General features: G+C 36.1%; 4 protein-coding genes and 1 gene segment (V, D, J or C); 4 read left to right on the plus strand and 1 right to left on the minus strand.

Moving 5' to 3' along the window:
* Positions 1-85,927: 85,927 nt before the first annotated feature.
* On the plus strand, positions 85,928-102,290 carry lamc2 (laminin, gamma 2). The gene is made up of 22 exons (XM_073848625.1): positions 85,928-86,123; positions 88,879-89,055; positions 90,130-90,253; positions 90,348-90,490; positions 90,578-90,709; positions 90,804-90,993; positions 92,204-92,316; positions 92,678-92,893; positions 92,979-93,155; positions 93,819-94,052; positions 94,170-94,306; positions 96,193-96,349; positions 96,429-96,634; positions 96,815-96,894; positions 97,899-98,036; positions 98,144-98,288; positions 98,455-98,604; positions 98,838-98,952; positions 99,316-99,512; positions 99,725-99,883; positions 99,976-100,078; positions 101,651-102,290. Exons 1-22 carry the CDS (start codon positions 86,048-86,050, stop codon positions 101,905-101,907), a joined length of 3,426 nt encoding a protein of 1,141 aa, XP_073704726.1. The 5' UTR covers positions 85,928-86,047; the 3' UTR covers positions 101,908-102,290.
* A 2,484-nt stretch (positions 102,291-104,774) lies between these two features.
* On the minus strand, positions 104,775-115,058 carry nmnat2 (nicotinamide nucleotide adenylyltransferase 2). Its single transcript, XM_073848626.1, has 11 exons — positions 114,855-115,058; positions 112,077-112,165; positions 109,831-109,898; positions 109,598-109,676; positions 109,395-109,512; positions 109,224-109,304; positions 107,944-107,988; positions 107,485-107,561; positions 105,725-105,826; positions 105,556-105,623; positions 104,775-105,479 (listed from the first exon to the last, which is right to left on the minus strand). The coding sequence occupies exons 1-11, from the start codon at positions 114,937-114,939 to the stop codon at positions 105,377-105,379; spliced, it is 915 nt and encodes a 304-aa protein (XP_073704727.1). The 5' UTR covers positions 114,940-115,058; the 3' UTR covers positions 104,775-105,376.
* A 4,077-nt stretch (positions 115,059-119,135) lies between these two features.
* Positions 119,136-142,299, plus strand: smg7 (SMG7 nonsense mediated mRNA decay factor). Of its 7 annotated transcripts, none has more exons than XM_073848599.1 (23): positions 119,136-119,233; positions 124,430-124,461; positions 124,823-124,940; positions 125,024-125,156; positions 125,315-125,486; positions 125,615-125,686; positions 125,783-125,933; positions 126,028-126,163; positions 126,286-126,448; positions 128,209-128,365; positions 130,269-130,342; positions 130,442-130,502; positions 130,617-130,736; positions 131,067-131,484; positions 131,584-131,725; positions 132,322-132,692; positions 133,298-133,642; positions 135,793-135,942; positions 136,364-136,441; positions 136,776-136,932; positions 137,087-137,263; positions 137,567-137,721; positions 139,558-142,299. In XM_073848599.1, the coding sequence occupies exons 1-23, from the start codon at positions 119,208-119,210 to the stop codon at positions 139,669-139,671; spliced, it is 3,522 nt and encodes a 1,173-aa protein (XP_073704700.1). In that variant the 5' UTR covers positions 119,136-119,207; the 3' UTR covers positions 139,672-142,299. The 7 variants fall into 7 exon arrangements, with proteins under 7 accessions (XP_073704700.1, XP_073704703.1, XP_073704702.1 ...); XM_073848602.1 differs by having other exon boundaries at positions 137,087-137,254; XM_073848601.1 differs by having other exon boundaries at positions 131,590-131,725.
* A 13,058-nt stretch (positions 142,300-155,357) lies between these two features.
* trdc (T-cell receptor delta constant) lies at positions 155,358-158,960 on the plus strand. The gene is made up of 5 exons (XM_073849388.1): positions 155,358-155,388; positions 157,220-157,264; positions 157,842-158,120; positions 158,257-158,331; positions 158,453-158,960. Exons 1-5 carry the CDS (start codon positions 155,358-155,360, stop codon positions 158,560-158,562), a joined length of 540 nt encoding a protein of 179 aa, XP_073705489.1. The 3' UTR covers positions 158,563-158,960.
* A 2,179-nt stretch (positions 158,961-161,139) lies between these two features.
* On the plus strand, positions 161,140-223,901 carry LOC141344777 (T cell receptor alpha chain constant-like). The segment is given in 5 exon segments: positions 161,140-161,227; positions 222,039-222,206; positions 222,317-222,361; positions 222,628-222,735; positions 223,726-223,901. Coding segments are annotated over 4 exon segments (405 nt in total).
* The last annotated feature ends 64,457 nt before the right edge of the window (positions 223,902-288,358 follow it).

The raw sequence follows: 288,358 nt of genomic DNA on the forward strand, positions 1-288,358 counted from the left end.
GGTCATTAATTCCCTACCTTAATGATAAATTTGACTTCATTTATGGAGGTGGTAGCACATTCCGCTTGCCTGATTGAACCTGTCAGGATACGCTACCCCTCTATCAGAGCAGCTTCATTCAACCACAAACTTAAAAGTTCAACTGTTATTTGCAGAAATCAGATTATAGTTAATCTCCAAAGCTAAACAGGGCCAAGCCTGTTCTGTACATGGATGGGAGACCCTTTGTGGAAAACTAGCTTCCTGTGGGAGATAGTTTTAGTCCAGCCAGCAGGGGTTGCTCATTTCCTGATATGTACTGTAGGTTCCAAAAGTCCAAATATACAAAAATGACTTCTGCAGTGTAAGGCTTTTGATGAAGCATTAAATCGCCCCATGTAAAAATGAGTGTCCTTCGGATGAGGCATTAAACAGGCCTCCTGACTTTCTGTGGTCATTAATTCCCTACCTTAATGATGAATTTGACCTCATTTATGGAGGTGGTAGCGCAATCTGCCGGCCTTACAGAGCCTGGCAGGTTGCGCTACCTTTGTGAAAAACTAGTCCCACCAGCAGGGGGTGCTCTTTCCCTGACATGTACCTATGGGATCAAACGTCCTAATACAACGAGGCAGATTCCAGGCTGTGTAAAGGAGCAAATGTTTTTCTGAAACCTTAGTCCGGCACCTGTAAAACGGAGCATCCTTCGCATGAGGCATTAAACTGGCCTCCTGACTTTCTGTGGTCATTAATTCCCTACCTTAATGATGAATTTGACCTCATTTATGGAGGTGGTAGTGCATTCCGCCGGCCTTATAGAGCTTGGCAGGTTGCGCTTCCTTTGTGAAAAACTAGTCTGGCCAGCAGGGGGGGCTCTTTCCCTGAAATGTACCTATGGGATCAAACGTCATAATACAACGAGGCAGATTCCAGGCCGTGAAAAGGAGCAAATATTTTTATGAAACCTTAATCCGGCCCCAGTAAAAAGGAGTGTCCTTCGCAAGAGGCATTAAAATGGCCTCCTGACTTTCTGTGGTCATTAATTCCCTACCTTAATGATGAATTTGACCTCATTTATGGAGGTGGTAGCACATTCCGCTGGCCTGATTGAACCTGTCAGGATGTGCTACCCCTCTATCAGAGCAGCTTCATTCAAACAAAACAGAACAGGTTCAACTGTTGCTTGCAGTAGTCAGATTCTGGTTACTCTCTAAAGCTAAGCAGGCCCAAGCCTGCTCTGTGCATGGATGGGGGACAATTTGTGGAAAACTAGCTCCTTGCAGGAGATAGTTTTAGTCCAGCCAGCAGGGGTTGCTCATTCCCTAATATGTACTTTAGGTTCCAAAAGTCCAAACATACAAAAATAACTTCTGCAGTGTAAGGCTTTTGATGAAGCATTAAATCGCCCCATGTAAAAATGAGTGTCCTTCGGATGAGGCATTAAACAGGCCTCCTGACTTTCTGTGGTCATTAATTCCCTACCTTAATGATGAATTTGACCTCATTTATGGAGGTGGTAGTGCAATCTGCCGGCCTTATAGAGACTGGCAGGTTGCGCTACCTTTGTGAAAAAGTAGTCCCACCAGCAGGGGGTGCTCTTTCCCTGAAATGTACCTGTGGGATCAAACGTCCTAATACAACGAGGCAGATTCCAGGCTGTGTAAAGGAGCAAATGTTTTTCTGAAACCTTAGTCCGGCACCTGTAAAACGGAGCATCCTTCGCATGAGGCATTAAACTGGCCTCCTGACTTTCTGTGGTCATTAATTCCCTACCTTAATGATGAATTTGACCTCATTTATGGAGGTGGTAGCACATTCCGCTGGCCTGATTGAACCTGTCAGGATGCGCTACCCCTCTATCAGAGCAGCTTCATTCAACCAAAACAGAACAGGTTCAACTGTTGCTTGCAGTAGTCAGATTCTGGTTACTCTCTAAAGCTAAGCAGGCCCGAGCCTGGTATGTACATGGATGGGGGATACTTTGTGGAAAACTAGCTTCTTGCAGGAGATAGTTTTAGTCCAGCCAGCAGGGGTTGCTCATTCCCTGATATGTACTTTAGGTTCCAAAAGTCCAAACATACAAAAGTGACTTCTGCAGTGTAAGGCTTTTGATGAAGCATTAAATCGCCCCATGTAAAAATGAGTGTCCTTCGGATGAGGCATTAAACAGGCCTCCTGACTTTCTGTGGTCATTAATTCCCTACCTTAATGATGAATCTGACCTCATTTATGGAGGTGGTAGTGCATTCCGCCGGCCTTACAGAGCTTGGCAGGTTGCGCTTCCTTTGTGAAAAACTAGACTGGCCAGCAGGGGGGGCTCTTTCCCTGACATGTACCTATGGGATCAAACGTCCTAATACAACGAGGCAGATTCCAGGCTGTGTAAAGGAGCAAATGTTTTTCTGAAACCTTAGTCCGGCACCTGTAAAACGGAGCATCCTTCGGATGAGGCATTAAACAGGCCTCCTGACTTTCTGTGGTCATTAATTCCCTACCTTAATGATGAATTTGACCTCATTTATGGAGGTGGTAGCACATTCCGCTTGCCTGATTGAACCTGTCAGGATACGCTACCCCTCTATCAGAGCAGCTTCATTCAACCACAAACTTAAAAGTTCAACTGTTATTTGCAGTAGTCAGATGATAGTTAATCTCCAAAGCTAAACAGGGCCAAGCCTGTTCTGTACATGGATGGGAGACCCTTTGTGGAAAACTAGCTTCCTGTGGGAGATAGTTTTAGTCCAGCCAGCAGGGGTTGCTCATTTCCTGATATGTACTTTAGGTTCCAAATATACAAAAATTACTTCTGCAGTGTAAGGCTTTTGATGAAGCATTAAATCGCCCCATGTAAAAATGAGTGTCCTTCGGATGAGGCATTAAACAGGCCTCCTGACTTTCTGTGGTCATTAATTCCCTACCTTAATGATGAATTTGACCACATTTATGGAGGTGGTAGCGCAATCTGCCGGCCTTATAGAGACTGGCAGGTTGCGCTACCTTTGTGAAAAACTAGTCTCACCAGCAGGGGGTGCTCTTTCCCTGACATGTACCTATGGGATCAAACGTCCTAATACAACGAGGCAGATTCCAGGCTGTGTAAAGGAGCAAATGTTTTTCTGAAACCTTAGTCCGGCACCTGTAAAACGGAGCATCCTTCGGATGAGGCATTAAACAGGCCTCATGACTTTCTGTGGTCATTAATTCCCTACCTTAATGATGAATTTGACCTCATTTATGGAGGTGGTAGCGCAATCTGCCGGCCTTATAGAGACTGGCAGGTTGCGCTACCTTTGTGAAAAACTAGTCCCACCAGCAGGGGGTGCTCTTTCCCTGACATGTACCTATGGGATCAAACGTCCTAATACAACGAGGCAGATTCCAGGCTTTGTAAAGGAGCAAATGTTTTTCTGAAACCTTAGTCCAGCACCTGTAAAACGGAGCATCCTTCGCATGAGGCATTAAACTGGCCTCCTGACTTTCTGTGGTCATTAATTCCCTACCTTAATGATGAATTTGACCTCATTTATGGAGGTGGTAGCACATTCCGCTGGCCTGATTGAACCTGTCAGGATGCGCTACCCCTCTATCAGAGCAGCTTCATTCAACCGAAACAGAACAAGTTCAACTGTTGCTTGCAGTAGTCAGATTCTGGTTACTCTCTAAAGCTAAGCAGGCCCGAGCCTGGTCTGTACATGGATGGGGGACACTTTGTGGAAAACTAGCTTCCTGTGGGAGATAGTTTTAGTCCAGCCAGCAGGGGTTGCTCATTCCCTGATATGTACTTTAGGTTCCAAAAGTCCAAACATACAAAAATGACTTCTGCAGTGTAAGGCTTTTGATGAAGCATTAAATGGCCCCATGTAAAAATGAGTGTCCTTCGGATGAGGCATTAAACAGGCCTCCTGACTTTCTGTGGTCATTAATTCCCTACCTTAATGATGAATTTGACATCATTTATGGAGGTGGTAGCGCAATCTGCCGGCCTTATAGAGCCTGGCAGGTTGCGCTACCTTTGTGAAAAACTAGTCCCACCAGCAGGGGGTGCTCTTTCCCTGACATGTACCTATGGGATCAAACGTCCTAATACAACGAGGCAGATTCCAGGCTGTGTAAAGGAGCAAATGTTTTTCTGAAACCTTAGTCCGGCACCTGTAAAACGGAGCATCCTTCGCATGAGGCATTAAACTGGCCTCCTGACTTTCTGTGGTCATTAATTCCCTACCTTAATGATGAATTTGACCTCATTTATGGAGGTGGTAGCACATTCCGCTGGCCTGATTGAACCTGTCAGGATGCGCTACCCCTCTATCAGAGCAGCTTCATTCAACTGAAACAGAACAAGTTCAACTGTTGCTTGCAGTGGTCAGATTCTGGTTACTCTCTAAAGCTAAGCAGGCCTGAGCCTGGTTTGTACATGGATGGGGGATACTTTGTGGAAAACTAGCTTCTTGCAGGAGATAGTTTTAGTCCAGCCAGCAGGGGTTGCTCATTCCCTGATATGTACTTTAGGTTCCAAAAGTCCAAACATACAAAAGTGACTTCTGCAGTGTAAGGCTTTTGATGAAGCATTAAATCGCCCCATGTAAAAATGAGTGTCCTTCGGATGAGGCATTAAACAGGCCTCCTGACTTTCTGTGGTCATTAATTCCCTACCTTAATGATGAATCTGACCTCATTTATGGAGGTGGTAGTGCATTCCGCGGGCCTTATAGAGCTTGGCAGGTTGCGCTTCCTTTGTGAAAAACTAGACTGGCCAGCAGGGGGGGCTCTTTCCCTATGGGATCAAACGTCCTAATACAACGAGGCAGATTCCAGGCTGTGGAAAGGAGCAAATGTTTTTCTGAAACCTTAATCCGGCCCCAGTAAAAAGGAGTGTCCTTCGCATGAGGCATTAAACTAGCCTCCTGACTTTCTGTGGTCATTAATTCCCTACCTTAATGATAAATTTGACCTCATTTATGGAGGTGGTAGCACATTCCGCTTGCCTGATTGAACCTGTCAGGATACGCTACCCTTCTATCAGAGCAGCTTCATTCAACCACAAACTTAAAAGTTCAACTGTTATTTGCAGTAGTCAGATGATAGTTAATCTCCAAAGCTAAACAGGGCCAAGCCTGTTCTGTACATGGATGGGAGACCCTTTGTGGAAAACTAGCTTCCTGTGGGAGATAGTTTTAGTCCAGCCAGCAGGGGTTGCTCATTTCCTGATATGTACTTTAGGTTCCAAAAGTCCAAATATACAAAAATGACTTCTGCAGTGTAAGGCTTTTGATGAAGCATTAAATCGCCCCATGTAAAAATGAGTGTCCTTCGGATGAGGCATTAAACAGGCCTCCTGACTTTCTGTGGTCATTAATTCCCTACCTTAATGATGAATTTGACCACATTTATGGAGGTGGTAGCGCAATCTGCCGGCCTTATAGAGACTGGCAGGTTGCGCTACCTTTGTGAAAAACTAGTCCCACCAGCAGGGGGTGCTCTTTCCCTGACATGTACCTATGGGATCAAACGTCCTAATACAACGAGGCAGATTCCAGGCTGTGTAAAGGAGCAAATGTTTTTCTGAAACCTTAGTCCGGCACCTGTAAAACGGAGCATCCTTCGGATGAGGCATTAAACAGGCCTCCTGACTTTCTGTGGTCATTAATTTCCATACCTTAATGATGAATTTGACCTCATTTATGGAGGTGGTAGCGCAATCTGCCGGCCTTATAGAGCCTGGCAGGTTGCGCTACCTTTGTGAAAAACTAGTCCCACCAGCAGGGGGTGCTCTTTCCCTGACATGTACCTATGGGATCAAACGTCCTAATACAACGAGGCAGATTCCAGGCTGTGTAAAGGAGCAAAAGTTTTTCTGAAACCTTAGTCCGGCACCTGTAAAACGGAGCATCCTTCGCATGAGGCATTAAACTGGCCTCCTGACTTTCTGTGGTAATTAATTCCCTACCTTAATGATGAATTTGACCTCATTTATGGAGGTGGTAGCACATTCCGCTGGCCTGATTGAACCTGTCAGGATGCGCTACCCCTCTATCAGAGCAGCTTCATTCAACCGAAATAGAACAAGTTCAACTGTTGCTTGCAGTAGTCAGATTCTGGTTAATCCCTAAAGCTAAGCAGGCCCGAGCCTGGTCTGTACATGGATGGGGGACACTTTGTGGAAAACTAGTTTCCTGCGGGAGATAGTTTTAGTCCAGCCAGCAGGGGTTGCTCATTCCCTGATATGTATTTTAGGTTCCAAAAGTCCAAACATATAAAAATGACTTCTGCAGTGTAAGGCTTTTGATGAAGCATTAAATCGCCCCATGTAAAAATGAGTGTCCTTCGGATGAGGCATTAAACAGGCCTCCTGACTTTCTGTGGTCATTAATTCCCTACCTTAATGATGAATTTGACCTTATTTATGGAGGTGGTAGCGCAATCTGCTGGACTTATAGAGACTGGCAGGTTGCGCTACCTTTGTGAAAAACTAGTCCCACCAGCAGGGGGTGCTCTTTCCCTGACATGTACCTATGGGATCAAACGTCCTAATACAACGGGGCAGATTCCAGGCTGTGGAAAGGAGCAAATGTTTTTATGAAACCTTAATCGGGCCCCAGTAAAAAGGAGTGTCCTTCGCAAGAGGCATTAAAATGGCCTCCTGACTTTCTGTGGTCATTAATTCCCTAACTTAATGATGAATCTGACCTCATTTATGGAGGTGGTAGTGCATTCCGCCGGCCTTATAGAGCTTGGCAGGTTGCGCTTCCTTTGTGAAAAACTAGACTGGCCAGCAGGGGGGGCTCTTTCCCTGACATGTACCTATGGGATCAAACATCCTAATACAACGAGGCAGATTCCAGGTTGTGTAAAGGAGCAAATGTTTTTCTGAAACCTTAGTCCGGCACCTGTAAAACGGAGCATCCTTCGCATGAGGCATTAAACTGGCCTCCTGACTTTCTGTGGTCATTAATTCCCTACCTTAATGATGAATTTGACCTCATTTATGGAGGTGGTAGCACATTCCGCTGGCCTGATTGAACCTGTCAGGATGCGCTACCCCTCTATCAGAGCAGCTTCATTCAACTGGAACAGAACAAGTTCAACTGTTGCTTGCAGTGGTCAGATTCTGGTTACTCTCTAAAGCTAAGCAGGCCTTATCCTGGTTTGTACATGGATGGGGGATACTTTGTGGAAAACTAGCTTCTTGCAGGAGATAGTTTTAGTCCAGCCAGCAGGGGTTGCTCATTCCCTGATATGTACTTTAGGTTCCAAAAGTCCAAACATACAAAAGTGACTTCTGCAGTGTAAGGCTTTTGATGAAGCATTAAATCGCCCCATGTAAAAATGAGTGTCCTTCGGATGAGGCATTAAACAGGCCTCCTGACTTTCTGTGGTCATTAATTCCCTACCTTAATGATGAATCTGACCTCATTTATGGAGGTGGTAGTGCATTCCGCGGGCCTTATAGAGCTTGGCAGGTTGCGCTTCCTTTGTGAAAAACTAGACTGGCCAGCAGGGGGGGCTCTTTCCCTGACATGTACCTATGGGATCAAACGTCCTAATACAACGAGGCAGATTCCAGGCTGTGGAAAGGAGCAAATGTTTTTCTGAAACCTTAATCCGGCCCCAGTAAAAAGGAGTGTCCTTCGCAAGAGGCATTAAACTAGCCTCCTGACTTTCTGTGGTCATTAATTCCCTACCTTAATAATAAATGTGACTTCATTTATGGAGGTGGTAGCACATTCCGCTTGCCTGATTGAACCTGTCAGGATACGCTACCCCTCTATCAGAGCAGCTTCATTCAACCACAAACTTAAAAGTTCAACTGTTATTTGCAGAAATCAGATTATAGTTAATCTCCAAAGCTAAACAGGGCCAAGCCTGTTCTGTACATGGATGGGAGACCCTTTGTGGAAAACTAGCTTCCTGTGGGAGATAGTTTTAGTCCAGCCAGCAGGGGTTGCTCATTTCCTGATATGTACTGTAGGTTCCAAAAGTCCAAATATACAAAAATGACTTCTGCAGTGTAAGGCTTTTGATGAAGCATTAAATCGCCCCATGTAAAAATGAGTGTCCTTCGGATGAGGCATTAAACAGGCCTCCTGACTTTCTGTGGTCATTAATTCCCTACCTTAATGATGAATTTGACCTCATTTATGGAGGTGGTAGCGCAATCTGCCGGCCTTACAGAGCCTGGCAGGTTGCGCTACCTTTGTGAAAAACTAGTCCCACCAGCAGGGGGTGCTCTTTCCCTGACATGTACCTATGGGATCAAACGTCCTAATACAACGAGGCAGATTCCAGGCTGTGTAAAGGAGCAAATGTTTTTCTGAAACCTTAGTCCGGCACCTGTAAAACGGAGCATCCTTCGCATGAGGCATTAAACTGGCCTCCTGACTTTCTGTGGTCATTAATTCCCTACCTTAATGATGAATTTGACCTCATTTATGGAGGTGGTAGTGCAATCTGCCGGCCTTATAGAGACTGGCAGGTTGCGCTACCTTTGTGAAAAAGTAGTCCCACCAGCAGGGGGTGCTGTTTCCCTGAAATGTACCTGTGGGATCAAACGTCCTAATACAACGAGGCAGATTCCAGGCTGTGTAAAGGAGCAAATGTTTTTCTGAAACCTTAGTCCGGCACCTGTAAAACGGAGCATCCTTCACATGAGGCATTAAACTGGCCTCCTGACTTTCTGTGGTCATTAATTCCCTACCTTAATGATGAATTTGACCTCATTTATGGAGGTGGTAGCACATTCCGCTGGCCTGATTGAACCTGTCAGGATGCGCTACCCCTCTATCAGAGCAGCTTCATTCAACCAAAACAGAACAGGTTCAACTGTTGCTTGCAGTAGTCAGATTCTGGTTACTCTCTAAAGCTAAGCAGGCCCGAGCCTGGTATGTACATGGATGGGGGATACTTTGTGGAAAACTAGCTTCTTGCAGGAGATAGTTTTAGTCCAGCCAGCAGGGGTTGCTCATTCCCTGATATGTACTTTAGGTTCCAAAAGTCCAAACATACAAAAGTGACTTCTGCAGTGTAAGGCTTTTGATGAAGCATTAAATCGCCCCATGTAAAAATGAGTGTCCTTCGGATGAGGCATTAAACAGGCCTCCTGACTTTCTGTGGTCATTAATTCCCTACCTTAATGATGAATCTGACCTCATTTATGGAGGTGGTAGTGCATTCCGCCGGCCTTATAGAGCTTGGCAGGTTGCGCTTCCTTTGTGAAAAACTAGACTGGCCAGCAGGGGGGGCTCTTTCCCTGACATGTACCTATGGGATCAAACGTCCTAATGCAACGAGGCAGATTCCAGGCTGTGTAAAGGAGCAAATGTTTTTCTGAAACCTTAGTCCGGCAACTGTAAAACGGAGCATCCTTCGGATGAGGCATTAAACAGGCCTCCTGACTTTCTGTGGTCATTAATTCCCTACCTTAATGATGAATTTGACCTCATTTATGGAGGTGGTAGCACATTCCGCTTGCCTGATTGAACCTGTCAGGATACGCTACCCCTCTATCAGAGCAGCTTCATTCAACCACAAACTTAAAAGTTCAACTGTTATTTGCAGTAGTCAGATGATAGTTAATCTCCAAAGCTAAACAGGGCCAAGCCTGTTCTGTACATGGATGGGAGACCCTTTGTAGAAAACTAGCTTCCTGTGGGATCTAGTTTTAGTCCAGCCAGCAGGGGTTGCTCATTTCCTGATATGTACTTTAGGTTCCAAAAGTCCAAATATACAAAAATGACTTCTGCAGTGTAAGGCTTTTGATGAAGCATTAAATCGCCCCATGTAAAAATGAGTGTCCTTCGGATGAGGCATTAAACAGGCCTCCTGACTTTCTGTGGTCATTAATTCCCTACCTTAATGATGAATTTGACCACATTTATGGAGGTGGTAGCGCAATCTGCCGGCCTTATAGAGCCTGGCAGGTTGCGCTACCTTTGTGAAAAACTAGTCCCACCAGCAGGGGGTGCTCTTTCCCTGACATGTACCTATGGGATCAAACGTCCTAATACAACGAGGCAGATTCCAGGCTGTGTAAAGGAGCAAAAGTTTTTCTGAAACCTTAGTCCGGCACCTGTAAAACGGAGCATTCTTCGCATGAGGCATTAAACTGGCCTCCTGACTTTCTGTGGTCATTAATTCCCTACCTTAATGATGAATTTGACCTCATTTATGGAGGTGGTAGCACATTCCGCTGGCCTGATTGAACCTGTCAGGATGTGCTACCCCTCTATCAGAGCAGCTTCATTCAAACAAAACGGAACAGGTTCAACTGTTGCTTGCAGTAGTCAGATTCTGGTTACTCTCTAAAGCTAAGCAGGCCCAAGCCTGCTCTGTGCATGGATGGGGGACAATTTGTGGAAAACTAGCTCCTTGCAGGAGATAGTTTTAGTCCAGCCAGCAGGGGTTGCTCATTCCCTGATATGTACTTTAGGTTCCAAAAGTCCAAACATACAAAAATAACTTCTGCAGTGTAAGGCTTTTGATGAAGCATTAAATCGCCCCATGTAAAAATGAGTGTCCTTCGGATGAGGCATTAAACAGGCCTCCTGACTTTCTGTGGTCATTAATTCCCTACCTTAATGATGAATTTGACCTTATTTATGGAGGTGGTAGCGCAATCTGCCGGACTTATAGAGACTGGCAGGTTGCGCTACCTTTGTGAAAAACTAGTCCCACCAGCAGGGGGTGCTCTTTCCCTGACATGTACCTATGGGATCAAACGTCCTAATACAACGGGGCAGATTCCAGGCTGTGGAAAGGAGCAAATGTTTTTATGAAACCTTAATCGGGCCCCAGTAAAAAGGAGTGTCCTTCGCAAGAGGCATTAAAATGGCCTCCTGACTTTCTGTGGTCATTAATTCCCTAACTTAATGATGAATCTGACCTCATTTATGGAGGTGGTAGTGCATTCCGCCGGCCTTATAGAGCTTGGCAGGTTGCGCTTCCTTTGTGAAAAACTAGACTGGCCAGCAGGGGGGGCTCTTTCCCTGACATGTACCTATGGGATCAAACATCCTAATACAACGAGGCAGATTCCAGGTTGTGTAAAGGAGCAAATGTTTTTCTGAAACCTTAGTCCGGCACCTGTAAAACGGAGCATCCTTCGCATGAGGCATTAAACTGGCCTCCTGACTTTCTGTGGTCATTAATTCCCTACCTTAATGATGAATTTGACCTCATTTATGGAGGTGGTAGCACATTCCGCTGGCCTGATTGAACCTGTCAGGATGCGCTACCCCTCTATCAGAGCAGCTTCATTCAACTGGAACAGAACAAGTTCAACTGTTGCTTGCAGTGGTCAGATTCTGGTTACTCTCTAAAGCTAAGCAGGCCTTATCCTGGTTTGTACATGGATGGGGGATACTTTGTGGAAAACTAGCTTCTTGCAGGAGATAGTTTTAGTCCAGCCAGCAGGGGTTGCTCATTCCCTGATATGTACTTTAGGTTCCAAAAGTCCAAACATACAAAAGTGACTTCTGCAGTGTAAGGCTTTTGATGAAGCATTAAATCGCCCCATGTAAAAATGAGTGTCCTTCGGATGAGGCATTAAACAGGCCTCCTGACTTTCTGTGGTCATTAATTCCCTACCTTAATGATGAATCTGACCTCATTTATGGAGGTGGTAGTGCATTCCGCGGGCCTTATAGAGCTTGGCAGGTTGCGCTTCCTTTGTGAAAAACTAGACTGGCCAGCAGGGGGGGCTCTTTCCCTGACATGTACCTATGGGATCAAACGTCCTAATACAACGAGGCAGATTCCAGGCTGTGGAAAGGAGCAAATGTTTTTCTGAAACCTTAATCCGGCCCCAGTAAAAAGGAGTGTCCTTCGCAAGAGGCATTAAACTAGCCTCCTGACTTTCTGTGGTCATTAATTCCCTACCTTAATAATAAATGTGACTTCATTTATGGAGGTGGTAGCACATTCCGCTTGCCTGATTGAACCTGTCAGGATACGCTACCCCTCTATCAGAGCAGCTTCATTCAACCACAAACTTAAAAGTTCAACTGTTATTTGCAGAAATCAGATTATAGTTAATCTCCAAAGCTAAACAGGGCCAAGCCTGTTCTGTACATGGATGGGAGACCCTTTGTGGAAAACTAGCTTCCTGTGGGAGATAGTTTTAGTCCAGCCAGCAGGGGTTGCTCATTTCCTGATATGTACTGTAGGTTCCAAAAGTCCAAATATACAAAAATGACTTCTGCAGTGTAAGGCTTTTGATGAAGCATTAAATCGCCCCATGTAAAAATGAGTGTCCTTCGGATGAGGCATTAAACAGGCCTCCTGACTTTCTGTGGTCATTAATTCCCTACCTTAATGATGAATTTGACCTCATTTATGGAGGTGGTAGCGCAATCTGCCGGCCTTACAGAGCCTGGCAGGTTGCGCTACCTTTGTGAAAAACTAGTCCCACCAGCAGGGGGTGCTCTTTCCCTGACATGTACCTATGGGATCAAACGTCCTAATACAACGAGGCAGATTCCAGGCTGTGTAAAGGAGCAAATGTTTTTCTGAAACCTTAGTCCGGCACCTGTAAAACGGAGCATCCTTCGCATGAGGCATTAAACTGGCCTCCTGACTTTCTGTGGTCATTAATTCCCTACCTTAATGATGAATTTGACCTCATTTATGGAGGTGGTAGTGCAATCTGCCGGCCTTATAGAGACTGGCAGGTTGCGCTACCTTTGTGAAAAAGTAGTCCCACCAGCAGGGGGTGCTGTTTCCCTGAAATGTACCTGTGGGATCAAACGTCCTAATACAACGAGGCAGATTCCAGGCTGTGTAAAGGAGCAAATGTTTTTCTGAAACCTTAGTCCGGCACCTGTAAAACGGAGCATCCTTCACATGAGGCATTAAACTGGCCTCCTGACTTTCTGTGGTCATTAATTCCCTACCTTAATGATGAATTTGACCTCATTTATGGAGGTGGTAGCACATTCCGCTGGCCTGATTGAACCTGTCAGGATGCGCTACCCCTCTATCAGAGCAGCTTCATTCAACCAAAACAGAACAGGTTCAACTGTTGCTTGCAGTAGTCAGATTCTGGTTACTCTCTAAAGCTAAGCAGGCCTGAGCCTGGTATGTACATGGATGGGGGATACTTTGTGGAAAACTAGCTTCTTGCAGGAGATAGTTTTAGTCCAGCCAGCAGGGGTTGCTCATTCCCTGATATGTACTTTAGGTTCCAAAAGTCCAAACATACAAAAGTGACTTCTGCAGTGTAAGGCTTTTGATGAAGCATTAAATCGCCCCATGTAAAAATGAGTGTCCTTCGGATGAGGCATTAAACAGGCCTCCTGACTTTCTGTGGTCATTAATTCCCTACCTTAATGATGAATCTGACCTCATTTATGGAGGTGGTAGTGCATTCCGCCGGCCTTATAGAGCTTGGCAGGTTGCGCTTCCTTTGTGAAAAACTAGACTGGCCAGCAGGGGGGGCTCTTTCCCTGACATGTACCTATGGGATCAAACGTCCTAATGCAACGAGGCAGATTCCAGGCTGTGTAAAGGAGCAAATGTTTTTCTGAAACCTTAGTCCGGCAACTGTAAAACGGAGCATCCTTCGGATGAGGCATTAAACAGGCCTCCTGACTTTCTGTGGTCATTAATTCCCTACCTTAATGATGAATTTGACCTCATTTATGGAGGTGGTAGCACATTCCGCTTGCCTGATTGAACCTGTCAGGATACGCTACCCCTCTATCAGAGCAGCTTCATTCAACCACAAACTTAAAAGTTCAACTGTTATTTGCAGTAGTCAGATGATAGTTAATCTCCAAAGCTAAACAGGGCCAAGCCTGTTCTGTACATGGATGGGAGACCCTTTGTAGAAAACTAGCTTCCTGTGGGATCTAGTTTTAGTCCAGCCAGCAGGGGTTGCTCATTTCCTGATATGTACTTTAGGTTCCAAAAGTCCAAATATACAAAAATGACTTCTGCAGTGTAAGGCTTTTGATGAAGCATTAAATCGCCCCATGTAAAAATGAGTGTCCTTCGGATGAGGCATTAAACAGGCCTCCTGACTTTCTGTGGTCATTAATTCCCTACCTTAATGATGAATTTGACCACATTTATGGAGGTGGTAGCGCAATCTGCCGGCCTTATAGAGCCTGGCAGGTTGCGCTACCTTTGTGAAAAACTAGTCCCACCAGCAGGGGGTGCTCTTTCCCTGACATGTACCTATGGGATCAAACGTCCTAATACAACGAGGCAGATTCCAGGCTGTGTAAAGGAGCAAAAGTTTTTCTGAAACCTTAGTCCGGCACCTGTAAAACGGAGCATTCTTCGCATGAGGCATTAAACTGGCCTCCTGACTTTCTGTGGTCATTAATTCCCTACCTTAATGATGAATTTGACCTCATTTATGGAGGTGGTAGCACATTCCGCTGGCCTGATTGAACCTGTCAGGATGTGCTACCCCTCTATCAGAGCAGCTTCATTCAAACAAAACGGAACAGGTTCAACTGTTGCTTGCAGTAGTCAGATTCTGGTTACTCTCTAAAGCTAAGCAGGCCCAAGCCTGCTCTGTGCATGGATGGGGGACAATTTGTGGAAAACTAGCTCCTTGCAGGAGATAGTTTTAGTCCAGCCAGCAGGGGTTGCTCATTCCCTGATATGTACTTTAGGTTCCAAAAGTCCAAACATACAAAAATAACTTCTGCAGTGTAAGGCTTTTGATGAAGCATTAAATCGCCCCATGTAAAAATGAGTGTCCTTCGGATGAGGCATTAAACAGGCCTCCTGACTTTCTGTGGTCATTAATTCCCTACCTTAATGATGAATTTGACCTCATTTATGGAGGTGGTAGTGCAATCTGCCGGCCTTATAGAGACTGGCAGGTTGCGCTACCTTTGTGAAAAAGTAGTCCCACCAGCAGGGGGTGCTCTTTCCCTGAAATGTACCTGTGGGATCAAACGTCCTAATACAACGAGGCAGATTCCAGGCTGTGTAAAGGAGCAAATGTTTTTCTGAAACCTTAGTCCGGCAAATGTAAAACGGAGCATCCTTCGCATGAGGCATTAAACTGGCCTCCTGACTTTCTGTGGTCATTAATTCCCTACCTTAATGATGAATTTGACCTCATTTATGGAGGTGGTAGCACATTCCGCTGGCCTGATTGAACCTGTCAGGATGCGCTACCCCTCTATCAGAGCAGCTTCATTCAACCAAAACAGAACAGGTTCAACTGTTGCTTGCAGTAGTCAGATTCTGGTTACTCTCTAAAGCTAAGCAGGCCCGAGCCTGGTATGTACATGGATGGGGGATACTTTGTGGAAAACTAGCTTCTTGCAGGAGATAGTTTTAGTCCAGCCAGCAGGGGTTGCTCATTCCCTGATATGTACTTTAGGTTCCAAAAGTCCAAACATACAAAAGTGACTTCTGCAGTGTAAGGCTTTTGATGAAGCATTAAATCGCCCCATGTAAAAATGAGTGTCCTTCGGATGAGGCATTAAACAGGCCTCCTGACTTTCTGTGGTCATTAATTCCCTACCTTAATGATGAATCTGACCTCATTTATGGAGGTGGTAGTGCATTCCGCCGGCCTTATAGAGCTTGGCAGGTTGCGCTTCCTTTGTGAAAAACTAGACTGGCCAGCAGGGGGTGCTCTTTCCCTGACATGTACCTATGGGATCAAACGTCCTAATACAACGAGGCAGATTCCAGGCTGTGTAAAGGAGCAAATGTTTTTCTGAAACCTTAGTCCGGCACCTGTAAAACGGAGCATCCTTCGGATGAGGCATTAAACAGGCCTCCTGACTTTCTGTGGTCATTAATTCCCTACCTTAATGATGAATTTGACCTCATTTATGGAGGTGGTAGCACATTCCGCTTGCCTGATTGAACCTGTCAGGATACGCTACCCCTCTATCAGAGCAGCTTCATTCAACCACAAACTTAAAAGTTCAACTGTTATTTGCAGTAGTCAGATGATAGTTAATCTCCAAAGCTAAACAGGGCCAAGCCTGTTCTGTACATGGATGGGAGACCCTTTGTGGAAAACTAGCTTCCTGTGGGAGATAGTTTTAGTCCAGCCAGCAGGGGTTGCTCATTTCCTGATATGTACTTTAGGTTCCAAATATACAAAAATTACTTCTGCAGTGTAAGGCTTTTGATGAAGCATTAAATCGCCCCATGTAAAAATGAGTGTCCTTCGGATGAGGCATTAAACAGGCCTCCTGACTTTCGGTGGTCATTAATTCCCTACCTTAATGATGAATTTGACCACATTTATGGAGGTGGTAGCGCAATCTGCCGGCCTTATAGAGACTGGCAGGTTGCGCTACCTTTGTGAAAAACTAGTCTCACCAGCAGGGGGTGCTCTTTCCCTGACATGTACCTATGGGATCAAACGTCCTAATACAACGAGGCAGATTCCAGGCTGTGTAAAGGAGCAAATGTTTTTCTGAAACCTTAGTCCGGCACCTGTAAAACGGAGCATCCTTCGGATGAGGCATTAAACAGGCCTCATGACTTTCTGTGGTCATTAATTCCCTACCTTAATGATGAATTTGACCTCATTTATGGAGGTGGTAGCGCAATCTGCCGGCCTTATAGAGACTGGCAGGTTGCGCTACCTTTGTGAAAAACTAGTCCCACCAGCAGGGGGTGCTCTTTCCCTGACATGTACCTATGGGATCAAACGTCCTAATACAACGAGGCAGATTCCAGGCTGTGTAAAGGAGCAAATGTTTTTCTGAAACCTTAGTCCGGCACCTGTAAAACGGAGCATCCTTCGCATGAGGCATTAAACTGGCCTCCTGACTTTCTGTGGTCATTAATTCCCTACCTTAATGATGAATTTGACCTCATTTATGGAGGTGGTAGCACATTCCGCTGGCCTGATTGAACCTGTCAGGATGCGCTACCCCTCTATCAGAGCAGCTTCATTCAACTGAAACAGAACAAGTTCAACTGTTGCTTGCAGTGGTCAGATTCTGGTTACTCTCTAAAGCTAAGCAGGCCTGAGCCTGGTTTGTACATGGATGGGGGATACTTTGTGGAAAACTAGCTTCTTGCAGGAGATAGTTTTAGTCCAGCCAGCAGGGGTTGCTCATTCCCTGATATGTACTTTAGGTTCCAAAAGTCCAAACATACAAAAGTGACTTCTGCAGTGTAAGGCTTTTGATGAAGCATTAAATCGCCCCATGTAAAAATGAGTGTCCTTCGGATGAGGCATTAAACAGGCCTCCTGACTTTCTGTGGTCATTAATTCCCTACCTTAATGATGAATTTGACCTCATTTATGGAGGTGGTAGTGCATTCCGCGGGCCTTATAGAGCTTGGCAGGTTGCGCTTCCTTTGTGAAAAACTAGACTGGCCAGCAGGGGGGGCTCTTTCCCTATGGGATCAAACGTCCTAATACAACGAGGCAGATTCCAGGCTGTGGAAAGGAGCAAATGTTTTTCTGAAACCTTAATCCGGCCCCAGTAAAAAGGAGTGTCCTTCGCATGAGGCATTAAACTAGCCTCCTGACTTTCTGTGGTCATTAATTCCCTACCTTAATGATAAATTTGACCTCATTTATGGAGGTGGTAGGACATTCCGCTTGCCTGATTGAACTTGTCAGGATACACTACCCCTCTATCAGAGCAGCTTCATTCAACCACAAACTTAAAAGTTCAACTGTTATTTGCAGTAGTCAGATGATAGTTAACCTCCAAAGCTAAACAGGGCCAAGCCTGTTCTGTACATGGATGGGAGACCCTTTGTGGAAAACTAGCTTCCTGTGGGAGATAGTTTTAGTCCAGCCAGCAGGGGTTGCTCATTTCCTGATATGTACTTTAGGTTCCAAAAGTCCAAATATACAAAAATGACTTCTGCAGTGTAAGGCTTTTGATGAAGCATTAAATCGCCCCATGTAAAAATGAGTGTCCTTCGGATGAGGCATTAAACAGGCCTCCTGACTTTCTGTGGTCATTAATTCCCTACCTTAATGATGAATTTGACCTCATTTATGGAGGTGGTAGCGCAATCTGCCGGCCTTATAGAGACTGGCAGGTTGCGCTACCTTTGTGAAAAACTAGTCCCACCAGCAGGGGGTGCTCTTTCCCTGACATGTACCTATGGGATCAAACGTCCTAATACAACGAGGCAGATTCCAGGCTGTGTAAAGGAGCAAATGTTTTTCTGAAACCTTAGTCCGGCACCTGTAAAACGGAGCATCCTTCGGATGAGGCATTAAACAGGCCTCCTGACTTTCTGTGGTCATTAATTTCCATACCTTAATGATGAATTTGACCTCATTTATGGAGGTGGTAGCGCAATCTGCCGGCCTTATAGAGCCTGGCAGGTTGCGCTACATTTGTGAAAAACTAGTCCCACCAGCAGGGGGTGCTCTTTCCCTGACATGTACCTATGGGATCAAACGTCCTAATACAACGAGGCAGATTCCAGGCTGTGGAAAGGAGCAAATGTTTTTATGAAACCTTAATCCGGCCCCAGTAAAAAGGAGTGTCCTTCGCAAGAGGCATTAAAATGGCCTCCTGACTTTCTGTGGTCATTAATTCCCTACCTTAATGATGAATCTGACCTCATTTATGGAGGTGGTAGTGCATTCCGCCGGCCTTATAGAGCTTGGCAGGTTGCGCTTCCTTTGTGAAAAACTAGACTGGCCAGCAGGGGGGGCTCTTTCCCTGACATGTACCTATGGGATCAAACGTCCTAATACAACGAGGCAGATTCCAGGCTGTGGAAAGGAGCAAATGTTTTTCTGAAACCTTAGTCCGGCACCTGTAAAACGGAGCATCCTTCGCATGAGGCATTAAACTGGCCTCCTGACTTTCTGTGGACATTAATTCCCTACCTTAATGATGAATTTGACCTCATTTATGGAGGTGGTAGCACATTCCGCTGGCCTGATTGAACCTGTCAGGATGCGCTACCCCTCTATCAGAGCAGCTTCATTCAACCGAAATAGAACAAGTTCAACTGTTGCTTGCAGTAGTCAGATTCTGGTTAATCCCTAAAGCTAAGCAGGCCCGAGCCTGGTCTGTACATGGATGGAGGACACTTTGTGGAAAACTAGCTTCCTGCGGGAGATAGTTTTAGTCCAGTCAGCAGGGGTTGCTCATTCCCTGATATGTACTTTAGGTTCCAAGAGTCCAAATATACAAAAATGACTTCTGCAGTGTAAGGCTTTTGATGAAGCATTAAATCGCCCCATGTAAAAATGAGTGTCCTTCGGATGAGGCATTAAACAGGCCTCCTGACTTTCTGTGGTCATTAATTCCCTACCTTAATGATGAATTTGACCTCATTCATGGAGGTGGTAGTGCATTCCGCCGGCCTTATAGAGCTTGGCAGGTTGCGCTTCCTTTGTGAAAAACTAGTCTGGCCAGCAGGGGGGGCTCTTTCCCTGACATGTACCTATGGGATCAAACGTCATAATTTAATGAGGCAGATTCCAGGCCGTGAAAAGGAGCAAATGTTTTTATGAAACCTTAACCGGCCCCAGTAAAAAGGAGTGTCCTTCGGATGAGGCATTAAACAGGCCTCCTGACTTTCTGTGGTCATTAATTCCCTACCTTAATGATGAATTTGACATCATTTATGGAGGTGGTAGCGCAATCTGCCGGCCTTATAGAGCCTGGCAGGTTGCGCTACCTTTGTGAAAAACTAGTCCCACCAGCAGGGGGTGCTCTTTCCCTGACATTTACCTATGGGATCAAACATCCTAATACAACGAGGCAGATTCCAGGCTGTGTAAAGGAGCAAATGTTTTTCTGAAACCTTAGTCCGGCACCTGTAAAACGGAGCATCCTTCGCATGAGGCATTAAACTGGCCTCCTGACTTTCTGTGGTCATTAATTCCCTACCTTAATGATGAATTTGACCTCATTTATGGAGGTGGTAGCACATTCCGCTGGCCTGATTGAACCTGTCAGGATGCGCTACCCCTCTATCAGAGCAGCTTCATTCAACTGAAACAGAACAAGTTCAACTGTTGCTTGCAGTGGTCAGATTCTGGTTACTCTCTAAAGCTAAGCAGGCCTGAGCCTGGTTTGTACATGGATGGGGGATACTTTGTGGAAAACTAGCTTCTTGCAGGAGATAGTTTTAGTCCAGCCAGCAGGGGTTGCTCATTCCTTGATATGTACTTTAGGTTCCAAAAGTCCAAACATACAAAAGTGACTTCTGCAGTGTAAGGCTTTTGATGAAGCATTAAATCGCCCCATGTAAAAATGAGTGTCCTTCGGATGAGGCATTAAACAGGCCTCCTGACTTTCTGTGGTCATTAATTCCCTACCTTAATGATGAATCTGACCTCATTTATGGAGGTGGTAGTGCATTCCGCGGGCCTTATAGAGCTTGGCAGGTTGCGCTTCCTTTGTGAAAAACTAGACTGGCCAGCAGGGGGGGCTCTTTCCCTGACATGTACCTATGGGATCAAACGTCCTAATACAACGAGGCAGATTCCAGGCTGTGGAAAGGAGCAAATGTTTTTCTGAAACCTTAATCCGGCCCCAGTAAAAAGGAGTGTCCTTCGCATGAGGCATTAAACTAGCCTCCTGACTTTCTGTGGTCATTAATTCCCTACCTTAATGATAAATTTGACCTCATTTATGGAGGTGGTAGCACATTCCGCTTGCCTGATTGAACTTGTCAGGATACGCTACCCCTCTATCAGAGCAGCTTCATTCAACCACAAACTTAAAAGTTCAACTGTTATTTGCAGTAGTCAGATGATAGTTAATCTCCAAAGCTAAACAGGGCCAAGCCTGTTCTGTACATGGATGGGAGACCCTTTGTGGAAAACTAGCTTCCTGTGGGAGATAGTTTTAGTCCAGCCAGCAGGGGTTGCTCATTTCCTGATATGTACTTTAGGTTCCAAAAGTCCAAATATACAAAAATGACTTCTGCAGTGTAAGGCTTTTGATGAAGCATTAAATCGCCCCATGTAAAAATGAGTGTCCTTCGGATGAGGCATTAAACAGGCCTCCTGACTTTCTGTGGTCATTAATTCCCTACCTTAATGATGAATTTGACCACATTTATGGAGGTGGTAGCGCAATCTGCCGGCCTTATAGAGACTGGCAGGTTGCGCTACCTTTGTGAAAAACTAGTCCCACCAGCAGGGGGTGCTCTTTCCCTGACATGTACCTATGGGATCAAACGTCCTAATACAACGAGGCAGATTCCAGGCTGTGTAAAGGAGCAAATGTTTTTCTGAAACCTTAGTCCGGCACCTGTAAAACGGAGCATCCTTCGGATGAGGCATTAAACAGGCCTCCTGACTTTCTGTGGTCATTAATTTCCATACCTTAATGATGAATTTGACCTCATTTATGGAGGTGGTAGCGCAATCTGCCGGCCTTATAGAGCCTGGCAGGTTGCGCTACCTTTGTGAAAAACTAGTCCCACCAGCAGGGGGTGCTCTTTCCCTGACATGTACCTATGGGATCAAACGTCCTAATACAACGAGGCAGATCCCAGGCTGTGTAAAGGAGCAAAAGTTTTTCTGAAACCTTAGTCCGGCACCTGTAAAACGGAGCATCCTTCGCATGAGGCATTAAACTGGCCTCCTGACTTTCTGTGGTCATTAATTCCCTACCTTAATGATGAATTTGACCTCATTTATGGAGGTGGTAGCACATTCCGCTGGCCTGATTGAACCTGTCAGGATGCGCTACCCCTCTATCAGAGCAGCTTCATTCAACCGAAATAGAACAAGTTCAACTGTTGCTTGCAGTAGTCAGATTCTGGTTAATCCCTAAAGCTAAGCAGGCCCGAGCCTGGTCTGTACATGGATGGGGGACACTTTGTGGAAAAATAGTTTCCTGTGGGAGATAGTTTTAGTCCAGCCAGCAGGGGTTGCTCATTCCCTGATATGTATTTTAGGTTCCAAAAGTCCAAACATATAAAAATGACTTCTGCAGTGTAAGGCTTTTGATGAAGCATTAAATCGCCCCATGTAAAAATGAGTGTCCTTCGGATGAGGCATTAAACAGGCCTCCTGACTTTCTGTGGTCATTAATTCCCTACCTTAATGATGAATTTGACCTTATTTATGGAGGTGGTAGCGCAATCTGCCGGACTTATAGAGACTGGCAGGTTGCGCTACCTTTGTGAAAAACTAGTCCCACCAGCAGGGGGTGCTCTTTCCCTGACATGTACCTATGGGATCAAACGTCCTAATACAACGGGGCAGATTCCAGGCTGTGGAAAGGAGCAAATGTTTTTATGAAACCTTAATCGGGCCCCAGTAAAAAGGAGTGTCCTTCGCAAGAGGCATTAAAATGGCCTCCTGACTTTCTGTGGTCATTAATTCCCTACCTTAATGATGAATCTGACCTCATTTATGGAGGTGGTAGTGCATTCCGCCGGCCTTATAGAGCTTGGCAGGTTGCGCTTCCTTTGTGAAAAACTAGACTGGCCAGCAGGGGGGGCTCTTTCCCTGACATGTACCTATGGGATCAAACATCCTAATACAACGAGGCAGATTCCAGGCTGTGTAAAGGAGCAAATGTTTTTCTGAAACCTTAGTCCGGCACCTGTAAAACGGAGCATCCTTCGCATGAGGCATTAAACTGGCCTCCTGACTTTCTGTGGTCATTAATTCCCTACCTTAATGATGAATTTGACCTCATTTATGGAGGTGGTAGCACATTCCGCTGGCCTGATTGAACCTGTCAGGATGCGCTACCCCTCTATCAGAGCAGCTTCATTCAACTGGAACAGAACAAGTTCAACTGTTGCTTGCAGTGGTCAGATTCTGGTTACTCTCTAAAGCTAAGCAGGCCTGATCCTGGTTTGTACATGGATGGGGGATACTTTGTGGAAAACTAGCTTCTTGCAGGAGATAGTTTTAGTCCAGCCAGCAGGGGTTGCTCATTCCCTGATATGTACTTTAGGTTCCAAAAGTCCAAACATACAAAAGTGACTTCTGCAGTGTAAGGCTTTTGATTAAGCATTAAATCGCCCCATGTAAAAATGAGTGTCCTTCGGATGAGGCATTAAACAGGCCTCCTGACTTTCTGTGGTCATTAATTCCCTACCTTAATGATGAATCTGACCTCATTTATGGAGGTGGTAGTGCATTCCGCGGGCCTTATAGAGCTTGGCAGGTTGCGCTTCCTTTGTGAAAAACTAGACTGGCCAGCAGGGGGGGCTCTTTCCCTGACATGTACCTATGGGATCAAACGTCCTAATACAACGAGGCAGATTCCAGGCTGTGGAAAGGAGCAAATGTTTTTCTGAAACCTTAATCCGGCCCCAGTAAAAAGGAGTGTCCTTCGCATGAGGCATTAAACTAGCCTCCTGACTTTCTGTGGTCATTAATTCCCTACCTTAATGATAAATTTGACCTCATTTATGGAGGTGGTAGCACATTCCGCTTGCCTGATTGAACTTGTCAGGATACGCTACCCCTCTATCAGAGCAGCTTCATTCAACCACAAACTTAAAAGTTCAACTGTTATTTGCAGTAGTCAGATGATAGTTAATCTCCAAAGCTAAACAGGGCCAAGCCTGTTCTGTACATGGATGGGAGACCCTTTGTGGAAAACTAGCTTCCTGTGGGAGATAGTTTTAGTCCAGCCAGCAGGGGTTGCTCATTTCCTGATATGTACTTTAGGTTCCAAAAGTCCAAATATACAAAAATGACTTCTGCAGTGTAAGGCTTTTGATGAAGCATTAAATCGCCCCATGTAAAAATGAGTGTCCTTCGGATGAGGCATTAAACAGGCCTCCTGACTTTCTGTGGTCATTAATTCCCTACCTTAATGATGAATTTGACCTTATTTATGGAGGTGGTAGCGCAATCTGCCGGACTTATAGAGACTGGCAGGTTGCGCTACCTTTGTGAAAAACTAGTCCCACCAGCAGGGGGTGCTCTTTCCCTGACATGTACCTATGGGATCAAACGCCCTAATACAACGGGGCAGATTCCAGGCTGTGGAAAGGAGCAAATGTTTTTATGAAACCTTAATCCGGCCCCAGTAAAAAGGAGTGTCCTTCGCAAGAGGCATTAAAATGGCCTCCTGACTTTCTGTGGTCATTAATTCCCTACCTTAATGATGAATCTGACCTCATTTATGGAGGTGGTAGTGCATTCCGCCGGCCTTATAGAGCTTGGCAGGTTGCGCTTCCTTTGTGAAAAACTAGACTGGCCAGCAGGGGGGGGCTCTTTCCCTGACATGTACCTATGGGATCAAACGTCCTAATACAACGAGGCAGATTCCAGGCTGTGGAAAGGAGCAAATGTTTTTCTGAAACCTTAATCCGGCCCCAGTAAAAAGGAGTGTCCTTCGCAAGAGGCATTAAACTAGCCTCCTGACTTTCTGTGGTCATTAATTCCCTACCTTAATGATAAATTTGACCTCATTTATGGAGGTGGTAGCACATTCCGCTTGCCTGATTGAACCTGTCAGGATACGCTACCCTTCTATCAGAGCAGCTTCATTCAACCACAAACTTAAAAGTTCAACTGTTATTTGCAGTAGTCAGATGATAGTTAATATCCAAAGCTAAACAGGGCCAAGCCTGTTCTGTACATGGATGGGAGACCCTTTGTGGAAAACTAGCTTCCTGTGGGAGATAGTTTTAGTCCAGCCAGCAGGGGTTGCTCATTTCCTGATATGTACTTTAGGTTCCAAAAGTCCAAATATACAAAAATGACTTCTGCAGTGTAAGGCTTTTGATGAAGCATTAAATCGCCCCATGTAAAAATGAGTGTCCTTCGGATGAGGCATTAAACAGGCCTCCTGACTTTCTGTGGTCATTAATTCCCTACCTTAATGATGAATTTGACCTCATTTATGGAGGTGGTAGCGCAATCTGCCGGCCTTATAGAGACTGGCAGGTTGCGCTACCTTTGTGAAAAACTAGTCCCACCAGCAGGGGGTGCTCTTTCCCTGACATGTACCTATGGGATCAAACGTCCTAATACAACGAGGCAGATTCCAGGCTGTGTAAAGGAGCAAATGTTTTTCTGAAACCTTATTCCGGCACCTGTAAAACGGAGCATCCTTCGGATGAGGCATTAAACAGGCCTCCTGAATTTCTGTGGTCATTAATTTCCATACCTTAATGATGAATTTGACCTCATTTATGGAGGTGGTAGCGCAATCTGCCGGCCTTATAGAGCCTGGCAGGTTGCGCTACCTTTGTGAAAAACTAGTCCCACCAGCAGGGGGTGCTCTTTCCCTGACATGTACCTATGGGATCAAACGTCCTAATACAACGAGGCAGATTCCAGGCTGTGTAAAGGAGCAAAAGTTTTTCTGAAACCTTAGTCCGGCACCTGTAAAACGGAGCATCCTTCGTATGAGGCATTTAACTGGCCTCCTGACTTTCTGTGGTCATTAATTCCCTACCTTAATGATGAATTTGACCTCATTTATGGAGGTGGTAGCACATTCCGCTGGCCTGATTGAACCTGTCAGGATGCGCTACCCCTCTATCAGAGCAGCTTCATTCAACCGAAATAGAACAAGTTCAACTGTTGCTTGCAGTAGTCAGATTCTGGTTAATCCCTAAAGCTAAGCAGGCCCGAGCCTGGTCTGTACATGGATGGGGGACACTTTTTGGAAACCAGCTTCCTGCGGGAGATAGTTTTAGTCCAGTCAGCAGGGGTTGCTCATTCCCTGATATGTACTTTAGGTTTCAAGAGTCCAAATATACAAAAATGACTTCTGCAGTGTAAGGCTTTTGATGAAGCATTAAATCGCCCCATGTAAAAATGAGTGTCCTTCGGATGAGGCATTAAACAGGCCTCCTGACTTTCTGTGGTCATTAATTCCCTACCTTAATGATGAATCTGACCTCATTTATGGAGGTGGTAGTGCATTCCGCCGGCCTTATAGAGCTTGGCAGGTTGCGCTTCCTTTGTGAAAAACTAGACTGGCCAGCAGGGGGGGCTCTTTCCCTGACATGTACCTATGGGATCAAACATCCTAATACAACGAGGCAGATTCCAGGCTGTGTAAAGGAGCAAATGTTTTTCTGAAACCTTAGTCCGGCACCTGTAAAACGGAGCATCCTTCGCATGAGGCATTAAACTGGCCTCCTGACTTTCTGTGGTCATTAATTCCCTACCTTAATGATGAATTTGACCTCATTTATGGAGGTGGTAGCACATTCCGCTGGCCTGATTGAACCTGTCAGGATGCGCTACCCCTCTATCAGAGCAGCTTCATTCAACTGGAACAGAACAAGTTCAACTGTTGCTTACAGTGGTCAGATTCTGGTTACTCTCTAAAGCTAAGCAGGCCTGATCCTGGTTTGTACATGGATGGGGGATACTTTGTGGAAAACTAGCTTCTTGCAGGAGATAGTTTTAGTCCAGCCAGCAGGGGTTGCTCATTTCCTGATATGTACTTTAGGTTCCAAAAGTCCAAATATACAAAAATGACTTCTGCAGTGTAAGGCTTTTGATGAAGCATTAAATCGCCCCATGTAAAAATGAGTGTCCTTCGGATGAGGCATTAAACAGGCCTCCTGACTTTCTGTGGTCATTAATTCCCTACCTTAATGATGAATTTGACCTCATTTATGGAGGTGGTAGCGCAATCTGCCGGCCTTATAGAGACTGGCAGGTTGCGCTACCTTTGTGAAAAACTAGTCCCACCAGCAGGGGGTGCTCTTTCCCTGACATGTACCTATGGGATCAAACGTCCTAATACAACGAGGCAGATTCCAGGCTGTGGAAAGGAGCAAATGTTTTTCTGAAACCTTAATCCGGCCCCAGTAAAAAGGAGTGTCCTTCGCATGAGGCATTAAACTAGCCTCCTGACTTTCTGTGGTCATTAATTCCCTACCTTAATGATAAATTTGACCTCATTTATGGAGGTGGTAGCACATTCCGCTTGCCTGATTGAACTTGTCAGGATACGCTACCCCTCTATCAGAGCAGCTTCATTCAACCACAAACTTAAAAGTTCAACTGTTATTTGCAGTAGTCAGATGATAGTTAATCTCCAAAGCTAAACAGGGCCAAGCCTGTTCTGTACATGGATGGGAGACCCTTTGTGGAAAACTAGCTTCCTGTGGGAGATAGTTTTAGTCCAGCCAGCAGGGGTTGCTCATTTCCTGATATGTACTTTAGGTTCCAAAAGTCCAAATATACAAAAATGACTTCTGCAGTGTAAGGCTTTTGATTAAGCATTAAATCGCCCCATGTAAAAATGAGTGTCCTTCGGATGAGGCATTAAACAGGCCTCCTGACTTTCTGTGGTCATTAATTCCCTACCTTAATGATGAATTTGACCTTATTTATGGAGGTGGTAGCGCAATCTGCCGGACTTATAGAGACTGGCAGGTTGCGCTACCTTTGTGAAAAACTAGTCCCACCAGCAGGGGGTGCTCTTTCCCTGACATGTACCTATGGGATCAAACGTCCTAATACAACGGGGCAGATTCCAGGCTGTGGAAAGGAGCAAATGTTTTTATGAAACCTTAATCCGGCCCCAGTAAAAAGGAGTGTCCTTCGCAAAAAACATTAAAATGGCCTCCTGACTTTCTGTGGTCATTAATTCCCTACCTTAATGATGAATCTGACCTTATTTATGGAGGTGGTAGTGCATTCCGCCGGCCTTATAGAGCTTGGCAGGTTGCGCTTCCTTTGTGAAAAACTAGACTGGCCAGCAGGGGGGGCTCTTTCCCTGACATGTACCTATGGGATCAAACGTCCTAATACAACGAGGCAGATTCCAGGCTGTGGAAAGGAGCAAATGTTTTTCTGAAACCTTAATCCGGCCCCAGTAAAACGGAGCATCCTTCGGATGAGGCATTAAACAGGCCTCCTGACTTTCTGTGGTCATTAATTTCCATACCTTAATGATGAATTTGACCTCATTTATGGAGGTGGTAGCGCAATCTGCCGGCCTTATAGAGCCTGGCAGGTTGCGCTACCTTTGTGAAAAACTAGTCCCACCAGCAGGGGGTGCTCTTTCCCTGACATGTACCTATGGGATCAAACGTCCTAATACAACGAGGCAGATTCCAGGCTGTGTAAAGGAGCAAAAGTTTTTCTGAAACCTTAGTCCGGCACCTGTAAAACGGAGCATTCTTCGCATGAGGCATTAAACTGGCCTCCTGACTTTCTGTGGTCATTAATTCCCTACCTTAATGATGAATTTGACCTCATTTATGGAGGTGGTAGCACATTCCGCTGGCCTGATTGAACCTGTCAGGATGCGCTACCCCTCTATCAGAGCAGCTTCATTCAACCGAAATAGAACAAGTTCAACTGTTGCTTGCAGTAGTCAGATTCTGGTTAATCCCTAAAGCTAAGCAGGCCCGAGCCTGGTCTGTACATGGATGGGGGACACTTTGTGGAAAACTAGTTTCCTGCGGGAGATAGTTTTAGTCCAGCCAGCAGGGGTTGCTCATTCCCTGATATGTACTTTAGGTTCCAAGAGTCCAAATATACAAAAATGACTTCTGCAGTGTAAGGCTTTTGATGAAGCATTAAATCGCCCCATGTAAAAATGAGTGTCCTTCGGATGAGGCATTAAACAGGCCTCCTGACTTTCTGTGGTCATTAATTCCCTACCTTAATGATGAATCTGACCTCATTTATGGAGGTGGTAGTGCATTCCGCCGGCCTTATAGAGCTTGGCAGGTTGCGCTTCCTTTGTGAAAAACTAGACTGGCCAGCAGGGGGGGCTCTTTCCCTGACATGTACCTATGGGATCAAACATCCTAATACAACGAGGCAGATTCCAGGCTGTGTAAAGGAGCAAATGTTTTTCTGAAACCTTAGTCCGGCACCTGTAAAACGGAGCATCCTTCGCATGAGGCATTAAACTGGCCTCCTGACTTTCTGTGGTCATTAATTCCCTACCTTAATGATGAATTTGACCTCATTTATGGAGGTGGTAGCACATTCCGCTGGCCTGATTGAACCTGTCAGGATGCGCTACCCCTCTATCAGAGCAGCTTCATTCAACTGGAACAGAACAAGTTCAACTGTTGCTTACAGTGGTCAGATTCTGGTTACTCTCTAAAGCTAAGCAGGCCTGATCCTGGTTTGTACATGGATGGGGGATACTTTGTGGAAAACTAGCTTCTTGCAGGAGATAGTTTTAGTCCAGCCAGCAGGGGTTGCTCATTTCCTGATATGTACTTTAGGTTCCAAAAGTCCAAATATACAAAAATGACTTCTGCAGTGTAAGGCTTTTGATGAAGCATTAAATCGCCCCATGTAAAAATGAGTGTCCTTCGGATGAGGCATTAAACAGGCCTCCTGACTTTCTGTGGTCATTAATTCCCTACCTTAATGATGAATTTGACCTCATTTATGGAGGTGGTAGCGCAATCTGCCGGCCTTATAGAGACTGGCAGGTTGCGCTACCTTTGTGAAAAACTAGTCCCACCAGCAGGGGGTGCTCTTTCCCTGACATGTACCTATGGGATCAAACGTCCTAATACAACGAGGCAGATTCCAGGCTGTGGAAAGGAGCAAATGTTTTTCTGAAACCTTAATCCGGCCCCAGTAAAAAGGAGTGTCCTTCGCATGAGGCATTAAACTAGCCTCCTGACTTTCTGTGGTCATTAATTCCCTACCTTAATGATAAATTTGACCTCATTTATGGAGGTGGTAGCACATTCCGCTTGCCTGATTGAACTTGTCAGGATACGCTACCCCTCTATCAGAGCAGCTTCATTCAACCACAAACTTAAAAGTTCAACTGTTATTTGCAGTAGTCAGATGATAGTTAATCTCCAAAGCTAAACAGGGCCAAGCCTGTTCTGTACATGGATGGGAGACCCTTTGTGGAAAACTAGATTCCTGTGGGAGATAGTTTTAGTCCAGCCAGCAGGGGTTGCTCATTTCCTGATATGTACTTTAGGTTCCAAAAGTCCAACTATACAAAAATGACTTCTGCAGTGTAAGGCTTTTGATGAAGCATTAAATCGCCCCATGTAAAAATGAGTGTCCTTCGGATGAGGCATTAAACAGGCCTCCTGACTTTCTGTGGTCATTAATTCCCTACCTTAATGATGAATTTGACCTTATTTATGGAGGTGGTAGCGCAATCTGCCGGACTTATAGAGACTGGCAGGTTGCGCTACCTTTGTGAAAAACTAGTCCCACCAGCAGGGGGTGCTCTTTCCCTGACATGTACCTATGGGATCAAACGTCCTAATACAACGGGGCAGATTCCAGGCTGTGGAAAGGAGCAAATGTTTTTATGAAACCTTAATCCGGCCCCAGTAAAAAGGAGTGTCCTTCGCAAGAGGCATTAAAATGGCCTCCTGACTTTCTGTGGTCATTAATTCCCTACCTTAATGATGAATCTGACCTCATTTATGGAGGTGGTAGTGCATTCCGCCGGCCTTATAGAGCTTGGCAGGTTGCGCTTCCTTTGTGAAAAACTAGACTGGCCAGCAGGGGGGGCTCTTTCCCTGACATGTACCTATGGGATCAAACGTCCTAATACAACGAGGCAGATTCCAGGCTGTGGAAAGGAGCAAATGTTTTTCTGAAACCTTAATCCGGCCCCAGTAAAAAGGAGTGTCCTTCGCAAGAGGCATTAAACTAGCCTCCTGACTTTCTGTGGTCATTAATTCCCTACCTTAATGATAAATTTGACCTCATTTATGGAGGTGGTAGCACATTCCGCTTGCCTGATTGAACCTGTCAGGATACGCTACCCCTCTATCAGAGCAGCTTCATTCAACCACAAACTTAAAAGTTCAACTGTTATTTGCAGTAGTCAGATGATAGTTAATCTCCAAAGCTAAACAGGGCCAAGCCTGTTCTGTACATGGATGGGAGACCCTTTGTGGAAAACTAGCTTCCTGTGGGAGATAGTTTTAGTCCAGCCAGCAGGGGTTGCTCATTTCCTGATATGTACTTTAGGTTCCAAAAGTCCAAATATACAAAAATGACTTCTGCAGTGTAAGGCTTTTGATGAAGCATTAAATCGCCCCATGTAAAAATGAGTGTCCTTCGGATGAGGCATTAAACAGGCCTCCTGACTTTCTGTGGTCATTAATTCCCTACCTTAATGATGAATTTGACCTCATTCATGGAGGTGGTAGTGCATTCCGCCGGCCTTATAGAGCTTGGCAGGTTGCGCTTCCTTTGTGAAAAACTAGTCTGGCCAGCAGGGGGGGCTCTTTCCCTGACATGTACCTATGGGATCAAACGTCATAATTTAATGAGGCAGATTCCAGGCCGTGAAAAGGAGCAAATGTTTTTATGAAACCTTAACCGGCCCCAGTAAAAAGGAGTGTCCTTCGGATGAGGCATTAAACAGGCCTCCTGACTTTCTGTGGTCATTAATTCCCTACCTTAATGATGAATTTGACATCATTTATGGAGGTGGTAGCGCAATCTGCCGGCCTTATAGAGCCTGGCAGGTTGCGCTACCTTTGTGAAAAACTAGTCCCACCAGCAGGGGGTGCTCTTTCCCTGACATTTACCTATGGGATCAAACATCCTAATACAACGAGGCAGATTCCAGGCTGTGTAAAGGAGCAAATGTTTTTCTGAAACCTTAGTCCGGCACCTGTAAAACGGAGCATCCTTTGCATGAGGCATTAAACTGGCCTCCTGACTTTCTGTGGTCATTACAGTTTTTTTCAGTCGCTAACAAGCGTTTGTCCAAACAGTTGTCACATTTTCAAAACTCTAAACACAATTAGCACAGCATCGGTCTTTTATGGCCATACCATTCACACATTTCATGTCGTTTTCACCCAGTATGCAGTCAGTGAACACATTTCCACAATGGTTACATTTTCTTAACAGACAAGCTATACCTCCCAACAAAATTATGGATTGTTTTTGTAGTATTTACGAATGTTAACACACAACATCCCACAATAGCAAAAACAATTTTCCAAACCTTAGATACAGTACAAACACCTCTGCTTCTGCAATGATATCAGTTCAAAAACAATATCAATATCAAAAATATATCTCAGCTGATAATAAACAAACAATTGAATAATTGACACACAGCTGATTTATGTTGGGTAAATTGGGCCAACCACAGCAGATTCCAGTCTGGCTTACACTCAGAGGCAGTCATTTTTTTCTATTACATTCACACTTATACAGTAAAATGAGGACTTTGAGGAGTGATGTTTTGGAAACAGGGTTGGGGTCAATTCAGGAATGAACTCAACAATTCCAATTCAAAGAAGGAAATGGAATTGGAATGGAATTAGAATTGGAATTCAACAACAATTACAGGAAACAGAGTTGGAATTGAATTGGAATTACAAGAAGTGGAATTCAATTCAGGGAAATTCCACTGAATTCCATTTATTGCTGTTTCTGAGCATCTATTTGTGATTGCATTTAGAGACATACATTTGAACTTTATTTATGATGCTTTACAAATACCAAGTAATGTATGAAATAGAGTTGATCAAATGCAAGTAAATAAAAAAATTAATTGAATGACAGTGGTGTTTCTGTATGTACTGTACATTCAATATATGATTACCACATAATATATGTCTCAACTCACAAAAAAAATGAGTCATGTTCATTCATGTATTTCCTTCACTTTTTATTGCATCGAATTATCATAATTTCCTGAAATTTGGCATGTGAAATGATCATGCTTAACCAATTAAACATACAGTACTCTGTATTTATTTTATAGGTTTGTAGTTTATGTGATTTACAATATTTAATGTACTAGAAACTAGCAACTCAAGTGGAATTTAATGGAATTTATTTGATTTCAATTCAGTTTCCTGACATTCCAATTCCAAATCCAATTCCATTCCAAGAAGTGAATTGGAATTTCAGAATGCTCTTGTGTGTTTCATGGATATTTTGTTCACTGTAATCAAGACTGTAAAACTTTTTCTGTACTATCATACCGTGTTTCTACTGTACCTCCTGTAATAAACAGAAAAATAAACATATTTGCTTTTTACTGGAATGCTTTTGAATGTGAACATTACTGTACATGTGGACATACAGTTCCCAACCAAGAAATTTAGTGTCAAAACGGTGGATTGCATATTTTGCATGCAAATACCTGTAAAACTGAAACATAAAAAGTCTATGCAGTTTTTGTAATGTCAACAGTAGCCAGTATTTTGAAACCTGGTGTACTTTGATTGACTGCATGTACCTTGTGAAGTGAAAACAAGTGTTATTCTTTGACAGAATAATTTCATTTTGAGTCAGGTTTCCAGTGTTTTGGTAAAGTTAGTGTGTGCAGAGAAAGATGTGTTCTGTTTTGAAATGAAGAGTTAGTATATATTTAACAAAATGTATTTTTGAAAAGAAAATTATCCATTTGGCCAATTGTGTTTTGTAGTTGCGAGTCTGTGTTAAGAGTTTAGAAAAAGTATCTGAAGTATGGGTAAGCGCTTGTTAGCGATTGAAAAAAACTGTAATTCCCTACCTTAATGATGAATTTGACCTCATTTATGGAGGTGGTAGCACATTCCGCTGGCCTGATTGAACCTGTCAGGATGCGCTACCATCCATACCGCCACCTGAGGCGCTAGAGAGCAACAGGAAGTGGTTGGCAGCAGTTTGGAGAGAAAGGCTCTCCTTCATTCTGTGTTTATTTTCGTTTTGTTTGTTTAAGTTTTAGTGTTTTTTTGTATAGTTTGTCATTTATTTTTTGTAGTTTATTCCTCCCAGCAGCGATCGCTGTTTGGGGGGGATTTTTGGGCGTGAGTTTTCTTTTTACGGACGGATAAAACGGCAAAGGAACTGGATATGGCGGACGAAACACGGCAAGGAAATGACAATGGACAAGGACAACGGCAACGAGAAAAATTTCAAATGGATAAAGAGGCAAGGAAAGAGAGGGAATACTTGAAAGAAGCGACGGTTACAATTGATGTGGAAGGACTGAAGGATTTAAGAGCGATGGATATTATCAAAGCAATTTCGGAACGGATTGGGGAAGGCAAAATATTGGCGGTAAGACCTAAACAGAATAAGGAATATGAAGTGACATTGGAGAGTGAAGAAGAGACAGAGTTTTTAATGGATGGCATAACGATTAATGGAACGGACTGTGAAGTAAAAAGGCTGCAGAACAGAGACTACGTTGTCTCCTTCATGCATCTGCCAGCTTACCTGGACGATAGAGAGATTTTAAATAAACTAGAGGGATGGGGGGTTTCCCCTATCTCAAAAATTAAAAGAAGAGTATATCCGGGCACGAACATTGAAGATGGGACGAGGTTCGTCAAAACACGGTTTCCGAGGGAGGTGCCCTCTCTCCCGTACAGCACAAAAATTGAGACGGCGGAGGGTCCACAATATTTCCGGGTGATGCACAGTCACCAGGTTAAAACCTGTCGACTGTGCATGAGCCCGGACCATGTGGTTAAAGATTGCCCTGCCTTTACGTGCTTTAAATGTGGGGAGAGGGGCCATTTTGCGAGAAACTGCAATGCTGTGATGTGCCCGGATTGCAAACTGGCATTGGATAAATGTGAATGTTGGATGCAGAGCGGAGGAGAACGGCAGGTGAGCGGACAGATGCATGGGGGAGACAGCGGACAACGGGAAGAGGAACTTAACATACGAGAAGAAACAGGGTCGGAACAGAGGGATGATTGCAACGATCAAAGAATGGAAACACGTAATGAGGGTGAAGAATGGACACAAATGGTTTTAACTGACAGTTTGCAAAGCATTTTAAATAACGCAGAGAGGAAGGAACAAAGAAATGAGGATTTGAGCGAGGCACAGCAGGAAATTAATTTATGCTCGCAAATGGTGAATTTGGAAGGTCTACCACAGGATTGGGACAATCGGGAGGATGAGGAGCAGAGGAGCAAAGAACTGGGAGAGGAAAAGGAACAAGAGGGAACAAAAGAAGCACACACAAAGGTACCGAAGCGAAGGAGATCTCTAAGGGTTGTACCAAACATAGAGACTGCAAGAAAGAAGGTGTTGAAGGAAACCGAGATTGAAAGTAAGAACAAATTTGAAGTTTTGACAGGGTTGGAGGACATGGACTAATTTTATGGGTATTTTAAATGTTTTTATATGTCTAATGCTTTTAAAGACTGTCACTTTTAATGCGAGGGGACTTTTGAATGTTAGAAAATTTGAAAAGGTGGTGGAAATGTGTAAAGGGGAAGACCTGATTTTACTACAAGAAACAAATTGGAGGGATGATTTTATGAATAAGATAAGGGAAAGATGGGGAGGGGAGATTCTATATAATAATGGTGATGGGAGAATGGGGAGAGGGGTTGCTTTTCTAATTAAAGAAAATAGAGGGATCCTTGGTAAAATAATATATAAGGATGGTGAGGGGAAGTGTATGGCTATTGAACTGAAGTATGATGAGAAGACTGTGATAATAGTTAACGTACATGCACCAACAGAAGATAAAGAAAAGAAGGAGTTTTTTAATGTCTTAAGGGCTTTTTTAAAGAAGCATAATGAGGTCATCTTATTGGGGGATTTTAATACAGTTTTTAGTAAATTGGATATGGGGGAGGGAATGGTTTTTAAGTCGGATGTGGGTAGAAAGGAGCTGAAACTTTTAATGGAAGAAAATAATTGCATTGACGTGTGGAGAGAAAGAAATGAGAAAAAGAAAGAATTCTCAAGAAGACAGTTGGTGGGGAACTTTATTTGTAGATCAAGAATTGATTTTATTTTATGTACAAGAAATATTGAGGATTTTATTGGGGATATTAAGTATGAAGAAACAAGTCTGAGTGACCATAAGCTAGTTTTGGTTAAAATAGATTGGGGGTCATTGAAAAGAGGGCCAGGGGTATGGGTTTTAAACACAGAGATTTTAAAAAATGAAGATTACGTTTTACGTATTAAGGAGATTATTGAGAAAGAAAAAGGAAATGGGATGCATGGAGAAGATATCAGAATATGGTGGGAGAATGTGAAGTTTTTAATTAAAAAATTTACGATAAAATACTGCAAAATAATACAAAAAAGCAAGAGGTATAATGAGAAAAAAATTAAAGAAAAATTAGAAGAAGAACTAAATAAATGTGATAAAGATATACAAAAAATAAAAGAATTAGAAGGCAGGTTGAAGGAAATGGAGGAGGGAAAATACGAGGGGGCGAGGCTAAGAAGTAAGGCGAAATACACAATGGAGGGTGAAAAATGTACAAAATTTTTCTTTAATTTAGAAAGAAGTAGAGCAAAGGCGGGGATGATTAAGGAGATAAGAAGGAAAGACGGGGTGGTGGTAGGGGACAATGAGGGAATATTATATGTAGTGAAAGAATATTACGAGGGATTGTTTAGTGCTGAGGGGGTGCGGGAGGAGGAAAAGCAGGAATTATTGGGACAGCTAAAAGCGAAGGTAGGGGAGGAGGATGAAAAGGAATGTGAAATGGAGATAAGGAAAGAAGAAATAGAAAATGCAATAAGTGAGTTAAATAGGAAAAAAAGTCCAGGGATTGATGGCTTAGGGAGTGAATTTTATATAGCTTTTAAAGAGGTTTTGATTGACATTTTAAAGGATGTTTATGATGATGTTTTTAGTAAAGGAGAATTAAGCACTAGAATGGGAATGGGGTTAATGAGAATAATTTATAAGAAAAAGGGAGATAAAACAGACCTAAAAAATTTCAGACCAATCACTATGCTGAATACAGATTTAAAAATATTATCAAAGATTTTAGCAAACAGATTAAAAGAAGTTATGCCGAAAATAATAAAGACTAACCAAGTATATGGAGTGAAGGGAAGGGATATAGCGGACACAACTATAAGTATAAAGGATGCAATAAGATATATTAACGAAAAAAATATGAATGGTTTTATTATAAGCTTGGATTTTGAAAAAGCTTTTGACAGAGTAGAACACCAGTTTTTATTTGATATCTTAAAAGGGTTTGGGTTTGGTGAGAATTTTATAAAATGGGTGAAAATTTTATACAAGGGAGCTATGACAAAAATAAAGTGCAATGGGTTTTTAACACAAGCTTTTAAATTAACAAGATCCATAAGACAGGGATGCCCATTGTCAGCCCTACTATACTCTTTGGTAGCAGAGCCTCTAGGGCTGGCAATGGAGCAGGATAAAGGCGTAAAAGGGATACGGTTGGAGGGAGAAGAGAGTAAAATTTTTCAATATGCAGATGATACAACGCTAATGTTAAAAGATCTGGAAAGTGTAATAAAAGCTATGGAGATTGTACAGAATTATTGTAGAGGATCAGGGGCAAAAGTGAATGAAGAGAAGACAGTGTATATGAGGTTTGGAGGGGCACAGGTTCTAACAGAGCATTTTAATTTTAAGGAATCAAGGGACATAAAGATTTTAGGGGTACATATGGGGCGGGATGAGCGAAAAGCAGGAGAAACAATGTGGGAGGAAGTGATAGGGGGGATTGAAAGGAGATTGATTTTTTGGAAATTAAGAACGCTGACTTTGAAGGGGAAAGTTTTAATTATTAATGTTTTAATGGTGTCAAAATTATGGTACATTTTATATGTAAACCCAATGCCATTATGGGCGGAAAAGAGGCTGAAGAAATGTTTTTCAGAGTTTTTATGGAATGGGAAGCCCCCAAGAATAGCACACAATACTTTAATAGGGGAGGGAGAGAAGGGAGGAATGGGATTAATTGACATTGAACATAGAAAGAACGCACTAAGGGTAAAATTGGTAAAAAAGTTTTTAGACAAATCACACACAGCAGGATGGAAGGGAACTATGGAGTACTTTTTAAATAAAGGCAGTAAATTTAATCTGGGAAGGAATATTTTATGGATGAAGACTAAATTATGGATGACTGAGAGGATGCCGGATTTTTATAGGGAACTGCTGGGAGCATGGGGAAAGTTTTTATCAAGTGTGCATTTTATTCCGAGGGGTAGGGAAAACATTTTAAATCAGCCTCTTTTTTTAAATCAGAGTATTTTAAATCAGGGGAGGCAGTTGTTTTTTAAGAAATGGTGGGAGGCGGGAATTTTAAAAGTGAGGGACATTTTATATGAAGTTAAAGAAGGATTTCTACCCGTACAAGTGGTTATAGACGCAATGGAGGAAGCAAAGGAGGAGTACAGCAGACAGGAAGAAACTAATAAATATGAAATGATCAAGAGATCGATACCGAAAGAATGGATAGAGGGAATCGAAAATAAGGAGGACGGAGAGCAACAAAATGAAATATATGTGGGATTGGGAGAAAAACAATTTGATTTTAATAAATGTCAGGTGAAAGATTTTTATAGTGTTTTTAGAGAGGGGGTCTTTAAAAAACCAGTGGTCAACAATTACTGGATGGATAAGTACAAGGGTGTGAAGGAATGTGATATTTGGGGAAACATGAAAGGGAAAATGATACAGACAAAGCTGGAAAATTTAGAGTTCTTAATTAGGCATAAAGTGATTTTTACTGACGTTATTTTAAACAAAATTGGTATGGAATCAAGTGCTGTATGTAAAGTGTGTAATGAGGAGGAGGAGGGATTTTTACATCTGTTTTTACATTGTATAAAATTGGATGATTTTAATGAGAAATGTAAGAAAATGATTTTAAGGTTGAAAGGGGAGGATGGAGAGGAGATGGACTGGGGCAGGATTCTAATGTTGGGAATACAAAGAAAGAACAAGAACAAAATGGTCATCAACCTTTTGATAATGTTAATTAAGAGTGCTATATGGGAAAGGAGAGTGGTGGCAAAGAAGGAAAAATGGATAATGGATTTATGGTATGTTTTTAAAAGAAAAGTCGAAAAATATGTACAATGCCTGTTTTATTATTTTAAGCAAGAAGATCAAATGGGGTTCTTTTACAATGTTTTTACTAATGATGTATGTGTAACTTTAGATGAGAATGGAATAGATGTGCAATTTTAAAAAAGTTTGGAGAATGTTTCTGTTCTTAAGTACTGTTTTGTCTCGCAACACGTGATGACGAGCTGGGTTACTCCTTTCCGAGAGTGAATAACGATCTGTGTGGAAAGCAATATTGTTTTGTATTTTTGATGTTCTTTACTGTTTGTATTTTCATTCATATATATGATTAGTTTTTAATTCTAAGGCATTATTTATTACTTTATTGCTGACAATGTTAAGTATTTTAATGCGTGTTTAATCATTTATGTCTTTAAGATTTCTACTGTGAAACACATGCTTGATAACTGTATTATGGAATTTTTTCAATAAAAAAAAAAAAAAAAAAAAAAAAGATTCTGGTTACTTTCTAAAGCTAAGCAGGCCTGAGCCTGGTTTGTACATGGATGGGGGATACTTTGTGGAAAACTATCTTCTTGCAGGAGATAGTTTTAGTCCAGCCAGCAGGGGTTGCTCATTCCCTGATATGTACTTTAGGTTCCAAAAGTCCAAACATACAAAAATGATTTCTGCAGTGTAAGGCTTTTGATGAAGCATTAAATCGCCCCATGTAAAAATGAGTGTCCTTCGGATGAGGCATTAAACAGGCCTCCTGACTTTCTGTGGTCATTAATTCCCTACCTTAATGATGAATCTGACCTCATTTATGGAGGTGGTAGTGCATTCCGCCGGCCTTATAGAGCTTGGCAGGTTGCGCTTCCTTTGTGAAAAACTAGACTGGCCAGCAGGGGGGGCTCTTTCCCTGACATGTACCTATGGGATCAAACGTCCTAATACAACGAGGCAGATTCCAGGCTGTGGAAAGGAGCAAATGTTTTTCTGAAACCTTAATCCGGCCCCAATAAAAAGGAGTGTCCTTCGCAAGAGGCATTAAACTAGCCTCCTGACTTTCTGTGGTCATTAATTCCCTACCTTAATGATAAATTTGACCTCATTTATGGAGGTGGTAGCACATTCCGCTTGCCTGATTGAACCTGTCAGGATACGCTACCCCTCTATCAGAGCAGCTTCATTCAACCACAAACTTAAAAGTTCAACTGTTATTTGCAGTAGTCAGATGATAGTTAATCTCCAAAGCTAAACAGGGCCAAGCCTGTTCTGTACATGGATGGGAGACCCTTTGTGGAAAACTAGCTTCCTGTGGGAGATAGTTTTAGTCCAGCCAGCAGGGGTTGCTCATTTCCTGATATGTACTTTAGGTTCCAAAAGTCCAAATATACAAAAATGACTTCTGCAGTGTAAGGCTTTTGATGAAGCATTTAATCGCCCCATGTAAAAATGAGTGTCCTTCGGATGAGGCATTAAACAGGCCTCCTGACTTTCTGTGGTCATTAATTCCCTACCTTAATGATGAATTTGACCTCATTTATGGAGGTGGTAGCGCAATCTGCCGGCCTTATAGAGACTGGTTGCGCTACCTTTGTGAAAAACTAGTCCCACCAGCAGGGGGTGCTCTTTCCCTGACATGTACCTATGGGATCAAACGTCCTAATACAACGAGGCAGATTCCAGGCTGTGTAAAGGAGCAAATGTTTTTCTGAAACCTTCGTCCGGCACCTGTAAAACGGAGCATCCTTCGGATGAGGCATTAAACAGGCCTCCTGACTTTCTGTGGTCATTAATTCCCTACCTTAATGATGAATTTGACCTCATTTATGGAGGTGGTAGCGCAATCTGCCGGCCTTATAGAGCCTGGCAGGTTGCGCAACCTTTGTGAAAAACTAGTCCCACCAGCAGGGGGTGCTCTTTCCCTGACATGTACCTATGGGATCAAACGTCCTAATACAACGAGGCAGATTCCAGGCTGTGTAAAGGAGCAAATGTTTTTCTGAAACCTTAGTCCGGCACCTGTAAAACGGAGCATCCTTCGCATGAGGCATTAAACTGGCCTCCTGACTTTCTGTGGTCATTAATTCCCTACCTTAATGATGAATTTGACCTCATTTATGGAGGTAGTAGCACATTCCGCTGGCCTGATTGAACCTGTCAGGATTAGGGATGGGTATCGTTAAGGTTTTAACGGTATTACTACTACTATCGATACCACTTATCGATTCGGTACTTTAACGGTACTCTTATCGGTACTTTTTGTTGTGTTTTTAATTAAAAAAACGAAACAAATTGAGAACAGAAATAACAACACTTTATTTTTTAATTGTAAAATAAATATCTATAGCTAAGCAAACACCAATGTTTGAGCAAATATCTGTTACACAAACGAAACCAATGATTGTAAAACAAATAAATAAAATGTTCTTGTAAATGAATATATAATGATTTAACTACAAATTAATTTTTAGGTAAGCTCTGCTTTATAATTGTAAAAGCAATACTATAAAGCCATTTTAATGTTTAATATTTAGGCTACTGCATAAAAAATATTCTAAATATTTAGCCTATATGTAGTGTAACGGTCTGGGTGTCTGTCCCTTTAAGGCTCGGGTTTCAGGGAATTTCCCTTGCACTGCACTCAAATTTATATGCGGGAGGAATCATCCTCCTAATCGCTTTTGTTGTTTCTTCCTTTTAATAATAACCCCTTTTGTTAATGGTGACCGGCTTCGTGTGGTTTTTAATGCACAGTAGGCTATATGTATCTGAATGTGTGTTTATTAAATTATTAACATTATAATACTGCTTTAGAGAGACCTTATGTGATGTTTATGTAGTTATTTTAACAGCATGTATATGATGAAGCAGAAGCTAGGCAGTCTAAAACTTTGCATTTCTCTATCTGCACATAATGCACTTTGGACATGTTTTGATAAATTGCTTGTGTTTCCGCCTTTAAAAGCAAAAATCTAGTTGCACTTGTTGCAACGAGCATGGTCCGTGTTTACACGGATAAAGTGTAACCATACTTTGGATAATTTGGCTCTCTCCGCCATCGTCACTCCATAAGCGCGCGCTCTCTCGTGTTGTGTGCGCGCGAGCTCTGTGTACTGCGGAACAGACTACATTTCGTGCGTGAGATTGCAAATAACGGCAATACAAGCGAATAATGATATTATTGCAAATTACAAAAGGCTGCTCAGGTAAAAGATGCTAGGTAATGTTTATTTAGCAATAATACATACGACATTTTTTTTTTTTAAATTTCTCCAGTACCGACAGCAGAACCGTTAACGTCAGAGCTTATCGATACTTCGGTCTTTTATAATTGAGCACCGGGACCGATTAAGTACCGGGTTTCGGTACCCATCCCTAGTCAGGATGCGCTACCCCTCTATCAGAGCAGCTTCATTGAACCGAAACAGAACAAGTTCAACTGTTGCTTGCAGTGGTCAGATTCTGGTTACTCTCTAAAGCTAAGCAGGCCTGAGCCTGATCTGTGCATGGATGGGGGAGACTTTGTGGAAAACTAGATTCTTGCAGGAGATAGTTTTAGTCCAGCCAGCAGGGGTTGCTCATTCCCTGATATGTACTTTAGGTTCCAAAAGTCCAAACATACAAAAATGACTTCTGCAGTGTAAGGCTTTTGATGAAGCATTAAATCGCCCCATGTAAAAATGAGTGTCCTTCGGATGAGGCATTAAACAGGCCTCCTGACTTTCTGTGGTCATTAATTCCCTACCTTAATGATGAATCTGACCTCATTTATGGAGGTGGTAATGCATTCCGCCGGTCTTATAGAGCTTGGCAGGTTGCGCTTCCTTTGTGAAAAACTAGACTCGCCAGCAGGGGGGGCTCTTTCCCTGACATGTACCTATGGGATCAAACGTCCTAATACAACGAGGCAGATTCCAGGCTGTGGAAAGGAGCAAATGTTTTTCTGAAACCTTAATCCGGCCCCAGTAAAAAGGAGTGTCCTTCGCAAGAGGCATTAAACTAGCCTCCTGACTTTCTGTGGTCATTAATTCCCTACCTTAATGATAAATTTGACCTCATTTATGGAGGTGGTAGCACATTCCGCTTGCCTGATTGAACCTGTCAGGATAAGCTACCCCTCTATCTGAGCAGCTTCATTCAACCGAAGCAGAACAAGTTCAACTGTTGCTTGCAGTAGTCAGATTCTGGTTACTCTCTAAAGCTAAACAGGGCCAAGCCTGTTCTGTACATGGATGGGCGACCCTTTGTGGAAAACTAGCTTCCTGTGGGAGATAGTTTTAGTCCAGCCAGCAGGGGTTGCTCATTCCCTGATATGTACTTTAGGTTCCAAAAGTCCAAACATACAAAAATGACTTCTGCAGTGTAAGGCTTTTGATGAAGCATTAAATCGCCCCATGTAAAAATGAGTGTCCTTCGGATGAGGCATTAAACAGGCCTCCTGACTTTCTGTGGTCGTTAATTCCCTACCTTAATGATGAATTTGACCTTATTTATGGAGGTGGTAGCGCAATCTGCCGGACTTATAGAGACTGGCAGGTTGCGCTACCTTTGTGAAAAACAAGTCCCACCAGCAGGGGGTGCTCTTTCCCTGACATGTACCTATGGGATCAAACGTCCTAATACAACGGGGCAGATTCCAGGCTGTGGAAAGGAGCAAATGTTTTTATGAAACCTTAATGCGGCCCCAGTAAAAAGGAGTGTCCTTCGCAAGAGGCATTAAAATGGCCTCTTGACTTTCTGTGGTCATTAATTCCCTACCTTAATGATGAATTTGACCTCTTTTATGGAGGTGGTAGCGCAATCTGCCGGCCTTATAGAGCCTGGCAGGTTGCGCTACCTTTGTGAAAAACTAGTCCCACCAGCAGGGGGTGCTCTTTCCCTGACATGTACCTATGGGATCAAACGTCCTAATACAACGAGGCAGATTCCAGGCTGTGTAAAGGAGCAAATGTTTTTCTGAGACCTTAGTCCGGCACCTGTAAAACGGAGCATCCTTCGCATGAGGCATTAAACTGGCCTCCTGACTTTCTGTGGTCATTAATTCCCTACCTTAATGATGAATTTGACCTCATTTATGGAGGTGGTAGCACATTCCGCTGGCCTGATTGAACCTGTCAGGATGTGCTACCCCTCTATCAGAGCAGCTTCATTCAACCGAAACAGAACAAGTTCAACTGTTGCTTGCAGTAGTCAGATTCTGGTTACTCTCTAAAGCTAAGCAGGCCTGAGCCTGGTCTGAACATGGATTGAGGGGATACTTTGTGGAAAACTAGCTTCTTTCAGGAGATAGTTTTAGTCCAGCCAGCAGGGGTTGCTCATTCCCTGATATGTACTTTAGGTTCCAAAAGTCCAAACATACAAAAATGACTTCTGCAGTGTAAGGCTTTTGATGAAGCATTAAATAGCCCCATGTAAAAATGAGTGTCCTTCGGATGAGGTATTAAACAGGCCTCCTGACTTTCTGTGTTCATTAATTCCCTACCTTAATGATGAATTTGACATCATTTATGGAGGTGGTAATGCATTCCGCCGGTCTTATAGAGCTTGGCAGGTTGCGCTTCCTTTGTGAAAAACTAGACTCGCCAGCAGGGGGGGCTCTTTCCCTGACATGTACCTATGGGATCAAACGTCCTAATACAACGAGGCAGATTCCAGGCTGTGGAAAGGAGCAAATGTTTTTCTGAAACCTTAATCCGGCCCCAGTAAAAAGGAGTGTCCTTCGCAAGAGGCATTAAACTAGCCTCCTGACTTTCTGTGGTCATTAATTCCCTACCTTAATGATAAATTTGACCTCATTTATGGAGGTGGTAGCACATTCCGCTTGCCTGATTGAACCTGTCAGGATAAGCTACCCCTCTATCTGAGCAGCTTCATTCAACCGAAGCAGAACAAGTTCAACTGTTGCTTGCAGTAGTCAGATTCTGGTTACTCTCTAAAGCTAAACAGGGCCAAGCCTGTTCTGTACATGGATGGCCGACCCTTTGTGGAAAACTAGCTTCATGCGGGAGATATTTTTAGTCCAGCCAGCAGGGGTTGCTCATTCCCTGATATGTACTTTAGGTTCCAAGAGTCCAAATATACAAAAATGACTTCTGCAGTGTAAGGCTTTTGATGAAGCAGTAAATCGCCCCATGTAAAAATGAGTGTCCTTCGGATGAGGCATTAAACAGGCCTCCTGACTTTCTGTGGTCATTAATTCCCTACCTTAATGATGAATTTGACCTCATTCATGGAGGTGGTAGTGCATTCCGCCGGCCTTATAGAGCTTGGCAGGTTGCGCTTCCTTTGTGAAAAACTAGTCTGGCCAGCAGGGGGGGCTCTTTCCCTGACATGTACCTATGGGATCAAACGTCATAATTTAACGAGGCAGATTCCAGGCCGTGAAAAGGAGCAAATGTTTTTATGAAACCTTAATCCGGCCCCAGTAAAAATGAGTGTCCTTCGGATGAGGCATTAAACAGGCCTCCTGACTTTCTGTGGTCATTAATTCCCTACCTTAATGATGAATTTGACCTCATTTATGGAGGTGGTAGCGCAATCTGCCGGCCTTATAGAGCCTGGCAGGTTGCGCTACCATTGTGAAAAACTAGTCCCACCAGCAGGGGGTGCTCTTTCCCTGACATGTACCTATGGGATCAAACGTCCTAATACAACGAGGCAGATTCCAGGCTGTGTAAAGGAGCAAATGTTTTTCTGAAACCTTAGTCCGGCACCTGTAAAACGGAGCATCCTTTGCATTAGGCATTAAACTGGCCTCCTGACTTTCTGTGGTCATTAATTCCCTACCTTAATGATGAATTTGACCTCATTTATGGAGGTGGTAGCACATTCCTGCTGGCCTGATTGAACCTGTCAGGATGCGCTACCCCTCTATCAGAGCAGCTTCATTCAACTGAAACAGAACAAGTTCAACTGTTGCTTGCAGTGGTCAGATTCTGGTTACTCTCTAAAGCTAAGCAGGCCTGAGCCTGGTTTGTACATGGATGGGGGATACTTTGTGGAAAACTAGCTTCTTGCAGGAGATAGTTTTAGTCCAGCCAGCAGGGGTTGCTCATTCCCTCATATGTACTTTAGGTTCCAAAAGTCCAAACATACAAAAATGACTTCTGCAGTGTAAGGCTTTTGATGAAGCATTAAATCGCCCCATGTAAAAATGAGTGTCCTTCGGATGAGCCATTAAACAGGCCTCCTGACTTTCTGTGGTCATTAATTCCCTACCTTAATGATGAATCTGACCTCATTTATGGAGGTGCCCTTGTCAAAAAATCCTATTGGAATTTCAGTTTATCCTATAGGATCTTAGTGGATTCTTAGAATCCTATTGGACTTTACAATTTATTTTAATGGAATTTCACTTTGTCCTGTAGAATTTTATTGGATTCTTAGAGTCTTATTGGACTTTACGATTTATTTTAATGGAATTTCACTTTGTCCTGTAGAATTTTATTGGATTCTTAGAATCCTATTGGACATTCTGATTTATTCTAATGGAATTTTACTTTGTCCTGTAGGATTTTATTTGGTTCTCAGAATCCTATTGGATATTACAATTCATTTTAATGGGATTTCAGTTTGTCCTGTAGGATTTTATAGGATTCTTAGAATCCTTTAGGATACTCTGAACTATTTTAATGGAATTTCACTTTGTCCTGTAGGATTTTATTTGATTCTTAAAATCCTATTGGGCATTACTTTTTGTTTTAATGGAATTTCACTTTGTCCTGTAGGATATTACTTGATTTTTACAATCTTATTGGACAGTATTTTATTTAATGGGATTTCACTTTGTCCTCTGTAGAATCTTTTGATTCATATAATCTTATTGGCTATTGTCATTTTTAAATGAAATATCACTTTGTCCTGTATGATCTTATTATTATTATTTTTGTTTGTTGATTAATTACTTTTAAATTTTACTTTTTTAGAGTAACACTGCATGTTTGTGTGCACCTGTAACCCACAATAAATTGCAGCCTAGATGAATACACACAAATATAAACACATAATATGTATTTATTGAAATTCATAATATTAAAGAATTCACAGAAACACGAACATCTATAAATGGTGCGGCCCCTTTAAGGAATCCGAACGTAGCGCGCCTGCAACTGTAGCGCGCATCATTTTAAAATAACGGTCAAAGAGGAAAAGCAGCAAGTGATTAGCGGTGTTTAACTTGTTCAAATTTGATTTCAAAGACGCCCAAAATGATGAAATAGTAACATTTATCTGGTCTGCATCCTAAACCAACAAATTTGGGTGGTCTTGGTGAGTTGTTGAACTCGTGTTTGATTGTATCTGCTGATTAGCACAGGAGTCTGTAGTTAACATTACGTGTCAAAAGCTATGAATCTGTATAACTGGTATTATAAATGTCATAAGGTTATATGTTTATGGTACTTCATTGTATAAAACATTGGAGTAGTGACTTAGCTGCCACCATTTGTAGCTGTTTTAATTAATATTGTACTTTACGGCTTTGTGTAGCGTCACTATACTTTAAGTGCAAATAGTGCACGTTGTTGGCAGAAGCTACTGGTGTGTGATTAGGCTAGTGAACACTAAAAGACAGCAGTCTTAATTTCTCCCTTTTCAAATGTTTTAATAAAAATGAAGGAAATAATGTTGTGATGTCTATTTGCTTTGTCTTGAGAACAACAATGTTGTTATTTTTCTTGTGAAGAAAAAAATAGATCAGTGGTTACTAACGTTACAGAAAAAAGACATTTAGATTTAGGATTTAATTATTTTAGATTTAATCCTAACTATTATTAACTAATCATCCAGCCCAGGTGAATTTGCTAAATTAAACTACTACTAATTTAGACTGTGCTTTGTTTCTTTTGTTTGGTTATGTTATTTATTTATTTATTGTCACAGTAAAGTGTTATTTTTCATTCCAACTTCTGGTGTCCTCTAATTTTTATATCTACCTCCCTCACTCAAGTCTAGACCTGGTCCAATGAAGTATTTGCATTGAAGGACAGTGCTACATACTGTGTGTGTGTGTGTGTGTGTGTGTGTGTGTGTGTGTGTGTGTGTGTGTGGGCATGTTTTTGTGACATATCAGGACACAAATGTGTGTAATAACATGGGTATGACATAGGTATTACAAGGAGAGGGTGACTTATGAGGACATTGCCCATGTCCCCACTTTTCAAAAGCCTTATAAATCATACAGAATACGTTTTTTTGAGAATGTAAAGATATGCACAGTCTCCTGTGAGGGCTAGGTTTAGGTGTAGGGAAGGTGTAGGGTGATAGAAAGTACGGTTTGTACAGTATAAAAACCATTACGTCTATGGAATGTCCCCACAATTCACAAAAACAAACATGTGTGTGTGTGTGTGTGTGTGTGTGTGTGTGTGTGTGTGTGTGTGTGTGTGTGTGTGTGTGTGTGTGTGTGTGTGTGTGAGAGAGAGAGAGAGAGAGAGAGAGAGTGTGTGTGTGTATGTGTTTGCACTAAGGCTGTGTGCTGCACAAATCAGCTCACAATGTTGTTTACAATGTTAGTGAACAAGGTGATGTAAACAGCAAACTGCAAGCACTATTTGATAGTAAAACAAAAACAGTGAAAAGTGCTCTAGATTACAAAAAGAACAGGCATCCAATTTGATCCCATAAAAATCCCATAGAAACCATCCTACTGAATATTTATGTCTTGACAAAAAATCCTAAAGGATTCAAATAAGAATTTTGTACAGGATTCTTATTGGAATTTCTATCATATTTTGGAACCATTCCTATAGGATTTCAATAGGAATATTCTTATAAAAAATAAATATTCTGTAGGATCATTCTTAAAGGATTTTTTATGGGATCAAATTGGATGCTTGTTCATGCCTTTATGGGAACTTTTTTTTTTTTTATCTAAATGTGCTCTTTTCCACTTCTTGTTTTGCTAACAGATAGTACTTGCAGTTTGTGGTTTACATTGCCTTGATGTAGACGTTGTTCATTGTCTGTTGCTTATCAAAAAATCCTAAAGGATTCTGATAAACTTGTACAGGATTGTTATTGGACTTTCTATCATATTTTGGAACCATTTCTATAGGATTTGATATGAATAGTCTTAAAACAGGATCCCCTTAAAATCCTGTAGAAACTATCCTACAGGATATTTATGTCTTGTCCTATAAGAAAATCCTATAAGACAATTCCTAATGGAATCCTTTAGGAACGGTTCCAAAATATGATAGAAATTCTGATTTGAATCCTGTAGAAGATTCCTATTGGAATCCTTTAGGATTTGTAGAGGATTCCTATTTGAATGTATATTAAGGTGAGTTAAAGTAAACTGCAAGACACTAAACTAATATAAATAATAAAAAAGTGTACCTTTTAGGATTCTTCAAAATTTTTGAAAGATGCTTTAAAAGAAAACCCATTAAAATCCCATAGAAATTATCCTACAGGATATTTATGGCTTGTATAAGAAAATCCTATTAGACAATTCCTAATGGAATCCTTTAGGAACGGTTCCAAAATATGATAGAAATTCTAACTGGAATCCTATAGAGAATTCCTATTGAAATCCTATAGGATTTTTTGACAAGGGTGGTAGTGCATTCCGCCAGCCTTATAGAGCTTGGCAGGTTGCGCTTCCTTTGTGAAAAACTAGACTGGCCAGCAGGGGGGGCTCTTTCCCTGACATGTACCTATGGGATCAAACGTCCTAATACAACGAGGCAGATTCCAGGCTGTGGAAAGGAGCAAATGTTTTTCTGAAACCTTAATCCGGCCCCAGTAAAAAGGAGTGTCCTTCGCAAGAGGCATTAAACTAGCCTCCTGACTTTCTGTGGTCATTAATTCCCTACCTTAATGATAAATTTGACTTCATTTATGGAGGTGGTAGCACATTCCGCTTGCCTGATTGAACCTGTCAGGATACGCAGTAGTCAGATGATAGTTAATCTCCAAAGCTAAACAGGGCCAAGCCTGTTCTGTACATGGATGGGAGACCCTTTGTGGAAAACTAGCTTCCTGTGGGAGATAGTTTTAGTCCAGCCAGCAGGGGTTGCTCATTTCCTGATATGTACTTTAGGTTCCAAAAGTCCAAATATACAAAAATGACTTCTGCAGTGTAAGGCTTTTGATGAAGCATTAAATCGCCCCATGTAAAAATGAGTGTCCTTCGGATGAGGCATTAAACAGGCCTCCTGACTTTCTGTGGTCATTAATTCCCTACCTTAATGATGAATTTGACCTCATTTATGGAGGTGGTAGCGCAATCTGCCGGCCTTATAGAGCCTGGCAGGTTGCGCAACCTTTGTGAAAAACTAGTCCCACCAGCAGGGGGTGCTCTTTCCCTGACATGTACCTATGGGATCAAACGTCCTAATACAACGAGGCAGATTCCAGGCTGTGTAAAGGAGCAAATGTTTTTCTGAAACCTTAGTCCGGCACCTGTAAAACGGAGCATCCTTCGCATGAGGCATTAAACTGGCCTCCTGACTTTCTGTGGTCATTAATTCCCTACCTTAATGATGAATTTGACCTCATTTATGGAGGTAGTAGCACATTCCGCTGGCCTGATTGAACCTGTCAGGATTAGGGATGGGTATCGTTAAGGTTTTAACAGTATTACTACTACTATCGATACCACTTATCGATTCGGTACTTTAACGGTACTCTTATCGGTACTTTTTGTTGTGTTTTTAATTAAAAAAACGAAACAAATTGAGAACAGAAATAACAACACTTTATTTTTTAATTGTAAAATAAATATCTATAGCTAAGCAAACACCAATGTTTGAGCAAATATCTGTTACACAAACGAAACCAATGATTGTAAAACAAATAAATAAAATGTTCTTGTAAATGAATATATAATGATTTAACTACAAATTAATTTTTAGGTAAGCTCTGCTTTATAATTGTAAAAGCAATACTATAAAGCCATTTTAATGTTTAATATTTAGGCTACTGCATAAAAAATATTCTAAATATTTAGCCTATATGTAGTGTAACGGTCTGGGTGTCTGTCCCTTTAAGGCTCGGGTTTCAGGGAATTTCCCTTGCACTGCACTCAAATTTATATGCGGGAGGAATCATCCTCCTAATCGCTTTTGTTGTTTCTTCCTTTTAATAATAACCCCTTTTGTTAATGGTGACCGGCTTCGTGTGGTTTTTAATGCACAGTAGGCTATATGTATCTGAATGTGTGTTTATTAAATTATTAACATTATAATACTGCTTTAGAGAGACCTTATGTGATGTTTATGTAGTTATTTTAACAGCATGTATATGATGAAGCAGAAGCTAGGCAGTCTAAAACTTTGCATTTCTCTATCTGCACATAATGCACTTTGGACATGTTTTGATAAATTGCTTGTGTTTCCGCCTTTAAAAGCAAAAATCTAGTTGCACTTGTTGCAACGAGCATGGTCCGTGTTTACACGGATAAAGTGTAACCATACTTTGGATAATTTGGCTCTCTCCGCCATCGTCACTCCATAAGCGCGCGCTCTCTCGTGTTGTGTGCGCGCGAGCTCTGTGTACTGCGGAACAGACTACATTTCGTGCGTGAGATTGCAAATAACGGCAATACAAGCGAATAATGATATTATTGCAAATTACAAAAGGCTGCTCAGGTAAAAGATGCTAGGTAATGTTTATTTAGCAATAATACATACGACATTTTTTTTTTTTTAATTTCTCCAGTACCGACAGCAGAACCGTTAACGTCAGAGCTTATCGATACTTCGGTCTTTTATAATTGAGCACCGGGACCGATTAAGTACCGGGTTTCGGTACCCATCCCTAGTCAGGATGCGCTACCCCTCTATCAGAGCAGCTTCATTGAACCGAAACAGAACAAGTTCAACTGTTGCTTGCAGTGGTCTGATTCTGGTTACTCTCTAAAGCTAAGCAGGCCTGAGCCTGATCTGTGCATGGATGGGGGAGACTTTGTGGAAAACTAGATTCTTGCAGGAGATAGTTTTAGTCCAGCCAGCAGGGGTTGCTCATTCCCTGATATGTACTTTAGGTTCCAAAAGTCCAAACATACAAAAATGACTTCTGCAGTGTAAGGCTTTTGATGAAGCATTAAATCGCCCCATGTAAAAATGAGTGTCCTTCGGATGAGGCATTAAACAGGCCTCCTGACTTTCTGTGGTCATTAATTCCCTACCTTAATGATGAATCTGACCTCATTTATGGAGGTGGTAATGCATTCCGCCGGTCTTATAGAGCTTGGCAGGTTGCGCTTCCTTTGTGAAAAACTAGACTCGCCAGCAGGGGGGGCTCTTTCCCTGACATGTACCTATGGGATCAAACGTCCTAATACAACGAGGCAGATTCCAGGCTGTGGAAAGGAGCAAATGTTTTTCTGAAACCTTAATCCGGCCCCAGTAAAAAGGAGTGTCCTTCGCAAGAGGCATTAAACTAGCCTCCTGACTTTCTGTGGTCATTAATTCCCTACCTTAATGATAAATTTGACCTCATTTATGGAGGTGGTAGCACATTCCGCTTGCCTGATTGAACCTGTCAGGATAAGCTACCCCTCTATCTGAGCAGCTTCATTCAACCGAAGCAGAACAAGTTCAACTGTTGCTTGCAGTAGTCAGATTCTGGTTACTCTCTAAAGCTAAACAGGGCCAAGCCTGTTCTGTACATGGATGGGCGACCCTTTGTGGAAAACTAGCTTCCTGTGGGAGATAGTTTTAGTCCAGCCAGCAGGGGTTGCTCATTCCCTGATATGTACTTTAGGTTCCAAAAGTCCAAACATACAAAAATGACTTCTGCAGTGTAAGGCTTTTGATGAAGCATTAAATCGCCCCATGTAAAAATGAGTGTCCTTCGGATGAGGCATTAAACAGGCCTCCTCACTTTCTGTGGTCGTTAATTCCCTACCTTAATGATGAATTTGACCTTATTTATGGAGGTGGTAGCGCAATCTGCCGGACTTATAGAGACTGGCAGGTTGCGCTACCTTTGTGAAAAACTAGTCCCACCAGCAGGGGGTGCTCTTTCCCTGACATGTACCTATGGGATCAAACGTCCTAATACAACGGGGCAGATTCCAGGCTGTGGAAAGGAGCAAATGTTTTTATGAAACCTTAATGCGGCCCCAGTAAAAAGGAGTGTCCTTCGCAAGAGGCATTAAAATGGCCTCTTGACTTTCTGTGGTCATTAATTCCCTACCTTAATGATGAATTTGACCTCTTTTATGGAGGTGGTAGCGCAATCTGCCGGCCTTATAGAGCCTGGCAGGTTGCGCTACCTTTGTGAAAAACTAGTCCCACCAGCAGGGGGTGCTCTTTCCCTGACATGTACCTATGGGATCAAACGTCCTAATACAACGAGGCAGATTCCAGGCTGTGTAAAGGAGCAAATGTTTTTCTGAAACCTTAGTCCGGCACCTGTAAAACGGAGCATCCTTCGCATGAGGCATTAAACTGGCCTCCTGACTTTCTGTGGTCATTAATTCCCTACCTTAATGATGAATTTGACCTCATTTATGGAGGTGGTAGCACATTCCGCTGGCCTGATTGAACCTGTCAGGATGTGCTACCGCTCTATCAGAGCAGCTTCATTCAACCGAAACAGAACAAGTTCAACTGTTGCTTGCAGTAGTCAGATTCTGGTTACTCTCTAAAGCTAAGCAGGCCTGAGCCTGGTCTGAACATGGATTGAGGGGATACTTTGTGGAAAACTAGCTTCTTTCAGGAGATAGTTTTAGTCCAGCCAGCAGGGGTTGCTCATTCCCTGATATGTACTTTAGGTTCCAAAAGTCCAAACATACAAAAATGACTTCTGCAGTGTAAGGCTTTTGATGAAGCATTAAATCGCCCCATGTAAAAATGAGTGTCCTTCGGATGAGGTATTAAACAGGCCTCCTGACTTTCTGTGTTCATTAATTCCCTACCTTAATGATGAATTTGACATCATTTATGGAGGTGGTAATGCATTCCGCCGGTCTTATAGAGCTTGGCAGGTTGCGCTTCCTTTGTGAAAAACTAGACTCGCCAGCAGGGGGGGCTCTTTCCCTGACATGTACCTATGGGATCAAACGTCCTAATACAACGAGGCAGATTCCAGGCTGTGGAAAGGAGCAAATGTTTTTCTGAAACCTTAATCCGGCCCCAGTAAAAAGGAGTGTCCTTCGCAAGAGGCATTAAACTAGCCTCCTGACTTTCTGTGGTCATTAATTCCCTACCTTAATGATAAATTTGACCTCATTTATGGAGGTGGTAGCACATTCCGCTTGCCTGATTGAACCTGTCAGGATAAGCTACCCCTCTATCTGAGCAGCTTCATTCAACCGAAGCAGAACAAGTTCAACTGTTGCTTGCAGTAGTCAGATTCTGGTTACTCTCTAAAGCTAAACAGGGCCAAGCCTGTTCTGTACATGGATGGGCGACCCTTTGTGGAAAACTAGCTTCATGCGGGAGATATTTTTAGTCCAGCCAGCAGGGGTTGCTCATTCCCTGATATGTACTTTAGGTTCCAAGAGTCCAAATATACAAAAATGACTTCTGCAGTGTAAGGCTTTTGATGAAGCATTAAATCGCCCCATGTAAAAATGAGTGTCCTTCGGATGAGGCATTAAACAGGCCTCCTGACTTTCTGTGGTCATTAATTCCCTACCTTAATGATGAATTTGACCTCATTCATGGAGGTGGTAGTGCATTCCGCCGGCCTTATAGAGCTTGGCAGGTTGCGCTTCCTTTGTGAAAAACTAGTCTGGCCAGCAGGGGGGGCTCTTTCCCTGACATGTACCTATGGGATCAAACGTCCTAATACAACAAGGCAGATTCCAGGCCGTGAAAAGGAGCAAATGTTTTTCTGAAACCTTAGTCCGGCACCTGTAAAACGGAGCATCCTTTGCATTAGGCATTAAACTGGCCTCCTGACTTTCTGTGGTCATTAATTCCCTACCTTAATGATGAATTTGACCTCATTTATGGAGGTGGTAGCACATTCCTGCTGGCCTGATTGAACCTGTCAGGATGCGCTACCCCTCTATCAGAGCAGCTTCATTCAACTGAAACAGAACAAGTTCAACTGTTGCTTGCAGTGGTCAGATTCTGGTTACTCTCTAAAGCTAAGCAGGCCTGAGCCTGGTTTGTACATGGATGGGGGATACTTTGTGGAAAACTAGCTTCTTGCAGGAGATAGTTTTAGTCCAGCCAGCAGGGGTTGCTCATTCCCTCATATGTACTTTAGGTTCCAAAAGTCCAAACATACAAAAATGACTTCTGCAGTGTAAGGCTTTTGATGAAGCATTAAATCGCCCCATGTAAAAATGAGTGTCCTTCGGATGAGCCATTAAACAGGCCTCCTGACTTTCTGTGGTCATTAATTCCCTACCTTAATGATGAATCTGACCTCATTTATGGAGGTGCCCTTGTCAAAAAATCCTATTGGAATTTCAGTTTATCCTATAGGATCTTAGTGGATTCTTAGAATCCTATTGGACTTTACAATTTATTTTAATGGAATTTCACTTTGTCCTGTAGAATTTTATTGGATTCTTAGAGTCCTATTGGACTTTACGATTTATTTTAATGGAATTTCACTTTGTCCTGTAGAATTTTATAGGATTCTTAGAATCCTTTAGGATACTCTGAACTATTTTAATGGAATTTCACTTTGTCCTGTAGGATTTTATTTGATTCTTAAAATCCTATTGGGCATTACTTTTTGTTTTAATGGAATTTCACTTTGTCCTGTAGGATATTACTTGATTTTTACAATCTTATTGGACAGTATTTTATTTAATGGGATTTCACTTTGTCCTCTGTAGAATCTTTTGATTCATATAATCTTATTGGCTATTGTCATTTTTAAATGAAATATCACTTTGTCCTGTATGATCTTATTATTATTATTTTTGTTTGTTGATTAATTACTTTTAAATTTTACTTTTTTAGAGTAACACTGCATGTTTGTGTGCACCTGTAACCCACAATAAATTGCAGCCTAGATGAATACACACAAAAATAAACACATAATATGTATTTATTGAAATTCATAATATTAAAGAATTCACAGAAACACGAACATCTATAAATGGTGCGGCCCCTTTAAGGAATCCGAACGTAGCGCGCCTGCAACTGTAGCGCGCATCATTTTAAAATAACGGTCAAAGAGGAAAAGCAGCAAGTGATTAGCGGTGTTTAACTTGTTCAAATTTGATTTCAAAGACGCCCAAAATGATGAAATAGTAACATTTATCTGGTCTGCATCCTAAACCAACAAATTTGGGTGGTCTTGGTGAGTTGTTGAACTCGTGTTTGATTGTATCTGCTGATTAGCACAGGAGTCTGTAGTTAACGTTACGTGTCAAAAGCTATGAATCTGTATAACTGGTATTATAAATGTCATAAGGTTATATGTTTATGGTACTTCATTGTATAAAACATTGGAGTAGTGACTTAGCTGCCACCATTTGTAGCTGTTTTAATTAATATTGTACTTTACGGCTTTGTGTAGCGTCACTATACTTTAAGTGCAAATAGTGCACGTTGTTGGCAGAAGCTACTGGTGTGTGATTAGGCTAGTGAACACTAAAAGACAGCAGTCTTAATTTCTCCCTTTTCAAATGTTTTAATAAAAATGAAGGAAATAATGTTGTGATGTCTATTTGCTTTGTCTTGAGAACAACAATGTTGTTATTTTTCTTGTGAAGAAAAAAATAGATCAGTGGTTACTAACGTTACAGAAAAAAGACATTTAGATTTAGGATTTAATTATTTTAGATTTAATCCTAACTATTATTAACTAATCATCCAGCCCAGGTGAATTTGCTAAATTAAACTACTACTAATTTAGACTGTGCTTTGTTTCTTTTGTTTGGTTATGTTATTTATTTATTTATTTATTTATTGTCACAGTAAAGTGTTATTTTTCATTCCAACTTCTGGTGTCCTCTAATTTTTATATCTACCTCCCTCACTCAAGTCTAGACCTGGTCCAATGAAGTATTTGCATTGAAGGACAGTGCTACATACTGTGTGTGTGTGTGTGTGTGTGTGTGTGTGTGTGTGTGTGTGTGTGTGTGTGTGTGTGTGTGTGTGTGTGTGTGTGTGTGTGAGAGAGAGAGAGAGAGAGAGAGAGAGAGAGAGTGTGTGTGTATGTGTTTGCACTAAGGCTGTGTGCTGCACAAATCAGCTCACAATGTTGTTTACAATGTTAGTGAACAAGGTGATGTAAACAGCAAACTGCAAGCACTATTTGATAGTAAAACAAAAACAGTGAAAAGTGCTCTAGATTACAAAAAGAACAGGCATCCAATTTGATCCCATAAAAATCCCATAGAAACCATCCTACTGAATATTTATGTCTTGACAAAAAATCCTAAAGGATTCAAATAAGAATTTTGTACAGGATTCTTATTGGAATTTCTATCATATTTTGGAACCATTCCTATAGGATTTCAATAGGAATATTCTTATAAAAAATAAATATTCTGTAGGATCATTCTTAAAGGATTTTTTATGGGATCAAATTGGATGCTTGTTCATGCCTTTATGGGAACTTTTTTTTTTTTTATCTAAATGTGCTCTTTTCCACTTCTTGTTTTGCTAACAGATAGTACTTGCAGTTTGTGGTTTACATTGCCTTGATGTAGACGTTGTTCATTGTCTGTTGCTTATCAAAAAATCCTAAAGGATTCTGATAAACTTGTACAGGATTGTTATTGGACTTTCTATCATATTTTGGAACCATTTCTATAGGATTTGATATGAATAGTCTTAAAACAGGATCCCCTTAAAATCCTGTAGAAACTATCCTACAGGATATTTATGTCTTGTCCTATAAGAAAATCCTATAAGACAATTCCTAATGGAATCCTTTAGGAACGGTTCCAAAATATGATAGAAATTCTGATTTGAATCCTGTAGAAGATTCCTATTGGAATCCTTTAGGATTTGTAGAGGATTCCTATTTGAATGTATATTAAGGTGAGTTAAAGTAAACTGCAAGACACTAAACTAATATAAATAATAAAAAAGTGTACCTTTTAGGATTCTTCAAAATTTTTGAAAGATGCTTTAAAAGAAAACCCATTAAAATCCCATAGAAATTATCCTACAGGATATTTATGGCTTGTATAAGAAAATCCTATTAGACAATTCCTAATGGAATCCTTTAGGAACGGTTCCAAAATATGATAGAAATTCTAACTGGAATCCTATAGAGAATTCCTATTGAAATCCTATAGGATTTTTTGACAAGGGTGGTAGTGCATTCCGCCGGCCTTATAGAGCTTGGCAGGTTGCGCTTCCTTTGTGAAAAACTAGACTGGCCAGCAGGGGGGGCTCTTTCCCTGACATGTACCTATGGGATCAAACGTCCTAATACAACGAGGCAGATTCCAGGCTGTGGAAAGGAGCAAATGTTTTTCTGAAACCTTAATCCGGCCCCAGTAAAAAGGAGTGTCCTTCGCAAGAGGCATTAAACTAGCCTCCTGACTTTCTGTGGTCATTAATTCCCTACCTTAATGATAAATTTGACTTCATTTATGGAGGTGGTAGCACATTCCGCTTGCCTGATTGAACCTGTCAGGATACGCAGTAGTCAGATGATAGTTAATCTCCAAAGCTAAACAGGGCCAAGCCTGTTCTGTACATGGATGGGAGACCCTTTGTGGAAAACTAGCTTCCTGTGGGAGATAGTTTTAGTCCAGCCAGCAGGGGTTGCTCATTTCCTGATATGTACTTTAGGTTCCAAAAGTCCAAATATACAAAAATGACTTCTGCAGTGTAAGGCTTTTGATGAAGCATTAAATCGCCCCATGTAAAAATGAGTGTCCTTCGGATGAGGCATTAAACTGGCCTCCTGACTTTCTGTGGTCATTAATTCCCTACCTTAATGATGAATTTGACCTCATTTATGGAGGTGGTAGCGCAATCTGCCGGCCTTATAGAGACTGGCAGGTTGCGCTACCTTTGTGAAAAACTAGTCCCACCAGCAGGGGGTGCTCTTTCCCTGACATGTACCTATGGGATCAAACGTACTAATACAACGAGGCAGATTCCAGGCTGTGTAAAGGAGCAAATGTTTTTCTGAAACCTTAGTCCGGCACCTGTAAAACGGAGCATCTTTCGGATGAGGCATTAAACAGGCCTCCTGACTTTCTGTGGTCATTAATTCCCTACCTTAATGATGAATTTGACCTCATTTATGGAGGTGGTAGCGCAATCTGACGGCCTTATAGAGCCTGGCAGGTTGCGCTACCTTTGTGAAAAACTAGTCCCACCAGCAGGGGGTGCTCTTTCCCTGACATGTACCTATGGGATCAAACGTCCTAATACAACGAGGCAGATTCCAGGCTGTGTAAAGGAGCAAAAGTTTTTCTGAAACCTTAGTCCGGCACCTGTAAAACGGAGCATCCTTCGCATGAGGCATTAAACTGGCCTCCTGACTTTCTGTGGTCATTATTTCCCTACCTTAATGATGAATTTGACCTCATTTATGGAGGTGGTAGCACATTCCGCTGGCCTGATTGAACCTGTCAGGATGCGCTACCCCTCTATCAGAGCAGCTTCATTCAACCGAAACAGAACAGGTTCAACTGTTGCTTGCAGTAGTCAGATTCTGGTTACTGTCTAAAGCTAAGCAGGCCCGAGCCTGCTCTGTGAATGGATGGGGGGCACTTTGTGGAAAACTAGCTTCCTGCGGGAGATAGTTTTAGTCCAGTCAGCAGGGGTTGATCATTCCCTGATATGTACTTTAGGTTCCAAGAGTCCAAATATAGAAAAATGACTTCTGCAGTGTAAGGCTTTTGATGAAGCATTAAATCGCCCCATGTAAAAATGAGTGTCCTTCGGATGAGGCATTAAACAGGCCTCCTGACTTTCTGTGGTCATTAATTCCCTACCTTAATGATGAATTTGACCTCATTCATGGAGGTGGTAGTGCATTCCGCCGGCCTTATAGAGCTTGGCAGGTTGCGCTTCCTTTGTGAAAAACTAGTCTGGCCAGCAGGGGGGGCTCTATCCCTGACATGTACCTATGGGATCAAACGTCATAATTTAACGAGGCAGATTCCAGGCCGTGAAAAGGAGCAAATGTTTTTATGAAACCTTAACCGGCCCCAGTAAAAAGGAGTGTCCTTCGGATGAGGCATTAAACAGGCCTCCTGACTTTCTGTGGTCATTAATTCCCTACCTTAATGATGAATTTTACATCATTTATGGAGGTGGTAGCGCAATCTGCCGGCCTTATAGAGCCTGGCAGGTTGCGCTACCTTTGTGAAAAACTAGTCCCACCAGCAGGGGGTGCTCTTTCCCTGACATGTACCTATGGGATCAAACGTCCTAATACAACGAGGCAGATTCCAGGCTGTGTAAAGGAGCAAAAGTTTTTCTGAAACCTTAGTCCAGCACCTGTAAAACGGAGCATCCTTCGCATTAGGCATTAAACTGGCCTCCTGACTTTCTGTGGTCATTAATTCCCTACCTTAATGATGAATTTGACCTCATTTATGGAGGTGGTAGCACATTCCGCTGGCCTGATTGAACCTGTCAGGATGCGCTACCCCTCTATCAGAGCAGCTTCATTCAACTGAAACAGAACAAGTTCAACTGTTGCTTGCAGTGGTCAGATTCTGGTTACTCTCTAAAGCTAAGCAGGCCCGAGCCTGGTTTGTACATGGATGGGGGATACTTTGTGGAAAACTAGCTTCTTGCAGGAGATAGTTTTAGTCCAGCCAGCAGGGGTTGCTCATTCCCTGATATGTACTTTAGGTTCCAAAAGTCCAAATATAGAAAAATGACTTCTGCAGTGTAAGGCTTTTGATGAAGCATTAAATCGCCCCATGTAAAAATGAGTGTCCTTCGGATGAGGCATTAAACAGGCCTCCTGACTTTCTGTGGTCATTAATTCCCTACCTTAATGATGAATTTGACCTCATTCATGGAGGTGGTAGTGCATTCCGCCGGCCTTATAGAGCTTGGCAGGTTGCGCTTCCTTTGTGAAAAACTAGTCTGGCCAGCAGGGGGGGCTCTATCCCTGACATGTACCTATGGGATCAAACGTCATAATTTAACGAGGCAGATTCCAGGCCGTGAAAAGGAGCAAATGTTTTTATGAAACCTTAACCGGCCCCAGTAAAAAGGAGTGTCCTTCGGATGAGGCATTAAACAGGCCTCCTGACTTTCTGTGGTCATTAATTCCCTACCTTAATGATGAATTTTACATCATTTATGGAGGTGGTAGCGCAATCTGCCGGCCTTATAGAGCCTGGCAGGTTGCGCTACCTTTGTGAAAAACTAGTCCCACCAGCAGGGGGTGCTCTTTCCCTGACATGTACCTATGGGATCAAACGTCCTAATACAACGAGGCAGATTCCAGGCTGTGTAAAGGAGCAAAAGTTTTTCTGAAACCTTAGTCCAGCACCTGTAAAACGGAGCATCCTTCGCATTAGGCATTAAACTGGCCTCCTGACTTTCTGTGGTCATTAATTCCCTACCTTAATGATGAATTTGACCTCATTTATGGAGGTGGTAGCACATTCCGCTGGCCTGATTGAACCTGTCAGGATGCGCTACCCCTCTATCAGAGCAGCTTCATTCAACTGAAACAGAACAAGTTCAACTGTTGCTTGCAGTGGTCAGATTCTGGTTACTCTCTAAAGCTAAGCAGGCCCGAGCCTGGTTTGTACATGGATGGGGGATACTTTGTGGAAAACTAGCTTCTTGCAGGAGATAGTTTTAGTCCAGCCAGCAGGGGTTGCTCATTCCCTGATATGTACTTTAGGTTCCAAAAGTCCAAACATACAAAAGTGACTTCTGCAGTGTAAGGCTTTTGATAAAGCATTAAATCGCCCCATGTAAAAATGAGTGTCCTTCGGATGAGGCATTAAACAGGCCTCCTGACTTTCTGTGGTCATTAATTCCCTACCTTAATGATGAATCTGACCTCATTTATGGAGGTGGTAGTGCATTCCGCCGGCCTTATAGAGCTTGGCAGGTTGCGCTTCCTTTGTGAAAAACTAGACTGGCCAGCAGGGGGGGCTCTTTCCCTGACATGTACCTATGGGATCAAACGTCCTAATGCAACGAGGCAGATTCCAGGCTGTGGAAAGGAGCAAATGTTTTTCTGAAACCTTAATCCGGCCCCAGTAAAAAGGAGTGTCCTTCGCATGAGGCATTAAACTAGCCTCCTGACTTTCTGTGGTCATTAATTCCCTACCTTAATGATAAATTTGACCTCATTTATGGAGGTGGTAGCACATTCCGCTTGCCTGATTGAACTTGTCAGGATACGCTACCCCTCTATCAGAGCAGCTTCATTCAACCACAAACTTAAAAGTTCAACTGTTATTTGCAGTAGTCAGATGATAGTTAATCTCCAAAGCTAAACAGGGCCAAGCCTGTTCTGTACATGGATGGGAGACCCTTTGTGGAAAACTAGCTTCCTGTGGGAGATAGTTTTAGTCCAGCCAGCAGGGGTTGCTCATTTCCTGATATGTACTTTAGGTTCCAAAAGTCCAAATATACAAAAATGACTTCTGCAGTGTAAGGCTTTTGATGAAGCATTAAATCGCCCCATGTAAAAATGAGTGTCCTTCGGATGAGGCATTAAACAGGCCTCCTGACTTTCTGTGGTCATTAATTCCCTACCTTAATGATGAATTTGACCTCATTTATGGAGGTGGTAGCGCAATCTGCCGGCCTTATAGAGCCTGGCAGGTTGCGCTACCTTTGTGAAAAACTAGTCCCACCAGCAGGGGGTGCTCTTTCCCTGACATGTACCTATGGGATCAAACGTCCTAATACAACGAGGCAGATTCCAGGCTGTGTAAAGGAGCAAAAGTTTTTCTGAAACCTTAGTCCGGCACCTGTAAAACGGAGCATCCTTCGCATGAGGCATTAAACTGGCCTCCTGACTTTCTGTGGTCATTAATTCCCTACCTTAATGATGAATTTGACCTCATTTATGGAGGTGGTAGCACATTCCGCTGGCCTGATTGAACCTGTCAGGATGCGCTACCCCTCTATCAGAGCAGCTTCATTCAACCGAAACAGAACAGGTTCAACTGTTGCTTGCAGTAGTCAGATTCTGGTTACTGTCTAAAGCTAAGCAGGCCCGAGCCTGCTCTGTGCATGGATGGGGGACACTTTGTGGAAAACTAGCTTCCTGCGGGATATAGTTTTAGTCCAGTCAGCAGGGGTTGCTCATTCCCTGATATGTACTTTAGGTTCCAAGAGTCCAAATATACAAAAATGACTTCTGCAGTGTAAGGCTTTTGATGAAGCATTAAATCGCCCCATGTAAAAATGAGTGTCCTTCGGATGAGGCATTAAACAGGCCTCCTGACTTTCTGTGGTCATTAATTCCCTACCTTAATAATGAATTTGACCTCATTCATGGAGGTGGTAGTGCATTCCGCCGGCCTTATAGAGCTTGGCAGGTTGCGCTTCCTTTGTGAAAAACTAGTCTGGCCAGCAGGGGGGGCTCTTTCCCTGACATGTACCTATGGGATCAAACGTCATAATTTAACGAGGCAGATTACAGGCCGTGAAAAGGAGCAAATGTTTTTATGAAACCTTAACCGGCCCCAGTAAAAAGGAGTGTCCTTCGGATGAGGCATTAAACAGGCCTCCTGACTTTCTGTGGTCATTAATTCCCTACCTTAATGATGAATTTGACATCATTTATGGAGGTGGTAGCGCAATCTGCCGGCCTTATAGAGCCTGGCAGGTTGCGCTACCTTTGTGAAAAACTAGTCCCACCAGCAGGGGGTGCTCTTTCCCTGACATTTACCTATGGGATCAAACATCCTAATACAACGAGGCAGATTCCAGGCTGTGTAAAGGAGCAAATGTTTTTCTGAAACCTTAGTCCGGCACCTGTAAAACGGAGCATCCTTCGCATGAGGCATTAAACTGGCCTCCTGACTTTCTGTGGTCGTTAATTCCCTACCTTAATGATGAATTTGACCTCATTTATGGAGGTGGTAGCACATTCCGCTGGCCTGATTGAACCTGTCAGGATGAGCTACCCCTCTATCAGAGCAGCTTCATTCAACCAAAACAAAACAAGTTCAACTGTTGCTTGCAGTAGTCAGATTCTGGTTACTCTCTAAAGCTAAGCATGCCTGAGCCTGGTCTGTACATGGATGGGGGATACTTTGTGGAAAACTAGCTTCTTGCAGGAGATAGTTTTAGTCCAGCCAGCAGGGGTTGCTCATTCCCTGATATGTACTTTAGGTTCCAAAAGTCCAAACATACAAAAATGACTTCTGCAGTGTAAGGCTTTTGATGAAGCATTAAATCGCCCCATGTAAAAATGAGTGTCCTTCGGATGAGGCATTAAACAGGCCTCCTGACTTTCTCTGGTCATTAATTCCCTACCTTAATGATGAATTTGACCTCATTCATGGAGGTGGTAGTGCATTCCGCCGGCCTTAGAGAACTTGGCAGGTTGCGCTTCCTTTGTGAAAAACTAGTCTGGCCAGCAGGGTGTGCTCTTTCCCTGACATGTACCTATGGGATCAAACGTCATAATTTAACGAGGCAGATTCCAGGCCGTGAAAAGGAGCAAATGTTTTTATGAAACCTTAATCCGGCCCCAGTAAAAAGGAGTGTCCTTCGGATGAGGCATTAAACAGGCCTCCTGACTTTCTGTGGTCATTAATTCCCTACCTTAATGATGAATTTGACCTCATTTATGGAGGTGGTAGCGCAATCTGCCGGCCTTATAGAGCCTGGCAGGTTGCGCTACCTTTGTGAAAAACTAGTCCCACCAGCAGGGGGTGCTCTTTCCCTGACATGTACCTATGGGATCAAACGTCCTAATACAACGAGGCAGATTCCAGGCTGTGTAAAGGAGCAAATGTTTTTCTGAAACCTTAGTCCGGCACCAGTAAAATGGAGCATCCTTCGCATGAGGCATTAAACTGGCCTCCTGACGTTCTGTGGTCATTAATTCCCTACCTTAATGATGAATTTGACCTCATTTATGGAGGTGGTAGCACATTCCGCTGGCCTGATTGAACCTGTCAGGATGCGCTACCCCTCTATCAGAGCAGCTTCATTCAACTGAGACAGAGCAAGTTCAACTGTTGCTTGCAGTGGTCAGATTCTGGTTACTCTCTAAAGCTAAGCAGGCTTGAGCCTGGTTTGTACATGGATGGGGGATACTTTGTGGAAAATTAGCTTCTTGCAGGAGATAGTTTTAGTCCAGCCAGCAGGGGTTGCTCATTCCCTGATATGTACTTTAGGTTCCAAAAGTCCAAACATACAAAAATGACTTCTGCAGTGTAAGGCTTTTGATGAAGCATTAAATCGCCCCATGTAAAAATGAGTGTCCTTCGGATGAGGCATTAAACAGGCCTCCTGACTTTCTGTGGTCATTAATTCCCTACCTTAATGATGAATCTGACCTCATTTATGGAGGTGGTAGTGCATTCCGCCGGCCTTATAGAGCTTGGCAGGTTGCGCTTCCTTTGTGAAAAACTAGACTGGCCAGCAGGGGGGGCTCTTTCCCTGACATGTACCTATGGGATCAAACGTCCTAATACAACGAGGCAGATTCCAGGCTGTGGAAAGGAGCAAATGTTTTTCTGAAACCTTAATCCGGCCCCAGTAAAAAGGAGTGTCCTTCGCAAGAGGCATTAAACTAGCCTCCTGACTTTCTGTGGTCATTAATTCCCTACCTTAATGATAAATTTGACCTCATTTATGGAGGTGGTAGCACATTCCGCTTGCCTGATTGAACCTGTCAGGATACGCTACCCCTCTATCAGAGCAGCTTCATTCAACCACAAACTTAAAAGTTCAACTGTTATTTGCAGTAGTCAGATGATAGTTAATCTCCAAAGCTAAACAGGCCTGAGCCTGGTTTGTACATGGATGGGGGATACTTTGTGGAAAACTAGCTTCTTGCAGGAGATAGTTTTAGTCCAGCCAGCAGGGGTTGCTCATTCCCTGATATGTACTTCAGGTTCCAAAACTCCAAACATACAAAAATGACTTCTGCAGTGTAAGGCTTTTGATGAAGCATTAAATCGCCCCATGTAAAAATGAGTGTCCTTCGGATGAGGCATTAAACAGGCCTCCTGACTTTCTGTGGTCATTAATTCCCTACCTTAATGATGAATCTGACCTCATTTATGGAGGTGGTAGTGCATTCCGCCGGCCTTATAGAGCTTGGCAGGTTGCGCTTCCTTTGTGAAAAACTAGACTGGCCAGCAGGGGGGCTCTTTCCCTGACATGTACCTATGGGATCAAACGTCCTAATACAACGAGGCAGATTCCAGGCTGTGGAAAGGAGCAAATGTTTTTCTGAAACCTTAATCCGGCCCCAGTAAAAAGGAGTGTCCTTCGCAAGAGGCATTAAACTAGCCTCCTGACTTTCTGTGGTCATTAATTCCCTACCTTAATGATAAATTTGACCTCATTTATGGAGGTGGTAGCACATTCCGCTTGCCTGATTGAACCTGTCAGGATACGCTACCCCTCTATCTGAGCAGCTTCATTCAACTGAAACAGAACAAGTTCAACTGTTGCTTGCAGTAGTCAGATTCTGGTTGCTCTCTAAAGCTAAACAGGGCCAAGCCTGTTCTGTACATGGATGTGAGACCCTTTGTGGAAAACTAGCTTCCTGTGGGAGATAGTTTTAGTCCAGCCAGCAGGGGTTGCTCATTCCCTGATATGTACTTTAGGTTCCAAAAGTCCAAACATACAAAAATGACTTCTGCAGTGTAAGGCTTTTGATGAAGCATTAAATCGCCCCATGTAAAAATGAGTGTCCTTCGGATGAGGCATTAAACAGGCCTCCTGACTTTCTGTGGTCATTAATTCCCTACCTTAATGATGAATTTGACCTTATTTATGGAGGTGGTAGCGCAATCTGCCAGACTTATAGAGACTGGCAGGTTGCGCTACCTTTGTGAAAAACTAGTCCCACCAGCAGGGGTTGCTCTTTCCCTGACATGTACCTATGGGATCAAACGTCCTAATACAACGGGGCAGATTCCAGGCTGTGGAAAGGAGCAAATGTTTTTATGAAACCTTAATCCGGCCCCAGTAAAAAGGAGTGTCCTTCGCAAGAGGCATTAAAATGGCCTCTTGACTTTCTGTGGTCATTAATTCCCTACCTTAATGATGAATTTGACCTCATTCATGGAGGTGGTAGTGCATTCCGCCGGCCTTATAGAGCTTGGTAGGTTGCGCTTCCTTTGTGAAAAACTAGTCTAGCCAGCAGGGGGGGCTCTTTCCCTGACATGTACCTATGGGATCAAACGTCATAATTTAACGAGGCAGATTCCAGGCCGTGAAAAGGAGCAAATGTTTTTATGAAACCTTAATCCGGCCCCAGTAAAAAGGAGTGTCCTTCGGATGAGGCATTAAACAGGCCTCCTGACTTTCTGTGGTCATTAATTCCCTACCTTAATGATGAATTTGACCTCATTTATGGAGGTGGTAGCGCAATCTGCCGGCCTTATAGAGCCTGGCAGGTTGCGCTACCTTTGTGAAAAACTAGTCCCACCAGCAGGGGGTGCTCTTTCCCTGACATGTACCTATGGGATCAAACGTCCTAATACAACGAGGCAGATTCCAGGCTGTGTAAAGGAGCAAATGTTTTTCTGAAACCTTAGTCCGGCACCTGTAAAACGGAGCATCCTTCGCATGAGGCATTAAACTGGCCTCCTGAATTTCTGTGGTCATTAATTCCCTACCTTAATGATGAATTTGACCTCATTTATGGAGGTGGTAGCACATTCCGCTGGCCTGATTGAACCTGTCAGGATGCGCTACCCCTCTATCAGAGCAGCTTCATTCAACCGAAACAGAACAAGTTCAACTGTTGCTTGCAGTAGTCAGATTCTGGTTACTCTCTAAAGCTAAGCAGGCCTGAGCCTGGTCTGAACATGGATGGGGGGGATACTTTGGCAGGTTGCGCTACCTTTGTGAAAAACTAGACTGGCCAGCAGGGGGGGCTCTTTCCCTGACATGTACCTATGGGATCAAACGTCCTAATACAACGAGGCAGATTCCAGGCTGTGGAAAGGAGCAAATGTTTTTCTGAAACCTTAATCCGGCCCCAGTAAAGAGGAGTGTCCTTCGCAAGAGGCATTAAACTAGCCTCCTGACTTTCTGTGGTCATTAATTCCCTACCTTAATGATAAATTTGACCTCATTTATGGAGGTGGTAGCACATTCCGCTTGCCTGATTGAACCTGTCAAGATACGCTACCCCTCTATCAGAGCAGCTTCATTCAACCACAAACTTAAAAGTTCAACTGTTATTTGCAGTGGTCGGATTATAGTTAATCTCCAAAGCTAAACAGGGCCAAGCCTGTTCTGTACATGGATGGGAGACCCTTTGTGGAAAACTAGCTTCCTGTGGGAGATAGTTTTAGTCCAGCCAGCAGGGGTTGCTCATTTCCTGATATGTACTTTAGGTTCCAAAAGTCCAAATATACAAAAATGACTTCTGCAGTGTAAGGCTTTTGATGAAGCATTAAATCGCGCCATGTAAAAATGAGTGTCCTTCGGATGAGGCATTAAACAGGCCTCCTGACTTTCTGTGGTCATTAATTCCCTACCTTAATGATGAATTTGACCTCATTTATGGAGGTGGTAGCGCAATCTGCCGGCCTTATAGAGACTGGCAGGTTGCGCTACCTTTGTGAAAAACTAGTCCCACCAGCAGGGGGTGCTCTTTCCCTGACATGTACCTATGGGATCAAACGTCCTAATACAACGAGGCAGATTCCAGGCTGTGTAAAGGAGCAAATGTTTTTCTGAAACCTTAGTCCGGCACCTGTAAAACGGAGCATTCCCAACCTTAATAATGAATTTGAGCCCATTTATGGAGGTGGTAGCGCATTCCGCCGGCCTTATTGAGTCTGTCAGGATGCGCTACCTTTGTGAAAAACTAGTCCGGCCAGCAGGGGGTGCTGTTTTCCTGACATGTACTTATGGGTTCAAAAGTCCCAAAACAATGAGGCAGACTCCGGACTCAATAAGATGGCAAAATGCGCTACCACCTCCATAAATGCAGTCAAATTCATAATAAATTAGGTGAATTCATGACCACAAAAGTTCAGGAAGCCATTTTATTGCCTCATCCGCAGGACAGGGGTTGGATTAAGGTTTCATCAAACTTTCGCAAATTATTCACGGTCTGGAGTCTGCCTCATTGTTTTGGGACTTTGTACTTCCACCTAGTAGGACTTTTGAACCCATAAATACATGTCAGGGAATGAGCACCCCCTGCTGGTCGGACTAAAACTACCTCCAGCAGCAAACTAGTTTTATTACAAAGGTAGCGCATCCTGACAGGCTCAATACGGCCAACAGAATACACTACCAGTTCAATAAATGAGGTCAAATTTATAAATAATGCATGGAATTAATGACCACAGAAAGTCAGGAGGCCAGTTTAATGCCTCATCCTTTTTACAGAGGGTGGTTTAAGGCTTCATCAAAAAGTGGCTATTTTTCACAGTCAGATGTTGTTTTATTATATTGGACTTTTGGATCCATAAAGTATGTCAGGGAATGAGAACCCCCTGCTGGCCAGACTAAAAGTACCTCAAGCATCAAACTAGTTTTCCACAAGGGGTCTCCAATCCATGTACTGATCAGGCTCAGGCCTGCTTTGCTTTAATGAGGAACCAGAATCTGGCTAATGCATGCAACAGTTGAACTTTATTTCTTCTTTCTTAATAAAGCTGCTCTAATAGAGGAGTAGCGCATCCTGACAGGCTCAATAAGGACAGCAGAATGTACTTCCACCTAGTAGGACTTTTTTACCCATAAATACATGTCAGGGAATGAGCACCCCCTGCTGGTCGGACTAAAACTACCTCCAGCAGCAAACTAGTTTTTCACAAAGGTAGCGCATCCTGACAGGCTCAATACGGCCAACAGAATACACTACCAGTTCAATAAATGAGGTCAAATTTATTAATAATGTAGGGAATTAATGACCACAGAAAGTCAGGAGGCCAGTTTAATGCCTCATCCAAAGAACGTTCGTTTTTACAGGGGGCGGTTTAAGGGCTTCATCAAAAAGTGGCTATTTTTCACAGTCAGAGGTCGTTTTATTTTATTGGACTTTTGTATACATAAAGTACAAGCCAGGGAATGAGCACCCCTTGTTGGTAAGACTAAAAGTACCTTAAACATCAAACTAGTTTTCCACAAGTGGTCTCCCATCCATGTACTGACCAGGCTCAGGCCTGCTTAGTTTTAGTGAGGAACTAGAATCTGGCTAATGCATGCGACAGTTGAACTTAGCTTTTTCCTTTTTAATAAAGCTGCTCTAATAGAGGAGTAGCACATCCTGACAGGCTCAATAAGGACAGCAGAATGTACTTCCACCTAGTAGGATTTTTGAACCCATAAGTACATGTCAGGGAATGAGCACCCTGTGGTGGTCGGACTAAAACTACCTCCAGCAGCAAACTAGTTTTTCACAAAGGTAGCACATCCTGCCAGGCTCAATAGGGCCAACAGAATACGCTACAACTTCAATAAATGAGGTGAAATTCATAGTTAATGTAGGGAATTAATGACCACAGAAAGTAAGAAAGGCCAGTTTAATGCCTCATCTAAAGAACGTTCCTTTTTACAGGGGGCGGTTTAAGGCTTCATCAAAAAGTGACTCGCAGTCAGAGGTCGTTTTTGTTATATTTGGACTTTTGGATCCATAAAGTACATGTCAGGGAATGAGCACCCCCTGCTGGCTGGACTAAAACTACCTCCAGCAGCAAACTAATTTTCCACAAAGGGGCTCCCGTATGGAGTTATTTATGTGCCAAAATAAAACAAACAAATACAGCGTTTTGCAAACAAACACAATCTGCTTTGCAAAGAAAAAATTGATTTTCAAACAAACAAAAAGTACTATGCACAAACACAAGTCAGTTTGAGAGAAAATGCAGAGGTATTACAAATATATGCATTGTGTGTTGCAAATATGTATACTTTTTGTGAGGAAAACTTGGTTTCTCACACGTGTACAGACAGATTTTCTCACAAATGTGTCCATATCTTCTCACAAATGCAATGGAGCAACTTCCTCTTGCAAAACAGCAGATGGCGCTATCGTTCAATTTACTCTATTCTCCCAAGAACTCGAACAACGTGTTTATATGGTTTACCTGTGTTGGCTAGAAGGTATAGGCTACATCTCCGACCGGAAAACTAAGAATTAAATTAATTTTTCTACCTATTAGATTGTGTTTTTTTTATGTCTACACCTACCCCAACCCTAAACTTAGCCCTTACTATAATACAAAAACAGTATTATTGTTGTACAGTGTGATAATAAAGTTAGATTGATGTGCGCATGCATAGTAGCGAATCCTGTCTCCCTTCTAGCAAAAACCGGTTTACCCTTATGACCCAGAGGAATATGAGTGGGGAACAGGTGAGTTTCTGCCATACTGTATTTATAATTAAACATTTGATGTTTTCACAATGCTGACTCTACCACAATGTCAGTGAAATTCAAAATATCTCCTTTAAAGTGGTTAATGCTAATGATCAGTTAATGGCTTGGCATGGCTAAACATTTAAGCTAGGCCTTTTTAACATTTATCAGTTCTCCGAACCTATGCTGGATCGCGGGATATAAAAAAATATATTTTATATACTATATAATATATTATATATACTTTTATGTAATTTGTCCATATACGATTTTTTGTTGCTACAACTTTTAGCAGGTAACACTTTGCAATAACAGTACATGAATTATCATGCATTAATTTGTGAATTAGTAATTTCTTGACTATGAACTAATGATTAGTTAAGACCAGGGTTCGAAATTAACACCCGCCAACCTGCCAAATGCGGGTTAAAAATCATTTTGGCGGGTATTGATAAAAACTTACCAGCCAGTTTGGCCGGTGATGCATGAGCCAATCATGCAAATCATGTCAGAGACGCTCTGGGTCGTTTGTCCCCTCCGTCCTACATTTCGCATGAACACTACACTACGGGTGACGTTTTAGATACCTATTGGCAGTAGCGCGCAGATACTGTATGCTTCGGTTAGCGGGTCCAATCGACGACGAGAGCGCGAAAATACAAACAAGAAATAGGAAATATCGGACGAGCAAAGAGGACTGAGCTGGACAGCGAAATAAGCTCAAATCAAAATGCTGCGGTGGTTAGGACAGACGTCAGGATCAGGAAGAGGTGAGAAGAGGAAGGAGGCAGAAGATGAAAATGTTGACAGATCGTGCAAAACAAAGCCCGACCGACGTTTTCAACTAACCCGCCCGCAACTCGGACCGCAAAAAAAAAAAAAAGTAAATTTTACCCGACCCGCTTCCTGACCCTCATGTTTAATATTTGCGACTGACACCAGCGATTATATGCAGCTGCGGTGGAGATGCTTTCACTGTCAAACATCATTTGGCATTAAGTAATTTTGTCAAAAGAAATGTTCTTGATTACAAGAAAAATACAGATTGTTCTTGTTGTGATTTATTTTGTCTTTCCTTTATACAGATTTAAATAGTTTCATTTTCGAAGTACTCTAAATTATGTCAGTGATTTTGCGATGTTAAATATGATCAAGAATTATTTTATTTAGATCTACAGTGTAATAAAAGTTCAGAAAAAGATTAGCCCAGCCCTAAATATATATAGACTACAAGCTAATTCCCTTTTTCTTAACTTTTAACTTTTTCTAAAAAATTATCGAGAATATTAAATCAACTTAATAGGCTAGGTTAACGAATTTTCTTAGACAAACATAACGAATGCACTTCAAAACGAAATTTTCATATAGATATTCAGGAATCACGAATATGACAAAATAATATTATTTTATATATATGAATAGTTATATCAAATGAATAAGGAAACTATAGTGCTTTGAACTTATTAAGTAATGTTTAATTTTGTTCCCTCTCTGGAAATGTAAAGAAAAAATACAGTTTTTACTTCGAATTCGTTTTTAATCCCTGGATTTAAACAAGCATATATATGAGATAATTTATATATATATTATTGCTTTAATAAACGTTTAAAAATAGTGCTAGAAATTTAATTTTTAATTTTTATTATTTTAATTAAGGAAATTAAACAGACCTAGGCATTTGAAAAGACATAGCAAAATGTGTCTAATAATTCCTAAAAAGAAAGAGAAGTATTGGACATAATCAAAATATTCGAGACATTTATTAGGAATACCATTTTCTTAACAATTAAGATGCTGCAATTGTTTATCCAGTCTAATCGAAGTGTGCGTGTCTCCCTCGACTTTCCCAACAAAAATCATTCAAAAGGTAAATATTATTCAGCCAATAATGTGTAGGTCTATGTATTTCATAGAAAATTGTGTCTAGTAGGCTACTATATAAATTACAAAGGTTTAATTGGCATTTAATTGGCCGTTATTTCAAACGACCCGACTGACCGTGACCCGAATATCATTAAAAATATTTTTGGATGACTTGTCAACCCACGCATCACTGGTGGGGACCAGTAATTTTAAAATCGAGGCAGTAAAGCATTTCCACCCAACTTGGAAATGATGAAGATGTATAGTTAAGTTTATAACAGTTTATAACCGTAGTTTTGTTACGGAAGCAGACCAAACAAGAGAGGTAAGTGATTAGTATAACAATGTTTATTATCAGCAGAGCGTTGTGGATAAGATGACGTGCAGAACCGGGTAAGTATAGACAGTCCAGGTATGATATTCGATGACTAGAGATGAATACTGAAGACAGATCCTTTCCTTTCCAGGAACGACGGGAGGAGGACTCCGACCCACACACACACACACACACCGTTGGTGATAGACAGACAGGCTTATGGCTGACCACCGCTGATTGGAACAGAGAACAGACTTCGTACTGGAACAGATGAGACAACAGGTAAGTTTCAACAGGTAAATAGCGAGGTAAGTATGTCTTTGAAGTTTGTGAACTCGACAGAGAAACACAATGAGTCCGCTTCGTGCAAACGAGCCCGGACACTGAGTGAGGTGTGTGGTGTGCTTATATGTGGTGCTGGTGATTGGTTTCAGGTGCGTCTGATTAGTAATCAGGTGACTGTGATCGTTGAGTGAGTGAGGGAGTAGAACCTGGCCAATCCGTGACATTACCCCCCTCCCCAGGGCCCGCTCCTGAGGGCCGAGGCCTCCGACGTCGTGGTGGTCTACCTCGTCCTCGAGGGGCTGGACATTCAGGATGGTTACGATGGAATTCCTCCATGAGGGCTGGATCTAGAATGTCAACTCTGGGTACCCACGACCTCTCCTCTGGTCCGTAGCCTTCCCAGTCGACGAGATACTCCAGACTACCACCACGACGTCGGGACAGAAGGATTTCTCGGACCGAGTAGATGGATCCCTCTTCCAGGACCAAGGGGGGAGGGGGTTCCTCTTCCTGACCAGGTTCTGTGGAGGGAATCACAGGTGGGTGAAAGGGTTTTAGTAAAGAGACGTGAAATGTGGGGTGGATACGGTACTGTGGTGGTAATTGGAGTCTGTAGGTGACGGGTTTGACCTGTTCCACGATGGTGAAGGGGCCAACAAACCTGGGACTCAATTTCTTCGAGGGCAGGCGCAGACGGATGTCTCTTGTGGAGAGCCAGACTTTCTGCCCAGGAGTGTATGTGGGACCAGGAATCCTCTTCTTATCAGCAGTGGATTTGGTTCTGCGCACTGCCCTTTGAAGATGATGGTGAGCCTCGTCCCAGACTCTCTCGCTCTCCCGGAACCAGTAATCCACTGCGGGCACCTGTGATGGTTCGCCATTCCAGGGGAAGAGAGGTGGTTGGAAGCCGAGCACACACTGGAATGGCGTGAGTCCTGTGGTGGGTTGCCGCAGTGAATTTTGGGCGTATTCTGCCCAACCCAGGAACTGGTTCCAGGAGTCCTGGTGACCATGACAGAATGTCCGGAGGAACCGCCCCACCTCCTGGATTTTCCTCTCCGTCTGCCCGTTGGTCTCAGGGTGGTATCCAGAGGAGAGGCTAACGGTCACACCTAGGAGTTTGAGAAAAGACTTCCACACCCGTGAAATAAACTGTGGACCCCTGTCTGAGACGATGTCTTCCGGAATGCCATAGTACCTAAAGACTTTGTTGAAGAGCAGTTCGGCAGACTCTAGGGCTGTGGGAAGACCTTTCAGAGGTATCAGTCGGCAGAATTTTGAAAATCGATCAACTATAACAAAGATGCAGGTGTTACCGTCAGATGAGGGGAGATCTGTCATGAAGTCAACTCCCAGGTGTGACCAGGGGCGGTTCGGCACAGGCAAGGGATGGAGTTTCCCAGCAGGCAGATGACGTGGACTCTTGGACATTGCACACTCCTTACATCCCTGGACATACCTCCTCACATCCCTTGCCATGTGCGGCCACCAGAAGCGGTCCGTCAGCAGCGAGAGAGTGTTGTTGGCCCCTGGATGTCCAGTGCCCAGAGAGGTATGTGTTGAATGGATTAGATCTACCCGCTGGGTCCTAGGGATGAATCTGCGACCAGGTGGACAGCCCGGCGGAGATCTGGGTTCCGGAGTGGCGACAGCTGGCGGGTTGGTCCATTCAATGGGTTGAACGATGATGTTTTCGGGGATTATGGTCGTGGGTGTGTCAGGCAAGTCGTGAGAATCATGGATGCGAGACAGAGCATCAGCTCGGGTATTCTTGGATCCTGGCCGGTAGGTTATGGTGAAGTTGAATCGGGAAAAGAACAGGGACCATCTTGCCTGACGGGGACAGAGCCGTTTGGCGTCTCGGAGGTACTGTAGGTTCTTGTGATCTGTTATCACCTGGAACGTGTGGTTGGATCCCTCTAACCAATGTCGCCACTCCTCCAGAGCGAGCTTGATGGCAAGGAGCTCGCGGTTGCCGATGTCATAGTTCCTCTCCGCAGGGCTGAGCTTCCGGGAATAGTAGGCACAGGGATGAAGCAATGGAGGAGTACCATGATGTTGTGACAGAATACCTCCCACGCCGGTAGTAGATGCGTCCACCTCTACCACGAAAGGGAGATCAGGGTCAGGATGGGTTAGAAGGGGTGCCTGTGTAAATGCTTCCTTGAGGTTATGGAAGGCTGCGGCCGAGTCAGGGTTCCAGAGTAGAGTTCGTGGTTTTCCTTTGAGTAGACTGGTAAGTGGAGCAGTGATGATGCTGTAGTTCTTGATAAACCGGCGGTAGAAATTGGCGAAACCTAAGAATCGTTGAAGCTCTTTGATAGTGGTGGGTTCTGGCCAGGATACAACTGCAGATACCTTCCTCTCGTCCATACGGACCCCCTTCTGGTCGATGACGTATCCAAGGAAGTGTACTGCTGATAGGTGAAATGAACATTTTTCCGCCTTGAGATACAGGTGATGATCCCGTAATCTTTGAAGGACCTCCGCAACGTGGAGGCGATGTTCGGCCTCACTCCGGGAGTAAATCAGGATATCGTCTATGTAGACAACGACAAAGTGGTGCAGAAACTCCCGGAGTACCTCGTGAATGAAGTTCTGAAATACGGAGGGGGCGTTGACCAAACCATAGGGCATGACCAAATACTCGTAGTGGCCAGTAGGGGTCACGAAGGCAGTCTTCCACTCGTCCCCCTCACGTATCCTCACGAGGTTGTACGCGCTGCGGAGGTCCAACTTCGTAAACACTCTGGCAGTGCGTAGTTGTTCGAGGGCCGCAGGGACGAGAGGAAGGGGATACCGGAACTTGATGGTGCCTTGATTGAGTATGCGGTAATCGATGCATGGCCGCAGCCCTCCATCCTTCTTTGCCACGAAGAAAAAACTGGATGCTGCGGGTGATGTTGATGGTCGGATGTAACCCTGATCGAGAGCCTCCTGTATGTACTCCTCCATTGCCTTGGTCTCCGGAAGCGACAGCGGGTAGATCTTACCTCTGGGCATTGGAGCATCCGGAACTAGGTCAATGGCACAGTCCCATGGCCGATGTGGAGGTAGCTGGGAAGCTCTCTTGGGGCAGAAGACGTCTTGAAACGACGAGTAAATGGCAGGAATCTGGACTGACTGCTTCTCAACAGGACTTTCGACGGAGGTGACGTTGACAGGTAGTATCTTGTGTCTAGGACGTGGAAGATCTGGGAAACATTGGTTGGTACATTCTTCTCCCCATTTTATCACCTCTCCTGTGCCCCAAGAGAGGATGGGATCATGCTTCACCAGCCACGGGCGCCCCAAGATGATGTCCATAGTAGCTCCCTCCAGAACCAGAAACTGAATCTCTTCACGGTGCAAAACTCCAATCTGTAGGATGATGGGTTCACTTTTCCGGTGAATACGGGTCCGTGAGCTGATCCGGTTAGTTATCGGTTGAATCTGGTAGATGGTTGTTGAGGCTTGGGTGCGTAGCTGGAGCTGGCGACAGAGGGTGTTAGAGATGAAGTTTCCCGCTGACCCGGAGTCGATGAGGGCTGCGACTGTAACACAGGAAGTGTGGGTGGTTAACTGAACATTGGTAGTCAGAGGATGCATGTTATCCAATTCAGAACGTATTACACTCACCAAAGATCGTATAGGACGCAGAGGACAGTTGAGTCGAACGTGTCCCGCAGCCCCACAGTACATGCAAAGACCCCGGGTCAGCCTTCTCTGTCGCTCAGCTGCAGAGATTTTTCCTGATTCCAGGATCATTGGTTCTGGTTCTGGAGGGCTGGCGGATGTAACTGGTCGGAGGAGTGCAGTAGTGGCGGACTGGTCTTGGTAGGATTTTAGACGATCTGAACAACGAAGTGACTGCTGAATGAACTTCTCCAATCCCATGGAATCGTCCAAAGCAGCTAACTGCATCCGGAGATTGGGTTCTAGGCCGAGCCGGTACGTGGTCAGTAACGATCGCTCATTCCATCCGCTGGCAGCGGCCAAAGTGCGGAAACGCAGGGAGTAATCTTGTGTCATCATACTTCCCTGCTTTAGATGATACAATTGCTCTCCTGCGGATACTTCTGCATCAGAACGTCCGAAAACCTCTTTAAAATGAGCGACGAAAGCCTGGATCGAATGGGTTGCCGGCCCGGCCTGTTGATATAACGTGTCCGCCCATTTGAGAGCTGGTCCGGTAAGCAGAGACGTGATGAAGGCTATTTTCGAAGAATCTGTGGGATAGAGAGCAGGTTGCATTGTGAATATTAATGAACATTGTAACAGGAATCCGCTGCACTCCTCCGCCCCGCCAGAGTAGGGCGCTGGTCGGGCCATGGGACTGGAAGGGACGTTTACGGGAGCCGAAGAAGTGCTGGGTGCCGGTGGTGCGGTGGGATGAACTGAAGTTGGAGTGGTGGCATGACTAGCCAACAAAACCTTCCTGAGTGAGTCCACCAGCTCTTGAAATGGGTCCCGAGTGCTCATGCTGATACTGTGTTGGTCCGGGCTAACTGTTACGGAAGCAGACCAAACAAGAGAGGTAAGTGATAAGTATAACAATGTTTATTATCAGCAGAGCGTTGTGGATAAGATGACGTGCAGAACCGGGTAAGTATAGACAGTCCAGGTATGATATTCGATGACTAGAGATGAATACTGAAGACAGATCCTTTCCTTTCCAGGAACGACGGGAGGAGGACTCCGACCCACACACACACACACACACCGTTGGTGATAGACAGACAGGCTTATGGCTGACCACCGCTGATTGGAACAGAGAACAGACTTCGTACTGGAACAGATGAGACAACAGGTAAGTTTCAACAGGTAAATAGCGAGGTAAGTATGTCTTTGAAGTTTGTGAACTCGACAGAGAAACACAATGAGTCCGCTTCGTGCAAACGAGCCCGGACACTGAGTGAGGTGTGTGGTGTGCTTATATATGGTGCTGGTGATTGGTTTCAGGTGCGTCTGATTAGTAATCAGGTGACTGTGATCGTTGAGTGAGTGAGGGAGTAGAACCTGGCCAATCCGTGACAAGTTTGTTGTGTGTATTGCACTTTGTGCGTTTTTCATGCACTGTTAATAAAATGACCAAATTTTCATTCAGTGGCATTCATAATCTCTTATTTTCACCACGTAAAAATTTGTGGTTTCTTCCTTAAATATAGTAAGGAAGAAACTCACCTGTTCCCCTCTCATTATCCTCTGGGAAATAAGGGTAAACCGTTTTTTTAACGTTATTATTATCACACTGTACAACAATAATACTGCTTTTGTATTATAGTAAGGGCTAAGTTTAGGGTTGGGGTAGGTGTAGACATAAAAAAAAACACAATCTAATAGGTAGAAAAATTAATTTCATTGTTAGTCTTCTGGTCGGAGATGTAGCCTATACCTTCTAGCCAACACAGGTAAACCATATAAACACGGTCGAGGTCTCGGGAGAATAGAGTAAATTGAACGATAGCGCCATCTGCTGTTTTGCAAGAGGAAGTTGTTCCATTGCATTTGTGAGAAGATATGGATGCATTTGTGAGAAAATCTGTCTGTACATGTGTGAGAAACCAAGTTTTCCTCACAAAAAGTATACATATTTGCAACACACAATGCATATATTTGTTATACCTCTGCATTTTCTCTCAAATTGACTTGTGTTTGTGCATAGAACTTTTTGTTTGTTTGAAAGTCGATTTTTTTCTTTGCAAAGCAGATTGTGTTTGTTTGCAAAACGCTGTATTTGTTTGTTTAATTTTGGCACATAAATAACTCCATACTCCCGCCCATGTAGTTACCAGGCTCAGGCCTGCTTAGCTTCAGTGAGCAACCATAATCTGGCTGACGCATGCAAAAGTTGAACTTGTTTTCTTCGCCTTAATAAAGCTGCTCTAATATAGGGGCAGCGCATCCTGACAGGCTCAATAAGGCCAGCAGAATGCGCTTTTTTGTTATATAAAGTACATGTCAGGGAATGAGCACCCACTGCTAGCTGGACTAAATTTACCTTCAGCAGCAAACTAGTTTTTCACAAAGGTAGTGCATCCTGACAGGCTCAATACAGCCAGGAGAATGCACTACCACCTCAATAAATGACATCAAATTCATAATTAAGGTTGCAAATTAATGACCATAGAAAATCAGGAGGCCAGTTTAGTGCTCATCTGAAGGACACTCATTTTTACAGGGGCTGGTTTAGGGCTTCATTAAAAAGTTGTTACTTTTTGCAGTCCAAAGTCATTTTCCGTGTACATAGACTTTTAGATACATACAGGCCCTGTCAGGGAATAAGCACCCCCTGTTGGCCGGAATAAAGCTACCTCTAGAAGCAAACTAGTCTTTCAAAAAGGGTCTCCCAGCCGTGTACTGGCCAGGCTTGGGCCTGTTTAACTTCAGTGAGGAAACAGACTGTGGCAACCAACAGTTGAACTTGGTCTCAATGCTTTAATAAAGCTGCTCTAATAGAGGGGTAGTACATCCTGACAGGCTCAACAAGGCCAGCAGAATGCACTCCATAAATTAGGTCAAATTTGTAATTAAGGGGAATTCATGTACACAGAAGGTCAGGAGGCCTTTTTAATGCCTTGTCTGAAGGACGCTTCTTTTTTTTCATGGGCCTGTTTAAGGTTTCATCAAACATCTGTTATACCATATACTAGGACTTTTGAACCCACAAGTACCTCTAGCAGCAAACTAGTTTTTCACAAAGGGTCTCCCATCAGTGTACTGACCAGGCTCGGCTTTGCTTATTCTCATTGAGGAACCAGACTCTGGCTACTACATGCATCAGTTGAACTTGATCTCTGCCCTTTAATAAATCTTTAATTAATCATCTCAATAAATGAGGTCAAATCCATAATTAATTTGGGGAATTATGATCACAGCAAGTCAGGAGGCCAGTTTAATGCCTCATCCGAAGGATACTCCTTTTTACAGAGGCCGGTTTAAGGCTTCACCACTTAACTGATTTTTACATCAGTGCAAAGCGCAACGCATTAAAAGACATAAACATTCATATTTTGTGTATGCATATTTTGCATATAGGGTGGATCGGCACTGATTGGTCATATAATTAGAATATCTTCAAAAAGTTGATTTATTTCACTAATTCCATTTAAGAAGTGAAACTTGTATAATGTATACAGTACATTCATTCCACACAGACTGATATATTTCAAGTGTTTATTTCTTTTAATTTTGATGATTACAACTGACAACTAATGAAAACCCCAAATTCAGTATCTCAGAAAATTAGAATATTGCTTAAGACCAATACAAAGAAAGGATTTTTAGAAATCTTGGCCAACTGAAAAGTATGAACATGAAAAGTATGAACATGTACAGCACTCAATACTTAGTTGGGGCTCCTTTTGCCTGAATTACTGCAGCAATGCGGCGTGGCATGGAGTCGATCAATCTGTGGCACAGCTCAGGTGTTATGAGAGCCCAGGTTGCTCTGATAGTGGCCTTCAGCTCTTCTGCATTGTTGGGTCTGGCATATCTTCACAGTACCCCATAGATTTTCTATGGGGTTAAGGTCAGGCGAGTTTGCTGGCCAATTAAGAACAGAGATACCATGGTCCTTAAACCAGGTACTGGTAGCTTTGGCACTGTGTGCAGGTGCCAAGTCCTGTTGGAAAATGAAATCAGCATCTCTATAAAGTTGGTCAGCAGCAGGAAGCATGAAGTGCTCTAAAACGTCCTGGTATACAGCTGCGTTGACCTTGGACCTCAGAAAACACAGTGAACCAACACCAGCAGATAACATGGCACCCCAAACCATCACTGACTGTGGAAACTTTACACTGGACCTCAAGAAACGTGGATTCTGTGCCTCTCCTCTCTTCCTCCAGACTCTGGGACCCTGATTTCCAAAGAAAATGCAAAATTTATTTCATCAGAGAACATAACTTTGGACCACTCAGCAGCAGTCCAGACCTTTTTGTCTTTATCCCAGGCGAGACGCTTCTGATGCTGTCTGTGACAGGAATGCGACAGCTGCAACCCATGTCTTGCATACGTCTGTGTGTAGTGGCTCTTGAAGCACTCACCCCAGCTGCAGTCCACTCTTTGTGAATCTCCCCCACATTTTTTAATGGGTTTTGTTTCACAATTCTCTCTGGGGTGTGGTTATCCCTATTGCCTGTACATTTATTTCTACCACATCTTTTCCTTCCCTTCGCCTCTCTATTAATGTGAGCTCTGTGAACAGCCAGCCTCTTTTGCAATGACCTTTTGTGTCTTGCCCTCCTTGTGCAAGGTGTCAATGGTCATCTTTTGGACAACTGTCAAATCAGCAGTCTTCTCCATGATTGTGTAGCCATTTAAAGGCCTTTGCAGGTGTTTTGAGTTAATTAGCTGATTAGAGTGTGGAACCAGGTGTCTTCAGTACTGAACCTTTTCACAATATTCAAATTTTCTGAGATACTGAATAGGGTTTTTTATTAATTGTCAGTTATAATCATCAAAATTAAAATAAATAATCACTTGAAATATATCAGTCTGTGTGGAATGAATGTATACATTATACAAGTTTCACTTCTTGAATGGAATTAGTGAAATAAATCAACTTTTTGAAGATATTCTAATTATATGACCAGCACCTGTACTAGGGCTTTTGGAGGCACAAAGTAAATTTTAAAATGTAAGAAAAAAATGTAAGAAAAAGATCTGTCCAGTTTATCAAGAATTCTTAAAAAAATGTTTCAGGGTTTCCGCAAATATACATTTCACAACTGTTCTTAACACTGATAAAGAAATATTTCTTGAGCACAAAATTATCATATTAGAATGATTTCTGAAGAATCTTGTGACACTAAAGAGTGGAGTAATGATGCTGAAAATTCAGCTTTGCATCACAGGAATGAATTACATTTTAAAATATATTGAAACTTTAAAGATTTTTAATTTTTACATTTTTACTGTATTTCTGATCAAAATAATGCTTCCTTGCTGAACATAAGAGACCTTTAAAAACATGAACAAATCTTACTGACCACAAACTTGATTGACTTTAATAACTCTCAAAAATACATTTTGTGAAATCATTTTGTTTCAGATTGTCCATGGATCTTCTATAGTACCTTCTTGTGGTCTTCTATGGGTCCCTTGACCATGTTTAAAAATCCCTGCCTAAAGATTATTTTCAATATATTAATTAAACATTAAAAAACACACCACCTTATTCTTCAACACGGACATCTATAGGAAAATAACGAGAAGAATAACAAGGTGCAGTAAACAGTAAAACTGTTTGTACTACACAACATTGTGTTCATAATTAAGGTAATACAGTAAAATAATATTGTCATACACACCTGTTTGCAACACCAAGCAATAAAATTAGCTGTTTTGCACAGCTAAAAAATAGTTAGACATTAATGAGACAGGAAGCCAGACCCATAAAGTTTACAAACGGCCATGCCCACTCTCATGGCAAAAATAAGGTGGATAGTCAAAAATATTTTTCAGATTATAAGGCTATAATGTATTTATATAATAATAGCAGTGCAGTAAACAGTATTGTGTAGGCCTGTCTATGTCTTTATTGCTGTGCAGGATATGACACAGACTCATTATCAAATCTAGATGGTCAGTGTTACAGATAGATTCAATATCTGACACAAAATCAGCACAATTAGCAATATCATTTCTAACTACATTTAGTAAGACTTCACCATGACTCAGCAGGCATCATCATATGCGGTTTCATTTCATATCCAAATAAACTAAATTAAACGTGTTTTTCTCCTCCACAAGTCTGAAAGTTCAAAATGTTAACTTCACACATAATAAAAAGCATTGTGCCAGTTTTGGCTTTAACAGAGTTTCCAAAAGTCATTTACATTTTTAACATAAGGGGCTCTCTTTTATTATGCTGGCAGTCACGTCTCTAAAAAAGGAAATAAAGAGGAATTTTCTCAAAATCACCAGACTGATGACTAGATTGAAAGGAGCTATCATGTGCAGAATCAAATTAGTTATCTTTACAATGTTTATAACTCTGACAGTCATTGAACTGAATTTAAATCTTTGTTACAAAATAACTGACTTATATCAAAAGCATAAAATGGTCCAAAAAGAATTGGGACACTTATGCCACATTCAGTTTTATGATTATAACAAATATTAAAACAAATGGTTTTGTTCTTAATTTAGTATGATAGATCTAGTTTTAACATTTAAAACCTTACAAACCTCTTTTGTGAAATGTTTTGTTTAGAAACATTTTATTTTATTATTTTAAATATATGCCACATTAGCCTACATATATTAATGCATTTTATTTAAAATAGATCTAAAGTAACATTAAAGACATTTCTAATATTAGAAATAAATAGCTATATTTCAAATAATTTTGAACTTTTTGGTCACTTGAAGAATCCTGAAAAAAATGTGTAAGGTTTTCCACAAAAAACATTAAACACCACAACTGTTTTCAACATTGATTTTTTTTTTTTTTTTTTTTTTTTTTTTTATATACGGCAAATAACAATGTACTAACAATTATACCGTTTTATTTTATTATTTGGTTTTATTTTATTTTAAATAGAAGGCACATTATAATCTGCAAATGACATTCACACGTTTATTTTATTTTATATTTTATTTTAAATAATGCCACAATGCAATGACATTTATACATTTATACTTTATTATTTAATTTATTTTATATTATTTTAAATATATGCCCCAATATATATTAATGCAGTGACATTTATACATTTGTATTATTTTATTTTATTTTATTTAAAATAGATGCCACATTATATTTTAATGCAATTACGTCCATTTGTGTCTTTTTAAATGTGACATAAATGTCCAAATTCCTTTTGTAGCCACTGTGTTCATTTCAAATCAATCAGCACAAAACCTACGGAGCACATAAAATGAACATCGCAATATTTTCTTGATGTAATAACCGAGAGGCAGGTTATTTCTTGTATTTGATTATCCTCAGTGATCTATGAGAGAGCTTATGAGACTTTCCCATTCACTTCTTTCTCTCAATGTTTCTTATCCTATCCTGTCACAGAGTGTGTGAGGGTGTGGTGCTGGCAGCGTCCTGTGAGAGGTAGACAGGGTGTGCTTAACACTTGGCCATGCCGTTCTTTGTGGCCTGAGGGAAAGGGTATGAGCATGTTTACCTGAAGAAGTTTAGGTGGGGCTCGCTGCGTCTGTATGAGGAACAAGGTGTGGAAGATAAAGATGTGTGGCACTGGATGTTTGGGTGTGTTTTGGTAATGCGTAGCTGAGACACCTCTGACTCAGCCCAGCGTCTTTCCTTTCCTCTCAGGGAGTTCGTGACAGGGCGTAGCCGGTTGCGCACAGTAGAATATTCACTGCCCGCAGGCCTTGGATTTTTCATGAGTGCAACATATTTGTCTGTGCTACAGTGTGACTCCTCTAGTGCGGTTCAGTTTGTGCCGGTATTTTGATGACAGCTGTGGTTTTGATATCTAAGCAACAGTCAAAAGATTATTATTTTATTATTTACTACGCTTTTCAAGATACTGTATGTAACTAAAAAGATAGTTAGTATCCGTGCCAAGACAGACGTTATATAATTTGTTAACCACAAACGCTAAATACTAAACAGGATATACCTCACAATAACTGAGGTACTTTCCAGGCATTTAATGTGTGTAGTGTGTTCTTTAAGTTCATTTCAGTATGTGCCCTAACATGAAATGCTATCTTATTGTGGATCAGTTTAATATGCCTATAGATTATTGTGTGATAAAGAAGAAAACTGCAATCTCAGACTGTTTGCGATTGCTACATTTTTATGGCTTAGGTTTGGTGGTTTGGTCTTCATTTCTGTGTGGTTCTCTTGCCATCATTCTCTTGCTCGAATAAATACATAAAATAAATCAATAAAATTGATAATAATAATAATAATAATAATAATGTAAACTCTGGCTGTCAAATTAACGTGTATATATTCTCTAATGATTAATCGCGACTCCAAAATAAAAGTTATTGTTTCCATAATAAATGTGTGTGGACTGTGTATATTTATTATGTATATAAATACACACACATGCATGCATATATTTAATAAAAATATGTTAAATATATACATGTAAATATTTACAAAATATATGCTGTATGTGTGTGTATTTATATATACAAAATAAATATACTCACAATGTACACATATATAACTAAAACAAAAATTTTGGATGGGGTTAATCGTTTGACAGTATCGAGTTTTATTTTAGATAATGGTAATTAAAAACGTGAACATGAATTTAAATAAAACAAACAACATTTAAATTGGTTTATCGAATTTGCATGTTTTCTGCTTCATTTCATTAACAACAGTACTACCTTATATCACACACAGACTCAGGTATTAATATCTTTCTTTTCATATCATAGTGTACATTCAGATCCAAATAATTGATGAACAATGGGTTTAATTGTTTTCGTGTTGTAGTTGCAGGCATTTAATCAAACACGTCTTTATGTGAGGAATGGCATGATACATTTCCTATCAGGCGCATATGCTCTGTGAATCACTCGTGAGTAAATGGACAGTTGAGACACGGAGCTTGACGTGCCCGCGCTTGTCAGGTGGTAAGTTTTTAAATGCGCGCTCAGGGATCAGCTGGCACAATCGTCGGGTATCCGTCTCATCGCACCGAGGACTAACGGACTATCTGTATCCTTTATATCGACCAGACAGTATAAAACAGAGAACACGGCGTTAAATCTTGTTTCTTGGATGTGGAAAATGAAGATCAGTTGGATCTTTCTTTGCGCGGTTTGCATCTGGTCTCCAGTTCACGGAACAGTCCGATGTAAGTAAAGTTCTGCCTGCCTATTAATTCATTTTGACATTATGATAGTGTTGATAGGTAGTAGGCTATTAATTTGCTTTGTGTTACTAAAATCTTTAAGTGATGTGTAAGCACGCCGTTTTTTGTCTGATAAACAGATTATAGAATAAATTCATTTGATGAAGTTACTTCAAGATGTGAAAGTGGGGCAGCTAGCAAAATAAGTTTGTGAATTCATATTTTTCTCTATTTGATTTTTAACATTGTAAAATGGAATAGTAGGCTATAGTACACTAATAGGCTGACAAATGATCAGAAAGTGCCCCACATTATCTGTATTTACTGTACAGTGAATTGCAGTGAACAAAAATGAAAAATATAAAAAAAGGAAAAAGCTGTCTCTGGGGTGGTACCTTTTCGTACCTAAACAGTCTATATTGGTACCTTATAGGTACATACCTAAAGTGCACAGTACTAAAAGGAACAAAAGCGTACCTTTTTTTAAAAAGGTACCGCCACAGTGACATCTTTTTCCTTTTTCTGAGAGAGTGGTCTAGGCTATTATAGGCTTATTATACATAACTTAATACTAACTGAAAGTAACATGTTTTTATAGACCTTTTTCCTGAGTAAACGATGAGCGCCGCCATTACGAATTCTAACGTCAGATTGAATGCTTTTCTGTTCCGGTTTCCATAGGAACCCATTCAAATAGCATCCATCTGTTTTTAATGTAGCTAACGTCCGCAGCTTCGTGTCATCTACACACTCATAAAGTGAGGCACTGATAAATGACGGTCATTGCGACATTGCCAAGTGATGGCGCTATGGAGCCATGTGCTTTTTAAAAACATTTTAATAGGTTTAACATTATTATTAGCTCGGAATATAACGTTACCCTAATTTGACTAGAAACAATGCAGACTTGAAAAGCAAAGCATTCTTTCAGTTAAGAGTCGGATATCCGATATATACTTCCGTGTTCAGGAAAAAACGTTTATAGTTAAGAAAATTAAGCATTTGCTAGAAAACAATGTAACAATGTTAATTGTTTGTAAACGTTTGATACAGTTGCGCCGCGTAATGCTGCGTTTTCAGCGTCTTGTGCATGCGCGCCGCTTTAGCTTTTGTCAAGTAAAATATATTTGTTTACATTATTCGGTGTAGCGTTTTGCGTTTTAAAATGCCCCATAATTGTTCACAACCCACATTGTTATGTACTGTAGCCTACTCTTTTTACACTTCGAAGAATCTCAGAAGCGGAAGTCGTCATGAACTGGTGAACGGGACTACAGCAAATGTGACCATGGACCACAAAACTTGTCTTATAAGAGTCAAAAAAATTTTATTGAGATTTTTTTATAATCTGAAAGCTGAAATAATAAACTTTCCATTGATGTATGGTTTGTTAGGATAGGACGATATTTTGGCCGAGATACAACTTGGTCTATTTGAAAATCTGGAATCAAAATATTGAGAAAATCGTCTTTAAAGTTGTCCAAATTAAGTTCTTAGCCATGCATATTACTTATCAAAAATTATATTTTAATATATTAATAATAGGACATTTGCTAAATATCTTAATGGAACATGATCTTTATTTAATAGCCTAATGATTTTTTTACATAAAATTAAAAACGATAATTTTGACCCATACAATGTATTGTTGGCTATTGCTACAATTATACCTGGGCTACTTATCACTGGTTGTTTGGTCCAGGGTCACAAATATGATTTTTGCCTTCGCATTTGCTCTCATTGCACAAGAAGAACATTTACGCTAGCTTTTTAAAGATTTTCCAAAAGAGAGATTAATTATGGCAGTCAGCAGAGAGAAAGACTGTCATTTTTTACAGTTTTTTTATTTATTTATAGTCACTCCCTTCAGCCATAGAATTAGAAACACACTTGAGGCAGTGTTAACTTTTCTAATGTCAAGGTAATAAGTCTGTGCCAAAAAAAAAAAAAGTCCTGGGGCCTTGTAAGGGTGACTGTTGTCTAACAGCTGGGTAGTTTTGTCTCTCACTGAGAGGCTGTTGTTGCTGCCTGCCTGTGTTGCTCACCTGTGAGGGACCCTGATGTTACCCTGTTAGAAGGAATGGAATGTCTGTTCTGAGTGGATGAGGTTTGGTTCATGCTGACTCGATGTTACCTCATTATTCCTTTGCGATAAATTACCTACAAGAGTGAGCTTGTCCTACCCACAAAGCCGGCCTATTATTTAACATCCATTACTGTCTGTGTGTTCAGCACACTGTAGGCCTGGCTGAACATGGACTAGGGTGTTTTATTGCTAGTAATCCTACATGGTCTTATATATTTACACAGCTGAGGGCATTTCTTCTTCTCTTTTAAAAGCTGTCCACCCCTGGATGTCCGGAGAGTCTTTTAGATACTTGTTGATCCTTAGACATGTGTGGTTTTGTCATTGTATTCTCCGGCAGCTTATGGTTTGTGGGTTTGAGTAATTGTCTATATAATATCCTGAAAAGTGAGTCAATATACCTTAGGGTGTGGTGTAATTTTCTGCGTTTGTGGAAATCGTTTGTTTTTATAGGTGTAAGACGGTCTTTAGATGTTACTTTGCCATGATTACAGCAATACCACTAAAAACATGACTGGCGCCAGTTAAATATGACAATGTGCAGTGATACTATCTTTTCAAAGACTGTAAAATGTCTACTTATTCAGCAGATTCTTTAACCACAGAATGTCTTTGTAGGTGCTCAAAACATTATTGACACCAAGTAACTCATCTTGGCATGTTGTCTTGCAGCCTCCACTACCTGTTCATGTCATGGTAAGGCACAGTACTGCAGAGCAGATCATCTGGGACTCTACTGTATAGACTGCCAGGGAAACACAGAAGGGCGTCACTGTGAAAGCTGTAAGGAAGGATACTTCCACCAGAGGGCAGGAGACAACTGTGCGCCCTGCAACTGCAACACTGCAGGTGAGCTGCTACTTTAAGATCTTTTTTTCTTTTCTAAAAAGAGAGTTCTTTCAAAAGTAAAAAATGTATTTTCTTTCCTTTTATGTTCCAAGTCACGTGAACAAACCCCTGAGGCATAAATATTTACTCAAAGTGCCCCCTGAGAATTTAAATTAATATTTTAGTAATAAAACTGCACATTTGCATGTTCATGGTTCTTTCATGGTCAAAATTATTATGTATTTTGTTACATATTGTAATATGAACTTACATCTGATACAAACTTCAGTATAAAATTATAAATATAAAATATAAAAATAAATGTAAAATCTGTATTTCTAAAAGTATTTGTATAAATTATATCACAATTTCAGTTTTATTTCAATTGTGTTGGACATTGTAGTCAATTTTTCTAAAAAAAAAAAAATTATATATATATATATATATATATATATATATATATATATATATATATATATATATAAATCTTGTCTAACAATATAAGTTTTTGCTACCCTTTTTATTAAGTAATAATTTCTTTCAAAAAAAGAAAGAATAAAAATGTACTGACCCCAAACTTATAAACAGTAGTGTATATTGTTAGAAAATATTTCTATTTAAAAAAATGCTGTTCTTTTTAACTTTTTATTAATCAAAGAATCCTGAAAAAAATCGAAAAATATTATTTTACATTGTAATAATATTTCACAAAACAGTTTCACGCAGCCTTGATGAGTGAAAGAAACTTCTTTAAAAAACATCTTACTGATCCTAAACTTTTGAACAGCATTGTAGTTTATCATATTAATATATGAACATGTTCCTCAAAGTTCACTTCAAACTTCTGACCTTCATGTTAAACAATAAATTTATTTTTTCATATTTTAAAATTTGACAACTTTGTTTTATGAAAAATTTCGATTAAAAGGTGTGCTTTATTTTTTAAAATAAATTATTCTCATTTTGCTACTTTGTTATATGATGAAAATACATTGATCCATTTTTAATAGTTTCCAAATATTTTTGGCTTAACACTATGTAGGCATAATCTGACTGTACAAGTTGTACAAAATGCATACACTTTGTTCTGTTCAGGTTCTCAAGGACTGGTCTGCAACAATGAGGGACAGTGTGCCTGCAAACAAGGAGTTTATGGAGAAAAGTGTGACCGCTGTCAGGATGGCTCTCTAGTAACTGCCAGTGGATGTCAGCCTTTGAGGTGAGAACAGTGAACCTTACCTCCTTGTCTCTGACTTGTATCTAACTATCACTATGCAGGATTATTTGGTTCAATCAATGTTCTTTTTATGCAGGGTAAGCTGTCGGTCACGTATCAGTGGCCGTCTCACATATAATACAGAGGAGTGTCTGCCCTGCTTTTGCAATGGCCATTCAAGCGTGTGCTCCTCAGCTGAGGGATATTCCATTTACAACATCACTTCGACTTTTGAAAATGGTGAGGTTAATATATAATCTCTGATTTTAGCAAATCTCATTTGGTTTTAGTTGCTGGTTTAATTCAAATGTTTGTCTATTCTCACAGGACCTGAGGGCTGGAAAGCCGCAACTGCTCAAGGTGTGAACCCTTCGCAAGTGCAATTCAGGTGGTCGCCCACTCACAAAGACCTTGAGGTCATCTCTAAAGAGATCCTTCCTGTTTATCTGTTTGCTCCTGGTATGTTGGTTACATTTTTTATTACTTATCAGTAAGATAGCATCAATGATGTATTACCATTTCCTTGACTCCTGTGCTTCTGTGTTTGCTGTAGCATCTTATCTGGGGAATCAGGCATTGAGCTACGGTCAGACGCTCAGCTTCTCTCTGCGTCTGGACAGAGGTGTCCGTCGTCCTTCCACCTCTGATGTTATCCTAGAAGGAGCAGGTCTTAGAGTGTCTGCTTCGCTAGGAGACCTGAGGACTGTGGTTTCCTGTGGCAAGAAAATCACCTACACATTTAAGTGAGTCACATCATTTGGAATAAATAGATGTTTGCGTCAGTTAGTATGACAATATTTACACAACTATCAATACTTTTTGACCAATTACCAAGCAATGCTTAAGGAGTAGTTCACTTTCAAAACAAAAATTTACAGATAATGTACTCACCCCCTTGTCATCCAAGATATTCATGTCTTTCTTTCTTCAGTCGTAAGGAAATTATGTTTTTTTAAGGAAAACATTTCAGGATTTATCTCCATATACTGGACTTCTATGGTGGCTCAGAGTTTGAATTTCCAAAATGCAGTTTAAATGCAGCTTTAAAGGGCTCTAAATGACCCCAGCCGAGGAAAGAAGGGTCTTATTTAGCAAAACAATTGTTTTTCTAAAAAAATACAATTTATATTTAACCTCAAATGCTCATCTTGTCTAACTCTGTGTGTACTCTGTGTAGAGATTAAAAAGTATATGAATTTTAAATGTTTTTTAGAAAATAATGGATCATTTCGCTAGATAAGACCCTTCTTCCTCGGCTGGGATCAGTTAGAGCCCTTTGTAGTTGTATTTAAACTACATTTTGGACGTTCAAACTCGGGGGCACCATAGAAGTCCATTATATGGAGAGAAATCCTGAAATGTTTTCCTCAAAAAAAAAAAAATTTCTGTACGACTGAAGAAAGAAAGACATGAACATCTTCGATGACAAGGGGGTTAGTACATTATCTGTAAATTAAACTACTTTAATTTTGTTCTCTCGGTGGTGTAGGTCGGATTAGCAATTAAATAAAAACACTTAAGCAAAAATGGTCAGGTCAAAGTGTCTGAATAATTTTTGGTCCCAAATTTTTTATCAGTTTTACTGGTAGTCCACTGTATGAATTAAATAAATAAATAAATTATATCTAGTGTCTGAATAATTTTTGGTTTGACTGCATATTGGTTCAAAATATTGGTTATTGCTCTACTTGATCTGTAATAATCGGTATCGACATCGGCCATGAAAAACACATATCGGTCATAAGGCCATAACTGGTTCTTACTTTGCCCTGGTTCGTGCTTCTGTTTAAGTCTATGAATTTTTAGGGATACTTGATATATGGGTACCATATCAGTTATTGGTTAATTTTAGAGATATTTGGATTGTTCTGTTTATATACAAATGTGACCATTTTTTAAAGGTGTATGACTGAGGCTGATAATCAGTATTCTAATGCATATTATACTTTACAGACTGGATGAACAGCCTGGCAGCAAATGGAAACCACAGCTCTCATCGACAGAATTTCAAAAACTTCTGAGCAACCTTACCGCCATTAAAATCAGAGGAACATTTGGTGAAAATGGTGAGTCTTTAAAGGTGACCTATTATCCCCCTTTTTTCAATATGTAATATATCATGAGTGGAAACGTGCAGATTAAGGGGCCATAATATTATAAGAATAACCTCTTTCTACCTCACGGTGGAGTGAAATTTGATCAGCTTGTTTTTTCACATGCTTGCAGAAACAGGCTTAACAAAATAAAGTTACTGGGTTGTCCTTTTTAACATTTTCTGGATTGGTAGCTGCATCTGGGACCCATTTATAGCACTTAAACACAGAAAAAGTCATTCCAATAATGTATTACTGAACTGCATATATTGTTGGAAACATGCACACATAACATAATACAGAATAAAAGAATTGTATATCTGCTTTACAACAGGACGTGGTTATCTGGATGATGTCTCTCTGGTGTCAGCTAGCCTGGGTTCCGGGACACCTGCTGTCTGGGTAGAAAAGTGCTCATGCCCTGCTGGTTATGATGGACTGTTTTGTGAACGCTGTGCCACTGGATACAGGAGACGTTTCCCTGGTCAAGGCCCCGAAAGCCCCTGTGTTCCCTGCTCCTGTCAGGGTGGAACATGTGATCCAGAAACAGGTTTGTTGTTTTAGTATTTAGTGCATGTTGGTGTTTTAGTTATGAAAAAAATCTGAGATGAGAAATGGATTTGTTGTGTTTACAGGAGGTTGTTACTCGGCTGATGAGATACCAAGTCTGCAGATGTGCCCTAAAGGTTATTATGTCAACCGCCAACAGTCCAACTCCTGCCAGAGGTGTCCTTGTCCCGAGGGTGAGGCTTGCTATGTTATTCCAGGAACCCAGGAGGTGATGTGCGTTCGCTGTCCCCGGGGAACTACAGGTGAGGAACACAGAGTAAAAGAACAGGGAAACATGACGTAGATGTTCTTAAAGGGATAGTGCACCCAAAATTGAAAAGCCTGTTATTATGTACACCCACTTGGGTCACACTTTATTTTAGGTGGCCTTAATTACTATGTACTTACATCATAAAATAATTACAATGTACTTATTGTGGTCATATTGAATTGCAAAACACTTTTGCTTATATTAAGGTGGTATATAGGTAAGGTTAGGGACAGGTTTGGTGGTATGGGTAGGTGTAAGGGTGGGTTAAGGTATAATGGATGGGTCAAAAGTGTAACTATAAATGTAATTACAGAAAATAATTACAGATGTAATTATATGCAGGTATTTTTAAAAATATAAGTACAATGTAAAAACATGTATGTACACAATAAGTGCATTGTACCAAATTATTAATTTAAATGTAAGTACATAGTAGTTAAGGCCACCTAATGTAAAGTGGGACCCAAACTTGTTTCATTTTCTGGCTGCTCTTTTCAATATGATAATAATAACTGGCTCTGTCAATTTGTAAAATTAAAAAAGCACTATAAAAGTAGGATTCTAAAAATCATGGGTTAGATTTTGTAATAAATGATTGTGTTGTTAATCATTATGGAGCTATTCCCCATATTTACTAATAACACATTTTTTAAAGGCTCTCGTTGTGAAATCTGTGATGACGGTTTCTACGGAGACCCTCTGGGAGAGTACGGCCCCCCCAAACAGTGTCAGCCTTGCCAATGTTATGGCCACATGGACCAGAACGCTGTCGGCAACTGTGACCGTCGGACAGGGGATTGTCGTAAGTGCCTGGATCACAGCACCGGCCCCAGTTGTGAGAACTGTGAAGATGGATACTACCACAGTTACCCCACAGAGCCATGTCAGGGTATGAAAAATATGGTGACTGCCACAAGCCTGACTGTAATGTTGCAGACAGTACTAGTGAAGTGAAATGGAAAAAAACATTGAAAGTCACCTCAGTTTTGCTCTTTTCTCCCTGTAGCTTGTAACTGCAACCGGCAGGGTTCTGTGTCAAATTCATGCAACAATAAAGGACAGTGCAAGTGTAAGGAGGGTTATGACGGACTCAAGTGTGACAAATCAACATGTCCTTCCTGCTTTAACCCAGTCAAGAACAAGGTAAGACATTCCAGAACTGAAAAAAGAAAGAAAAAAAAACTAATAAAAATATATTAGTATGATACAAGACGTAATATTATGAAAGCATGTTTCTGCCACTGAATTAAAAAAAAGGTTTTTAGAATAAAAAATTTATTTTACATCTGACAATTCTGACTTTTTTTTCTCAGAACTGTGAGATATAAACTTGCAATTGAGAGTTATAAATTGAGAATTGCATAATAAAAACTCACAATTACAAGTTATAAAATCAAAAGTGAGAGATATAAACTCACAATTCTGACTTTTTTTTCTCTGAATTGCATGATATAAACTCACAATTGTGAGTTATAAAGTCAGAATAGTGAGTTATAAACTTGCAATTGCAAGAAATAAAGTCACAATTGCAATTCTGCAAGACGTTTTCTCACAAATGTGAGTTTGAATCTCACAGTTTTTACTTTTTTCTTGCAAATTTCCGATTTTTTATCTCATAATTCCGACTTTTTTCATAGAATTGTGAGATATAAAGTTGCAAATTGGTAATAGTCCAATTCTGACAGGAAAAAAGATTGAAATGTTCTTAGAGTCTATCTCACAATTCTGACTTAAAGGTTGTATAAGCGATTTCAAGCCTGAAACATAAAGTGTCACATTCAGCTGACCTTTCTTCACGATCCGCTCGCTGCCTGCCCCATAAATTGGCTGTAAAAAAAATGCGTCTCTGTGGTCAGCCTAGGGTCCGAGATATGCCAAAAAAAAACAATCGGTGCTACCAACCATTCCACAGAAAAACAAACAGTGTTCCAACCAATCACCGTCAGGGGGTTGGTGTTGTGGACTTTCGCTCTGCCTCTGTCACATCCCTGCACCAGTACGAAAGTCCACAACACCAACCCCCTGACGGTGATTGGTTGGAACACTGTTTATTTTGAGAAAAAAGTCAGAATTGCAAGATATACATTTGCAATTCTTTTTTTAGAATTGCATGATAAAAACTCACAATTACGATTTATAAAGTCAGAAGTACAAGATATAAACTCACAATTCAAAATTTTTTCTCAAAATTGTGTGATATAAACTTACAATTGTGAGTTATAAAGTTGGAATAGTGAGATATAAACTTGCAATTGTGAGAAACAAATTCACAACTGCAAGATAAAAACTCGCAATCCTGAATTTTTCTCGCAAATTTGAGTTTGTATCTCACAATTCTTACCTTTTTTCATAGAATTGTGAGATATAAACTCGCAAATTGAGATAATTTTGATGAAGAAAAAAGAATGATATGTACTTAGAATGGCGTGTTATAAAGTCAGAATATAAACTCACAATTCTGAGAACACATTAGTCTTTTTCGCGAAAAAGAAAAAAGTTTGTATCACACAATTCTGAATCAAAATTGCGAAACTTGCAACTACATGGAAAAAAGTCTGAATTGTAAGAGAAAAACGTATAAAATGGGTGTGGGTGTGGGTGTATGAGAAAATAATGATCATTTAATATTAAGTTAAAACAAGCGCTTTACACACTACGCTGTGTGGGAAAAAAAACAAGTGAGTCCTGCTGGATTTGATGATTGTTTATTATCTGGAGAGTGATGTAACGGTATGTTGCTTTGGCACTGATCTTGAACACTGCCTGTGTGGGTGGAATTAAATATGCTGTTTGCCAAGGGACCAGCGTATGAGAATCACACTGCTGTTAATTCTAGTGCATTTACCAAATCTGTAAAACAAGAGAAAAAATAAGCCTGCTCACTCAAGGTTAAAAATGATTGGAAACAATAAATGATGGCATTTACTGTAGCATGGGATCCAGTCCCTGCAAACCTGTTAAAGTAGAGGTATATAAATAACTTGACAAATGATGGTAAATAAATGCCAAACGTTGTGTTTTTTCATCAGATAGAGGTTTATGCAAGGCAGCTGCAAGAAATGGAGGATGTATTTAAAGGAATTGGAGGTGATGATGCTCCAGTCAACGGTGCTCAGATGGAACGGGCTATTAGGGCCGCAGAGGTCATGGTGCAAAACCTGGAATTTAGAGCAAATGAACTCACAAGTATGTAAATCCTTTATTTATCTTGATTTATTTGTGTCTAGTTAGTTTATTGTTAAGACTGACTTTTTTTACCAAACAGATTCAGAGAAACAGCTTCAAGATAAACTAGCGAGCATTAGCCGATCCCAACTGAGAGAGGACAGAAAAATGGAGGCTTTGTTGACAACAGTCGATGGGATCAAAAACAAGGATCAACAGTACAGAACGGAAGTTTCAGAAATCCGTCAACTCATCAGTGACATCAGGTTAAAACTGCAACAGGCCAAACGGGACATCCAACAGGCCGTAAGTATTTCATTATTATATTTTTATGCATGTTATTATATTAATATGGATGGGTTTTTTAGCTTTAGGTATTCAGTTGGGTGTTTCTACAGCCTACATCACATAGAGGGTTAATAAAAGTATAATCATTGTTTTGAAAGATCTCAGCATTTCCCTCATTCCCTCATATGTCTATTTCAGGAGTTTCCCTCAGGTGATGCGGTGCCAGGCGCTGACACCTTGTCTGATTTGGTTCAGACAGCTGCTGATCTTGCTGAGCAGTAAGTCATGTGTTATTCTCAAATGCTACAAACAGTGAAACAACACAACATAATCCATAACTGCATGTGCACTAATAAGGCAGTTGCTTAGCCAACAAATACATTCATAGTTTTACATTAAAATGTGGCTCTCATCTGTTTTTGCCTCAGGACCCAGCCTTTATCATTTAAAGGCATTTCATTGTGCTAAAAAAGTCATAAATCAAACGTTGAAATGTTTAGAATTTACTAAAACGTAGAATTAGATTGGATTTGATATCATAACTATGCATGATTATTTATTTGCATTACATGTGTTGCCTTATTTACATTTAGCATGGTTTTACCTTACAAACAATAAACATTGCATTAAAAATGCCTAGAGGGATAGTTCACCCAAAAATGACAACTCTGTTATTAATTACTCACCTTTATGTCATTCCAAGACCTTTGTTCATCTTCTGAACACAAATTAAGATATTTGTGATTAAATCTGAAAGCTCTCTGACCCTGCATAGACAGCCACACAACTGAAATGTTCCCAGACCCAGAAACGTAGTAAGGACATTGGTAAAACAGTCGATGTGACATCAGTGGTTCAACCACAATTTGACGAATCTACAAGAATACTTTTTGTGTGCAAAGAAAAAAACTTAATTCAACAATTCTTCTCCTCCAAAATCACGTCTTCCACCATTATTAAGAGTACCAAGACATATACGCTGCGCCTTATTTTTTATGTGCAGAGGAATGCTTCTTAAAATTACGGTTGAACCACTGATGTCACATGGACTATTTTAACCATGTCCGTACTACGTTTCTGGGCCTGGGAATATTTCATTTGCATTGCTGTCTGTGCAGGGTCAGAAGGCTCTTGGATTTTCTCAAAAATAACTTAATTTGTATTTAGAAAATGAACTAAGGTCTTATGGGTTTCACATTTCCTCTGCAGTACATTTCTTGCTGTGCCCAAAATATGTGACTGACTGAAAATAAAGATTGACTAAAGGGTTTTTTCTTGCCAGACACCAAGGTGAGGCAGTGACAGTGGAGACCATTGCAGCCAATTCTCTAGCAGAATCTGAGAAAGCCGTAGATCTCATTCGTGGTGTCATCAGCCGAGAAAACAAGGTCAAAGATGAGCTCAGGAACCTCAAAAAACAGTAAGTTGCATATAGCTTAGTTTTGTATTAGAAACATTGTTAAACCAGATCAATTTCTCCACAGAGATAAGCACTGTGACCTTACTTTCTAATGATGTTGTTATCAGGTATGAAGCAGACGTAACTAAAGTGCTTGGCATGGATAGCAAGGCTATTCAACTGACTGATGCAGCTGGAAAGGAGAGTGGAGTGGCTCTGAATGCTCTCAAACAGTTATCTGACCTGGAGAAGAAACTTCCAAAGCCCCTGAAGGTAGTCAGTCACAATTAAATATTTATGTAAATAGAAGAGTTTAAGTAAAAGTTGGGGAATACAGGAGATGCAAGTGTCTTTTCAAACCCCACTCGCTTAAATCAAAATGTTTGTACTGTAGTTTATAAAATGAACAATGTGTACTATTATTTTTCTGTTTCTGCAGAAGGACATTGCTAATGTGGTTTCCAAGTTCGATGGTCTGAAGGGTATGGTGGAGGGGAATTTATCACAGTACCAGGACTTTCAGCAATATATGCTCAATGAGCAGAAAGAGACGACTGATCTGTTCAATAAGGCCAAAGGTTTCCAACAGGTAAACCCGATCTTCTGTTAAACATTCCTGGTAGTGTAGATGTTCAGAAACCAATATTTGTAAATATGTGTAAGAATGTGATTGAAAATGAAAAAGACTGAATCTTATGTTGATGATATGCTGACAACAAAAGAATTTGTGAAAAGATTTAAATATATCTGTGCAAATATCGACCTTTAATGGCTGTTCTTAGGTCTAGAGGTACATTAACAATTGCTTTTGTTTTATTTAAGGTTCAAGACAAACTTCTTGCCAGGGCAAATGCAGCTGAAGCAATTAAAAATAAATCTCTGGAAATCTTTGCCAACAACAAGGATAGCCTGGATAAGACACTAGAGACGCTCAAAGGTACGGTATATATATATATATATATATATATATATATGTATATATATATATATATATATATATATTTTTTTTTTTTTTTTTTTTTTTTGAGAAACAATGGACAGATTAGCTACAGGGATAATTTAATCTGCAGTCTATCTAATCTGTTATTATTACAAAAAAACATGTTCTGTTTTAGTATATATTATAAATGTAATTTATTTTATGATGACAGTGCTGAGTTTAAAGTAGTTTTAGTAGTCATAATCAGTGTTAAACCAGTTGTGCAATCTTCAGATAATGTTCTATCATTAATTAAACTATCCAACACAAGTAACCATAACCCTTTAAAAAATATCCATTCCTCTATTGTGTTTTGCTCAGGATTTGATGACCAGCTCAGTGGTAATAAGGATCTGGCAGATGCCGCTATTAGAAAGCTTCCTGCTATCAACGCCACCATCCAGAATGCCATAGCTGACAACCTTCAGACTCAAGACATTCTTGATGCAATGTCTACTCACTACAGAGATGCTCAGGATACTATTGACACACTTACAAGCACTGCAACCAAACTGGAGGTACAATATGGTGACCTGTTACCTTGAGTTCTCACCCATTTATTTAGCAAAAACAGTTGCTATTATTACGTAAATTTCACAGAAAGACCTATTCAGTTTCTCATAACGTCTGTCACTAGCTTTACTAAATGACCTGAGTTGAGTGAGTCTATTTGAATCATATACAGAAAGTTTTGAATGTGCTCACGGGGTGCTTGTGTGTGTCTCCACAGGGAATGACAGATGCTCTTCCGCCCTCTTTGGATATTTTGGAAGCTGCCACTAAACTGAAAGAGGACGTGGATGGACTGAAGACAGGGGCATCTGTAACTAAAGACAAACTGAATGAAGAGAAAAACAAGGCCAAAGCACAGTTAACTCAAGCAAACAATGTAAGAATGTCTGCTTATGGTGAAAGATATTTGAAATCAAATGTAATGTGAAGATATATGCTAAATTTTCTTTTTCTTCGTTGTTAAACCAGGCCATCATAGAGTCCGCTGGGGCACTTGAAAATGCAAATAATGCCAGGGAAGCTGTTAGCGATACTTTGAAGTCAATCACTGATATTATGAGCTCCCTGGGAGGTGAGTTATAACAATAATACACTACATACAATACATGCACTCAAGTTCTGTGTGAAACAGTGTTATTTTAGTATAGTTTATATACTATAATGTTATTTCTATTTTCAATCACTCAAAAAAAATGCTGGGTTAAAAACAACCCGGTGCTGGGAGAAATATGGACAAACCCAGCGGTTGGGTTAAATGTTTAAAAATTACTATATGGCTGGCTAAAAATGAACCCAAGATAGGTTTTAAATTAAAAATCAGACATTTACACTATAAGTCAAAAGTTTTTGAACAGTAAGATTTAAATTTGTTTTAAGAAGTCTCTTTTGCTCACCAAGCCTGCATTTATTTGATCCCAAGTACAGCACAAACATTAACATTTTAAAATATTTTTACTATTTAAAATAACTGTTTTCTATTAAATATGGTTTCGAATGTAATTTGTTCCTGTGATTTTAAAGCTGAATTTTTTTAATTATTACTTCAGTCACATGATCCATCAGAAATCATTGTAATATTCTGATTTGCTGCTCAAAAAACATTTATTATTATTATTATTATGTTTAAAACAGAGTAGAATTTTTCAGGTTTCTTTGATGAATAGAAAGTTTAGAGAACAGCATTTATCTGTAACATTACAAATGTCTCTATCTTTTGATCAATTTAAAGCATCCTTGCTAAATAAAAGTGTTAATTTCTATAATTTCTTTCCCCCAAAAATAAATGAATAAATTATACTGACTCCAAGCTTTTGACTGGTATAGTCAGTGTATAATGTTACAAAAGCTTTCAACGAATGCTGAAAAAATGTACTCAGCTATTTTAAATATTGATAATCATAAATAATAATAATAATAAATGTTTTTAACAGCAAATTAGCATATTAGAATGATTTCTAAAGAGCCATGTGAATCTCAGTAATGATGCTGAAAATGCAAAACTTTGATCACAGGAATAAATTACATTTTGAAATATATTCAAATAGAATGCAGTTATTTTAACTAGTAAAAATGTTTCATAATATTACTGCTTGTGCTGTATTTTAGATCAAATAAATGCAGACTTGAACATTTATTAATAAACGATCTAAAAAAAATTCAACTTATTAATAAATGTTCATTTATTGAACATATTAATAAATGTTAATTTCTAATCTATTCCAACCTATATTTTGGGATGATTTTAAGCTAGAAAATATAGTCATTTTTAAGCAATAGTTGAGTTAAATAAAACTACCCAGAAGGTTGGGTTAAACATTTAACACTCTGAACTATTTTAAAAAATTTCAACATTTTTAATCTTTTATTTATATTTTAGTTTGGCTTTATTTCAATTAACAAACATTAGTAATATAAAATACATATTGTGATAACACTTGTCAAGTCTGACAAGCTTTGTCAGAGAATCTTACATAAAATATCAGTTAAAACATTTGATAATGGCATGTCGGAGGCAAAACTAAAATATATATATATATATATATATATATATATATTTTTTTTTTTTTTGCTAAATATATTTTCATATCCAATTTTTTTATCCCAGTGCTGAGCAAGGATTCATGACTGTTATACTATTTTTCAGGGACAGTTCCTGGGACAGTTGACGACACACGACTGGCTGAGCTTGAGGATGCCGTCACTAAAAGCCGCAGCCGTGTGGAGAAGGAGCTGAGGCCCAGACTCAGGGACCTGGAGGAGAAGGAAGCTCAGCAGAGAGCCACCATTGCAGGCATGATCAATGACATTGACACCATCCTGGCTGACATTGCCAACTTAGAGGAGATCCGTAAAAGCATCCCTAATGGCTGTTACAACATACCACCTATTGAAAGGCCGTAAAGGCTGTGAGTTACTGCAGGGCCAAATCACAATCTTACATAGTTTAATCTATGAACTTACCAGCGCTACTTTTTAACTAAAGACTGTTTATTGTCATAACATGATTTTGTACTACTGTATGTGAGAGAATTTTTTAGTATTTATTTTTTCAGTTTAATTTGTTTTTCTAATTTTGAAAATTTTTACTGTGAAGTTTGAAATGAGGTAAATGATATTGCATGATTGCCAAAGATATTTCATTTAAATGCACCCTATCTGTAATTGTTCTCCGTCTGCTTCAGCATCTAATGAAACATATTTTCAAACGTGAAAGAAATGCACAAACTAACAATTTCATTCTTTTGTGTTCTGTTTTGTTTTATTAAATTCAATAATGTCATCAAGGACATTGAGTTATTGTCACGGCAATATACTTTTCATTTTTTGAATGCTTATCGAATAGCCACTATAAAGTAGAAATATATTCATGTAAGACATTACGCAGAGTCGCAGACACACTTATGCATGCTTTACACCATTGACAACTAAAAAAACGAATACTGGTGATCTAAAAATTAAAATCTACAGTTTTAGCATCTTAAAAACAGAACCTTATAATCTTACATGGTGTTTTAAATGTATACAAGGAGATTTTATCTCTATTTAAAAGCAATAAAAATACAAGAAACAAACAATATCATCAACAATATCTATTTCTGTTGCTCGTGGTTTTAAATGACGGCATGGAGAATGCAAGGATGTACAGCTACAGAAAAATGCAGCATGCCAGACCCATGAAAAAATATATTATTTGTGGTACATTTCCCACTATTTTTTAATGAATTTACATTGAGAGAAAATAGTCTCCTAGTGATTGCTGATACACCAGTTGCTATAGTGACGGCTTAATGAAAAGGGAAAAAAATCATGAGTTTATGTTGATACAAACTGTGAGGTATAAGTGTGTGTTTAATAATTCTCTGTATATTAGTGAAGCATGATCCATTCAAAAAATGAAATGTTATATTTTTCCTTTAATGTCTGTGAGGATGTACATAACCAACAGCATATGAGATACAGTAAACCTAGTAAACGCGGGTATGAAGTGTTTACAGAAGGAATATCAGTATTTTAATAGGCTTTACATTTCTTCTAACATTCTAGTTTTGTTAATCAGAAGTCTCTGGTTAAAATGATCAAAATGAAACATTGTTTCACCCTAGACTTTATCATATGAAAAACAGTAATCACAGTATATTGAAGGCTTCTTCATGCCATAAAGCCGGAGCCTCCCATTAAGTCGTGAAACCGCTCAAAATCAATTATGCACAACATACATAATTCATTGAATCTGTTATTCTTCTCATCAAATACACTTTGATTCATTGTTAGATGTGCAGCATATTGACATTTCATGTCAGCTCAAATGATAATTTAATCATTTAAAGAATGTTTCAACCATCAAATGACTTTAAAAGACAGTTAAATTACTAGAAATGAAAACTCTGTTAATTACTCACCCTTGTCGTTCCAAACCCGTAAGACCAAAAACAGATATTTCTGTTGAAATCCAAAATCTTGAACCATCCTCCGCCATTAATTGTATCTCTCGATAATGGCGAAAGACGGTAACTGAGTCGAGAAGGATTGTTGAACTTTTGTTTCTTGGCCTGGGAACATTTCAGTCACATTGCTGTCTATGCATGGTCAGAAAGTTTGCGTATCTCATCAAAAATCTGAAGATGAACAAAAGTCTTACGTGTTTGTAACGACATAAGGGTGAATAAGAATTTTCATATTTGGGTGAACTATCCCTCAAAGGAGAAGTTCACTTCCAAAACAAGAATGTACAGATAATTTACTCGCCCCTAGACCTCCAAGATGCTCCTGTCTGTGTTTTTTGAGGAAAACATTTCAAGATTTCTCTCCATATAGTGGATGTCTATGGTGCCCCCAAGTTTGAACTTCCAAAATGCAGTTTAAATGCAGCTTCAAAGGGCTCTAAACAATTCCAGCCAAGGAAGAAAGGTCTTATCTAGCGAAACGATCAGTTATTTTTAAAAAAAATGAACAATTTACATACTTTTTAACATCAAATGCACATCTTGTCTTCTGCGTGTACGCTGTGTATGGTTCAAGACAGTTAGGGAATGTCTTATTTTCTCATTTTCTCCAACTTCAAAAATTGTCCAACATCTCTGCAGAAGTACAGACCCAGTGTTTACAAAGTAAACGTACAAAAATCAAATGGCCTTTATGAACAACAAAAAAAGTTAAAACAGCGATGTAGGGCGATTTTTTGACTACCCTAAACGTCTTGAAGTGGAAAACATGCAGAGCTAGACAAGATGAGCATTTGGGGTGAAAAAGTATATAAATTGTAATTTTTTTTTTAGAAAATAACTGATTGTTGCAATAGATAAGACCCTTCTTCCTTGTCTTGGATCATTTAGAGCCCTTTCACGCTGCATTTTAACTGCATTTTTTTAGTTCAAACTCGGGGGCACCATAGAAGTTCACTATACAGAAGGAAATCCTGAAATGTTTTCATCAAAACACATAATTTCTTTATGACTGAAGAAAGGAAGACATGAACATCATAGATGACAAGGGGGTGAGTAGATTATCTGTAAATTTTTGTTTTGGAAGTGAACTTCTCCTTTAAAAGCATATCATTTTTTGTCCTTGTCTAACGTGAACAGAAAACTCAATCTCAGCATGGTCTCTTCACACAAAAAGCAAAAGTGCAAGGAATCTCATCCTGAAATGAATGGTTTGATGCACAGGCAGTGACCGGCTTTACTAGACATCACATTTCTGTGGCATGTTAGCATGTTAATGTCGGGCAAAAGGACCTGTGTGAGAAGTAAATGTGCACGAAAGCAAAGTAAATGAAACTGCATTCTTTAATGTGCAACCAAATACTCCACGTATACATGAATGCACATTGAAGACCAAACATTGAGGCATAATACAGTATATGAGATGTTCTCTGTACATACAGTTGATCGATGAGTAGAAAATGTATTTAGAGATGAGATGAGTCTAAGCACAGTTTTTTGCAAACACCGTAACCACAGACTACAGTCTACGTGGTATTTCAAACACTCATGCGCTGAAAGAAAACCCTTAGAGGCATGCAACTACAAGAACAGAGAGTATTAAATCAACAGCAAAGACCGACATCATTGCAGGCAATGAATTCTAATTCAATCAAAAACACTCTCGTTTTCTGTCATGGTGGCAGCGAGGCTCTCTCCTCTTCCTCCTATTGGGCACCTAAGCCCACCCAGTCCCTTAAAGCTGATTGGTGGAGCAGATCCCTCAGGCACAGTGCTGTACATCCCAATGAGACACGAGTAAGAGGGGAGGACAGATTAATGCTCCTCTACATGGAAAAGCAGTGGTAGCACAGTAGGATTATACTCTAGATTACACACAGAGAGACAGACAGGGATGACTGACGGCTCGGAAGTGGACTTTCCCCATCCTATCCAGAAGCGTTGATGTAGAGCTGACTCTGCAGGATGTAGTCGATGACAGGCTGGCTCAGGTAATCCACCACGTGACCGTCGCCATGCTGAAGAGCGAGTCTGGTGAGGAGAAAAGCAAGAAGGTTACGGTATAGAACGAAAAGATGAATTATGTGCAGACGGTGAGAATACGCACCTGCTCTTGGTGGAACTGACGACTGACATTGGGTGGTCGATTTCATCCTTTACCACAATTATGTTGTCCTAGGAGTAGAAAACCAAATCTGTGTAAATGTAAATATGCTCTAAACTGTATGCATTTACTCTGTAGTAAAACAGTTGCTGTGAAAAATGTTGTATAATACCTTATGCTTTCGGAGCACAGATGAATGGTTCATTATCCTTTCTGTGTCAACTCCATCCCGAGGAACCACCACTATCCCGAAATCCCCCACAATCACTTCCATCTAGAAAATATAATAATCACATATTTAATTGAGTTTAACAACACATCTGAATTTGTATTCATATTCTAGCTATTTTATTAATTGAGAAATCAAAACTGATGCTATTTACTTTATTAATATATGTTTCCAGTCTTATTGTGTCATCAGTGTTAATTCTAGTTAATTGTAATTTCCTAAATCCACATTTTGCTCAAAATTTTAGTGCCTTACATATCAATCAGTTATACACAATCGTTATTACATTTTTGGAAGCCAGTTTCCGCAACTGAACAGTGTGATAAAAATTTGCAATTGGCAATTCACAATTGCGAGTTATAAAGTCAGAATTGCGAGATATAAACTTGCAATTGTAATAAAGTTATAAAGTTTTTTAAAGGGAAAAAAAGACTGTTCTTAGAATTGCTATTTTGCAATTGAATGTTTGCGATAAAGTCAGAAAATTCGCAATTCTGACTTTTTTTCTTGCAAATGCGAGTTCCTATCTCTCCATTCTGACTTTTTTCTCAGAATTGTGAAATATAAACTCAAATTTGTGAGTTATAAAGTTTTTTGAGGGGGACAAAAAACACTGACATGTTCTCAGAATTGCGATTTTGCAATTTAATGTTTGCAATAAAGTCCGAAAATTCATAATTCTGACTTTTTTCTTGTAATTGCGAGTCTGTCTCGCAATTCAGACTTTTTTCCTTGCAATTCCGGAAAAATCTTTTATACAAACTCAAGTTTTAAAGTTTTTTGAGGGGGACAAAAAAAACTGACATGTTCTCAGAATTGCGATTTTGCAGTGGCGTGTTATGAAGTCAGAATTCTGAGATATAAACTTGCAATTCTAAGAAAAAAAGTCACAATTGCGAGACAAAAAATTGTAATTCTGACTTTTTCCTTGCAATTGAAGGTTTATCTTTTGCAGTTCTGACTTTTAAAAGTAAAAAAAACAAGCCACCTACTGGTAAAAGTTATTTGTAGTTGTCGTTTTTTTTTTACTTTTAAAACTGGATTTTCCAAAAGATGGGCAAAAAAAGCAGTTTTTGTATAAAAACCCATTAAAAAAATATTTATTTATTAATTTATATATATTTAAAAAATATCACTAACCCACTGAAAACTGCACAAATGTAGAGTAAAAACTTTAATAAACAGAAAAAAATATTGCAATTACATCATACTGACAGTAGGTGGAGACAAGTGACAAGTATCTTGACTCAACCGATTAGAACTGCATATTAGCATACTACTCCTAGTATTATATTATCTTTCAATGCAAAACTAGGAGTAGTATTCTAGTATGCTGTTCCGATTTTCATTACTTGACTTAAAAAATACTTAAAAGTGATTATGTGTAAGATTGAGTCACTAATTCTGTATTTAAAAAATCATTCAAAACACTGATTCACGTGTTTTGTGACACTTGGTATTGCTTTTTCTTTAAATGGACCTATTTCATTGATGGAGCAAAACAGACATCGTTTTCTTTCATTAACGTTTTTCAATATCATGCCAACTGCACCTCAATGGTGTGAATTATAAATAAGGATGTGATTACTTGCATGTGATATTGCTTAATTTATGTGAACATACAAAATATATGCTAGAAAAATACATTTTACAAAATATTTAGACATTTGTGACAGGGAAAGATAAATGGAATTATATCTTACATCACTTTCGTTCCACAAGCCAGGGATGCAGAAAGATTCCAGGAGATCGCTGCCACAAAGGAGCAAAATACGCAACTCTGGACAAACCACAATCACAGTTACACATCAACCCATGAAAAAACACCAGCCACAGTAATGAGATGTTTTTCTTTCGCTGTGGGGGTAAACACAACAACTCTGATAAGATGAAAAACAAACGAGTCACATTTTCCCCATGAGGAGGAAGAATGAGGCACTACACAGCACACAGATGTCTTCTTCACAGTATATAGACAAACACCATCACATTTGCCTGTCTTTGTCTTATTTAATGTTATTTATATTTTCCTGAGGAGAAATACACAGTGAGTGTTTTTCCCTCCCTGGGCAAACTGTGTATTTTCTGACGATGACTCAAAGTGACAAGCAAGGACTGATTTGAAAACCAAAACCAAGGCAAGGAAAATCACATCGTCTCACCGATTTCCTCGTAGCGCATTGCAGTACCAAGGTTGGCATTTTCGTCTGTTCAGAAAAAAAACAGAAAGGCATGGGAGATCACAGAGATGATTGATTAACTGCAAATCATCAGAGTCATGTAAAATTGATACACATCCTGTGTGAAGCGTATGAATAATTCAAAATAATTACACGGAATTATGTTATTTCTAGAACCAAATTACAAGGCTGTGGTGTATCTCTGTAACTGACATTTTTTCTCCACGTTTTTATTGAAAGGTGTTGAAATGGTGACATTATAATTACATGCTTCAAGGTCTGGGGTGATTAATTTAATGCATTAATATGGTGTAAATAATTATTTAAAAATGAACACAAAAATTAAATAAATAAGTTGACGGTTTGTAATGTCTATTCAGTGTTTTTTGTCTATCATAATAATAATGTAAAGTCTTAATAATCTGTTTTTTATTTTTTTATTTTATTTATTTTTTTACAAATATTCGTATATGTGATTTATTGATTTATTGTGATCAATGTGATTTTGTATGATCTTGAGATTCAACTTTTCACACTGAGGACAGCTGAGGGACAACTATTACAGATGCTCACTGATGCTTCAGACGGAAACACAATGGGAAACATGTAAGTTTTTTCTGTAGCTTCTGAAAGGTGTTACTAAAAGAAAAAAAATATGATATTTAGGCAAAGTAAGAAAAATTTACACATCCTCATTCTGTTCAAAAGTTTACACCCTTGCTCTTAATGCATCGCTTTTCCTTTTGAAGCATCAGTGAGCGTTCAACTATTATTGAACACTCTAAAATTCAACTATTATTTTCTCTTGTGGACTATATGTAAACGTCTTTTATGTGAAATATCCAATTAAGGTGAGTAGAAAATAAAAAATAACATGCATTTTGTATGATCCCTCTTAGTTTGGTAAAATAATTGACATTTAGCAGATGTAAACTTTTGACTTCAATTGTAAACTCTACATCTCACAATTTAGTTCCCCCCCCCCCCCCTTTTAACTAGCAAATCATACTTTTTCCTCACAATTTTGACTTTATGCCTCATAATTCAGACTTTTGTTTTCGGAAATGCAAGATATAAATTCAGTATTGTGAGAGAAAAAAGTATGAATTGTGAGATAAAAAGTTACAATTACCATTTGAATTGTTTATCACCTGTCGGAAACAAGCTTACATAGTCGTCTGAGGGTTTGTTATACTAGTTGACTACTCGGTTACAAAATCCCGAATATGTAGTACATACTGTACACAAACATAGCAACTTACCAACGAAGGTAAAACGCTCCATGTGTGGGCGAACACAGCAAATTTTACCCAGGCTTTCGCTCATCTTTCCCCAAAGCTTAACTGGAGAAAAAGAGACATCAGTCAATCATAAAAATGCCTGTTCTCCAGAACACACAACATTAACATCTGAACATTTTAAAAATAACTTACTAGCCACAGACTTGTTAGCTTGGTTTTGGTATATAGGAGATGTTCCGTTTTGGGGCTGGCCAATCACAGGGGTGGTGGAAGGTGTGTTCACATTGGAAAGAATGCACCCTGTGACTCTCTGCGAAGGAACAATAAAGTTTATTACTTCAAGATTGCATACAAGTACAAAACGTTATAGCATTCAGATTTAATTTTGTACTAACCTTCATTAGATCTCGGTGATGCTCCAAAACGCTGCAAGTGGTCTGCCAGGTGTCCTGGTAGCACTCCCAAGGATCCACTCTGCAGAAGACCATTAATCCATCAAACATTTTATGTGCATTCTACAATATATATCCATCATCAATATAACTCAAGGCTGCTGAAGTATATATGCTACATAGCATTCTTGTTATGAGGGTGGTGCCAAGCTACATTCTGGCTGATTGACAGTTACCTGATCCAATCAGAAGACTGAACTGCCAGCTGACACATGGTGAGACGATGTCTGCTTGAGACAAGGCCCTAGAAAAGCAGAAAAGAAACAGAAAAGTGAACCCTCTAGGCATCCACCTAACAATAAGTAGAATATCCAAACTTCAAACAATATTCTTAGGTTGTCTGCTTGGTGAAAGAAGGAGAACCTATTTGATCAACATAAAACCCATTATTCAAACATTTGCCTTTTTCAGATAATCAGGATTCAAAGCACAATGATTTCCAGAATGATTTCTAGTGTTATACCTCTGCACACAAAGGATTAAAATTGGAATGATTGAATCCTGCTTCCTAAAGCATTTATTATTTATATTTTGTTGCTAAGAGAGAAGAAATCTAGGCCAAAGTTCTTTTTAATTCAGAGTTCTGTTGATAATATTAGAGATGATTCGTATGATTCAGATTAAAACCTTTATTAAAACAGTTGTTCGGCAAGGATGTGGCCGAATAGTGAATCCGAATAATGCATTCTATGGAGCCACTAAAGGGACATGGTTAACCGCTTGCTAGCGGTAGCCTGTTACATTACAGTACATAAAATATCCCTTACCACATAAACAGAGTGAGAAGAGAGGACTAAGAGGATGATGGTGAGTGATTTTCAGATCCTGAGATTCACTGACAAACATCTAATCTTGTAAAATGTGTGGTAAGTAATGCCGCTCCGTATAATACACAGAGTACGTGATCGCATTCAAAAGCAATTTTAGGGCAATCAATGCATATTAATAGCAACTCACTGATGCCCGCAATTTATATACAGTATAATTACCCAATGATATAATTGTGCGCATAACGCATTGAAATATATACCGTTGAGGTCAAAAGTTTACATACACAAAATGTTAATTATTTTACCAAAATGAGAAGGATCAAATGAATGTTATTTTTTTATTTAGTACTGACCTTAATAAGATATTTCACATAAAATATGTTTACATATAGTCCACAAGAGAATAATAGTTAGAATAGAATTTATAAAATGACCCTGTTCAAAAATTAACATACACTTGCTTATTAAAACTGTGTTGTTACCTGAATGATCCACAGCTGTGTGTTTAATGATAGTTGTTCAAGAGTCCCTTGTTTGTCCTAAACAGTTAAACTGCCCGCTTTTCTTCAGAAACAACAAATTCCCACAAATTCTTTGGGTTTTTTAGCATTTTTTGTGTATTTGAACCCTTTCCAACAATGACTGTATGATTTTGAGATCCATCTTTTCACACTGAGCACAACTGAGAGACTCATATGCACCTATTACAGAAGGTTCAAATGCTCACTGATGCTCTAGAAGGAAAAACGATGCATTAAGAGCTATGGGGTGAAAACTTTTGAACAAAGATGTGTACATTTTTTACTTATTTTGCTTAAATTTAATATTTTTTCACTTAGTACTGCCCTTCAGAAGCTACAATATATACTCACATGTTTCCCAGAAGACAAACTAAGTTAAATTTACTCTGATCTTCAAATTAAAAATTTTTTTACCCCCAGCTCTTAATGCATTGTGTTTGGAAAGTCATTGATGAAAAGAGTTCAAATTCACAAAATGCTAAAAAATAAAGAATTCGTGGGACCTCAAGGATTTTTCTGAAGAACAGTGGGCAGGTTCTAACAAAGGACTCATGAACAACTATTACTAAATAAAAAAAAAAACACAGCTATGGATCATTCTGGTAAAGACACAGTATTAAGAATCAAGTGCATGTAAACTTTTGAAAAGGGTAATTTTTTATAAATTCAGCTATTTTTTTCTCTTGTGGACTATAATATGTAAGCATCTTTGAGTGAAATATCTTGTATGACACATCTTGTATGATCCCTCTTATTTTAGTAAAATAATTAACATTTTGCAAATTCTGCTAGGTGTATGTAAACTTTTGACCTCAACTGTATTTTTTCCTCCCATCTCATATTTATTTCCTTTTAGGTTCTGTTACACGTCATTTCCTTCCGCTGTTTGTATGGGGATTTTGTAACACTTTTTGCAGGCTACATAGATACACCAATAGATGGCGTCAAGTGAACTGAGCTGATTTGTTAATTTACGTTGATTCATTTAGGATATGAAACAAGTGAGTATGTGTAAGTCACTGAATCATTTCCTTATTCAAAAACACTCATTCATTTAAGAACAACACTACTTGTCTTGCTCAAAGATGTGCAGTATGGCTGTGATATCGCTTAAATATACAATGCTCTTACCGGTTTGCCATAGGAATCATGTACAGGTGAGATGATACCCCCGATCACTATGAATCGTCCAGTCTTGTGTAAGTACTCTCTGGCCTTTTCTGCAAACCAAACAAGTCACTTTATTATCTCATGAGCATTTTTTTGTTTTCAGTAACACACTATATGCCTGTTATAAAGGTAGCTTGAATGAAAGGAATTCTCTTAGAGACATAAAAAAGTAAAACAAGGCCTTTTATGTGAGGACAGCAACTCTGATGACTAATTTCTGATTTCTCTCACGATGTACGCACTATGCTTCATCTTGTAATATAACCTCACAACCCCAGCCCCATCAAAATATTGACAGAAGTGAATGTCAGAAACAAGATCTCCTGCTGGGAAAAACGAGGCAGACATAAAATGAAATAATCTGAACAAATCTCTAAAGAAAATATCTCTGGTGTGCAAAAGAAACTACAAAGAAAGAAAAAATGAGGCCACATCGAAAAGCTGACGCTATGGAAACCTAGCTATTCAATACCTAATAAATCTATTTTATTTAGTAGTATCAGATATCTAAGTGGTTCAGCATAACCTACTTGATACCAATCATCCTTGTCAGAAGCATTGCTCAGAACAAGCCATAAACCCATTCTTATTTTTGTAACTCAAAATATGCAAAGGCATGCAGGAGGGAAGGAAGGCTTAAAAATTAGGTCACGGACACACAGATGCTTTTGCTTCAGGGGAAAACAACAGAATTGTATTGATCAAACTGTGGTACTCCTCATGTTGCTTACACTCTGAGAAATATAGCTGCATTAACTGAATTAAGGAAAGCACAAAGCTCCAAAGGTTTTTTTCCCCCTTTTGTATATCTTGGCACACTGAATTGTTGAGATGGACAAGCCAATGGAAGATTTTTTCTCTCTCGAGTGTCTCTTCTATTCCCTTATGCACTCTTAGTCAAGTTTCTATTGCATACAGTGGTATAAATGTGTATTTCCAGTGCAAAAAGCCAAGCTTTAACCCTCATGTTATTTTGAGATTTACTGTACTTTGTATTAAAATACAAATGCACATCTAAAAATGTTTCTCTGACCTAATCAAACCCATAGGCAAATATTATTGAAGTTTAATCACAAAGCAGACATGCATTTTCATTCTGTCAGATACTGAGAAAGAGAATGTTTTTTATTCATGTAACAGTTTTGAAGGTAATGAAGTATCAAACCAATTTTTTCTAAAATCTTATGACCCTAGGGCTCCCCAGATGGAACATAAGGGGTTAATAAACCACATTCACGTTCATTTAAAAGGGTATTTCTTTTCTTTTAACTTTGTTTTGGTCTTTTTTTATGGAATGGTGACCTTCTGTTCTAATAATTTGAATAATTATTAAATAATAATTTAACTCCCCAGATGGAACATAAGGGGTTAATAGACCACATTCAGGTTCATTTAAGAGAGTATTTGTTTTTAACTTTGTTTTGGTCATATATTTTTATGGAGTGGAGACCTTCTGTCCTAATAATTTGAATAATTGATAAATAATAATTTAACTCCCCAGATGGAACCTAAGGGGTTAATTGACCATGTTCTGGTTTATTTAAGAGGTTTTTTCTTTTAACTTTGTTTTGGTCATAATTATTTATGAAGTGGTGACCTTCTATCCTAATAATTTGAATAATTATTCTATAATAATTTAACTCCCTAGATAGAACATAAGGAGTTAATAGACCACATTTAGGTTAATTTAAGAGGGTATTTTTGTCTTTTAACTTTGTTTTGGTCATAATTTTTTACAAAGTGGTAACCTTCTATCCTAATAATTTGAATAACTATTCTATAATAATTAGATAGTAACATAAGGGGTTAATAAACCACATACTGGTTAATTTAAGAGGGTATTTTTTTTTTCTTTTAACTTTGTTTTTGAGTGGTGACCTTCTGTCCTAATAATGTTAATAATTATTAAATAATAATTTAATTTGACTTTGGTATAAAGCAAAGGTCTTGAATTGAATATTGAATTGAATATTTAATTAATGCTTTCGTTTAAAGTAAAATGTTAACTAATGACAAACTGCAGTGATAATTTAATTACACTTTAACCACTTTGTCCTTTATATAAAAATAATGAAGAAAGTAAATTTGAATCTCTGAAAACTCACAAAATTAACAAATTATTTTGAGAAGTTAAATGGATGGAGACAGACATCAATTAAATATTTAAAAACATAAATCAAACTTAGTCCATTTACCTGCCATAGTCGTTCATTTAGTCACACATGACGCATGAAGGTCGCTCTATAAAGTCTCTTAACAGGACCACATCAGAGTTTCGATATACATATTCCCATTCACATTACGTTAAATGTACAGTGTGGACTATTATTTGTCTTCGCAAAAGCGACGTGACTTGCCATCCTTCGCAGAAGTAATGACTAATTACACTTGTTGAAATATCATGAATCATAGTTATATATTGCTTGCGTCCACAAAACCATGGATGAATACAGAGATTCCTTTGCTAAACCCGCGGCTGCGCAGCACCATCATCTGAACCGAAAGATGATTTGATCATTCTGGGTTTTGAGGCCGTCGCCCATTTCAGCACCTTCGCTTTGGACAGCGAACGACAATAAGAATTCATCACAGAAACATCTAATCGATCATCAAACCTGACATTACAATGTCTGAAATCATCACGTTCACCATGAATCCCTTTACATAGACGTACAACACACGGCTGAATTAAAAATCAGCTCGCGCATCCACTCCCTCCAGAACAGGCGAAATACTCACCAAACATATGAATGTGTCCCTTCGTGATGGGGTTGAAACTTCCACATGACAGCAAAATGACATGCGTTTTAGTGGTCTCCGTCATTTTGGTTGCGGTGGTCTATCGTTTTTTAACATATGTCGCCGATTTTAAGGCCTTTTGTTTTGTTGTGAGACCGCAGCAAGAGGCGAGGTTCATTAGGCTGCGGCAGGCGCGAGAGGCAGAGCGTCACTGTGATCTGTTCCTGCGCACTTAAAGGAACATGCGCGTAAGGATGCGAATCAAAGGCTTTCGGTTCCGATTCATATTATGACTATGTTTCCTCTGAACGATTCCTATTCTTTTAACACTTTCTATTTTAGTGGTCGCATTAGAACATGATAACCATTTTCAGACATCAAAAGTCGGAACATGACAGATCAGAAAACTATATTTATTCCTAGGAAATTAAAAAATATCACATATCAGGGTTTGTTATTGCAGCAGAACCAACAAATAGTTTATAAATAAATTAATATTACTTAAAAGTGAAATAATTATATATAATGTGCGATTTATATGTTTATAAAATTGATTAAAAATTGATCAAAATATGATCAAAATTGATTTGACCACAAAATGGCAATATTAATCTTTTATGAATTTCCTTTTGATTTCATTGCATTATGTTTATCCTAAAAATAACAAAATCATGCAAATCAGGGTTTTGGTTTGTTATTTTTTGTTTATAACAAATTAATAAATAATTGTATTTATTTATTATTTATTTAATAAAATAATATATTATTATGGAAATATGAAATTAAAATATACACTACCAGTCAAAAGTTTTTTTTAAAGAATTCTCTTCTGCTCACTAAGCCTGCATTTATTTGATTCAAAATACAGCAAAAGCAGTAATATTGTGAAATATTTTTTTTCTATTTAAAATAGCTGTTTTCTATTTGAATATATTTTAAAAATGGAATTTATTCCTGTGATGAAAGCTACATTTTCAGCGTCATTACTCCTGTCTTTAGTGTCACATGATCTTTCAGAAATCCTTCTAATATGCTGATTTAAACATTTATTATTATTATCATGATTGTTATTTTAAAACAGTTGAGTACATTTTTTTCAGGATTCAGGATTCAGGATTTTTTCAGGATCAGAAAAGGATGGTTTAAATTGATCAAAAGTGATGACATTTATAATGTTACAAAAGATTTCTATTTCAGATAAATCATGTTCTTCTGAACTTTCTAATTTCTAAAGTTTTTTGAGCAGCAAATCAGAATATTAGAATAATTTCTGAATCTGCTTTGAAATCACAGGAATAAATTACATTTTAAGATATTCAAATAGAAAACAGATATGTAAAATAGTAAAAATATTTCAAAATTGAACTGTTTTTGCTGTACTTTGGATCAAATAAATGCAGGCTTGGTGAGCAGAAGAGACTTCTTTAAAAAAATGTTTTGACTGGTAGTGTAGTTAAATGTGATTATTGTTATTCCACAGTTTTACATCTACTTTAGATGTTTGAAAATACTTTTAGATTAAAAACCAGAAAATTCCTTTTAAAAAAATGTACGTTTTAAAAAAATTAGCAGAGGCACATTGGGTGAGACACATATAAGGCTGTATGCCAAAAATGGACACAAACAGGTGTTTCTGAACAGCTGCACAGCTTTCCTTTTAAAACCTTACAGTCTATGATCCCACACAACTGCTAAAAACAAAACAAAAACAAAAAATCTAATTTTTAACAGTCAGTACATTGTATGAAAGAGTCTGAAAAGAAAAACAGAAAAGGTATATTAATTTTTTTACCAGGACATTATCTATTAAGTTTACCCTTTAACTCTAAAACACAACAAAGCATATTTAGAAATATGGCAAAACACCTGTGGAAAAATCAATATGGAAAACTCCTTTAACATATTGTGCCTTATTTTTACAGATTTTCTTATAGTGTAAAGCAGATTGATATCCCCTGTGGATAAAGTGCATTTGCACTCCATGTTTGTCAACACTAAAAATACAGTACATTCATTGCACACATGTGCAGACAAGCAGTCAAGAGAGGCAAGCCAGTGGCCCTCATTAACACTGGCTGCCTCTGTCTCAGACAAAGAGTCCTACGGCTGTATGGTGTGAATCATGGCTCAGTTTGAACAGAGCCTAACTGGATTTGTCTCTCTCAGACCATTCTCAAAGCACTCATAACTAGTCAGCAGCAAATACTGTCCAATATATTATGCAAATGCAATTCAAATTCCAGCTGCTGAACCGAGCTGCATGAATTAATCGCTTCTGCTTGTATTATTCTCATCTGGAAATCGCTTTGGATAATAGCGTCTGCTGCAGTCAATGAATAAATGTAATGAATTCGTTGACGGCAACTGTAGAAATATACATCTGATTATAGTTTTGAATCCGTGCCATTTTACCTTCAGCCTTGCAATTGGAGTCTTGCAAAGGATTATATTTAAGAATTTTCCTCACATATTTGGCATCAGTGATGTGTTTATCAGCACAACGAACACCGTCCTTGATGACAGGCATGTGAATATGGAAGCACGACAGTCATAGTATGACTCATCAATTGCAAAAACAAGCTCTCTAAAGCTCTAATATGTTTCAAATGGGGAAAACAACTCAGTTTAACAAATCATTATACAGTTGAGGTCAAAAGTTTAAATAAACCTCGCAGAATCTGCTAAATGTTAATTATTTTACCAAAATAAGAGGAATCATACAAAATGCATGTTATTTTTATTTAGTACTGACCTGAATAAGATATTTTACATTAAAGATGTTCACATATAGTCTACAAGAGAAAATAATAGTTAGAATTTAGAAAAATTACCCTGTTCAAAAGTTTACATACACTTGATTCTTTGTACTATGTTGTTACCTAAATGATCCACAACTGTGTTTTTTTTTTTTTTTTTTGTGATAGTTGTTCATAAGTTACTTGTTTGTCCTGAGCAGTTAAACTGCGCGCTGTTCTTCAGAAAAAATCTTTTAGTTCCCTCAAATTGTTGTTTTTTTGGCATTTTTGTGTATTTCGAACCAACCTTTTGTTCTTATTTTGCCTAAATATCATCGTTTTTCATTTAGTACTGCACATCCGAAGCTACTAAAGATACTTACATGTTTCCCAGAAGACAAAATATGTTACATTTACCCTGACCTTCAAATTCAATAAGTTTTAATACATTGCGTTTCCTTCTGTAGCATCAGTGAGCGTTTAAACCTTCTGTAATAGTTGCAAATGAGTCATTTAGTTGTTCTCAGTGTGAAAAGATGGATCTCAAAATCATGCAGTCATTGTTGGAAAAGGTGCTGAAAAATCAAAGAATTTCTTGAACCAGTAGGTTTTTTTTTTAACTCTTCAGGACTCATGAACAACTATCACTAAAAAAAAACAAAAAAACAAACAAAAAAAAAAAAACAGCTGTGGATCATTCAGGTAACAACATGGCATTGAAAATCAAGTGTATGTAAACTTTTGAACAGGGTCATTTTTATGAATTCAACTATTATTTTCTCTTGTAAACTATATGTAAACGTCTTTTATGTGAAATATCTTATTCAGGTCAGTAATAAATTAAAAATAACATGCATTTTGTATGATCCCTCTTATTTTGGTAAAATAATTAACATTTTGTAGATTCTGCAAGGTGTATGTAAACATTTGACCTAAACTGTATTGGAGATGTTATCTATAGCAAATGCATCCATCAGAGCCCTCAAAACATAAAGCACCAGAAGCATGAGTATATACTGAAAGGGTTTGTGCAAATAATTTGACACAAGAATGTTGGTTTCAGCAATTTGATAAACTTCATTTTCAAATGTCTTGAGTTGCCTGCAACCAATACAATCAGCATTTAAACTTTCAAAAATGTGTTTGTGTTTAAGTCATTGTGATTTTATAGTTGAAATTGTGTGTAGTATAATTTTTTAATGGCAGTGCACATATATATATATATATATATATATATATATATATATATATATATATATATATATATATTGGATGAATAAACTCAGCAGTATTTTTTGTATAGCTTTCAGTTTTAAGAATTATACCTACCCCGTTGAGAGGCCAACAAAAATAGTATAACAGGTCAAACTGTATGATGCCATTAGACTTTTAAGTATTTAACCTTGCCTCGATGCACAGTCTGGATTTGGACAAGCTATAAAGGAAAAGTAATTACTGTACTTGAGCGAGGGGGCGGGGTCTGTGACGTAGCTCAGCGCGCTCCTGTGTGTACGTCTGGACCGTTTTCTACCAATGACGATGTGATGGACAATATGGCGCCGGGAGTAGATTTAGCTTGTGAACCTGTCGTTGTCTAAAAGACTGGCGATCCGACAGGATGAACCTCTGCGCCCAATACTTACGGTGAGTAAAACCCGGAGATTCTCTGGCTCGAATTGGCGACCGAGTCCGCGTTTCTATCACTGAGGCCGAATGTGGTTTATCGGAATGTTGTTCGACTAGCATTGACTGTCAGTGCTAGACGCTAGGCTAGTTAGCATGCTAGCCTGTAAACGAGACACGAAACTGAATACAAGCAGAAGTGGCTGACATTTTGCCCCAGATATTGTGAGAAAGGCTTACTAGATGGGATGCTGGGCAAATCGCGACGTTTACGTTATGTAACGATAATTCGTGTCTACATGGCAGCTGTTGTGGGAGGACATGCTAGGTGCTGTGTTAGCCCGCGTTAGCTACAAACATACCATTGGATGGTCAGAAAACAATCCAGTTACACATGCTCCCTACATTAGTCACATAAGGTTTCGGGTGACTAATCATCTGTAAAATTTACCTGAAGTTTAAAATCAATGTTGCGCATTTGCTGTACACAGATTTCCTTTTCCTTTAATTTCAGGTTGAATAATATATTACAGTGATGGACCAATGGTGACAGTGCATTGGTATAATACTGATTTATAAAAGTGTTATGCTATTTAATGGCAGTGGTGTTGATGGCAAGTTACCTTGTTTTAATCTTTTCGGTTGATGGTTTTAGCTGTAACACGCATCGATTTGGTTAGATAACGTTCAAATCAACACGTATTTCTTAAGAGTTTAGATTTTTTTTGAGACCTTATCTGGTTGAATGTCTGGTATGCAAGTCAGAGTTTTTGCATCTGACATGCCTCAGTAACCTTGCGTTGGTTCAAAACAGTGTGACATGAATCGACCCGAGGGAGTTTGTAAATGAATTTAGTGGCTGGTAATGACAAACCCAGGCTGTTTGAACGTGAAAGGTTGTCAGCAGTGTTCTGAGTAGATGTGTTTGTGCTGTAAAGGAATGATGGTGTTTTGGTGACGGTCAGATTGCACATTTCTGCTCCGAAGTGACAGCTGAGAACATGACTTTAGTACTCCAAGTTTGTACTTGCTGACATTGGAATAAGAGACAACAGAAAAGCTGTATGTTGTTATGCTTTAATGTAATCTGAAGCATCATCTAGAGAGCTTGGATAATAATTTTCAACTTGATCCAGGTGTGTGGTTTCATTCTGCTGGTTTTGATGTGATGTTAATTTAGTATGCAATCCCACAAGGCTTTTTGACAGCATTTAGACAGGTACTTTTTTAAACCTCTTTTAAGTTTGCCAAAAAATGATTATGTTATTTACTTTGTAAAAATGTATTATGACTATATAAGGTAATATCTTTCCTTAAAAAGAATATCTATCTCTCAAGTAAGTAATAATGAACAATTATTCAAGAATGCCATTTGTCATTTTAAGATCAGATAGAGGTGTGTTAAAGGGATAGTTCACCCCAAAAAAAATTAAATTCTGTCAATAATTACTCACCCTCATGTTGTTCCAAAGCCATAAGACATTTGTTCAATTTCGGAGCACATATTAAGATTTTTTTTTTTTGTTGAAATCAAAGAGCTTTCTGACCCTCCATAGACAGCAAAGGTCTTACCACGGTCGTTCATCTTTGGAAAAATTGCGGTTGAACCATGTCACATGGACCACTTTAATGATGTCTTACTGCGTTTCTTTGCCTTGACCGTGGTAGGACCCGTGCTGTCTATGGAGAGTCCGAAATCTTTTGGATTTCATCAAAAATATATTAATTTGTCTTCTGAAGATGAACGAAGGTCATCTTACGGGTCTGGAACAACATGAAGGTGAGTAATTAATGACAGATTTTTCATTTTTGGGTAAACTATCCCCAAAATTTCATATAGGAATTTTGACGGTGCAAAGATTTCATTATCAATTCTATGAAAAAAGGCTGAAAATAGTCTGTATCGCTCAGACATAAGTTCATCCACATCAGAAGATTTTCCATTTGGTACGAGTGAGACCGCTTTATGAAGTCGACTGTCAAATTGTAGACTTTCCAGCTGATGAAATTGTCACTTGCCCAACTGGTCCAGTGCTGCATTGTCACAGAATTTTACATTCACTGATCTTGTACAACGTGTTTTTATGCCTTGCAGAGCGGTTTGTTTTGTATGATATTTTCTATGACATTTTGTCCATTGTTATTCTACTGATGACTTGTGTTGAACTGCTGCTATGAATATTACCAGTGTGGCATTAACAGGCTGGCTTTTGGATGGTCTTAGATGCATCTGTAAAATGGATGAAAATTCGAAAACCAATTAGTAATGTTTGGCATTGTGTTGATTAAAAATATATGAATTAATTTTGCATTATTATATAGAAGTATCAGGGATGTGATTTTTCCGGATTTTTCGACCTGAAAACGTGACCTATGTGAATCATGCAGATCTGTAAAAAAAAAAAAAAAAGGAGGGGGGGTTAACAGGGCCACACCGGGCGGCACGTCAGATGGCACAGAGATGCATTTTTCCTTCCTTTCCAAGTATCAACAAGGACGTATTTGCGACCGTTCGCAAATGGCGGATGGCGAAGTATGATTGGTCAGATCACCTTTCAATCAAGCTCCCTGCTGCGCAGTGAAAGTTACCTCAGTCGCTCTCGCGCTACAGTGGTGTCGTGACAAGAACATCGCCGGATCGGATGATCTGGGTATATATTATTGCTTGTGTCTATATATAACCTATAAGTTACTAATGGCGTTTTTCCACTACACAGTACCAGCTCGCCTCGGCTCGACTCGGCTCTGTTTGGTTTTCCACTGTGTAAAAGTTGTACCTGTACCGGCTTCCAGGTACTTTTTTTCGTACCACCTCCGGCGAGGTTCCAAGCGAGCTGAGGCGAGCTAAGGCGATACTAAAATGTGACGTGAAAACACAGCAGACTGCTGATTGGTCAGAGAGAATCGTCACTATTCACTGCGTCATCATTGCACGCGCCAGCAATAGTATCCAGAATAACCCGGCCATTTTTAAAAAGTTTGGCCAGAGATTGCGTGACATATCCAATCCATTACATATTATGGCAACTCGGAAGAATACGCCGTGGTCAAACGAGGAGGTGCAGACAGCGGGTGTGTGTCGCGTAGAAGATTACATCACGGTAGTTTCTTGCAGCGTCGCTATGACAACCAGGTACTATTGTGGAGGTACAGTTACAACTTTTACACAGTGGAAAACCAAACAGAGTCGAGTCGAGCCGAGGCGAGCCGAGTCGAGCTGGTACTGTAGTGGAAAAGCGCCATAATTTGACTTTGTTGTCGATTGATTAGATGATCGATTTTGAGTGATTTTCCACTATGGCAGGATGTTTAAGCTGCATTAACATTAACTTACTTGTATTTGCTAGCTATTAGGGATGCTCATTTCGGTTAATTTTCCCAACCGCAAATCATTATCCGATTATTAACCGTTAACTTAACTGATAAGTGGTAAGTTAACACTTTTCAATAAGGTTTATTCAGCGCTGCCGCTCCCACCACGCGCATCACGCACTGTGTGTAGGGTATCGAGTGCTGAGGGGGCACCAAAAAATAGTCTAATGAAAAATCAATAATTATATTTTCATTATTATATTAAATATATAGCTCACTGAATCTGATGGCCGCAAATAGTTTCTCCCGAAATCTAGAGCGAGGGAGTGAGTGCGAGACTGCGTAGCGCGTGCATGACAGAGGGAGAGAGAGCAAGAGACCGCACGTGTGTGCCTCATGAAGCACATGTAAGACAAACTCTACATTATCCCGCTTATTACATGGCTACCTACAAAATAAATCAATAATTTGACACAAAATATTGATTTTAAAAGGAGTTGATTGATTTAAAAACGATTTATATTGCTTCCGCTAAAGAAAATAGTCCGTCTCACTTCTCGTACTCAAGTAGAAGTACAGATACTTGTGTTAAAAAATACTCTGGTAAAAGTAGAAGTACTGATTTAACTTCTTTACTCAAGTAAAAGTAGCCATGCGAATGATAACCCTTTTTTTATGCAAAGCTAACATTACCTGGACCACACAAATGTACAAGCTGAGAAACCTAAGTGGATATCTTCTTTTGACATGAACATTTGAATGTTGCACATTTAGCAGTCAAAGTTGGGTAAAAATTTAAAACTAAAATAAGTTAAAAATATTTTTTTTGTCATGGTTGTTATAGAGAGTGGTGGTGATGGAGCACTTGCTTTTGATTCCCACTGTTACACATCCACCAAATAAGTTATGTCATACTGTACAAAAAAAAGTTGCATGTTAAATAAATTACAATGTATTTTTTGTTCAAATAAGTTGTTATGGGTCCTGCTTTACTATCCATATAGATCCGCCACCAGTTTGATCGGCGTTGGGGGGAGGGGGGGGGTCTTAGTATATTTTCCTGCTTTTTTGTCCTTAGCCAATCACATGCCTGAAGTATATAAAATAATATAGTTGATATATTATATAAAAATATATTAATTAATTATAATATTTTCCCAGGAAAAGTGTTTAGAATTTTTTGCTTATATTGATAATGTGATAATAGTCATGTTCAAATTTCATGAAAATGTGAATTCAGTTAAGTAATTAATAATCTACACTATCAGTCCAAAGTTTTTGAACAGTAAGGTTTTTAATGTTTTTTTTAACAAAGTCTCTTCTGCTCACCAAGCCTGTATTTATTTGATCCAAAGTACAGCAAAAACAGTACAATTCTGAAATTTGTACTATTTAAAATAACTTTTTTTTTATTTGAATATATTTTAAAATGTAATTTATTCCTGTGATTTCACAGGAATAAATTACATTTTAAAATATATTCAAATAGAAAACAGTTATTTTAAATGGTAATTATTTTTTTTTTTTTAAATTACAGTGTTTGCTGTACTTTGGATCAAATAAATGCAAGCTTGGTGAGCAGAAGAGACTTCTTTAAAAAACATTATAAATCTTACTGTTCAAAAACTTTTGACTGGTAGTGTAAATTAATTAATTAGTCTTACATACCGCAAAAATATCCAACAAGAAGTGATTTTTGGCAATATTGTTGTTCTTTTTTTTTTATTTGCTTGACAAATAAAAAAATGGGTACAAAATGTTCTTGAGTTTGAGAATATATAAAGATGAAGCCCCTGAACTGCAATGCTGTCTTGTTCGTTCCAGAGATGTGTTCACCAGACCTTGCCCAATGATTCTCTCTTCAATCATCTCCTCATTAACATATTTATTTCTTGTTTTGAGCAGGCAGGCAGAGGCCCTGAAGGCTGACATGACAGGTATGTGCTAGTTTAGTCTATTTAAACATTTGTCAGTGTCTATTAGTCTCTTATCACGCTATTTAGAAATGTTTATCTTACACGTCATCTTTAAAATATCAATAATATGACTCTGATGGTTATAAGTTGAACTTATTATTAGAATTACTGATGTATGAGCTAGCTTGAAGTCTACTGCTGTATTTCATATTTGTCATCTTATCCCTGTCACTCTGGTAACCATGGCATTGAATGTGGTTACTAAGACGTGCAGATCTTTCTCCAAACGAACAGAAAGGCGCTGTTAGACACAGTCAGTCACATTATACAGTGCGACTGCAGCATTAGCTGTTTAACATGTTCCACTCCTTGTGTCATGCAGATTCAAAGCTAGGTGCCGCGGAGGTCTGGACGTCACGGCAGGCTCTTCAGGACTTGTACCAGAAAATGCTGGTTACCGACCTGGAGTACGCCCTGGATAAGAAAGTGGAACAAGATCTGTAAGAATACCAATAATAATACTTTGTGTAATTGGCATGCATCTGAAAATACCTGGTTGATAGTCATCTCACTTTTGTTTCAGCTGGAACCATGCTTTTAAGAATCAAATAACCACACTACAGAGTCAAGCGAAGAACAGGGCCAACCCCAATCGAAGTGAAGTGCAGGCCAATCTCTCCCTGTTTCTTGAGGCAGCTAGTGGATTCTACACACAAGTAAGCCTTTTGCTGATTGTTGAGCAGATTGTGGCTGAAACAACCAAAGACAAGCTTTGTGTCACATGATCAATTGTTATGCCAGTCTGCTGTTCTCTGTTGAGGGCAGAGCTGTAATGCCTTTTATATATCTAAAAAATCTTTTTCTGGATCCTCAGTTGTTGCAGGAGCTGTGCACGGTATTTAATGTGGACTTGCCTTGCCGTGTGAAATCATCTCAGCTTGGCATCATCAGCAATAAACAGAGCAGCACCAGCGCCATAGTGAAGCCCCAACCCAGCTCCTGTTCCTACATCTGCCAGCACTGTCTTGTCCATCTTGGAGATATTGGTGAGCTCACTCAGGACATTTTGTGAACTGCTTTTATGAATATAAAATATTTAGAAGCATAGAAATTGGGAAGAGTGCTATGCATGGGAGGGTTTAATTGGTTGCGGTTTGTTTTATGCAATCCATAGCACGTTATCGGAACCAAACCAGCCAGGCTGAGTCGTACTACAGACATGCAGCTCAACTTGTTCCTTCAAATGGTTTGTATCTGTTTGTTTTCTCACACTTTAGCACACCACTGACATTTAAATATAAACAGATGAGTTAAAAATTAAATTTCCTTTCTCTGCTTTCAGGTCAACCTTACAATCAACTGGCCATCCTGGCTTCCTCCAAAGGAGACCACCTTACAACAATCTTCTACTACTGCAGGAGCATTGCTGTCAAATTCCCCTTTCCCGCTGCCTCCACTAACCTACAGAAAGCTCTTTCCAAGGCCCTTGAGAGGTTAGAATATTTACATTTACAGAATCATAATATTTTGCTCACTTCAAAATATGTAAACCAGTGCTTAATTCTCCTGTGTCTCTTTAACCCACAGCCGTGATGAGGTCAAAACAAAATGGAGCGTGTCTGATTTCATTAAGGCCTTCATCAAGTTCCACGGCCATGTTTATCTCTGCAAAAGCCTGGATAAGTTGAACACCCTGAGAGAGAAGTTAGAGGAGCAGTTCCAGGTAAGGCCAAAACCACCAGCTTTTCCCATTAACTGGCTGTTATTTGACAGTTTTCTGTCTCATTAGTCTTTCTTAGTTTGAATTTGCATGCTCATTATTCTCCTTACTAATTCGTTCCACAGAGGCTAATTCTCCAGAAAGCCTTCAGCTCCCAGCAGCTGGTCCACATCACAGTGATAAACCTGTTTGAGCTGCACCACCTCCGAGACTTCAGCAATGAGGCAGATGAGCACAGCTACAGCTCGGACGAGCAGATCAGCTGGATCCAACTCCTCGGCCTCTTCAGTATGTCTTTCTTTTCACACTGCTCTTAACTTATGTGTTATGGTCTTTTTAAACCCTGGATTAAGCACATTACTGCTTGTAATTTTGAAAGATACTCACTACCAGTCAAAAGTTTTTCACCAGAAAAAAGACATTCATTCATCTTTGGAACACAAATTAACATATTTTTGATGAAATCCGAGAGCTTTCTGACCTTGCATAGACGCAGCGGTACTACCACGTTCAACACCCAGAAAGGTAGTAAGGACATCGTTAAAATAGTCCATGTGAGATATGCATCTTTATCCATTCAGGGTCAGAAAACTCTTGGATTTCATCAATTATATCTTAATTTGTGTTCTGAAGATGAACAAAGGTCTTACAGGTGTGGAATGACATGAGGGTGAGCAATTAATGACAGAATTTTCATTTTTGGGTGAACTGTCCATTTAAGGGTGGTCATTTTCTCTGTTCGATCAAAAATACAGTAAAAAGTGTGGTAATTTTGTGAATATTTTTACAATTTAAATATATTTATATATTTATATATTTTTTTAATATCCTGTGATGGCAAAAACTAAATTTTCAGCAGCCGTTACTCCAGTCTTCAGTGGAGCATGCTGTTTTGAAATTTCTTATTATTATCAATGTTGAAAACAGTTGTGCCACTTAATATTTTGGAAACAGTGATGCATTTCTTCAGAGTTTTTTAATAAATGGAAAGTTATGAACACTTGCATTTGTTTTAAATGTAAATCTTGTGTAATGTAATAAATGTGACCCTTGACCACAAAACCAGTCATATTTTTTAGAAAATGAGATTTCTACATGGTTTGAAAGCTGAATAAATAAGCTTTCCATACAACTATTTAAAAATCTGGAATCTGAGGGTCCAAAAAAATCAAAATATTGAGAAAATCGATAAAGTAACCTTAAATATAACCTTTAAAGTTGTTCAAATGAAGTTGTTAGCAATGCATATTACTAATCAAAAATGAAGTTTTAATGTATTTACAGTAGGAAATTTACAAAATATCTTCATGGAATATGATGTTTACTTAATATCCTAATGATTTTTAACAAAAAAAAAAAACATTTTTGGCTATTGCTACAAATATACCCATGCTACTTAAGACTGGTTTTTGGTCCAGGGTCACAAATGTCATTACTTTGAAATTTTGCTACTTTGAAATTTTGCTACTTTATTGACCTCATAAATATGAAAGTATAGTGTGAAATCTTTACGGACTACCCACGATTAATTGTTACCTTGAGTAAAGTGTAAAAAGTGTGAAGCATGGAGCAAAATAACCCAGAATTACATTTACCTGGGTTATCTTTTTAATTATGAAAAGACCATTTTTAACTGCAGCCTTACACCGTGTCTACACCGGATGCAACAGTTGTTGTGCCACGGCGCAACAGCTAAAGTCTGTCTACACTGGAAGCGACAAAGCGTTGCAAATCATTTGAACTTTGTGTGAGCACCTCATAAATAGAACACAGCAGCAGTTTACTGTCTGGGATTTGTTGTGTCGTGCCGCCGCGCCACGCCACATCCAGTGTGGACAGCATCACTTATTATAATGAGGTCTATAGTATTTTTTCACACCGTACCACTCGCGACCGTTGTAGACACAGTGTTAAAACTGTTTTGATACTATTGAAGAAAATCTAAATTATAATGTTAATTTGTAAAATTTATAAAATTTGACGATAGATTTTCCAAATAAACCATGTAGGACTAGTTTATTCAGTGTTGTATAATTGTCTTTCCCTAGTGTCTTTCCTGGGCGTGATGCTAAGCCGAGCTTTACTCAATAAAAACCGAGAGGAGATCATGGGGGAATGCCCTCTTCCTGCCATCAAAGTTTCTCTGGACTGGCTGAGGCTTCGACCGAGTGTGTTTAATGAAAGTGCCATGGACAAGCGACAGTAGTAAGAAATGCTTCTTTTTTCTTTCAACCATAATACTGAACACTGTTTGAATATGTAGGTTTCATTTCAGCTTCAAAACTGAAACTAGTTGATATAGCATTTTTAGGGCCCGAGCACCGATGGTGTGAGGACCCTATTGAATCTGCTCCGTTTATTATTATTATTATTATTATTATTATTATTATTATTATTATTATTCTTCTCCAAAATGAATCGCATTTTTGAGGGCTTAGACATACCCGAAAACTCATGAAACTTTGCACACACATCAAACCTGGCGAAAATTTACGTCTGATATGGGTTTCAGAAGTGGGTGTGGCAAAATGGCTCAACAGCGCCACCTTTAGACGTTCAGCGGTGTGCGCTTTCAGCTGTGATTCACGTACATCCACGGAAATCGGTACACACATGTAACACACCAATACCTACAAAAAAGCCTCTTGGAGCAAAATCCGGAACCCAACAGGAAGTCGGTTAATATTAATATTCTCAACAAAATTTGTGTCATTTTTGCCATTTTCAGGCGTCATACTTGAACGAACTCCTCCTAGAGATTTATTCGGATCAACGCCAAATTTGCAGAGTCTAGTCTAAAGCCCTTTGTGACGTTAAATTGTGAAGATCTAGAGTTTTCATCGGAGGGCGTGTCCATGGCGGCCTCGCAAATTTCGATGTTTCGCCATAAAAAAGGAAGTTGCTATAACTCAGGCATACAATGTCCGATCTGTCCCAAACTTCTCATGTGTGATAACACTCCTGACCTGATGACATCTACATGCCCATATTCAGTTTTACTCATAGCGCCACCTGCTGGCAACAGGAAGTGTCATGCTGTACTCTGCAACAAACTCCTCCAAGAGATTTAATCAGATCAACACCAAAATCGGTCAGTCTAATAAAAAGGCTTTAGTGATGTTAAATTGCGAAGATCTTGAGTTTTTGTTGAAGGGCGTGTCCGTGGCGGCCTGACAAATTTCGAGGTCTCGCCATGGATATAAAACTTGTTATAACTCAGCCATAAAATGTCCGATTTGCCTCAAACTTCACATGTTCAATAAGAGTCCTGGCCTGAAAACATCTGAAGGCCAATATTCTATTATAATCACAGCGCCACCTGTTGGCAACAGGAAATGACTTGTAGCAAACTCCTCCTAGAGATTTAATGATATCAACATTATATTTGGTCAGTCTGATCTAGAGGCCTTAGAGATGTTAAATTGCGAAGATCTTGAGTTTTCGTTATAGGGCGTGTCTGTGGCGGCGTGACAAAGTTTGATGTTTCGCCATGGACATAGAAGTTGTTATAACTCAGCCATAAAATGTCTGATCTGCCTCAAACTTCACAGGTTTGGTAAGAGTCCTGGCCTGAAGATACCTAATGGCCAATATTCAGATATTATCATAGCGCCACCTGTTGGCAGCAGGATATATCATATCTTTCACTAACTCAAACATACCAAGGCCAATCTGCACCAAACTTCATATGTTTGATAAAAGTGCTGGCCTGAACACATCTACATGCCAATAATCAGTTATAGGCATAGCGCCACCAGCTGGCAGCAGGAAATTTGGCACTTTTAAGTGACTTTCACATATTTCTCCTATTTTTGCTGTATTAAAAGCATACTGCCCACCATTAGCTGTGTTCCTAAAGCCACTGGTCGGCGGTGAGCCCGTGTGCGAGGGCCCGTTCATCGCTGCTTGCAGCTTTAATAATGTATTTGTATTTGATGGGGAACTTGTGGTAGTTTCTTAGAAGCCTTAGTCTCTTGAATCCTCAATTTGCATAATCCCAGCAACAATACCCACAATCCATTTCATGACATTTTAAAATGGTTCTGCCTGAGCCAAGCATTTGAGGTATTGAATACTGCTAAAATGACACGTCTTTGGCATCTTGCAGCATCTGGCCATGGCTGGTGTCCATTCTGAACAGCTTTCAGCCTAAGGAGGAGGATGTGTCAAATGCGTCAGGTGGTGAGCACTGCATCACATGCTTGTATTCGCTTATGAAATATCTTTGCTTATGGACATTTAATTTCTTTTTGTTAATGGTCATGGTTGTTTGTTTCACAGTAATTCCACTGCCTGAGGAGTTTGAACTGCAAGGCTTTCTGGCACTTCGGCCTGCTCTGAGGTAATCCTTCATGATTAATTGATTACTATTCTTGTTTTTAACTCTTATTTTTTACACACACATGACTATTTTGGCTGTATTTGTTCTTATAAGGCTGTTATTCAATGATTTCAGAATGCTAGACTTCTCTAAAGGGCATCAGGGTGTCGTGGTTGGCAAAGAGAGCTTGTTAATTCATGCCCGACACCAGAGACTCATCAGCCTGGGCAAGTGGGTGGCTGACAACCAACCACGGTGAGCCGTTGTTTCATTTTCATTTCATACCTTCTTGGACTTTTTTGGACTTTCCTGAAGTCCGTCACCTTAATTATGTCTCCTAGCTTTAAAATATGCTTGAAATATAAATAATTTTAGCATTTTTCTACTGAATACTCTTTTTGTTACTTCTTTGCTTTTATTTTTTTGGTTTCTTTTACTGTTCTTAACTTTTTCTGTAACTTTTTCTTTTCTTGCTTTGTTTCATTTTTGTTTTCTTTTCTTAGATTATCAGTTTATTACTTTAGAATTTTTTTCCTCAGGTTTTTGTTTGCCTAAAATCTTAACTTTTACTTTTGGCATCAACAGGTTGATCCAGTGTCGCATAAGTGATGGCCTTCTGCTCTTCATCACTGATATCCCTGAGATGGTTGTGGAAGAGCCACAGGAAAAAGACACACCTGTCCTCCAGGAGTCATCTAATGGTGAGCAGACCCCCAACGACAGCACCCAGGGCCTGAAGTCGGTCCTCTCAGCTGGAAAGAACCATAACAGCGGGCTGGATGGCAGCGAGAGACCTGTGGTCACCTTCAAAGAGAACATCAAACCTCGAGAGCAGAGTAGGGAACAGAACCGAAACCAGCAACAGAGGGATGCAGGGAAGGACAGAGCTGCTTTTAATAAAGGAAATGGAATACAAGGGAAGAACGAGCAGAAGAAAGAGGGCAAGAGAAAGAGCGAGGTGAAGAAAAACAGTCATGATAAAACAATGGATGCTGGGAAACAGGTGAGAGATAGAGACTTGCACAGGAAACAGTCTCATTTTGTGCTAATTCTTTTTCAAATGTGTGAACTCCTCCTGATCTCCTCTTTGATTTGCTGCAAGGTGAAGACTCAGACTGAGATGAGGAAGACTCCAGTGTCTGAGGCAAGGAAGACTCCAGTCACACAGACTCAGACCACATGCTCTTCACAGTTTATCCCCATCCACCACCCAGGAGCTTTCCCCCCTCTGCCCAGCAGACCAGGTACTCAGACACTTTCCTACCTGCCACATTTGAACATTATTAGGGATGTAATGATATCAAATCTCACGATACAATAATATCACAATATGAAGTCCATGAGACAATATTTATTGCGATATTTAAAGAAAGGCAAATAAACAAATGTTCTTATCTATCTAATGCAAATTAAGAGCTCCAACATGTTCTTAACTTGCGTCAGAAAAAGTCACTGAATTGACTTGTACCTGAACTTTAAAGGGGACTCAACCCTCGTGAATGGAGACATTCTGAGGCATGGAAGATTATGAGCACCAGATTATGAGCTTCGATTGGAAACATGCAGCAAAATTAAACTTGATGAAGGGATCATGCTTTTGGTTTTAGTTTGTTTGATAAATACTGTCAAAGCATAATGGCCCAAAACACAATGTTAAGACCTTTTATGTTAGAATAAGAAGGTTAAATATATAAAACTACACTTTTTGTCTGGAAAACCTGTTGTATTGAGACAGTTTTGCTATTGCGATTTAACAATATTTATAATATTGCTACATCCCTGTTATTAACATATTGACTATTTAGTCAGTGCTCACTTTTTTGTGTTTTTCCTATTTCAGGTTTTCCCCCGCCGGCATATGTTATCCCTCCTCCTGTGGCATTCTCCATGAGCCCGGGCTTTACCTTCCCCACAGGTGTATCTGTACCTGCACCCTTCCTCCAGACTGCTTCCCACCCTCAGTCTGCCAATCCAGTGCAGACAGGAAAACCCTCACACATTCCTTACAGCCAGCAGAGACCCTCGGGTCCTGGAGCACTAAACCAAGGTCCTCCCCAGCCTCAGCAGACACAGCCTCCCCCTCCACAGCCATCCCAACAGGCCTTGCAACAATCTGTACAGCTTCAAGTACAGCAACAACAGCAGCAGTCGCCCACAAAGCAGAGCTCTCAGCTTGGGAAAAGTCCACCACATCATCACAGCATGCAACAAGTAATGTGTCACTTTTATTTTAAAGGGATAGTTCACCCAAAAATGAAAATTCTGTCATGAATTATCAACCCTCATGTTCTTCCAAAACCGTAAGACTGTCGTTCATTTTCTGAACGTGAGATCAGTGGTTAAAATTGAATAAATTAAAATTGTTGAATAAAGTTGTTATTTTTGTTTTCTTTGCACACAAAGTATTCTCAGACCACTGATGGTTCTCTCATGAACTAGTTTAACTATGTCCTAACTACCTTTCTGGGCCTTGAATGTGGTAGTTGCGATGCTGTCTATGCAGGGTCAGAAAGATAAACAAAGGTCTTATGGATTTAACATGAGGATGAATAATTAATGACAGGGTTTTTATTCTTGGGTGAACCTTATCTAAGCAAGTAGTATTACATTAAAAAATAGCCATGTTTTTTGAGTTTGATTTATTATGCCCGTTTGATTGGCTCTTATGGTGCTGAGGTTCAATATGTGCTCTCCTGTTTCCTTGACAAGTCAGATTACCATGGAGACTACTTAGAAACATGGATGTTGCTGACCTTGTTGGGTAATCTCTCTATTTTCTTCTTTCTTTTTTTTTTTTTTTTTTTTTGTCCTTGCAGTCTTACATGCAGGTGCCTGAGCAGCCTGGTCAAATGTGGAGCCAGCACCAAACTCAACCCACCATGCAGAAAATGCCCATGCAGATGCCAGTCAAACAGCCTTTCTTCATGCCCACCCAGGACCCAATGAAACTCTTTGAACATCCCATGAGCATGCAGCCTCCCCAGCCCAGCATGGACAAGAAGATGAAGTTTCCAGAGGTCAAAATGCAAGATTTCTACTGGGAGCCTTCTTATCACATGGGAGGAGAGGGCAGAAGTGGAATGGGGGAGAGAATGGGCAAACGTCAGCCTGGAGTCTTCTGCCCCGACCAGGAGAACATGCCCAGAGGCCCTCCATATGAAGTTAGCATTCTTTGTATTCTTTGTTGAGACAGTTACAAACTCTTAGATAAATAAATAAGTAGCAGGCTTATTATATATGATAATAGCATACTATTCTATTACTTTATTATTAGTATGCATACTGTGTGAAGAAAATGTGAAATAACAATTGGAAAAAAAAATACACACCAGTCAAAAGTTTTAATTGTAATTTTTTTTTTAAAGGCAGCTCTTCTGCTCACCAAGCCTGCATTTATTTGATCCAAAATACAGCATAAATGGTAACAATGAAATATTTGTACCATTTAAAATAACTGTTTTCTGTTTGAATATATTTTAAAATGTAGTTTATTTCTGTGATCAAAGCTACATTTTCAGCGTCATATCAGCCTTCAGTGTCACATGGTCCTTGAAATCATTCTAATATGCTGATTTGCTGTTCAAGAAACATTTTTGTATTGTTATCAATATTAATTAAAACAGTTGAGTGCATTTTCTTCAGGATTCTTTGATTAAAAAGATCAGCATTTATCTGAAATAAAAAGCTTTTGTAATATTATACACTATACCATTCAAAAGTCAGTTATATATGAAAAAATGGGAAATTAAATTAATACTTTTATTTAGCAAATTCATCAGAAGTGATGATAAAGACATTTATAATTTTACAAAAGATTTCTATTTCAGATAAATGCAGTTCTTCTAAATTTTCTATTTTAAAAAATGAAAAAATTCTACTCAGCTGTTTTCAAAATAATAATAATGTTTTTTATTATCAGCAAATCAGAATATTAGAATAATTTCTAAAGGATCATGTGACTGAAGTAATGATGCTAAAAATTCAGCTTTGAAATTACAGGAATAAATTACATTTTTAAATGTATTCAAATAGAAAACAGTTATTTTAAATAGTAAAAATATTTCAAAAAATGTGCTGTACTTTTGACCAAATAAATGCAGGCTTGGTGAGCAGAAGAGACTTTTAAAAAAAACATTAAAAATCCTCCAGTTTAAGAACTTTTGACTGGTAGTGTATTTAAAAAATATACAGAAACAAAAATTTTATATTTATTTATTTAGCATAAACTACCACGATCAGTAAGTTTTTTTTTTTTGTTATTTTCTTATGTTTTTAAAAAGTCCTCAGTTGCTCTCCAAGGTTGCAATTATTTAATCAATATAGTAAAAACAATGTTGTGAAAATGGAAGTAGTAACAGATCATTGCTTTTGTGACACATCCGAGTGTAACAGATAATCGGAAAAGAAAAAAAATGTAGACTGGGGACTTGCTTCTATGGATCGACTGTGGATTGGATTTTGAGATGTTGCCGTTGCACTCAAAAGTTTAGGCAGATGAAAATTGTTCTAATATGCTGATTTGTTGCTTAAGGAATATTTCTTATTAATGTTGAAAACAGCTGTGCTGCATAATTTTGTGGAAACATTTTAAAAGATTTTTATTTTCAAATTAATAACTTTCATCATTCATGAATTTTAAACATACAACATGCAGTAAAGCATGCAATACAGTGCATAAATGTTTTAACCGTTTGTTTCATAATGTGTTCACATTATTTATTAATAGTGCACTGCTTGGCGCAGTGATCCCCAAGCAGTAAGCAAGCATTCCTTTCCGAACACAGCCGCAGTCCTTATTCTCAGTCAGTTCCTTCCCCTTGCTTTTGGTTTCTACAGGCTTAGCGTCTGTACAATATCTGTTATGACTCTGATTATCATGGCTTTCCGGCATAAGCTGCAGATCATTTACAGCCACATTGGGTTTTATTGAAACTTGATCTCAGCGGTTGTTGAGATGCGCATGCTTTCTAATTTTTCATCTCTTCTTTCACGTTTCCACCTCTAGCTGTCTAACTGCCGTGAAGTATTTTGTAATGCATTTGTGTTGTTTGAAACACTACATTTGAGTAAGAAATGGCTTTATCATAGGCCGTGAACAGAAGTCAGGTTAAGAATCGCACTGATCTTCACAGACTGCTGTTTTTCTCTTAGATGGCTATGACAGGCCGCTTCCTATTTTCTTACATCCTGTTTCTCTCATCCCTTTTTCTTCCCTCCCTCCCTCTCTCTCTCTCTCTCTCTCTCTCTCTCTCTCTCTCTCTCTCTCTCTCTCTCTCTCCTTCCTTCCCCTTTGTGCCTCGTCTCTCACTAGGACAACAAGAGCTCCCCTCTTCTGCCCCCAGACCTGTTAAAGACTCTGGCGGACTTTGAGGAAGAGGAGGAATTGCTCTTTACTAAACCTCATGATTTCTACCAGGCCTTGGCTGGCCCTCTTAATTCTGCTCCTGGAAGGAACATGTTTGTATGTAGCTCTCCTCCTATCATGTTGTCAGGCAGGAGTGGATGTTCAATTTTCATATAGGCTGCAATGGATTTAAAAAATCTGGTTCCTATCTTTAAAATATAATACGTCATTTAAACTAAGGAATAATGTGTATGGGACACATGTAACTTCATGAGATGAATCCTGGGATACTTTTTAAACCATATTGTAAGAGGTTGTTCATATTCAAATAAATATCTTGGCTTAATTCATTTTGTCTATTAAAATAATTTAAAAAACGTATTAAAAACCGATTCAGTTTAATGCAAGTTAGACTTGTACTGTATGTGTATATGCTCTGGAAATATAGTTTTTGCTAGTACTGTGGTCTGCTAGAAATGTTTTGAACTTGCATGTCTGTTGCAAAGTTCTCATCTTTTGTGCTTCTTTCCCTTTGTAGTTGCCAAATCAGTCACGACTAGACAGTGGAGTTGATGTGATTGGTCAATCTTCTCTCCTTCCCCGATTTTCCATTCAGGTAAAGCTGCTTTGCGCTTTCTCCTACAAGCACTTCACTTGCATTATAGATTGTAAGTCACCAGATGGCAGTGTTTTCATTCAAAACATAACCAGATGTTGATTCGTTTTTACTTTTCAGTCATGCTTTGACTGGTAATGAAGTTATCTTTCTCTTTTTTGTCAGACACATTATGAAGTACAATAACCAAGTTTAAATCTGGCTTGCAACATTTCCTAATACAATTCTCCCCTTTTTCTACCCTCTCTCTACTATATATGTGTATATATACTAGTATATAAAATATAGAAGTACTAAACATGCCAAATAATGATTGAACTGTTTTTGTTTACAGGAGAGCTCCTACCAGAACAACAGCATTTTCAGCGAAGCCTATGGTAAAAACATGGCTCCTGCGTCTAAACCAGACGCACCCATGATGCACCAGGAGCCTTCACTCTATTCCCTGTTTGAAGGAACTCCATGGTCCCCCTCCCTTCCTGCTAGCTCAGGTACCATATTGTGATATTGATTTTCTGAAGTGTGCGATCAATTAAAAATATCATCTGAGGATTCATTTCATTCATATCCATTATTTTCGATTTGTACAAGTGAACTAGCAGCGTCAGTTTGTTCATGATCTTTTCCCATCTTTTGTTGTAATAGATCACTCTACACCAGCCAGCCAGTCACCTCACTCTTCCAACCCAAGCAGCCTGCCTTCATCCCCCCCTACCCACAGCCACGGCTCCTGCTTCTCCAACTTCGGCCCCATTGGGACGCCTGACAGCAGAGACCGTCGTGCAACCGATCGCTGGAAGGCTGAAAAGACTGGTAATGCTGGTAATTCCCATACTGATAGCATGCTTTTAGTTTGTGGACTGCACATTTGGTTATGGAGTTTGCTAAAGTACAAGTCTGTTTAAGTTCACACTTTTTTAAATTTATTTTACCTTTAATTTGAAATTTTCATGTTTTACAAAATGTTATGTAGAATGAATGTAAGTTTAACTGCAGTAATTGTGATTATTATTTATAAGCTTAAAATAAGTTGACTGGCCACAAATAGTATTTTTTTTATCATATTAAGTAATCAAACTGTTAATTGTATTTGTTAATGTAAATGGTTGGTATGACTGTCTTCAGGTGTGAGTGGCTTTGGGTTGGACTACCTGCCATCTGCCTCGTCCTCCTCTGTGCCAGATACCAACAGTTGGCACCAGGGGGCGCCAACCAGCAGCTGGGCAGCCCAGGACATGCCAATGGAGGACTCCTCCACTGTCCTCCTTGACAGTTTTAAGGTAGCACGGGATGTTCTGTCTGTCATGCATAATGTGTTGTACTCATTCTACACATTCACAGACCAATCGTTTTCATTTTTGTAGACTCTTCTTTTAATGGTTAAATCACATTTTATTAGTATAAAAGCATGTGTAATTATCTGAAATCATGAAATTTACACAATTTAACAGCAATTTATTAAAAGTTGAACAAAAATAAAAATTTAAAGCCCTACAAAGTAGTTTTTTTTTTTTTTTTATTCTTTTCAAATTTAGTTTTATATTTACCAAATTCTGTGTTTTCTAATAATTTTCTGGATTCCATTTGTTTTCATTAAATTGTAATAAGTAAAAAGCATCTATAAATAGAAACTTATGCTACAACTGTAGGGCTCTATGACATCCAGTTTATTGTTTCCCTGTTATATTGTTTCCCAAATTCAGTGTAATATTTTTCTAAATGTATCTCTTTCTGTTGTAATTTTCCTGATTTGTAATTTTTTTTTTTGTTTTAATTTTATTTATTTTTTTATTCTCTGTTTAAATGGTTAAATTAATTGATATTAGTAAATTGTAATTAATTTAAATCATGAAACTTACAGTTTAACAGCAATTTAGTTTTGTTTACCAAATTCTGTTTTACATTAATTTTCTGGATTCCATTTGTTTTCAGTAAATTGTAATAATTAAAAAGCATCTATAAATAGTTGATTATATAAAAAAAAACATTAGGGCCCTATAAAATCCATTTTATTGTTTTGCCATCTTATTAATTCAATATTCAATATTTTTCAAAATTCAGCTTTTTCCATTGTAATTTTCCATTTTTATTTATTTTTATTTTTTTAATTTTGGTAGAATCTGTTTTAATGGTTAAATTAAATTTTATTAGTAAAAAAGCATGCGTAATTAATTGAAATAATGAGATTTACGCAATTTAAAAGCAATTTATTAAGTTGAACAGAAATAAAAGGGCCCTTTGAAGTAGGTTTTATTTATTTTTCTTTCCAATTTAGTTTTATGTTAACTAAATTGTTTTCAATTAATTTTCGGGATTACATTTGTTTTCATTAAATTGTAATAATAAACACAGAACTATAAATTTGATTTCATAAAAACTTGCAACAATGTGCAACAACAATAGGGCACTATGAAATCCATTTTTTTTTTGTTTCCTAAATTCAGTTTAATATTTTTCTGTTTAAATTTTTCTTGTGTTTTAATTTCATTTAAATTTTTCTAGACTCTGTTTTAATAGTAGAATTAAATATTATTAGTAAAGAAGCATGTGCAATTAATTGAAATCATAAAACGTACACAGCGATTTATTAAAAGTTGAACAAAAATTAAATTAAGGCCCTATCAAGTAATTTTTTTTTCTCAAATTTAGTTTTATGTTTACCAATACATAAATAGTTGATTTTATAACAAACATTATTTTATTTATTTATTTTCTCCAGAAATACTATGTTGTGTATTTACAGTTTTCTGATAAATAAATTCAGGTGAATACGTTTTTTTCTGGCAAAAAATCCTTAAAAATAATGTTTTAATTTTGTTACTAGTAGTAATACTATCATCACATTAAGTACTATATTTCTGTCACAGTTTCTTCTGAATTTTTATTTCGACGGGTTACTGTGAAGACCTTTAAGTTTCTGTTTGTGTATATGACATGACGGTAGTTTCATGTTTTCCCACAAGAAACTTAAAAATGCTCATGAAGTGACTCCTTCAAGGAGTTCTAGAGATTGTTTATGCACTCATATAGTGAGGCGGCAGAGGCTGAAACATGTAATTTGTTGTTTTTCTTTGGCCTTAATTTCCCTCCACATTCTTTTATCCCCGTTTCTGTAGTCAATCTGGTCGAGCTCCATGATGCAGCCCGGTCCGTCTGCTCTGGAGCAGCTGCTCATGCAGCAGAAACAGAAGCAGCAGCGCGGCCACGGCAACATGAACCCGCCACACTGAGAGTCCACGGGAAGACGCACTTGTGTGAAACATGATTCAACAGAAGAGGTGAAACACCACAAGCTCCAATCGGAAATTTCCGGCATTACCTGCGCGCGGAGGCTGGAGACGGCGAACGATGTGAAGCGACAGGCTCAAAACGAACCGCTCGCCTGACCGACGAGGGACGAGCAGCCCTCTCCTCTCCTCTATCTCTCTCACTCACTCTGTCTGTCTCTCTCCCTGTGAGGGCGTGCAAGCACCTGACCTGTCACGCTGCTCAGCACGTAGCCGCTGCAGAACACTGACTCTGATGGAGGGACAAACTCTCTCTGATTGCCACCTCGCTTCCTCTGGGGGTCAAAGGTCATTCTCCTGTCTCATCTGGACTTAAGACTCTGGACTAGACACCTCATGCCACCTGCTTAAATTGCTCTGTGTGACCGGCACGCCGTTCTAAGGGCGCGTGCGTGTCAGAAAGGGATGTTTATTGACAGCGGACGTGGCGTTACGAGGGACAAAAAAAAGAAAGAAGGACTGGTTTTGTGTTTTATTCCAAGTCTGGATTCATTTTCTCAGAGGGATTCGTTGTGGTCAGAATTAAAAAAAGAAAAATGAATGAATGAAGGATGATGCGAACGGCGTGGAAGTGCGCTTCTAGAGAACGTGCTCGGATATTAGGACTTAGATCGATACAGGCATGGATCATGGTGTTGTCATGTACAGTCTGTTGATTTGTAAGAAGAGTTCGCGGAACGGGACAGGGAACGTCTCTAAAGTTCGAACCATTATGAAGCTCATAGCGACATTATAGCTCAATCAGTATCAAGCGGAGTTGGGGGTTAGACTATAGATGTAGGATGTAGTATCATTAGCTGCAATAGAGACTGCAATTATTAACAATACTGTATTTTGTGACTTGTTCTGTAGCAGTTTTAGCTCTCTGAAATATTATTCGGTAAATATGTTCAATAGTTTACTGCTAACGGGGGAGTTCATTCGATATAAATGTGTGCCTCCCCTTCTCCCTCCTCTCCTCATTTCTTTATTCTCTAGCTTAAACGCATAATGGCTTCTTTTGTTCATGTTCTGCCTTTTTATTAATAGTTTTAAGCTTTATCAGCTCTCTTTGTGCCTGGTCTGTGTTTTCTCTCTTCCTTTCGTTGTTCTTTCTGTATTTTTGTTTTAAGAGATCGCTAGCATCACGGTTGGCACTGTAGGGACGAGGCGAACAGGTCTAGCTGTGGCGCTGTTAGCTCGGCGGAAAGGGACGCGAACCCGTTTTCCAACAGCAACCTCGGAGCCACTGAATTGTTCTCCTTTCAGGTACCATCTCCACAGCCACTGTACTTGGTTTAAAAACCACAGAACGTACCTCCGAAAGGACGCTTCAGCTCCCGTTACACTTAGCACTAAAAAGTCGACTCTGAGGAAGAGCGTTGAGCCCGATTACTGCTTCGTTCTGAAATCTTGTAACGTATATATCATCGGTTGCCTCGGGTTAGCGTCACGTGGCCGCAGAAAAGAGTCGCGTCATCATAGACGCCCTGTTTGCAGCCTATTTGTTTTTTGTTTTTCTTCTTTGAAGTAAAAAGCAAATATTGTTTTGAAAATTGAACGGTTCTCTTTTCAGTAGAGGATATAGCACTGAGTAGGCCTTCGAGACCTTGTGTGGGTGCCACTGTTTGGTAGAAATGTTCTGGGGCCAGGGGTTTGTGCCGAAAATTCTATAAAGCGTTCGCGGTGGTTATTTCTTCCTGGTTCAGTAAGATGTTTTTGTTCGGCGAAGGTTATATGAAAGACGTACTCTCTTGTATGATGAGAATAAAGCGTGTTTTTATTTTTAAGTAGAGAACATTTTATTAAAGACAAACTTTAAATGATGTGTCTATTTGCCGTGTGATTGTGCTTCTCTTGTTGCATTTAAAATTGTATGAAAAAATAGAGGAATAATTAAATGAAACCTTAAAAGTTAGGACAAAGTATCAAAAAAAAAAAAAAAGAAATCATCTACGAGCAAAATTTCAGTGGGAGCTGCGTGCCCCATTTTGTTCATCTTTTGTTTTCCTTATAGAATCGTTCAGCAAGGGGTTTCAGAAGCTTGCGCTCTGATTGGTTGCTGTGGACAGCTAACATTCTTTTATTTTGGATGGACTTGTGGTGCACAGTCTTGTGTGAATGTGCTTTTTTCGATACCCTGTATCTCACTGCATTGTAAATGTGGATTTTTTCCCTGTTGTCCAGTATCCATCTTTTAACTGTGGCTTCTGTAGTGATGTACATTACAATGCTGATCACAGGACAACAGCCTTGCGCCTCTGGGCCGTAATATAACATTCCAATAGTAAAGCTAAAAGAAAATATAACAGCCAGCTTTTTACATTCAATTTACCACTAAGAAAGTTTGTCCCAACCCTACATTCAGTCTGCCACTGATTCTGCATGAAATCCATCTTTCAGAATGCCTTGTATTTTGAATGAGGGAGATATCCAGTCAAGTTTTTGTTTTCGTTTTTTAGAGGATTTTGTCAGGGAATAGTTGGGGGTGAGGATATCTCCTTCTATAATGGGCTTGATTTATTGTGTTCTTGTCTCTTCGTGGACACTGAAATCAGCTATGCCTTTAATAAAATAAACCATGTCCTCATATGCAGACTTGTGTCTTTTCTGTACCTCACACTTTCTCATTCTGCCTTTCAGTTCACCATGAACATATGTGACCCTGGACCACAAAACCAGTCTTAAGTCGCTGGGGTATATTTGTAGCAATAGCCAAAAATACATTGCATGGGTCAAAATTTTTGATTTTTCTTTTATGCCAAAAATCATTAAGAAATTAAGTAAAGTTCATGTTCCATGAAGATTTTTTGTAAAATTCCAACTGTAAACATATCAAAATGTAATTTTTGATTAGTAATATGCATTGTTAAGAACCTAATTTGGACAACTTTAAAGGTGATTTTCTCAGTCTTTTTGATTTTTTTGCATCCTCAGATTTCTGATTTCAAATAGATGTATCTCAGCCAAATATTGTCCTATCCTAACAAACCATACATCAATAGAAAGCTTATTTATTGAGCTTTCATATGATGTATAAATCTCAGTTTTGTCAAATTTAACCTTATGACTGGTTTTGTGGTCCAGGGTCACATATGAATCACAGACATGTGCATGTCAGGAACACTGATGACTGTTATCTGTGTCATAATTGCAAAGTTATGCATTTAAACAGCTGGTATTATGCATTGACCCAATACTGTTGTAGCTATTAAAAAAATGTTCCGTACGCTACACTCTCAAAAATAAAGGCTCCAAAGGGGTGTTTTTCCAGTGATGCCATAGAACCATTATTGGTTCCCTTTCAGTAAACAGTTCTTAAAAGAACCATTTTGAAGAACATTGTAAAATCTAAAGAACATTTTTTTTTTCTATGAAGAACCTTTTCTGCATTTGAAAGGTTCTACGGGTGTTCGAGGTTCTTTATAGGATCCATCGATGCCAATAATGAACCTTTATTTTTAATTATGAAATTTATGAAATATGCACTGATCATTGCTACATTTCTGACCTCTGTAATAAAATCTCTGGTTAGTGCACATTGGTTTTTATGGTGGATTTTGGAAATTTCTCGAGAGCAATTTTTTTAAAATTCACTAGCATTTTTTGACAACACAGCAGCCATAAGTGCTTGATTGTGCACATTAATACTTAAAACTAGATATTGTTTTGGGACCTGATAACCCGTTGTATTTAGAGTGTTTGATTTTCTTTCTTTTTTTTTATTAAATCTTTACTTATGAATATTTAATTATCATATCTTTATTAGATGTTTTGATCCTGCTTCTGCCTCATCTTCAATGGAAGTAGGGGAGAGTGGGGTAAATTAAGACTAAAACTAAAAACTGTTTTTGGCTTGTCAAAGTAAAATTTTAGCATAACAGATGGTTGATGGTTGTTACATTAAAGCACATTTATCCAGGTCTAAAAATATTTATGATACATATAGGTGATTTAGCAACATGTAAAACCATGCAAATCATTTAGCAAAATATTAGCGTGAATTGGTAAGCTAGCTAATATTATTTTTTCTCAAAATGGCAGCTGTGGGGCAAAATGTTTAGTCTTGTTTTTTTTGGAAGGTTACAACTTTAGTGTTCGACATATTGTTTCAGAAATGAAAACAATTAAACACTGAAATTTTCATTTGGTTGGTTTTATTTAATGTTACCTTTATAAGGACAAATACGTCTGTAAAAGTAAATTATTCAATTAGTTTTTAAATAATTATGTATTTCACATGGGTTTGAATCTTACAATAAAAATGTTGGGTTGTTAGACATTTAATTTAATATTTTACAGCATAAATCTATATTATATACTAATAAGCAAGTCATTTAAAACGTTTATATTATTTTTTGCAACTATTTATAGACCTACAATTAATATTTTTTTTAAATAAAATATAAATATGATGCGTTATAGATTACTAGTATCATGATAATGGGAAATACACCTAATTACAAAATATAATAAATTGTGAAAAACTGCTAAATATTCTATGATTTACTTGCGCTGTTGGAGCTCGCTTTGAATTTATGTTTGCAATTTTGAGCTGCCTTATAGGAGCCTCCCTTGATCTTTCTCTCTTTGTCTCTGTCTTCTTTATTGTTAAGGTTTTGTCTACAAAGTATGCCAGCAACAGCACATTTTGTGTTATTTATATTAAATCTAATCGGGTATAAGGCAAGTGCAGCTCCTATCTCTTTGATTGGGGAAACATCAAATTCTCCAAAACTGTTCACCAAGCCTACGATTAAATTTCATATTTTAAATCTCCAAAGAAATCCGACAAGAACTGCCTCGTAAATATGGTTCCTTGAGCTCCAATAGCGTTAAAAAACGCTTATTTTTCCGGCTAAATGAGCCAGTGCATGCCCAGTACTGAGGCACGTCTTGAAGCGCCGATTGTTTCTATAGCAACCGGGACTTCCAATGGCAGCTGCAGTGACGCGCTGACTTTACTAATCAACGATTGGCTCTTTTACTAAGAAGGCGGGGCTTCGTGGCCATAATGAACGTTGCATTTTTCTCTATTCAAAACTACAGAGTGACATTTGTACAAAAACAAACTACCAAATTACTAATTCAGTGGTAGAACCACTGACTGTAATGTGGATGTGCAGCATCTACTGTTAACCAACAAGCTTCGTGAGCAGGCGCACAGATTGTGAGTGATACTGCGGAACGGGCGGAAAAACACGGAGCGGATTAGCGGAATCAGCGGACCTTTAGCTTAGAAACCTCAAGAATGCAGTGGCCATGATGGGACAAACAAAAAGGGGCAACCAAAAGATGTACATATATACAATATGTACACATCCCTCTGGAAGCAATACCATCAGACGCTAATACTGCTTCCTCAAGCCAAGGCGCAAAATGCTACACGAGGCTTGCTCACCCCGCAAGACGCAAAAGCTGAATAAGAGACGCCAACTAGAGTGGTTCTTTGAGACAACTTGAAACAACAGGTTTTGACCTTTTCGTTTCTTCCTATGATTTTTTATTTATTTTTATTTTTTTTTATTTTTTTATAGCTGATCTCAGGTTCACTACCTTAAACCAATTGTGGGATTTGCCCCAGGCCAACTCGCCGACTTGGCTTCTCATGGAGGCATTCTGTGCAGGAAGACGGGAAGGACATTTGATAACCTTCGCATCTGCTCTATTTGACTGTTATTCTAAGCTGTAAAATGTTTTGTATATTTCTGAATTAGTTCTTGTTTTGTGATGAAGATCTCACCTTTCAACAGGCCAGGTTTGGACCACTGCTTGTACTGCAGCAGGAACAGGATGAGTCCATACAACAATGTGAACATCACAACCCCTAGTGACAGACTGTAGCTGGCCCGACGTAGTACTGTCCCATGCGGTGGTGCTCTGGAGGGGAGTACCGCTGCTGTGCCTGGAGGAGAGCGGAGATTGTATAATGTGTAAGTTTGCTTTAACACAGGAGGAGTGTATCAATTAGAATAGAAGAAATGAATTATATCATACATACCATGGTATGACCTATACAGTGACCTCACCAGAATGTCCCCGCATCCGAAGACAATCAACTTGACGTTGGGTGTCTCCCTGTTTATCACGAGGTTCTCCAGTTTTATGTCACGGTGGAGCACTCTGTGGAGGCAGCACGTGTTTGCCACATGATCCGCCTTGTTGTTCCTTCGTTGAGGCTTCCACCATGACGCCTGATGAACTCCACCAGATTCTCACAGGGAGAGGGACATTCGAGGATCATGACGAAGTGGTCGGGGTGGTCCGTCCAGTCCAGCAGCCTGATGATTTCTGGCACGCTGGAACCTTTATTAACCAGGATGGTGAGGGCGATTTCTTTTGGAAGGGGGTTTGGATGATCGGGCTAGAGGAATTGAGTTTTTATGATGGTGGTTTCCCAAATAGGGACTTGTGTTTATGTTAATATAAGATGGTGTATATTGTTTACTACTTACAGTACAATGAAAATACATTCTGTGTTCTTTGTCTTTGTGACATATTTCAAAGCCACCTGATGAACAAAACACAAAACTTAATTTAAGAAATGCAAAGAGGGCTAAGAGTATAGGATGAGGATTAGACAGAACAAACATTTGCTGGCTTGTTAATGCATTATTTATATTTACTTACTTTAAGATCATCACATAAATGAGGATGTTGAACTGCCATGTTGGTGCTGGGTTTTGGGGGTGTATCGGTAGTTTGGGGGCAAACTGTATCGTTTCTGTACCGCTATTGTTGTTTTTACCGTTGGCATAACAACACGACGGCATTGCCATAGAAACCAGCGCACATTATGTAAAATGAAAGAGCACTTATGGACACACCTGAGCCGTTGAGAAACACATAAACGTAAAAAAAAATCTCTCAATTTTTTTAATCTCGCAATTACGAGTTTACATCTTGCAATTCTTACAACTCGCAATTGAACTGTGAGAAATAAACGCACAATTGTAAGTTATAAGGTCAGAATTGTGGAATATAAACTCACAATTGTGAGAAATAAAGTGAGAATTGAAAGATGTAAACTCGCAATTCTGACTTTTTTTCTCGTAATTGCGAATTTGTATCTCACAATTTTCTCAGAATTGTGAGATACTAACTTGCAAATGCAAGTTATGAAGTCCATTTCTAAGGAGGAAAAAATGACAGATTTGTTCACAGAATTTGTGAGTTTATATCACAATTCTGACTTAACTCGCAATTGGAGGTTATAAAGTCGAGTTCTAAGGAGAAAAAAAACATGTTCACAGAATTGCTAGTTTACATTTCACAATTCTGACTTAACTCGCAATTGTGAGTTTATATCACACAATTCTGACTTCATTTCTCAGACTTGCAAGTTTATGTGTGTGTGACTTTATTTCTCGCAATTGTAAGTTTATATCTCACAATTCTGAGAAAAAAGTCAGTATTGTGAGATAACACGTCACAATATTTTTTTTTTAGTGACTTTCTTAGAGGTGTTGTATTAGTGTAAGTATGTTTTTCTGACCAAAAGTATTTAAATATCCAATGACTCATGCAATACATGCAATTCACCTTTATTCCTTGAGGTGGCACTGTTTAATAGACAATAATGACGTGATGTTTCACCTATAATTACTGCAAGCATAAAACAAAAGAATATCAGCAAAAAATGAACTGGTTTGAATAGCTATACTGCAAAGCAATTACTGTATGCCATAAAATATGATTGTCACTGTCATTTGATGGTGGATGTGGTGAATTAGCTGCCAGCATTCAAACTATTGATTTTGAAGTCATTTAAAACAATATTTTTGCTAATATGGTTGAGATTGCAACTATGACCCAGCTGAATGCACTGTAGAAGTGCGCTCTGATGCTGATGGCGATGGTACAATCATCTGCTCAAATTGAACCCTTTTAAGTTTCAAAAGGTAAAGAAATTTGCTTTATTTTATTTAAACATCAAAAGAGATTTTTACTATTGCCACAGTTTGAGATCCATCAGTGCTAGATATATAGGTCTGGGTTGCTAAAGACCCAAATATGCAATAATGATTGGTGAAACATTCATACATTAAAGGGTTAATACATGCTGTAAAAATATTCATTGTTTGAAAACTAATGATTTAGTTAATGTAGACAAATTGAACCTCATTGTAAGTGATGCCATGTATTTTTATTTTGTCACTATCCATAAATTTGAGTTGGTGCATAATTGACTTACTTGAGGGAAATGGGTTTAGCTACTATAAATCACAGATGAATGAACTGTGAGCTTGACGCTGTCTAGAAATGGAAGGGGACGGGGTTGTTCTTAGAACATCTCTCAGCTCCTCACCCACTTCCTGACAGGAAACCAGAGTGGTTGAAGATCTACTCACCACATATGCCAGCTGTCTTATCATCTCTCTCCTTAATGCAAATTCTATTGAACTGTTTTTGCCACAGAATATTTCAGTGTGTACTTGGACTCACGTTGAGTCAATCTTTGACAAGCCCATGCAAAAACTCACAAGTCATTTAATTTCAAAATGCATGTGTTTCCTACTCTGTTATATCATGTTAACTTCAGTTTAACCAGACCCTCAGTCATGGCCTCACAGCCCATAACACACTACCATAAATCACTTGATTGCAATAATTGTAATATGTTTATGTCTTTCTTTCTTCGGTTTTTGAGGAAAACATTCCAAGATATTTCTCCATATAGTGGACTTCAATGGTGGGCAATGGTTTGAAGGTCCTAATTGTAGTTCCAATGCAGCTTTGAAGGGCTTTACGCATTGCAAGTTGAGGAATAAGGGACTTATACCTTAGAACGATCTGTCATTTTCTGAAAAAAAAAAAAAAAAAATACAAATTGATATACTTTTTAACCAAGAATGCTCGTCTTGCGCTTGCTCAACCTCAAGCATTCTGTAATGTTCATATGTTCGCCCAGTGACAAAGAAATTATCAGTCTAGAATTTAAATGGTAGGTTTATTTTAACAGTGAGAGACAGAATAACAACAAAAAGTCAAAAAAGTTATAAATTGATTTGCATTTTAATGAGTGAAATAAGTATTTGATCCCCTATCATTCAGCAAGATTTCTGGCTCCCAGGTGTCTTTTATTGGTCATGAGCTAAGATTAGGAGCACTCTCTTAAAGGCAGTGCCCCTAATCTCAGGTTGTTACCTGTATGAAAGACACCTGTCCACAGAAGCAATCAATCAATCAGATTCCAACCTCTCCACCATGGCCAAGACCAAAGAACTGTCCGAGGATGTCAGGGACAAGATTGTAGACCTGCAAGGCTGGAATGGGCTACAAAATCATCGCCAAGCAGCTTGGTGAGAAGGTGACAACAGTTGGCACGATTATTCACAAATGGAAGAAACACAAAATAACTCAATCTCCCTCGGTCTGAGGCTCCATGCAAGATCCCATCTCGTGGAGTTTCAGTGATCATGAGAGGTAAGGAATTGACCTTATGCACGGAGCGTTCTTTAGAACTTCCGCATAAAGATAAGCCAGCTCGTAAACTTCCGCTGAAGCTCATTTTATATATTAGGTGGACACTCTTGAGACTCATCTACTGCCTCGTTCTTATCAGAAACTGAGAAAAATTATAATTGTAACATTATAAACAATGTTAGCGGCATGAACATTCAGTTTCATATTATTTAACAAAATTTGAGCCTGGTAACCCCGTACTTTCCATATCTGCATACACTGTAAAAAGTTTGCTGTAAATTTTACAGTAACTTACTGGCAGCTGGATGCCAGTAAGTTACTGTAAAAATGTTTACAGTATTAATACTGTAAGTGCATTTACAGTACTAAAAGGTCTTTACTGTAATTTCATTTACAGTATTTTTACTGTAATTTCATTTACAGTATTTTTACTGTAATTTCATTTACAGTATTTTTACTGTAATTTCATTTACAGTGTTTTTACTGTATCTTCAATTACAGTATTTTTACTGTATTTTCAATTACAGTATCAGTACTATAGAGTTTATTTTCATTTATTTTAAACATTTTTTACCTGTAAAAACAATCCAATTAACCTACAGCACTGTAATTCAAGATTTTTACCACCCCAACCCCATAAAAATCACAATAACTCATAAGCATTAGTTCTGATAATATTCTTTTTAATTGTTGAACATTTTCTTTTTAAAAGTACAGAGACTTTGTATCATGGCAAACATACACATACTGAAAAGCAAAAATAAGTAAGTACACTACCAGTCATAAGTTTTTGAACACTAAGATTTTTTTAAAGTATTCTCTTCTGCTTACCAAGCCTGCATTAATTTGATCCAAATTTAATTTATTCCTTTGATCAAAGCTGAATTTTCAGCATCATTACTCGTCTTCAGTATCACATGATCCTTCAGAAATCATTCTAGTATGCTGATAAACATTATTTAATTTTTAGATTTTTCAGGATTCTTTGATGAATAGAAAGATATTATTTAGCAAGGATGATTTAAATTGATCAAAAGTGATAATAAAGACATTCATAATGTTACAAACTATTTCTGTTTCAGATAAATGCTGTTTATCTGAACTTTCTATTCATCAAAGAAACCTGAAAAAAATGTACTCCACTGTTTTTAGCATTATAATAATTTCAGCAACATCATAATAATAGTTTTTTTAATCAAATTATTAGAATGATTTCTGAAGGATCATGTGACTGCAGTAATGATGCTAAAAATTAAGGTTTGATCACAGCAATAAATTACATTTTAAAATATATTCAAAAAGAAAACAGTTATTTTAAATAATAAAAATGGTTCAAAAGTGTATTGTTTTTGCTGTACTTTGGACCAAATGAATGCAGGCTTAGTGAGCAGAAGAGACCTTCTTTAAAAACATTTAAAATCTTACTGTTCAAAAGCTTTGTCTGGTAGTGTAAATAAAATAAAATCATACAGTAAAAATGTGTTTGTGTTGTGTTAAATTTTAGTAGTTTTGAGTCAAAGTTGACAAGCTCTCTGATGAGAAACGGCAGAATGGGATTCAGGCTGATGCTTGTTGTTTGCACCCTCTTTCCAGAAGTCCATCTGATCTGTGACTGTCAATGCATTTGCTGCCACAAAGGTTGACTGTCTGAACAAACCTGCAAGCACAAGAAAAACAGTGTTTAAAGAATTTGCCTCAACTGTCAAACTTGGTGCTGTATGCATTTAAAAAAAAAAAATGATATACTACATACGAACGCAGTAGTAAGAAAAAAAACTGAAGAAACTTTTTCTTGAAATTTTTTATAAAGAATTTTATGAATGGGTCAGTAAGTCACTGATTCTAGGTGTTTAAAAAAGGTAAATTCATTCAGTAATGAAACACTGCTGTGTGCAGAGATGCACAACATGGCTTTGTTAAGAACCGTTTTTACTAAATGGAGCAAAAAGACAATATTTTCTTCTTGATTTAAAGGAGAACTCCGGTGTGATTTTGACCTACAGTGTATTGAATCATGATACCGAGTGTGAACGTACCTTGCATATCTCATCTCGTCTTGTCCACTGCAGTCCGAAATCTGGGGTCAGTTATCCGATGCTCACAACAGGTTGTCAATGAGAGTCAACAGGGCATCGAAGAAGCCATGTAAATAAATCACTGTTTTACGCCATTTACGAGGCACAAAGTAGCTCCACACTTCATTGGTAGACTTCCAAGGGCCCTGACATTTAAAACGAGACATTGAGAACTCAGAAAAAGCACCGGTAGTTTATTTACGAGAAGATTTATACAGACAGTTCCTGCAAGAAAAAATCCGGCCGCCGCCATCTTAAATTTAGTCACGATAAGTCGAGTGTCGAGCACCAAGGATTTTATCAGGTTATCAACTTATCAGGTTGTAGTTTCCTTCGTGCTCGACACTCGACTTATCGTGACTAAATTTAAGATGGCGGCGGCCGCTAAACTTCTTGCAGTTACTGTCTGTATAAATCTACTTGTAAATAAACTCCCGGTGCTTTTTCTGAGTTCTCAATGTCTCGTTTTAAATGTCAGGGCCCTTGGAAGTCTACCAATGAAGTGTGGAGCTACTTTGTGCCTCGTAAATGGCGTAAAACAGTGATTTATTTACATGGCTTCTTCGATGCCCTATTGACTCTCATTGACAACCTGTTGTGAGCATCGGATAACTGACCCCAGATTTCGGACTGCAGTGGACAAGACGAGATGAGATATGCAAGGTACGTTTACAGTCGGTATCATGATTCAATACACTTTAGGTCAAATCACACCGGAGTTCTCCTTTAAATCACTTAATATTACATTCTTGTTTATTGAATTTTGTTGCCCTGAGACTTAGTAAAGTCTGCCACAGACCATGCTAAATGCTAACCAATCTGTTCATATAAACATTCTAAACAGGTGTGTGTTTCCTAGAAAGTCTGTGCATATAATAGGCCTACTATGATTAAAAATCTATATTTGTTGTTTTACAGTAACAATAATCTAAATTGACAGACAGTAAGATTGCTATTATGAATTTAAAGGTTACAGTAAGTTAAAGATACCTGAAGCAGCTGCATTTTGCTGTTTAAATGCTGGTTTAATAGAAATAATTTTAATGCGCATGCAAACTCAATCTTGATGGTAATAAAAAACATTCCCAGGAAATAAATACCTTACAAATGTGTACTTTAAATACAATATAACTTGCTTAGGATAAAAGCATCTGAAAAATGCATGAATGTAAATGCAATGTAAAACAAAATATGTTTTAGGTTACCTTATTCTGCATGTCTGTAAAATGGACAGCTGGCTGTGTGATGATTCTGCCCTTGATGGTCAGCATCCAGTTAGTGCTTGGAGAAATCTCCTGTAACAGACAGTGTCACAACACCCTTTTAGTGTTACTATAGTTTATGATCAGAAAAGACAACTACTGTACAGTAATACAATTTACATTTTTAATAAAATAAACATTTATAATATTTATTAGCAAAACTTGCTATTTTAATATATTGCTAGCCCGTTCCTCTCTTTAAAATGTTAACCCGTTCTGTGAGTTAGTGGAGAACAGCAGCCTGTGGCTAATTTAGTAACGTTAACATTAGTTAAGTTGACGAAAGCAAAAGCTTAACGTTACCTGTTGTTTGCACTGCAACGACGGCAATCACCAGAAAAGGCTCCAATACACCTCTGATGCAGACGACATGACCACGAGACCACAAACTTGAAAATAAAACACAAAAGAAGCACTTAACCGCGGTGTTTCAGCTTTACCTCAGTGTTTCATGTTAGCGCGCTGTTTATGTCACGTCTGTCACTGAATTTAGGGACCGTCTATAAAGTTACATACGACATTGATGCACACATTTCTTACTTAAACATCATTTGAAGAGAATTACCTTGCCAGCTATAAAGAAGCAGCGTTGAAACGATATTATGCCGCTCTGTGACTAACGTTGAGTTTGTCAACTTCGGCTTATGGACATTATTAGCTTACCAGTTCATGTTATCGTCGATACTATGGCAGTCATTCACAAGAAGAAGATCCAAAATACACCTCCGACGTTACAGACGACATCCAGACCAGAAACTTGAAAATAACAAGCAAAAGAAGGGCTTGAAAATACTATTTAAAATCTCCACAGAAAAAGCGGTGTTGCTTAACGCACTTTACGTTACCTCAGTATTTCACCTCAGTTCGCCGTTAAGCTTGAGTAACGTTAAGGGCTCGTCAGACGAGCTAACTTGCATTAAAGGGCAGCACAATATACAAACGCGTTTCTCGGTTTCACTAAAGTTTATTTCGACTAATATATGTCACCTTAAGTTACTCACCAGTCCATGTTTTCACCGTTATGGCGGCGCCCCGGCCGTCAGTCAGAAAAAAAGGCTACCGACATGCAAAACACGATGAATATTGTTAGTTTGCTGTTAACAAGTGAAAACATCTTAAAATTGTTCAGTTTTTCATAAAACAGAAATAATATACTAACCTTTTTGTCAAGTTATTGGTGCAACATTTCTCCTTTTGTCCTTTTTACCGCCACTTCCTCTCAGCAGGAGAGAAAAAAAATCGCCCTTGCCATTGGTCAATTTTTCGCGGGCAAGTTCACTACTGTAAATTTACAGTAGTTTACTGTAAACGGATTTACAGTAGTGGATAATTACAGTAGTGATCATATATTTTCCCATAATCCTTTGCAGTTTACAGTAAAATACTGTATATACATTTTACAGTATCTTACTGTAGATATTACAGTAAAATACTGTTCAAATTACAAAAATCGGTTACAGTGTAGTTGTACATTTAAATGCTGACAGCTAAACACTATCATAACGTGTTTAGGCTAATGTTTGCTAGCCATACTTCTCTTCCAGGACATCTTAATCCTATTCTTGATAATCAGTAACTTGCCTTCATAGTCATGAACACATTTTTAAAATCTTGCAATATTTTAAAGCCTTTATTATTTTCTAACTCTACAGCTGTGAAATAAAATGTAGGCCTACTTCAAGGACTCACTTTTCATTCATAAAAACGGCATCGGAAGAAATGACTTTTCACGGAAAACAACGTCTATTTTTGGCTAAAATAATATGGAATTACCAATATAACCAATAGATGGCAGCAGAGGATTATTATCACGCAGCTGCCAACTCCCTATATTTTTTAAGACGTCTTGCTTTTCGATTTATTATAAAATTACTAGTATAATAAATTGTAGTACATTTACCGCCCTTAAGTGTATATATATATATATATATATATATATATAGTATAGCAAGTGCAGAAAGTCATTAAGCTCACACAAACAGCCTATTTAAATAGTTCACTACAAATACGTTAAATATTTTTGGTATAATAATTAAATAATCCACTCAATATGAATCGATAGGAATTTGAAATATTTATTAAAATTTAATAACTACATCTTTTAAGTTTTATCTTGAACCCTATTAAATAGCCTATATTTAACCAACACAAACTTGTTACTGCTGTAGTTTTGTGACTCTGAATTTAGTCTGAATAATTTAAGCTCTTTTTTTGACATCAGCTCGTCATTTGTTTAGTCCAGTTATTAGGCTACTGTCAATCATAGCAATGACTCACGCATATTTAGCCGATTTACTCGCTTATTTTTTTAAACTCGCGTTTGTCATTCTTGAAACGGTATACATGAACGTTTGGTCCTCTTAGACAAACAACACTTTTCTTCGATTGTGAATGGATTATGTAGAGAAAACTAACAAAGTACGCTCATATTACGGCACAGTACAGTTGACCGGAAATGACTTAGCTGGCTTGACTAAACAAGGAAGTAATCCGTGCATATGGTCGAACTATAGGGGAGGTCAATGATCTCAAGGCAGCTGGGACCATAGTCACCAAGAAAACAATTGCTAACACACTACGCCATAAAGGGCTAAAATCCTGCAGCGGGTGCAAGGTTCCCCCTGATCAAAAAAGCACATGTACAGGCTGTCTGAAGTTTGCCAATGAACATCTGAATGATTCAGAGGAGAACTGGGTAAAAGTGTTGTGGTCAGATAAGACCAAAATCAAGCTCTTTGGCCTCAACTCACCGTGTTACGAAGAGGAGGAATGCTGCCTATGAAAACAAGAACAGCATCCCCACGTCAAACATGGAGGTGTTAACATTATGCTTTGAGGGTGTTTTTCTGCTAAGGGGACAGGACAACTGCACCGCATCAAAGGGATGATGGATGGGGCAATGCACTGTCAGGGTCAGGGTATTGAAGCCAGCCAAGGGCACTGAAAATAGGTTGTGGATGGGTATGACCCAAAACACATGACCAAGGCAACAAAAGAGTGGCTCAAGAAGAAGCACATTAAGGTCCTGGAGTGGCCTAGCCAGTCTCCAGACCTTAATGCCATAAAAAACCTGTGAAAGGAGCTAAAGGTTTGAGTTGCCAAACGTCAGCCTCAAACCTTAATGACTTGGAGAGGATCTGCAAAAAGGAGTGGGACAAAATCCCTCCTGAGATATGTACAAACCAGATGGCCAGCTACAAGAAACGTCTGACCTCTGTGATTACCAACAAGGGTTTTGCTAAGTCTTGTTTTACAAATCATGTTTAATTTCACTCATTAAAATGCAAATCAATGAATAACTTTTTTGAAACGCGTTTTCCTGGATTTTTGTTGTTATTCTGTCTCTTACTGTTAAAATAAACCTACCATTAAAATGATAGACGGATCATTTCTTTGTCAGTGGGCAAACATACAAAATCAGCCAGGGATCAAATAATTTTTTCCTCACTGTATGTAGGCAGAAGTGCAGACTCAGTTTTTACAAAATGAGCGTGCAAAGAAAGTCAAACACTCTTTACAAAAAAGGTGAAACAACAATGTCAAACGATTCTGAAGCTGGAGGAGAAAATAAGACCCTATACATTTTTAAACTGAAGTACACAGACAATAAACTAACTGTGTGTGACTTTACACATGTGCAAGACAAGCATTTGTGGTTAAAAAGTATATAAATTGATAAGCCCCTTATTCATCGGCTGTGATTATGTAGAGCCCTTTGAACCGGCTCTGAAACCAATTGGGCACCATTGAAGTTCACTATATGGAGAAAAATCCTAGAATGTTTTCCTCAAAACCTTAATTTCTTTTTTCTTTTTTTTTTCTGGAAGTGGAAATTTTTATTCTGGAAGTATTGAATTCAAGGACTTGTACTGTATCTTTTAACATGCATGTGTGTGTTTATATACTGATATATATTAAATAAATAACTTAAAAATAATCTAATAGCAGTTTATAGTGTCTGTGTTAATATTATATTCAGTTATAATAAGTAATTATGTAAATACATACAGAAGTGATTGTAAAATGATTCTATCACAAGGGGGATGGTTTTTGTTTCGGGTTGTGTCATTGTGGACTGGGGTACCACAGTGATTCAGCTCTGGTTTTGCCTCATACAAAAACCTCACAGAGTTTAACTGGCTGTCACTGCATTGAATAATTCCTCTGAGGGTGTTCTGTCATCTTAGACATGAAGACAACTACTGCAGCTTGGGGTTTCATCTCATGGCTATGAATATTAAACATAGTTTTAGTCAAATATGTCTATTGGAAAGATTCTTCAGAAGACAGCATTTCTCTCTCCTCCGTATAAGACAGCCCCTCAACAGAGGGCATGGGTTTTTGTACGGACGTTTTTCATTGTGGTTGGGATACCACAGTGATACAATGTTCACTAGGCGCTGTACAAAATCTCATAGCAGTGTTATATCTCTTTATAAATTGTATTGATAAATTTAAACCAATATCTGACTAAAAGACTAAACTATTATGGAACTATTCTCTCAATCTTGTTGTTTTTGTCTTGAAGGATTTTGTTCCAGCCACCTGTTTGTATGCGAATGGTGCAGGCATGGCTGTATCATGAGAATGACTGAAAGATGGAATTACCTTTGAAAGAATATCAAAATGGACTTCTTTGAAAGGGATATTTTACATTAAATGTCCAGATGAGTCTATATTGTATTTCTTAAGATGCAAGGATACTTTTTACTACCAAGGGATATTGTCAGAGGTCTAACTGAAGTGCAGATCCACTAACTTTTGGAAATCCCATCCGTCTCACCGTCAAACCAAGTAAGTAAATCCACTTTCGATGTTATCATTGTTTCATTTTGTGAAAACATGAACTTTGGTCAGTTAGTTGTAGGTATCAGGGCTCAGTTAGGTTAGTTTGTCAGTCCTCATGCTGACATAGGGTCAGGAACGTTTTTGTAAGGGCTACCGTAGCAGTGCTTTTCAGCTACTGACACCTTAACATTTGGAAAGCCGATAACTCTCAAGGTCGTACCAAGTAAGTGCTTCTTTTTACCTGTTACAAGCTTTGACATCAACGAATGCGCTGTAGAAAATAGTGGAAAAACTCAACGAAATGGCTTGAAACGGTTGGTTAGTTGGTTGTGCAGCTATGTTGCGTTCAGCTTCTGATCGCCGTATGTTTGTTAACATAGGCTGTTGCTCCAAAGAAAACCTTTCTAGTAGAGTAATTGCATTTTTTCATTAGACTAAAGATGTTTTGTGCATGAATAGATGATTGCAAGAGTTTTTCCACTGAGATTATGAGCATAGATTTGCAACTGTCATGTATGTAAAAAGTACAGGCTTGCCAAAGGATTTAAAAACTGATGAAAACTGCTTATTTTTCTTTGTTTAGAAGATGTACCGGCAACTTCTCCGTTTCTGTCCATATTGTCCCCTTTCAAGGGCGATGGACCAGATATTTGTCTGGCCGCCGGGTTTTCTCCTGAAGACAAGACTATGACTTTGGAAGGTAAAAACCCTAAGGTTCTTCAGACCAAAGATGCGCCCTTGGTTAAATCAACCAAAACCTACTATTATGCTGGATTCAGTGGTGATGATATCCAAAAATGCAAAGTGGATGGAGAAAATACAGAAAAAACGGATGACACTTCTGATATTCCTGACATTACAGGTTTGTACTAAATGAATTGTCATTGTATATATTTTTTATAACTTTTTTTAATATGATTAAATTTTTTGAAGTATTTTACTTATAAGATATATATAAAGACACATTTGTTCAATTCTACTAAATTTTTATTCTGCAGAAAAACCAAAAAGTGTGACTCCACTGTTTTGTCCAACAAAAGCTGGTACTTCTTCCTCAGAGTTCATAAACACTGGTTAGTAATAAAATACACAGATCTTCTACATGTATATCTTGCATTTGTGAATTCATACATTATTCTACGATTTACAAGATCATAGAATGATTAATTTATTGTTTTAAATTTTTTTTTTCAGGTGATCCAAAAATGAACTCCATGAATCTTCTTGTGACAGGTCTGAGAATTCTGCTTGCTAAATGTGTTGCAGTTAATGCAATGATGACAGTGAAGGCGTTCATATTTTAAATGTTACATTTCACCAAATCATATGAATAATCAAATATTAACTGTATCTTGATCAAAACTTGCCAAACAATCAAATGCTATTATAGTCAGCCATAGGCTCAGCATTTATCTATATTTGTCTAATAGTGATACATGAAATGTATTTTGAATATACAGGATATCGATAAAACATATACTGCAAACTTTTAGAAACATTTCTGAATTTAATGGTACATTGTGCGTATTGCTTTGCTATAGTGTGTGTTTATTTTCAGCTTTAGTTGCAGTTAAGTGCGAGTTAATTTTTTTTAACTTTTATATTTTGTACTTTTTTTACATAACAGTATCGCATTGTTTAAGACCCTTATATTGTCTGCTTGTGTAACTGATAACTATTTGACTTAACTATTGAGGCTCTGATCTTTGCATGTAATATGATTTTTAAATATATTCTATAATAAAATGTCTTGATAAAGGAGAAGTTTCATGTGAGTTTGTCTAAACCACAGTTTCAACAGTATATTCGTGCTAGGGGCTGACTCTAACCACAGTTTCAGATATAGATCTACTGCTCGCTTTGGGTTCCAAGAATTAGTATGTTTTTTCCCCTCTGTTACAGAAAGAGAAAAACAGCTGTAAAGTCTTACAGCTACAGTTTCTGTGGCTTTTTTTGTAATTAATTCCTTTTACATAAAATGATTTAAAATAAATAATTCACTAAATAGTTAGTCACAAAATGTCAAACCACTGTTTGATGATGACATTTACAAACAAGTTACAAAGTCTTTTGGGACTTTAAGTTGCATTGAAAAAAACACTTAGTCCTGGTTTCACAGTCAAGGCTTAAGGCTAGTCCCAGACTATGCATGTTTGAGCTGTCTTAACTGAAAATTAAGTCATTTGTAAAAACAGATATATTTTTTTAATTATTTTTATTTATATCAGTCAAACTGCAGTTGGGTTGTTTAGCTTAAAGAATAATAATAACTCAAATAAATACAGCTTACTAATGAAACACAATAAAAAACGTGATTTATGAAAATTAATAAAAACGGAGTTATCTTGCTCTGATATATATTGAAATATGCCAATGCCATCGGTCTTTTTCAAGATGCACATCTGTAATGTTTTCTTCTAAGGCATTTTTATAAAAGCTGCTTAAATATCTACATTTAACTAAGGCCTAATGGCTTAAACTAAGCCCCGTCTGTGAAACTTTTTGAAACCTAAATTGATTATTTATTGATGAATATTAAAATATTAAGAGATGTTTTCACTCTCTTTCATTAAAACCGTGAGCTGAGCTTGCTACTCAACTAAGACTAAGAAATAAAGTGTACTGCGCTCTTGTGGCTGTTAGTGGGATTTTGCCGTTTGTTTTGATAGGCGGATTTGAGTGACTCCTAGTGGCCGAATGAGCAGTGGCATCCAATGTGATTCCACACATTTCACGTTTTGTTTCTTATGTGTAAACATGCAAGACTTGCAAAAGCTGTTGGCTCAAGGGAAACATGATTCGAGTCCGGCCTGGCTCATATCCCGAGTTCAGTCTTTCAGAATAAAATGTATTTTAGCTTTCTGCAAATAGCACATTTCTTCGGTGGAATCGTTAACCAGTTTTTGCTTGATGCTTCATCCATAACAAAGCACTCAATATTAAGCGTTTTGTTCGAGCACAAATGTTAGTTTAGAGTTTAATACGGCTTAAAAGACATTTTAATGCTTTAATATGCTTTAGAAACAAAGTCATTCAGTTAAAACGTTTACAATGCGTTGACAAAACAAAACAGTAGCCTTAAGCAAATGTAAATATTAGCCTAGGCTATAATATATTATTTCAGACACTGCTGTAGGTTCACAGAAATGAACAAGAAATAAGGCCATGTGTTACGATAAAACTAGGCCAGTAGAACACTGATGTCTATATGAAGAGGTGAGTTACCATATATTTCTCATTTGAATGATTGCCTTCATCTAAAGTAAAATGTACTGCTGGGAAAGTGTCATTTTAATTCTCTGGTTTGGAATGAGTTTTCAGCAGAAGATTGAAATGTGCAGGTAAACTTACTGACACATTTAATACACTGTTTCTTACAGAGGAAGAGCAAACATATTCCAGAATCTGATATAAATTGGGAGTAGAAACACTAAGGTAAGAAACTGTTTTACATGATTTAATGTATATATAGTTTTTTCATCACAATATCATGTTTAAATATTATATTAGAGAAGTGATGGCATCATGATCATTGATGCATGATATTAAAGCCGCCATTGATTTTCTATGACTACTTAAGGCTCTTGACTTCATTATTGTGTTTAAGTCAAATTACAGATAAATAGACAATCATTATGAATAAACAGGTAATCCTTTTTTTCTGAAATATACAAAAAATATATATATATTTTCATATTTGGCATGCATTTGATAATCCTAACATTTAGGGGAAAATTAATAAAATACTTTAAAAAAATACAGATATAGATGCGTATTGAGCATTTTAAGCATTGTCATTGATCTTACGAGTTTAGTAAATGATGAGTTGAAGATATCCCATTTTAAATCATATTTTTTATCTGTATCTTGTGTGGAGGGGTTTTATGTCTGAGGATGCAACACTGTGGTCGTCTGGTTCTGGCTACAAGCTTTTAATGGGATCTGGAACAAAGTTAATTGTGCAGACCAGTGAGTATTATTTTAAATAGCTTTTATCGTTGCTTTTACAGTACAAATTTATGGCTTGAAACAACTTTTTAGCATTTAGATTTTTTATATTATATATTATAGGGAAATAAAATGAGTAATGATGATTTTCACATCAACATCACTAATGATAATTCAAAGCATATAAATTGAATGCTTTGTTTTGAGTTTGCACATAGAAATGTTGATCAGTTTGAGGGAGTTTGCACTGAAGGATATTTGACATGGTGTTTAGTGTTGTGTGAATGACCAGGGAGTCAGTAAGATATTCTTCGGCACCGGAACAAAACTTATAGTGGATTCAGGTGAGATTTATAATTCTTTATTGCATTAAAGTCTTCTTTAATGCAAGAAAGTGCCATTTATGTACTGCTCTGTTTATAATACAGACATAAATATTGATTGACTCATCTGCTAATTTACAAACTAGCTATTTTCTTTAGAAATTATTAAAAGAAAAGTATAAAAATAATTCTGTCTGCATTCAATTGTATATTAGTAGCAAATGCAATGTTTCACTAAAGTAATGATTAATGTAGTACATATTAAATGTTTCATTCTTTTTTTTAAATTAGTAAAATATTTCAATGAATAGAAAATATTTCTGAGAGTGTAATATGAAATCTAATACAGTATCAGTCAGTATTTTAAAATTAAATTTAAAAAGTGGTGCTCATAGTGTTGAGGCATTTTTGTCACGCAGTGTAGCGTTGTGAGAATGCAATAGGGGTGAACCAGGTTATATTTGGCCATGGTACCAGACTCATTGTGGAATCAAGTAAGTTGTATTTATTTGTCAACAAAATACTTTGATAGGTCACTGAATTCATACGTTTAATATTTAAGCATATAAGTGATTGCAATTACTTTTCTTTCAACTAATTCCATTTTCCATCTATGTGAAACTTCAACTAAATGTCATAAACTGCTTAATAAGAAAATATAAGTAATTTAGTTAATGAATAATTGAAATTGTTTCAAAAGCATATCTATTTTATTTTATTTTTTTCAAAAATACTGTTCGAAAAGTTTGATGAATTTACAGGGAGTTTCTGTTATGGTGTATAACTTTGTGTGACTAGAGGGAATGACAAGGTTATTTTTGCAAATGGCATTAAACTATTTGTGGAATCAAGTAAGTTTCTTCTCTTTCTAATATTAAAATCACTAAAATGTTCTTAGGAATGACTTTTGAATACTAAATAATCAGTTTGCAAATCGTAGTTTAGTATAATACAACATATATATTGTGTGCATTTTTTAACCTACTTATTTTTGTCACACTTCTTCAAAACATACCTAAACATGTTGTAGAATTATACATTTCATGTTTGTGATTATGTCTACTACTTTTATCCTACAAGTGTAGCGTTATTGATGGCACCACTGGCCTTTGTTTTTCTTTAAATGTTCTATTTGTTACATAGAACATGGCAAATTTTCTTGAAGAAACAAATCTAACAGAATATTTAAAAGTAAAAGTGCATAATGAAATCTCCCATGAAATACAATGGTTTTAGTTTTAGAGATTGCCTTTGATGCATAGGTTTATGTATGGATGTAAAGCCATGTGTGAATACTGGCAGCCTTGGAAAGATAATCTTTGGTAAAGGAACCAAACTTTTCATCCATTCAAGTAAGTTTGCACTATTGAAAAAGTTGTTCAGAGTTATGCTTTTTTTTAATCATTTTTTAAATTTTGAGAAAGTTCTGTGATTTGGTTGGTAGTATTGCTTTAGTAATGTTGCAAATGTTGAACGCTAAAATGTTGAAACTGAGAGAAAGTCATTAAACAAATGCACCAAAAAGCATATGCATCTTATATATGATACTTTAAATTTGTATAAATTAATCTCTTTTAAACATGCCCTATTATTAAAGGTTTAAATCTTGTGTTTTAGATTTAAATTTGTGCTTTGAAAAATTATTAAAAGGTTAATCAGTGCATAATAATAAAATGCTGTAATAATAAACTATAGGCCACTTCTAAAATAGTAATCATGAAAAGGATTAAAAATAAAAATTGCTCTGTTGAGTAAACAAAAAGCAGTTACAGTTTGGTGGTATTTGCTATGGAGCATTCCTTTGTGTGACTAATAATGCAGACAAACTCATTTTTGCAAAAGGAACAAAGTTGCTAATTCAAACCAGTAAGTAAAATACTTTTTGAAAACTATATTATGTTTGACAACGGAAACTAACCTGTTATGAATAATAGTATGATTTTCAATTGTTACATTTCTTAATAATGTACTACATGACAATCAAAGATACATAGTCAAATACTTCATTTTAAATCCTAAAAAAACTGGTGGGTGCATTTTTGCATTGGTTTAGCTTCTAACATTTATTATACAGTAGAAATGGTTATTGTAGTGTGGTAGTCAACTGTGTGAATGCTGGTGCTGGAACTAAGATGATTTTTGGTAAAGGGACTAAACTCTTTGTTGAATCAAGTAAGTAAAAAATGATGTCTGTTATAGAAACAGAAGAATGACTAAAAAAATCTCATAGAGTAAATATGCCGAATTACATGAATATGTTAGAATATCCAGTTAACAAAAAAATAATAAGGTTTGGAAATAATAATAAGACAAGACATGTACATGTGTACAGTAATATCTGGGAGCTTGTTCTGACAAAAAAGTTTTTTTTCCCCTCCATTTGACCGGATGATTTTTTTCCCATTTTAAACTCTTTGTATTGGCTATTGGACTGAGAGTGTGATATTTAAAAGAACATCAAATTATTTAACAAGAAGCAGAAATTTAAAAGACAAATAAGTGAAACAGATGTAATATTACATAACACCATGCAATGAAAAGTAGTACATGGAGTATTTGATGCAGGCTGTAGTGCTGTGTGGATGTAAATACAAACAAGTTGTTTTTTGGAAGTGGAACAAAGCTCATTGTTGAATCAGGCAAGTATTTAAGTAATTTACAACAGAACATGTTCATCATTGAATGTTGAATTTACTGATGTTATACAGGCAAGCTCAAACCAAAGTAGTTTTTTTTTTCATCTCATTAGGACTTTGGAACATAAATTTCATTTGTTTTATAGTACAGTATGATCATTCAATGCATATTTGATGTGAATGGATAGGAGCTTTTTAAAAAAAGGTTTGACTGGTTTGTCATAATCTTGTTTCGTAGTTCATCAGTTGATCATAAAAGTCTCCAAATAATTGTAGAGTGCAGGCTGCATAAAATCATCATGTGCATACAATATATTTACAGTAGCCATTTATTTTGCTATCTAAATGTGCATAAGTTTAGTTTTGAGAACTAATAGTCTGTGATGGGTAATGAATATGGTGGTTTACACTGTGTGAATGCTGGAGGTGGATATAGCAAGCTGTTCTTCGGGTCAGGGACAAGATTACAAGTTCAGTTAAGTGAGTATATAAAAAAACAACACAAGCTATTATATTTAGATGGTGCATCCATTTACATTAAACATCAAAGGACATTAAGGTGCATTAGCTTTAGTTAGTAATTAAAGGAATTATAAGAAATAAGTTAAATTGCATATATTAGCAATTCTTTATCTGGAGTTATTGTCAGGAGTTTATATCTGTGCATTTTTGCTTTAGCCGAGAAAGTGGCCATGTATTTGTTAGCACACAAAGCACTGTGTGTCTAGTAGTGGAGCAACATGGAAGATTATTTTTGGAAAAGGAACAAAACTCACAATAAATTCAGGTATGAATAGATCTTAATACCTTAAAAACAGTCTCATAATGTCTTTAGACAATATTGCAATGGGAAAAGCTTGGATAAAGTAACTGCTTAAAATCATAGAAAATGTGTGAATATTTTGAGCATATAGAACATAGAACATTGATAATGATTCATTTATTGTCTTATCGCTTCAGGCAGGTATTTTCAAAGTCTTCACACTGAGTGACTAGAACAAACAGCGCAAAAAAAAAAAAAAAAAAAGTCCAAATCCAGCATTCCATTCATTTATTCAGCTTTAGTAATGTAAAAGATAGATCAGGTAAACTAAAAATGTGACCACTGCTAAACTTTTGAACTGTTTATAATATCCATATACTATAACAAATACCCATACAAGTGTAATATTGCACAATACAGAAAATGCATATTTGAAAGGAATAATTGTCCTCTCTTTATCCTGTTTAATTATAAAACAGTTCTAAATGTAAATGGCAGTTCTCTGCAAAGAGAGAAATGTGCATGGGGTATTTGGTATAGATTGTAGCTCTGTGTGAATACAGGAAATTATAAGATTACATTTGGCAGCGGAACAAAACTCATTGTTGAACCAGGCAAGTAATTACTTTTAAAGTTACAAAACACCTTTAAAAGGTTTGCCTTATATACCAGGTGTATTGTTTTATTTGGCTTGGTCATGTTCTAAGAGAAGGTTAGTATGCGTATTCTAATACTCCTGCATTAAATACATGCAATAATAATTCTTTTCTAAAGGGATAAGTTGAAAACAAGTGGAAAAAAATCATCCCTGCTGCCCTTTTGTTACATACCAACTCATTAGATTCGCCCATTTGTAAAATCTAAATAATTGGCCAGTTTGTTGGCCATGGATTTATCATGACATTTCTAATAAAAGAGAAATATTATAGAAATTAGAACATTTTTGTACTGTTGGGTGTATTTCATACAGTATTGATAAGGAGTTATTTTTGAGAGAGCAGGGAGTTATTGCTAAAGACAAAATTGGTGTGTGACTACTGGAGACTTGAAAGTCTATTTTGGCTCTGGAACTAAACTGACAATTGAAACTAGTAAGTGCTTTGTATATATTTGCATTAATGCATAACCTAATATTTTACATCGTCATGTTTCGCTGAACATGTTTCTGAGTGTGTCAGTATGAAGCAAAATATTGCGCTTAATGTGTGCACAAGTGAAAATTGCAATTTTAATTATTATTATTATTAATAATTATTTACATCTTTCCATGCTTACCAAAGCACATTGACTTCCCTATAGATTATAATTTTCAAAATCATAGGGTTTTAGGTTTGCAGTCTAACATTGTGTGAATGCTGGAATCGCAGGAAAGGTGTTCTTTGGAGCAGGCACAAAACTGATAATCCAAAGCAGTAAGTTCATTAAGATTAGTGATGTTTGCATTGCATTCATTTTTTTAGGATTTCCTAAATCAAAAATTGATTTGTTTTAAATGTGGGTAGACGTTAGTAAAACATAAGAGAACAAAGTGTTCTTATTTGTGTGACTACAAGATTATTTTGGTAGAGGCACTAAATTAACGCTCAATGCCAGTAAGTTTATTATCCCTGGTCCTGTTTACTTCAGAGGAATGTTTAAATAAGGCTTATTCTATGTTGATGTATTCCGCAGAAAAAAGTGGCACATATTAGGACAACTGTTTTATTCTAAATATTCTACACTTAAATTCTATATGTTTATAGATTATTCTCTGTTCAAGCGTGTGTTTGTTTTCCCTTAAACAAACAGCATGTTTTTGTGTAGCTGTATAACTGTGTGTGACTTATTCTGGAGCACAGAAATTAATATTTGGAACAGGCACAAAGCTCACTGTAAATACAGGTAAATGATTTCTATTTGCACATTAAATACTCAAACTAACATGCAAACACGAATAATCTTGTTTCCAATTGCACTATTACTTATAGTGCACATAGGAGTACTTTATTTGGAAGTAAAATTTAGGTAAAGCATGTGAAAAAGCAGTACATTTACTAATGCATTTAAAAATGTAAAATTTAAAAGTTTAAGTGAGGAAAATATTTCCAAAGTGTTTCTACTGTTGACTATTACAGTAAAATACTCAGCCAGTGAGCTGTAATCAGTTATAGTTATGATGCTTCACATTGTGTGACTGATGGATATCAAAAAGTGATCTTTGGTTTGGGCACAAAATTACATGTTAGTACAAGTGAGTATGCAAAATTAAACACAGTTTACCTTCTTTTTTGTTTCTACTGTTACTAGTTTTCTCACATTGACCTATAAAATGGACAGTATAGAAGAAGACACTAATGCGAGTGCAATAAAGAATGCGCCAGTTATTAACAGATGATAAAACATTTTAATATGTGAAAGCAGCTTAATCAAATAGTGTATTTGTGACTGTTGTGTTGGAAGGTTTTGGTTGTGTCGTGTGTTGTTGTGTGACTACTGGAGGAAGTTATAAGATAATCTTTGGGTCAGGCACAAAGTTGATAATTGACACAAGTAAGTTAATTAATTTCAACAGTACATTAAAACTTAAACCTGCTTTTCACACTTTTCATATTTAACATATTTGCTTACATGGCTATTGTTTGCTTGGTTGCTTTACCTAGACATTGAACACTTTAAAATATAATGTAATCTGTTCTAATGGTCGATAATGCAGATGCTAAACACTTCAGTGCATTTTTGTGCTAGAGGAAGTTGATCCATGAAATTGCATTGCCAGTAAATCCAGTGTTGTTTAATGGAACTGATTTATATCTTGGATCTTGGATCATAATAGTTAATATTGCTATAACTTCACACTGTTAATAATAGCAAAGGTAAATTTGTGAAATCTTAGTCATTAGTTTCATGCTACAGAAATCATTGATTTAAACCTATAAAGTTATTGTGATGGTGAACTTCATTGTGTGACTTCATCTGGATTCAATCAAATTTATTTTGGCTCTGGAACTAAACTGATAGTTCAAACAAGTAAGTGTATATAGAAATCATAAATATAATCAAAAAACATCACAACTATTTGTTTATCCAGGTCATCATATAAAAGTTACATTTCTGGTTTTGATTAGAAATTAGAAATAATTCATTTTAACGTTGACATTAATAGGTTATGGCAGGTGAGTTGATTTTAGTCTTGCAGGGCAGTTTTTGTTCAGTGATCTGCTATTGTGTGACTACTGGAGGTGGAGGTTACAAGATATTTTTTGGGACAGGCACAAAGTTAGTAGTTGAAAAAAGTAAGTTTGTTTATATTGGATTATCATTGCCGCTTAAAGTGTGTTAAATTCCTCATTGTGTGTTTTTTTTTAATTTTGTGAAAAACCGTGATTCATATATCATTGCTTTTCAAGAAATAGCTATAATTCATTCTATCCATGAATTCTAATTTAATATCGCAATGGTTAGCTGAGTTTCAAATGTCTAATTTAATATCGCTGACAAACTAGGGAAGGAATCTGACACTGTATTACTATAGTAGTATACCCTGTCTACAGGATGAATACTATTGGAAAATATGAATCTTGCGTGATAAAACTTTGCAGTGAGGTTAAATTATTTAAAATATATTAGTATATGTTGAAGCTAACATAAACCTAGAATAATAAATGATGTAAAATAATTGTTCGCTGTTATTTTATGAAGTTAATGAATTTAACCTTATTGTAAAGTGTTACCGCTTTCTTTAATAGTTCATGTAGTAGCATTGAGGAGGTTTCTGTAAAGACAAAATATTGTGTGTGACTCAAACTGGAGGCGTGAAAATCATTTTTGGCTCTGGAACCAAACTCACAGTTGAAAATAGTAAGTATTTTGCCAATTTAGAAATTGCAACAGATTAAACCATTTTTTGGAAGGTTATAGAATGCTAGCATAAAAGGAGTAATTCATTTGTTACAGCATAGGGATTGTATGCACAAAAAGTCATTACGTAATATTGTGCTTAGATATAATTGAGATTCAAATAGAATTTGTCTTTAGAGTTTTACAAAACATATATCTAGTAATTGTATGTAACCTATAGTATATATTGTGTTGCATGTGACAGATTGAGATTTTGGTATGTGGTGTGACATTGTGTGTATGGAAGTGCAGGAAAGCTTATTTTTGGAAAAGGCACAAAATTAACAGTTGATTCAAGTAAGTTCATTATGTTTGGCACTACTCACATCACTATGAAAACTTTATCGTGTGAACAAAGCAAACCATTTGACACAGCATATGGAATGTATGGAAAAATGTCATTAAGTGATATTGCGGTCAGATATAATTGAGGTTTAAATAGAATTTATCTTTAGAGTTTTTACAAAACGCACTGTATAGTAATTGTATGTGTGTTTTTCAACAAAACCTATAAGGTTTGTGTTGCATTTGATGAGAGATTTTGGTATGTGGTGTGACATTGTGTGTATACTGGAGGTGCAGGAAAGCTTATTTTTGGGAAAGGAACAAAATTAACAGTTGATTCAAGTAAGTTCATAATGTTTGGCACTACTTGCATCACTATGAAAACTTTCTTGTGTAAACATAGCAAATCGTTTGACACAGCATAGGAAATATATGCAAAAAAAGTAATTAAGTAATATTGCGTTCAGGTATAATTGAGGTTTAAATAGAATTTGTCTTTAGAGTTTTTACAAAACATATATCTATAGTAATTGTATGTGTGTTTTTCAACGAAACCTATAGGGTTTGTGTTGCATGCGATGAGATTTTGATATGCGCTGTGACATTGTGTGTATACTGGAGGTGCACAAAAGCTGATTTTTGGGAAAGGCACAAAATTAACAGTTGATTCAAGTAAGTTCATTATGTTTGACATTACTTGCATCATTATGAACACTTTATCTGGTGTCTCTTAGATTATGTGAACACAAAGCAATTGCGTTACGAAGAAAATGTTTTTCTTTAATCAATCGTTAATCATCGACTTTTGCCTTTCAAATAGATCTACAGAAGGACATTATCTACTTAATCAAATGCAAATGTATTTTTTAGTGTAATTAGTATAAATCAAATTAAACTTACTGAACATTTGAAATTTATTATGCATATGCATGATTATTATGTATAATAGTTGGCAGTACTGATTCTCTTTTAAAACAAAATGTAAACTATAAATAGAGTATATTTAATTTGCAAAATTTAAGGCAAATAAGAGCTGTTGTGGAATAGATAGTATAACAGTTAAATAAATAAAATGCTTGACTAGAGCATTTCTGGAAAATCTATATCAGGTTAAAATGCTGTAAAGCGTACTTGGTCTTAGCTGAAATGCTTTAAAATTATTAAACTGTAGCCGTTACACACAACTAAGTTGGACTTTATAGTTATTCCTTTTGAGTTTAACTGAGCAATGGCACTTTGGCTGCTAACTAGTTTTTGCTGTTTGGTTTTGTAATGTGTGAATGCGGGTGGAATCAATAAGCTTATATTTGCCACAGGCACAAAGCTGCTCATTGAAACAAGTAAGTTAATTATCATCTTCAAGTAGAATACAGCAAATTCCTGACATTGTTAACATTGTCCCAGTTTTGGTAAATTAAGACCTTAGTTTTGGAAAAAAGTAATTGTTAACTAGTGTAAACATTTGAGTATTTTATAGGCAAACTCTAAAAACAGTCAGCATGTTTTTGTGTGGCAATTTAACTGTGTGTGACTGGTACTGGATTACAGAAAATAATATTTGGGAAAGGCACGAAACTCACTGTAAATGCAGGTAAAATAGATTTTATTTTGCACTTATGTTTCTAAAGAGAGCATTGGTATGAGTAAGTATAGCAACATTTTACAATAGTATGATGTCAGTTTGTTAACATTACTTAATGCATTAGGCATCATGAACTAAACGTGGAAAAAAATGTAAAATAATTTATAAATCTTATGTAATGTTACTTAAAAATACTACTGTTCATTAAAGTAAAAACACACTGAAATACTATTGTTAATTAAAATAACATTGCCAGTGATCATTCGTATTTGGTGGTCTTACACATTTCAGTCCACAATATTGTTATTATCCATATATTATAACTAATTTAAAAAGTAATTTATCATATAATGTATTACATATATTACATATCAGCAATGTATATTAAAAAACAAATGCACATTTAACCAATTTAATGGTTATTTAGTGATGCACTTTTACCGACTGTCATTTTTATTACTATAGTTAAATGCATATTTAATACCCTTTATCAAAGATAAGTTTACACATTAATCTTTGAGTGCCTGAGAAAGTCTTTTAGTTTTTGTGAGGTGGTCTTGCGTTGTGTGACTGCTGGAGGTGGAAATTTCAAGCTTTTCTTTGGGACTGGCACAAAATTGATAATTGACACAAGTAAGTGTTTTTTGAGATATAAGAGGTATAAAACAACACATTTTATACCTATATTAGTAATGCGTATCAGTACACAAATAAATACATTTAAAATGAATCATTTTAATACTGTCCTCAAGAAAAAGCAAACATGTTATTTACTAGTGTGCTATTCACTAATGGTAATTCATTAGTTTGATTCAAAATGCATGTTTAATATACCATATCAGTTACAAGTTGTCAAAATAATCAGATTTATTAAGGAGAATTAAGTTTCAAGTCAGGTAGTTTTTGCTTAGTGGTCTTATATTGTGTGACTGGAAGTGGACTTGACAAGCTTATCTTTGGGAAAGGCACAAAATTGATAATTGAAACAAGTAAGTTTGATTATAATATGTCCAGATTTCCTTTTTTTTTGTCACTAAATAATCATGTTCCTTTGATCCAGAGAGAATGTTTAAAAATAAATAAAAGTAAAGTAATTCTGTAATTACACCATGCATCATTTCCAGCATGTATTTGTGTAGCTGTATACCAGTGTGTGACTCAGACAGGATTACAGAATATAATATTTGGAAAAGGCACAAAGCTCACTGTAAATGCAGGTAAACAATATGTTTTACATTCTTAAACATTCTTAAGAAAAAATGGACATATCAACAACAAATAATTTAGATATTTTAGACATATTCTCTAAATTTCAAGGGTAAATTTATAAATCAGAATCATTAGCATCAATCTTAATGTTTTTTTATATAATTTTTTGCATGTTTACTAAGTATATTTGACAATTTAGTTCTTAAGGGAAACAAACAAACAAAATAGCACATTTCATTGTACAGCGCTTCGATACTGGATAGCTTAATAAAATCATAAAAATGCTTTCAAATAAAGTAAAAACTAATCATTGCTAATTATTAATTTATGAAAGGTTCATTGGGCCACTTAGACTAAATAGTTTTTGTTTGGTGGTCTTATATTGTGTGACTTATGGAAGTGGCAGCTACAAGCTTATTTTTGGGAAAGGCACAAAATTGATAGTTGAAACAAGTAAGTTTGATTATCGGTTCTACTTAATTTGTTCTGATGTCCTTTTTTGTCACTAAATAATCGTGTTCCTTTGTTCCAGAGAGAATATATATAAAAAAAAAAAAAAAAAGTAATGGCAACTTTAAATCTATAATTACAAAATGCATAATTTCACAAAATTGATAGTTAAAACAAGTATGTTTAATTATCGGTTATACTTAATGTGTTCAGATTTCCATTTTTTTTCACAAAATAGTCTTGTTCCTTTGTTCCAGAGAGAATGTTTTAAAAAAATAAATAAAAGTAATGGTGACTGTAAATCTATATTTACAAAATACATAATTTCACATAACTGATAATTTCATTTTATCATCGGTTCTGCTTAATTTGTTCAGATTTCTTTTTTTGTCACTTAATAATCGTGTACCTTTGATCCAGAAATATTTTTATTTATTTATTTTTTTTATAAAAGTAACGGCGACAGTAATTCTGTAATTACAACATGCATCATTTCCAGCATGTATTTGTGTAGCTGTGTAACAGTGTGTGACTCAGTCAGGATTCCAGAAAATAATATTTGGGAAAGGCACAAAGCTCACTGTGAATGCAGGTAAACAATATGTTTCCCACTCTTATACATTCTTAGAAGAAAATTGGCATATGAATAAATTTCCATATCCCAACCAATAATATAGATATTTCAGACATTTTCTAAATTTCAACAGTATTTTATTTTAAAAGTACATAAAGTATAGTTTGTTTTATAACATTTATTTTCCTTTATAGTTAGGAAACTTACCGTTAAACAATTGACAGGTTTTTACCGTAGCATAAAGTTATTGGTTTGGCAAACTGCATTGTGTGACTTCATCTGGTTTCGGGCAAATCTATTTTGGCTCTGGTACCAAACTGATTGTTCAAACAAGTAAGTATTTTAGAGGCTAGTAAAGATATAATATATATATTTTTTTAAATAACACCAATGCATATTTTATATATACATTTAATAAATGACACATTATATATGCTAAATACAAAATGGTTCTTTAATGTACTTTGATACCAAGTGTCATTTACTACTACGCTTTGACTTGCTTATTTAATACCCTTTATCAAAGTTGTCATTGACTAAGAAAGGTAGTGTCTTTCAGGTAGTTTTTGCTTAGTGGTTTTATGTTGTGTGAATACTGGAAGTGGAGCTTACAAGATTTTCTTTGGAACAGGCACTAAGTTGATAGTTGAAACAAGTAAGTGTTTTTGAGATTAGTAAAGAGGTATTTACTAGTGTGCTATTCACTAATAGTGATTCACTTTGATTCAAAATGCATATTTAATATACCTTATCAGTTAAAACTGTTCATGTTGATCAAATACATTGAGGAGAATTATGTTTCAAGTCAGGTAGTTTTTGTATTTTAGTCATTTAAACCAAATAGTTTTTGTTCTGTGGTCTTACATTGTGTGACTTATGGAGGTGGAGGCAACAAGGTTATCTTTGGTAAAGGCACACAATTGATAGTTGAAACAAGTAAGTTCATGATTTTCAGTATAATTTGTCATGAATTCATTGTATTTGAAATTATTCCTTTATAATTGTCATCAAATTAAACCAGATGGCCATGTTTTGGGATTGCTAATAGTGACATTTTACTCATTACTCTATTCTGCCTTACGTTAAACGATGATATGGCAATGAGCTAGATATGAAAAAATAGATTATGAAAAGAAAGCCGTTAATTTTACAGGATATAGTATGAAGGTACACTCTTAAAAATGAAGGTGCTTTAAAAGGTTCTTCACAGCGTGCCATAGAAGAACCATTTTTGGTTCCACAAAAGAACCATTCAGTCAAAGGTTCTTAAAGAACCATCTCTTTCTTACCATTTTATAATCTGAAAAAACGTCCTTTGCCACAAAGAACCTTTTGTGAAACAGAAAGGTTCTTCAGATGTTAAAGGTTCTTTATGGAACCATTTAGACCATAAAGGTTCTTCTGTGGCACCGTGAAGCAGCTTTATTTTGAAGAGTGTATGTAAAATACTATTGTCATTTTTACACATTTCACCTAAATCCAGTATTATAATAATATTTACATTACGATTCTGTTTTATTGGTCAAACAACTATTTTATTATCCGAGTACATTTAAAATGTCAGCAAAAGTTCCTATTATCTGGCAACAGTACATACAGTAGCTGAGTTTAACAAATCTGATCTGAAGCATCCTTAGTTTTTAGTGTTTGGCGTTGTAGTGTGTGACTGGAGGTGGATTCAATAAGCTTATTTTTGGGAAAGGCACAAATCTGATTATTGAAACAAGTAAGATAATTATTTCTCAATATACACCAGAAGTATTATTGACATGATGTTGTTTGACATTTTTGGTGTTTGAAGAAGGGACTTGTTTTCTCTTCCCATAATGCTTTCATAGGACATAAAAGGACAAAATTAACAGGATGAAATCTGTTAGCATCAAAGCGTAATGCTGATTTAAGCCTAAACTAATTATTACTGAAGCTCTATATTGTTGTGTTAAATTCTATATTGAATTTGAGTTTCCCTTAAGCAGTCAGCATGTTTTTGTGTAGCTATATAACTGTGTGTGACTGACACTGGAGCAAGGAAAGTAATATTTGGAAAAGGCACAAGGCTCTTTGTAAATTCAGGTAAAAGTCTTTCCCCCTTTTTTACAAGAGATAACAAACATTGACTCGCACAAGACAGTATAGTGCACAAAGAAATAGATTAAGGTTGTAATAAAATGCTATTTAAAACTTAAGGAATGTTACATATATTAAGTTCAATGGAATTTTTCAAAAATCAATTAGCATCTAACCTCATAATCTTATAAGTTTATCTAGTAACCAGTTAGTGTTATGACATTTTGTACTGTGTGAATGATGGAAGTGGATTTGGAAAGCTGATCTTTGGCTCTGGCACTAAATTATATGTTAATAGAAGTGAGTATACGCAATCACACATATTTTTGTTTTTACTAATGTTGTTAATTTTACATAACAATGAAAAGCTATAGTTTTCCTGCAAAATAGAAGTAAGATATATAGCAGATGATAAAACGTTATTTATTTTTTTAAAAAAAGCAGATTTATAAAAACAGAGCGATCTTAGTGTGTTAGAAAGTTTTGGTGCTGTGGTCTTATGTTGTGTGAGTGGAAGTGGATTTAAGATTATCTTTGGAGCAGGTACAAACCTAATAATTGAAACAAGTAAGTGTATTAAAGCTTGAGCTCTCAGGCAGGTCTATTTATTTATATTAGTTATTAGTTATTATGAACTACAATTCCAAGTGGTGAAGCCAATAATAAAACATACAGAGGAAAACACCAACATTTGTAAAAATTACAGTAAAATAAAAAATGGCAGCTGTGGTTGGCAGAACTACTTAAATAAATTTGACAATTTAATTCTCACGAGAGACTAACGCATATAAAGTACGTCAACAAAATCATGCATATAATCTGACAGTGCTTTAATACTGGATAGTTTACTAAGATTATAAAATACATTTGTATGAAATAAAAAACCGATCATTGCTAATTATTAATTTGGTTAATTGAGCCACTCATACCAAATAGTTTTTGCTTGGTGGTCTTACATTGTGTGACTTATGGAGGTGGAAACTACAAGGTTATCTTTGGGAAAGGCACAAAATTGATAGTTGAAACTAGTAAGTTCATGATTTTCAGTATTATGTGATATGAATTAATTGTATTTGATATCTATCCTTTGAAACGGTCATCAACTTGAAGCAAAAATTCTATGCAGTTAAGGAATGGTACAGCAATGGTACAGCAATGAGCTAATAAAAAAAAAAAAAAAACAGATTATAAAAAGAAAGCAGTTAATTTGACAGTTAATATAATGGTTCTTTAAAAAAATACTACAGATTAAGTAGAGAATTCATTTTGACTTTAGACCCAATGGGAATGTTGGATCATATGAGCAAAAATGCACGCGTATAAAATACTACTGTCATTTTTACACCAAAATCCAGTATTATAATGTGATTTATATTCTGATTCTGTTTTTATGGTCAAATATCTATTTTATTAACAGAGGATATTTAAAATTTCAGTACAAAGTTTCCTTTATCTCCAAATAGTGGTTCTGAATTTTACAGTGTGATCTTAGGTGTCTCTAGTTTTTGGTGTTTAGTTTTGTAATGTGTGACTGACAGTGGATTCAGTAAGCTTATATTTGGAACAGGCACACATCTGATTATTGAAACGAGTAAGTTATTTAATTCCCTACTACACTCCAAAAGTACCACTGACATGACATTGTGAAAAGCCTTGTTTTTTCTTCACTAGGATAAAACTTCTCGTAATTAGTAGGGCAAGAGAGCATAAAATTGCTTTAAAGTCTAAACTAATCATTTTTGTACTAAAGATCTATTTTTTTTAATATAAAATTTTATATTGATATTGTGTTTCCCCCAAGCAGCATGTTTTTGTGTAGCTATATAACTGTGTGTGACTAACACTGGAGTATCGAAAGTAATATTTGGGAAAGGCACAAGGCTTTTTGTAAATTCAGGTAAAACTCTTCCTTTTTCATATCTCTTTTACAAGAGAACAAAAACAAACACCGACTCACTTTTACAAGTAATGTTTAAGATATATAATAGTCAAAGATATATAATAGTCAAATGTTTAAGATATATAATAGCATTTGATAAAATGTTTTTTTTTTTTAATTAAAATTTAAAATGCGATAAAGCAGATTCATAAAAACAGAGTGGTGGTACATGTGCTAGAAGGTTTTGGTGTTGTGGGCTTGTATTGTGTGACTGGAGCTGGAAATAAGATCATCTTTGGGGCAGGCACAAATCTGATAATTGACACAAGTAAGTTTATTAATGCTAATACTCTGAGGCATATATATTTATTTATAGAATTATATTAGTTTATAATTATGAGCTCTTACTTGCTTCTTTGTACCTAGCCAATCAAAAAATTTCAGACAAGAATTTTCTAAGCAATAAAGCTGATACTAATGCTGACAAAGAAAACTACAGTGTAAGACTGTGTAAAAGTTTGACAGAACTTTACAGTGAAAATACAGTAGCGACATTTTTAGGTGTTACAGACTTTAATTTACACACACAAAAAAGTATGTTTAATTAAGTAATACATTTTTAATGTACAAACCTACTAAAGTACTAAAATCTGTTTTGTACCCTTATAATACGAGACAACCGCCATAAAACACAAGTGACACCGAATGTAGAATCTGTGTTCAAGTTGCTTTTTCCGGTGTCACACACACAAATACAAAACAAATTACACAACATAAAAATACTAACATACATAATTGATAAGAAAAAAGCCTAGAAGAAACCATCAAATGTGAAATGTCACACAAGGAATTCTGGGGTTGTCAATTTAGATTTTTCACTGTAAAATATAACTTTTATGTATACTACAATTAACTGTATTTTAATATTTTCAAATTATGTGAAAAGCTGTGTTAAATTTGTTATATTATAGTTTCTTGTGAATATAGTAAGGGAACATACCATTAACAAATTGACAGGTTTTTACAGTGGCATAAAGTTATTAGTATGGTAAACACTATTGTGTGACTTCATCTGGTGCCAGGCAAATCTATTTTGGCTCTGGGACCAAACTGATTGTTCAAACAAGTAAGTGTTTTAAAAAAAAATTATGAGTTAATCATTAGTATTGTTAATTAAAACAAATGCATATTTAACCTCACATGCAATATACTAGCAAAATGGCAAAATGCACTTTAATAACAACCGTCATGCACTTTGAAATGCATATTTAATACCCTTTATCCACAATAAGTTGTGAGAGTCTTTCAGGTAGTTTTTGCTTAGTGGTCTTATGTTGTGTGACTTCTGGAAGTGGAGCTTACAAGCTTTTCTTTGGGACAGGCACAAAGTTGATTGTTGACACAAGTAAGTGTTTTTAATATAGTGGTATAAAACACGTTTTTATAAATAGTGTTTTTTTGAGATTAGTAAAGAGGTATAAAACAAGACATTTGCAATTCTGAAATATATAGTGGTTATTTACCAATGTGCTGTTAAATATTATTTCTTATTGTTCTTTAAAATGCATATTTAATTATAAGTTGTCATATTAGTCATTAGGATTTATTAAGGAGAATTAACTTTCTGGTCAGGTAGTTTTTGCTTAGTTGTCATACATTGTGTGACTTCTGGAGGTGGACTTTACAAGCTTATCTTTGGGAAAGGCACACAATTGATAGTTGAAACAAGTAAGTTCATAATCAATCCGATTCTGCTATTTAATCTTGTTTCTTTGTTCCAGATGGAATGTTTCTGAAATAACAAAAGAAATAACAACTTAATCTATAATTTATCTGTGAACTGTCATTTAATATAGCATCAATAATCTTTTGAGTTTAAAGTTAGTACTGGGATGGTCATATAGTTTTATAGAATTAAAACAAATTTGATCTGGTACCCTGTACCCTGCCTTACAGTAAGGGATAAATACAACATGGAAATAAAATGAAATTTTTAGGCTTTCTTTTATTATTAAAGTGGCAGAGGTAGAAAATATTGTTGAGGAAGTTAGTGTAGAGATGAAATATAGTGTGTGACTCAAAGTGGAGGCTGGAAAATCCATTTTGGCTCTGGAACCAAACTGACCGTTGAAAGTAGTAAGTGATTTGTGAAAAAAAAATGTTTAAACATTTGTTAGAAATTATTTCCTCCAAAATATAGATTAATGTATAAAGCAGTATGTTTTATAGTAGTATAGAAATAGCAATTTAATATGATAGTGAGTTAGATGTTAAACATATTGGATCATAAAACATGAGCTATAACATATAATAGAATAACATTTGAGGATAACATTAATAGAAAACATGAAGATTTGTGTTATTTTGGTTAGATAAAACTAGAGTCTAATAGTTGTTATAGTTCGAGGGATTTTGCCATGTTGTTTCGTATTGTGTGAATTTTGGAGGTGGACAAAAGCTTATTTTTGGAACAGGCACAAAGCTAGAAATTCAAACAAGTAGGTTTTTTTTTCTGTTATGTTTTTATTTCTACAGTTGTGTGGTATTTGTGCAGATTTGACTTGTTTTGTTTATCATTGAAAAATATTTTCTAGCCCTTTTGATTGAGAATTTCTTAAAGTACATTTATCTCAAGTTAAATTGTGTCAGTCTGCTTTCACAATCATTTTTGTGATTTATTTTGTGTGGTCCAGAATAGTTTCTGGCATGTTCTCATTAATCAACTTTAATATGGCCCTTAAAAAAAACTGATCAGTTTCTCCATGTTTCCATGCAATGTTAATTTAACAATCCGACGTTAATTCAGAGTATATTTAATCTAAAAAATATCTTTGGAGTAAGACACAAGACTATTAGGGGCAATGATTACTGTTTGAGTTTCTAAGGCTATATAGTTTTTACTCTGTGGTTACATACTGTGTGACTACTGGAGCTAATGTCAATAAACTATTCTTCGGAAAAGGCACAAAATTGATCATCGGAACAAGTAAGAAGGAAAAATGTTGTTTTACTTTATTAATTATTTTATGAAAGTTATTGATTTTGTTTAATCTGACGGGCTCCTTAGGTATTAATATGTATAATTCATTTTTAACTTAGTTATTGTTATACACTTTAAGTTCACATGTGGCAAAACATACATTTAAAGAGGTTTGAAGTCAGAGATGTTTTTGTGCTGCTATATAATTCTGTGTGACTAACATGGGAGGTGGTAAAATTATATTTGGGACTGGAACAAAACTCACAGTACAATCAGGTATGGCACAATAATATATTCCCCAATTTATTTGGGTTTTCTCTAAAATATCCTGTCAGATATCCTAATTATAAAATTAAACAAAAAAAAAAAACATATAAAAAATACTTTATCTAATTGAAAATGCAAACAATATACATATTTAAAACCAATCTGTTAATAAAAAATATTGGCAGAACTTTAGGTGAGGAAACAAAATGACTAGGTGTAAATGGAATATGTTATGAAGCTCAGCACTGTGTGTCAACAAACTATGGAGGAAATTTTATACTTGGCGAAGGTACAAACCTAGTTGTTGATACAAGTAAGTACCTGCTTTAAGAATGTCAATTATATGAAACTCACCAGAAAACCAACAAAATTTTGTTACACTTATGTGGATATACATGCGTTTTCAAAGAAATTATGCATTGTAACTACATCTGGTGTAACATATTTTTGGGAGAAGCACAAGTTGATTATTTATCAAAACAAAATAAATAAATACATCATCAACAATTTCTCAGATTAAGTTGTATTTTAAAACTGTCTTTCAAAGCTCATTGTAGTTTCCTCTGGTTTTGGTGATGAAAAGCACAATGGAAGAGCAGTCAGAAAATGTTATGAAGTTTAGCACTGTGTGTCTAATAACTTTGGAGGAAAACTAATTTTTGGTCAAGGTACAAATCTGCTTGTTGACACAAGTAAGTGATTTTGTTTTAAGGATTGCAACATTATCAAAGTAGTTAAAAATAGTTTCGATTTGACAAGAATAGGTATGCAATGAAAAATGAAAGAATGCATTGTTAAGGACAGTTATACTAGCAAATCAGATTAGTTATCAGCCACTAAAAAGCTATGAATTAACATACAATGATAAATGCAAATACTTTTATTGAAGTTTAATAGAGGGTAGAATTTTTCTTCTTCTTTTTTTTACCCTGGTAGATGTCCAGTAATGTTAAAAACAGTGTTTTAATGGCCTTAAATACATAATGTGTTTTGGTAAGAGTCAAAAAGACCACTGTAGACACTGACTGAAGACCATTTGTACACTGTAAAAAAAAAGTTTCAGCTTAAAGTTATTTGTTACCCCACTGACTTAAATTTTTTTAGTTTAGTCAACTTGAAATTTTAAATTACTTAATGTTAATTTTAGTAAGAACTTGGATATTTCAGTTGACTAAACTAAAAATTTTAAGTCCGCAGGATAAAAAGTTATTTTAAGTTTAAACTAACTCTTTATTTTTTTTTTTACAGTGTATGTTTTTTCAAACTTCTTGTGTTATAAGAAACAAGATTGAACAAGATTATTTGTGATTATCTGTTCTATTAAAAATCCTTAACCATTAAATTAATTTGTATAAAGTAAATAGGTCTTTTTAATTTTCCAAGTGCAAAATTTAGATTTCCTAGTATGAATGTTTCTAGTATATGAGGTTTATGTAATTGTTAAGAGGAAATGCAGTGTGTGACTGGAACTGGAAACTGGAAAATTATTTTTGGCTCTGGAACCAGGCTTTCTGTTGAATCAAGTAAGTCAGAAATACTTTTTATGATGAAATGTTAAATTAAAATGAGAAAAGGACCTTGTACAAATTCAGCAGTGCTTAGAAACAATGCAGGCGAGACAAAGTACTTCCAGCTGTTTTTCTTCTAAAAGTTTTCTACAGTCCAGCACACATCTTATTTATATAAAATAGAAATAACTGCCCTCCCCCCCAGTTTTTATATAAAAAAAGTCTTGAATTTTCTGTTGTGTGATTAAAAAAAAAGCATAATCCTGACAGACTAGTTGAATATAGATCAAGTGTTTTGTGAGTGTAGTAATTGCAAGGGGGAACTGCAGTGTGTGACTGCAGATGGAACCTACAAAATGTATTTTGGTTCTGGGACTAAACTTCATATTGAAACAAGTAAGTGATTAATACATACATAAACACTGAAGTGTAATTAACTAAATTATCTTTGAGACAGGTACAAAGTTGATCATTGAAAAAAAATGGTGACAAGAAATTACTACAAGTTTTTTCACTAAAGTTTAAGACCTTTTTATCGCAATATTATTTTAGATATCATACTCACTTGATGTCTGAAGTTGAAGTTTTTCATAAATAATTAGCATTGTAGAAGTTTGTAAAAAATGCATACACTTAAAATGCTTGATATAATGCTCCTAAATATTGTAGTATTACACTTGTGAATGTGACAAACCAACCAACCAACAACAAAAAAACTATTGCAAAATTGTACTATAAATAATTTTTGGATTGCAAACCTTAAAATAATTAAATAATTCCCATGCAGTACAATGTAGAACTAATTAAAGAGGTAATTTGTATGGTTGCTAACACTGTGTGTCATATTCTGATAAGATCACCTTTGGTCAAGGAACAAAGGTTATCGTAAATTCAAGTAAGTAGAAAACAAACCTGAATTATTATTCATTTATTGTTTGATGTGTAGTGTCTGGTTTTGTTTTACACGCCGTTTCTAATCAAGAATTCAGTTCTCCGATATCTTTAGATTATTCAAAATAATTATTGTAATGTCATGGTTTTGTTGTATAAAGTAAATATCTGTAAAGTTCTTAAACTCCTGTTTGTCAGGTCTGATAGATTTTGTTGTGCAGTGTAATAATGTGTGACTTATGCAAGTGGCACAAACAAAATTATCTTTGGGACAGGAACAAAGTTAATCATTGAAACAAGTAAGTTTGTTTTAATTTTTGTTAAGAATTGTAAAAAAAAAAACAAGAAAAAAAAAAACATTTGGCCTGATATTTAGGACTCAGAAAAGCATTAATCCGCATAATGCAAGTTTAGGATGTTTCCCATTAGTAGTTAGTATGTTTTCGTTCTGCGATATAAAACTGTGTGACTGATGCAGGAGGATGGAAAGTGATATTTGGAAAAGGAACAAAACTTACCATTAATTCAGGTAGTGCTTATTTGTCATCATTTACATAATTAACAACAACAAATCTAAAATGCTTGGCATAATTCAAGGATTTCAGCATTTCTGAAAATGAACACGCAAAAACAAACACAAAAATTCTAAATGCACTATTAAAATAATTTCATTTTGCCTGCAAAACTTAAAAATAATTGTTTCTCTGTAGCATACAATCCAGAGATAATATCCAGGGTAATTAATTGGGTTGCTGACAATATTCTGATAATATAATCTTTGGTCGACTAACAACGTTTGTCAAGTAAACAAACTAATCAGAATTATTTAATTCTCATGTGAAGTGAAGTGTCTGTTTTCTGGTTGTTTTCACACCAAAAAGACTATCATAAGACCCTTTATGTTAATTATACTACTGACCTGTTTTGTAATTAGCAAAACTCTATAGATTGTTATAGTTTAATTGCTTTTCTCTATTGATTTGTTTTGGAACCAAATTGATTGCTTATCAGAATATTCACCAGTAAAATAACCTGCACATTTTGATGTAGCTGGTCTCTAATTTGTAGTTTTTGCTGCAAAGTTTTTCATTGTGTGAATAATGCGGCATATAAGATTATCTTTGGAACAGGAACAAAACTGATCGTTTCAGCACGTAAGTGAACAATCTTTCTGTTAATTGGAGTTAAATAGTGTATTATTAGATCATATTTTTGTCCCTTTTCAGTAACTTGCTTTTAAATTTGATAAATAAAACCTGAGGTTCTGAATAATCCAACATCAACATTTGTGAGTTGTTAAAAGTTTTACTAAATCAAACAATGGCACTCATTACTTTATTAATAATCTTAAATTTTTGTAAAGCCTTGTAACTCTGTGTGACTAACAACGCAGGACGTATAATTTTTGGGAAAGGAACAAAACTTTCTGTCGATTCAGGTATAGTTCAACTCTATCATTACAGCATTTTCATTTTCTTATTTTATTTATTTATTTACAATTTCCTTTCCCATTCAAAGTGGCAGTTCTGTTTCTCATAATCATTTTATTTCAATTAGTCTTTAGTATTTTTTTCTTTAATCATCATAAAAAATGTCTACATCCTTATAGTTTTTGTTGTGAACTTTCTGGTTGTGTGAAATCTGGAGGATATGAAAAACTTATCTTTGGAACAGGAACAAAATTGATAGTAAATTCACGTAAGTTTATTGCCTACTAATAAGTTTTGTTTGATAAAACTGGTTACAGAATAGGTTTGGAGATTAGGATTAGTTTTAGACAGTTTATTAGATCTCTAAAAAAACTTTCTCTTAAGGTTTTTGAAATGATGCTTTTTGTTGTGTGAATGTGGGAGTAGAGAAGATAATTTTTGGAAAAGGCACACAATTACTAATTGAGTCAAGTAAGTGTACTGGATCATTGCTGTCTGATTTAAACCAAAATATACAGTTAATTTAATAGCATAATATACTCTAAAACTTTACAAGCTCTACTCATGTCTAATGCAGATATACACTATAATGTAGACCAGCATGCATAGTATCCAAGTATAAAAAATAAATAAACATTAACATGTTTGACACATTAGTTAAAACATTTAGTACTTTTTTTAGTTAGCAGGTTAGCAAAAACTTATAGCAAGCACATTTATTCAAAGCCAATCATTTAGATTTATTTATAAAGCACTGTAAGTTATTGCTGAGGCATTAGCTACTGTGTGACTAATTCGGGGGGCAAAATAACATTTGCCACTGGAACATCATTGACTGAAGTAAGTGTATATACTTCTTAAGGTACATTTGCCTCAAGTTAAATGATGTTGGTCCACAATCAATGAGATATTTATGATTACTGTCTGTGGACCAGATTGGTGTCTAGGTTGCCTTAATTATTAAATATCTTTATTTTTTTGGCCCTCAAAATCTACCCATGTTTTCATTTAGATGCATTCATTACTCCTTTTTAATTTAACTAGCGAATGATGAAATTTCTTCAGTTGTATTGTAGATGTTAATTTAGCAACCCCATATTCTATTTAATATGGAAAATATATTTAGAGTAAGACACAAACAGTAATCATTGACCGAAATAGTGTTGAGTTTCTCTATATAGTTTTTGCTCTGTGGTCACATACTGTGTGGCTTCTGGAGTTAACGTCAATAAGATATTCTTCGGGACAGGCACAAAATTGATCGTCCAAACAAGTAAGAAAGAAAACAAGCTGTTTTACTTTTGTTAAAGTGTAATATGAAAGTTAATGATTTAAAACCTGATGTGTAAAATCTAGGATCCCTATTCACATATCAATGCACATAGTTCTGTATGTGTTGTAATTAAAAATAAGAGTAATAAAAATAGTTTGAATTAGTATTAAATGTTTACACTTTAAGCTAGCATGTGGCAAGAAATTACAGGATTTTACAAACGTTTGAAGTGAGAGATGTTTTTGTGTAGCTGTGTTATCCTGTGTGACTAACACTGGAGGTTTTAAAATGATATTTGGGACTGGAACAAAGCTCACAGCACAGTCAGGTATGGCACAATAATATATTACCTCTTAAATATCCTGTTAAATATGCTGGTTTTAGAATCAAACTGAAATTGATACTTTCAAAAATAGTCATAAAAATTTATTTAAAAATCTGATCATTAATACCGGTAAATAAATATACATATTTAAATATGCATATTTAAAAACAATCTGTTAAAACACTATTAGCAGATCTTTAGGTAAGAAAACAAAACGACTGGGTGAAAATTAAAAATTCTATGAAGCACAACACTGTGTGACAACAAACTTTGAAGTTTAAACTTGGTGAAGGCACAAACCTAGTTGTTGATGCAAGTAAGTGCCTGCTTTAAGAATGTAAATAATATAGAACTTAATATAAAAATAATCATTTTGTTAAAATGCAGTTCATAGTCAACAGCAGTCATGGATGTTGTGGATATACATGCATTGTCAAATTCAAACAAAATAATGTATTATCTTAATTCAAATGCCTAGAGAGAGTTAGAGGTATGAGGTTTAGCATTGTGTGGATGGTGGATTTGGAAAGCTGATCTTTGGGTCAGGTACAAAATTGCATGTATACTCTAGTAAGTATCTACAATCGCATTCTTTAAATCAGATTAAATGTGTATTTTACATTCTACACTGATGTGGCTGATGTGTTTAGAGACACTTCTAGAGACACTGGATTGGATGGTAATTCAATATATCAGGTGTAGTTTAGTTGTGTAGATTAAACTTTAGGTGAGGAGTATTTATTGTGTGAATACATCTAGTTTTGACTGCAGCTACATATAGTCTATACAAGTTAAAGATAAAGCTGTCTCAGTGTAGTTGGATAATGACCTCTGCTCTTGGTGACTGAGAGCACAATGAAAGAGCAAGCAGAAAATGTTATGAAGTTTAGCACTGTGTGTCTAATACATATGGAGGGAAACTCATTTTTGGTCAAGGTATTAAACTGCATGTTGACACAAGTAAGTGGTTTTGTTTTTAAAAATTGCAATATTAAAATATTCATTAGACAGGCATATAAAAACATATTAAAAGTTCATGATGGAAGTAGTTAAAAACAGTTTAAATTTGACAAGAAGTGTGGGTTAATGTAGAAAAAGTGAATGTATACGAAAGAACAGTTATGTTAGCAAATTAAATTACAGGCACTAAAAAGTTATAAATTATCATACAATGATTAATGCACATAGTTCTGTTTGAAATATAATAGAGGGTCGATTTTTTGCTAAGTATCAAGGGTCGTAAATATTTTGGTAAAAGTTAAGCAGTCCCCTGTAGAGAGTTCTAGTTATGAGGTTTAGCACTGTGTGGATTCTGGAAGTGCATATGGAAAGCTAATTTTTGGGTCTGGCACTAAATTAGAAGTTCACACAAGTGAGTATCCATATGCATATCTTCCATATATTTGCATTTTATATGTTATTTCAAACTTTCTTGTGTCATTCATCTTTTTGATTTATATTAAAAGACTATAATTTATGTTCTATTAAAATTACACCTACATGTCCAAGTATAATTGCAAAGTTTTGAATACCTAAAAAAAAAATGAGCAAGTAGAGTAATTGCTAAGAGGAAATGTAGTGTGTGTCTGGATCTGGAAACCGTAAAATAATTTTTGCCTCTGGAACTAGACTTACTGTTGAAACAAGTAAGTCAATAATAATATCTGTCATGAATTTCTAAACTTAAATGAGAAAATTTACTTAGAAACACGGTAATTAAAGAAAAATACTTCCAGCTGTTTTTCTTCAGAAATTTTTTGACAATCTAGCATTTATCTTATTGATATAAAATATGTATTTTATTGTAACTACTAAAAATGTAGAATCCTTACAGTCTATTAAAATATAGATCAGTTGTTTTGTGAGTGTAGAGTAATTGCAATGGGGAAATGTAGTGTGTGACTAGAAGTGGAGTCTACAAAATCTATTTTGGTTCTGGAACTAAACTTCATGTTGAAATGAGTAAGTGATGAATACATTAACAAACATGGAATTGTAATTAATAAAATTATCTTTGAGACAGGCACAAGTGTTTCATCAAAATACTATTTTAGATATCATATTTAGGTTCTAAGTAGAATATTGCCCATATGATTTCTGAAGTTTAGTAAGTTTCACATCAGTAGTTTTGTAGGTAAATAGGTAAATACTTAACGTTTTAATACTTACATTAGTAACGTTTCTGGGAATAAAAAACAACTTAATTGTGACAACTTATTCGTACCTAACTAATTCAGTTGTGGATCTGTAGTTCTGTTAGTCAGGTCTCATAGATTTTGTTGTGCAGTGTAATAATGTGTGACTTATGGAGGTGGAGTAAACAAAATTATCTTTGGAACAGGAACAAAGTTAATCATTGAAACAAGTAAGTTTGTTTTAATTGCTAAACTACCTGATATTTAAGACTTAGGCATTTAGGCATGGTGTCTAAAGTTTAGGATGTTTCCCATTAGTAGTTAGTATGTTTTAGTGCTGCCATGTAAAACTGTGTGACTAATGCAGAATGGAAAGTGATATTTGGAAAAGGAACAAAACTTACCATCATCTCAGGTAGTGCTTAATTTTATAACAAAAACAACATCAACAAAGCTACATTTCTGGAAAAAACTAAAACGAATAACCACACACGCACACACACACAAATAGTACCATTAAAAATACATTTTTAAATTAAAATGTAATATTCTATAAAAAAAAAAAGCTCTTGAGTACTCATAAGTGCAACATCAACCTTTATATATTCTTAAGTTTTACTAAATCAGTGGCAGATGTGTTTAAAACAGTGGCTCTCATTACTTTATTAATAATCTTAAGTTTTTGTAAAGCCATGTAACTCTGTGTGACTAACAGCGCAGGACGTCTAATATTTGGGAAAGGAACAAAACTTAATGTCGATTCAGGTATAGTTCAAATCTATTATTACAGCATTTTCATTTTCTTTTTGTATTTTTTTATGTTAAATTTCCTTTCCAAATCCGTTTCTCATAACCCTTTTATTTCAACTAGCTTTTAGTATTTTCTTCTTTAGTCATCTTGATAAATTTCGACAGCCTTGTTCTGGATAGTTTTTGTTGTGAAGTTTCTGGTTGTGTGAAATCTGGAGGACTTGACAAGATTATCTTTGGAACAGGAACAAAATTGATAGTAAATTCACGTAAGTGTATTGCCTAATGCCTACTAACAAGTTTTGTTTGATAAATCTAATTTTGGTCTCAGATTGGATTTAGATATAGGATTAGTTTTAGACAGTACATTCAATCTCTGGAAACCAGAGATTCTCATGTGATTTTTGAAATGATGCTTCCTGCTGTGTGAATGTGGGATTGGACAAGATCATTTTTGGAAAAGGCACACAATTACTAATTGAGTCAAGTAAGTGTACTTGATCAATGTTGTCTGATTTGAACCACAAAATGTATAGCGTGACATTCTTAAACATTGCAAGCTTGTCTAATGCAGAAACACACATCAGTTGATGCATAGTATCCTATTCCAAATATAAATTAACGTTTGACACATTTTAGGTTCTACATTTAGTATTTCAGTCTTTTTATAAGAGTTATGTTCAAATTTGGCACATGCGTTTATTCAAAACGATGCACTAAAACACTGAAAACATTTTGGTGTAGAAGCAATTTTCAGTCAGAAATACAAATAAGTGAAAATACTGTAAAATGTATAAGTAGTATTTTCTAGATGTTCGACTATAGATTTGAACTCTAAATCTGTCTTAAGTAATTGCTGAGGCATTAGCTACTGTGTGTCTTATTCTGGGGACAAAATAACATTTGCCTCTGGAACATCACTGACTGTTCATTCAAGTAAGTGTTTAGAAGCTATTACAAGTATCGCAAAGTCAAGTTTATAAAAGTAAATTTGCTCACCATGTCTTTTCAAAATATGAATCTGACCCTGAAATCGAGGAATGCTACTACAGTACTAGATATGATTATAATTATTCTAGGACAGTAAAACACTTCATAACATTTACAGCTGTTTTGTATACTTTGAAATATTTGAAATTCCAAATTTCAGATATAAATTGTTTGTAACATAATTATCTGATAGCTATCAAATTAAATAACCTTAGTATAATGCCAAAACTGAAGTAGATATTGCCAAGGTTTACACTACTGTGTGACACTTGCTGACAAAATTATATTTGGTCAAGGCACAAAGCTGAACGTCGATAACAGTGAGTATTTAAATCATGACAGTTTTCATGCATTACACATTTATCATTGCTTATATTTTAGATTTTAACACCATTGTCTAAAACTATATAAATATATATGTAAAAAATAAATGCATAGAAAGAGATAGAAAGAGGTTTAAAAAATAAATAAATATATAAATATGGTTTGTAGAATTAAGCTGTTTTTGCTGTGAGGTCAGGTACTGTGTGAATGATGGGACTTGGAAGATTCATTTTGGAAAGGGGACAACTTTGTATGTAAACTCAAGTAAGAGATTTAATGGCATTTAAGTAGAGAAAAATACAATAAAATAGTTCACAATTAACAATAATGGGGTAAATGTTTAAAAATTATCTTAAACTACTAAAAGTAACCTCAAATGAATATTCAAATCTTAAAAATGTATTGTTTATTTTATTACATATTTTTAAAATTTATATTGAAAACACAACTCAAATATGTCAGTCCCAATTCATGGTAAGCTGGCCATGTTTTTGTTGTGATTGTTTCTATTGTGTGGATGGTTCTGGGAGAAGGATCATTTTTGGTCAAGGAACAACCTTAACAGTTGAATCAAGTAAGATACTTTTAGTTTCTGTTTTTAATATCACTTTTTAATTTCCTCAGAGAATAAAAATAAACCAAAAAGGGGAAAACTTTGTATGTAAAGTCAAGTAAGAGATTTAATGCTATTTAAGTAGAGAAAAATACAATAAAATAGTTTAAAATGAATAATAATAGGGTAAATGTTTAAAAAATAACTAAAAGTAATAAAACTAACCCTCAAATGAATATTCAAATCCTAACATTTTAGTGTGTTTTTATTAAATATTTTTTTATATTTTTATTGAAAACACAAATCAAATATGTTAGTCCCAGTTCATGCTAAACTGGCCACGTTTTTGTTGTGATTGTTTCTATTGTGAGGATAGTTCTAGGACAAAGATCATTTTTGGTCAAGGAACGACCTTAACAGTTGAATCAAGTAAGAGACTTTCATTTTCTGTTTTTAATACCACTTTTTAATTTTCTCAGAGAATAAAAATAAACCAAAAAGGGGAAAACTTTGTATGTAAAGTCACGTAAGAGATTTAATGCTATTTAAGTAGAGAAAAATACAATAAAATAGTTTAAAATGAATAATAATAGGGTAAATGTTTAAAAAATAACTAAAAGTAATAAAAGTAACCCTCAAATGAATATTCAAATCCTAACATTTTAGTGTTTTTTTTATTAAATATTTTTTTATATTTTTATTGAAAACACAATTCAAATATGTTAGTCCCAGTTCATGCTAAACTGGCCACGTTTTTGTTGTGATTGTTTCTATTGTGTGGATAGTTCTAGGACAAAGATCATTTTTGGTCAAGGAACGACCTTAACAGTTGAATCAAGTAAGAGACTTTCATTTTCTGTTTTTAATACCACTTTTTAATTTTCTCAGAGATTAAAAATAAACAAAAAAGGGGAAAACTTTGTATGTAAAGTCAAGTAAGAGATTTAATGCTATTTAAGTAGAGAAAATACAATAAAATAGTTTAAAATGAACAATAATAGGGTAAATGTTTAAAAAATAACAAAAATTACTAAAAGTAAACCTCAAATGAATATTTAAATTGTAAAATTTGAGTGTTTTTTTTTTTATTAAATATTTTTTATATTTTTATTGAAAACACAAATCAAATATGTTAGTCCCAGTTCATGCTAAGCTGGCCACGTTTTTGTTGTGATTGTTTCTATTGTGTGGATAATTCTGGGACAAAGATAATTTTTGGTCAAGGAATGACCCTAACAGTTGAATCAAGTAAGAGACTTTTAGTTTCTGTTTTTAATACCACTTTTTAATGTCCTCCAAGATAAAAAGGCTGTAGATGGTAACATTTATAGCAACACAATTATACCTTCACTACTATCAGAACTAAACCAATTTAAGGCTAAAGTACCATCAACAGTGATAGATAATTTAAAAAATCTAAATGCGCACTTGATCAAAGCTTCGAATTTTGTCTGCGAAAATTAGCCCTTGTTGCCTCTTGGGAAGAGTTTTTTGAACTGATGTTTGTTACTGTGTGAATGATGGAACAAGAAAAATCATCTTTGGATCAGGAACAAGACTATTCGTAGAACCAAGTAGGACAATCTTTTATTTTGTTTTAGATACATTTATAGTACTTTGTAATGTGGACACATTTCACAGCAATTTCTAGTTGATACAATTCAATAATGGCCACGGTAGCAACTCAAAATGGGGAACATGAATTTGTTGAGGGTTTAAGCAGTGTGTGAAATCAAATGTTAAGATTATATTCGGATCAGGGACAAAGTTAACTGTTGAAACCAGTAAGTACAAACATCTATCTTGATAATATATTATCTCAATTTTTCTTTTTCTTTAGACGATTCCTGTTATGTAATCTTAGCTAATGGGACAGAGATAATTGTACATAGATAAAAATTAGCTTGTTTTTGTGAGGGCTATTTCTATTGTTGGTTGGCAAGATCGTGTTTGGAGAAGGGACAATGTTACACATTCAAGCAAGTAAGATTCATATGTTGCAGTTAAAAATACTTCAAAATTCTATCTTTAATTTATATAAAAATGGATAATGGTGCTGTTTTAGTAACCTTTAAAATATGAACAGCATTTGACCATTCAAAATAAACATCCAAACATGTTTTTGACTGTTTCCGACCAGTAAAAAAGATAATTAGAACCAAATATTGAAATAATTACTCTTAAAATAAATCTCAATTTACTCGTTTTACTCAAACGGATGATGCAACTCATTTTATTCTTGTTTGTTCTATTAGACTTTACATGTTTCCAAATTCAACTCTTAAGTAATGCCAACTCAATTATTTCAGTTGGCAACTAATTTTTTTTTTTCAGTTTACAAAATATAGTATTAAGTTCATCACATATAAACCTCATTGTTGTACTGCATGGTTAACTGGTCACATTTTTGTTGTGACTGTTTGTGTTGTGTGAATGCTGCTGGAGGGACAAAGATCATTTTTGGTCGAGGAACAACTTTAATAGTTCAATCAAGTAAGAGTCTATCAATTGTCTATTAATTGTTTTACATAAATTTAGCAATAATCAGATGTGATTAATACCAAAGTTTAAGAAAAAGAAATAAAATAGAATAGTGACATTAATCCATTGACATTGACACAGTATAAACGTAAAACAAAAGAATAACATATAAAATAAAATAATTATTTCTTAATAGGTCATCAAGACATACAGTAATCAAGTCTTTTATAGCATATGCAAGAACATTTTTGTCTGAGTGTTTGTTACTGTGTGAATTATCAGAACAACAAGATAATTTTTGGAAGTGGAACTACATTGACTGTTGAATCTCGTAAGACAAATTTTATTCATCAATATATCAGTTGTGCAAAACAGATCATAAAATCATAATCAATTACTGTTATTACAATAATGTCTTAGTTTGCCACTAAATATCTGTCTTACCTTAAGTCAAAGTAAAGATGTAAACGAGTTAATTATTTAAAATTATAAAAAGCCACCTATATTCATTTAAATGTGCAAATAATGTTAAATATTCTTATATTTTGTGCCTAACCATCGTTTGAAAATAGTAGACCTTTACTAATGTGTTGATATGAAAACATATTTAATATTTTTCTTTTTACAACTAAAGCGATTGAACATGTAATTGAAGTTTTAACTAAGAAACTGTTTGTATTTGATAAATGTAGCCAAACCATAACAAAGGTAGTTTTTGTGAGGGCTCTTTATATTGTGTGACTTTTGGTGCAAACAAGATCATCTTTGCTGAAGGGACGATGTTACATGTAGAAGCAAGTAAGACACTGATCATAATTTCTTACTTTATACTTCTGTTTGTAGACTGTAAATTAATATTATGGATAAAATGGATATCAGATTTGAATGCAACAATATAAGTAGAAATAATGAGCGCCTAGGCTTGCAGTTAAGTCCAGAAGTTGTTGCTCTGGTTTTCAACACAGTGTGAATTACGGCAACAATATCATATTTGGTCAGGGAACACAGCTTCATGTTTACTCCAGTAAGTACAATAGCGATTTTTAGAGTGAAAAGAAGTTAAACATAATGTATAATTATTAAATATTTAATGGAAGCTTCAAACAGTGAAATCAGTGTAAAAATATTTTAAAATGCAAATGCATTTCTAAGTGACCTATATTGTGTCTTTACTAAAAGTATGAGTAATATCCATTACTGTTTTGATGTCCAACTGTAGATTTTTAATCTGACAAACAATAATGAAGAAACAAAACTAAATAATTATGAATTTTAAGACGTTTTTATCGGTAAGATAATCAAAACCATATCATGACTCTTTCAGTGTACCTAGAAAGTTTTTGCTGAGGCGTTTGTTAGTGTGGGAATTATGACAAGATCATATTTGGAGCTGGAACAAGACTAATTGTGGAATCTCGTAAGACCAAAACATTTTTTTTCTATGAATTTATCTTGTTAATATAATAATTAATACAGTATTCATTTATACAGTAATTAATACAACATTAATACTCTTCTCAACGTCAATTTTCGCTTTGCACTTTACTTTAAAACTGAAAAATATAACCAGTCCAAGAACAAAACTTAAAAAGTGTTACATATTTTCGTAAACAAGTTTTTGTAGTTAACCAGATAACTGTGTGACATCTGGAGTAAAGATAATATTTGGAAGTGGAACTCAACTCATTGTTGAGTCAAGTAAGTCAATTTATTTTATCAAACTCGTTTAACTTACATATTTCTGTAATTTCAATTAGATAATGTAAACAACCAAAAATTCATTTGTTAATTTAAATTTTATTAAGATGATCCAAAATGATTTTTGCTTCAAGTCTTTATCAATAAGTCACATGTACACAATCGCAACTAAACGAATAGATACTTAAAAAAAGCTAAATGTGGAATTAATCAAAGATTTGAATTTTGTTGCGAAAATAATGATGTTCAACAGAGTCCTTGTTGCCTCTGAGGAAGAGTTTTTTGAATAGATGTTAGTTACTGTGTGAATGAAGCAACAAGAAAAATCATCTTTGGATCAGGGACAAGATTATTCATTGAACCAAGTAGGACAATCTTTTATTCTTTTTTATATACATAGTAATCTCTACATATTTCACAGCAATTTCTAATTGATATACTTCAGTAATAAAACAATGGCCATGGCAGTAGGTCAAAATGGGGAACATGAATTTGTTGAGGGTCTAAGCTCTATGTTAAGCTCATATTTGGAACAGGGACAAAGTTAACTATTGAAACCAGTGAGTACAAACATTGTTTTTTGAATATCTTTACTATTATTTATATTTAGATGATTCCTGTTATATAGTCTTAAGCAATGGAACAGTAGTGACTGTACACAGAAAGATAAATATTACTGAGGCTTAAATGAGCTTGTTTTTGTGAGGGATATTTCTGTTGTGTGAATATGGGGGTTGGAGGGATTTTGTTTGGAGAAGGGACAATGCTACATGTACAAACAAGTAAGATTGACATTAATATTGTTTTTAGGTAGCATAATGAAGATTATTACTTTGGCATTTGATACAGTATGATATATGACAAGCTCATATTTGGTTAGGGAACACAGATAAATATCTGTTCCAGTAAGTACATTGTCGGATATTGATCAGTGGCATTCTCCGTATTTACGAGTATCATATGTTGATGTTGAAAATACTTCAAACACATTAATATTTAATTTACAGGACAATGGATAGTGTTCAATTCAAAATGAACATCCAAACAAACATGCTTGCTTAGTAGTAAACAAGATAATTAAAATAAATATCTTTAAAATAAATCTTGTTCCTTAAAATATGATTAAAATAAAAATGTTTTACAGTTTATCAACACCTACAGCATAATATGTATTTAAGCCCCAGACCCTGATAAACTGATCCCATTTTTGTTATGACTGTTTCTATTGTGTGGATGCTGCTGGAAGGACAAAGATCATTTTTGGTCAAGGAACAACTTTAATAGTTCAATCAAGTAAGAGTCTTTTTGCATAAATTTTACAATAATGAGATGCGATTAACGTAGTTTAATAAAAAGAAGTAAAATGTAAAAAAAAACAAACTTGAAATTATCTTTATTTCTTAATAGGCAACAAGATGTAATCAAGTCTTTCATAACATTCACATAACTGTACAGTACTCTACAGTACTTAATGAAGGCCTCCTAAAGAACATTTAGTCTGAGTGTTTGTTACTGTGTGAATTATCAGAGCAACAAGATTTTTTTTGGAAGTGGAACACCACTGACTGTTGAATCTCGTAAGACACATTTTATTCATCAGTATATCATAGATGTGCAAAACAGACTCTAAAATCTTCCAATTTTCCAGTATTATAATGTCTTAGTTTACCACTAAAAACAGTCTTAACGTAAGTCAAAGTTAAGTAGTAAAAAAGTGAATAGAATAAAAAGCCACCTGTATTAGGTTAAATATGTAAATAATGTTTAATATTATTGTATCTTCTGCTTAACTAGGGATTAAAAATAGTTTGAAATAGCCATTACTAACCTGTTTACAGCTGAGTTAACAATAGTTAACAATGTTTGTGATGTGCGACTTGAATTTTAAGACAAATTCTGTGCCAAAGTCATTATTAATAAAAAATTGAATCTAACAAAGAAACGAAACAAAATAATTTATGAATTTCAGAAGTTTTTCAGTAGGATAATCAAAGCTGACCATATCACGGCTGCTTTAGTGTGCTTAGAGAGTTTTTGTTGAAGCGTTTGTTAGTGTGTGGATTATACCAAGATCATATTTGGGTCCGGAACAAGGCTTACTGTGGAGTCCCGTAAGACCAAAACGTTTCTTTCTATGAATTTATACAATAATTAATACAGTAAGAATGCATACAGTAATTAATACATTAATATTCTTCTCAACATCAATTTTCGATTTGCATTTACCTTTAACGCCGAAATGTATAAACAGTCCAAGAATAAATCTTAAAAAGTGTTACATATTTTCAACATGAAAACTTAGTAACAGAATGAATAAAAATAGAACAGAGTAAAAAGTTGATGGCTGTCATATATGACGTAATAGAATAGCAAAACATACTTTGTAATTTAATATTTAAATTTGTATGTTTTAGTCATGTCGATTAATAATCTGTAGGTTTTATATATAGTTCAACTTAATTTGACATAATTTATAGTAATAATGTTCCCAGAAGTAATACAGAAACTCGTACAAGTCACATACAAAGTTTTTGTAGTTAACCAGACAACTGTGTGACAACTGGAGTAAAGATAACATTTGGAAGTGGTACTCAACTGATTGTGGAGTCAAGTAAGTAAATGTATTTCATCAAACTATTTCTGTAGTTTCAATTTGAAAAAGTAAACAATCAAGCAAGTCTTTATCAATGTCACATTTATATAGATGGTAACTTTATAGCAACACAACACAACCTTGAGACCATCGAAGCTAAACCAATCTTAGGATTTTAAAGAAACAAAAACAGTGATAGATCATTTAAAAACAAAATCGAAATGTGGAATTGATCAAAGCTTCAAATTTTGTTGTGAAAATAATGATGTACGACAGAGTCCCTGTTGCATCTGAGGAAGAGTTTATGAAGAGATGTTTGTTACTGTGTGAATGATGCAACAAGAAAACTCACCTTTGGATCAGGGACAAGACTATTCGTAGAACCAAGTAGGACAATCATTTGTTCTGTTTTCTATACATTTATTGAAATCTTTACATATTGCACAGCACAATTGATATTATTAAATAACAAAACAATGGCCATTGCAGTAGTTCAAAATGGGGAATATGAATTTGTTGAGGGTCTAAGCAGTGTGTGAAATCAAACTTTAAGATCATATTCGGATCAGGGACAAAAGTAACTGTTGAAACCAGTAAGTACAAACATCAAACATATTATTTATATTAAGATGATTCTTGGTATATTGTCTTATGGAACAGCAATCATTTTACATGGAAAGATAAATATTACTAAGGCTTCAGTAAGCTTGTTTTTGTGAGGGCTCTTTCTATTGTGTGAATATGGGGGCTTCCAGGATCAGGTTTGGAGAAGGGACAATGCTACATGTAGAAGCAAGTAAGATTCACATTAATATTGGTTTTAGGAACTTTGGTATTTGATACAATATGAGGTATGATAAACATATTGGCAAATCATATGACAAATCATATTTGGTCAGGGAACACAGATACGTGTCTATTCCAGTGAGTACATTTATTGGATATTGATTAAAGGCATTCATCTTCAATTTACATGGAAATGGATAATGTTGCCATTTTAGTCACATTCAAAATCATATGAGCAGTATTTGACCATTCAAAATAAAGATCCAAACAGATACATTTTCAACCAGTAAACAAGATAATTAAAGGTAAAATACTCTTAAAATAAACTCCATTCCCTAAAACGTAATTAAAACAAAAATGATTTACAGTTTGTTATTACCACCTACAGCATAATTTCTGGTAAACTGGTTTTTGTTGTGACTGTTTGTGTTGTGTGGATGCTGGTGGAGCGAGAAAGATCATTTTTGGTCAAGGAACAACTTTAATAGTTCAATCAAGTAAGAGTCTTTAATTGCTTTTTTTTAAACATACATTTCACAATAATGAGATGTGATTAATATTACTGTTTAATAAAAAGAAATATATACAATTTTCTTCTTAAAAATACTTCCATTAAAACATTGACGTTAAGACTGTATAAACTTAAAAAAATATATACATTCACAAAATTTATTTCATAATTGGCCATCAAGACAAAATCAAGTTTTTCATCACATACAGCAATTGTACTCTACTGTACTGTTCTTAATGAAGGCCTCCTCAAGAACATTTTGTCTGAGTGTTTGTTACTGTGTGAATTATGGGAACAACAAGATCATTTTCGGAACTGGAACAACACTGAATGTTGAATCTCGTAAGACGAATTTCATTTATCAGTATCATAAATGTGTGAAATAGACCCTAAAATCTTCATCAATTATTATCATTAGAATAATATCATAATTTACAAGTAAGTAGGCTATCAAAGTAAGAAAGTTAAAAAAGTTAGTATAAACAAATCTACCTGTATAAAGTGAAATATATAATGTATAAGTCATGTTAGTTTTGCAAATTATATTAAATATTATTATATTTTCCAGTTTACTTACCATTAAAAGTAGTAGGCCTTTACCTAACAAGTCAACTAATAACTGATAATTAATATTATTGTTTTAAAATGAAAGCGATTGAACATGTAATTGAGGTTTTAACTAAGGAACTGTTTGTATTTGATAAATTTAGCCAAACCATAACAAAGGTAGTTTTTGTGAGGACTCTTTATATTGTGTGACTACTGGTGCAAACAAGATTATCTTCGCAAAAGGGACAATGTTACATGTAGAAGCAAGTAAGACACTGATTATGATTTTTTACTTTATACATCTGTGTCCATAAGACAGCTTTTGTAGATTGTAAATGAATTAATAGGATATTAGATTTTAATGCAAGAATATAAGTAGAAATAATGAGCGCATACATGTTGCAATTGAATCCAGACATTGTTGCTCAGGTTTTCAACACAGTGTGAATTATGGCAACAAGATCATATTTGGTCAGGGAACACTGCTTCATGTTTACTCCAGTAAGTACAGTGCAATTTTAATAGTGATGATGAGAAATTAAACATGTATATTATTAACGTATAATTATAAAATATTTTTAAACATCATGGAAGCTTAAAACTGTGAAGTGTGAAATAATTTAAAATGCAAATGCATTTCTAGAGTGACCAGCATAGTGTCTTTACTAAAAGTATGAATAATATCCATTACTGTTTGTGATGTAATTTCTGAATTCGAAATAGACATTTTATGTCAAATTTATAAAAATTATATTTACGAATTTCAGAAGTTTATCAGTAAGATAATCAAAACTGACCATATCACAGCTCTTACAATGTGCGGCAGAGAGTTTTCGCTGAGGCGTTTGTTAGTGTGTGAATTATAACAAGATCATTTTTGGAGCTGGAACAAGACTAACTGTGGAATCTCGTAAGACCAAAACATTTCTTCCTATAAATTCATCTTATTAATACAATAATTAATACAGTATTCATTTAAACAGTAATTGATACGCTAATACTCTCCTCAACATCGAACATCACATTGAAATGTATAAACAGTCCAAAAATGAAATTTGAAAATTTCTTAAACAAACAAAGAATGAATAAAAACAGAACATACATAGTAAAATGTTCATTGATGTCATGTTTGATATAATGGAATAGCAAAACATTCTTTGTAATTTAAATTTTAAAGTTTTAGTAAGTAATGTTAATGAATAAACACTAATATAATATGTAGGTTTTATTTATAATTCAACTTAATTTGACATCATTATACAATATAGTAATAATGTTCCCAAAAGTAATACAGACGACTTTCCAAGTCACGTCTCAAGTTTTTGTAGTTAACCAGATAACTGTGTGACATCTGGACTAAAGATAATATTTGGAAGTGGTACTCAACTTATTGTTGAGTCAAGTAAGTGCATTTTTTCATCAAATTCGTTTCTCCTTTTAACCTAAGTCCACTTACTTTTACAGTTAAATTTGATCAAATGAACTGAATCAATTTTAATTGAGTAACTTATATTTTATTAAGACAATCGAAAATGTATATGCTAATTGACACTGAAATAGAAGTGTAAAAGTAGATCTAACGTAACGCATATCTGTTGACTTTAAAACATTTGTAAAGGCATTCGCATTAGGCACTGTACTTGATATCAGCTTTCAAAAACAGTTTTTACAAACACGCACCATATGCATTAGCTTGAAATGGACAGGTTATTGCCTAAGGTTATAGCAATGTGTGACAACTGCAGGAAGAAAAATCATTTTTGGAAAAGGAACTAAACTCACAGTTGTAGCCAGTGAGTATTCATGTATTTCAGTCAGAATTATTATGTTCCATTTTGGACTGTTATTTGCATTTAATTTCTCTGAGGTTTCATTATAACATCAGTGAAACATACATTCGGTTTTATTAATTGTTTAATTGCATTTACACATTAGTCAAGCGAGAACAAAATCATATTATTCAAGTTAAAAAATGAGAAAGTACCATAGTGGACCTGCATTTGTGAATCCAGTTATTTGTAATCAGTTGTGGAAGTTTTTGATATGCAGTTCCTGTCTGTGTGAATAATAATTACAAGTTAATCTTTGGAAGAGGAACACAAGTGCATGTTGAAGCAAGTGAGTGAAACAGCCTTACCGTTATATTATACTGTTGCAAAATTATTATCTTTTTAAGTTGCCTTAAATTTCTTATATATGCATATGTAATTGGACGACACATATGAAAAAGAAAAGAGAACATATGAAAATAAAAACATAATGAATGTCCAACCCATCGACATCTAGCAAAATCTCATCATGAAAGATTTTTTTTCACCATATATTTTATCTACTACTTTTTTAGTTCAAAATAATGTCCACTTGTTTTAGAAACAATGAATGCAAACTAATACAAATTAGTGTTTATATATCTACAGGCGAAGCATGTAGTAACACTTTGTTGAACAATAGCAAATGATAGGGATTTTTTTAAGAAACCTGTTTGAAAACAGTCATTATTGAATTGAAATTCAGAAATGATACACTTGATCCCATTAAGTGTTTATTCCCATTAAATTTATTATCACCATATATAACAAAATGGGTTTGGAACTTTAAAATGTTTTTGAGACCCTTGGGGTGGCCTTTTTGTTGAGAGCTTTAGCAGTGTGTGAATGACGGGACATACAAACTCATTTTTGGAAGTGGAACTTTGCTCTCAGTGGAATCCAGTAAGAAACTTTTTTTTCATCGCATCAAATTAACTTAGCATCTAAATTGAATTCATTTCAATATAAATACTGCTGATTATTTTTGTACATCATTGAATTTGTTGCATCTAATTACTAATGATTCAATATTGAGTCACTCATTATAGCACAAATTCTTCACAGTTTGTTTAATGTTTTAAAAGTGCACCCATATCAAGTATTATGATACATTATGTCCAGCTAACATCTAATTTGTATGCAACAGAAACCTTGGTAGTGTCAGCTATAGGCACGATAAATTATTGGTAGAGGTTATGTCACTGTGTGACATCAACTGGAATAGGAAAAGTTATATTTGGAGTCGGGACCCAGTTGAAAGTTCAAATTAGTGAGTATAGTGCCCAACATATTAGTACTTTAATGTTTGTGTTATGTTTACCTAAACACAAGTATTTCTGCCATATGGTTTTGACATTGATGGCTCAGTTTTACATTCAGCACATTCAGTTTTTGTTCTGTGGTTAAGTGCTGTGTGTATACTGGCAATAAGATTATATTTGGAAGAGGGACCCAATTAGTTGTCATTGCACGTAAGTCATATTATTATTATTATTATTATTATTTTTGTCTTTAGATATCCAACTGTTAATTTGTAGTTTCTCCATTAATGGAGACCTTTAAAATTTATTATAGCATTTTCTCTTACTAAATTAACTAAAACAAGTTCTCAGTGCAAAACAAGTTATTTATTAATTAAACGGGAAATATAGTGTATTAGTTCACTTTGTATGATCTAGCAAATTTACTGTAAACCCTAATATAACAAGAATGAAGTTCTATGTTCACTTTATCATAACAGTAGTACACTAGTTAATGTAGTGACTACATATACTGTGTGAATGATGGATTTGGAAAGATCACATTTGGCTCTGGGACAAAATTAATTGTTCAGTCAAGTAAGTTATTTTATCATTTTTATACAGGCTTTTTATTAACATTATAATATGAAAATATATTGTAATAATATTCAATTGCTGAACTATTCTAAAAATCGATTATATCTTTCTATTCATTCTGTTATCATAAAAAACATGCATTTAGTATTAGTATATTTCGTTTTTTAAATGAACAAAAAAAAAAAAAATACAGCATTAGCATTAACTATTTGTAATGGGATCAGATGTTGTGTGACTGATGGAGTTAGGATAATATTTGGCAAAGGAACAGAACTCCTAATACAACAGAGTAAGTTAAATTAATTTCCAGTTAAAACTTAACATTTTCAAACTAATAGTGTCCATTCACATTCTGCAATATGTCAATATACAATTTTTTGAATTAGTTTAATTCTTTATCTAACCAATGTGAAAATCAAAGCAGAAAGAAAATAAATTCCAAGAAAATTCTATATAGGCCAATTATAGATACAGTTTTTGTGCGCAATGCTTTCATTGTGTGACAACAAACTGGAAGGTCATTTTTGGTTCAGGAATTAAACTTAGAGTTGAACAAAGTGAGTATTATTCAAAACATTGAAAATGTATTGTTTTCTGTTTTTCTTAGCTTTCTTAGCTAATATTATTGAAATATGTTAGTTTGACGTGAGTTTGTGAGCACTTAGTTGTCAACTATTGCGGCATCTAAAAACAAAATGATAGGATTTTATTTAGTAGTTACTGTTTATTTAGATGTAGAATGGCATTGTAATATCTGATTCGCAGTTTTGTAATTACTTTCAGATGAATGCAAATTTTGTCCGATTTTAATTGATTATTAAGCAACCGAAACAAGCAAGAGTTTTAAGCGCATGTCTAAAGACTGTGTGAATACTGGGTTTAAGATTTTCTTTGGCAGTGGAACCAATCTTGTCATACAATCAAGTAAGTAGAAAACTAAAACAAATTCATAATAATAATCACTTTTTGTTCCTTCCCATAATATAATATGATTTTGCATTACTAATACAAAAAAAAGATGTTCAAGCGCAGTTTGTTTGGTCAAACTACAATAAAGCTACTGTAGTGTTTTTAAAATATTATTTATTTTATTTTTTTAATATAATATTTTATAATAGGCTGTGTAATACATAATGTGAAACTAAATTATGGCCTGTTTGAAATACAAGTTTTTGGTGCACACTCAGTGGCAGTGTGAATACTGCCAATAAGATTTTCTTTGGTAAAGGGACAAAACTCAACATAGAAGCAAGTAAGTCGGAACATTTGTAAACTTAAATGCTAGTTATTAAATAATTAAATTATAGTTATTAACGAAATTATGCTGTCATTATACACTGTCATAATAGCTAAACTTTTTGTTTATATATTATTATAAATCATTTTTTACACCTGATTCAGTAACTATAATGTTTCAGTAATTCAGTAAAAATTCAGTAATTATTTTTCATAATAGCTACAAGTATAAAACATGTAAAAGATATAAAATTTGTAAAATAGTGTATTGTAAGTTATTCTCCCCATAATTCTTATAAAAAGCTGCTTGCTGTCGAAAGCACTGTCAAAAGTTTGTAAAAAGACAGCATTAAATGTACAAATGTTCAATCAATATAACTTAAGCAATAGCATACACAAGTTACTGTAGTGAGTTAATATGCTGTGTGAATCAAGGATATAGCAAGATGACATTTGGTTCTGGGACGAAATTAACTGTTAATTCAAGTGAGTTCATTTTCGTCACCAATCTTTTACATTACACTTTATTACAAATAGTACTAAAAGAAAATAATCACTCTTTAACAGTATTGCACAAACAGCTACAAAACCCCCAATGTGATTACACCTAACAATGGTTGTTAAAATACTTGCATTTATTTAATTTATTTATCAAAATAAAAAAACTTACATCTAACCACATTTAAAATAAGGCTAGATGGTTTTTGCTCTGGGCTCAGCATATGTGTGAATGCTGCTCAAAAGATAATCTTTGGGACTGGGACAAAACTCACTGTAGAAACAAGTAAGTTTGCATTGATAAATGAACAAAAACCCTTTGAAGTACAACAAATTAATGCTGAATATTAAAACTGACAAATGCAAGTGCTTGATGTTATACTGATTTTGTAATTAGTGTTATATAGTTTTCCCATTGCAGTTTACCATTTCCAGTATCAAAATATAATTAAACCCCTTCTCTGTCTATCAAAACCTTACAAAAGCTTAATTTCGTAATATTAAGTATGTCACAATTAGACTGAGGTTTTTGTGATGGAGTCAGCACTTGTGTGAATCCTGGCAACAAGATTATATTCGGAAGTGGAACAAGACTAACAGTAGAAACAAGTAAGCTTATTAAACAATTATCTATGTTACATAAATTATATGTCAAATGTACTGAATTTAAATATTATATTGTAATCACAACTATCACAACTAAATTAGCTTTAGAATAACTGCATTTAATCCTCATCTTGGCATTACCCTTACACTTTCATAAACACTTTATCAATGTTTGTAAAAATTAAATGAGCGTATGAAACAGCTGGACTATGTAGAAGGCCAAGTTTTTGTGTAGACAAAGTTTACAGTGTGACATCCGGACAGTGGAAATTAGTGTTTGGAGAAGGAACTAAATTGACAGTTCAAACAAGTGAGTATAAAATTAGTACTAATCATAATCTAGCTTTATGTATATGCTTTTACTGAAATGCCATTAGTAAATTTTTTTGAGATGGTAGCCTATAACAATATGTGAAAGAGCTGGAAGGCATTAGTTTTTGGCACATGCTCCAAGAGTGTGTGAATGTGGATAAGATTATCTTCGCCAAAGGAACCAAACTTGTTGTTCAGACTAGTAAGTAATATTTCTGACAGTCGACATTAACAAATATCAACCTCTTAAAAGTCTGATCGTACAGATGTCCAGAAAAGAGAAAAAGCTGTGTAGGAATATTTATGTGTTTTCATTATTAAAAATTGAACAGAATCATTGATCAAACTGGCAAGATCAGGAATTCATAAAAGTTCACAAAAATACATTTACTAATGATTAGCGATAATTATCATAATCACTTTTTATTATCACACATAATCATGTTATTTTCCAGCTAACACATTTTTTTTATCAATCAAGTCATATATAAAAATTAAATATATTCATCCCCAAAAGATGGGACCTTATTGGCCAAACATGTACTAAGGGTAAATGTACCATACTATATTGATGTGTGAATAGAGCGAACAACAAGATCATATTTGGAAATGGCACCAGTCTCATTGTCACTCCAAGTAAGATATTTTGTTTAATCAAAGAAAAAAATTTAATTTAATTGAAAGCATGATTCTTAGGTTTATCCTCATAAACAATCCATGATAATGTTTTGCCTAAATCCCCCAATTTTTTTTCTTCTCAAATGCACCTTTTCAATAATTCCACCATTAGTGATAAATTTGTATTCAACAAATCCACCGTTAATGGTAACTGTTATAATAGGGTTTAAAGTTTCTTGTAAATTGTTTAGAATTCTTTTAGTGTTACCAGACTGCTACTAGTTTTTGGTGTTTGGTAAATGACTGTGTGAATGCTGGATATAAGATTTTCTTTGGTAAAGGGACCAAAGTCATAGTACAATCAAGTAAGTTAACATTTTTCCAAACCTTGATTGTTGGAAAATTGTTGGATGAAATTATGTGGATATGGAGTCTTATTCCTTTCATTTTTTCCAAATATTAAATAGCCCAAATTTTACAAATAGTCACTGTTTAGCAGAAAACTCTTTTAAAAGTGAATTATCATTGCAAAGCAAAAATAAAAATGTAAATGTACTTCAAGTAATAAAATGTAATTGGCAATGTAATTACATCTAACATAAGTTGTTAAAGTACTTGCATTTATTTTATAAAATTAAATTAAATCTTAAAACCTTAAATTCGCCACACTACAAACAAGGCTAGATGGTTTTTGTCATGGATTCAGTACATGTGTGACTAATACTGACAAGATAATCTTTGGGACGGGGACAAAACTCACTGTAGAAGCAAGTAAGTTTGCGTTTCTAAATTATTAAGCACTTTATCAAAATGTTTATTATAATAAAATGCATATATGAAACAGCGTGTTTAGAAAAGGAACTAAATTGACATATGAAACAAATCAGATTTAATTTGGTTAGACAATACAACAACAAAAGGAATAAAAGATTGTTAAAGTATGTGCATTTATTTAATAAAGTATTCAATCAAACAAACAAAACTAAAAACTTACCACACTTCAAACAAGGCTAGATGGTTTTTGTTATGGATCCAACATATGTGGGACTAATACTAAAAAGATATTTTTTGGGACGGGGACAAAACTCACGGTAGAAACAAGTAAGTTTGCATTTCTAAATGAACAGGCACTTTATCAATATGTTGCTTATAATTATGTGCATGAATGAAAAGGTGTGTACACAATGAACTTATATTGACATTTAAAACAAGTTGGTTTGAAATTAGTTAGACAGAACAAGTAATACTTGCATTTATTTATTTAGCTAAATATTTAAAAACAAACAAACTCAAAACTCACCACACCACAAACAAGGCTACATTGTTTTTGTTATGGATGCAACATATGTGTGACTAATGCTCGAAAGATAACCTTTGGGACAGGGACAAAACTCACTGTAGAAACAAGTAAGTTTGCATTTCTAAATCAATAGGGACTTTATCAATATGTTCATTATAATTAAATGCATATGAAATTGTGTGTTAGAGAAGGAACTGAATTGACATTTTACACAAACAGTTTAAAATTAGTTAGACAAAACAACATAAGTATTTGCATTTATTTAGTAAAATACTTAAAAACAAACTTAAAACTCACCATTCTACAAACAAGGATACTTGGTTTTTGTTATGGATCCACCATATGTGTGTCTAATACTCAAAAGATGATCTTTGGGTCGGGGACAAAACTCACTGTAGAAACAAGTAAGTTTGCATTTCTAAATCAATAAGCACTTGTATCAATGTGTTTATTATAATTAAATGCATATGAAACAATGTGTTTAGAGAAGAAACTAAATTGACATTTTAAACGGTTTAAAATTAGTTAGACAAAACAACAAGTACTTGTATTTATTTCAAAAAATATGTAAAAACAATCACGCAAACTTAAAACTCACCACGCCACAAACAATGCTACATGGTTTTTGTTATGGATCCAACATATGTGTGACTAATACTCAAAAGATAATCTTTGGGTCGGGGACAACACTCACTGTAGAAACAAGTAAGTTTGTTATAATAAGTTATAATATATAAGTTTTATATAACATCAATATGTTCGTTATAATTAAATGCATACGGTATGTGTGTTTAAAAAAGGAACTAAATTGACATTTTAAATGAGTCAGTTTAAAATTAGTTTGACAAAACAACACATATACTTGCATTTATTTCGTAAAATATTTAAAAACAAACTTAAAACTCACCACACTACAAAAAAGGCTAGATGGTTTTTGTTATGGATCCAACATATGTGTGACTGGTGCTCGAAAGATAATCTTTGGGACGGGGACAAAACTCACTGTAGAACCGAGTAAGTTTACATTTCTAAATCAATAAAACCCCTTCAAGTACAAAAGATGCATACTGAATATCAAAACTGACAAATGCAAAAGTACTTAATAATGTTTTGTAATAACTGCTATATAGTTTCATACTGCAGTTTAATCACAGGATATTTTGATTTAAACATTATTTAAATTGTAAATTTAACATCAATTCAACATCCCTCTAAAAACAAATCCATTACTCTACAAGAGCTTTTAAATGGACATAAGTGAAAACTGTTTGTAAAGTTTTAAGTTCATGGTAGATGGCTGTGTGAATGTTGGCTACCAGATATTCTTTGGAAAGGGGACCAACCTTGTCGTTCAAACAAGTGAGTTTTATTGTCATATGTTTTTTTTTCCCAACACTGAGTAGCTTCAAAATGTAATCCAGGACTAAACTGACAACAAAAACCAAACAAATCTGTATTTGTATTAATTCTTACATATAATACAAAAGCCTAACCATAACATGCAATGCAATGCAAGAAACAAATTTTAGCCTTTTATATTTTCAATATTTAGTACGTCACAATTAGACGATGAGGTTTTTGTGATGGAGTCAGCACTTGTGTGAATGCTGCCAACAAGATTATATTTGGGAGTGGGACAAGACTAATAACACAAACAAGTAAGCTTATATTATCAATGTCACTGCTAATGTTACATTTAAAATTTGTCAAATGTACTTACAATAATCACTTATCAACTATCACAAGTTAACTTTATGCAATAGCATTGTCTAATTCTCATCAAAACATCATCTCGGCATTGCCCTGACACTTTCATAAGCACTTTAATAATATGTACATTATAATTAAATGCATATATGACACTGTTAGTAAACGAATTGGCTACATTTGACACGCTATACTGAGATCTGTAGAGATGGTAACCTATAACTCTATACAGTCTGTGAAATAGCTGGAAGGAATTAGTTTTTGGCACATGCTCCAAGAGTGTGTGAATGTGAATAAGATTATCTTCGCCAAAGGAACCAAACTTGTTGTTCAGACTAGTAAGTAATACATTTCTGACCAAATCAGAAACAAATACTAACCTTCTAGAGGTCTGATCAGACTGATGTCCACAAAAGATAAAATCTGAAAAAAAAATTTTACATTTTAAAATTGAATTGAATTGTTCAACAAACCTAAAGAAGTGTCCCAAACTAAACAAGTAATATCTGAAAATAAAATAAAATTAAGTCATGAGACCTTATTGCCTTAACATGTACTGAGAGTAAATGTACCATAGTATACTGGTGTGTGACTAGAAGTGGCAACAAAATCATATTTGGAACTGGCACCAGTCTCATTGTTACTTCAAGTAAGATATTTTAATTTCATCTCCATAATCAATATTTGCATAAATCGAAGTGGTATTCAAAGTATTCACTGATTAAACAGTTTTGTGGTGGCTTTCACTTAAGTATACATATTTGAAAAGTATACTATAAATTGTAGAAATATAAAGGTCATACCAGCCACAGTAATAATATTAATATATTGCATACTGTTATAATAGGGTTTAAATTGTTTTGTGCATTGTTGAAGATGCATATGATTTTTGGAGTGTTACCAGACTGCTACTAGTTTTCGGTGTTTGGTAAATGACTGTGTGAATACTGGATATAAGATTTTCTTTGGTAAAGGGACCAAAGTCATAATACAATCAAGTAAGTTAATATTTTCACAAACCCTACAGTTAATATGCAGTTTGGCGGAATAAAAAAATGCTAGTGAAGTTCATCACAATGAATAGTATAATGTCCATTATCTGTATTGTTGGATGAAAAGATTTGGATATGGAGTCTTATCCATTTCATTTTCTCCAAATATTAAATAGTCCACATTTTTACCAAATAGTCACTGTTTAGAAGAAAACTCTTTCCAAAGTGAAATATTATTGAAACCACTAGTGTAATTACATCTAACATAGGTTGTTAAAATACTTGCATTTTTTTCGTAAAATATAAAAAACCACTTAAAACTCAGCACACTACAAACAAGGCTAGATAGTTTTTGTTATGGACTCAGCACATGTGTGACTAATGCCAACAAGATAATCTTTGGGACGGGGACGAAACTCACTGTAGATACAAGTAAGTTTGGATTTCTAAATCAATAAAAAGCATTTAAAGTAAAAAAAGAAAAACACTGAATTAAACCGACAAATGCAAAAGTGCTTGATGTTATACTCGATGTTCTGTAATAAGTCTTATCTAGTTTCACATTGCAGTTTTATCAATTTTTTTTAATTACTGAAACATAATTAAAAACTCAAAATTGTTCATCCTAAATAGACATATACTTCACTGGAATCTTAACTGTGTCTATTGTTGAACTTTACAAAGTAGATTTGTGAGAATTTATACCTTACACTCAAATCTCAACTATTGCAACTGAATTAGTTTGATACAATAGCTTTGTTTAATCCTGATCTTGGCATTACCCTGACACTTTCACAAGCACTTTATCAACATGATCATTATAAAGAAATGCACATGAAATTACTCAGACAAAACAACCACAAAAGCTATAAAAGGTTGTTAAAGTACTTGCATTTATTTATTTCGTAAAACATTTTAAAACAAACAACAAACACTTAAAATGCACCACACTACAAACAAGGCTAGATGCTTTTTGTTATGGATCCAACATATGTGTGACTAATGGTCAAACGATAATCTTTGGGACGGGGACAAAACTCACTGTAGAAACGAGTAAGTTTGCTTTTTTAAATCAATAAAAAAATGTTAAAGTACAAAATTAAATACTGAATATCAAAACTGATGTTATACTCTTATTGTTATGATCTTATTTAATTCGTAAACAATTTGACATCCTTCTAAAAGGAAACCATTTCCATTATCAAAATATAGTTAAACCCTTTCTCTCTGTACATCAAATCCGTACATATGCAAGTTTGTCACAATAGGTGGTCAATCATGCACTGAGAGTAAATGTACCATACTATACTGATGTGTGACTAGAGGTGACAACAAAATTATATTTGGAACTGGCACCAGTCTCACTGTTACTTCAAGTAAGATATTTTATTTCATCTCTATAATTAATATTTGCATAAATCTAAGTGATATTCGAGGTATTCAGTGATTCAACCGTTTAGTGGTGACTTTTACTTACTAGTATACTATAAATTGTACAAATATAAAGGTCATACCTGCCACAGTAATAATATTAGTATATTGCATACTGTTATAATAGGGTTTAAAGTGTTTTGTGAATTTTTTAAGATGCAAAGAATTCATTGAGTGTTACCAGACAGCTACTAGTTTTCGGTGTTTGGTAAATGACTGTGTGAAAACTGGATCTAAGATTTTCTTTGGTAAAGGAACCAAAGTCATAGTACAATCAAGTAAGTTAATATTTTCCCAAACCTTACAGTTAATAATTGTATACAGTTTGGCGGAATAAAAAAATGCTAGTGAAGTTCATCAAAAATGAATAGTATAATGTCCATTATCTGTATTGTTGGATGAAAAGATTTGGATATGGAGTCTTATCCATTTAATTTTCTCCAAATATTAAATAGTCCACATTTTTACCAAATGTAACCTGTTTAGAAGTAAACTCATTTAATAGTGAAATAATATTGCAAAACAAAAATAAAATGGTCAGTGTAACTATATCTAACATAGGTTGTTAAAGTACTTACATTTATTTCATAAAAGTCAGCATACTACAAACAAGTCTAGATGGTTTTTGTTATGGACTGTTATGGATAATGTTAACAAGATTATCTTTGGGACGGGGACAAAACTCACTGTAGAAACAAGTAAGTTTGCATTTCTAAATAAATAAGCATTTTATTCATGTTTATTATAATTAAATGCATATATGAAACAGTGTGTTTCAACTTACATTAACTTAAACTTACATTTGAAATTGCTTAGACAAAAAACAGCAGCAATAAAAGTTTTTTAAGTATTTGTATTTATTTACTTTACTTTGTAAAGAATTTAAAAAACAAACAAATAAATCAAATAAAATTCACCACACAAACAAAGCTAGATGGTTTTTGTTACGGACCCAACATATGTGTGACTGATTCTCTAAAGATAATCTTTGGGAAAGGGACAAAACTCACCATAGAAACAAGTAAGTTTGCATTTCTTAAGGAATAAAAAACTTTTTTTAGTAAAGTAAAAAAGAAAAACACTGAATATAAAAATAGACAAATGCAAAATTGCTTGTTATACCCAATAATGTTCGGTAATAATTGCTATATAGTTTCATATAAATGTACTGTAGTGAAACTTTAAGTATGTGTATCATTGAACTTTTTAAAGTAGCTTTGCACTAGTATGAGAATTTAAACCTTACCGTTAAATCACAACTATTACTGTACATCTGAATTAGCTTGGCATTGGTATATTGGCTTTACTCTGAAACTTTCACAAGCACTTTATCAATATGTTCTTTATAATTACAAGAATATATAAAAAAAGGGTCAGTTTGAAATTATTTACAAACACTTAAAATGCACCACACTACAAACAAGGCTAAATGCTTTTTGTTGTGGATCCAACATATGTGTGACTGGTGCTCAAAAGATAATCTTTGGGACAGGGACAAAACTCACTGTAGAAACAAGTAAGTTTGCATTTCTGAATGAATAAGCATTTTATCAATATGTATATTATAATTAAATGCATATGAAACAGTGTGTTGCAACTAAACTTACATTTGACAATACTTTGTAAAGTATTTAAAAAACAAACAAACAAACACATAAAATACGCCACACTACAAACAACGCTAGATGGTTTTTGTTACGGATCCAACATATGTGTGACTGATGCTCGAAAGATAATCTTTGGGAAAGGGACAAAACTCACTGTAGAAACGAGTAAGTTTGCATTTCTTAAGGAATAAATTACTTTTAAAGTCAAACACTGAATATAAAAATAGACAAATGCTAAATTGCTTGATTTTATACCCAGTAATGTTGTTCTAAGTGCTATATAGTTTCATATAAATATACTTTAATGAAGCATTAAGTATGTGTATTGTTACCAAACAAGGGTATAACAAGCAATTTTGCATTTGTCTATTTTATATTCAGTGTTTTTCTTTTTTACTTTACTACAAAAGTGATTTAACACTACAAACAAGGATAGATGCTTTTTGTTATGGATCCAACATATGTGTGACTACTGCTCAAAAGATAATCTTTGGCACGGGGACAAAACTCACTGTAGAACCGAGTAAGTTTGCATTATTTTCTTAATCAATAAAAAACGTTAAAGGATAAAAGATAGATAATGAATATCAAAACTGACTAATGCGAAAATACCTAATGATGTACTGATGTTTTGTAATTAGTGTTATATCAATTTCGGAATGCAGTTTAAACACATTTTGAACACATCTCTCTGTCCGTCAAAACCTTACACATGCTTAAATGCTTAATTTTTTTATATTAAGTATGTCACAGTTAGATGAGGTCAACTAGACAATGAGGTTTTTGTGATGGAGTAAGCTTATATTATCAATGTCATTGCTAGTGTTATATTGAAATATATTCCAAATGTACTGAATTTAAACCTTACACTTCAATCACAAACGTGGCATTACCCTGACACTTTCGTAAGCACATTGTAAGTATGTTCATTATAATTAAATGCATTTATTAAACAGTAGGAACATTGTGACATCTACGCAGTGAAAAGTGTGTTTGGGGAAGGAACTAAATAGATTTTTGAATCGAGTTTGAAACTTTGAAATTAGTACTGATAATAATCTTATTTTATATAAATGCTTGTATTAAAATAGTGCGTGTCATTGGCAAATTAATTAGCCTATAACTCTGAACAGTGTATGAAAAAGCTGGAAGGAATTAGTTTTTGGCACATGCTCCAAGAGTGTGTGAATGTGAATAAGATTTTCTTTGGAAAAGGAACCAAACTTGTTGTTCAGGCTAGTAAGTAATACATTTCTGACAGAGTCAACATTAACAAATACTAACGTCTTAGAGTTCTGATCATACTGATGTCCAAAAAATATAATTGTGACATGTTACATGTTTTCACTTAGTTATTGCTTATCATTTTCTTAATCACTTACGTTATTCTTTTATGTCTTACAAAATGTCCCAAACTAATCAAACAAGTAGTATCTGAAAATTTACTAAGAGTAAATGTACCATACTATACTGATGTGTGACTAGTGGGTACAACAAGATCATATTTGGAACTGGCACCAGTCTTACTGTAACGTCAAGTAAGATATTTCATCATTTAAATTTTTTTAATATAATACAAATAATTCAACATTTTAGTCGTGATTTTCACTTAAGTATACATATTTGAAAAGCATAAGTTCAGCAGCTGCCCTAAGCTTTTAAGTTAAATCAGCTTAAAACTACAAGCCATTTTAACTTATCTCAATAAAAATGAGTTGATTTAACTTCTGAGTTTAAATGACTTAAGTTGATTTAACTTAAAATTTTAAGGCAGCTGCTAAACTTAAGTTTTTAAGTTGAAACTGGTGGAAACTTTTTACAGTGTAGTTTTCGTTGTTTGCTAAATGACTGTGTGAATGATGGATATAAGATTTTCTTTAGTAAGGCAACCAAAGTCATTGTACAATCAAGTAAGTTAACATTTTTTCCAAATCTTACAGCTAATTACTTTATTTTATACAGTTTGGCTAGATAACAAAAATACTAGTGAATTTCATTTCAATAAATAGTGTAATATACATTATCTGTATTGTTGGATGAAATTATTTGGATATTGGATAATTTTCTCAAAATATTGATAGTTCAAAACTATTACTAAATAGTTAGTGACGTTCATCACAATAAATATTGTGATATTTACTACATCTATTGTTGGATGGAAAGATTTGGCTCTGTAGGCTTGTACCTTTAAATTTCTTAATATATTATGATGAAACTATATTTAAAATGTAATTTTAAAATGTAATGTCTAAAATGCACAGTGAAATATGTCATTCACCAAACAAGAGGTTGGCTAAAGTTGTATTCTGGGTAAATGTACAGTGCTGTAGTAATGTGTGAATACTGACTACAACAAGATCATATTTGGAAAAGGCACCAGACTAACAGTTGATTCCAGTAAGTTTGCTGCTACTTACAGTAAAGTTAGATAGAAAAGTGAACAAATTTAACCTTAAAAACCTTTAAAAAATGTGCAATTCTGGTATTTTTATCAAAGCAATCAATTGCTTGATAGCTAGTAGTGATGCAAAATGGATTCAAAAGTAATTTCTACTTTATACTGTAGATAAAATGTTTGTTTCATCTGACAAATAAGAACCTTTTATACACGATCTTTAAATAACTATAAATTAACATATCAATTCACTTCAACACTTCCCTCAATGAACCAAAACAAACAACAACAACACAAATACTACAACTAACAACATCCTTATAAATCTATTTTAATATCCCAAGATCTCAGATTAAGTATTGAATGAAGCGAATGAATAATAGTCCTTAATGTTGGGCTACAAAGTGAGAGGAGTCTATGTTTATGTGGTCACATCAACCATTGTGTGACTCAAGGAATAAACAAAATTATCTTTGGAAAAGGCACTCAACTCAATGTGCTTTCAAGTAAGTGTAGATCAAACTTGTTCCTGATTGTATATCGTATAAAACAATGTAAAATTTAAAACTATGTTTCTATATTTTAAGCGACGTCAAAGGAATTTAATGCCACTATTAATGAGTAGTATATACTTAATATTCCTCTGACTTTAAATTGAAAAAAAAAATGTTTTGATTGAACTAAATTGACAAATTGACCAAAAGAAATGTAGGATTAGTAGTCTAAAATGTAGTAGTTGTACAAAATAAATATGGCCCTTTAAATGGCAAGATGTCCAGTCTATTTTACGTTTTTAACATGTAGGATAATTTCGCTTTTGCCTCAACACTGTCTCAACACTTTTTTTATTATCACACAAATACTTTTTGTGATAGTAAAATAAAAAATACCAAATATTTTGTTAAAATGTGAACAACAATCACTTATTTACATTTAAAGTGACTACTCATTTTAGTGTTGTAAAATGCTAGCTTCCCAATGCTGTACATAGCTATCAGGATGTCCATACTTTTTTACACATGGTGAATGACTGTGTGAATGATCAAATTAAAATATCATTCGGCAAAGGAACAAAACTCATTATACAGTCAAGTAAGTTGCAATTTCCAATATTCATACCAATATTGTCATGTACACATGTTTCTGATAATACTACTGGTGAACACAACTAATGCTTTGTCATTTTGCTTATGCAAAAACAAACAAATACAAATAAACAACAACCAAAAACATGCTGTCAGCATAATATCAATAATTCAATTCAGTAGAACTTTATAAAGTTTGCTTAAAGCGCAAGTCTGTGTTTTGTTTAATTGTAAAAAGTAAGTCAATTAATATTTCAATATTGAACTCTACTGCACATGGGTTCATATTGACTAGAGTTGTCCTTAGAATAAATGTACTGTGCTTTACTGATGTGTGAATCCTGGGGGCACCAAGATCATATTTGGCACTGGCACCAAACTAACAATTAATTCAAGTGAGTTTATTACTTTTTTAAATGACCAATGGACCATATTCTTTACATTTATTTGGCATTTAATGGCTGGCATAACTTAACAGTGGTAATTTAGATATTTAAGATGTAATATTATAGAAAGTAACTTACTTGAACCAGTTTAATACTAGACATCAATTAAGTGTTAAATTAATGTGATATTTTATTCACTCAGCTCTCTAAATGAACTGTAATGGACAGCTATCACAAAATAATAACAGGACAGTCTGAACATCTGTTTGCCAGCATTCAGCGAGCAGTACTTTTAGTATGTATACTGCGACAAAATGTGTTTTAATACTTGTAATGTGTTGTTAGTTCAAACGTATTTAATACTTTGACTAAACTTAGAGTTTAGTTGATTGATTGCATCATTAATTTTGTTTGCAGAAAAACAAACTTCTGAGCAAATTTAGTTCTTAGGTTCATAATGATAGTAGCAAAACATTTATCATTTATGACAAGTTTAAAAACGCCATGGTTTTCTTTTAAAGAAAGAAAGAAGTGCAATCACTGCTAGGATGTTGTTGGTTTTTGGTACACAGCGAATAGCTGTGTGAATAATCAATTTAAGATTGTCTTTGGCGAGGGAACCAAACTTATAGTACAAGCAAGTAAGTTTTATCTTTAAAATTGTAATACTCCATCACTTATTTATTTTACTTAAAATGTTTTAACTGCTGCATTGAAAAACAAAAACAAAATATTTCTAATATATTACTAAACTTTCTAAATATTTGTACAGACAATGTCATCATACAATGTTATGTTCTTTATTTTAAATAGAGTGTAATCGAAAATTTTCAGAAAAATGTGAGTAGATCAGATAAAACTACTGATTTGAGAATTTACAAAAATAATCAACTTAGTCTGTGTAAAAAGAACAATTACTTGCTTAGACTTAAAAATTAACAAATTGACAAGATCTCAGGGTTTCCATCAACCCTAATACAAAACTCAATGAATCATCAATTATTTTACTACATACACAAACATCAATATAATCTTTGTAATAGTTGCATATAACTGATATTTACAAATCATAACATTATTTCTAAATCAGATTCTAGAATGATTATATGTTGAGCCGCAGTTATGTGTATATGGTCAACAGCAGTGTGACTCAAAGTGGATACAAAATTATATTTGGAAGTGGCACTAAGCTTACTGTATTTTCAAGTAAGTGTGGCTCAGTTCTCTCAAATATTGCATACTTTTTAAAATATGCAGTTTTTATGAAGATTCTCAGAACAATAAATAGTTGACGAACAATAAATCAATAGTAATTTCTTCCTTTAAAGATTCTGGGAATGAAGTATAGTATCACAAGAAAAAAATATGAAATTGTGAGATTATAAAAGCTAATGTTTTTCTTAAGTTTCATTATAATACAGCTTTAGAAGCAACAACTACTCTTTTGTTTTAGAATCATAACAGTTAAAAACAGAGTTTTTATTCTAACCCCTAAACTTTGATATAAATGTACAGTATTAATATGGTATTCCTTCATTAAAATGTTCTCACTTTATCTTATTTAAAAGATGGATTCTGAGAGAAATGCTTCTGACAACTTTGCTATCAGGGTATTGCTAGTTTTTAGTAAATGATAAATGGCTGTGTGAATACTGGACGTAAAATTTTCTTTGGCATGGGAACAAAACTTTTTGTACAAATCAGTAAGTTTTATTTTAATCTTAATATTGAATTTATTCTGTGATTAAAGTCGTGATTTCATCAACAAACCATGACTATGATAATATTGTAAAGGGAGAATTACTTTTTTCACAACAAAACAAAATGTATTTATAATGATTTAGATTTATAATGCAAATGTAAAAAAATCTATACAGCGATATTTGACTTCGGGGTAAAAACTAAGCTAAACTAAAACTAACTAAACAACTAAAAAGTAAACTGACGAACATAAAGACATTGAGAACAAAGGAAAAAGTGCCAAACAAAACCATTGTTTGAATACTGGGTTCAACAACAAACTCATATTTGGGACAGGCACCAAAACAGTAATAAATTCTAGTAATTTTTCTCATTAGTTATTGGATATATACAAGATGGCCACTGACAAAAATGTTGAGACAGAAGTATGTTTATCTTAAGTACTTTAATGTAAGTTACACTTGTGTTATAGTCCATAAAAATGATTTTTTTTTTATGATAAATCCCTTTAATGTAAGAAAATCAATAGTTATCATTATTTAAATCAATTAAATGTAAATCATATGCTAAATCTAAAATGATAGAAGGTGTCCCTGGTACTCATGCAAGTTATTATCCCACTACGAACCACTGTGTGAATAACAATATTGGTAAAATTATATTTGGGAAGGGGACACAACTATATGTTCAACCCAGTGAGTACAATGTTTAAATAATAATAGCATATTATTTTCATAGAATTTGGTTATCTAATTGTAGAGTCACATGTGGTGTCATTTAATAATAAATTTACTTAATTTTTCCAAATAAGTTTTTAAAATTAAAAAAACACTGTCACAGATGACATCACTGACATTAAATGTAATTATTAATAGAACTGACAAAACTCATGGCATTTCGTGTCAGAGTGTCCTATGCATTTTTGTGTTAGGATTTGTAATTGTGTGACTCAAAGTAGGGACAAACTGATATTTGGTCAAGGGACTCAGCTCATTGTGTTATCAAGTAAGTTATAGTTTTATTTTTTAATTGATATTACACAAGTTCTTTTCACTTATCCACCAATAGGACAGGTAGTCTTATGCATTTTCACAGATTTTTACATTCTTTTTATTAATTATCATTTATTTCAGTCTTCGAAAATGTAAATCAACACAATTATTACATCCACGCAAATATTTGAACTTCACTGCTAAGTGACTCTAAAATTAAAATTAACCAAATGAAATTGACTTGCCATTAAGTATTTATAACACTGAGAATCACTGTGTGACTGATAACGTTGGCAAAGTTTTCTTTGCAAAAGGAACACATTTGTTTGTACAGGCAAGTAAGTAAAACCTTGATTACATTAAAAAATAATAAATATGAAAAGATAATTTAATAAAGACTCCAATTATGAGCTTTAATGGAACTAGGAGTTGGTCACCTATGTTACACAGTATCCAAATAAATATGTAATAATTTTTTTTAAATTTACTAAATAACAAGGATTTTATTTTATATAAAAAGAGAACACACAAACCTTTGTCATTTCTAAGCATTTTTCATAAATTAAGTCAGTTATGTGCTGAAACGAATGATAGCTATACTGAGAAATTGAAATAAAAAGCATTATAATCAATCAGCTGCACATTTGACAGATTGACTAGATTCACCAACATGAATTAAGTTTTAGTAAGAATTTTTTGTTGTTGACATTTAGATTTTGCTAGTAGCTACACTGTAAACAAAACCTGTAGAAATTACAGTATTACTGGCAGCTGGTTGCCAGTAACTTACTGTAGATTTAAATTTATGCTATTTACTGGCAACAGTTTGTTCAAAGTTAATTGAACATTAAACATTAACAAGTCTTTATCTTTACAGAATAAACCTAAAATAACAGCCTCATGCAAAGCATTCTGGGAACCAAAATCTGAAGGAAAAAAACTGAAAAAGGTTGATGAAGGTTTCTGGTTCCCAGAATGCTTTGCATTAGGTTGTTATTTTATAGTTTTATTCTGTAAAGACAAAGACTTGTTAATGTTTAATGTTCATTTAACTTTGAACAAACTGTTGCCAGTAAATAACATAAATTAAAATTCTACAGTAAGTTACTGGCAACCAGCTGCAGAACTACAGCAAATTTTTTACAGTGTATAGTACAAAACATTGATCATGTGTAATATTGGCCACATGAGTAGAGTATTATTATATGTGTGCTATGTATCATTGTGTGATTAACAATGCCGACAAATTCATATTCGGGAAAGGGACGCACTTATTTGTACACCCAAGTAAGTATCAACAGATAGGTAAAGGCCATTGCACACTGAGTCTGAAATTTTTGCATATTAAAAAATAAATACGACCTCACGTTATGTCAATAGAGTTTACGCACTGCCTCCAAAACTTTCGTCCATCATAAAAAATTAGGATCATGTTAGATTTTCTGCGTTGTCACATCCGTAACAAGCATTTTGATAAAAAGATTCTGATTTGGAAAGGATGATGAATACGAAAAAACTAAAAAAAAAAAAAAAAAACGCATACGAAAATTTCGGACTCAGTGTGCAATGACCTTAAGAATATATGCTATAATATATATTGTATATATTTTTCGTACAATTAAACTTACAGTGTGGTATTTCATTTAGATTCGTAGATTTGTTGACATGGATATTTTCAATATAAACAAATTTTACATTAAACATGATAATAATAAACACTTGGGACTGAGAAACTGGGACTAGTAATTTTAATGTGCTGTTACACATTACAGCAAATAAATCATACAGAAATACTCACTAATCAAAATGCATGCAAGCAATTTAACATTTTAAGTCAAAGATTTTATTCATTGTGGTTTAATGTAACTAATGTATATGCTAAAATATGTAGAATAAACTTTTTTGAACAATTTTGTTCATGAGGCAAATTGTATTGATATAGGTTCAGCAATTAAAAGCTATTTTATTCTCGGCATAATTTCTAAAAACATTGCAATTTACCTAAACCAGATTGAGGAATCTGGAATAACTTTGAATATAGAAACTTTTCTGTGTTTAAGTTGCTTTATGTTGAACATTGTGGTATAAATGCAACTTACAGAAAACTAATAAATATATGTGTCCAATAGTGAACCGAGAGATTGAAAAAAATGAATGAAATCTTACTAAAATATGTGTTCCCCTCATGTTACATTGCTAATGTAACAATTACATTTCATAATATTATAAATTAGCTCTGGAAAACAACAAAATATGGATATGGTGAAAATGTGAGATGAGTTTTTGAGATGAGGTTTTAGCCTGTGGGTGTAGAAAAATCATTTACTTTTGAAGTAGGGTAAGAATTTCGTTGTCATATTATTTATATTTTAAATGTTCATTGAGTAAAAGGACTTTGGTGTTATTGATCTGAGCCAAATATTCTCCAAGATCAACATTCAAGTTATATTTGAGATGATTTAAAATGTCTTTGAATTGTCTCAAAATGTATCGTCTGTGAATTTACTTTTTGATCCATAATAGCTTATAATATATAACAAAATGTACTTTGCTAATTTTCATCTGCATTAAACACATACTTTTTGTTTATGAAACTAATGTATTTGGGAATTTTTTTTCTTATATTTTACAGAAAAAGAAGAACCGCCAGCCTATTACAGAGTTAATAATTCATGTTTGGCAACCGACTTCACAAGACATAATGCTGTGGATTTCAGAAATGTTACGCCAGTGCGATATACAGGCCAGAATTACTACAGCAGCATCACTTTTGATGAATCAGAAGACTGCCCAGAAAAAGGTGGGAATTATCACTTGCAAAAAAACAAAAAAAAAAAAAAAAACACATTTCCTGCTTAATTGCTCAAATATTTAGTTGCATTAAATTAATCATCTTTATTCCATTTTCAGTCTGTGATAAAGGATCATCCAGTCAAGGCTATGCATTTGAAAAAGGTAAGTGTGCTTTTATTTGAACATTTATAGTCTGCTGTGAATTTCATTTTATTTGCAATTCATTACTACTAGTCTCTTACTGCCCGTTGTTTGAACTGCAACATCCAGCACTGTCAAACAATAACTACACTCACATAGATTTCAGATTGTGAGACCACTTGATTCGGAATGTTTTTTTGTTTTGTTTTTTTACTAAAGTTCCAGGTTTATATCACAAAATCCACAGTAAAACAAATATTCATACTAATTACATTTCTATTCTGCAGATGAAAGAACCAACTACATGGCACTGGGACTCTATTGGCTGAGAATTCTCTTCCTGAAGACTGTTGGGTTCAACGTCCTGATGACTTTCAAAGCATGGATGAGCTAACGTGAGTGAAATGTTATATATTGTGACAATGGGTCTCATTCACTAACTGCGTGTTAACAAATTTGTGTGTAAAATCATTTTCATGCACAAATTGTGATTTTTTTTTAAATAATTTTATTTACAAATTCCAGATTTGTTCTACATTTTATGGAAGCCCGTTTCTGCCACTGAATAATAATAAAAGTTTATTACAAATTCACAATTCTGACTTAACTTGCAGTTGCTTATTATAAAGTCACAATTGTAAGATACAAATTTTGAGTTTATATCGCAATTCTGACTATTTCTTAGAATTGTGACTTAATTTCTCAAAATTTCAAGGTTATGTCTTGCAATTCTGAGAGTCAGAAATTGTTTAAATTGTATATAAAAGCGAGTTTATATCATGCAATTCTAAGAAAAAAGTCAGATTTGTGACTTTATAAGTCGCAGTTGCAAGTTTATATCTCACAATTCTGACTTTATAACTTGTTAATTGTTTATGTCACACAATTCTGAGAAAAAAGTTAGATTCGTGACTGTAACTCGCAGTTGCGAGTTTATACCTCACAATTCAGATTTTATATCTCGCAATTGTGAAAAAAAAAATGTAAAAGATTGTTTTTGATTTTTACATTTTTTATTCGGTGGCGGCAACTGGCTTCCATAAAAATAAACAACGTTTAGAACTGACTGAAACCAATCATACAAAAAAAAGTAATTTTACAAAAATGGTTTGCAAAGTGGCAAAGCTTCTAAAAATGGTCAATCACGTGTAGTCAAGGTCTATTTAAAAGGCATTTGATGAGTATCAACCTGGTTGTGAATGGCACACTTGGCTTTACTTGAAGATTTTGCAGCTAATGCTCTCAGATTTTTTTTCCTACAAACATACAGTAAGTATGCAACTTGTATGCAAATATTAGTGAATGAGACCCAATGTTTCATTAGCAAGCTTTACAAATTATGTGCCGTTTTTTGGAAGTATTACAATGTATTATTTGTCTTTCAGGTGCCATGAAAATACCTATCATCAGTTGGATTTATCTGTGGCTTCGCTGAATACGAAACATCACGTTCGGGAGCCATCAGAACTGCACTGTTGTTGTTAAATGATGATCAGTGGATTATGAAATCTCTCTGTTATGCTATAGTGCTTATGATTTTAAGAATTATTTACTCTATACACATTTGAATGTCATGTGCTTATTTAGGCTTTTATAATATTGCCTCAACTATTTTAGTTTAGGATACAGTAGAATAAATAGCACTTATTTTTTCTAATTTAGACATAGCCCATGCTTCGTTTCTCTGTATTTTATTATTTCTACATAATATTATCTAAAAATATGTAAAACTTGTTCTTACTTTTAAGATGGATTACATCTCAAGAATTGTCTATATAGCTTATTTTTTGTGCAACATATTTGCATCAACAATCATGTTGTATTTTACTTCCTTCTTTAATGGCAAGTGTCATGCAGTATTGACATTGTATTGTGCAAAAATAAGAAAATAAAACGCATAAATGACCAACTTTGACTTTTTTATAAGCACAAAGTCCTTCCAGATGATCCATAGGTATACTCCATGTCAATTAACATTAATTAACCATTCATTAAATGATAATGCTATGTATTAAAATGAATAAGTTTTAAGTGCATTATAAGAGACAAGGTGCATCGCAAATAGTGTATTTGTGAACTATTCACTGTTGTTTTGTAGTTTTAATAGTGTGATTAGTGGGTTCACAGACTCCACACTAAAAAAGTGCACTTTAAATACCTGGATGATACACTTATCCTAAAAAATGAAGTGTGAAATGTTGGACACTCAACTTTACAAAACCTTACAAAATTCATATACTAAAAGACACAGTACATAGTGCATACACAATGTATAAGTGTATAGTGTGTGATTTGGGATGCAACTACGATGCCCTCCACTAATATTGGCACTCTTGGTAAATATAAGCTAATGTGGATGTGAAAAGTCACCCTGGTGTGCTAAAAAATGGAAATATGAATGGAAATAAACTTCAATAATTGTGCCCAGCATGCATTGGAGGAAAACATTTAGTTCAAAATGTGAGTTTCCCCCAATTTTAATTGTTTTACCTCAATAAGAGGTTAGAATTTTATGAATTTTTTAAATGAAAAATCAAAAAGAAAAATGATGCCGATTTATTTTTACACAACAATCTTATATTATCCAAGGGTGCCAATATTAGTGGAGGACACTGTAATGACTTTAAATTGAACTTAGTAATGAAATGTATGTATTTCTTTGTGTATTTAAATCGATAGATAATATGTTAAACTTTTAAATAAATGCAATTTTTAAAATTGGGGGATGAGACAATTTGTTAACATACTAGTTTTTGCATCGTAACTGCGGTTTACAGACTCATACATCAGATACCTTATACATAAACATACAGTCAAACCAAAATTTATTCAGACACCTTTCACATTTTTCACATTTATTAGCTATAGTTTAGAAAAGGTTAATAAAATATGACAAGAACTGTTTCAGAACAACTCAAACAACTGTTAGTTTGACAATTTTTACGCAACGATCAATACTTTTTTTGACCCATTTGTTTAGTCTGTGGTGTAAAAAGGTTGCATTAGCAATTATTAAAAAAAAAAAAGCATTTAAGCTAAACATGGTCAGGTCAAATGACTGAATAATTCAAATCAGAACCTGTAAATCAGTTTTACAGGTAGTCCACTGTATGAATAATTTTTGGGTATATGTCAGAGTTTATTTTGTTTTGTTATTTTTGTTTCAACTAAAATAAAATTGCACTGATTGATCCTAAAATATATTAGTGCCTTTGTTTTGTCTCAAGATGCACACCAGTAATGTTTTGATTCTAATCACATTTATGAAAATTGCTTAAATGTCCTAATGGAACTTTGGCCTAATCTTGGCTTAGTCTAAACCCTGTCTGTGAAACCGGGCCTATATCTCACAATGGTAACCCCAAAACTCAAAAATACAACAAACTCTTATAAATCCCCAAATACAAGAACACTAAATAGTAAAGCCTTCCTCTTTCATTTTTCTTAAAATGACCAATATGATTGTTTGTGGTGTTTACAAAAATAAACCAAACATGCAGACTACCATTACTTAGAATTTTTTACAGTCCATTACAAATAAAATGGCTGCTGAAGATGAATTAAGTCATAGCTTGTAATACAACTGAGGAGGTACTTTCTTTCACTGAACTTGTTATAAAGTCATAACCTTATTTAAAATTGCACTATGTAGCTATGTACTCAAAATCAAAACTGTGATATTAATGTCTATGCTAGACAAAGCTACTGAATGTTTTTTTGCAAACATCACAACGTTTGACATCTTGTTCCGAGAGTCCACAATCTTTGTGAGTATTTGAATGCGACCAGTCACAAAGTATGTTGGGTAATCAGCAGTGATACAAAGGATGTATAAATCTCAATTTCCTAAAAAGAAACTGACCCTTATGACTGGTTTTGTGGTCCAGGGTTACAAATGAATCATGTAGGCCCAAAATGAATAACATTTAAAAAAACACGACACGTGACACGTCCAAGAATTGTGTTGTTTTTTCTCCTTTTAATTAGGCAAATTAAACAAGATACAAAAATATTTTTCTGAGTACAGTGACACAAAAAAACTACACTACCAGTCAAAAGTTTGGAGAGAATGGGGAAGTATGTCTAAACTTTTGACTGGTAGTACATATGTATTGAAGTTAGCAAAATATTATTTGTTTAAAACACAACTTGACTCAGTCAAGTCATCTTGTTGCATTGATCCAGTTAAGTTTAGCAATCACTAGGTGTTAAGTTCACTTAACTTATATGTAGTTCTTGAAAAGACTTGCAGTAAATTGAGGCAACGTACTGTATTAATTAATAAGCATTTAACTTTTTTGGTTAAGTCAACTGAAAAATATATTGGTTGAACTTAATTTCTCATGTTTTCACAACCATGAACCAAGTCTAATTAACACAAAATTCGAATTTTTCATCAACATCAAAACTTAACTATTTGAGTTTACTGGATTTCAACGCTTTGACAAGAAGCTTTGGATATTTATCTGGAGCCAGATTTTTTTATTAAAACATCGTACACTGTAAAACCCAACAAGTAAGGCCTTGTGACAGTCAGATAATATAATGAACTTTACAAATAATTTTTCACAAAAAAATGTATTCATGGTGTCAACCAGACTCAACACAGACATCAAGAATCAACATATGAATCTCAACAATGGTGACCAAAAAAAAAAAAAAAAACATGATGCCACCATAATAGTGGTCAAGGTTTGCTTTAGTTGGTCTCTTTTTCTAACTGAAAGTAATTTGTTTCTATGCAACTGCAATATTGTTTCACAGCAAACATTTGTGCATTGCTGAATCAAACCTTGAAGTAGCAGATTAATTTATGTTTTTTGCTTATAACTCATGATGAATGAACATTATAAGGTTGTCTTTGGTTTATTGACAGACATTCAGCTATTACAGAAATATAAAAGAAGTCGCATTAAACAAATGCCACTGATTGCTTCAATATTGAAGAAAATATTGTTCCAGCTCAGGCTTTTAGACATGAACACTTATCATACGATCCTCAACAGTGGTGACAATGGTTTTTAATACTACAGTGTATGATAGGTGTTTTTACTATGGTGTTGCCCAACATGCATTGCAGCATGAAGCATTTTGTTGATTGTCACCATTTTTGAAATTCATATGCTGGTTCTTCATGTCTGTGAGTGTCTAAATAGTTAATATTTTTATATTCATTACATAGATTTAAAAGCTATTCATAATAACAACTCAAGCAGCAATTTGTTTGCATGCTGTTGTTTCACAGGGTTGATTATTTAAAACATAAAGATATAAAAAAGTGTATCATATAAAAACAGCTAATATCTCCTCACTATTCAACACAACATGCATTGCTAAGAGAGATCTAATGCAAAAGTCAAGGGTCAAGAGCCCAGCTAAAGCAGAGACTGATCTCCATGATGGTGGCATCCTTTTAACCAATAAAACATCAACATCTGATCCTCTGTAATTCTCAACAACAGCAGGTGTTCATCACGAATGCACCATCATCATTTAATTAGTCACTTAATCTCATTAACTTCAGCTCTTCGAGGACTATGTTTAACAATAGAATCTATGTTCTGTTGTTATATGAACATGTTATTTAAAGTTTTCCATTTATCTTCAAGTTGAGGTTGTTTCAATTAAAGCAATAGAAATGATTAATATCAAAGATTTAGTGCAACTCAATGTATGAAGTAAACTTGCATTACCTAAATTGAATTAAGTATACTGAACAAGCTATGTACTTTTCAGTTACTGTTATTTAGGACTAAAGCTTGTGGTGATGCACAAAAAGATGTCAGGTCCTTGGCTTCTAGCCAGTCTTTGTGCTATGAGTGAATGCTGCTGCTTAACATAATGATAATGTAACGGTCACACTGTGCAAGCTGCTAAGTAGTGCATTAAACCAGACCAAGCTCTGACAGAGCTCAAAATTATGAATTATGTCAACATAAATGGTGTCCTTAGTACTCTTCTAGAGGTCTCACATACATATTCAGGTAGTTTCAGCAGCCTTGAACAGCCTCCATTTTAGTATTGGTGTGACAGGAAACCAAGTATCTCTCAATCATGTCTCAAGCGTGCCCCAGTTTATACAAATGACTGTGCATCTTTGCAGACAAGATCATTCTGGTTACTAGTTTCAGATGCTTGCAAAACCACATGCTGAGCGGAAGCAAGCTGCCTGGTGTCAACAATGTTAAATATAAAATGATTTCTGACTTCAACAAAACATCCAGCTCTAGAAATACATAATTCTACTTATGAGTCTACAGAAGATTTTTGGACACTGCACTTTCAGGAAAAAACTAATTCAAAAGCTGTCACTGGCTACATAAAAGGTGCACCACTGCACCTTATTTACTCCTTAAGGAAGTTTTAAAAAGTTTCTGCCCCAGAGACAGCTTACATATATATGAGAGTATAACAATTATCAGGAAGGCCTAACAATAGGGTCATGTTAACACAGCCGCAGACTATGGTCGTCAGTCCTGAATTTAAGTCCTTAATATGGTTATATGACATGTTTGGTACCATATTTTATGAATGACCCAGTTACGGCTCACAGTGAATATACAGTACAGTAGTGCATTTGAAACTGCTGAAAGGTGTCTTTATGTCTGTTTAACAGTTCTTTCACATGGGACTAGTGATGGGAATTTACCGGTATTGTTGAAAAGATCCTGTTTACACATGATCTCCTAATGGTAATTTACCGGTAATTTACCAATAAAGTCTGTATGTGTGAAAGGGGATATGGAGGGACAAATACTTGCATGACTTGGAGGGACAAACATTCTTTTCAGATTATTTATATTATTAATTACTTATTTAGTTTTGCTTTAATAATAAAAAAAAATATTAGACAGGTAGGAACATAAAAAATATCTAAGAGTTGTGATAGCTAATATGTTATCGTGGCAAGACCACATCTAGACAGTATGTGTAAATCAGCAAGACAGAATCTGCAGTATTTTCATAACCGTCTCAGGTCCACTGGAGCAAAAAAAAAAAAAAAAAATCTATATTTCTACTGTAAGTGTTCTACAGTACTGTAATTCTGTTTGGTACATGAGTTTGTCTGTTAGGTTAAAAACATAGCTGTTGAACCAAACTAAAATTTGTTCAAAGATTGCAAGTCAGCCTCTAGTAAAGGTATATGCATAATCTTATAAGAACCCTGGTTCTTATAAGTCATCAGAATGTGCTGCATAATACATTTGTAGGCCTATTTTTACCATCTAATCATTGCTACAAGGTCCCAAGATTTAATCGATTGAGACTAGGGTGTTGTCACACTTGTCATGTTTGGTTTGATTAAAAGGAACTCTGGTGCGATTGCTCTGTTAGTGCGATTCATTTGAGTAAGTGTGATCGCTGCCATCTGAACCCTGGTGCACACCAAACAAGCGGGCCAAGACCGCTAAGGCTGTGTTCGCACTTGTAGTTCGGTTCATTTGGTCCAGACCAAAAAGGAAAATGATACATTTGGTCCTGGTCCGCTTGGTGTTCACACTGGCATTTTTGATAGCAAACCTTAAGATACTGAACCTAAAGGTTTAGTGATATGTTCACAACCTGATTGGTTGGGTTGAATGACGTATATTTCATGACGAAACTCACCAAACACTCCAAACTAAAGGAAAAGGTGCGTTCAACTTAAATCGGCACTGTGGGTGTATGACATCAAAATACCCATTCACTGATCGCTTTAAGTCGAATATGCGCAATGCCATCTGCTGGACTAAACTCGCTCGTTGCGTGTATATGATTTTATTTTCACCACCTGCAAACTCACAAAGAGCTCCGCGTTTGGCCTCGTTTTGTTTTGGATTCACCGCTAGTTCCCTTCAAGAAATCATGTTGTGTTACTTCCTATTTTTGGTTCTTTTAGAAGTATTTGGTCCATGTTGCATGCATATATAAATCGAACCGCACCAGAGTTTGTTTGGAAGCGAGACCCATTTTTTTTAGCGGTCTCTGTCCACTTGTTTGGTGCACACCAGGGTTCGGATGGCAGCATTCACACTTACTCAAATGAACCGCACTAACAGAGCAATCGCAGCAAAGTTTGTTTTAATCGAACCAAACATGACAAGTGTGAACACACCCTAAAAAGATGGGTCTCGGTCCACTTCCAAACTAACTCAGGAGCAGTTCAATAGAAATATGAACAACACGGATCAAATACTTCAAAACGAACCAAAAACAGGAAGTAATGACAAGGTGTGACGCTATGCGACATGATTTCATGAAGCGGTGTATCCAAAACAAAATGAGCAGTGGGCAGACGTGGACCAGCGAGGAGGTAAAGTTCCTTTAAGGAGCTCTGTGTGAGTTTGCAGGTATTGAAAATAAAATCATATACACGCAACAGTAAATGCGCTTCGTCCAGCAGACTACATTATTTTTATTCCACTTAAAATGGAGCAGACTGATCAGTGAATAGCTACTTTGATGTCATACACCCGCAGTGCTCTTTAATGCTGATGATACACTGGGCAACTTTGGCAAATGTTGCCGTCAATGGGCAGCCAGGTGTGATACAGGGCCCACAACTGATCAAAATTATCCAGACAGAAATGTGTTACCCATTCTCAATGGGAAAGTGCCCAAGCAACATAGCTGAAAAAAGTTGCCCCGTGTATCATCAGCCTAAGTCGAACACACATTTTCCTTTTGTTTGGAGTGTTCGGTGAGTTCTGTCATGAAATATACGTCATTCAACCCAACCAATCAGGTTGTGAACTTTCATACAGACAGTATTTGAGATGCTACTGTAAGCTGCTGTGTGAATGGGACATTTTGAGACTCACATCCTGTAAGTTAATGTGGTTGTCAATCCCAAAAACTGACAGTGAACTTAGCCCTAGTTGTCCAGTTGTGTTACATTCACACAGCGTGTTTTCAGAGAATGCGGTGGTGAGTCCTGAAAATTTATGGTTGTGATTTCGGTTACAGAATGCGGTTGTCACACCCGTAAATAACTGTACTGTGTATAAACAGAATCACATTAAGGACTCAAATACAGGACTGACAACTTATTCTTCTGCTGAGTGAATGTTCCCTTTAAATCTTTAATATGGTTACACTAATGTGTTTGGTACCATATTTTATGAATGACCCAGTTATAGCTTACAGTGAATATCCTGTAGTGCATTTACACAATAGCACTGACAACTGTCAAAAGGTGGCTTTAGGTTGCTTCAACACTCCTTTTTCATGGAACTAGTGGTGGGAATTTACCGGTATTTTTGAAAAGATCCTGTTCACACATGGTCTCATAACAATAGTTTACTGGTAATTTCCCAGTAAAGTCTGTATGTGTAAAAGGAGCTATGGAGGGACAAATACTTTCATGACATGGAGGGACACATATTTACATGACTTGGAGGGACAAACATTCTTTTCAAATTATTTGTATTACATTATTAATTACTTTATTTTTGCTTTAATAATACAAAATATTAGACAGGTAGGAACATGAAAATAATCTAAGAGTTATGATAGATAATATGTTATGAGAGAGACCATTTCTAGACACTATGTGTAAAAAGGCAAGGCAGAAAATCTATTTTCTTAACTGTCTTAACAGTCCTTTGGAGCAAGAAAACAATTTCTTTTACTAATCTTTATTTCTGTGATCAGGAGTGTTCCACATTACTGTAATTCAATTTTGTACATGAGCTTGTCTGGTAGGTTAAAAACAAAGCTGTTGAACCAAATAAAGATTGCACTCAAAGATTTTGCTCATAACTGCTGATAAAAATGGTCAATAATTGTTATGTTTTGGGCTGTACAAATCATTTGGACCGAGAAAAACATTTGGAGTACTATAGACTGCCAAAAGTTATAACAAATCAAGGAGAAGACTGCAAAAAACTGTCTGAGGAACAAAAGGCGTTTGTGGTTGGCCAAACTGAGAAAGTATTTCCAGGGCAAGAATCTTGACAATATTTGTGTTTGTTCTTATCATTTGCAGTCAGGTAGGTGAAATATTAGGCTAATATCTTAATTAATACTGCTTGTACGCATCTTTAACATTAGTTTGAAATACTGAAGTAATATCCAAGATGGCAACGTCCACAAAACTGAAAGTCACTTTCTGACATGACAAGAGTCCAATCCAGCTACGAGTTCATTTATCAAACCTTCATTAACCGACAGCAGCTTTTATATTTGGGTGAAGAGCAGATCATTTGCGTGGGGCTCAGAACACAACACTGACGGGAGCGGCTCCAGTGGAGACTGGATATAAAACTTTCAGATGACAGACACAGTTTATTTCTCAGTCACTGTAAGTTACTGAAACAACACTTGAAAGCATGCAACACACGGTAGACGCGCGTTTGTGCAGCAGAGTGTCTCTCTTTTCCACTGTATGATGTGACAGACAACTAGTTGTCCAGTCCAGATGTTCCGTTCACACAGCGCGTGTGTTCCGAAAATGCGGTTGTGAGTCCTGAATATTTACGGGTGTGAGTTCGGGTAGAGAATGCGGTTGTCACGCCCGTAAATAACCGTACTGTGTGGGAACGTAACCGTATTTAGGACAAAAATACAGCACTGACAATCGTATTCTGCTGCTGTGTAAACGTGGCCTGAAATGCTATTCTTTGTCAACGGGACGTTTTGCAACTTTCGAGAAGTAAATGTAGTTGTCAGTCCCAATAACTAAAAGTGTGAATGTAGCCCTAGCTTACTTGTACTCTCTAAATAGTTCCCTCAGTCTAGTTCCATGCTAACGTTCATCCACTTTTTATTTTGGTTAGGCCCTAGTTGTAGATGAGAGGTATGTAGGTCTGAGAGGTCAGATTTGTTTTCATTGTGAGTGTCATGCATCTGCATCTAAGACAGGAAGAAGTTGAAACCACAAACCCTGGCCACCTGACACCTTCATTGTCAGTCATAACTGATATAAACAGACAGTTTTTAATGTTGTCTTTTGTCACATTTTCATCTAAGAACTTTTGCTGATTGTTTCAGTGTTTAAAAACATAAACAACATGTTTCTGAATTACTCTGCCTGCACTTGGCCTAAACTGAACTCTAAATATGGATCTTAAATTGTGTCTTTGTAACCTTACATTTAAAACTTGCCTGATATTTCTTTTGTATTTGAAGGACTTCGGTTCACTGAGTATTTTTTCCAAAAATAGTACTGTTGAAAAATATGTTTAACATATTTTCACATGAATTATTCATCATTTCTACAGTCTAACAGTCTGATAAATGCTGTTTTATTTTACACTGAGTAGGCCACTCTATAGGAAATTCAAATGTTGACATGTTTGCATCAAACATCACTAAACTCACTTTATCTCAGTTACCCTTACTGATACTTTGCATTTCAAGTGGTCAGTTCAGACACTAATTTGGATTAATTTCTCTTTTAATTCACTTCTACTCAGTCCATGTGTCTAAACAGTCATACTCTATGCCAATCTGGGATAAAGTTACAAATTTTAGGAAGCCTTTTGAATGCTTTTGCTAACTAGGTCAGTCTGCAGTGACAAAAAAAAAAAAAAAAATCTGTGACAAATTGTCATATGAATAATGAATTTCTGTCCATAGCATCTTACAACATGCATCATTAATTATATATCTAAATACTAATTTGTTCAACAAAAACAGAGATGGCATGTTTAAAGAAAGAAAATTAAAATGCACATTTGAATCGATTTTATCAGTCACAAGATTTAATCAATTAATCAAGATTTAAAGGATCATAAGATATTTCACTAAAAAGACATTCACATATAGTCCACAAGAGAAAATAATAGTTGAATGTATAAAAATGACCCCATTCAAAAGTTTACACATGCTTGATTCTTGATACTGTGTGACATGAATTATCCACAGCTGTTTTTTTTTTTGTTTGTTTGTTTTTTTAGTGATTGTTCATGAGTCTCTTATTTGTCCTAAACAGTTAAACTGCCCGCTGTTCTTCAGAAAAATCCTTCAGGTCCCACAAATTCTTTTTTTCAGCATTTTTGCGTATTTGAACCCTTTCCAACATTGACTGTAATATTTTGAGGTCCATCTTTTCACACTGAGGACAACTGAGGTACTCATATGCAGCTATTACAGAAGGTTCAAACACTCACTGATGCTCCAGAAGGAAAAATAATATAGGGGTATAAACTTTTGAACAGAATGAAGTGTGTACATTTTTCTTTTTTTCTCTAAATATTATATTTCTTTCATTTAGAACTGCCCTTAAGAAGCTAAGAATTAAGTGCCCTTAAGAATCAAGTGTATGTAAACTTTTGAACGGGGTCATTTTTTATAAATTCAACTATTGTTTTCTCTTGTGGACTGTATGTAAACATATTTTATGTAAAATATCATATTCAGGTCAGTACCAAATAAAAAATAACATGCATTTTGTATGATTCCTCTTATTTTTGTCAAATAATTAACATTTAACAGATTAAATACAAATGTCAAATAATTTTTATTTGTTTAATGATTTATTTTTGTATTTTTTTTATTCTTGAATATTTTAAATTTTTTCCATAACAGAGAAAAGCCAAGTGACATGTTTGACCCAGTTATGGCTCACAGTGAATATACAGTAGTTCATTTACACAATAGCACTGATAATTGTTAAAAGGTGGCTTTAGGTTGCTTCAGTGGTCACTTCACATGGGATGAGTGATGGGAATTCACCGGTATTTTTTAAAAGATCCTGTTCACAAATGATCTTCTAATGGTAATTTACCAGTAATTTACCAGTGAAGTCTGTTTGTGTGAAAGGGGCTATAGAGGAACAAGTATTTAAGATTTAATCGTTTGAGACAAAAAGACTTTGTTTTTTTTCTTTTTTGGGTTTTGCATATTAAGCTGTTCTAGAATTAAATAGAATCTGCTAAATGTTAATTATGATACCAAAATAACACATATGCAACTATTACAGAAGGATCAAATGCTCGCTGATGCTCCGGAAGCAAAAATAATGAGTTACGAAGCGTGTAAACTTTTGAACAGAATGAAGATGTGTATATTTTTCTTATTTTACCTAAATATCATACAGTATTTTTTTTTTTTTTTTCATTTAGTACTCCCCTTCAGAAGCTACAGAAGATACCTCCATGTTTCCCTGAAGACAAAATAAGTCAAATTTACCCTGATCTTCAAATTCAAAAAGTTTTCACCCCCTGGCTCTTAATGCATCGTGTTTCCTTCTGAAGCATTAGTGAGCATTTGAACGTTCCTTAATAGTTGTATAATAGTAATAATAGTTGTATGTAAACTTTTGAACATGGTAATTTGTATAAATTCAACTGTATTTTTTTCTTGTGGACTATGTGTAGACATCTTTAATGTGAAATATCTTATTTAGGTCAGTACCAAATAAAAAATAACATGCATTTTGTATGATCTGATAATTAACATTTCGCAGATTTGGCAAGTTGTATGTTAACTTTCAACCTCAACTGTATGCATTAAATTCAAATGTCAAATCATTTTCATTTGTTTAATGATTTTTTTTTCTTGAATATTTGAAATCTCTTCCATAACAGAGAAGTCAAGTGACTTGTTTTGTACCATATTTTATGAATGACCCAGTTATGGCTCACAGTGAATATATTGTTATGCATTTACACAATAGCACTGATAACTGTTGAAAGGTGGCTTTAGGTTGCTTCAACGGTCACTTCACATGGAATGAGTAAAGGGACTTCACTGGTATTTTTTAAAGGATCCTGTTCACATGATCTCTTAACAGTAACTTAGCGGTAATTTACCAGTAATATCTGTATGTGTGAAAGGGGCTATGGAGGGACAAATATTTAGCCTACATGGCTTGGAGGGACAAACATTCTGTTGAAATTATTTATATTATTAATTACTTATTTTGTTTTGCTTTAAACAATATGTCAAATCATTTTTTCATTCATATATAACAATATAAAATGATTTGAGTATTCTTGGTATTTGAAATCTTTTCCATAACACTTTGAATGACCCAGTTATGGCTTACAGTGAATAGTGTACTTACACAATAGCACTCCTAACTGTCAAAAGGTGGCTTTAGGTTGCTTCAAAAGTCAAATGGGACTAGTGGTGGGGCCTCCCCTGTTTGGCCACATGATGATGATTATGAGTGTCTGCATGAGATCTGTTGAGACAAATATGGACAGGAGGTTCCATTGCCGCACAAAACAAATGCAATTTTAGGCCAAAATCCAGAAACAAACATAAAATAAATCATAATTAGCCTGCATTTCCTATCTGTACACAAAGGAATAACAGCATTGTAATATATTTTAACACTGGAATGATGTTGTGTGTTGTGAAGGTTTGTATTTAATTTCCAGGCCACTTTTTATCCCCTTCCTTCATTAGTCTAGTGTTTATTCTTTTCATTTTTGAGCAGTCAGTTGAAAGAGTATAGATAGTGTATTACATCTTATGTCTCAATTTGCATGTTTCCGTGACACAGGACTGGCAGCACGTCAGTGAATGAAGTTGACTTGCTGTATGTGATCTGATGACCAAAGGGGGCAGATGGCCATTATGGCCGATGCTTCACAAACCTGTCACTCACAGGTCACTCGATCACTTTTCTCTCAGTACATTTGAGTGTACTGTACAGTATGTGTCAATGTTTTATAATCACAACATAAATAAATGCCTAGTAATACTATCTGAAAAATGTTGATACAAATGATTGTAGCGTTGTAGTGATACAAGTTAAACATAACATTAACTAGGTTATTCTGCCCTTTTGATCTTTTGACCTATTTTTGACAGTTTCTTTGAGTTAAGACTAGGTTGAGAGTTTTGTCTGTTTTAAACTATAATATTTGTATGAATATTAAATACAGATTGAAAATGATATTTAACTTCGTAGGCTTGTTTCATTTTGAACATACAATGTTGAGTCTTGCATATTTGTGACCCTGGACCACAAAACCAGTCATAAGGTTAAATTTTACAAAACTGAGATGTATGCATCATATGAAAGTTCAATAAATAAGCTTTCTATTGATATATGGTTTGTTAGGATAGGACAATATTTGGCCGAGATACATCTTTTAAAGATCTGGAATCTGAGGTTGCAAAAAAAATCAAAATACTGAGAAAATCACCTTTAAAGTTGTCCAAATTAAGTTCTTAACAATGCATATTATTAATCAAAAATTACATTTTGATATATTTATAGTAGGAATTTTGCAAAAAATCTTCATGGAACATAATCTTTACTCAATTTCCTAATGATATTTGGCATAAAAGAAAAATCAATAATTTTGACCCATACAATGTATTTTTGGCTATTGCTACAAATATACCCCAGCGACTTAAGACTGGTTTTGTGGTCCAGGGTCACATTTCTGAACAAACCTTTAAGCACAAAATGTGAAATAGAATAGCATGCAACATGGGTAAACCTCCTAAATACACAATTTTGATGAATAATAAGAAAAATAAAATTTATAGGGATACATATAAAACTGACAGATCTATATTATTTATGTTTTCAACATTCTGGTTGTGTGTCAAAATGTTCTGTTATATTGAGGTTTTAGATTCAGGTTCCAATTCAGGTTGAATTTAGCTGTGAAAGCATGGAATTTACTGCGAAAGCATGCAAAATACAGTATAATACATAGCTGGAATAATGTTAACATTTATATACACTCTATACGGAATATTACATGCAGAAGTACAATATAGAGTTAGTGTTGTTGCTTTTAAAAATCTGAAAATGTTAAAGTCATCACAATTTTTGGAAAATTAGTTATGCAAAACCATGTTTTTGCTTTTTTTTTTTTTAAATCAACATCTGTAAATAACGGGCAAAAAACGTACACGCCCAAATTTCTAAACTTGTCCACATCATCCGGGAAGTGTGTTGTGTTTTCCATGGTTTAAAACCAAAGCTGTGTGAAGCGGAAAACCGAGGTCTCGAGATCAGAGATCGAGACCAGCTGTCAGATCTATGCTTGTAAACCCCACGCAGACATAAAGCCCACATCCACAGCACCTGTTTTCCACGCAAACAAAATCACTCACACTTCCTGTTGATGTTTTTCTGTGTCATCTTCATTCGAGGTTTACAAAATAAATAGGCTACTAAAATTGTAATGCAAATATATTAATATCTCGAAATGGATGGCATATGCATGAAGTTAATTTATTGAATAAAGCCTGTTTATTTAATCTCATATTTTGTTCTGTTTATCTGCATTGTGCAGCAGTCTAAAAGATGTTCTGCCTTTTTAAAATTAGTTTATGACAATTTAATTTAGCAGACGAAAACAAGATTGTCCGAATAAAAACAGACCAGCTTTTATGTATCTGTTGTCAATCTGTGTTATAAGGTCTATCAGCACACAGAGAGGTATAGCCTTGTGACCTTAAATACAGTACATGAGGTCAGCATTACCTCATTGCATCTTTTGCAAAAAATAAAAAAAGGTTCATGGTGATGAAAGACATTTTAGGGGCAGGACAATGATGATGCTAAAGCAGTGGTTGTCAAATTTTAGGCCAAGTACCACCTTCGATCAAATGACACAACGTCACAACAGTATATCCTCTAATTGTTTTTTTTGTTTGTTTTTTTTTTTTAGCAAACTGGAGTCTCTTTAAATGCAAGCTTTAGTCAAGATAAATGATACTGCTGTAAGGCCCTTGAATATTCAGATCTGAGGAAGGACCCATATGAATCACGTACTATGAAAATAACATTAAGAAAAGATTTTGAAGTAATTGCATGTTAATATGCAAATTAAGAGGAAACAATTGTGAAACCACGTTTACCCACACTGTTGTACTTATGTAATGGGTTTAAATGTTAGCAATGTGTCATTTATCAGGAATTTGCCTGTAACTGAAAACAACGTTTTAGCACAAATAACAACAACAGCACTACAAACTAGTAGACTTCAGTTTCTTAGCATTAATTTTACAATATTTAAATGGAGCTGTTGTGTGTGTTCATGGGAAATACAAATCACACAGAACTAGGTCATTAACTAGGTTATTCTGCTCTTTTGACCTTGTTTAGCTATTTTTGACAGGTCCATTTAAATTAAGATTTTTGCAAAGAGTTTTGTATGTTTGAAAATTCTATATTTATTAGGGCTGTCAAAAAGTTTGTGTTTATATATGTGTGAATACTGTGTATATTTATAATGTATAATTATATACACATACATGTGTCTATAGGCCTATTTATAATATTTATGTCTACATATATTTCTATTTATAAATAATTTAAATTATATACACTTATAAATATTTCATATATAAATATAACATATTTTTCTTAAATATATACATGCAAGTGTGTGTATTTATATACATAATAAATATACACATATATTATGTGAACACAAACTTTTATTTTAGATGCAATTAATCACGATTAATTATATTAATATCAAACTCAAATTGGCAATTATGTTTAATTCTGCAGCTTTACTTCATCTTGAGTTTGATACATAAATGTATGCATTTATGTATGCAGTCCTTTTTCTTGATGATAGTGCTGTGATAATGCAAGAACCCAGGCTAGAAATCATCCAAAATAAAAGTGATAAACAACATAATTATAATTATTTATACATTTTACCTTAAACAGACTTAAGATACTTCTGGCATCATTTTAAAAGTAGGTAAGTGCAATTATAAAGAATATGTATTTTTTTTATTCTTCCAATATTATATTATTATATAATGGTGCTGCTTCCTTTTACATGCATATACAGCATGGTTTTAACAATGAATGCAGCACAAGTATGAAACTCTTAAAGTACTTAGGTGGATTCCAGCAACCCAAATGATGAATGAAGTGAAAAGGGCATTGTACAAAGGCAACAAAAAAAGAAGCAATTGATGAACAACCAGATGGAAAAATCTTACACTCTTTTTCCAACCAAAAGTTACAGAGAAGCACAAAATGGAAATTTGCACCCTGATACTATCCACCTGTAACTGTTGTAAAACATCAGAAAAAAGTTTTGAATATGCATTTCAAATAAGTATACGGTTTATTCTTACATCTGTCTTTGACAATCACATTTATGTTGTTTTGACCTGAATTCTTCTAAAAACTTATTGCACTATGAAATGCATGCAAATTTATGAAAGTCATAGGTTAAAACTCTTTTTAAAAGACTACAATTAAACTGTTTAAAACTGCAGCAGTTGAGATAATCACATCATGATTATTTTACTATATTCACAAATGTGAATGGTGCTGAAATGCAAGAATCCAAGCTATGAATTATGTAGAAATAAAAGTGATTAAAAAAAACTGTTTTAAGTACAATAATAGTTAAGCTAACTGAAGCTAACCTCTGGCATCATTTTGAAAGTAGGTAAGTAGGATGATTTGAATCAAGGGTTTAGTATTATTTTCCACAGGAAGTGGGTGCTGTGCAGAAATAAGACATGATGCCTAACTTCCTGTCTACGTCACAGACGTCTGTGGTTGTTTTTCTCTTCTGTGAGGCAAGCGAGACAGGATGTGTGTGTTTGCGCATGTGTGTGTGGGTGGGTGGGTGACAGAAATGAGGACAGGAAGACTGATGCATGCACCTTTTGCACATTTTGCAGCTTGCAGAGAAGGAGAAATGTAGCACATGCATGTCTTTGGTCTATAATATGAAGCTTATAATCTGTCATCATGTAGGCCTTGTTTACCTACAGTAATTTAGTTAAAATACACACTTTCTATTTCATTAGGGTTTTTGCACTGTTGCACCTGCTTTATATAATCTCTGTACTGTTCATAAACATTAGTAATAACTGAAACAGAGGGTGTGATTAGTCATAAAAGCACATCAAATGTACTTCACATATAAAAGACACTGCAAAACAGAAAGAGTGATTTATCATTTCTGTGAATGTTTTTTTCCAGTGCTTAACCTTTATGCTTTACTTGAAAGTATGATTCATGATAAACATTTTGCTCATTTTAGTTAAATAAGCACTTTTATAAGATGCACACATGTAGAGCTGTGAATTAAAAAGAAAGTGTGTTACAGTTTCAAAAAAAAAAAAATTTCTATTCCCATTTTGCATTGCATTTCACATTGTGTTTTATAGATAAATAATATTTTGTATTTTAAAGATATCCTTTCGTTTGTATTCATTTGAATCATTAGTACATAATATATGCATCAGTTTTTCACAATATGCCGTTTGTGCGTGCGCATGCATGTGCAAAACACATTTATGACGGCTTGTACAGATCACCAGATCTCTAAAGTGCCATCAGGCGTTAGTGGTTTGAACTAATTCCTCAGCAAATCTGCAGGACTCCTGATGTGAAGGTAGTGACAGAAGTCTCCAACAGAGGGCCTACAGCAAGAGAATCCTCCCAACCAAAACTTAGTAGCTACTGCCACCTATTGTCATTATTGTAATCTACAGTTCTGTGCTTACGACTAAATGTTGTGCTAGAAAACAAACACTAGATGGCGCCATTGCACCATTAATCACACCTGAGTGTTAACGTCTTTTGGTTTTTGGTCTCTGAATGAAAGAGATTTGCTTGGGAGGACATTTCATATTGGCATTGTGTAAAAATATAACACCACTTTTATGTCATTTTTGTATAGCCTACATACGTACGTATGTATACAAATAAACTTGTTTGTATGTGGCTACAGTATACATTTAAAAAAAATCTATATTATAATATATATTATATAGTAAGGTCTGTAGTTAGTATCACAAAAGTGACTTTCACATTTTGTTCTATAACATAAAGTCCACACAAAATGGTTTGACAACAGCCAGTGCTCCACAAAGAGGTCTGATCTCATCATCATCATCATCCAGTCTGTCTGGAATGACATGAAGAAACAGAACAAACTGAGACTGACTAAATCCTGAAGAACTTTGGCAACTTCTCCAAGATGCTTCAAGAAACCTACCTTCAGAGCCACAGTAAGGGAGAGTGGGGATGGTTGCAACAAGGGGCAGTTGCAACAAGGATTATTTCTTCAAGCAGGAATAAAATACAGAGATGATATTCTTACTGCACATGCTTTATTGGCCCCTCATACTTCCTGGAAGAAATCAGCCACATGTGATCATTCCTTCTACAAAAAAAATCAATTTAATGGTAAAAAAGTATTTTTTTTAAAGATGAGATTTTTGGTCATAGTGTCTAAGTTGTTTGTGTTACGCATTGTAAAAACATAACATATCAATCAGTGCATTCTGAGCATCTGATGGCTAGCGTGTGTCAATGATATTGTCTCAAGCTAATATAACAATTTTTTATCATGGCTATCACTGTAGGGACAGTTGCAACACACTGTTGCAACCTTCCCAGCATGCTGTCCCTTACCACAATATTGATTTAAAAGCTTGCCAGAACATTACATAACTGTAATTTTATAATTATAATAGAAATGAACCCCTTTAATAGTTAGTTATCTCTCCTTTTTAAAAGTTTATTGGTAAATCTACTTGTTACTTAAGAATGTTTTTCATTTACTATGCTTTGTTTTTTTTTTTTACAGCCAATTTGCCTTAATAAAGACCCTGACTGCACAAATAAAATAAAGAAAAAGCAAAATGATATTTAGGAATGATTTAATTACATTTTATTGAATGTTGCAACTGTCCCCTATTGTGGAGACAGTTGCAACATTTCACTTGGTCTATTTAAGTCTAAATTGTATATTATCATATGTACAGATTTTGCAGCAATATGGGGGAGTAGCTGACAGATGAGGCTTTATTGTATTAAAATTTCGGCTTTCTAAAGGAAATGCAAAAAGTGTTGCAACTGTGCCCACTCCCCCCTACTGTTAAAAGTTTTAGGCACTCGTTGTAAAATGAGGATGCTGTCAAAAATAATGTCATAAATAGATTTTATTTATCTCTAGTAACCAAATTAAATCAACATTTGGTGTGGCCATCCTTTGCATTTAAAGTAGCTTTTGCCCCTAGGTGCACTTGCGCATAGTTTTTCAGGTAGCTTTGAAGTATCTTGGAGGCGTTTCCACAGTTCTTCTGGATTTCGTCTGTCTCAGTTTGTTCTGTTTCTTCATGTCACTCCAGACAGACTGCATGATGATGAGATCAGATCTCTGTGTGGAGCATTGGCTGTTGTCAGACTCCTTGTACAAACAAAAATCTCACTGGATTGCAATTGATGGCAAAATGAATGTTTGGAAATGGAAAAGTCCTATACTTACACACTACAGCAACTGTTGTTGTTGTTGGTGAAAATATTAGTGGCCTAAAACTTTTGCACAGTACTGTATATTTCACTATATATTAGAACATATATATATTATTCTGTATATACACATACATTGTACACACACATGAACCCATTTACATTTATTAATTCATCAGATGATTTTTTTTAGAATAACGGTTTAAATTGTGAGTAAAATAAAGTCAAAAGTGACTTTCACATTTTGTTCTACAGCATAAATTAAACACAATTATATCTAAAACATTAATTTTAAAACTTTTAAAAAATTAGGTTGCTAAGAAGTTATTAAAAAACACCTCAAATATCACAACATAAGAGTTTGTTTGCTTGATGAATCTGGTGTATTGTAAAATCACCTATTGTGCACCTTTAAATACTGAAAGGATCGTCAACCAACAGTACGTGGCATTATACATGGTGTGATATTATCAAAGTGTGTGGTATTTTGCAATGTCATAGTAGCCTGTACATGTAATATTAAGTTAGATATTATATTAAGTTCTTTTGTTGTGACCAGGTGAAGTAACCAGAGCATTATTTGACTCTTATTTTACAAAATAGTGATTACATTACACAAACATAATAAACTGTCAGTCTGTAATAATTACACTCAATTTTATTAGCGCAAATAAAATCTGATTACATTATATACAAATAATAATGTTATTATGATTATTCGATTATTGCAGTGCTATTGTGCTGTTTCAAATAAAACCAGAAAACAAAACAAAAAATAGTCGTAAGTAGCTCGGGTATATTTGTAGCAGCAGCCAAAAACAAAAACAAAAAACAAAACATTATTGTATGTGTCAAAATGATTTATTTTTCTTTCATGCCAAAAATCATTAGAATATTAAGTTAAGATCATGTTCCATAAAGATATTTTTGTAAATATATAAAAACTTAATTTTTGACTAGTGATATGCATTTCTAAGAACTTAATTTAGACAACTTCAAAGGTTATTTTCTCAACATTTTTTACACCCTCAGATTCTGGATTTTCATATAGTGGCCAAATATTGCCATATCCTAACATACATCAATTGAAATCTTTTTTATTCAGCTTTCAGATAAGTATACAATCATTTATGACTAGTTTTTGTGTTAAAATAAAATTAATTTCTTGCCAATTTGAGAAATAACCTTGTATCAAAGCTTTCTGAACAGAAGGTGGTGCTGTTGACCTTAAGTTAAAAACCAAACATTAGCTTCAACAGTCAGGTTGTGCATCCTGAATGTTTAGCCCGGTTACAGAAATGGAGATACAAGCTCGGTGTCACCTGAAGGTTTGGGATCCTGTCATTGTCTTCCAGCATTGCTGATAACATCAGTTTTGCAGTTGACGCCTGGAAGATGCTACACTCTCTACAGCTGTAGGTTAATTTCTTAAATGCTTGTAATCACGTGAACTTCACGTTAAGTTGTTTCAGTAAAATAAATTGTCTTGCCATGTTTACTTGTGTTACCCTCTAAATTAAACGCAATCTAAATTAATCTTGTGTTCTCCTCTTAGTTAAACGTTAAATGTCCTTTTATGCATACCATAGTTTATATGAGCAACAAGGGATCAAGAACAACGCTAAAAGTTTTTTTTGTTCTTGTTTTTCCAGTCTATATTAATTTTATTTTTCATTAAAGTTTATAGAGGACTGGATTACTGGAAATGGGCCAGAGGTGTTTGGGCTTTTACCTGCACACACCCACTGAAGAAGGTAATGGCGTTAGCGTGGTCAACACAAGGATGAAGCCCTCATAGAAAGGTAAGTGTAAGCTGACTAGAAAATAATTAAATTGCTGTAGTGCAGTAACTTAAGGACATTTTCGAAACATGCGTTATACTAATAGTAACGTAAAAGAATAAAAACTATGCATTAATGGCATTCGAAAAGCCACAAAACATATGCGGTAATATTTATCTAAAAAAAGGGAAGTTCAGAGTTGAAATTCTGCGAATGATGTACCTGTTCTTCACGCTGGATTACTGACATGCTTCTCTGTAGAAACTGGTACTTTACCTGATGACCGGTGTGACAGAGATTGAGAACAGGAGGTCAGGATGGTTATTATTATGGAGTTATTCTTTCTAACCAAATGAGCTATAATGGTTTATTGCAACCTTACCTGACCCTGTCCTTCGTTATTAATGGTTGTTAATCCCTGTTAACACTATTGCTGCTATAAACCATATTCATGACTAGATAGAAGTCAAATACATATTCAAAGTAGTGAAGAAAGTAAATTTCCAAAAGAGTTCAAAATACATTCAGTTATATTTGTTGAAATGCAATAAATTCAGGTTAAAATCCAGCAAGATGTGATGGAGTGTCCAAAGACTTCAGTGCATGTTTACATGAAATTTAAAATATAGTAGACAATACAAAATTTAACTCTTTATCATATAATTCAAGGAGTGTGTGAATCAATCATCTTTATCTAGTCACTACATGAAATAAACAGGAATAAGTATCAAAAGACTATAAAAAAAAATCTGAACAACTTAAAACGAATGTCTCATGTAAATGATCAGTCAGTGTTTGAAAATTGTCAATAAAACAGCTTGTAAATAGCATAACAGTCATAACCTCATGATTTTGGCAACGTTGTTTTATTATTTTAATAAATCAGTTAATTGATTGCCACAGACCTTTTTTTGGAGTTGGTGGAATTTTCTAAATGATTAACAATATAAAAGAACTTTATAATTTTGGCTTTAACAAAATAATGGTACTAAAACATTTACTAAATTACTTAATGCAAACAAACTTTTTTGCACAGCGGTCAAAAACGCAGAAAGACAGAAAGAAAGTACTCATTTTAGTTTAAATTAATTTAATTTAGTTCATTTATTCACAATGTCTGTAGAGTTTCATGTAAGGCTTTATGTATTTTCAATGGAAAGAATGGCTATATCGATAGTGTTTTTTAATAAAAGAGAAATAAAAAGAAAGAAAGAGAATTAAAACGGTGCAGTTCTCACTGAAGGTAGATGTGATACAGCTGTGATAGTCTTTTCAGCTACCTACCATCCCCAGTTTTTTTTATTTTTTTTTATATTAATTATTATTTTATTTGGCTGTGGCAATGCAGCATTTGCACATAGTTTTAAAAAATGACTCACAAATTAAGCTCACTTTAAGCATAACTTGTATGCTTTCTGTAAGTGTAATTGCTTTAAGTTATCATGTGTGTTTAGGAATTACCTTTCAGAGATGTTTAAAATTGTATACAAAATCTTTCTCTTTTGGTAATTGATTGTAATAGTGTTCTGCTCTCATTCAGCTTAAATTCTTAAATTGCGAGTAATGATTTGGTAACAAGCAGAGCATGGCTGTTCCTAAAGCAAGCAGTGCCACCTGCTGTTCAAAAGCTCATCGGTTTAACCTATATCAGTGAGTCTATCAGCCAGAGGATGGTCATCCTCTAGTCTGTGTGGGTTCTGCATCTTGTTAAATGCAGACTTTGTGGTTAGTAAAAACCTCAGGGTTCTTTTTTAGAAAGACTGTGGTGCATTTTGGCGCACTCATTGTTTCTGCTGTCACATAGGCTACTTATTACAGAATTTTCCAGAATGTGAATATGTGGTTTGTGGTTGAAATTGAGGTTGTATTGTAGTTCTCATTCATCCACGAAATGCGTCTTCCATGCTTGAAGATTCCCTCTGGACACCACAGTAGTGCATCTTGGAAATCACACACTTACAGACACTGAAAAGACTGAAGACAGCATAACAAAATAAACAGAGCAGTTCACACTGAAACATTTTTACATTTCAAATGCGCAGTCACTCTGAATTGTTACATACAGTAAGGGTTTTTGTACAGTGTACATGTGTTTCCTGTTACTGTGGGCCTCAAGGCACAGTAATACATAGCGGAATCCGTAACTGTCGCAGAGGAAATTTCCAGATGAAGTTGTTTCTGTACTTTATCAAGTTTGATTGACACACGTGGGTAAGGTGGATTGGCTTTTGCCACATATTCAGAAGCTTCATCAATCATTATTAGAAACTCTGGTCTTGATCCAGGTTTTTCTCTGTACCAGTACAAACTGTCAATTGAGCCTGAATATAAGCATGAGACTGTAATGTTTGTATCCTCCATAAACACTGTGGTGTTTTTGTCTGGTCTGATTCCTTCCCCAGTAGTTTCGACTGTAAAGACATACATATTTAGCACATAATACTTTGTCATAAAAGGAAAAAACAACAACCAGTTAAATCAAATTTCTTACCAAGGTAATTGAAAAGCATTAACAGACAGAACAACAGCATTGTTTTTGTGAAGATTTCTCAAGATCACTGAAAGTCTTCTGTCTTCAAAGGCATTGTGCCATTCTTTTGTTTTGCAGTGAATTTCCACTTAGCTAGCTCCACCCACTTGTTCTCATATATTCCTTTCCCAGCTTCACATATACTTCAGAAGTTCTCCATGTTCTTCCTTTATGCAAATTTTGGTACGAAGCCTCATCATTTAATAGTCAGCATATGGTGTAGCAGGTATGTCATTGGGTATCCTGAGGGTCATCTTTGGAATACAGCAGAGTCACTTCTTGGTAAAGTTGGCATCTGCTGAGAATACTGCATTTTAGGTATCTAAAAGAAACATGATGTGTCTTGTATTTAAACAGGGTTTTGAACGCACTGAAACTGTATAATTTTTCTGTTCTTTGTTTATAACTCTGCATGGCCTTGGACATTTACACTCTTTCTAATGGTTACATATGACTTTTTAAGAACTTTTTTCATCTGGAATGTCATTTCTCACTCTGTTTTTGTACAGTGTAGTTGTGTTTCCTGTCACTGTGGGCTCCAGGGCACAGTAGTACATGGCAGAGTCTTTTACTTCTGTAGGAGAGATAGTTAGATTCATACTTTTGGTTGCTTTATCAGCCGCAGCGGTCAGACGGAGAGGTAGGTCTGTTTTGGGGATGCTTTCAATGTGTAAAATGAGGTGCTCAGGTTTGGATCCAGGATACTGGCGGTACCACTGTAAATTGCTAACAGAGCCAGTGTAGTTGCAGATCAGTGTAACATCTTTTCCTGCCAAAGCCTGCTTCTGTTTGTAGGCTGGTTTTATGATATCTTCACCAGCATTCTCTGTTTAAAACAAGCAATGCTTTAATTAATAATTTGTAATTAAATAATTCAGATTGTCAACAGTATAAAAGCCAGAAAATGACAGTTCCACAGTAATTGTTTTATTACTCACCTTTTAAAAGAGAAAATATAATGAATAGGAGGAGCAGCATCTGCACTAATGAGAGACTATGGCTTTGAAAGTCGAGACTTACAGTTCTCTTCTAGGGTATGACTGACTCAATGCATGTCTGCTCTGTTTTTAAACAACTGAACTCAGACTAATCTAGGATGGAGCTCCACCTTCTGGCAGAATGCATGTGCAATCACCTTTGCTACAGTATCTCATAGTTTTTGGAATATACTATATCTTAAAAAACAAGAGCTAAAAATGTAAATGTTAACATTTTTTTGTAAGTAATAGGGACTATCATTGTCCAGGGAGGGAGATCTGATTGATTACACAATTTATACTTGAACAAGTTATGTCAGTCATATTGTAAATTATAGTGTGTTTTGTCTTGTAATGGTGGCTTAAATGACCAATAATTAACAACTAAATAGTATGTTCTCAGAGGAAGACAACATTATACAGCAAAAGTAAGGACAATAGGAAAAGACTAAGCTACTGCATGTGAGGAAGCTCCTCCCCCTTCAAAAATGTGATTTTACAATAAGCAAGTTTTTGTACAGTGTTAATGTGTTTCCTGTCACTGTGGGCTGCAGTGCACAGTAATACATGGCAGAGTCTGATACAGCAGCAGAGGAGATATTCAGATCCACACGTTTATCATGGAGTCTGATGGACATATGTGGATGAGGTTGGTCAGCTTTGGTGACATGCTTGGAAGACTCATGAATCAGCAGCAGAAACTCTGGCTTTGATCCAGGCTTCTGCCGATACCAGTGAAGACTGTTAGCTGATCCATCATATGTACAGGACAGAGTGGTGCTGCTTCCTTCAGTTAAAACTACAGATGGCTGGTTTGGTCTGATGACATTCCCATTGGATTCACCTGCAAAAACAATAAAGAAATAAGCAATATAGTGGATTACATTTACAACAAAACAAACTGGTATTTTTACATTCAGGTATTTCTGTGATGTTCTGGAATACAGTGCAGAATGTATATGAGTACTACTTACAGTAACTGAGGAAAATTATTAAAACAGAAGAGATGAGTAACATGATTCTGCTGTTTGAGTTCAGACTTCTTTCAGTATCGAATTCTGTACGAAGGTGTTGTCTCTGATTTATTCTGCTGGAGTTTACAAAATACTGAGCTCCTCCCACACATGACTGTATAGGAAGAAGCTACTGTATCGTCTCCAACTTAAAATGATGTTGTGTTAGTCTAATTTATCTAATATTACACTCTATTAATTGGACACTCAACTGCTACATGTTGAAATAGGTTTTAAAAGCAAGTACAACTGTGTGTCCTGATTCTCTGAAGTATCTCTCATTAACAATGCAGACTACCTCTACAGATATAAACAGCAAATTAATGATTGAAACCTTTGATGGTTGTACAATGCAAATATTGTGTATTATGTTTTAAATCATGATGTTCTGTGTTTAATATCAATTCTCAATTAGTTTTTGTACAGTGTAGTTGTGTTTCCTGTCACTGTGGGCTGCAGGGCACAGTAGTACATGGCAGAGTCTTTTACTTCTGTAGAAGAGATTGTCAGATTCATAGTTTTGGTTGCTTTATCAGCTGCAGCGGTCAGACGGAGTTCAGACACTGATTTGGGGATGGTCTCAAAGAACGTAATGAGGTGTTCAGGCTTGGATCCAGGATACTGACGATACCACTGTAAATTCTGAGTATTTCCAGTGTAGTTACATCTCAGTGTTACATTTTTTCCTGCCAAAACCTGCTTCTCCTTGAAGACTGATTTTATGATGTCTTCACCAGCATTCTCTGCATAAAACAATGATGTAATTAATCGTTTATAATGGACTAATTCAGTGTGTAAACAGTATAAAAAAGAGAAAAGGTATTTCCACACTAAGTATTGAATTACTCACCTTTTAAGAGAGAAAATATAATGAATAAGAGGAGCATCATCTTCACTAATGAGAGACAATGGCTTTGAGAGTCAAGACTTACAGTTCTCTCCTAGAGTATGACTGACTCGATGTCTGTCTGCTCTGTTTTTAAAGAATTGAACTCAGACCGAACTAGGATGGTTCCTGGAGCTCCACCTTCTGGCAGAATGCGTGTAAGATCACTTTTTCTACAATCTCATCATTCTTTATTGAATGTACTGTATTTAGAGAGAGAGAGAGAGAGAGAGAGAGAGAGCTTACAGAAGAAGTTTTGGCCTAGTGAATTATACAGTAAGTTGTACAAGCTGAATTAAAGATGTAATAAGGTACAGTAATAAAGACTGTCCAGTCTATAGACGTATAAGTAACTTGTTTTGTTTTATTGATTTTTGCATAATTAATGTGAATTAAGTTTCATGCTTACAACCTTTTCCCCCTGATTTTTCATAAAGGAATGTTTTTTGTAGCGTATGGGTTCATACTGTTGTGTACCGTTTAACATTGACTTGATTTGTTGTAAATTACAGTGTGTTTTGACTTGTAATAGTGGCCTTAAATTACCAGTAAATAATACGTGGACAGTGCGTAACATTTGCTATTAAACTAGTAGACTACAGTAGTTCTCAGAGAAAGACCATCTTATAAGGAAAAAAAAAAACACTGCAGTCACTGCATGGGGAAGCATAAAAATATATGATTATACAATACAAGAAACAAGTTTTTGTACAGTGTAGTTGGTTTTCCTGTCACTGTGGGCTGCAGGGCACAGTAGTACAGAGCAGAGTCTGATACAGCAGCAGAGGAGATATTCAGATCCACACGTTTATCATGGAGTCTGATGGACATATGTGGATGAGGTTGGTCAGCTTTGGTGACGTACTTGGAAGACTCAACAATCAGCAGCAGAAACTCTGGTTTTGATCCAGGCTTCTGCCGATACCAGTGGAGACTGTTAGCAAATCCGTCATATGTACAGGACAGAGTGGTGCTGCTTCCTTCAGTTAAAACTACAGATGGTTGGTCTGGTCTGATGACATCCCCATTGGATTCACCTGTAAAGATGATAAATAATTAAGCAATATAATGGATTATGTTTAGAATTAATTTTAAAATGTGCATGTTTTTTATTTATAAAGTATAAAGTGTATTGATATTCTGGAAAATGGTGTAAAATGTGTATGACTAGCAGTACTTACAGTAACTGAGGATAAAAACTAAAAAAGAAAAGATGAGTAACATGTTTCCGTAGTTTTAGACTTCTTAATGAAGGTGTGCCAGTGCTGTCTCAATGATTTCTTTTGCTGAAGCTGACGAAGCATTGAGCTCCTCCCACACATATCTCCTTGTTCATCTTACCCTACAAATACTGACTGTATGTAAATATGCTTTAGTTTACTCTCTAAAGTGAAGATTTTGTGAGTACAGTATGGCTGTTGTTTAATCAAATACAGTGATTTCACAAAAAATATATTGTTTGGTAATTACAGTGTGTGTCCTGATTGTCTGTTTTTGTACAGTGCAGTTGTATTTCCTGTCACTGTGGGCTCCAGGGCACAGTAGTACAGAGCAGAATCATCCATTTGAGTAGAATATATGCTCAGATTCATACGTTTGATTCCTTTATTGGCCACGGCATACAGATGAAGCTTGGGCTCTGACTGATTGTTGCTCTCAGTGTGAAAAATTATATTTTCAGGTTTGTATCCGGGATACTGACGGTACCACTGCAAATTGCGAACAGTGCCACTGTAGTTGCAGAAAAGTGTAACATCTCGTCCTGACAAAACATTCTGCTTTGTGAAGAATGATGTTATTACTTCAGCATCAGCATAACCTGATAAAAAAAACTATCAATTAAAATACATTAAAATTCATGGTCTAATTAAGAGAAAAAAGTAGTTGGTTTATTAACACATTAACACAATCAAAATATAATCTGGAAATTATTCTTATGGATTACTCACCCTTAAAAAGGGAAAATATCATGAGGACCAGAAGCAACATCATCAATGAGACAAAAAAGCCTGTAGAGTGAAGACATACAATTTCCTCCTAACTGATTTAGTTTGCATGTGCTCTGTTTTGAAATAACTTGAATGTGAGCTCCACCTTCTGGCAAAAGCCATGCTTAACTGAGGCTATCTGATATAAATCTGAAGGAAAAAAAATCTTGTGCACATTCGACCACTGGTTAAGTGTGTCATTCTTTTTGGATGTAACTAAAACAACACACTTTACTGTATATAGCAACATGATAAACAGAATGTCATATCTATTTACAAAAGTAAATAAATCTCTTTAGTAACTTTCAAAAGAATTCAATCTACGTGCAGTTTTACTGATAATCTAAAATAATTCTGTGTGTAATAATGTCTCTGGAAACCTCTTATTTAAAGAAACCCAATAACCTTCCTATAGAAAGATGTTTAAAATATTTTAAGGACATATGGACTGTAGTTATTTTGGCCTATTTAGTAGTTATTAATGGCCTGATTGAACATTCTAACATTCATAAATTATCATAGATAAATGTATCCTAAACAATTTAAGAATTTAATCCAAGCTTTATTTATAAGGAACAGATCGAATTTCTTTTACCCTGCATAGGGATTGGTTGTCTTGGTATTTTGTATTCCATTTATATATTGATTTTGACTGTAATCCTAAATTACTTATTTTTCTCTTTGAGGGATGTCCTTCCTAAATAAAGTATCCTGAATGGCCAGTAATGTATGTTTAAGTGGCATATAGATCAGCGGCATAATGGAATATCACAGAGATCATACAACAGAAAAATGATAAGAAGGTTTTTGTACAGTGTAGATTGTTTTCCTGTCACTGTGGGCTGCAGAGCACAGTAGTACAGAGCAGAGTCTGATACAGCAGCAGAGGAGATATCCAGATCCACAGTTTTATTATCATGGAGTCTGATGGACATATGTGGATGAGGTTGGTCAGCTTTGGTGACATGCTTAGAAGACTCTTGAATCAACAGCAGAAACTCTGGTTTTGATCCAATACCAGTGGAGACTGTAAGCTGATCCATCATATGCACAGGACAGAGTGGTGTTGCTTCCTTCAGTTAAAACTACAGATGGTTGATTTGGTCTGATGACATCCCCATTAGATTCACCTGTGAAGATGATAAAGAATCAAGCAATGTAGTGGATTATGTTTAGAATTAATAAATTTTTTTGCATGTTTTTGATTGATATATTTTAGTGATATAATATTTTAGTGTGGTGTAAAATGTGTATGACTAGCAGTACTTACAGTAACCGAGGATAAAAATGAAAACAGAAGAGATTAGTAACATGTTTCTATAGTTTGAGTTCAGACGTCTCAATGAAGGTATGCCAGTGTTGTCTCGATTTCTTCTGCAGAAGCTGAAAAAACCTTAAACTCCTCCCATACATACCTCCTTGTTCATCTTACCCTGCAAATACTGACTGTATGTGAATACACTTTAGTTTACCCTGTAATTAAAATCATTTTAATTTATGTAGGGCTTATACAATGACTGTACAAAAAAAAATGTTTCTTTTGGACAATCAGCTGTACAGTTATGTGGAAAATACATAGTTAGTTACAATACTGTAACCAGTTTCACAGATCTTCTGGTTGATTTATAATTACCAACACTCTTAATGAATTTTTCTTTCATTATTTCTTTTTGTACACAGTGGTACATGGTTATAATGTTGGGTAATTACAGTGTGTCCTCCTGATAGTCTGTTTTTGTACAGTGCAGTTGTATTTCCTGTCACTGTGGGCTCCAGGGCACAGTAGTACAGAGCAGAATCATCCATTTGAGTAGAATATATGCTCAGATTCATACGTTTGATTCCTTTATCGGCCACAGCGAACAGACGAAGCTTGGGCTCTGACTGATTGTTGCTCTCAGTGTAAAAAACTATATTTTCAGGTTTGGATCCAGGATAATGACGATACCACTGCAAATAGCGAACATTGCCGCTGTAGTTGCAGGAAAGTGTAACATCTCTTCCTGACAAAACATGCTGCTTTGTCAAGAATGGGGTTATTACTTCAGCATCAGCATTCTCTGTTTAAAAAAATCAATCAATCAATTAAAAAACTTTAAAATTCATGGTATAATTAGGAGTATTAAGTAGTTGGTTTATTAACAAATTAACACAATCAAAATCTATAATCTAGATATTATTCTTATAAATTACTCACCCTTAAAAAGAGAAAATATCATGAGGACCAGGAGCAACATCTTCAATGAGATAAAAAGGCCTTTAGAGTCAAGACTTACAGTTTCCTCCTAACTGACTCAGTTTGCGTGCACTCTGTTTTGAAATAACTTAAATGGGAGCTCCACCTTCTGGCAAAAGCAATGCTTAACTGGAGCTCTGTGATGTAAATCTGATTTAATGAAAAGAAAAAACTTCATATGTAACCATTTTTTGGATGCAACTAAAACAATAAACTTTACTGTATAGCAACATTATAAACAGAATTTCATATCTGTCTACAAAAGTAAATATAAATCCCTTTAGTAACTTTCAAAAGAATTTAATAATCTAAGTGCAGTCTTACCGAGAATCTAAAATAATTCAGTGTGTAATAAGGTCTCTGGAAACCTCTTGCATAAAGAAAGCCAGTAACCTTCCTGTAGCAAGATATTTAAAATATTTGAAGTATAACTGTACTGTAGTTATTTTGGCCTATTTAGTAGTTATTAATGGTCTAACTGAACATTCTAACATTCATAAATTATCAGATAAATGTATTTGCAATGCTTTATTTCAAGGAACAGATTGAATTTCTTTTATCCTGGATGGGGATTGGTTGTCTTGGTATTATGTAGTCTATTTATGTATTGATTTTGACTGTAATCCTAAATGACTTTTATTTTCTCTTGGAGGGTTGTCCTTACTAAATAAAGTAAACTGAATGGCCAGTAATGTATGTGTCATATAGATCATGGAATGTCACAGAGATCATGATATAGAAATATGATTATGCAACAGGCAAATGACAAGAAGGTTTTTGTACAGTGTAGATTGTTTTCCTGTCACTGTGGGCTGCAGAGCACAGTAGTACAGAGCAGAGTCTGAGACAGCAGCAGAGGAGATCTCCAGATCCACAGTTTTATTATCATGGTGTCTGATGGACATATGTAGGTGAGGTGGAGAAGCTGGAACTACAGTTTTAGTAGACTTCACAATCAGCAGTAGAAACTCTGGTTTTGATCCAGGCTTCTGCCGATACCAATGGAAACTGTAAGCTGATCCATCGTATGTACAGGACAGAGTGGTGTTACTTCCTTCAGTTAAAACTACAGATGGCTGGTTTGGTCTGATGACATCCCCATTAGATTCACCTACAAAGATAATAAAGAATCAAGCAATGTGTTAAATTAAATTTACAACAAAATGCTGGAATACAGTGTAGAATGTATATGAGTAGTACTACTTACAGTAACTGAGAATAGAAATGAAAACAAAAGAGATGAGTAACATGATTCTGTCGTTTAAGTTCAGACTTCTCTCAGGATCTGTATGAAAGTGTTGTCTCTGATTTGTTTTCTGGAGTTTACAAAATACTGAGCTCCTCCCACACATACCTCCTCGCTCATCTCACCCTATACCAATACTGACTGGATAGGAAGAAGTTGTTGTCTACAACCTAAAATTGATTCTGTGTTAATCTAATTCATCAAATATTACACTTTTTTTTTATCAAATGGTCACAAAACTGCTACATCTTAGAATATGTTTTAAAAGCAAGTGCAACTGTGTGTCCTGATTCTCTGAAATATCAACCATTAACAAATCCATTAACAATTACCTCCACAGATATGAACAGCAAATGAATGACTGAAACATTTGATGGTTGTACAGTGCCAATGCAAATGTTATATTATGTTTTTAAACCATGATGTTCTGTGCTTAATATAATTTCTCATTCAGTTTTTGTACAGTGTAGTTGTGTTTCCTGTCACTGTGGGCTGCAGGGCACAGTAGTACATGGCAGAGTCTTTTACTTCTGTAGAAGAGATTGTCAGATTCATAGTTTTGGTTGCTTTATCAGCTGCAGCGGTCAGACGGAGTTCAGACACTGATTTGGACATGTGCTCAAAGAACATAATGAGGTGCTCAGGTTTGGATCCATGATACTGACGATACCACTGCAAATTCTGAGTATTTCCAGTGTAGTTGCATATCAGTGTTACATTTTTTCCTGCCAAAACCTGCTTCTCCTTGAAGACTGATTTTATGACATCTTCACCAGCATTCGCTGCATAAAACAATGTTTTAATTAATAATTTATAATGGACTAATTCAGTTCAGTAAAAAAGAGAAAAGATATTTCCACACTAATTATTGAATCACTCACCGTTTAAGAGAGAAAATATAATGAATAAGAGGAGCATCATCTTCACTAATGAGAGACAATGGCTTTGAGAGTCAAGACTTACAGTTCTCTCCTATGACTGACTCAATGTCTGTCTGCTCTGTTTTTAAAGAATTGAACTCAGACTGAACTAGGATGGTTCATGGAGCTCCACCTTCTGGTAAAATGCATGTAAGATCACTTTTTCTACAATCTCATCATTCTTTATTGAATGTACTGTATTTAAAAAAAAGAGAGAGAGAGCTTACAGAAGAAGTTCTGGCCAAGTGAATTATACAGTAAGTTGAATTAAAGATGTAATAAGGTACAGTAATAAAAACTGTCCAGTCTATAGACGTATAAGGAACTTTTATCGATTTTTGCATAATTAATGTGAATTAAGTTTCATGCTTACAACCTTTTCCCCCCGATTTTTCATAAAGGAATGTTTTTTGTAGCATATGGGTTCATACTGTTGTGTACCGTTTAACATTGACTTGATTTGTTGTAAATTACAGTGTGTTTTGTCTTGTAATAGTGGCCTTAAATTACCAATAAATAATACATGGACAGTGCGTAACATTTGCTATTAAACTAGTAGACTACAGTAGTTCTCAGAGAAAGACCATCTTATAAGGAAAAGAGAAGGAAACACCCGAGTCACTGCATGGGGGAAGCATAAAAATATACAATATACAAGAAACAAGTTTTTGTACAGTGTAGTTGGTGTTCCTGTCACTGTGGGCTGCAGGGCACAGTAGTACAGAGCAGAGTCTGATACAGCAGCAGAGGAGATATTCAGATCCACACGTTTATCATGGAGTCTGATGGACATATGTGGATGAGGTTGGTCAGCTTTGGTGACGTACTTGGAAGACTCAACAATCAGCAGCAGAAACTCTGGTTTTGATCCAGGCTTCTGTCGATACCAGTGGAGACTGTTAGCAAATCCGTCATATGTACAAGACAGAGTGGTGCTGCTTCCTTCAGTTAAAACTACAGATGGTTGGTCTGGTCTGATGACATCCCCATTGGATTCACCTGTAAAGATGATAAAGAATTAAGCAATATAATGGATTATGTTTAAAATTAATTTTAAAATGTGCATGTTTTTTATTTATAAAGTATAAAGTGTATTGATATTCTGGAAAATGGTGTAAAATGTGTATGACTAGCAGTACTTACAGTAACTGAGGATAAAAACTAAAAAAGAAAAGATGAGTAACATGTTTCTGTAGTTTTAGACTTCTTAATGAAGGTGTGCCAGTGTTGTCTCAATGATTTCTTTTGCTGAAGCTGACGAAGCATTGAGCTCCTCCCACACATATCTCCTTGTTCATCTTACCCTACAAATACTGACTGTATGTAAATATGCTTTAGTTTACTCTCTAAAGTGAAGATTTTGTGAGTACAGTATGGCTGTTGTTTAATCAAATATAGTGATTTCACAAAAATATATTGTTTGGTAATTACAGTGTGTCCTGATAGTCTGTTTTTTACAGTGCAGTTGTATTTCCTGTCACTGTGGGCTCCAGGGCACAGTAGTACAGAGCAGAATCATCCATTTGAGTAGAATATATGCTCAGATTCATACGTTTGATTCCTTTATCAGCCACAGCGAACAGACGAAGCTTGGGCTCTGACTGATTGTTGCTCTCAGTGTGAAAAATTATATTTTCAGGTTTGGATCCGGGATACTGACGGTACCACTGCAAATTGCGAACAGTGCCACTGTAGTTGCAGGAAAGTGTAACATCTCGTCCTGACAAAACATTCTGCTTTGTGAAGAATGATGTTATTACTTCAGCATCAGCATAACCTGATAAAAAAAACTATCAATTAAAATTCATGGTCTAATTAAGAGAAAAAAGTAGTTGGTTTATTAACACATTAACACAATCAAAATATAATCTGGAAATTATTCTTATGGATTACTCACCCTTAAAAAGGGAAAATATCATGAGGACCAGAAGCAACATCATCAATGAGACAAAAAAGCCTGTAGAGTGAAGACATACAATTTCCTCCTAACTGATTTAGTTTGCATGTGCTCTGTTTTGAAATAACTTGAATGTGAGCTCCACCTTCTGGCAAAAGCCATGCTTAACTGAGGCTCTCTGATGTTAATCTGAAGGGAAAAAAAAATCTTGTGCACATTCTACCACTGGTTAAGTATGTCATTCTTTTTGGATGTAACTAAAACAACACACTTTACTGTACATAGCAAGATGATAAACAGAATGTCATATCTATTTACAAAAGTAAATAAATCTCTTTAGTAACTTTCAAAAGAATTCAATAATCTAAGTGCAGTTTTACTGATAATCTAAAATAATTCTGTGTGTAATAATGTCTCTCGAAACCTCTTATTTAAAGAAACCCAATAACTTTCCTATAAGATGTTTAAAATATTTTAAGTACATATGGACTGTAGTTATTTTGGCTATTTAGTAGTTATTAAATGACCTAACTGAACATTCTAACATTCATAAATTATCATAGATAAATGTATCCTAAACAATTTATGAATTTAATCCAAGCTTTATTTATAAGGAACAGATCGAATTTCTTTTACCCTGCCTAGGGATTGGTTGTCTTGGTATTTTGTATTCCATTTATATATTGATTTTGACTGTAATCCTAAATTACTTATTTTTCTCTTTGAGGGATGTCCTTCCTAAATAAAGTATCCTGAATGGCCAGTAATGTATGTTTAAGTGGCATATAGATCAGCGGCATAATGGAGTATCACAGAGATCATGCAACAGACAAATGATAAGAAGGTTTTTGTACAGTGTAGATTGTTTTCCTGTCACTGTGGGCTCCAGGGCACAGTAGTACAGAGCAGAGTCTGAGACGGCAGCAGAGGAGATCTCCAGATCCACAGTTTTATTATCATGGAGTCTGATGGACATATGTAGGTGAGGTTGGTCAGCTTTGGTGACATGCTTAGAAGTCTCTTGAATCAACAGCAGAAACTCTGGTTTTGATCCAGGCTTCTGCCGATACCAGTGGAGACTGTAAGCTGATCCATCATATGTACAGGACAGAGTGGTGTTGCTTCCTTCAGTTAAAACTACAGATGGTTTGTGTGGTCTGATGACATCCCCATTAGATTCACCTGTGAAGATGATAAAGAATCAAGCAATGTAGTGGATTATGTTTAGAATTAATTTAAAAATTTGCATGTTTTTGATTTATATATTTTAGTGATATTTTGGAGTGTGGTGTAAAATGTGTATGACTAGTAGTACTTACAGTAACCGAGGATAAAAACGAAAACAGAAGAGATTAGTAACATGTTTCTATAGTTTGAGTTCAGACGTCTCAATGAAGGTATGCCAGTGTTGTCTCGATTTCTTCTGCTGAAGCTGAAAAAACCTTAAACTCCTCCCATACATACCTCCTTGTTCATCTTACCCTGCAAATACAGTACTGACTGTATGTGAATACACTTTAGTTTACCCTGTAATTAAAATCATTTTAATTTATATAGGGCTTATACAATGACTTTACAAAAAAAAATGTTTCTTTTGGACAATCAGCTGTACAGTTATTTGGAAAATACATAGTTACAATACTGTAACCAGTTTCACAGATGTTCTGGTTGATTTACAATTACCAACACTCTTAATGAATTTTTCTTTCATTATTCCTTTTTGTACACAGTGGTACATGGTTATAATGTTGGGTAATTACAGTGTGTCCTGATAGTCTGTTTTTGTACAGTGCAGTTGTATTTCCTGTCACTGTGGGCTGCAGGGCACAGTAGTACAGAGCAGAATCATCCATTTGAGTAGAATATATGCTCAGATTCATACGTTTGATTCCTTTATCAGCCACAGCGAACAGACGAAGCTTTGGCTCTGACTGATTTTTGCTCTCAGTGTAAAAAACTATATTTTCAGGTTTGGATCCAGGATACTGACGATACCACTGCAAATTGCGAACATTGCCGCTGTAGTTGCAGGAAAGTGTAACCTCTCTTCCTGACAAAACATGCTGCTTTGTCAAGAATGGGGTTATTACTTCAGCATCAGCATTCTCTGTTTAAAAAAATCAATCAATCAATCAATCAATCAATCAATCAATCAATTAAAAAACGTTAAAATTCATGGTCTAATTAGGAGTATTAAATAGTTGGTTTATTAACACATTAACACGATCAAAATCTATAATCTGGATATTATTCTTATAAATTACTCACCCTTAAAAAGAGAAAATATCATGAGGACCAGGAGCAACATCTTCAATGAGATAAAAAGGCCTTTAGAGTCAAGACTTACAGTTTCCTCCTAACTGACTCAGTTTGCGTGCACTCTGTTTTGAAATAACTTAAATGGGAGCTCCACCTTCTGGCAAAAGCAATGCTTAACTGGAGCTCTGTGATGTAAATCTGATTTAATGAAAAGAAAAAACTTCATATGTAACCATTTTTTGGATGCAACTAAAACAATAAACTTTACTGTATAGCAACATTATAAACAGAATTTCATATCTGTCTACAAAAGTAAATATAAATCCCTTTAGTAACATTCAAAAGAATTTAATAATCTAACTGCAGTCTTACTGAGAATCTAAAATAATTCTGTGTGTAATAAGGTCTCTGGAAACCTCTTGCATAAAGAAACCCAGTAACCTTCCTGTGCAAGATATTTAAAATATTTGAAGTATAACTGTACTGTAGTTATTTTGGCCTATTTAGTAGTTATTAATGGTCTAACTGAACATTCCAACATTCATAAATTATCAGATAAATGTATTTGCAATGCTTTATTTCAAGGAACAGATTGAATTTCTTTTATACTGGATGGGGATTGGTTGTCTTAGTATTATGTAGTCTATTTATGTATTGATTTTGACTGTAATCCAAAATTACTTTTAGTTTCTCTTTAAGGGTTGTCCTTACTAAATAAAGTAAACTGAATGGCCAGTAATGTATGTGTCATATAGATCATGGAATGTCACAGAGATCATGATAGAGAAATATGATTATGCAACAGGCAAATGATAAGAAGGTTTTTGTACAGTGTAGATTGTTTTCCTGTCACTGTGGGCTCCAGGGCACAGTAGTACAGAGCAGAGTCTGAGACGGCAGCAGAGGAGATCTCCAGATCCACAGTTTTATTATCATGGTGTCTGATGGACATGTGTAGGTGAGGTGGAGAAGCTGGAACTACAGTTTTAGTAGACTTCACAATCAGCAGTAGAAACTCTGGTTTTGATCCAGGCTTCTGCCGATACCAGTGGAAACTGTAAGCTGATCCATCGTATGTACAGGACAGAGTGGTGTTACTTCCTTCAGTTAAAACTACAGATGGCTGGTTTGGTCTGATGACATCCCCATTAGATTCACCTACAAAGATAATAAAGAATCAAGCAATGTGTTAAATTAACAACAAAATGCTGGAATACAGTGTAGAATGTATATGAGTAGTACTACTTACAGTAACTGAGAATAGAAATGAAAACAAAAGAGATGAGTAACATGATTCTGTCGTTTAAGTTCAGACTTCTCTCAGGATCTGTATGAAAGTGTTGTCTCTGATTTGTTTTGCTGGAGTTTACAAAATACTGAGCTCCTCCCACACATACCTCCTCGCTCATCTCACCCTATACCAATACTGACTGGATAGGAAGAAGTTGTTGTCTACAACCTAAAAATGATTCTGTGTTAATCTAATTCATCAAATATTACACTTTTTTTATCAAATGGTCACAAAACTGCTACATCTTAGAATATGTTTTAAAAGCAAGTGCAACTGTGTGTCCTGATTCTCTGAAATATCAACCATTAACAAATCCATTAACAATTACCTTCACAGATATGAACAGCAAATGAATGACTGAAACATTTGATGGTTGTACAGTGCCAATGCAAATATTATATTATGTTTTTAAACCATGATGTTCTGTGCTTAATATAATTTCTCATTCAGTTTTTGTACAGTGTAGTTGTGTTTCCTGTCACTGTGGGCTGCAGGGCACAGTAGTACATGGCAGAGTCTTTTACTTCTGTAGAAGAGATTGTCAGATTCATAGTTTTGGTTGCTTTATCAGCCGCAGCGGTCAGACGGAGTTCAGACACTGATTTGGACATGTGCTCAAAGAACATAATGAGGTGCTCAGGTTTGGATCCAGGATACTGACGATACCACTGTAAATTCTGAATATTTCCAGTGTAGTTGCATAACAGTGTTACATTTTTTCCTGCCAAAACCTGCTTCTCCTTGAAGACTGATTTTATGACATCTTCACCAGCATTCTCTGCATAAAACAATGTTTTAATTAATAATTTATAATGGACTAATTCAGTTCAGTAAAAAAGAGAAAAGATATTTCCACACTAATTATTGAATCACTCACCGTTTAAGAGAGAAAATATAATGAATAAGAGGAGCATCATCTTCACTAATGAGAAACAATGGCTTTGAGAGTCAAGACTTACAGTTCTCTCCTAGAGTATGACTGACTCAATGTCTGTCTGCTCTGTTTTTAAAGAATTGAACTCAGACTGAACTAGGATGGTTCCTGGAGCTCCACCTTCTGGCAGAATGCATGTAAGATCACTTTTTCTACAATCTCATCATTCTTTATTGAATGTACTGTATTTAAAAAGAGAGAGAGAGAGAGAGAGAGAGAGAGAGAGAGAGAGAGAGAGCTTACAGAAGAAGTTCTGGCCAAGTGAATTGTACAGTAAGTTGAATTAAAGATGTAATAAGGTACAGTAATAAAAACTGTCCAGTCTATAGACGTATAAGGAACTTTTATCGATTTTTGCATAATTAATGTGAATTAAGTTTCATGCTTACAACCTTTTCCCCCCGATTTTTCATAAAGGAATGTTTTTTGTAGCATATGGGGGTAATACTGTTGTGTACCGTTTAACATTGACTTGATTTGTTGTAAATTACAGTGTGTTTTGTCTTGTAATAGTGGCCTTAAATTACCAATAAATAATACGTGGACAGTGCGTAACATTTGCTATTAAACTAGTAGACTACAGTAGTTCTCAGAGAAAGACCATCTTATAAGGAAAAGAGAAGGAAACACCCGAGTCACTGCATGGGGGAAGCATAAAAATATATGATTATACAATATACAAGAAACAAGTTTTTGTACAGTGTAGTTGGTGTTCCTGTCACTGTGGGCTGCAGGGCACAGTAGTACAGAGCAGAGTCTGATACAGCAGCAGAGGAGATATTCAGATCCACACGTTTATCATGGAGTCTGATGGACATATGTGGATGAGGTTGGTCAGCTTTGGTGACGTACTTGGAAGACTCAACAATCAGCAGCAGAAACTCTGGTTTTGATCCAGGCTTCTGTCGATACCAGTGGAGACTGTTAGCAAATCCGTCATATGTACAGGACAGAGTGGTGCTGCTTCCTTCAGTTAAAACTACAGATGGTTGGTCTGGTCTGATGACATCCCCATTAGATTCACCTGTGAAGATGATAAAGAATCAAGCAATATAATGGATTATGTTTAAAATTAATTTTAAAATGTGCATGTTTTTTATTTATAAAGTATAAAGTGTATTGATATTCTGGAAAATGGTGTAAAATGTGTGTGACTAGCAGTACTTACAGTAACTGAGGATAAAAACTAAAAAAGAAAAGATGAGTAACATGTTTCTGTAGTTTTAGACTTCTTAATGAAGGTGTGCCAGTGCTGTCTCAATGATTTCTTTTGCTGAAGCTGACGAAGCATTGAGCTCCTCCCACACATATCTCCTTGTTCATCTTACCCTACAAATACTGACTGTATGTAAATATGCTTTAGTTTACTCTCTAAAGTGAAGATTTTGTGAGTACAGTATGGCTGTTGTTTAATCAAATATAGTGATTTCACAAAAAAATATATTGTTTGGTAATTACAGTGTGTCCTGATAGTCTGTTTTTTACAGTGCAGTTGTATTTCCTGTCACTGTGGGCTGCAGGGCACAGTAGTACAGAGCAGAATCATCCATTTGAGTAGAATATATGCTCAGATTCATACGTTTGATTCCTTTATCGGCCACAGCGAACAGACGAAGCTTGGGCTCTGACTGATTGTTGCTCTCAGTGTAAAAAACGATATTCTCAGGTTTGGATCCAGGATACTGACGATACCACTGCAAACTGCGAACATTGCCGCTGTAGTTGCAGGAAAGTGTAACATCTCTTCCTGACAAAACATGCTGCTTTGTCAAGAATGGGGTTATTACTTCAGCATCAGCATTCTCTGTTTAAAAAAAAAAATCAATCAATCAATCAATTAAAAAACATTAAAATTCATGGTCTAATGAGGAGTATTAAGTAGTTGGTTTTATTAACACATTAACACAATCAAAATCTATAAAATGGAAATTGTTCTTATAAATTACTCACCCTTAAAAAAGGAAAATATCATGAGGACCAGGAGCAACATCTTCAATTAGACAAAAAAGCCTTCAGATTCAAGACTTATAGTTTCCTATTAACTGACTCAGTTTGCATGTGCTTTCTGTTTTGAAATAACTTAAATGGGAGCTCCACCTTCTGGCAAAAGCCATGCTTAACAGGAGATCTGTGATGTAAGTCTGATTTAATGAAGAGAAAAAAAAAAACATAACCATTTTTTGAATGCGACTAAAACAATAAACTACTGTACAGTATAGCAACATGATAAACAGAATTTCATATCTGTCTACAAAAGTAAATATTAATCCCTTTAGTAACATTCAAAAGAATTTAATAATCTAACTGCAGTCTTACTGAGAATCTAAAATAATTCTGTGTGTAATAAGGTCTCTGGAAACCTCTTGTATAAAAAAACCCAGTAACTTTCCTGTGGCAAGATATTTAAAATATAACTAACTGTACTGTAGTTATTTTGGCAGATTTAGTAGTTATTAATGGCCTAACTGAACATTCTAACATTCATAAATTATCAGATAAATTTATTTGCGATGCTTTATTTCAAGGAACAGATTGAATTTCTTTAATCCTGGATGGGGATTGGTTGTTTTAGTATTATGTAGGCTATTGATTTTGACTAATCCTAAATGACTTTTATTTTCTCTTTGAGGGTTGTCCTTACTAAATAAAGTAAACTGAATGGCCAGTAATGTATGTGTCATATAGATCATGGAATGTCACAGAGATCATGATAGAGAAATATGATTATGCAACAGGCAAATGATAAGAAGGTTTTTGTACAGTGTAGATTGTTTTCCTGTCACTGTGGGCTCCAGGGCACAGTAGTACAGAGCAGAGTCTGAGACGGCAGCAGAGGAGATCTCCAGATCCACAGTTTTATTATCATGGTGTCTGATGGACATGTGTAGGTGAGGTGGAGAAGCTGGAACTACAGTTTTAGTAGACTTCACAATCAACAGTAGAAACTCTGGTTTTGATCCAGGCTTCTGCCGATACCAATGGAAACTGTAAGCTGATCCATCGTATGTACAGGACAGAGTGGTGTTACTTCCTTCAGTTAAAACTACAGATGGCTGGTTTGGTCTGATGACATCCCCATTAGATTCACCTACAAAGATAATAAAGAATCAAGCAATATGTTAAATTAAATTTACAACAAAATGCTTAAATACAGTGTAGAATGAATATGAATAATACTACTTACAGGAACTGAGGATAAAAATGAAAACAAAAAAGATGAGTAACATGATTCTGTCGTTTAAGTTCAGACTTCTCTCAGGATCTGTATGAAAGTGTTGTCTCTGATTTGTTTTCTGGAGTTTACAAAATACTGAGCTCCTCCCACACATACCTCCTCGCTCATCTCACCCTATACCAATACTGACTGGATAGGAAAAAGTTGTTGTCTACAACCTAAAAATGATTTTGTGTTAGTCTAATTTATCAAATATTACACTTTTTATCAAATGGTCACAAAACTGCTACATGTTGTTGGAATATGTTTTAAAAGCGAGTGCAACTGTGTGTCCTGATTCTCTGAAATATCAACCATTAACAATATCAGACTACCTCTACAGATATGAACAGCAAATGAATGACTGAAACATTTGATGGTTGTACAGTGCCAATGCAAATATTGTATATTATGTTTTTAAATCATGATGTTCTGTGTTTAATATAATTTCTCATTCAGTTTTTGTACAGTGTAGTTGTGTTTCCTGTCACTGTGGGCACCAGGGCACAGTAGTACATGGCAGAGTCTTTTACTTCTGTAGAAGAGATTGTCAGATTCATAGTTTTGGTTGCTTTATCAGCCGCAGCGGTCAGACGGAGTTCAGACACTGATTTGGTCTCAAAGAACATAATGAGGTGCTCAGGCTTGGATCCGGGATACTGACGATACCACTGTAAATTGTTAACAGAGCCAGTGTAGTTGCAGATCAGTGTAACATCCTTTCCTGCAAAAACATGCTTCTGTGTGAAGACTGGTTTTATGACATCTTCACCAGCATTCTCTGCATAAAACAAACAAAATTTTAATTAATAATTTCTAATGGACTAATTCAGATTGTAAACAGAATAACAAGGAGATAAAAGCATTTCCACTGTAATTATCGAATCACTCACCTTTTAAAAGAGAAAATATAATGAATACAGGGAGCAGCATTTGCACAAATGAGAAACAATGGCTTTTGAGAGCCAAGACTTACAGTTCTCTCCTAGAGTATGACTGACTGCTCTGTTTTTAAACAACTGAACTCAGACTGAACTAGGATTGTTCTTGGAGCTCCACCTACTGGCAGAATGCATGTGAAATCCGAAGCCTTTTACTACAATCTCATCATTCTTTGTGGGATGTACTCTATTTAAAAAAGAGTGAGAGCTTACAGAAGTTTTGGTCTAGTGAATTATACATTAAGTTGTACAAGTGAAATGTTTAATTAAATATGTAATAAGGTACAGTGAAGGCTTTCCAGAGAGTCTAGACATATAAGAAACTTTTCATTTTACTTGTTTTGTTTTATTGATTTTTGTAATTAATGCTAATTAACTTTCATGCTTGCAACCTTCAGATATTTCACAAAGGAATGTTTTTCTAGCATGTGGGTTCATACTATGGTGTACTGGTTAATGCAACTTGACTTACTGTAAACTACAGTGTGTTCTGTATTGTAATAGTGGCCTTAAATGGCCAATAAATAACAAATAAACTGTGCATAACATTTGTTAAAAATTTAGACTACAGTAGTTCTCAGAGAAAGACCACCTTGTAAGGAAAAGAGAAGATAAATGACTGAAGCATTGCATGAGGGGAAACTTAAATATATGATTATACAATATGCTAGAAACAAGTTTTTGTACAGTCTAGTTGGTTTTCCTCTTACTGTGGGCTGCAGGGCACAGTAGTACAGAGCAGAGTCTGATACAGCAGCAGAGGAGATCTCCAGATCCACAGTTTTATTATCATGGAGTCTGATGGACATATGTGGATGAGGTTGGTCAGCTTTAGTTACATACTTTGAAGACTCATCAATCAACAGCAGAAACTCTGGTTTTGATCCAGGCTTCTGCTGATACCAGTGAAGACTGTAAGGTGATCCATCATATGTACAAGAAAGAGTGGTGCTGCTTCCTTCAGTTAAAACTACAGATGGCTGATTTGGTCTGATGACATTCCCATTAGATTCACCTGCAAAGATGATAAAGAATCAAGCAATGTAATGGATTATGTTTAGAATGAATTTAAAAATGTGCATGTTTTTGATATTCTGGAAGATGGTGTAAAATGTGTACGACTAGCAGTACTTACAGTAACTGAGAATAAAAACTAAAAAGGAAAAGATGAGTAACATGTTTCCGTAGTTTCCGTTGACTTCTTAATGAAGGTATATGTCAGTGTTGTCTCAATCTTCTGCTGAAGCTGAAAAAACCTTGAGCTCCTCCCACACATAGCCTATCTCCTTTTTCATCTGCAAATACACTTTACTTTATTCTCTAATTAAAATAAAATTTGTTTAAATACAATAGGGCCGTTGTTTAATTGTACAATTACTTTACAAAAAATGTTTATTTTGGACAATAAGCTGTACAGGTATATGGAGAATATTCACTGTTAAATTAGGCTACTATAAGCACAAGTTTCAAAGCTCTTTAAACTGGTTGATTTACAATTACCAGCTCTCAATTATTTTTCTTTCATTTTTACTTTTTGTACACTGTAGTTAGGGCTGTGCAATATATCGAACGATATTGTGAGGCGCGTTTAGTCAATGAAGCCGGTGCTTTGATTAGTAGTAAATCTCCATCACGTGCGTTCCGCTCAGGTTCCGCTGGAGCGGCAATTGATACACAGAGACAGAGACGTAAATCTCTGACAAGCTACGCCATATCGAACTTAATATCTATGGAAGGCCGTTAGGGCCAAAACGTGTTGTACAAACGCGTTAACGCGTAACTACGTGTTAACACGAAATTACGTGTTAACACGCGATTACGTGTTAACACGCAATTACGTGTTAACACGTAATTTTGTGCTGGCATTGAGCTTTAACGCCATCTAGTGGTTGTTTTATAATTTTTATTTTGAAATTAATTAAAATTAGGTTTATATTTAATTACATTACAGCACATAAGCATTTTTTAATCTTATTTTTAATTGTATTTTTATATTTCGTTTTTAATTACATAATTACACAAAAGGGTTAATTACACGTTTTTAAAAATGGTATTTTGCATGCTTATACTGTCATTTTTAAGCCATATTACTTTACACACTCATAATTCAACCGCTATCCATAAATATCTGTTAACCCTTTAACCCTCCCACCTAAATGGAGGTAATGAAAAAAAAACTAATATTCTTAGTAGACATGTAATAAACTGCCTCAAGCTGTGTTTTTTACACAGTCCATGATAAATCATTTTAAATTTGGATAAATATTTTAGTTATTTTGCAATAATAAACATTCCTTTAACTTTATTAGTATCTTGGATACATCTCATAACCTTCAGTGTCCACAAAGTAAAAATATATTTATAAATATGTGACCCTGGACCACAAAACCAGTCATAAGGTAAAATTTTACAAAACTGAGATGTGTATATACAATATGAAAGCTCAATAAATAAGCTTTCTATTGGTATATTGTTTGTTAGGATAGGACAATATTTGGTCGAGATACATCTATTTGAAGATCTGGAATCTGAGGGTGCAAAAAAATCAAAATACTGAGAAAATCACCTTTAAAGTTGTCCAAATTAAGTTCTTAACAATGCATATTACTAATCAAAAATTACATTTTGATATTTTTATAGTAGGAATTTTACAAAAAATCTTCATGGAACATGATCTTTACCTATTTTCCTAATGATTTTTGACATAAAAGAAAAATCAATAATTTTGACCCATACCATGTATTTTTGGCTATTGCTACAAATACACCCCAGCGACTTAAGACTGGTTTTGTGGTCCAGGGTCACATATATATATTCTTCCTTTTTTTTGTCAGATATGTTTTTATTAAAAGGAAATATTTGAACAGTGTACATTTCGTTTTCAGGGTACATTTTTTTTCCCTTTTAAGAAGAGCAAAAAACAAAAGGGAACAAAACAACACTTAATACATATACACATAAACCCCCCTTACACCCAACCCCCCCTCCCATCTATTCTGCTCAGTGCATAATTTGAAATAAAACAGTTAGCAAAGGAAAGTACTCATTTAATAGGACAAAGTGAAGGAAAAAAGAAAAAAATACTAGTGGACAACTAGCCGCATAGTGTCCACATTATGGGATATTTGTCAGGTAGTGGACGAGGGGCAGCCAGACCTTATCAAATTGTGACTCTCTCTTATCCAGGTGGAATCTTATTTTTTCAAGGTGAAGAGTGTTTGTCATTTCTGTGAGCCACAGCTTAAGTGTAGGAACTTCCTTTTACTTCCAAAAAGTCAGTATTGATTTTTTGGCTATGATCAGACCATAGGAGAGAAGTTGGCGCTGTGCTCTTGTCAACTCTGGTACAGAATCTGAAACTCCCAGTATGATCAACATATAGGGTTAGGTTCAATATGGGTACCAAAAATTTCGGAGAACGCTTTAAATATTTCTGTCCAGTATTTCTCCATCTTTGGACAGAGAACAAAACTATGGAGGTGAGTTGCCTCATCTACGTTACATTTATCACATTGTGGGGAAACATTTGGAAAGAGCTTATGGAGCTTTGATTTGGTATAGTGAAGTCTGTGCAGAACTCGAAACTGAATGAGGCAATGCCTTGAGTTAATGGAGCAAGTGTTAATCTCGTCAAGGCTCTGCTGCCAGGTCACATCGGGGATCTGTGTTCCAAACTCATTTTCCCATGCAGTTTTAATTGCAGACATAGAGGGAGGTTGGAGGGTTAGTAATGACTCATAAAAGTGTGACACTTTTCTGTTGGAACCCGTATTTTGAAGGAGGCACCTGTCTAGGAGTGAGGGGGAAGCACTTACATACGAAGGTAGGTGGGTACGTACATAGTCTCTGATTTGCATAAACCTAAAGAGGTTGTTCCGAGGGAGTTGAAATTTATCGCATAGCTGGGAGAATGACGCAAAGGTTCTGTTCAGGTAAAGGTCACCAATTGTGCAAAGACCCAAGTCTTTCCACTGTGAGAATACCTTATCTAGTTGGGACGGCCTGAATGAAGGATTCCCAGAAATTGGGAGCAGAAAAGAGAGCTGACTGATCCCAAAGTGTGCCCTAATTTGCTTCCAGATTCTAATTGTACTATGTATAGTAACGCTTCCACGGTAGACAATTGTATCTAGAGCCACTGGAGACAGGAGAACCGCACCCAAACTGTATGGATGGCAATGTTGCCGCTCTATTTGAAGCCAGCGGGGGCATTCGGCCAAGTTATCTAACCACAACGAAATTATTGTCATATTAGAGGCCCAGTAATAGAAACAGAGGTTAGGGAGAGCAAGCCCACCAGCTTGTTTCGGTTTACAAAGGTGAGCCTTTTTAATTCTGTGACTTTTATAATTATATTCTTCCTTTTGATAGATTTATTCCCTATCACAGTTAGCTCAACCGCTCAGTAGAGATATAAGTTAATAAAAAGAGCCTTTTCATAACACCTTTACAATTTTTTATGATGAAATAACTTTGTGCATTGTTTCGCTGAGCTTTTCAAAGTTCAGTACATTTCCACTCAAGACACCTTTTTCACATTTAATCACAATAAATAACAATATTACAGAGACTGTAACTGTTCTCAGTTGCTAAAGTGTGTGTGTGTGTGTGTGTGTGTGTGTGTGTATTATATACAATTAAGGAAGTGGTTCCAGCAACACACAAGTTTAGTTACATTCTGGTTTGAAGTAGACTCAATACAAGTTTTTTGATGTTTTAAGTAAAAGGGGCAGAACAACAGACTCCCTGTGTGCTGTGTAAGGGCCTAAGGCTCCCTCCAGGTGTCTGTGTGAAATGTATCAAGGTGGTGAAATAGGGGTTGCTGCCAGAAGCTGTCCTTGGACTTAGGCTGTTTTCCCCATTGCTGAAGATGGAGCAGGCAGTGCTGTAGACTTCAAGACCTCATAGTCTTCAATCTTTCAATGAAAACAGAAGAGATGTTTACCATTAGCTTGTGTGAATGAGCAGCTGTTATAAATAAGGTCTTTATGTTGCTACCAGTGATGCGCGGGTCAATGTATAAACAACCTGAACCCGACCGACGTTTTCAATAACCCGCCCGCAACTCGGACCGCAAAAACAAGAAGAAGTAAATATTGTACCCGACCCTGACCCGCATGTTTAATATTTGCTACTGTCTGACACCAGCGATTATATGTGGCTATACGGTGGAGATGCGTTCACTGCCAAACATCATTCGGCATTAATTAGGTAATTTTGTCAAAAGAAATGATTGCAAGAAAAATACAGCTTGTTCTTGTTGTGATTTATTTAGATTTTCCTTTATGCAGATTTAAAGTAAACTTCGCTATTATTAAACTATGCTATCCTCTGACACTACTTACTTCTAAGGATTTTGATAAGAAACCACAAGAAACAGGTGAATAAAGGCTGGAAATCAATGTTTAATGTTCAAAATTTATTATTTTAAGAAATGTAAAGCATTTTGGCTGGTTTGTGTGTCGTGTTCTATGAGAGCTGTGTCTGTGTGTGTAGGGAGGGGAATGTTTTTCTGAATGTCTAAACGTGTTTCATCTATTTGTCCACATTGTTTTAAACTACTGTACAGCTGTGTGTTGCGATCAGGGCCGTTCCAAGCATTGTTGCGATGTGTTCATTATCACAACTCAAAAATTTGATTATTTTAATTTTTTATTTTTTAAAACGTCATTACTTTATTTGAAAAAGTTAACACGTGTATTTTATTGACAAAATATTTTAGTTTGTTGTGTATATTTTTTTCATTCGATCAGATAACATTTTAAGCTGTCATAACGTGCCCCTCAGATGTTACAATGTACCCCACCTACGGGGCATGTTGTCACGTTTCACTTCCTTTCATTTGGGGTAAATAACGAAAAACGTATACACTGTAAATATAAAACAAAGCAATGTATTTGTACTAGACAAGTGTGAAAATAATGTGGCTAAAAATTGTACTCTGAACCAAGAGGATTTACATAAACCGCGAAATTCAAAAAGTGTTAGGTTGTGCCCCGCGCTCCCCAATGTCAGTGATTCTCCGATGTTAAGAATTATTTTATTTCGATCTACAGTGTAATAAAAGTTAAGAAAAAGATTATCCTATAGCCCTATATATATATATATATATATATATATATATATATATATATATATATATATATATATATAGACTACAAGCTAATTCCCTTTTTCTTAACTTTTAACTTCTAAAAATTATCAAGAATATTAAATCTACTTAATAGGCTAGGTTAACGAATTTTTTATACAAACATAACGAATGCACTTCAAAACAAAGTTTTCATATAATTCAGTAATCACGAATATGACAAAGTAATATTATTTTATATTTGCATAGCTATAATAGTTGTATCAAATGAATAAGGAAATTATAGTGCCTTGAAATTATTATACTTCATTTCGTTCGTTTCGCTCTCTGGAAATGTAAAGAAAAAATACAGTTTTTACTTCGAATTCGTTTTTAATCCCTGGTTTTAAACAAGCATTTACATGAGATAATTTATATTTTATTGCTTGAATAAACGTTTAAAAATAGTGCTAGAAATTTTATAATTAAGGAAATTAAACAGAGGCATTTGAAAAAACAGTGAAATGTGTCTAATAATTCCAAAAAGAAAGAGAAGCATTGGACATATTAACCCATTAACTAAATATTATTCAGCCAATAAAGTGCAGGTCTATGTATTTCATAAAATTGTGTCTAGTACTATATAAATTACAAATGTTTTGATTGGCATCTTTATTTCAAACGACCGCGACACGAATATCATTAAAAATATTTTTGGATGACTCGTAACTGCGGGCACCCGCTCATTTTGGATCAACCCGCGCATCACTGGTTGCTACCATGTTCTGCATTTTGTCACATTTTGTTAAAGTGCCTGACACACCACTGGGTAGAATTTGGAATACATTAGAAATATTCATCTAACATCTTCAAATTACTTGATAACATTAGATACACTAATTTCATGCAATAAAGCAATAACTATTCAACATTTAGTGCAATAATGAATGCCCCAGGATTGGCTATGTTTTTGTTACCAAATAATTGAGATTTTTAACAACCATTAAGTATTCATGTAATAATTGAACAAGTCATCAAACCCCTACTTTGATCCACATGTGACAAGGAGTGTCCTTACATTATATGGTGCATAGACATCAGTTAAGGGCAAAGAAATTAATCAAGAGTGGCTTGTATTAGTAATAACTGAAATCAGAATGTAATATAATTTTAAATACAGGCCTAATAATGACATTTTTAAAAATGTAAAATCAGAGAAAGGTCGGATAAACAAGGAAATGAAATAAATTGTAATATTAAAATAAAGAACACATACTGCAATTAGCGTTATTCTTATTAAATTAATTAATTGTATCTAATCAGCTTTTTCATGAAATATTACCTTGTTATCCTCTTCATCTGGGCAAGCCTGGTTGTTTCGTCTAAAAGTGCGGTCGCTGGATGATTCCTTAAGCCATTATTCCAGCAAAAAGTGTCTTCTGCTGCTTCTGCTTAAGTTGTTTTTTGCTGTTCCGAGTGCTTTACCTTTCCAATGTCCCTGGCACATGATCGCTGCTTAAGTAAACTTGCATGCTCAGCGTAGTACTTGGGTCACAACATCATGAATAATCAAGTAAAACGAAGTGGTGATGTCACGTTGACACTGCCTGTCGTAACAGCTTGTAATCCTTCTTATTACTATTAATGTGCTGATGCGCACGTTCGTATTATTGTTATTATTCATGAGATTGTGACTGAGCACTTACCTCATCTGACGCGCCTATCTTTAAGGAGGGGCTAAAAACTTTTGGCGGCAAGGGAGAAATTTAACGTGTTAACGCGTAATTTCTCTAATTTTGTGCTGGCATTGAGCTTTAACGCCATCTAGTGGTTGTTTTCTAATGAATTTTATTTTTTGAAAGATTATTAATTAGGTTTACATTTAATTACATTATAGCACATAAGCATTTTTAATGATCTTATTTTTAATTGTATTTTTATATTTCGTTTTTATACCCAATTAGCCTACACAAAAGGTTAATTAAACATTTTTCAAAACAGTATTTTTTATGCATGCTTATATTGTCGTTTTTTAGCCATATTACTTTACTGACACATTAAAAAAACAATATCCTGTTCTCATAATTCAACCGCTATACATTTGTTAACCTATTAACTTTCACCCCAACATGGAGGTAATGAAAAAACAAAACAGGATGGGGGCAAAAACTTCTACATTGGAGATGTGTGTCATCCACATCATGTGCAGCAGCAGGTCTTAAAGTCACAACAAAGTTGGCAATTTAAAGAATAAAGGTAACAGAAATAATTGTAGCTATAATATGGGTTAGTCTATATTTAAATTAGAATTTGTGCCGTTAAGGTTGTAAAATGTTTGAAACTTTATTTCTGTAGGGTGAAGGAAGCAAAAGTGGGAGTCAAAACAGAGTATTTTTGCTTTCAAGTCCGAGACGAGACCGAGTAAGCAAAAAATGGTCTCGAGTCTGAGTACTTCAACGCTAGCACATATACCATCCAAGAAAAGCTCATGATTGTTTAACATTTACATTATTAACATTTTGTGATAACTATGTATATGTCCCAAACAGTGTGGAATCATTTCACAGCCCGTTTCTGAACAATCTACCTATAATTATTATTTTTGGCCAATATGTATTCCTAATAGATACACATGTCACTATTTTAGTTGAATGCTAAATATATTACATTTCCCAAAAGTTATGAAGCCAAAATGTTACTGGATACCAGGAATGACCCAGTAGTGTTTTATAGGGCAAAGTATAAAATTATCTCCAATCCATAATTCATGTAACACAAAATACATTTGTGTAAGACAGGCCTGATCTTTAAATGCTGTCACAGATTATGACGGTAACACTTTACAATAAGCATACATGAATAATCATGTACTAATGCCTCAATTAATACTTAATTCATCACCTACTAATGATTATCCAAGGTATTAACTAATTATAAACTAACGAAGAGCTATCCTAACTACAACTGGAGTCATATGGATTCATGGATGAATAACGGCAGCCTTAACTACATGTTAGTGCATGTTTGATAGTTAATGCATTAATTAACATTTATGGGTAGACTAAATTAAACAGCCTCTTTAAGAAGGAATAATAAATACTCTGACTTTATATTTAATTAAAATAATTTGAGCATTTTGGCTTCTTCAGCTTTGTCTTAAACATTATTGGGTGTCAAAGGAAGATCCTCTTCATCAAGTGTAGAAAATACAAAATACACTAATGACTGATCTTGTCTGTTTTATGTTCTTCTCTTTCCCTTTAAACTCACCCTATTGATTTATACACAGAATAATAAATAACAAAAACCCAAAACTCACAAAGAACATTTGTAGAAAAATTCCTGAAGAAATGCTCAAACTAGAAAGAGGTCACTCTCCATCCATACAGAACCCTGATGATCCTGCACCTCCGCTCTCTGACTTCTTGAAAATCCACACGGCATCTTGGCACAGCATAACCAGGCTGATACTCACTGTGTTACATGTGTATTTGATAGGAAGTATATCATAAATCATGAGCTGAGTTTAGTGAGTAGTTTAGAGTGATTTCATTATGTTTTTTATGTGTCTGTAAAATAATATGGCTTAAAAATGATAGTATAAGCATGCAAAACACTATTTTGAAAAATGTGTAATTAACCTTTTTTGTAATTGTGTAATTAAAAATGAAATATAAAAAATACAATTAAAAATAAGATAATAAAAAAAATGCTTTTGTGCTGTAATGTAATTAAATATAAACCTAATTTAAATTAATTTCAAAATAAAAATCATTATAAAACAACCACTAGATGGCGTTAAAGCTCAATGCCAGCACAAAATTACGTGTTAACACGTAATTGCGTGTTAACACGTAATCGCGTGTTAACACGTAATTTCGTGTTAACACGTAGTTACGCGTTAACGCGTTTGTACAACACGTTTTGGCCCTAACGGCCTTCCATAAATATCGCATTCGATATTTAGCGCGATATGGCGTAGCTTGTCAGAGTCTCTGTGTATCAATTGCCGCTCCAGCGGAACCTGAGCGGAACGCACGTGATGGAGATTTACTACTAATCAAAGCACCGGCTTCATTGACTAAACGCGCCTCACAATATCGTTCGATATATTGCACAGCCCTAACTGTAGTACATGTTGGTAATGTTTGGTAATTACAGTGTGTCCTGATAGTCTGTTTTTGTACAGTGCAGTTGTATTTCCTGTCACTGTGGGCTCCAGGGCACAGTAGTACAGAGCAGAATCATCCATTTGAGTAGAATATATGCTCAGATTCATACGTTTGATTCCTTTATCGGCCACAGCGAACAGACGAAGCTTGGGCTCTGACTGATTGTTGCTCTCAGTGTAAAAAACAATATTCTCAAGTCCGGGATACTGACGATACCACTGCAAACTGCGAACATTGCCACTGTAGTTGCAGGAAAGTGTAACATCTCTTCCTGACAAAAGATGCTGCTTTGTGAAGAATGATGTTATTACTTCAGCATCAGCATAACCTGTTAAAAACAAATCAATCAATAAAAAAAAAACATTACAGTTTGTGGACTAATTAAGAATATATAAATAGTTGGTTTATTAGCACATTAACACAGTCAAAATAAATAATCTGGAAATTATTCTTATGCATTACTCACCATTAAAAATTGAAAATATTAGGAGGACCAGGAGCAACATCTTCAATGAGACAAAAAGGCCTGTAGAGTCAAGACTTACAGTTTCCTTCTATCTGATTCAGTTTGTATGTGCTCTGTTTTGAAATAACTTGAATGTGAGCTCCACCTTCTGGCAAAAGCCATGCTTAACTGGAGCTCTCTGATGTAAAAAAATAAATAAAATACTGTGTAGAATGTGTGTGGTCACCATTGGAAAAGCATGTAATGCTTTTGTATATGTAACAACCAAAGTTACTGTACAGCAACATTATAAATGGATTATCTATCTACAAAAGGAACTATATATATCTCGTTGGTAACTTTAAAAGCAATTAAATATTCTAAGTGTGGTCTTAACTGAAAATTATTCTGTGGGTAATAAGGACTCTTGTATATAGAAACCCAATATCCTTGCTGTGTCAAGATATTTAAAATATTTTAAATACATTCTGTGCTGTAGTTATTTTGGCATATTTAGTAGTTATTAATGACTTATATGAATATTGTAATTTATCATAAATGTGTCATAAATATCTTAAATGTGATAAAAGTGTCTAATGAGCAACTCATGAAATTATTCCAAGCTTTATTTCAAGGAACAGATTGAATTTTGTCTTGGTATTTTGTAGTATGACTATGCAACAAGAATAAGACAGTAAGGTTTTTGTACAGTGAAGATTGTTTTCCTGTCACTGTGGGCTCCAGGCCACAGTAGTATGTGGCAGAGTCTGAGACAGCAGCAGAGGAGATCTCCAGATCCACAGTATTATTATCATGGAGTCTAATGGACATATGCGGGTGAGGTTGGTCAGCTTTGCTGACATATTTAGTGGACTCAACAATCAACAGCAGAAACTCTGGCTTTGACCCAGGCTTCTGCTGGTACCAGTGGAGACGGCTAGCTAATCCATCGTATGCACAGGACAGAGTGGTGATGCTTCCTTCTGTTAAAACTACAAAAGGTTGGTTTGGTCTGATGACATTCCCTTTAGATTCACCTGCAAAGACATTAAAAAATCAAGCGATGCAATTAATTACATTTACAACAAAGCAATCAGGTATTTTTACATTCAGGTATTTTGTGATGTTCTGGAATATAGTGCTGAATGTATGTAAGTAATACTACTTACAGTAACTGAGGATAATTATTAAAACAGAAGATATGAGGAACATGATTCTGTTGTTTGAGTTCAGACTTCTCTCAGGATCTGTATGAAGGTATTGTCTCAGATTTGTTCTTCTGGAGTTTACAAAATACTGAGCTCCTCCCACACATACCTCCTCGCTCATCTCACCCTATACCAATACTGACTGGATGAAGATGTAGTCTACAACTTGATGTTGTTAGTCTAATTTATGTAATATTACACTTTTTTTATCAAATTGTCTCTCAACTGCTACATGTTGGAATATGTTTTAAAAGCAGGTACAACTCTGTCCTGACTCTCTGAAATATCAACCACTAACAGTATCAGACTACCTCTACATATATGAACAGCAAATTAATTAATTAACTAAAACATTTGATGGTTGTACAGTGCCAATGCAAAAATTGTATGTTGTGTTTTTAAATCATGATCTTCTGTGAATTTCTCATTCAGTTTTTGTTCAGTGCAGTTGTGTTTCCTGTCACTGTGGACTGCAGGGCACAATGGTACATGGCAGAATCTTTTACTTCTGTAGAAGAGATTGTCAGATTCATAGTTTTGGTTACTTTATCAGCTGCAGCGGTCAGGCGGAGTTCAGGCACTTCTTTGGGGGTGTTCTCAAAGACTGTAATGAGGTGCTCAGGTTTGGATCCGGGATACTGATGATACCACTGTAAACTTTGAACAGTACCAGTGTAGTTGCAGATCATTGTAACATCTTTTTCTGCGAAAACATGCTTCTCTGTGAAGACTCGTTTTATGAAATCAGCAGCAGCATTCTCTGTTTAAAAAAAAAGTATTTGTTATTGATAATGGACTAACTTAGACTGTCAACAGGATATGGAGAGAACACTTTCACAGAAATTGTTATAATTCACTCACCTTTTAGAAGAGAAAATACAATAAATACGAAGAGCATCATCTACACTAAAGAGAGACGATGACTTTGAGAGTCAAGGCTTACAGTTCCCTCAGAGTATGACTGTGACTGTTTGCATGTCTGCTCTGATTTTTATACAAATGAACTCAGAGTGGAAAGATTCCTAGAGCTCCATCTTCTGGCAGAATAATGCACATTTTTAAGAATAATGTTCACATGGGAACTTCCAAAAAGTTTCTACGAAACTTGTATATATTAATAATGCGCTTTAAATTTCTGCCAGTTATTAAACTTTAAACTATTTAATTCTCCGACATGTCTGGGGCCACCAAATGATTCCACATTTTGTGTAAATAGTCTCTAATGTAGATTTACATTATTTATACCTTAATGTTTAATGCTATTAAATATACTGTAGTAGTTTTTCTAATAATTCACAAGTGATGCATTACATCAGGCATCAGCAGTAACACAGTAAAACAGCCATTGAGATGACCTTTTCATATTATGAAGTAATATTAACATCCACATGAAAAACTTGTTATATTTATGTATTCATATTTGTTAGCTATGATTGATACCAACAGTGTTTAGAATCATATGTATGTCAGTAATGTGACAAATTCTGTATTCTGTAAAAAAAAAAAAAAGTGTATCACATTGCATCAGTCAGAAAAGAAAATTGGGGATAAGTGTGACTGAGAGCCTCCTAGTAAGAATAGGCCTTAGGAAAGTTTTTGTATAGTGCAGTTGTGTTTCCTATCACTGTGGGCTGCAGGGCACAGTAGTACAGAGCAGAATCATCCAGCCCTGTAGAATATATGCTCAGATTCATAAGTTTGTTTCCTTTATCAGCCACTGCTGCCCTCAGTGTGAAAAATTATATTTTCAGGTTTGGATCCATGATACTGACGATACCACTGCAAATTTTGAACATAGCCACTGTAATTGCAGGAAAGAGTAATATCTTTTCCTGCCAAAATATGCTGCTCTGTGAAGAATGGTGTTATCACTTCGGCATCAGCATTCTCTGTTGCAAAAAAATAAAATCATTTTTAAAAAATGTACAAAATATTTACAAAAAGCATTACAATTCATTGACTACTTAAATTTATGTAAACACTTGTTTTATTGACTGTCATAGTTAGTATTTTTCTGTTTAGAAGTTATAAATCACTTACCCTTAAGAGGAGAAAATATCAAGAGAACGAGGAGAAACATCTGCACCAACAAAAAACAAAAAGGCTTTAATGACTTCTTCAACCAACTCAGTTTATATCAATGTGCTCTATTTTGAAATAGTTGAACTAAGAGCTCCACCTTCTGGCAGACTGCATGTTAAAGGAGTAGTTCACTTACAGAACAAGAATTTACAGATAATGTACTCACCCCCTTTTCATCCAAGATGTTCATGTCTTTCTTTCTTCAGTCATAAAGAAATGGTGTTTTTTGAGGAAAACATTTCAGGATTTCTCTCCATATAATGGACTTCTATGGTACCCCGAGTTTGAGCTTTCAAAATGCAGTTTAAATGCAGCTTCAAAGGGCTCTAAATGATCCCAGCCAAGGAAGAAGGGTCTTATCTAGCGAAAAACTAAAAACTTATATCCTTTTTAATCTCAAACGGTCATCTTGCTGAGCTAGACAAGATGAGCATTTGAGGTTAAAAAGTATGTTGGTCTCCACAATATACTCCTTTTTTTACTGCTACAGCTTTTTGACAGAAAGGAAATACAGTAAATAAATAAAACTGTAGAAAAAAAAAAGTCAAATATCAGTTAACGGATAGTTCAGATAAAAAGTTTACATACACCTTGCAGAATCTATTTGTCGTACATGCTATTGTTTATTTAATAACATATAGTCCACAAGAGAAAATATTAGTTGAATTTATAAAAATGACCCCGTTCAAAAGTTTACACACACTTGATTCTTAATACTGTGTTGTCACCTAAATGATCCACAGCTGTTTTTATTTGTTTAGTGATAATTGTTCATGAGTTTGTCATGAACGGTTAAACCGCCTGCTGTTCTATAGAAAAATTCTTCAGGTTCCACAAATTCTTTGGTTTTTCAGCATTTTTGTGTGTATTTGAACCCTTTCCAACAATGACTGTATGAACCTTCTGTAATAGTTGCATATGAGTCCCTCAGTTGTCCTCGGTGTAAAAAGATAGATCTCAAAATTGTGCAGTCATTGTTGGAAAGGCTTCAAATACTATTCAAAATGGTAATTACTGTACTTGCGCTTATCCTGATTGTTTAAACCGATTTACAGCTAAAAGATTACGTTTGCTTGCGCAAACTCATCTGGGACTTTTCACTGATTTCCCCTTACGGCGTTTGCGTATTCTACGCCAGAGCGTGTGCACATGTAACGTGCCTGATGCTAAACTCGTGCTCATGGCAGATGGACGTGGCTGTGTATCAAAGGTAAAAAATAAATACTGTTAAATAAAATATAAATACTGTTCAGTTTCTCACAAAAAACGATCATTACGTGTCTTAGGACATTAGTGTATCATCACGAGTCGCAGGGTGTAATTTGGATTTGTCTGTGCAATGTGTGCATGTTTTTGTTTACTTTTAAAGGTTTGGTGCCCATCTACATCCATTATATGGCTGGCAGACTGCACCGGTTTTCGTTAAAAATCTTCTGAGGAAACAAAGTCACCTACATCTTTGATGCCCTGGGGGTAAGCAGCTAAACATCAAATTTTCGTTTTTGGGTGAACTATCCCTTTAAGAATCAAGTGGATGTAAACTTTTGAACTGTTTTTTTTTTTTCTTGCGGACCATATGGAAACCTATTTCATGTGAAATATTTTATTCAGGTTAGTACTAAAATAAAAAATAACATGCATTTTGTATGATCCCTCAACTGTAAGTTGTAAGCCATTCTATCAGCTTTGAAATGTTACGCTATACCATTGGTGAGATTTTGTGCAGAGGAAAAGGGTTTCCTGTCACTGTGGGCACCAGGGCACAGTAATACCGTGCAGAGTCTTTTACTTTAGCAGGGCTGATTTCCAGTTCCATAAGGTTTTTGTGTTTGTCAACTTTAGCAGATAACCAGTGGGCTAATGGATCTTCTTTAACTGGATCTCCAGACTCAGTGATGGAGAGAAGGAGTTCTGGTTTGGATCTTTGATACTGACGGTACCACAGTAGATTGTACACAGCACCAGTGTAGTTGCAGGATAGAGTAACACGGTTACCATCTTCAGCTTGTTTGTCAGAACCATGAGACGTTATTAGATTACCAAGAGAGTCTCCTGTCAAACAAAAAAATTATTCATAAATATGTAAAATCTAAATCATTTAAAATGTTAATGAATGGCAAAATCATATGAAGAATTAATACAGAAAAAAATTACCTGCAAGTGCTGAAAGGAACAAAATCAAACAGACCCACATGTTGTTGTTGTAGCTCACAGAATGACAGCACACTTAGATGTCAGAAATGAAAAATAAACTCTCAAAGAGCTCCTCCTACTGACAGCCTTTAAAGGTTACATATAAAGTTTCATTCTGCCCCCAACACCAGGGATGGAAATCACAAAGAATTTAACAGCAACTTTTTAAATTTACCCCTTACGAGTCAAACTATACTGATTGTACATGTTTGATTTACTAAAAAGAACCAGCACATTAGAGTTATTTGATTTTTTTAACGTGCATATATAATGCTTGTTTTGTGAGATAGATAAATAAATATATTTATAAATGTATATTTTAAAACGCTATTTTCATTCTTCATATTATTTATTATGTAGTATTTGATTCTGCTGCTACTACTGGTTTCAGGTTTTTGTACAGAGTTGCAGTGTTTCCCATCACTGTGGGCACCAGGGCACAGTAGTACATTGCAGAATCTTCCATTTCTGTTAAAAAAATATTCAGATGCATTTGTTTGCTGCCTTTATTAGCTGTAGCTAAAAGTCGAGGTGCAGGCTCTGTCTGGCCGCTGATCTCAGTGGCAAAAGTGAGATACTCTATTCGAGATCCTGGATATTTTTGATACCACTGCAGTGTGTTAACAATGCCACTGTACTGACAGGAGAGGGTAACATTGTCTCCTGCCGTGATGTGCTTCTCTGGGTCCAGTGGGTTTATTGTATTTGCGTCAGCATTTTCTGTGAAAGAAAAAGAATTATCAATGCTATGAATTTTTTTTTCTTCCTTAAATTAAGATATGTTGTTCACAAAGATTTTACATAAAAAGTAAAAAAAATAAAAATAATAAAATGACCTTTGGGCAGAGAAATAATGATCAAGACCAGGGACAAAGGGTTTTGTCAGGGACAAAACTGACAATGAAAATCAATGCTGCACTTTTCTCCCTAAATGTAACTAACTCTAATTCATATATAGCAGGAGCTGGGTAATGAATACATATAGCTCCTCCTTCCAGCAGAACATAGGCAAGAAGAGCGTTTTATGATTGTTGATCTCAGAACCATTAACTCTATTAGACTTGTGTGTGAGTGATATGATCTTTACAAAAGAATTTCAACTACAGTATAGACAGTTTGGAATGAGTTTAAAAAGGATCATATACTAAAATATTATTAAATACTTGGCAACAAGGTGTCAAATTGATTATTATTTATAGAGTAGAATATACTGAAATATATATTTGAACATGGCATGTTATTATTATTATTATTATTATTATTATTATTATTTGTATTAGTATTAGTATTAGTATTAGTACCAAATGTCTATATACAGTCAAGCCTGAAATTATTCATACCCCTGGCAAATTCTGACTTAAAGTTACTTTTATTCAACCAAGATCTTTCGCAAGTTTTTTTTTTTGGCTCGGAAATGACACAGGCTTCTCCCAAAAGATAATAAGATGATGTACAAGAGGCATCATTGTGGAACAAAATATTTCTCAGCTTTTATTTACATTTGAACAAAAATTGGCATGTCCAAAATTATTCATACCCTTTGCAAACTGTCACAGTCTATGGGAAAATCCAAAGTTCTATACCATTCCAAATTGATTATTGAGAAGGTTAAAAATTATTTTGGACATGCCACTTTTTGTCAAATGTAAATAAAAGATGAGTAATATTTTTTCCACAATGATGCCTCTTGTCCATCGTCTTATTATCTTTTGGGAGAAGCCCGTTTCAAAAAAAAAAAAAAAAAAAAACTTGCTGGTTAAATAAAAGTAACTTTAAGTCAGAATTTGCCAGGGGTATGAGTAATTTCGGGCTTGACTGTATATATTTTACATCTTGCAAGCAAAAAAAAGAAGAAAAAAGGCATTAATGTTGTGTTTTTATAACTAAGAGCAAGTAATCATTTTACTAGTCTTTTAGCTCATCTCTGAATATGAGTTAGATAGCTAAAGTGAAACAAATGCCTTTGAAACTGAACTATCTCTTAAATAAATGTCCTTGCATTGATGGAATTGCAGATCATATGTCCAAATGTTTAAATCATTGACAATATAAGCATGTATAATAAATTGCAGGGTCAAAATCTGTGCAAAAAATAAACAAATTACCCACAGAATAAAACAACAATTATTTTGTAAGATAAACTCACTTATAAAAGGGGCTGGGAAGTGAACTGACAAAGTCTCCTGTCTAATGTAAGTTATATAGCGCCACCTCCTGGCAAATTTGGTCATTTGCATTTGATGCATTTCAGACAGGATAAAGCAAGTGTTTGAGGCTTCAACTTTCTTTAATCTTGACATGAGAGGTTTTTGTATGATGCAGTTAGGTTTCCTGTCACTGTGGGCACCAGGGCGCAGTAGTACATGGCAGAATCCGTCTCTACAGCAGAGGAGATATTCAGATCCACTTGTTTGTTGTCTTTATTAACTGCAGCAGAAAATCTGGGTGGTCTGTCTTCACTCATAAGTCCTTGTGGGAAGATGTAAAGGAGGAACTCCGGTTTGGATCTGGAATATTGTCTGTACCATTGTAAATTATTAACAGTAGCACCTGTATAGTCTTTATAACTGCAGGACAAAGTGACACTGTCACCAACACGTCTATTTTCATTCAGTAACAAGGGTTTTATTCCGTCTGCCTCTGTGTGTCCTAATAATAGAGAGTAAAAGCTTAATGAGACAATAATTAAATGGTAAAAAAGTAGTAGCAAATAAGTAAAAAGCAACTTGTCTAGATTGGAGAGAAAAATACAAATATATCTTACCAATACACATCCACAAAAAAACGAGGAAAGTGAAAATAATCATGATGGCAGAAATCTGAAGAAGAATCTGAAAGACTTGAGTATGATTCAGACTAGATCCCTTTAAATTCTGACATCCTCCATAAGATTAAAATGCTTCTACATCTTAATATTAAGCTCCTCCCTGTGGGAAAGGTATTTAGTTTGGCTTGCTTATAGTGTCTTTATATTCAAACCTGTTAACGTGACATTTAGCAGTCACTGCATACTCAGAGGTAAACAGTTATTCATGATGTTATGAAGTTTCTAGCTTTTTCAATGCATAAACTCACATATATTCTGAAACATCACCTTCCTGCTTCATTTTACTGATTATTTGATTCGTGAAGTCATTTCCCTTTGATTTTTTTTTTTGACATTTTAGAAAAATTGATTGAAATCTGATGTCAGATCTATGTATGCTGCTAATGATGTCAGGTTTTTGTACTGTGTTGCAGTGTTTCCTGTCACTGTGGGCACCATAGCACAGTAGTATAGAGCAGAATCTTCTATTTCTGTCTGAAAGATGCTGAGATTTGTGCGTTTGTTGCGTTCATCAGCCACAGATGAAAGTCGAAGTGCAGGCTTTGACCGGCCATTGAGCTCAGTGACAAATATTAGGAACTCTATTTGAGATCCTGGATATTGTCGATACCACTGCAAGGTGTTCACACGTCCACTGTAATCACAGGTGAGGGTAACATTGTCTCCTGCTGTGACATGCTTCTCTGGGACCAGTGGGTTTATTGTGTTTGCGTCAGCATTCTCTGTGAAAGAAGAAACAAAGATGTTAAATTATTTCTTTGGACTAATCTAAATTAAGAGACATAAATTGTTCACACTGAATATAATCAGATCAAAAGTTAATAAAATAATAAATAACTGACCTTTGAGCAGAGAGATTATTAAAAACAGGAAAAACATCTTACTAAAAAAAGACAAAAATTACTATGAGAATTAGTGCTGCACATTTCCTCCTAAGACTAACTCAATATAGCAGTAGCTGGGTAATGGCAAACAGGAATCATATAGCTCCTCCCTTGGGCAGAATATGGATAAGAAGAGTGAATTATGATTTTTTAGGTGAGCAATAGGTGAAATTATCTTTACTGAAGTATTTCAGCTATGTGAGACAGTTTGGAATGAGTTCAAATTAAAAATTAGCATATGCTAAAAATATGTCAGGTTGCTAGTACACTGGAGTATATAGTTCAATAATACCTGGAATAATATTATCAATAACCAGTTTACCTAAACAATACATAATCAATAACAAATTAACCTAGAAAAATGCACCTTGCAAGCAAGAACATTAGAGCCATTGATGCAGGCTGTCCTTTTATAATAACCTTATGAATAAATAATTAGATTAACAAACGTAAACTAAAATCAAACAAACTGACAATATCTAGCAGGCTCCGACTTTTGAGTAGACCAGTTATCATCAATACAGGGGCGAAATGACCTCTGACCTGCAATAACCAAAATAACACAAACAATTAATCTGTATGTAAGGCAAAGTACTCACATCAGGAGATGCACACCGAAATGACTGAAAAACTCACAATGTGAATACAGCGCCACCTCCTGGAAAAACATTTGTACTATTTCAGTCACATAAGAAATGCGAACCTTTGACAGTATATAGAATGTACTTTATATGTTATGACTTGTTTCAGGAAAAGGAAAGACTATTTTGGTGATTATGCGCTGGCCTTTGACACACAATGAAGTAAGTGTTTGAGGCTTTAATGATACTCTTTCTTTAATAATGACACAGGAGGTTTTTGTATGATGCAGTTAGATTTCCT

This window comes from Garra rufa, chromosome 10, assembly GCF_049309525.1.
Source record: "Garra rufa chromosome 10, GarRuf1.0, whole genome shotgun sequence".
Lineage (NCBI taxonomy): Eukaryota > Metazoa > Chordata > Actinopteri > Cypriniformes > Cyprinidae > Garra > Garra rufa.

What these genes read in the sequence shown, in the direction of transcription:
- lamc2 (XM_073848625.1), top strand. Translation starts at nt 86,048, where the DNA reads ATGTGGAAAATGAAGATCAGTTGGATCTTTCTTTGCGCGGTTTGCATC. An exon ending in AGGAACATTTGGTGAAAATG is followed by an intron (nt 92,317 to 92,677) that starts GTGAGTCTTTAA and finishes GCTTTACAACAG; the next exon opens with GACGTGGTTATCTGGATGAT. An exon ending in GCTGCTGATCTTGCTGAGCA is followed by an intron (nt 96,895 to 97,898) that starts GTAAGTCATGTG and finishes TTTTCTTGCCAG; the next exon opens with ACACCAAGGTGAGGCAGTGA.
- nmnat2 (XM_073848626.1), bottom strand. Translation starts at nt 114,939, where the DNA reads ATGACGGAGACCACTAAAACGCATGTCATTTTGCTGTCATGTGGAAGT. An exon ending in GGGACACATTCATATGTTTG is followed by an intron (nt 112,166 to 114,854) that starts GTGAGTATTTCG and finishes TTTGGTTTGCAG; the next exon opens with AAAAGGCCAGAGAGTACTTA. An exon ending in GCTTGTGGAACGAAAGTGAT is followed by an intron (nt 105,827 to 107,484) that starts GTAAGATATAAT and finishes TATATTTTCTAG; the next exon opens with ATGGAAGTGATTGTGGGGGA.
- smg7 (XM_073848599.1), top strand. Translation starts at nt 119,208, where the DNA reads ATGAACCTCTGCGCCCAATACTTACG. An exon ending in ATCATCACAGCATGCAACAA is followed by an intron (nt 132,693 to 133,297) that starts GTAATGTGTCAC and finishes TTGTCCTTGCAG; the next exon opens with TCTTACATGCAGGTGCCTGA. An exon ending in CCAGAGGCCCTCCATATGAA is followed by an intron (nt 133,643 to 135,792) that starts GTTAGCATTCTT and finishes GTCTCTCACTAG; the next exon opens with GACAACAAGAGCTCCCCTCT.
- trdc (XM_073849388.1), top strand. Translation starts at nt 155,358, where the DNA reads ATGGATGGGGCAATGCACTGTCAGGGTCAGG. An exon ending in AATGCACTGTCAGGGTCAGG is followed by an intron (nt 155,389 to 157,219) that starts GTATTGAAGCCA and finishes ACTGAAGTGCAG; the next exon opens with ATCCACTAACTTTTGGAAAT. An exon ending in CCGTCTCACCGTCAAACCAA is followed by an intron (nt 157,265 to 157,841) that starts GTAAGTAAATCC and finishes TTCTTTGTTTAG; the next exon opens with AAGATGTACCGGCAACTTCT.